This window comes from Gopherus evgoodei, chromosome 5, assembly GCF_007399415.2.
Source record: "Gopherus evgoodei ecotype Sinaloan lineage chromosome 5, rGopEvg1_v1.p, whole genome shotgun sequence".
In the NCBI taxonomy this organism is placed as follows: domain Eukaryota; kingdom Metazoa; phylum Chordata; order Testudines; family Testudinidae; genus Gopherus; species Gopherus evgoodei.
Window position 1 is genome coordinate 60,354,388 of NC_044326.1, and position 288,358 is coordinate 60,642,745.

Below are 288,358 nucleotides of genomic sequence, written 5' to 3' on the forward strand. Positions count from 1 at the left end.
TCTTCCCTATGCACCCTGTCTACAATATAAGATATATCTTTATTTAAAATGCAAAATGGACTCAGCCTGATTGCTGAGATGGATTTAAATGACGTCTCTGGTTATTGAATGTATATACACTGAAAAGAAAACAATCCCAGAAACATGCTTCCATCTTAAAGACTTGATCCTGAGAACACAGGCTACCCCAATTAACTTCAGTCATCAGTATTTCTCAGGATCCCACCATGAAGTTCTTCAGGAATCATTGAAAGTATTACAAATTATGTAAACATGAATGGGATAAATTTTATGAATTTGCTGATGTGCCAATTAGATTTTTAAAGCTGTAATCTAACAAATCAATAGGCCTATCATGCTGACTAATACTGTATCATTGGCTCCTTATACTCCTCTGTCTGTGTGTTTCCCTCAGCTGGATCATCTTATACTTAGATTCCAAACTGTCTGGGGCAGGGGCCATCTTTTGTTCAATGTTTATACAGCATGTAGCATGAAGGGGTCCTACTGAATGACTGGGGTGCTTAGACAGAATGGTAACACAAATAAAAATAATAGTTATCTTATTTACACGCAATGTACTTTAATTACAAAAGTCTGGTACAGAGACTTCTTTGGTAGATTTCCTAATCTTCATTCTTCATTTACACCTTTTCTTGCTTTTTCAATGTCCCAACATTTAGTACTTTGCTTCCACTATACAAGAGACTCAAGATCCATGTGCAGGTCTGGAACTTGATTCTCTTCTCACTTGAGGAGGAAATAAGGGATCTTTTATGGAGTATCTTTTTAAAAATTAAGAACTCTCACTACTACCTATCATGACTGCTGACACAGAACTTAGCTGAGCTGTGAGTTTTATGTCTTTTGTTCCTTCAGCTAGATTTTGCTATCTTCCCTTTGATAGTTCCAAAATATTTCAAAGGAGTTTACAATATTATACCCATAAACTGTTAGCATTCAAGATCCAAGTCAAAATGCAATTATCCTGGGTATGATACAGTAGTTCCAATTTGACACAAAAAGAATACCTACACACAGCCAAAAAACAAAAAAAAATTCACAAGGAGGATAAATCCAGTGCTTGTAAGTTATCACATGCAACTCAGCTGTAACTGTGTAATTTAATTTCTGGTGTCTGGCCAATTTAGAATCTATAAGAGAAATGTGGCTATTGCACCTGATTCACCCTTCACTTATACTAGGTTACCTAGGTGTAAATCCATTGATTCCAATGGAGTTACTGCTACTCATTTACACTGATGTAAATCAGACCTGCAGTTTTAAATCTGATATCTGTCCAGTCATTAACTCTTCTTCTAATTTAACTTTGCATATTTCTGCAATTAAGAGAGAAATTACAGAACAAAAGAAAATTATTTACACTACTAACTTACCTAACAGAAATCAAGCACTTACTCTGCTGTTGGAAGCAACACCTTCAGAGCCACATTCTTTCTAAATTGTTGTTGGAAGCTTTCACAAATATGGGAGCCAGAAGTTAAATAGTCTCAAAGATTGAAGAAAGCCAAGATGCAAAGAGGTAGATGTTATGTGTCTGATTCTGATTCTAATTCAGTTTGAATGCATTTATGCTGGGATAGCCATTGAATTTCAGCCTCAAAAATATTTTATACCCAAGCTGAACTTGCTTTCTACCAACATGAAAAAAAATTAATAACACCCAGAAATGTAAGTAAAATTTCTGACTTAAAATCTAATTTAGCTTTCTAAATTGCATAGAATACTACTGCACTATTTCAAGAAATGACAGCAGATGTAGAAAATTTATAGGAAGCAGAGGTGAAGGGAGAGTTATTTTACTACATTTTTGATAGAGGTTATGCAAACCAAACTTGTATAAATAGTCTTATTAAACTGAACTTTTTGACAAGTTTTGTCATGGATGATTAGGAAAATGTGTAGGAAGCATGCTGAATGTGTAGAAAATAATTGCAAAAATGACTCTATTTTTGTGCATTTCTGCATAATTCAAATACTGTAGATAGTATGTTACATTAATATGTAATAACCTATAGTCTAAGTCATCTGTGGTTACCAAATAAGTTGCTTGTAATTACTATTGATGTGGCACATTCATGCTTCTGAGTGAATTGTTCCTTCAAGATTTGTATTTGATTAAAAACAGATAGGTAGTAGGGGATCATATAATATCTTTCAGTGAAATTACACAGACCCAGCTACAACAATCACATTTGAAAAATGACAGCTTTTAGAAGGACTGTCATGCTTTGTGCTTTTGAAAAACTTCTTAGACATTTGCATGAAAACCACAGGTTAATAATGCAGATTTTAATTGTTCTCCTTTGATTACACTTTTGTAGGTAATACAGTATCCACGTTAAAATGAATCAAGAAATAATGTTATCTGTCTTCATTAACTTAATTTCTCTCTAAATTTTGGGTCTAGGTCAATAAAAATATAACACACTGTATGTGAAATATCCTCCGATGATGGAAGTAGCTGCCTTAAAGAGTAGGAAAGATGTAAAAACATGAATTATTAAGCCTGACTTTTTTTCACATTCCTAACAGGCTAGGTCAACAAAGAGTATTTAGGAAAGAATGAACTTTTTTTCTCCCTGCCAGATATAATTCCAGCATATAGTGGATCATGCTTTCCTTTTAAAGCCAATCTTTCAACTGTGTTCATCTGTGTCAATACACATAATGCCTAAAGCAATGAAGGAATTAAAAAAAATGAAACCCATTAACAGAGTGAGGCTGGACAGCTGTTATTTTTGGTTAAGGATATTATAGTTTACAGGAAAGCTCCCAGAAACGAATGGAATGTTTATATGCACATTCTTTGCAGATGAAAGTCGTTTCAGAATGGCTTGGGTGGTAAAGACCTATAAATATGAATGTAGTGATTCTGGTAGTAAAGACAATTGTATATTATCACAATTCCCAGGAAACATTTGTTTTAAATGTGTTTATTATATGCTCATGGAAAAAGAAATGAAGTTGGCCTGATCTTGCTCCCATTGAGCCCAATAGGAATTTTGTCACTGACTTTAGCAGGAGCAAAATCAGGCTCCTATATTAAAGAAACAGATCAGTTTATATACCTCCAATCCAATGTAAAAATTTATGGTATGGCTCTATGCAGCCAGCAAGAATACACATTAAAAAGAAACACCTTCTGAAAGTTGAAATTCCATTCATTTTAAAGATACCTTCATACAGGTGGCAAAGAGATTTTGGTAAATGTGAGTTCTTTGACAATTTTAACTAGTATGCATTGCAGAATAAACAAATTTAGTTAGTATAGATAAAGTGACCATCTTTTCTGATCTTATGTAATAACAATAATTGTCACTTACATAGTAGATCTCATAGCATTTTATAAAACACTATTATCCATTCCCATTTTATACAGATTTGAAGTGATGCAGCATGTAAATGGCAGAACCAGGAATAGATCAGCCTATTCCTGACTCCCAGTGCTACAGTTGCCTTTCTGCTAGACCATAGAGACTTCCCACTACTTTGGTTACGATGACATGGCATAGACATCACAAATGACACCCTAAATGTAGGTAAGGCACCTTTTTTCTTATGATGTATCTATTTCAAGCAGTATCTATAGTTAATTATGATTGAGCAATGGATAAGTCAATTACTGGCATCAAACTGCCTTTCTGTGGTTGGAAATGAAGGCAACCAATGTCAAACCTTAGGAAATCTTTGAATAATAAATAACATATGGTCAGACAATTAAATACTGTAAAGGTTTGGACCAGTGCACTGAGATGAAGAACCACTTAGAAACCGGGTACAGAAGCAGTCAATGGATATTTAAAGAGAAACTCTGTGAGAACTAATTTATTATCCTTTCAGCATTTCCATTTCCAGTCCTGGCTGGAAACCAGAATGGCACAATCAACAATTGCCCAAATTAACCTGAAAATTAAAACATTGAAATAAGGACTATAGATAGGATGAAAAAGAGAAAAGTTTAATATCACATAGAGTTTTGATAGTACTGCTAATAAACAGGTTATGCATCTAAATGTAAGAAAAACAGAAGTTTGCACTTAAACATGAGATGATGAAAGACTTTAACTGATGATATCAACTGACAAGACAGAAGAGTAGAAACACATCATCCACAATACGTAATCAATATCGCAGGGTTGAAGAAAGGGACGAGTAGCAGGCCTTGTAGTGATAGCTTTAGGGATTCTCATAGACCAATTTATAATTGTATAGTTGTGTATATACTAAGTTTATATCTATTTAGGTTGATAAACATGTTGTCTAAGTCTTCTGTTGCAAAAGAATGGATCTGTTAATAAACAGAATAAAAGAAAAAAGAAATGAAATGGGAAGAAATTAAAAAGGAATATTTTTCAAATCTCTAAATGGGTTGATTTTTGTTTCAGCTCATGCAAAGATTGGTTTCAGTTCAGTTCACCTAAGATCTGTGATTTTATTAAAAAAAATTTCACTGTTAAATCCAACATCTTTTGGGGAGATTGTATACAGGCAGTTTTCCATTCAGAGTCCAAAGGGATGCCAGCTACTCACAAATTACAGTCTGAGGGTCAAATTCAATTCTCCTGTTGGGTCAAATTGTTCACTGACTAGTACTCAGTGCAGCCCAGTTGAACAAAGTGGAGTTGCCCACAGTGTAAATCAGTACAGACTCAGATATGGTCCATTGTCATTAGTGAAACTGAGCACAACAGAATTCATCTCTTTATATACAAATGTGCAAGTCTTGTTGAACTGAGTTCCAGTTCATGGTGGATTTTCTTTTAAATCATTTTTTTTCACTGCTGGCTTCTAGAGGCTCTATATTATCCATAAGAATCCAGGCACTCTTCCAACAAAGACTTAGCAGAGTGTTTTTTAACAATTTTTTTATACTTATGGTATGTAATAAGAATTTTCTTCCCATCTTGTAAAAATGCAATATTGTGAACATTTAGACATCTGATGTGGTACCAAATCTCTTACACTCATAAGTGTACAGATACAAACATAAGAGGAAAAAGATGGAGAATAATATCACTTACTGTTTGTTTAACTACAATGTATTTTGTTTGATTAGCCAATAGGTTTGTCATATTGTTCATTGTGTTATATTATTCTTGGTTGCAATGATGTTGCTTTAACAGAGATTGGTGTTACTACTCAGAGAAGGGGAGAGAGGGCTCTAGCATTCATTTTTCAATTCTACTTCTTAGATGCAGAAACCTCTGAGTTTCTTCTGTCATAAGTAGATGTTACCAAGCCAGCTGTTTAATAAAATAAAAATAATATTTAATAATAATTAACACTAAGCATTTACCAGTACACAATATTTTGCAAGCATTAAGTAATTAATCACCATGATGCATCTGTGTGGTAAGTATTACTATCCACATTTTACACATGGGGAAAGAAAGACCACTAGGTTAACTGATTTTTCCAAGGTTACTCTGTGAATCAGTGACACAGCTGGGATTGCATATACTGTTGTGCTTAGACTTTTCTTGCTACCCACCACCACCTTCCAAATCTTTAATCTTGATTAAATGCTAATAGGCTTTAAAGACAAAGAAGCAGATACAATAAGTTTAATCTCCTCTTATCCTTTAAGAAGAACAATAAGGGCCAAATTTTAAAATGACATTTTAATTAGGCATGCAGAAATGTAAAAGAGGACAGAAGCAGTTAACTTTACAATGAAAATAAGAAGTTCCGCACAGAAAAGCAGGCATGCACACAAGTTAGTATTTGCAGTCACTTTTTTTGTGTGCCCAAATCCACATATGTTTCAAGAACAACTTAGGAGTCCAGTTTTGAAAACTAGGGCTCAATTGCCCAGCAAAGAGACACTCAAATGGCTTTTGAAAAACATAGCAATGCATTTGTAAGGCAGAGCTCTAACCTTATACAAATGCTGAAGTATTTTCCAGGAATTGGCCAAAACACTCTGAGCACTATTATAATATGTAGGGTAACATTTTTCAAAGCTCCTAAGCAGGTTAGATTCCTAAGATCCATAGGAGTTAGGCACCTCACCTGCATAGGCACTTTTGAAAACCACACCAGGCTCTGATTTCTCTCATCAGGCACCTAAATGCCTTTAAAAATCTGGCCCCTAGTCACTTTTGAAAATCCTCCTGGTGCCTATCTGCATCTGTAGGCACATCAATACCTTTACAAATCAACCCTCAAAGTAACATTGAGCTAGACCCACTAAGAGATTTAGGCACCTAACTGCCACTTCAGGCACCTCATTCACAAAGTGTAGATCCTCAATACCTGCTCAGTTGACACCTAACCCTGTAGGCACCTACATTTCCATAAGTAAAGTCCCTGGGTACATTTCTGTCAGTGCTGACAGCGCCAAGCCACATGGCACCTAACTCATGCCTAAACATGAGCAGGATTCAACACACTAGATGTTCCCTGCCTATCCTGCCTGATCCAGTAAGTATTCTCAGAGAATGGCAAACCTGCCCAAAAGACAGGCAAGAAGACAGTGGTGCACCACACCCTCCTTTTACATAAAAGAGTCAGAGCACTCACTTGGGGACCCAGATTCAAATCCTTCTCTTCCTGATTTTCAGTAGGGACTTGAACCCAGATGAGTGCCTTGCCAGTATTAGGATATTTGGAGCTGGCATCAAATGCTCCCATTGAAGCTGTTCCACTTTTATAAAATACTTTAAATAGTCACTGGGCCACAGAGAGTGTGAAAATGCCTCTATAGCCCAGGGGTTAGCATATTCACTTGGGGACCAAAGTTCCAGTCCCTGCTCCAGGGAATATTTATATAAAGTGGAATAGCTTTGACAGGAGAGAAACCCCAACCCTAGAATACTGTATAAGCCACTGGTTAAGGCACTCAGCTAGGAGACCTGGGTTCAAGCACTGGTTCTGAATCAGGCTTATGTGGGAATCTGAAGCTAGGTACATCCTGGGTGAGAGTGCTCACCTCCACCATGAGAAAGGGTTTAGACACCTACATCTAGGATCAGGTTTGTGGCTGTGAATCCCAAGTGGAGATAGGCACCTCCTTCTAGCCTGGGGTTTAGGGGCCTAAGTTCCCTTGTGAGGCAGAAATTTGGACCTACCTCTCTCCTTGGTATTTACCACTGCCTATCTTAGGCAGCTCCCTGCTCAGCTTGCTCTATTCTTTGAATCTCATTCCAAGATACCTAATTCTGCCTATACACTGCAGAGAGAGCCTGGGCACCTCACTCGAAGCTGGGAATTCTATCTTATCACTGGGTGCCTAAGGTTGGGTATTGCAACTCTGAGCAGAAGTGCCCTTTGTGGAGATAGTCCTTAGGTACTTTGGGAAATGATACTCCCAGTGTTTTGAACCAGTACTGAAGAATGCCACAGTACATTTGAAAAGGGTGAGTACGATTATCTCATGGAAAAGGACAAAGTAGAGTAAGTTAATTTAAGTTAATACTCAATGAGTTTCTAATCAGATACTACTAAAGTGATCTTTAACTTTTCTGCAAACTGTGTTAATTGAATTTGGGACAGATCCTCAGGTGCTCTAAATGGATTTCAGTGGCGCTACCCTGATTTATACACTGAGTATCTATTCTGAAATTTTTATGGTCCTTCCCTATTCCTTTTGCCTTCATATTTCTTTTTAAGACCAACAGCATCTGTCTATTGACAATTATATAATATTGTAACTGGGGAATTAAATTAAAAATTTAAATCTCAGGAGATAATGACTCCATTATGTGAGATGCTATTTAGGTCTCATCACGAAGCAGCATGAGCTGATGTTAAATTGGAATAAAGGCTTAATATTGAAAGGTGGCTTAATAATGATATACAAGTATATGTGACAGTGAGGTGTTGGGGAAAGGGAAGATATGAAGTAGGAATTCACTTGCTTTTAGTACAGTATTATAATAAAATTCAGGGGAATAAACTAAAATGATAAAACAGATATTTAACCAGAGTCGTAAAAAATAAATGTTTCATCCAAAGTGGTGTTGATGTATAGAGGAGTCTTCCAAGGGACATAATTAAAGCTAAAAGCATCAGAGAATTTTAAACTGATATAGATGAGTATTTGTAGTCCCATCACATTTTGTGATATATTTGCTGAAAGCCAAGTTGAATCAGTGATATCCAAAAGACAGCATATGAAGTCCAAGAGGCCTGCAGTGAAATACAGGCACCACCATTGAGCAATCCTCCCTAATTTCAAAGATGAACTTGGGACCCAGCTGTAGCAGTGTTGGATATGGTACCTTCCTGTTGAAATGCTGCATATTTTAGCATCCAGTAGATTCTGGGGTGTTCCAAATCCCATGTGAAACCAGATTGTGTGACATAAGGCTCTGCATATCCCAGAGTCTTGTGTGATCTGAAGCACAACACTTTGCTTATGAAGTGGCACCTCAGGGCCCAATAGATATGCATGGATCTCAAGAACAACAATGTAGATAAGGAGGGTCCACTAGAGATCACTACAGAGGAAAAGGGGAAGGAACTATGTAAGAGAATGCATCCCATGGGTTTTGACTGTAGAATGGAGCGATCCAGCTCACTGCCTCAATCTGTATCATGTAAACGCGTTCAAAGTTTCAAGGCAAATAGGTGCTATTTATCTTTAAAAGAACAGCTCACCAGAACTACATTATTTTGCGTCTATCTATTATTATTCTTATTCTTATTGACCTTTTAAATCACTAAATCATCTCCATAGCACCACACATTAAATAGAAATATTTTTTGAAGTAAAGCACCAGATACAAAATGCGTGTGTAGGCCACAAAGTCGAAAACATCCCACATTACATGGTGCTGCTGCTCCAAAACCAAAAGAAATGTTTTCAAGCACTTGCCCAGCTTCTAAAAGCTTTTAACATTGTTATTGCCACCAGAGAACTGATGTCTCTTCTTGCTAACTGGAAAATACAACTTTATAACTGCATTAAAAAGCTACTGTGCGACAATGATCCAGAGATGTGTCTAGAAGCATTTGTCAAGTCATTATTTCATTGTGTGGCATTATATGCTTAGGGCACCTTTCATGACAGGAACAAATGAAAGATTACATTTGGATGGTCAAGGATACCTACAAAAATAACAATAAGAAATCTTGAAGTGCCTTTTCTTTCAGGCTGTTGCTGTGGTTTTGAGAGGGAGAAAAAAGCTTAAAAGACGGTGAGTTGCACTAGGTAGCTTGGATGTTATGACCCAAATTTTTTGAATGAATTTCAAGTTTAGGCATCAAGGACCAATAGGGAAACAGTAGGATGAAGTTAAAACAGAAGTGTATAATCTTTCGGTCTCACGGCAAGTAGTTTTGAAAACTTGAATTAAAATTAACTAATTAAAACGAGGAAACAGATTTTTACCCTGTGGGTAAAACAGAACAAACGGCCGATTAAAAAACTGATGTCTGACATGTTAAGCCCTGTGCAGGTACCAGCTCTGAATCTTCACAACAACACTGAAGGCCCAGTCCTGCATTCCATGCTCATGCCAAACTTCTTTTGAAGTCAATTCATCAAGAAAATACAGGACCAGACCTTTTGATTGGTGTCATCATTTTGCAATATTTATGCTAGTTTTAATTAAATGCTAATACAAAAGCCTTCTGCTACAGGGTAATTAAAAGAACAAGGCTTACCTCTTCCTAATTTGCTCTGTTTGGTAAAAGGAATGTCATGAATGTAATTCATTTCCTGTAGTGTACACCACTGGCCTTCCCACATTAAACATTTCAGCTCATATCTTTAACAAAAAAAATTAAGACATGTAGAAACAGAAACCTCTCTTAACAATTACACTTCTGTTAGGAAAAGAAGACATGACATAACACAGCAGAGCAGGTAACACGCTGCTTTTTTCTTAATGAAAAATAAACTGGTTTGATTGTTACTAATGTAGATAGTGGAACTATGCTGAAAGGTACAGAAGAGGCTAGACAAAAGTATGATTGACCTGAGTCTTTTATGCAGCAATTGATCGTGCTCAGGCATCAAAGAGCTGTGTTATTATGCTGCTTGTGATAGATTCCAGGGCTGGCAAGCAAGCCCCTTCAGAATCTCACAGACTTTCACATGTGAATCAGGAGATGAAGAGCATGTGAAAATCATACAAGACTAAATTGTGTTCCTCCTCCCCCATAAAGAGGAGCAACTCCATGTGGGTGCTCAGTGGGAGAGATAGGAAGAAAGGAGTTTTCTCCTCATGTAGAAAAGAGGCCCAGAATTTCAATTCTGGGTACTAACAAATATCACCTCTGTGGGAGCAGGCAGAGCTATGATTCCGTTTTTATTATGCATCAGTCAGCAGAACCAGCCAGCCAGCTGAGGGGCCGGAGAAGAGATGTTTTAGACAGCATTCCCTCCCAGCCTCCTGGTGCTGTCCCTGATTATAGTGCAACTCTGGGCCTCATGGTGTTAGCATAATCAAACCCAGAAAGTCAAATGTGTGACAACTTGAACACATGAGAATAAGGGGCGCATGGACTGAGCCCTTAAGATATGGCATTTTCCCTATATGAATTTCAATAAAGTATCCATACAGAAAGGAAAATACAGGAGAAGCCATTCCCTACTGTGACAGAGTCAGGCCAGATGGCTACAAGAGAGTGGTCGAAGGTAGATATGTTAGCTCCAGATAAAGCAGGTCCCTTTTCCCTGGGTAAGATAACAGGGACTATTCCAGAACACTCAGGAACTTTCTAGAACTAATTAAGGCAGGAAGGCTAATTAGAACACCTGTAGCCAATAGAGAAGTTACTAGAATTAATTAAGGCTAATCAGGACACCTGGTATAAAAAGGCTTTCACTCCAGTTAGTTAGATATGCATAAGGAACTGGGAGTGAGAGGACGTGCTGCTGGAGGACTGGGCGTTAACAGACATCAGGAGAAAGGTCCTGTGGTGAGGACAAAGAAGATGTTGGGAGGAGGCCATGGGGAAGTAGCCCAGGGAATTGTAGCTGTCGTGTAGCTGTTCCAGAAGGCATTCTAGACAGCTGCAGTCCACGGGGCCCTGGGCTGGAACCTGGCGTAGAGGATGGGCCTGGGTTCCCCCCAAAACTTCCCAACTCCTGATCCAACACAGGAAGATCTCTGAGGCTAGCAAAATCTGCCAATAAGTGCAGGACCCACGAGAGTAGAGAAGGAACTTTATCACACTACATAAAACCAGACTGTGTCTTGACATATCCAGGCACTTGAACTTAAGGAAGGGAGAAGTCAAGTGATCTGAAAGTGGAAAAAAGGTTCCAGTGAACCCATTGCAAACCAAAACAAGCAAGCTTGGCATTGGCACTGCTCTGATTTAGCTGTTTGAGCTAGAATGAAAAGGCCAAATTGTGAGCCACTACTCACAGGAGTATAAGAAAGACACATCCTATCCTTAAATATGTAGGAAGAAATCCTGACCCCAATAAAGTGAATAGTAGGGTGTTTTTTTTTCTCCGTTGACTTCAATAGGAGCCAGGAGTTCACTCTTGTTTTCAGTTTGTATAACGTTATAATGTGTTTAAATAACCCCTGGGGCCAAATTCATCCCTGGTGTAACTAAAGCAACTTCCATGCAATAAGACCATTTCTCTTTAGTGAACTGATCCTAGGAATTGTGTTGTAATATCTGACCTATGATATTTTAAGGACTAGAGGGCAATGTCATTCACAGCAGCTATGGCTCCCCAAGTTTAAATAAAGACCTGACAAACAGACAATGCTGGATCTCTGTATGCAAAAAGTCAAAAAAATATGAAGAAGTCATGCTTTGCTTGCATTTGAATAAACCTCATTATCTGTAACCTTTTTACCAAAAGGTATCCTTCAAATAACAATAACTGAAATATGTTTTTATAACTACTCAATATGTTTATCTAAAGGAAAACTGAGAGGCTTAATACAAGGGGCAGTCAGAAAGTTTCTAGCCTGACAAAGAAAAATACATAGTTTGGGTTCAGTTGTTTTATTTTCAGGATATATTCTCCCCCCTTGACATGAATGTATTTGGTCCTGAGCAGACTATGCCTATTCTGTACAAGTCCTTGTCCTGCATATTCAGAAGTTTCTCAGTTGATGGAAGCACCTCATGATCATCACTGACACTCTTCCCTCAAAGGTCTTCCTTCAACTTGGGGAACAGGCGGAAGTCTGAGGGAGCCAAATCTGGTGAATAAGATGGATAGGGAAGCAGCTGAAAGCCAGATTTGGTTGCTATGGTCACTGCAACCTGGGGTGTGTGAGGTGATTCATTGTACTGGAGAAGTAAAAAGTTCCAAATGTTCCCTGAAAAGGTCAAGTCATTCTCTAGTCTGATAATCCCTTAACATTCTGGGCACCCAACTTGCTGACACCTTTCTCATGCCCACTGTCTCAGCTATGTGTCTGACTTGTTGATCTTCTATCATTCATCCCCATCTTGTGAACTGCATCAACTTTTTCAAGAGTAGTGACCTCTCTGAGGTGTCCTGACCTTGACTCTTTCTCATTGCTTATTCTCCATATAACTTAAATTCAGCAGCCCACTTTTTTACTGAGTCATATGAAGGAGCATCATCCCTCTGTGTTGTCACCGTGTCTTCACAGATTTTCTTTGGGGAAGCTTTTCTTATGGAAGTACTTAATCGCCACTCTGATTTCAGTCTTCTACATTTTTCAGATCTTCAGTGACTGGCTCACTGAGATACATCCATGTACAAATTCTGAACAGATGGAGAAAGTGACTTCTAACAAGGAAACATCAAAATATCAGTACTCTAATCTGTGAAATCTGATGGGCCCTAGGATATCATTAAATATATCATGCTAGACCCTCAGTAACTTATCTATTAATTTTGTTAAGCCATTTTGCTTTCCTGTGTAACTATAGTTTTTATTTTAAAGGTATATAGTTCAACTTCAAAATTAAAAATCAATTAAAAGTACAGTAAAGAATTTTATGTTACCAGGGACCATAGTCATTCTGGATAGGCCCCCAGATGTACGCCCTTATTGGAAGGTAAATCCTATGAAGCATTCCTGGAGTATAAAGATAGCAACAATATAAAGATAATACTTGGCAATTATATAGCATCCTATATCTTGAAAGCACTGTGCAAGCATTAAATAATTAATAGAGCTGGTCAAGTTATTCATTGTAAATAAAATATTCAATTAGTTCATCCCTTTTTTCTGCTTCCAGACTATTCAGCATTTAATCCTGATTAATGCAGTGAAGGCAGCTTTATGCATCTAATAGCTTATGTGAAAACATTTCAGCCTATGGATTGTCTGCAAACTATTCATTCCCTGTTCATTATTCTTGATAGTCACTTTAGTCACTAATACACATATTAGGTTTATATATATGTTCCCTGTGTATATGGACCGACTGAATATAATATGTATATATGGACTGACTGAAACTGAAATAGATTAGTAAATTAATAATAAGTCATCCACGGCATTTTTATAGACTTTTTTGTCAGGCCTTTGATTCAGTACACTGAGCAAACATGTGGGAGCTGATGAGGAGGCAATGTGGTGTCCCTTGGGAAAATTATGCCATTGATCAAAGAACTCTATAATGGAACAGAAAGTTGTGTTGGTGTTAATGCTAGACACATGGCAAGGCTTCCTATTTCCCTGGACTTCAGCAAGTCTGGTTCCTGTCACCGTCATAGTTCAATATCTGCATTGATTGGTTGATGATTAGGTTTGAGGATGCAGCTGTTGGTGGTGGTAAGCTGAATACCATTTTGTTTCAAGACCTCAAATAGACCATGATATTGCCTTGTTGGCTCCATTTGGTGAATCGCACCAGGTAGTGCCTGATCTGGTCAGGCAAGAAGCAGTGCAGATTATTATTATTATGGATAGAACTAAGTCCATGCCCATTACCATCATGCAGCCTCCAGCTCTAGATTACAACCAGCTCAGTATTAACGTGTCCAGGTTGGATATTAAGTAGATGGCAACCATCAAATATTTAGTAAGCATCATAGGCAGTGCTGGAGGATGTTAGAAAGGGGCATGCAGGGGCCCTGGAGGTTTTTCGCCTTCCCCTGCAGCATGGGGCACGGGTCGCTTGCTGGTGGTTTCTCTGCAGCTTGAGGTCTTCAAACCAGTTTTGAAGATTTCAATAACTCGATCCTGGGATAGGGGTTGTTATAAAATTGGATGGGTGGGGTTCTGTGGCCTGCCTTGTGCAGGAGGTCAGACTAGATGATCAGATTGGTCCCTTCTGACCTATTAGTCTATGAGTCTATGAGTCTATGTGGATGCTAATGTAACAGCAGCAGAACCATTGTCATGTTCTGGGACCTTCAGAGGCTTCTGTGGTGACATTGTGACATCAAGATTGCTACACAGCTATCTCTCTCTCTCTCTCTCTCTCTCTCTCTCTCTCTCTCTCTCTCTCTCTATATATATATATATATATATATATATATATATATATATATACCATGATTATACCTGCTTTACAGTATGACAGTGAAAAATGGGCAATGAGAGGGGCTAATGTGTGATGGATTGATGTTTTTTATTTTCGTTGTCTTCATCATCTTCTCCATTTTAAGTGGCAGGACAAGATCAGCAATAAAGATGTTCATAGCCAAACTTAGCAATCAGCTCTGTTCAGTTTCAGGGGCTTTCTTTATAATGGACGTATTATTAGTCTGGAAGACCAATAAATTACAAAGTGTGTTCACCAAGGAATGTCGCTACACAACCAGTGATCACACTGTCATCAAAAGCTTCAATGGCACAATACGATTACCAGTTATGGATATAGAATGAACAACCAGCCAGACCAGCTTAAGGTCTTAGCTAGAGAACAATCTGGGTGGCACTTGATATGCAAATAGTCTATGTCCCTTTTGAATTTGTCATGATGATAATGATATACCTCCATAACTATGGAAAACTAAATATATTGGCTAGTTCTTAGAAAAACATTTACAGATGATTCCTCTTAGAAATCAACCTGTTGGTAAAAAATTACAAATATTATGATTTGTACAAATGAAGCATTACTCAGTTGTGTTTGCTTGTCTCTTCAGACCTGCTTACAAAGATTCCACATCGTCGTTTTGCAGTATCAAATTCTTATTCCTCTGTGTGATGCTGGATTTTCTGATTTCCTCGACTTTTCTTTCCCCTGTTTGATATTACCTTATGGTTTCTAAGGATCTTCTTCCTTTTAATTAAACCTAAAGATATATTAGCAGCTGAACATAGGATTTTCTTGCTTTCACTTACTGCAAAACTTACTTAGTTGATAGAGAGACAAGGTGGGTGAGGTAATATCTTTTATTGAACCAACTTCTGTTGGTGAGAGACACAAACTTTCAAGCTTACACAGAGCTCTTCTTCAGGTCTTGGTGACAGAGACAAGCTTTCAAGCATACACAAACAGAAGTTGGCCCAATAAAAAATATTCCTTCACCCACCCTGTCTCTCTAATATCCTGGAACTGACACAGTTACAACAACACTGCATACAACAATTAGTTGATAGATAAATTGATATGAATGCACCTAATACATAATGGAACCTGCCTACACAGTTTTCAATTGAAAATCACACCTGCAGAGGTAAGTTATTGCTTCATTCATTCCCCATGAATCTTTGCATGGTGCATAAACAATTGCACAGGCATGTGACTGCCTATCTGACAGCCCTCTTCTTTGGGGAAGATCTGCAGGAAGGATCTAAGGGGAAGGAGATCTCTGAGAAGCTGTCCTCACAGAGATTTCTCACAACTTGGCTGAGGAAATAAACACAAGGGATCGCAGGAAATCAGGGCCACTCATGCAGAAGCTCTATATCCCCAGGCTCCTCGTGTCACCTTTCCCTCCACTCCCTGGCACCATTAGAGGAGTACTAGCAAGCCTCTTGCAGCTGAATATTGGTCTCGGGAAGGAGAATGAGGGCCTCACTGTGTCAGGAGCCCAGCAGAAAGGCAATATAATCAGATATACTATCTTTCTACTCTGAACTCTGCAGATAACCTTCCATAGGGCTCAGGGACAAAGTGTCAGGGATGCATCAGGGACTCCCTTCCATGCAGGAAGACAGTCTCCTTTACACACATAGATCAGGAACAAAAATAAGCTGTCAGTTACAGCAATGCACTTCCAGTGTGTGACACTCTGTACCTTGAGGGAACACCCAGCACCCCCATGTTCACCCTTGTAAAATGGTTGTGTGGTATCCAATGCAAAGTTTGTCATGGTGGATGTCTTCAGAAGGATCTGGATGCCCTGAGCATGGTTGTTACAGTAATGTTATAGTAAGGCTATAGGTTATAATTTCATGTATGTAGTTATGGGGCTCAAAATGTATCCTCATGGCTTGAAATAACCCCAGGCAAAAACTCTCCAGGAGCTCAGAGGCAGTTCACACCTCATCAGGGCATGTATGGGACAAACCCAGCCCAGCCTCATAGCAACAAAAGAATCTGTTGGACCCCCTTCCTTTGTTCAGTTTGGAACTGCAATGAGATAATCCTCACCTGACTCTGAAGGTCGGGGGACAAATCCAAGAGGGAAGAAAGGACTTGATAAAAAGGAGAGACATTTGCTTTGCTGTCTCTCTCTTTTCCAGTTACATCTACAGACACCACCACCACAAACCGACTGAAGTGCTGATCTAAGGGGAGAGACTAGCTGAAGAGCAACCAGCCAGCCTGCGGTGAGAAGCATCTAAGGGCATGGTTATGCTGGAGACTTCAAAGTGCTGTCACGGGAACGCTCCCGTGGCAGTGCTTTGAAGTGCAAGTGTGGTTGCGTACTCCTGGTAATCCACCTCCATGAGGAGATTAGCTCCAAGTGCTGAGAGCGTGGCTCCTGGTGCTCAGAGCCTGTTTACACTAGTGCTTTAAAGCACTCAGACTTGCGCTCACGGGGGGTGATTTTTCACACCCTTGAGCCAGCAAGTTATAGTGCTATAAAATGTAAGTGTAGACAAGCCCCAAGTTTGTAAGGACATTGAAAGTGTTAAGATCATCTTAGAATGCATTTTGCTTTTATTTCATTTGACCAAATCTGACTTGTTATGTTTTGACTTATAATCACTTAAAATCTATATTTGTAGTTAATAAATCTGTTTGTTTATTCTACTGAAGCAGTGCATTTGGTCTGAAGCATGCCAGAGACTCTCCTTGGGATAACAAGCCTGGTACATATCAATTTCTTTGTTAAACTGGCAAACTTATATAAGCGTGCAGTGTCCAGCAGATATAATTGGACACTGCGAGACGGAGGTTCCTAGGGTTGTGTCTGAGACCGGAGATATTAGTTAGTGTCATTCGGTTGCAAGTAACTGGGAGCAGCTTACATGCCAGAGGCTGTGCGTGAACAACCCAGGCGGGGTTCTCACAGCAGAGCAGGGTAAGGCATGCTCCCAGAGTCAAAGATTGGAGGGACCTAGCAGATCACTAGTCTGAAAACCAGAAGGGAACATCACACAGTGAAATCAATGTAAGTTATTGCCATTTAACTGAGAGGAGAATTTTGCCCATTAGGGGCAATTCATTTGTTGTAAGATTGTCATTTTGTGCTAATGCATGCCAATTGTCTGGGGTTTTGTCAAAGTATAATTGAAAAAAATGGTTGTATATTAGGCATGAATAACATTTGATGTACATTTCATAAATTATTATATGAAAAATATATCTCACAAGTTTCATTTTAGACCATGAGAATTTAGGAAGAGGAAAAGGAACTGACGCTCACTTGGTCACTACACTATTATTTTCTATCAGAAATATAGCTTTTCGTTGTATTTCTTTTCATACTCCTCTCTGTAGATGTTCCTCATCATCCCATATTGTTTCATGTGTGTTCTCAAGGTTTCCACAGATCCCAAGGAAATCTGTCATCAAACTAATCTATGCAGTTTGGTGTAAGATTTAATAAATGGATCTTGGTTTTATTAGATAATATACATTATTATGCATCCATGTTTTACTGACTTGTATGAACATGTCTGTACTGACTTCTAAATAGAGCTTGAGGAAGGCATAAGTCTTGTATCTGCTTAAGAGCTGAATTATTGAGACGTCCTTGGAAAGTGAGTGTTTCTCAGACCATGCTGAACAAAAAGGCATAGCCATGAAGGAATCAGTCATGCCATGCGGTAACCTTCTTCACAGTTGTTTGAACTATAGGAGTCTGTATTTTTCAACTTTGAAGGAACGATGAAAAACAAACAATGTTTCATTGGTTTTAATGTTCTTATTGTTATTAATTATTTACAGTAAACTAACTACCCCACATTTCATGGTCTAAATCTTTCCCATGTACAATTAAGCAGATGTAAAGATCACAGCTGCTTGTTCTTTTTGATGTATTATTTTTATTATATAGTTGAAAATGTGCTTCCTTTTTGGGGAATAATAGTAATGGTAGGTAGCTGGTGACCATATACTGAGTTTGTTCAAAAGCATATGCAAAGGTTAAAACTAAAGGGCAGATTCTGCACTGATATTCTCCCTATGTAACTCACTGAAACTCATTGCATAAAAGGCACTGCCGAACGACACGTATGGTTATGGAATTAGTATCTTGGGCTAAGATTTTCAAAGCTGAAAGAGCTGCACTACATAATCTGAAAAGAAGCAAGTTATTTGTGTGATCCCCTTTAGCTGCCAGGATTGATTAGATGTCTTCTGGAACTACTTCATGGAGATTTCTTGCATTTAAGATTAGGGGTCAAAGTAGAAAAAAAATAGTGCTACTATCCGACACTCTATCTCCAAACCTAATCTGGGTTTGGGACACTAAAATGAGATGCCACGTAAAATAGATTGTGCAGATTTCTAATTTATGATTATCCCTCTGTGACTCTTAGAATCCATCAATGCCAGCTGGCAAGAGGGTTGCAAGAATACCCTGTTCCTGGTCTGTACATTCTGGTTTTCCAAAGAATATCATGTGAAGCTTTAAATGAAAGCCGAAGTCACGCTGCTTATTAATATTGTTGTAAAATGTACATACAGATACTATGCAAGAAGTTGTGTGTATACTGAAAATATGTTCCTGATGCCTGTATCAAGGCAAAGTTGACAAACAGGTTTTCTGTCAGATCAAAGATGTTTATGCACCTCTCTCTCTGGCATGTAAATTATGCATTGTAAGTTAACACAATGCAGAGTTATTTACATACAAAATTAACCAGGGGGGTGTGAAATCAATAAGGAGGCATAAGAGAATAAGCTAGAGAGGTCATTCTGATTCTGAAGTACAGACAAGGAACCTTGGGGAATACAAGGAAAAGGCGAGGAGTTCCTGAGTTGGATCATTCAAGCTGTTCCTTTGTGAACAGCAGACCAAGTATTACTGTGAGTGTCCAGTGGCAAAGAGCTGGACACTACAGGCTAATGCTTTCATTGGCCTCAGGGACTGGGGTACGCCTATAGTTAACCTGCAAGGCACATGAAGGGCTGACATAGCCCGGTGTAGAGTTCTCAGGTGGCTGACAGGCTGGAGCTGATACTCAGTTAAAGACAAACAGGTTTCTCTCTCACTGGAGGCTGGAGAGTAACAAGGGCTTGGTCTACACTACACATTTAAACCGATTTTAGCAGCGTTAAACATATAATGCTGTACCCGTCCACACTACGAAGTCCTTTATGTCAATATAAAGGGCTCTTTAAATCGGTTTCTGTACTCCTCCCCAACGAGAGGAGTAGCACTAAAATCGGTATTACCATATCAGATTAGGGTTAGTGTGGCCGCAAATCGACGGTATTGGCCTCCGGGCAGTATCCCACAGTGCATCACTGTGACCGCTCTGGACAGCAATCTCAACTCGGATGCAGTAGCCAGGTAAACAGGAAAAGCCCTGCGAAATTTTGATTTTCATTTCCTGTTTGTCCAGCGTGGAGCTCTGATCAGCACGGGTGGCAATGCAGTCCCAAATCCAAAAAGAGCTCCAGCATGGACAGTACAGGAGATACTGGATCTGATCGCTGTATGGGGAAACAAATCTGTTGTATCAAAGCTCTGTTACAGAAGATGAAATGCCAAAGCGTTTGAAAAAAAATCTACAGGCTACACAGTGCTGCGTGACAAGCGTAACGGGAAGCCAGAGGCTCAAATGGACGCTCACGGAGGGAGGGAGGGAGGGGGTACTGAGGACTCCAGCTATCCCACAGTCCCCAGCAGTCTCCGAAAAGTATTTGCATTCTTGGCTGAGCTCCCAATGCCTGTAGGTTCAAACACATTGTTCGGGGTGCTTCAGGATATAGCTCGTCAATTTACTCCCCTCCCGCCACATGAAAGAAATCGTTTCTTGACTTCTTTCAGTGTCACCCTATATCTATCGAATGCTGCTGGTAGAAGCGATGCTGAAGCAGTGAAGAGCAGTATCCGCTCCTCTCCCCTCCCTGACGGTACAATATGACTGATATCTGTCATCAACATCAGCCCATGAGTGCTCCTGGCTTGCCTCAAGTGAGGTCGGCTGGGGGCGCCTGGGTAAAAATAGGAATGATTCCTGGTCATTCCTAGTAGATGGGACAGAACAGCTGGTAACTGTCCTCATCATAGCAACTGGGGGCTGAGCTCCATCAGCCCCTCCCTTTCCTGTGTAAAGAAAAGATTCTGTACTGCCTGGACTATCATAGCAGCGGGATGCTGGGCTCCTCTCCTCTGCACAGCTTAATGTCCTGCCTGGACGGTCATAGCACCAGGAGGCTGCCTCCCCCTCATTTTATCTCACTAACAAGTCAGTGTTTCTTATTCCTGCATTCTTTCTTACTTCATCACACAAATGGGGGGGACACTGCCACTGTAGCCCAGGAAGGTTGGGGGAGGAGGGAAGCAATGGGTGGGGTTGTTGCAGGGGCACCCCCCGTGAATGGCATGTAGCTCATCATTTCTGAGGGATCTGACACGGAGCAGCTGTGCTCTCTGATACACTGGTTCTCTAATACAGTTGCCCCAGATTCTAGGCAAGACTGACTCTATTTCTAGATACTATAAAGGAGGGATTGACTCGGGGAATCATTCCCAGTTTTGCCTTTGCGCCCCCGGCCAATCTCAGCCAGGGGCACCCATGATAGTAGCAGAAAGTACAGAAGGACAGATAACCGTCATCTCATTGCCAATTTACACTGGCAGCAGATGGTACAGAACGACTAGTAACCGTCTGCTATCCTGCAAACGCAAATGAATGCTGCTGTGTAGCGCTGGAGTATCACCTCTGTCCACGGCATCCAGTACACTTACGGTGACTGTAAAAAAAAAAAAAAAAAGGCTGAACGGGCTCCATGGTTGCCATGCTATGGCGTCTGCCAGGGCAATCCAGGGAAAAAGGGCGTGAAATGATTGTCTGCCATTGCTTCCCCGGAGGAAGGAATGACTGACGACATTTACCCAGAACCACCCGCGACAATGATTTTTGCCCCATCAGCCACTGGGCTCTCAACCCAGAATTCTAAGGGGCAGGGGAGACTGCGGGAACTATGGGATAGCTACGGAATAGCTACCCGCAGTGCAACGTTCCGGAAATCAACACTAGCCTCGGACCATGGACACACACCACCCAATTAATGTGCTTAGTGTGGCTGCGTGCACTCGACTTTATACAATCTGTTTTATAAAACCGGTTTATGTAAAATCGGAATAATCCCGTAGTGTAGATGTACCCAAGGTCACTCAAAGTCCTGGCTACCCCTAGGATCATCACACCCTCTCCTTTCTTTTGTGATTTCAACAGTAATGAAATAGTTAACAATCTCTTTAAAAGTTAGTGTTTCAAGCTGTCTGCAGACTCAGACAGACTTCACGGAATTGGTTTACATTGGATTGTATTTTGAAGATTGTTTTTGAAAAGGTACGGAGGAAAGACCAGATTTACAAAGATATTTAGGCATTTACAAATGTAGATAGAAACATAGTAGGGTTTATAAACACAGGTAAGTGAGTTAGATTCCTAACTCCCATTAAATGGCTAGCGGGATTTTCAAAAGCAGGGGAGGCACCTATCTGCATATTTAGGCACCTGAATAATTTTAGATCAAGGAGCACCAGATAGTAGTATCCAAAAAAATGTATTTGCTTGTTGCACCACAATGTGTTGGCCCAATTTGCCCCCCTGTCTAAGATGGTTCTTGCATCTTTCCTTTTGAATTACATTAGTAAAGATATGTGATGCTTGCTGTTGTCTCATCTAACTGAAAATTAATGGGAATTAAGCTCCTAAATCACTTGGGTGCTTTGGAAATTTTTACTCTGGGATCCTAACTTTAGACATTGGAAGTTTTTTTAAATGTTGGTCATCGGATTCAATCCTGAACACCCTTTTACGCTTCAGTATTCTTACTTAGAGTAATCCAATGGAATTTCTCATTTGAATAAGTAAGGAGTGTTTGAGTGAGTAAAAGTTTGATATTCAGGCCAGAATCAGGTTCCCAGATTTGTTCTGTAATTCTTTGCTCTTTGTTTCTTTGAATGATTTCTCCCTTCGGATAGTCAGCCCCAAAATCATCAGCTGTTCTATTATATTGCATTAGCACATCAACTTTTAAAGAATGGTTATTCCTTTTTACATAGCCTGAGAGCGAAAGACCTTGATTTTTAGCTATCTGACAGCACCAACCTTCAGTGGCAACTTTTAACAGTGGATAGCAGTTTCTCTTGTCCAAGAGCAGATACAGCAGCAATGGTAATGTCTCATAAGAATACAGCAAAAATAGAGTGTGGTATGATATAATCCAATAAATGGCTTCAGTTCTGTGTTGTGTTGGGCTTTGTTTATCTGTCTTTGGGGCCGGGACAGTTGCTCCATCAGTATTTAATCTTTAAGAGGGCCCATATGCACCCATTTCATTTTGCTATGTATGTTGCCATGTATTCCTGACTTTGTTTCTACATAAATTAAATTTAAATGTGTTTTGGGGTCTTTCTTTCTTGTGTACTCCAACTTTTGTTTAATGATAGATAAATAGATATTATGCACAAGCACAATTTTAGATTTTGAGGTGGATCAATAAAATGTTTTTCTGGAACAGGCTCAAATTAAACTGACTTATTTTGTTTAAAAAAGGTTATCTTTGCCGCATTCCCCAGCCTTCTGCTACAGGGCAAATGAAGCCCAAATGCTTGTGATGGTGTCCATGTATAGTGTAGTTATTTTTCAAATATATTTAAAGTTTCTATCTCAGAACTTTCTATTGACTTGTACAAGCATTTCAAATAAATGGAACCAAAGTCAAAATACCTATATTATAAAATGTAAACCACTCAACTAACGATAGTTTTCCCTCATCCAACCTGTCCCCATAACAAAACCCAGAAGCCTTGCAGTACACTCAGAAGCTCAGTAATTCCAGTTTCTGATGGACCAAAGAAGGAAATGAGTTCCACAGTCCAGGACCTGATACGGAAAATGCCATCACAAAGCACAGAAGACTTAGTGTCTGTCCCTGATTTGTCAGAAATTGTTCTGTACCCATGGGGAGGACAGCTCAGTCCAGATCTAAATGGTTATAGCCTCAAAATACTATAAGAATGTTTTATAACAAGAAAAACTCAACTCTCAGCAAGTGGAGGCAACTGAGGTTCATCAAGCTGCCCAGCACCCTGAACTCTTCTGCTATTTGGGAGTCATTATGGTGATTGTTGAGGAGTGTAATACCCCTTTAAGGGACAGCCTGGATCTTAAAATGGGACAGCCTAGGGTGTAATCAAGTAGGACCTGTCCCATCCTAGGGCTCAGCTAAATATAAATCAGAAGAGGAAGCTAAGTGAGAGAGAGAGGGAAGTGGCAGTTATGTAGAGGGTTGTTTTCTCTCAGGTTCTAGGGGACTAGCCTAACCAGAGGCTTTGTCTGTGGACTTTAAGTTTGAGTCTGAACCAGTGGTGAGGACCTTATGAACTGCTTATTTGAATTATTCCTGACCATGAAGGACATGATCTTTTGTTCATGGGTGTTGGTTTCTTTTTCCCTTGGGCTGTTAAAGCAAACCTACTGTTGCCCAATCAGGAGAAATTAAGGTGTGGCACACTGACAAGACCATACTAGGTTGCAAAGGGGTGCACATGGACTGCTCACACCTTTACCTATGGTGCCTGAAAAGGGACTTGAGACCCGTCTCCCTTTAAGGAGGAATGAGATTGCAGAGAGGTGACTGCACTGTCCTTGGCTATGAGGTGTCCAAACTCCCTGGATGGCAAATGAAGCAACTATGATGACCTCAGAAGTTCTGGTCCCAAGATTGGCAGGGTGCCCAGTGCCAAAAGGAAAGGAGACAAATGGTCCTGCCAAACAGGTGTGTGCACTGTCACTTAGAGGGACATATAAGCTGGGTCTGCTCCTGCGGAACCAGAAACTATATGGCTCGCTGGCTGACATAGGGTGCTGAGACACCTGGGAAGATTTGGGCTATTGAGTGTACTGGGACCTAGAGTTGAGGGACCCAGACAACTGCAGCAGTTGAACAAAGGACTGAGGGGGCAAATTTTAAGGCCAGGAAAAGTGACACCAAACACCTGGTGTTTGGCTTTCACCACTGGCTTTACCCCACCTGATTTAGGGACCTCCAGGAATTTTCTTCCTCACTACAATGTCTGCAGGCAGTTGCCACAATGGCTTCTCTTCATTCTCTCCCTCTCTTACTTAGCTTCCTCTTTCTACTTATATAGCCCAGCCCTAGAACTGGGCAGAGCCTCTTTAACTACACCCTAGGCTGTCCCAGCTGTAGGCTACCGCCTATCCATTAGTACGCTGAGACCCTAACAGCATCTCAGTGCAAGAGGGCAAGGACCTCACTGGTATCCAGCAGAGAGTTTCAGCTGATCTGGCCAAATGAATATACCCCAATACACTAATGCCACAACTTGTATCTAAATGATATCAGTAGAAAACTAATAGCATACTGATCATTAATATCATTGTCATGTATGTATGGAGGACAAATTCAAAATTACAAACCTATTGGAAACTATGCTATCAAAGTGTGTCTGCCAGGCAGAGCTAAGGTTACTGCATGCTGGATGCAGGAATGTGGTTCTGCCATCTGGAAGGCATTTCCAAGGTACATTAATAGACAATAGGAATGCAAATCATGTAGAAGGTAAACCAGATTATCAAAACAGCACGGGGATGAGACTGCAGGAAACAGATCAGTTTGTATTTTAGCAAACACCAGCAGAGGAAGAAACCAGCACGAAACTTTCTTCATCAGGAGACTCCATGTCGCCTTCTTCACAGCTTGAATGAACTTTACTTTGGAAGGGTAACCTTCTGAAGAATCCATTTCAGAAGTTCACTGGATCACAAGGAGAAGGGCAGAAAACCCTATGTTATCTTTTACCTAGGAAGACAAAGGAAACAAGCACAGATGAGTTGGTCAGCCAACTTGCTGGAAGGTAGACTGGCAAGGTAACTACCTTGAACAAAGGCTATGGCTTGTTTTGTTAAATCTTAGCCTCTAGAAAGCGTTTTTCACTTTTATTTGCTTGTAACTATTCCTTTATACTTGAACCCATTTAAAATCCTATCTCCTTTTGTTAATAATCTTGTTTGACTTTTAATCTAAACCAACCCAGTGCTGTGCTTGATTTAAAGTGAATGATAACTCCAGTTAATGTGGCAAGCTGTGGGGTATTGTACTTTTGAAGGAATAAACAAACCTTAATATCTCTCTGGATGGTCCAGGAGAGGGCTGGACATTGCAGAGCACGTGGTTTGGGGAAAATCTGGGACTAGAGCATATTGGGGTCATCTTGCCAGGTGTAACCAGAATATGGCTGGGAGGTAAAAAGCAGGCTGCTGAAATCAGAATTGCTGAATCAGAGATGTTTAACACACAGTCCATGCAAGCTTCTATGCTGGTTGGGAGTGTGCAAAGGGTGCTACAACCACAGAGCATTTTGAGGTATGTAGGGTTACAGGGCAGCCAGTGACACAACCCCTCAGTGGTCTGGGTTGCACCCCAGAATGTGACAGAGACTCTTTCACAGAGCTGATGAAACTTTTCTTCATCTTCTGGACACCCTGGCATAATAATTACAGAAAAATCTTTGTTGCAATCAGTCTTTAGACTTCTATCACTTGCACTCTAGCTGTCTTCTAACTCAGTTCATCTTTCATGAGCCACCACTACACCATGGTGACAAAGCCAGGGACGAAGGTGTTTAGGGGCTGATGGCTGAGGACAAAAGATCACTCTGAAATTCTACCTAGAATGTTGTGGTTTTGTGTTTTAGACAAGCAGTATTTTCCCTCATTGTCATCTGAAAGCATATAGCCCAACAGTTGCCAATATACTCAAAATGCTTTCAAGGAAATAATTTGTCAAGTAAACTGGATGTTTGAGGGACACAAAGAGCCTAGCCATTGAAAAGTCTTGTGTACACTTTGATTTATTTCAACACTTAGGTGGCAGTGCTTTATAATCCCAAACTAAATAGTCATCACAACAGCCCTATAGGGTAGACATTATTATCTTCATTTTGTGTATAAAGAAATGATGATAATATAAATGTTGAGTTTTATTTGACTAAGTTCCCAAAGTCTTCATTTAAGAAGAAAGAGAGGAATGCAAAGACTGACATTGTGCCTGGTATCTATGCAGACATGCAAGGGGAGAAGGCACCTTACACTTTCTCTGGTACACCTATTGTAAATGGGGCCAGACACTATAGAGGCTATAGAGTACTGGTATAACGGAACATGTTAATGTGTGTCTATTTCATACTTCTGTAACAGGATAAGTATTAACTAAGGAAAGGGTTACCATGGTAAAACCTATTCATTTAATAGCAGCTTGAACAGGAGCATAATTAACTAAGTCAGTTTATTTTAGAATAGGATAATTTACACATGCTTGTTTCTAGAAATATTTCAAGATTTTAAACCTAATGGGGAAAACAGTTAAAAAGATCAATTCCTGGTTAATTGTGTTCCTGTTTGATGACTGCTTAGCCCACAAATGAAAAACTGAAAGGTGTCCACATATGAAATAAACTATCACAAAATTTGCTTTGAGAATATTACATTTTTTTCCTGAATTCACTCCCATCAAACAAATTGGATTCATATGTGGTTTAAGACTTTGGTGGACAATTTTCCTTTTGATCTAGCTTTATTTGCTAAGTGCCCAATTTTGCAACCTTTACTTGTGTTGGTAGCACTTTTGCTGGAAGTTCCATTCAGTGAGAGTTACAGAACTGACCCTTAATTTTTAAAGGAGCAGTCTTTAAAATAAAACATTATTTTGAAGTGAATTTACTGCCTGCCTGAATTTACTGAGTTAATCTCCTTAGAAACTGAATCCCTCAATCCATTGAACAAGTATGCCACAGAGAGTGAGAGTGCAAGCTTCCCTGTATGCATCACGTGTGCACTAAACTGGACAGAGGGTGTGTCTACACTGGAGCTGGAAGGGGTAAATTCCAGCTTGAGGAGACATAATCATGCTAGCTGTGATGAACCTAGCATGCTAAAAAAGAGAAGTGTAGCAGTACTGAAAGGAAGGACTAGCCATTCTGAACACAAACCTGTGGTCTCAGGCAGGATTGTACTTGGCATAGCTAGCCCCTCATGCTGCTTGAGCTATCGCAGCTGTACTTGACTGGAGTGAGGAAGGGATGATGCTCCCAAGATCAGACACTTCATCTGACTTGAGATGTAGATACTTTTGATTCAGGAAGGAAAGTTGGTGCAGTCCATACTGATCTGAAGGCAGTCTTTGAAACTATGCGATATGCCAGGCTGATTGCTAAGCTGCTGTAAGTTTATTCCTTGTAGGCAAGTGAAATTTCATTCTGTAAATTGGAAAGAATACCAGTCACCTTAAATGTCCCCACAATGGCTTTCTATGGGATCAGGTTTGGCTTTCATTTTTCAAAATATGCACATATGACCTTCCTAAAATGCAAGGAAATAAATATGTGCATTCTGATAACATCTGTATTGCTGACACTGGAAACAACTTCCAGAGGATTGAAAAGAATCTCAGCCAAGACATGGATACTTTGACCACTTACTTCCAGCAATGGAGACTAATTCATAATGAAACCAAAACAGTGGCAACCAGTTTCCATCTAAACAATTGTCTTGCCAATCAATTCATCTTGATCCATGTCCAACGATAGTTACTACCATTCCATCCAATTGCCGCATACTTGGGAGTAACACTTGAACATAGCCTGACATACCAGGCTCACCTGGTACATCTGAAAAGGAAAACCTCTTACCATACTGCCTTGAAAAATTATTGGGAATCTCCAGGGAGAGGACTCTTCATGTATCTGTATTGGCCCTGGTGTTTGCTCCAGCTGAATCCTGTTCTGCAGTCTTGTTTGCAGGCACCACAATAAGCTTGTCAACAAGGAGCTGAATTCGGCCACTCATATGATTAGTGTCAGTTTGAAGAATACACCAACCTCCAGTCTGTATGTGCTAGTGCATATAGCTCCGCCAGAGATGCCATTACTGTTAAGTCTGCTTGGAGAGCTGCCACAGATGAAACCAACCTATTACATCTCAGGTTGACTGATGCCCCATTCTCAGATAGGGAACAATATGCTGCACCAACTCAAAATAAACATTATATCTGCTTTACAGAAGAGAAAACTGAGACGGAGAGCCCGATAAATAACTTGCCTGAAGCTAGTGAAGGAGATAGTATCAGGTTTAGAACTCAGGACAGGCATTCCTGACTTATTCAGACCATAATTCCTATTGTAAGCACAGGACTATAACTACTTGTCAGAAAGAAAGCTTTAGTACTAATACTCTGCAAAATGGAAAAAAAATCACAAGGACAATAACAACCAAAGAAAATGTTGTTTAAATATGAATTTGCTTCAAAGTGACTTCATAGTGATATAATTTATTGGTGATGGCAAACATAAAATATTAATTATCCACAATATCACTTGTTACTAGATTTTCTCAGTTCACAAATCAACTGCAATATTTTTTCCTTTGGGTATTAGTGTGTCAGTTAATATGCACAGTGATTATAAAAACTGAATTTGTAAAACATTTCATTTCAGTGGTCAGAGCATTAGCAACAGCATGGCCTCATGCAATCTCTATGGAATTCCTTCCATAGGGCTGCAACAGTCCATACATAAGAGACAGTATCAGGACAAATGTCTTGAGGCATCAATATTAAGAGCAAGATTATAGTTTTAAGACACAGCCATATCCAACTTCATTGGATCATTGAAAATCTGCATATAGTCGACATAAATTGGCACAAGATTACAAGAAAACCATAGTATTACACATTTGCACATCTTTATTGGGACAAATGGTAGGCCTGTTCTTCTGTGTCATCTTCATTTAAGGAGAGGATTCTTCCTTTCTTTCTTCTGCACTCCAAACTCCTTCTGCCTCAGCACAGTCATGCCCCACCATCTTTCTCCTGTCTGTGTCCCTGAGGTCTGGCTGCTGCTTCTCCTCTCAATCTTCCCTCAGTTCTCCACTGCAGCCAGCTTTCTCACAGCCATCATTTCTCCCCTTCTACCCACCCTGGCTTATCCCAGTCTGGATTCTTCTCCCAACTCTATCATCCCTTCCCTGTCCAGATCCCTTCAACAAACCACCTCTTCACCCAGCCTGAATCAAACCAAAGGGTAATTTCAATGAAGTCAATGGGATCACACAATGTGAGTCAAGACTGTACGACTGAGCCTATGAGGCATTCAGCTCCATTTCAGATTTTACTGCAGAATTTGTTTTTGAGACACTGACTTGATAAGTACTGTCAACTGAAAAAATAATGCAATAATTTTTTATTTATAGGGCACCTCACACCTGAAGGTCTATTCTGTAAATAAAAATAGGTAAATATAAAATGATGTTACAACTGCAATCAGGCAAAAACATATGCTTTGATTTCACAACCATTGACCTTTATATGATCTCATGTAGGTGAAGAAATTCTTGAATACATTCACGTAAGGCAATATTCTACAGTGTTCATTATCTGTCTAATTTACATAGTAATAGCCCTATTGGAGGCATCATAACAGTACTAAAGATAGTATAGAGACCAAACAAGCATTATAGCTTTTTATGGGGTACAGTGCATTACATTGACCTCAGACCTTCTGTGTGGCCTTTAGTGATTTAATGATTCATAATATGAAACTTGGGAGAGGGGAGATTTCTTTAAGATAATAATAAAAGATTAGTGGGAGCTTTGAAAATGCTGAAACTATTGGGAGAAAGGCAGGTTTTCAATTTAGATGTTCAAAATGAAGGTAGGAAAATCAAATTTACATGTTGTACATTAAATCCTTTTAGTTTAATCTTCATTTTAAAGTATATATTACTTTTGTTGACAGAATATCTGGAACATACTAAAAATGAGGAATTAGTTATATTAACAGTACAATTTTATACATTTTCCTACCAAAAGAAAGTGCTTTATACTGTGCTGCTCTTAAGCTATGTAAAACGCTGTATCTATCTTGTAGTACGGCAAACATTTTCAAAGTTGGGTGTCTAAAGTGAAACATCTAAATCTACATTTAGACACCTATATAAAACTGACCTGACTTTCCAAAGTGCTTTGCAGCCATAACTCCCACTGAAGATAATAGGAGCTGCAATGCTCACATGTTTTGAAAGCTGCTGGGGACTATTATTTAAGAGCCTTAAAGTGGACATGGATGCCTAAGTTTAAGTATCTGTATTTTAAATATTTAGCCTCAGCTTTGAAAAATTTCACCTAAACTTTCATTAACAGTGGTGAAGATATTTTACTTTCTAAGGGAATTTATTTATGGAGTGATTATTAATTGACTGAGTCCAACAACAGTGCGATCCCTGCTACCATCATCTCTGTCATTTCTACTCTTAGCTGGAGGATGCTGATTAATTCCATAAGAAATATATTGCTTCCAAGGAGGCTAGATTGCCTCTCTCACCAACCACTCCACTAGTTCTTCCTTACCATATCTCTCCCTATCTCTTTATGGCTCATCTTCCTTTCCCCATCTTCCCCATTCCCTATTTTCTGTATCAGAAGTCCCAGGTGAAGAGGGCGTCTTGCTACTCTGAGCATCTCTTGTTGGCTACATAGTTAGGGCTTGCCTACATGGAAAGTTAGTGCACAACAAGCCAGGGTGTGAATCTACATCACACCAGCCTGCCACATACTGAGTTATTGTGTGGATCCTGCTACTGTGCACTAAAACCTCCATAGTGCCAGGGCCGGCTCCAGCTTTTTTGCCACCCTAAGCAGTGGGGAAAAAAAGAGAAAAAAGAAAAACTCGATTGAGCTGCCACCAAAGTGCCACCGACAAGGATGAGAGGAACTGGAGGACCCACCGCCAAATTGCCCTGCAGACCCAGATGTGCCGCCCCAATAATGGATAGAGTGCCGCCCCTTTCTATTGGCTGCCCCAGACACCTGCTTCCTTCACTGGTGCCTGGAGCCAGCCCTGCATAGTGTACTTTGTGCCTAGCAAAGTCTACACAACCAATTAATGAGTGGCACCATGTACATTCATACCCGGGATTGCCACGCACTTTCTGTGTGGATAGGCTCTTAGACTACTGCCGTAGGGCCTGGTTTAAAGCCTGCAAAAGTCAATAAGACTCTTCCCATTTACTTCAGTGAGACTTGGATTAGGACCATATTGCAGCACAGTAGGTGATGAGAGAGGCTGTTAAAGTATTCTGAATGAGGTAGGGAAGCTAAGCAAAGTAGCTTACTGGGTAGGCTGCTGTCTTCTGCATGTAGTTCCACTGAGTAGGGAGCTGCTGGAATAGAGAAGGAAGGAATTAAATTAAAATAAAATAAAATAAAAACCTTTACTCACTAGCCCACAAAATCTAATCAGCCTGGATTTAAATACAGTTTAATTACACCTACATATTTTTGCAAAGCAGGTTTTAATGTGGTGTATATATAGATCAGTGGTTCTCAACCTGTTTATCATTGTGGGCCGCATATGTGGCCCACAATGTGTTACGTGGGCTGCAGGTTAAGGCCACAGTGCCCTCCCCCCCCCAAACTGCCCTCAGTCCCCTATGCCCAGCAATCCCAACTGCCCCAAGCCAGAGCGGAAGCAGGAATGGAGCCCTGGGTGCGGGCCGGGTGGCTGGACCACGGGACCCCGCTGTGTGGGGCCGAGCAGCAGCAGTTGGACCATGGGACCCTGAGCGCTGTGGTGCACGGAGAGGCAGCCAGGACCCCCAGCACCAGGCCAGGAGCGGAGCACCCAGCACAGGCAGGCAGCCAGGACCTGAGCAGGGGGGCCAGAAGCTGAGTCACCTAAAACCTGGAGGTGCTACAACGCCACGGAAAACCCCTAGCTCCCAGCACCCCCATCCCCTCAATGCCCAGAGCCCCCACAGCACCTCCAGCCTTCCCACCCATTCTCCTGCCCCCTACTCTCTTGCGGCTCTCACCAGCTCCCTGATGCAGGAGCACTGGTGCAGGCTGCAAGACACTGTCTCCCCTCAGCCAGCCCTGCCCCCTGTCATACCAGAGAAGCAAATTTTGATTATTTTTTTTTAGCACACAGCTGGCCCGCAGCTGTGTGCTAATTGGGCTGTGGGTTGAGAACCACTGGTATAGATATTCATGTAATTGTAGGTTGTACGTTGACTTGAGGTAATCACTATTTAAAATGTACGTGTAAAAGCTCTATACTATATTAAAGAATGTTAGAATGTCACTGTATGAGTTAATTAGTGTTAGTGGTGTTGGTTGTCAAAAAATATCTAATTATATGTCTTTCAATATATTTATGAAATTAATACTTCAAAAGTGTGGTAGTGTAGTAAAACAGTTGCCTGAAATGATGCAAATATAAATCTTTATTACAACAGAATGTTAAATATTTGTAAGAACTGTTTGAGACACTGATGTAAAAAAACCCACCCTAAATTAAAACATAAACGTTTTAAGTCTACTATACTGTAACTATTCAATGAATTGAAATAACCTTAACTAGAGAATATAAAATCATGCTGAAATGGACACTATCAAGGAGTTTAGATGCAACATTTAACTTTGGAAGAAAATAAATAGACTTTTCCCTCTATGAACTTAAAAAAATATTCCATGAAAACAAAGTTATTTTAAGTAGCAAATTTCTTTCCAGGGTGTAAAGTGGGGACACAGTAACATTGTGCTAGTGCAGAAGCATCAGAAAATAAATGGTTATATCAGGTTTTGCTGGGTACATTACAGGAATTATTACTTGAATCACTTTGAGTGAAAGTAAATTAATCCAACTCCTAACAAGACAGTACCTTCAGCTTCCCATTTCAATCCCCTCACTATACCACAGCCACTGAGCCCACTGACTATCCCTCTTCTACTCCTGTATCCCAAGGCCAGACTTTTTCTTCTTACTGTCTTATGTTCTTAACCACATTAATTACTAGGGCCTGGACTCTCCAAAGGTATTTAGGCACTTAACTTCCATTCATTTCAAATAGGCCATAGGCTTAGTTTTGCAAGGCCCATGCAGTGTTATAAGATCTAAATCTTATTTTCCAATATGACTTAGGCACTTAGGGCTAGATCTAAAAAGATATTTAGGCAACTAACTGCCTCTTTTGGCACCTATATCCAACATGTAGGTGCCACTGACATTCTCAAAACCACTGCTCAGCTGCCACATAACCCTGTAGGCATTTGAAGTCTACTAGGAGCCTATGTTTCCCCTTAAATGGGCCATGTAAAGCTTTGCTCATGCATGTGGGCTTCCCTAATCCAAATCACACCTTTTTCCTTCCATAACATAGGGGTGGGATCCATAGATAAGTGAAGGTGAGGGGGGTTGCTCCACTCTACTAGGTTTGTGGAGAGTTAGATCCAGGAATGACACAGCAGCTGGGATCTTCTGTCCGCCTAATCCTGGACCTGTAAGGAAGGGAAACCAAAGGCAGACCACAATGAGGAACTGCTGAACCTTTCCTACTATCCAAAGACAGGACCACTATGGAATATCTTCTTTTCCCGGGGCTGGAGGAACAAAGTAATGATTAAGCTACTGATGTTAACAGGGGAAGAGAGCAACTCCATAGCACAATTTGTATAAACTAGCATCCCCTCTTTTTCTGCTTTGCCTTTGAGGGCGTAAGTGGGATTTAAGTGGTACATAGGCTCTGCACAGGAGTGAATTTCATCCTTATCATATCACTTCATATATAATTAACCGAGAATTTGCAGAAATTGTGCCTGACCCCATTACTGAAAAGATATATTAGCCCTTTACCATGAAGGCTCACAATTTTACAGATGGTTGTGGATCCTTGATTACTCCTGGAGGCCCAGACAGTTTTGATGTTCAGAAGTACTTTTTATCATCTGCACTTTGTGTGACAATTGCCACCTTTTCTCTCTGATACAGACCTTGTCACAATTATCCGTGTCTTTGTCATCTTTAAATTGGATGTAATTCAAAGTGCTGATTTTGATCTTTAAATCTTCATGTAGTTTAGGTCCCTGTAGCTTGAGTGATTGCAACTTTCCCCAGATACAATCGCAACAGTTGAATGATTAGCTGACATGCATGAGAGCAGTCCCTCAATATAAATGTCTGGGGTATGGTAGCAAAGTAATTTCTGCAGAGGACCCTTGACTTCAGTATTTACATTCACTTTTGTAAGTGATCCATCAGAACTCTAATTTGTTAACTATAGAGTAGAAAGCTCATTTGTGTGTCCAGGCTTTTGCCTGAGATAGGTTGTTGGGGAAAAGTGTTAGGACTTTAAAGAAGGTTTTTTGATTATTGTGTTTGGAGATATTATTTCTGAGTTTCTGCTCCTTTTTATGACGAGTCCTTTTATGTAGTCAGTTGCTGGGGGTATGATGTTGAAAATTTTAGTAGCTGTATCTTAGTTACTGTAAATATGCCCAGAATTTTAGACAATGAGTGTACGTTTCTTTTTTTCAAAAAAAAATCTGTTTAAAGAGCTAATTATTATTAATAATATACAGTGGAATTAGGTTTCAGAGCTAAAGCTTAATCCATTATGGGCATCTTTACAAAGACTTGGTCACATTCATTGATCAGGTTTGTGATTGCCTAGTCCAGAATATTCTTTGCTCCAAAATGCACTGTGTTAAAGGTCTTTTAAATAGTGTCCAAGTCTCTTCTCCCAGACTTCTCAGTGTTGTGTCTGATAACCATGGGTCCCTATGACTCAGTCTGATCTTATCAGAGACTCCCAAAGTGTTCTTCTCTTGTACAGACACCCTGTTTTCTTTTACAAAAAACCAATATTCTCACTGTCCACTGGTGCTGTATTTTGAATGCTCGCCTCTTTGTCTTGCTAGTGGGTTCGTTAAATACCATCATAATATACCAGTTTTCTCTTGGATATTATGTTAAGAAGTCACCTTGCAAGAATACATCCTTAAGTATGATGCAGTCAAATTTAATTATAATTGTTTTTATAGACATTATTTGTAAGACCAAAAAATCAAAGAGGAGAGAAAACATAAAATGAAAATAGAATATTGAGTAACCATCTTGCAAAAATTACCTAGTCAGTATGGTTCGTTATCTTAGAAACCTATTACAGAAGATCATAAAAATTATACACATAATAAAACTTACAAACACCAATGATTAGAGATCTGGGTTTGACCTTTTTCTGTTTTTTGAGTTGATAATGTCACCATCCAATGTGTCAGAGAGATTGTGTATCTCCTTTGCTCTCTGTTTTAACTCTCTATGAACCACACAGCATAGTGTGAGAATGGGATAGGATATAGTATGAGTAGTAGTAGTAATACTCACCTAAATCTCAATCCTTCTAAATTTTGAATTTCTAGACATATGTACACCTTTATAACTTCCCGTAAGAGAAGTTCACTGGCCCACCTATGGATGGTCATCATTTAATCTACCAGTTACTTAATGTCTCCAGATCTTGGGAGTCTGAAACAAAGCCTATAAGGCTACCTTGACCAGTTATTATCTGACCCATGAAAACCAGCCAACAAAATATATAATAGTCAGCTTTGAATTACCGGGCTATAATAAGACTTGGAAAGATTAGATCATTATTGGTAATTATTGGTAAATTTTGATTACATTGTACACATAGAAGCTGATGGAAAAATATTTCCATCAATAAATCAAATTTTCAGATAGGCAAAGTAATAAAAATGCTTATTAACTTATTAGAGTTTGATTTAAGAATATTTACTTCATGCACTTTAATATGTGATGTTGACAGTTTGTGTTTTAACAGTTTATAAAGTTTTAGCTTTTTGAATCTCAGTGTCTGCTCCTATTAAATAATTTTTGAATGATTACCTCCATAAGTTCCTGTAACTGTGAACATTTTGATCGCTAAAAATGAAATATGCTTAAGACCCATAATTTTGCCCAACTGCAAACATTTAAATTGATGAAAATCTGAACAAAATGCTTAAAACTACACATTGATATTATTTATCTAAACTATAAAAAAGTAAAAATCAAATTCTGCCAAGCCTAGCTATTTCTAGTGACCACACAAGCCACTCACATTGGAAAGGCCTGTGTAGAAACCAGAGCCCCCAAATTGAATTATACTCTTGTAATTCAAAATGTGGTTGTATTTATTTCATAAAATATATAAATGTGACAATTTAATCCAATTGAGGAAGTAAGCCATTTATGTGAAGAAGCAACCAAGTGCTTAATCTTGGAATAATATGAAATGAGGAGTGAGGCGATGAATTATCCAGATTTGAGAAACCACTTAATTAACCATTGAGGAGACTTCACCTTTGTTTCACCAGAGAGGCTCATAGCTCCCTCCCAGTATTTCCATCTTCCTTCAGTATCCACCTGTTCCTTTGGCAACATGAAGAAAGAAGAGTACAAATGATCACCATCAATGAGGCCTATCTCAGGAACAGTTGGGCACTGTTGCAAAGTCTGATGTGGGTTAATGTCTTATTGTTATCCAATTAAGTTGGCCAACCATGAGGGCAAGGCCCTCTGTACCACTTAAGCTCCATATAGAAGCTGTTCTGAGGGTTCTGCTGCAGAGACGATCCTTAACTCTTGATAGTGATGGGGAATGGTTTCTTGCTTAATATGCAAGCCACAACTGCCAGAGAGAGCAGAGAAAAAAAAATTCTCTCTGGTTCCCTTTTAAAACCAAACTGTTTCTCTCTGCTAAAAAGCCCCTAGCAGAGAAAAGAAAAATATAATATTCCTATGACATGCATCTGAGGAAGTGGGTATTCACCCACGAAAGCTCATGCTCCAAAACGTCTGTTAGTCTATAAGGTGCCACAGGATTCTTTGCTGCTAATATTCCTACTGGAATTCTCTCTCACCACTGCCACTCATGTCATAAACCTAGTCCCAGATTTGGACCTTAGCGTCCAAAATATGGGGGTTAGCATGAAAACCTCCAAGCTTAGTTACCAGCTTGGACCTGGTAAAGCTGCCACCACCCAAAAAATTAGAGTGTTTTGGGGCACTCTGGTCTCCCCAAACCTTCCCTGGGGACCCCAAGACCCAAATCCCTTGAGTCTCACAACAAAGGGAAATAAACCTTTTCCTTTCCCCCCTCCAGGTGTTTCTGGAGAGATACACAGAAGCAAACTCCGTGAATCTAAACAGAGGGAGTCCACCCTCTCTATTTCCAGTCCTGGAAACAGAAGCACTTCCCTCTTCATCCAGAGGGAATGCAAAGTCAGGCTAGTAAATCTAACACACACATATTTCCCCCGACTTCTTCCTCCCACCAATTCCCTGGTGAGTACTGATTCAATTCCCTGGAGTTCCCCACTAAAGAAAAACTCCAACAGGTCTTAAAAAGAAAGCTTTATATAAAAAGAAAGAAAAATACATAAAAATGGTCTCTCTGTATTAAAGTGACAAATACAGGGTCATTTGCTTAAAAGAATATTGAATAAACAGCCTTATTCAAAAAGAATACAATTCAAAGCACTCCAGCAACTATAGACATGTAAATACAAAAGAAAAAAAACAATAACCCTTATTGTTTTTATGAACTCTGTACTTACAACTTGGAAACAGAAGATTAGAAAGCAGGAAATAGAAATGCTCTCATAGCTGAGAGAGCATACAGGCAGAAGACCCCAGAACAAAGGACTCACAGACAAAGTTCCCTCCACCCAGATTTGAAAAAGTCTTGTTTCCTGATTGGTCCTCTGGTCACGTGTTTCAGATTACTTCTTTCCAGGTGAAAGAGACGTTAACCCTTAGCTATCTGTTTATGACATGGGGGACACAATGTAAAGGTTTCGGGGCATGTGAGCACCCCACACATTGCCTCTGGCCCCTTTCTTACTCCTTTTGCACCTCCCACATTTGCTCCAAGCCAGCACCACCTTGCCCCCACTCCCTTCACAGCTCCTTTCTCACTTACTTCTCTTATCTCCTCCCTGCTGTGGGCACAGCATGGGCCAGAGTGAGTTCCAGGCACTGCAGATAACTGTGGCTGTAAGTGAGGAAGGGATGAGACTCAGGGTATGGCTACACTTACATTTGTACAGTGCTGGGAGTTACAGCTGTGTTCGTACAGCTGTGTAGGGACAGCGCTGCAGTGTGGCCACATTTGCAGCATTAGCAGCGCTGTTGAGAGTGGTGCATTGTGGGCAGCTATCCTACAGAGCACCTCGTCCCATTTTGGTGCTGTGGGTTGTGGGAAGGGGACGGAAGGGTGCGAGTCATTCCGCTTCCTGTCCCAATGCCCCGTGGTGCATCGCTACACATTCCAAGCAGTTTGGCGCCATTGTGAGTCTGCAGCGCGATTTCTGTTACAAATGGAGCCCGAGCTGCTGAGGACCTTGCTGATGAATGTTGCCATCACATCACGTTTGGCAGTTGAGCTATTCCTTCAGCTCCAAAGTGACAGTGAGGAGTCAGACGATGATATTGATTCGCCTGACATGCAAGACACTAACTTGCTTTTGGCAGTAATGGACGTGCTCAGCACCGTGGAACGCCGCCTTTGGGCTCGGGAAACAAGCACTGAGTGGTGGGATCACATCGTCCTGCAAGCCTGGGATGACGAGCAGTGGCTGCAGAACTTTCGGATGAGAAAAGCCACTTTCATGGGACTGTGTGCTGAGCTCGCCCCTACCCTGCAGAGCAAGGACACGAGATTGAGAGCTGCCCTGCCAGTGGAGAAGCGGGTGGCTATTGCAATCTGGAAGCTGGCAACTCCAGACAGCTACCGATTGGTCGTGAACAAGTTTGGAGTGGGAAAGTCGACCGTTGGAATAGTGTTGATGCAAATTTGCACGGCCATTAATCGCACCCTGCTAAGAAGAACTGTGACTCTGGGGAATGTGCAGGACATTGTGGATGGCTTTGCAGAAATGGGTTTCCCTAACTATGGAGGGGCGATAGATGGGACACATATTCCTATTCTGGCACCACCCCACCTGGCATCCGAATATGTTAATCGCAAGGAGTATTTCTCTGTGATTCTCCAAGCGCTTGTGGATCACCCTGGGCGTTTCACTGACATTTACTCAGGATGGCCTGGAAAGGTGCATGATGCACGCATCTTTCGGAACAGTGCCCTGTTCAGGAAGCTGCAGGCCGGGACTTTTTTCCCAGACCACAAGATCACAGTAGGGGACGTCGAAATGCCCATTGTGATCCTTGGAGACCCCGCTTACCCCTTAATGCCATGGCTCATAAAACCGTATACAGGGAAGCTTGACAGGAGCAAGGACCGGTTCAACTACAGGCTGAGCCGCTGCAGAATGACTGTGGAGTGTGCTTTTGGCCGTTTAAAAGGGCGCTGGAGGTGTCTTTATGGGAAGCTAGATTTGGGGGAAAGCAGCATCTCTGCTGTTATATCCACGTGCTGTACCCTCCATAATATTTGTGAAGGGAAGAGTGAAACATTCAGTGAGGAATGGACATCCGAGGTTCGACGCCTAGAGGCTGAATTTGCACAGCCAGAGAGCAGGGCTACTAGAGAGGCTCAGCAGAGGGCTTCAAGGATTAGGGATGCCTTAAGGTAGCAATTTGATGCTGAAAGCCAACAGTAATGTTTGGTGTCTTGCACGGGTGTGAAGTGCAGTGGTTACAATGATTTGCTGTGCCTATTTTTCCCTTGGGGTACAGTATTTGTCACTTTCTGCAATAATAAAAAATGTTTTAAAAGCCAAGAAATCAAACATTTATTCAAAATACAGTACATAAAAGGGCAGGGGGATAGGGTGGTGGACTGTACATTCAGAGGTTTGAATATGTCCTGCCTGGATTGCTGTTCATTGCCTGCTGCACTTCAGGATTAATATGCTGCATGGTGATGGGGGTTGAGTGCATAGGGTAAGGGTTGTAGTTCTCAGGGCTGGTAGGTGAACGTACAGGTGTTGGGGGCAGCTGGTGGTGGTAAGAACCAGGCTGCTGGAGAAAGGTGTTTTGAGCAAACACTGGGGAACAAAGGAGAGAGCTTTGGGGGAGGGGGGAGTTAGCAGGTACTGATCTGCCTGCATGGCTACGAGAGACTGCATACAGTCCTTTTGGCATGCCAGGAGACTTATCATCTGCTTTGTGCTTTTCTTGGTAGCCAATTCCTTTCTCCTGCTCTGTGTTTGCCTCCATTCTTGCATTTTCTGTCTCCAGTCCTGCAGCCTCTTGCTCTCTCTGGCATACTGATTCATAACAGCTTTGACCAAATCTTCCTTGTTTTTCCTTGGCTTTTTCCTCAAGTTCTGTAGTCTTTGAGCAGGCTGTGATAGGGCTGGAGGTTTCAAGGACACTGAAAAAAACAGAAATAGAAATATTTAATACAGAGGCTACATTGTTTATTATCACAGTGAAGGAGTTTGTAGACTATTTGTAGCATCATTTACACATAGCAAACATAGCACAGAGAGGCCACAGCAGCGAACACATGGCAAGTACTGGGGTGAGTGTTTCTGCCGTGACTCACGTGGGAAGGGGAACTGCTTGAGTCGGGGCTCACTGGGGTTTCTGTGCATTGGGGAAAGCAGAGAGCAGCTAGGGGGAAACTGCACTGAACACCACCTCCACAATTGCCACAGCAGTTACTCCTCTGGGAAGGGGAACTGCTTGAGTCAGGGCTCACTGGGGTTTCTGTGCATTGGGGAAAGCAGAGAGCAGCTGGGGGGGACCTGCACTGCAACTATCCCTACATTTTCAACAGGATTTTCTACTGCCAGATATATCACTGCTGCATGTTACCTGGGAAGAGAGGGAGGGTCTTCTACAGCAATGTGGATTCCGCCCTGGTCCCTATGCAGCTTGCCTGTGTGCAGCAACGGTCCCCCCACCCCTCACAGCACAGTGGCGCGGACGCGTTAGCCTGGCACCTCCTAGCGGGGCTCAGCATGAGTGCTGGGTGTTGGTGCCTTCCCCAACCACATCCCTCTCAGCCGTGCTCAGCCCAACTCCCACCCTAGAAGAAATCTGGGGGGACACATGACCTCGTGTGCCCCTGTCACCTCTGGTCTGCTGGCATATCAACCTTTATGTGCTGTACTCCAAGGCTCCTACACCCTGCATAGTCCATTATAGAAGGCTAAATTGTGGGACGCCTGAGGTGGGCTATAGGAGGGGCTTTAGTTCTATAGTTTAATTTTATACAGGTGCAGTAACCCCAGTACCTTGAGTGCTGGCAGAAAGGGGTTGTAGATGCTGTTCCAGTAGGACCCTGGGAATCTTTCCATTGACTTCAACTGGCTTTGGATCAAGGCCATAGAAGTGATTGAAGATCCTTAGGGATGAGAAGTGCTATACAATGCTACTTTGCACTTCTACTCCATCATCCACCTGAGAATCTCAGGGTGCTTTCAGTCTCACAACACCCCTGTGAGGTGCATAAGTAAGCATTACAGTAGGAGCAGCAGGGACTGCTCTAGTTAAAGTTTCATAGGCAAGTACCATTCTGTTTCATATGCCTTACCATTCTGACCCCCTGTTTACAGTTACTTGCAACTTTCTGAAATGTTAACCTTTGGGGCTGAAATGTTCCAGTCTGGTTTCTGATGGAGGGTGAATTTTTTGTTTGAATGGGTGAGCAAAACAGTTTATTTATGTATTTGATTATGAACAGAGTGGGAGAAAAACATATCTTTCCCCCGCTGGAAACAAAACCAACCCTTCCCCCTTTTATTTATACAGATCTAGTGCCAAAACAGCGGGGGAAGGGGTGTCATTGAAATTTAACATAATAGCCCTTTTAGACTGTCCTGTTGACAAATGGCCTGGAGTTGATCCAGGTATGACCTGGTGGAAATTGCACCCGGTGCATGTTCAGTACCCTCCGGGGGCTGGGGTGTTAGTAAAGCGTTTGAGGAGTAAATGATGAAAGCGGAGTCGTAGCTCAAAGGTTTATAAGGGGAAAGTTACCCAGCATTTGCTACAGGCTGCGCTGCGCTGCTGTAGTGCAGAGGCCGAGGGAGGGGGCCATACAGGAGCGGAGGAAGGGAACAGCCACAGCCCAAACTTCTGCTGCCAAGAGGGGCTGGAACGGTGACAGCGGAGCCCGACTTCCAGGTCAGGAGCTTAGACCCGGGACGCGTCGCCACTAAGCTCCAGGAAAGGCAGCGGCGCATCACCTGCTGTCACACACAGGCTCAGGAAACGCTGCGAGCTGTAGTAGTGGGAGGGAGGCTCCTGCTCAGGTGCCAGTGACAGAGGCAGAGACCTGCCCCCAGGGAGTCGCTGTGGCCAGGGTAGGAGGACAGGCTGCCGGCGCTGGAGAATCCCTTCAATCCAAAGCTTGGAAGAGGGAGGGGATGGCGCTCCAGCAAGCGATGTCCAAGAGCGAGCGAGGGTGAGGAAAGGGAGTGAGTCAGTGATCCACTGCAGCTCGCTGTCTGCTGCTGCTGCGCCTGCTGCTCAACTCTACCCGCTCTTTGCCTGGACATGTCTTGAAAAACTTGGATCGTTCCGTCCCTTTCCTTTCTCCCCCACCCCCTTTCAAGTTTAAACCGGGTACACGCCGACATGAGGCCATCGGGATATGGGCACGGGCGCTGGATTTGCTACGCGTTGGGCATGTGCTGAAGAACCGAAGGGTGGCAAAGTTCATACTTTAGACGCTTGACCATTTTTTGAATTAAAGTGTGCGCTGATCAACTAAACTAGAGTGGACTTTAGGAGAGAAGTATTAAGTCCAGCTGGTCTGGTGAGTTCTTTGATGTTTGTTTTCCCTGGATTAAAAAAAAAATTTAAATGTGTGTATTGATGTTGTCCAGTAGCATAAATGGAAATATTCAGGCTTTAATGAAGTAGCCACTACTGTGTTTGTATGGCTAGTGTGTGGGGGTGTATATAGACACACTCCTATGTATACCTATGTTTTGATCCCTCAATGCACACACATATATTTCCCTCCCTTGATATAGAGAAAGATATCTAGATAGCTCAGTCAAAACCTGTAAAATACAGAACCAAATTCAGAAGGCTTGTTGCAAAGATGTTCTACTGGGTTTTGCATTATTTTAAAGTGTAACTTGTTTCAGAAATGGTGCCTGTGGGAAGGAGAGCGAGGAGTCCGGGGCGATGTATTGTGGTGCAGCGCCCTCTAGCCCGCACACTGAGTACAGCGGCTCCTTTTCCCCCTCCCAGGCTGCCAAGTTCAGCATTGTCCAGAGACACGAGGGACCTGGAGGAGCCCCCACTGCCCTCTTATGCCGCTGGTCCTTGCTCTCGGGGGGCTGAAGTTCTGTCTAGAACCATAAATGAGGTTGCGGGGTCTTTGCGTCAGGACGACTCCTGCCCCTCACTTTACAATCATTTCAATCAAGCCACTAAAAAGGCAACCTTGAAATATTTGTGAGTCGATTACTCGTGATCCGGTCCTGAATGTGTCACAGATCAGGCAGGAATAGTTGGGGCTCCCAGTCTGCCACATCGATTAATTGATTGATTTGGTAGGAAAAAACGGTACACGGCGAATGCGTAATAAATGCGTTCCTCCAATCTTTTCTCGCTCTTTGCTTGCTTCCTATGGCGATGAACTCCGGCTTCTTCCAGGCAATTAGGTTTCTCAGTGAATCTGCCGAGTCAGAATTCCCCAAACAAATGTTTGATCGTTATTAAGCGTTTATCATTTATTAATGAATGAAATTCACTCCAAGGAATATTTGGGAGTATTAATCTTTAATGTTATTTACATTTACACACCAGGACATCATTTTAGCTTTATCCCAAATGGCTATTTCTTTACTGGTAGCATTTACTATTTCAAGGAATGTCTAGGAACTAAATCAAAGGTGTTAGACCTTTTCCAAATCCATGCACCTTTTATAGCTAACTTGCAGTAGAATTTCGCAAACATTGTAAAAGATAAGACCGCAGGATCCACTCAGGTAACCGCATCTTACATATGGTCATTTATATAAATAATTGGGCCAATCCCACCCATTGCTGTGGTTAAGATTGTCTGTCTCGGAGAACAAGGATACGTTTGTGTGTGTATGCATATTACCTTGCATGCTATTGTTTACTAAACCGCGAATTGTACACTGTTAGTACAAATAAAAGTACCAGCGAGCCCAGGGTTATAATTTCAGGTCAGTGTAAAAGTCCTTTCTTTACATGGAGCAATAGTGTTCTGTCTCAACGTTCCCTTAGTTTTTTTCCCTCTCCATAACTTGTTAGAGACTTTCATGTACAGAGCTGCTGAATGATAATTTAATTCAGCTGGGAGCCATGAAGTACCTGACCTTAGTTTTTCCTCCCAAAAAATCCTTTCTGGAGAGCTCCATATTGAGAACAATCTCCTTGGCTCCCATGATTTAGGTTTCCACTTATGCTTTTAAAGACCCTAAACACTTGTCCCCAAGGTTGAGTGAATAAACGAGGGGCAAAAGAGATTCTCACACTGAGCCAAATCTTGATCTTTTCAGCGTAATCACTGTGGCTACTCTGTGAGTAAGGCGTACGGGATTTGGTCCTGCGTCGCTTACATTTTGGACTTGATAATCTTTAGGCATAAGGTTTTATTTTGTTTTTGGTGTATCTTTGGACTTCCTTTTAGATGTTTACAAATGTCCAGACTACTGTCTGAAGAGTTCTCCTTTTTTCAAGTTTTAAATAAGCCGTCAAGTACAATAACTGTACACAATGGAATGCAATGCTGTCCTTGTCTTCCAAGTTGATATTTTTGTCTTTTCCGTCTTCAATTTCTGGCCGGATAATGAGAAGGTTAGTGCGTGTTTGGGCTACAGGGCGTAGTATGCATGCCGCTTTCCAGAGCTGGAGTTTGCAGAGTGTAGGTTTTCTTACCCAGCTGTGCATACAAGTGCCGGGAAAACACTCCCATTCGTTGCACTGGGAACTTTGTACTGTGTGGTGTGTTATCACTGGAGGAGGTTGATTCGGTTCTAGCTGGATTCCTTTTGAGGGTTCGTGGAATAAGGAGGAAACTATAAAACAATTATGGTCCTGTAAATGAGACGAGATAAATTTAAATGCCAATTTCAATAATCTCGGATGGTTTGAAACAGCAAACTTCGAAGTTTGAATAACAAAAGAAAAGACCCCCCGTTTTCAGTTTCTAGATTACTGACATACTCCGTTCTGCTCATTTTTTAACTTGCAAGTACCAAAAGAAGCATGTGTTCCAATAAGAACAAAAATTAGCAGAGGGAAGGTTGAGTTTTCACTGCGTCTACTACAGAAAGCTTTTTTTAAACAAAAACCAGTGAAATGAGTCCTGCCATCGAGGAGAGATAGTGGATCTTTTGATGTGAAGGGTATAATAATTTAGGAGCCAGATGGTTGGGAGCCCTGGAGTCTCTGGAAGTGTGGTTTAGGTTTTCATGCCAAGGAAATTAGTTCCGGAGGGGGGTTGTGGTGGCAGGCCTGGCCTGCGGAGGAATATAGAAATGCAGAGTACAGCGGCCGGGAAAGGGAGAGTGAGAAGGCAGAGAGGGGAGAAAGAGGAGTCGGGCCGGTCACCATGCGGCGCTGGGCGCCCAGGAAGCCCCTCCACCAATCTCCTCCCGGCCGGCAATGAGAGGTGAGAGGCGGGCGCGCCTGGCTCTGGCGGTCTCTTTGGGGAAACTTTCTGGCGAGTTTGAGGCGTGGGGCAGAAGTTTGGGGCTGCGGGTCCCAGAGAAACGAGCGCAGCCGGCAGGGTGCAGAGCCTGGGCTGCTGTCTGCGGGCTCTCCTCCCACTGCCCCGCTTGCGCGCAGCCCGCACAGGCTGCAGCCCCCTGGCCCCGGGGAGGGGACTTTGTACTGCGAAGTTGGGCAGGGAGATCGGGGGCAAGAGGGGGTGGACGGTGAATGGGAAGGTGCCTGTAGGAACTCCTCACCCCCAGCGCTACCTCCTTCCTGCAAGGTTGATTGCAATAGCCGCTCACTTTCTTGTCTTCCCCGGGATCGATGAGTATGGTGGGGGCTAGGGGGTGGGGGACAGGAGACGTGAGGGGACTAGTAAGTCCCTAGAAGTGAGTTTGGAAACAAGAGGCTGGCGCGGCGTCATTGGCCTGGATTCATTTGCTACACAATCGAATCAAAGCCACGATGCAGGCGCAGGGAACGTGGCGGGAGGGAGAAGACCCTGATGAGTTAAACCTGCGATCGAATCTCTTTTCTTGCATGGCTCCGTCAGGCCACGTTATCGCTGAAACGGAGCTGAAAAATGTGAAGGATCTTCTCCTATTCTCACCCCTTCCAGCTACACTTTAGCGACTTATTTTTGTGTGGCATGATGGCTGTTTCTGGTCAGTTCATTATTAAGCTACCGTTTCTCTCGTTTTAATGCTTGTAGAAGGGTCTTGTTATTACGAGTTTAAATGAGCAGAGAAGTATTCAGAGACTTGGCTGTAATTTCCTCTGCAGGATTCTATTAAATTACGCCTTGGAAGAGAGGAGGTGATAATTTTGTACCCTGAGGGGAAGGTGTCTGTCTGTATGCATTATGCATTTAATGGCCCATTGTAAACTTAATATCCATGGTAAGCCCACGAAGATTCTCAATGAATAAATATCTCTAGCTGGTTTTCCTCTTTGTGCTTTTGCAATGTATCTACCATTGTTTGTCCCTTGGTTTCCTTTGAAACTTAAAGAGCAAAGCGTGCACAGAAGAACTCAAGGTTCCTGATTCCTCCCTCTGTCCCCTCCCCCATGTTTCTATTTCTAAAATGCTTTAACTGATGAAATTCTTCTTTAGGAGTTTACATCTTGTAATAAATAATGTGACATTTCACTACAAAAAATGTACTCTTATAAAAACAAAGAACCAAAACCCCTTTTGCTAAGTTTTCACTCACCATGTATTTATTACAGTTAATCAGAAATTTAATAATGTCACTTAGCTTTAATATTTTTAGGGGAAATTCTTTATACTGCCCTTGATATCTTTGAATATTAAACTTATGATAAGTTTTAAACAGTTTTAAAGTCCTATATTAATAGCTGTATAGGATGGATACCTACATTCTTTTTTTTTGTAGTTACTGTTCTTTAAGAGCTTTATGTATAGTGTATTTATATGTGCAGATTTAAATATTAGTTAATTGAAACTTTCTGTTACTACTGTAATGTCTCTTCACTTCTCAGCTTTTTTAGATTTTATTTGTAAAAGAGAAGCAATATTGGGTGTCAGTTGTCCCAAGGGTCTAATATCTTCACTTGAAAAAAGCTTTATAGAGCCCAGTTCCACTTCCATTGAAGGTCAGTGGCAAAACTCCCATTCACTTCTGTGGAAGAAAGGAGTGCAATACTTAAAAGAAAAAAACAAAGTTGCAATTAAAATGTTACCCCTTTTGATGAGGTGGTTTGGTCACAAAAATTTTCAGGATAATCACTTGCTACATTGAGACTTAATAGTCTCTCAATACAGAGACTTAACACTGTATTTGATAGTTTTCTGTATATTATTATAATAAAGCATTATGTATATTGCACAAGAGATACGGTATCTCATTGCAATTTTCCCTTGTGAAACTCATCAACAATAGTTGCTGATTAAGAGTCTTTTAATGATAGAGTATCATTAAATCCACTGTTACATATGAATATAAGAAAATTACAGAGCTGTTTTGACATAGTAAGCAGTTTGAGACACAATAAAGATTAAAGTCGCCTTTTCCTGGAGTGAGGGTTCAGTCCTTCAACCTTGACTCAAGCAAGTATCAGTACTCATGCAAAACTTGTAAATTTTCATTCTAAATTTTCTTTTTGCCTGTTGTGGGTTTCAGAGTATTTGTGTACTACATAGCGTAGTCAGGAAATAGATCAAATTCAGGGATTTAATAAACCAAAATGTTTATAGCATATAGGGCTTGTGTTTACTCACAAGTTTAAACTATTATGTTAATCTTCCCAACAATGTGCATTTTCCAAATAACTTTCTGGCTTTAGTAAAAGAATTCAACTATAAGCTTTCATCATGTGTTAATTTTTTGAATACAAACCCTTCCCCCCACTCATCCCGGAAAACGAGTCACAGGGTATGTCTACAGTACGAAATTAATTCAAACTTATTTTCGGAAGCGATTTTATACATTCTGTGTTGTGTGTCCCCACTGAAGTTAGTGAATTTGTCGGAGTGCATCCACAGTACCAAGGGTAGCATTGAATGTTGGAGCAGTGCACTGTGGTAGCTATCCCACAGTTCCCGCAGTCTTTGCTGCCCATTGGAATTGTGGGTTAAGCTCCCAGGGCATGATGGGGCAAAAATATTCTCACAGGTGTTTCTGAGTGTGCTGTCACTCGCTCCTCCCTCCATGAAAGCTACAGCAGATGCCATACTACCAGCAGACGGTGCAGCACGGTGCACCGCCTGTCTCTTGGTACTATGAATCTACCTCGCATGCCCTCTCGTCTTTCTGTCTACTCTTTCATCTAACCATTTCCTGCCTTTTTCTGGCTACCATGAACAGAGCCACACAGCTTCCGCTGCTTTTTCCATGTTGTCTGTCCTGGGCTCCCAGGAAGCTACAGAAGGCAACAAGTCCCTGCCGTTTTTCGGCCATCATGAACAGAGCCGCACAGCTTCCTCCGCAAACTGCTCACGTTTCCACTGCAGCGTCAGTCTGTGGTCTTGCTGCCTTTCCTGCATTAGATCCACCATACAGCGGAGCATGTTAGTTTGCTCCCCCATGAGCATGACCATAGTGTCCTGCCTGCTCTCATCGTGCGCATCCCTCCTCTGTTCGTGTTCCTGTAATGCTTTACAGGACTCAGCAACTGTTTGCCTCCACGCATTCAGCTGGGCCCTATCAGTGCGGGAGGACTGCATGAGCTCGGTGAACATGTCTTCCCGTGTTCATTTTTTCCGCCTTCTAATCTGGACCTCTGGGACAGAGTAGATAGGGGCTGCATTGAAACATTTGCACCTGTGGGAGGAGAAAAAGAGAGGGCAGTATTTTAAAATATACATTTCAGGGAACAAAGGGGACACTTCGGTATTAATAAGCCATCACACACAGCCGGGCAACAGAATGTAGCTTGCAGGCAGCCTAGGGGCACATGGGGTTCTGCTTCTTCTACATTCATTTCATTGTTTTCAAACTGCTGGGACCCATTTCCCAGAGCAAGCGATGCTTGGCGGGTTTGCCATAAAGGAGGGCCTGCAGGCTCTCTGGGATGATCACTTCACATAACACCCAAACCCTTTCCCCCACCCCCTTCACCCACTGCGTGGCTCCGATGAGGATCTAAGCAGGGATGAGCCCTTTAAACTATACGCGAACAGCCCAGCGCGACTGGGTTTCTCCCCCCCCCCCGAACTCCACCGTGTGGCTCCAATGTGGCTCACTCACCAGCAGTACTTTCTCCAGGGACATGGTCCAGAAGCCCACATTGGGAGTGAGGGGAGGCTATTGGTTCCAGCGTTAAGCATAGTTCCTGGCTAGAGAGGGAAACAGATTCCCCACTTGCCGCCTGTGCACTGTCCTTCTCCTCCTCCTCCTCTTCTTCCTCCAATGACTCTTCCTCCTCGCTCCATGCAACTCCCCCATTGCAGGTGTCCATGGACAGTAGTGAGGTAGTAGTGGCATCACCCCACATAATTGCATGGAGCTCATGGTAAAAGCAGAATGTATGGGGCTGTGACCCAGAGCGCCCGTTTGCTTCCCTGGCTTTTTGGTATGCTTGCCTGAGCTTGATTTTTGTACCACACTGCTCTGTGTCCCTGGAGTAGCTTCTTTCTGTCAATGTCCTGGAGACTTTAGCGTACGTATTTGTGTTCCTTTTTTTTGGAATGTAGTTCTGCCATAACAGACTCGTCTCCCCAACATGTGATGAGATCCAGTACCTCCCATTCGGACCATGCGGGAGCTCGTCTGTGAGTCCAGGACTACGTGATCTCTTGTGATGGTGGACTCTGCATGGTCGCCTGTGCTGATGGTGACAGGAAATGAAATTCAAAAGTTCCTGGGGCTTTCCTGCCCACCTGGCTAGTGCATTGGAGCTGAGAGTGTTGTCCAGAGCAGGCACAAGGGAGCATTCTGGAATAGCTCCTGGAGGCCAATAACATTGAATTGCTTCCACAATACCTTTAACCTGGGATTGCGATCTCGATTTAAGCGCTACTCCACTTGGTGAGGTGGAGTACAGAAATTGATTTAAAGAGCCCTTTAAATTGAAAAAGCCGGTTTGGTCATGTGGACGAAATCATTTTTTTTTTCCGAATTAACTCGGCTAATTCCGAAATAACAGACTAGTGTGGACCAGGCCTCCGGATTTTGACCTAAAACTTGACTCAACTTTAAAAAGTCACAATCTAATATGGAAACTTCAGGATTATAAGCAACTGTGTTTTTAAACAGTTAATGTTTAATTGCTGAGAAATGAAAATATAATAGTCATTATATTGGTAGGGCCTACAAACTCATTGTCTTTGTCTCCCTCTTCAGGCTCTGCAGCAAAGGCCTGGTCATGCAAGCTCTTACTCAAGTAGCAGCTTTCTGAATGAAAAGTGTTTGCAGATTCATATCCCAGAAGTTTACAAATATTACTCCTCAGTGCCGTTTTGATGTTAATTAGTGATGTTGGTGCATAAAGATGTTTTGGCTTGTTAAGATAGTATAAATTAAAGAAGTTGTTGATGTAAGTGTGTGTATGCATGTATATTTATATCTATCTGTCTATACATGCACACATAATATTAGTTCCCACTCATTAAAAAATCATGGAAAAATCTCGGAACAAAACAGAAGAAACTACCGTAGAGCCCAGTTTTCATTGGCAGAAGAATGTACTAGAGCAGGGGTGGACAATCTGAGCCTGAGAAGGAACCAGAATTTACCAATGTACATTGCCAAAGAGCCACAGTAATACGTCAGCAGCCCCCGCTCAGCTCTCCCTCCGCTCCCAGAGCCTCCCACCCACCTGCAGCCCTGCTGATTAGTGCCTCCTCCCTCCCTGCACCTCCTGATCAGCTGTTTCGTGGCATGCAGGAGGCTCTGGGGGCGAGGGGAGAAGAGCAAGGGCATGGCAGGCTCAGGAGGGAGGCGGGAAGGGGTGAAGTGGAGGAAAGGCCTCTGGCAAAGCCAGGGGTTGAGTAGTGAGCACCCATTGGCACATTGGAAAGATGGCTTCCGTAGCTCCAGCCCTGGAGTCAGTGCCTATACAAGGAGACACATTAACTTCTGAAGAGCCATGTGTGGCTCCAGAGCCACAGGTTGGCCGTCGCTGTACTAGAGGCATTTCTTGAGTATGCAAAATGCCCATTGAAGTTTCCCAGTAGCTATAGAACAAACTGTGCTAATAGGAAAGAACCTAATCCTGTAGTCACTTATGCATGTCCCACTGAACTCAACTGGATAGTCTTGTGAGTAGATAATGGATAGTATTATGGTTAATGCATTGCACTAGGGCTCAGGAAATCTGTGTTTTAATTCCGTTTTTTTTTTTTTACAGTCTTTCTGTGTGACTTTGAGCATAGCTCTCTGTCTTAGTTCCTCACAGAGGTGCGGGGAGGGGGGCAGACGACCATGTGGGGTCATGTGCCTCCAGACTTGCTGCTTGGTTTGTACTGAGCATCCTCTGTAACACTGCTGAAGTTGGCCTCCCTTACTCTGCTGCGCCCCCCCCCCCCCACTCTATCAGCAGGCACAGGTCGTTTCTGGTTCTCCGTATATAAAATGGGGACAGTTAAACTTCCTTTGTCTGTCTTCCATAGTCCCAAGCTCCTTTGTGTTGGAACTGCCTCTTACTAAAGTGTGTGTGTGTGTATGTAGTGCCTATTACAAGAGGGCCCCAGCTTGGTTATAGTCTCTAGGCACTAGTATATAAATAGTAAGAAGTTGCATGTGTTTGTGAAAGATCGGTGCCCAGTTTAATTATGTGGTTTACAGCTATGGTAGTGGTGGAACCATATCAGCCCTAACTTTTGGCCTAATTTTAGAAAATCATTCTTTTTTTTTTTTTTTTTGCTGCATGAATATTTACTAATTCTAAATTGTCTTAGTATTTTTTCTTATTCAAAATTATGCAGCATCTTTATCAGTGAAGTTTCCTTTTATGTAAGAAAGCTCCCACTATATGAAAACAATTACATCATATATTTAAAACCAAAATGTTCAAGAAAAATGTGAATATTAATCAATCATTTGTTCCAAAGAGGAAATCAAAGACTGTCTGGTTATGGCATTCCAGAGGAGTATACTTGTACTTTTATGAACATGTGGCAATGAACTTTAGTTAAGCAAACAGTTTTGCTATATTTTGAAAATGGATAGAAAATCATAGACTTGTGATATTTCAGAGATAACAGAATTTTAAGAGTTTAAAATGTAGCTTTGGCTAAAATGTTTCTGGAATGTAGTCATTTTGGTTCACTAAGAATGAGCTGTTGGTGATAAAATACAGTCAAATGTTTTTATAAACCATTGTATACTACATCACCTGACATCTTTACATTGTTAGATTCTCCCCCCCCCCATTCTTTTGTCTATAGAATTAACATTATTTCATATCTTTTGGGTCTTAACCATGACATATTACATAGTGGTCTTCACATAATCCAAGATCTATTATTTAAAACTTCCAATATCTGTCTAAATTATGTCACAAACTGAAAATCCCACATTAAACTTCACATTTTGAGGTACAGAAATGTCAATTAGTAATTTTATCTAAGTGGGTTATTATTCTGTGTAACTGATAGACATCTCTTGTTCCAGGTTTTAAATCAGCAGTTTGTCTAAGCTGCTATTCAGGGCTAGATTTCTTACTGACAGCCAGGCAATCATGATTTAAATATTTATGTACTGTTTAGAAATGACAGATTCTGTATTTGAAGTTCCTACAGAAAATAAGCAATAAGTGCTTAAAAGTATAATACGGTATTGTTAGATGTCACGTAATAATGATAGAGTAGTTAGAATGCTAATGGTATTTACATCTATTCAGCTCAGACTTCTGAAAAGTTTAATGTATTTTCATAAATTCAAGATTCACTTTTTCAGTCAAAGTGAGATGTGAGTACCAGATAAAAGTGGAGTCTGTTTACAGATGAATGCATTGTTCTTTATGAAAGGAATATGATCTTTCAAATTTTAGTACCATATTAACAGCTGCTGGTAAGTTTAATGTTGGCAGGAGTGTCAAAAGTCAGCAGTGTTATTAGTAATGGAAACACACACTTGCCAACTTTTGTGAGGTAAATAAGCACCCCAACTTTCACAATAAGCCAAAAATGAAGCAAATTCCGTTTCAAAACAAGACAAAACCAAACCAATCTCTAAGATCCCCAACACTCTGTGACTAGTTCCCCCTGGCATGCCGTCTGGGACTGTGGTGGGCCTGCTGTGCACCCCAGGTCTCTCCTGCCCTTCCCCCGATTGGCCCCGCTTGCCCCTCCTCTTGCCCTATCTTGCTGGGGCCAATCAAAAAAAAAAAAAAAAAAGCAGCAGCAGCAAGCTACTAGCCAACAAGCAACTCACAAGCCAATTAAGCTAAAACCAAGCCCAATTTCTGATGATGTTGTTGTTGCAGGTTTGGTATGTCTGATTACCTTTTTAAAAAGAAGAATGCCATAATATTATTGAGGGAGGAAAGGGGAAATTTGCATAGTGTCAAATAATGTAAGCTCTATCAAAGAGTGGTTTCTGAAAATTTGCTTTTGAATTAAAAAAAACAAAAAACCAACCCCAGAATTGGAGGAATTTAATATATAATCTTAAATGCAAAGACAAATTCAGATGCAGACTCCTTTCTTACCCTTTAATTTTAACAAATTGGCCAAATCATGCCTTAATGTGGAATTAGCCACAGAAGGGCACAAGAAATTCCCTAAGGGTGAGTTTGTGGAGTTTCCATCAAATCAGCCTGTGTATGGGGAAAGTTTAGGGAGGTTACAGAGGGTTCACTGATAGACAGGCAGGGGATTTATTAGTGCCATGCATGCATGGTGTGCCCCTCTGCTGCTTTGTGCTTGACCCTGGCTTCTGCTAAAGTTGTTGCCCCTCTAAGGGGATGGATCCCATAATCATCAAGCCTCAGTTCTGCTTCCCTGCTTAGATACTAAATTGATTAATGCTCCATAAGTACCTTAGAGAGATGGATAAGGCACATGGGCGTGGCTCTATGCACCCACGGGGGGAGGAGGCCTATAAACCCCCCCTACCGAACCATATCCCCTAAGCCCTAAAGCCACCGAACTAGATTCCACCATGCGAGGGTCATCCTGTCCCCATTACCCGGCCCGCTTACTTATACCCATGACTGCGTGTAACCAACTGTATGAGCGATGTACCCTCACTGCTTCCTTACTGCTGCTTGATCCCACCCACCATACACCCTGCATTGGGGGACCTTGCAGACTGTATATGTTATGTGCTAACCAATTCCCACATACCAGCGTCCCCCTATACTCTGTATGTTGCCCCCAATGACCAACAACTGACGCTTTGAACTCTTTGTATCATTTTTATTTAAACATTCTCTAATAAACTTTTAAATCTGGACAACTCTTCCACTACTGTCTATACTCATGAAAAGTGCAACGTGAACAGCTTCAGCGAATGGTCCACCACTGTGGAGGCGACAACCCTTCCTATAGTTCGATGCCACTGAAAGCAGTGTCTGCTCTAGCAAAGTTCCCTCTGCTTGCAAAAGCAGTTGAGATCCTTGTATAGTCAAAGCACTTTTGTGAGATATGTTTCTTTTTAGCCTCTTGTTGATTGCGTTTAAAAAAATGGCTGAGTCATTTTATAACATGCACTTTAGCACAAATTAATGGCCTTTTAAATTGCCCTGAGTTTTAGAACTATTGACATACCCATATATTTATTGGAGTAATTTTAGGGTGAAAATGTTCATTTATTTATCTTGTTTAAGTGAATTTATTGCTTATAAAGTCCTGGGGATCCAAGTCTCTATTTATTCACACAACAGGTGATAGCTCAGGTAAAGTGTGCAAGCTTTCTGACAAAGCTGTCATTTGAGGCCCACAAAATCATACCTCCCATCCCAATTGTAAAATAATTTAAGTACCCACTCTAACCTTAGATTTAATTTTTAAAAGGTTGTAGCCTTTTTTAGTTATGGAAATAGCCTTGCTTGTGTAAACTAATTACTTGGTTTGAAAGATTCTCCTGGTGATTTTACTCCCCTTTCCCCAAACAATTACTGGTCAGGTTATCAACCCTTCCCTCGGGCTTCATATGGCCACAGGCTTCATGATCCAAGCCTTAAGTCCCACAGTTTTCAAGGACTTTGACTAATTGATTTATGGTTGTGTCTGAGCCATTATCTGGCTGCCTGAATGAGCTCTCTCTGAATTGTCATTGTGACATCTAGCCATGAGATGGACCAGTTTAGTTCTTGAGCTAGGTCAGGTGCTTATCAGTATGTAGGGGAAAGAGGTAATGGGAGTTTGGCTCACTTGTCCTGTTTCAGAAGCCTGCTTGAGGGAGTGGGAACTAGAGGAGGGTGAATCCTTGTGAGGAGATATGGAAAAAGAAGGCACATTGGGAAGGGGTTTGGAAAGAGACAACAGAAGGGGGCTGAAGCCACGCTAGAAGCAAGGGAGGAGGGAGAGGGAGAAGAGAGAGATCATAGAATTCAGGAGGAGGGAAGGATCACAGGAAGAAAAACAATAGAAGGGCACAGTGAAGAGTCTGTGTGACACTGGATAATGGGTGAAAATAGGAAAGATCAAGTATAGTAGGTAATGAAATAAGAGAATACCAGATGAGAGCGAATAATCAAACATAGGAGAGAAGAAATGGGATAAAGAAAATGAAGAAGGGATAAAAAAAGAAAAGATTTTAAAATGTTTGAGTTAGTGAATTTTCTTTAATTTATATGTTTCCATATGTTTTTGGTGTTTTCTTGGCAGATGTCCTATGTAATAGCTTATATTTTGCGGGAAAGAAAATGGAAATCCCAGAGCCTCAGGTTATCTGGAGTGTGGTCTACTGCAAACCTCTCCAAACTAACTGTTGTCATTCTTTTGCCATACTCAGCATTGTAGCATCTGAATACCTTTTGTAAAATCTAAATTAACCACACAAGGATCTCTGTCCATCTCGTCTCCTGTCAGAAGAACTATATTTTGCTAGCAATTATTACTGTAGGATACGAATGTCAAAGAAGAGGGTTTTAATATTTTGATCTGACAGCTTTGAGTTTTGTGGTGATTCTGACATCTATTGGGAGTAAGTTTCATATTCATGTGCCAGCTATAGAGCAAGTTCTGCCTCCTGAGCCCTAGAGTCTTGCTCTTGTGGTTGATGGTTCCGTTCTTCCAGTGTAAACTAGCTGTTTTAGAAGGTCATATGCATGCTATATAAGGAAGAATCTCTGCTAATCTGGGCCATTCCTTATCAGGCCATGGCTACACTCACACTTTACAGTGCTGCAACTTTCGCGCTCAGGGGTGTGAAAAAACACCCCCCTGAGCGCTGCAAGATACAGCGCTGTAAAGCGTCAGTGTAATCAGGGCGGCAGCGCTGAGAGTGCTGCTCCCAGCGCTGCACGCTATACCCGTAAGGGATGTGGTTTACATGCAGCGCTGGGAGAGCTCTCTCCCAGCGCTGCCGCTCCAACTACACTCACACTTCAAAGCAGCGCTTTGGAATTCCAAATGTAGCCATACCCTTAGAGAGCTTTGAAGATAATGATAAAAGCCTTGAACTTGATTCTGTATTCAGTAGGGAGATAGAGTAGAGAGCAGACGACTGGAGTGATGTGGGCTTATCATTCTTTTTTGACGAGCAAGCAGGGCTGCAACATTTGTTTTTAAGGTTGGTGATTTAATTCCTAGGTACAGTGCATTACGGTGATGAAGTATGGAGGCCATGAATGTGCAGATCACAGTGGTCAACTTTGAATCTGTTAGGATGGGGAACATTCTCTGGTCCTGCTGCAGGTGGTAGAGTTGATTCCTTACATCTATTGATATTTGGGTATCTAATACCATTACTGAGTCCAGAAAGACCTTCAGGATGACCATCATAGTGGTCTGAGGGCAAACACTCATAATGAAAGGTGATGCTATGGTAGTTGTGAGATCTTCAAAGTGCTTCCCTCTCATCAGTTTGTCCTGTATTGAAATGTTGGCAACTATGCATTGACACATGTACAAGCAACTGGGCTCTCCTGCTTCTGAAGAAAAGAAAGCTAATGGTGACTTGAAGATTCTGCCTATGTCAGTTAAATATGGGGCATGTCAAAAAAAAGTTTGGAGAGGTCCTTTAAGAAAGGTAATTTAATGGCCTCCCCAAATTTTTTGGGCCAGGCCTGCTTTCTCCCTTCATAACATTTATTTGCTTCAACTTTGTTCTGATAGGGATAGCTCTAAGGCAGGGGCGGGTAAAGTTTTTGACCTGAGGGCTTCCGAAATTGTATGGAGGGCCGATTAGGGGAGGCTGTGCCTCCCCAAACAGCCAGGCTTGGCCTGGCCCCCACCCCCATCCAACTCCCCTTACTTCTCGGCCCCTGACACACCCACCCTCATTCCCTGATGGGGATCCCCCCCCGGGACCCTTGCCCCACCCACCCCTCTGTTCCCTGTTCGCTAACTACCTCCAGACCCCCCGCCCCTGACTGCCCCACTGCTGCCCCATCCAACGCCTCCTCATTCCTGACTGCCCCCCTGAGACCCATACCCCATTTAACCACCCCTTCTCCCTGTTGTCTGATCGCCCGAATCCCTATCCATAACCGCGCCTCCAGACCACCACCCTGAACTTACCGCACTTGCTGCCTGGAGCACCAGTGGCTTACAGCCACGCTGCCCAGAGCAGCAGCATAGGCAGCCACGCTGCCCAGTGGGAACCAGCCACACCACCGTGCAGCACAGAGCACTGGGTCAGGCCGGGCTTTGCAGCTGTGCTGCCTCAGGAGCTCACAGCACCACCTCCAGTGAGCTGAGGCTGCGCCGGAGGGAGAACAGCAGGGGAGGGGCCGGGGGTGAGCCTCTCGGGCCAGGAGCTCAGGGGCCTGGCAGGAGGGTCCCGTAGGGCAGATGTGGCCCGCGGGCCGTAGTTTGCCCACCTCTGCTCTGAGGGTAAGAAGGTAGTTCATTCTGTCCACATGCTGAATCCTCATCCTCTCCACTGAGAGAGGATGCCAATTTAGTGTGTTAATTGGGAAAGTATTTTTTGTGATGCGCACTGCCACCTGCTCAAGATGTAATATACAGACAGTTTCTGTTCCAGAAAGCTTGTAAAATAATTAAAACAAAGCTAGAACAGAGTGGTTGCATTAGGAAGTCCAGAGGAGTGAATGATTACGCTCCTAACGTATTCCAAGAACTGGACTGAGACTATCTTTTGACATTAGCCATTGAACAGCCTAAATAGAAGGCATGAGAGTGACTTTCTGTCACTATTGTACTGGTGCCATGTGTGATCCAGTAACCTGAAGTGAAAGGCTTGGTAATCCATTATGAAGCACTGGGGTTATCCAGACACCACTAATTTTTTTATTTATAAAACAAGTCAATAACACATGGTCTGTAATGGTTACATTTTAGGGACTGTTTTAGGTATGGTACAACTTAATAACAATTGTGGCAGCTAATCATTATCTGCTTTTTATTTGGACTTGAATGAGATATTTGTTACATGTGGAGGAATTTTATTCATTTATAAGCTATATGACAAAGCATATTAACTTTGAGTAGCTATTGGTATAGTTATATTCAATTAATACTTTCCAATTGATTTTCAGATTATAATAAATGAGAGGAAGTCCTTTAGCCTAATTTTTTACTTAGTCTTAAATTTTGTTTTGTATAGACAAACTTAATTTCAGTTTGAATTTTCTTGCAAATATTATTAGACTTTTTTAGTAGTTGCTTTCAGATGTTCCTTTCATGATGGAGTAAAAAACTGTGTAATTAACTTTCGCATTTAATTTATTAATCCTTCCATGGTATAGCAGTATTCCCTATTTTTCTAGTTTATGAACTTGCATCATTCAAGTGTTACATTTTTGAGATTATTATCTGATTACCTTTAAATAGTCTGAAACGTATGGAAACTTTGAGATACACCACTACCCCTATATAATGTGACCTGATATAACACAAATGCCGATATAATGCGGTAAAGCAGTGCTCGGGGGCGGGGGCTGCGCACTCTGGTGGATCAAAGCAAGTTGGATATAACACAGTTTCACCTATAATGCAGTAAATTTTTTTTGGCTCCTGAGGACAGCGTTATATTGAGGTAGAGGTGTATTATAATCTAGTCGTGTTACTTTTTTAGCCATATTAGAGATGTAAGACTTTAAATCCTTTTTATATTTTAAATCACATAATTAATCAAAATTAAAATAATGACACAAGTCATTTTTGCAAAGCCTCAGTTAATGATTCTTTATTTTGTTTCAGGGGTTTTGATAATTGCCACCATGGGGAGACCTTTTACCATGCTGCTGTTGCTGCTGGTGCAGCATTTTGGAAACTGTGCAGGAAATCAAAGACTATATCATACTTCATTTGTGCAATTTACACAAGTCCAGTACAATGCCACGGTGTATGAAAATTCTGCAGCCAAGACTTATATTGAGCAGCCAGTAAAAATGGGCATTTACCTTGCAAATCCACTCTGGGATATAAGATACAAAATTATATCTGGTGACAATGAAAACTTGTTCAAAGCTGAAGAATATATTCTTGGAAACTTTTGCTTTTTGAGAGTACGGACCAAGGGAGGAAATACAGCTATTCTTAACAGAGAGGTGAAAGACCATTACATATTGTCTGTAAAAGCAGTTGAAAAGAATACTAATACTGAAGCACGCACACAGATCAGGGTGCAGATACTGGATACAAATGACTTAAGACCCTTGTTTTCTCCAACATCTTATAGTGTTTCTTTGCCTGAAAATACAGCAATAAGGACCAGCATTGCTAGAGTAAGTGCAACAGATGCAGATATTGGAACCAATGGAGAATTTTACTACAGTTTTAAAGAAAGAACAGATATGTTTGCTATTCATCCAACCAGTGGTGCTGTGATTCTAACTGGAAGACTCGACTATGCAGAAACTAAGCTTTATGAGATGGAAATCCTCGCAGTGGATCGTGGAATGAAATTGTACGGCAGCAGCGGTATTAGCAGCATGGCAAGGCTAACTGTTCACGTAGAGCAAGCAAATGAATATGCTCCTGTTATTACAGCCGCTGTATTGGCTCCTTCAGAATTGGACAAGGATCCAGCATATGCAATTGTAACTGTTGAGGACAGTGATCAGGGTTCAAATGGAGAAATAGCATCGTTAAGTATTGTGGCTGGTGACCCACTTCAACAGTTCAAAACGGTGAGGTCTGTTCCAGGAGGTAAAGAATATAAAATCAAAGCTGTTGGTCACATTGACTGGGAGAGCCAATCTTTTGGATATAATCTGACTCTTCAGGCTAAAGATAAAGGAAATCCTTCACAGTTTTCTTCTGTAAAAGTTATTCATGTGACATCCCCACTGTTTAAGTCTGGACCGGTCAGATTTGAAAAAGATGTGTACAGAGCAGAGATAAGTGAATTTGCCCCTCCAGACACTCCTGTGATAATGGTAAAAGCTTTACCTAATTATTCCCAATTAAAATACATGTTTAAAAGTGCCCCAGGCAAAGTCAGATTCAACTTAAACCCGCTCACAGGTCTTATTACCACTTTAGAACCAATAAAAGCACAATATTCATCCCATTTTGAACTTGAAGTCATGACAAGTGACAGAAAAGCCTCTGCAAAAGTGTTGATTAAAGTAAGAGACATGAACAGTAACCCCCCTGAATTTACTCAGACATCATATAAAGCTTCCTTCGATGAGAATGTGCCAGTTGGTACTAGTGTCATGAGTGTGAGTGCAAAAGATCTTGACGAGGGTGAGAATGGTTATGTAACATATAGCATTGCAAATGTGAATCCTTTACCATTTGTGATTAACCATTTCAGTGGTGTTATCAGTACCACGGAAGACATGGATTATGAATTGATGCCAAGGGTTTACAATTTAAGGATTCGAGCATCTGATTGGGGCATACCATATCGTCGAGAAGTTGAAGTTCCTGTTACTATTATTTTAAATAATTTGAATGATAACACACCACTGTTTGAAAAAATAAATTGTGAGGGAACAATCCCTAGGGATCTTGGTGTTGGAGAACAAATTACTACTGTATCTGCTATTGATGCTGATGAGCTCCAGTTGGTGAGATACCAGATTGAATCTGGAAATGAATTAGATTTATTTATCTTAAATCCAAACTCGGGAGTACTTTCCCTGAAGCAATCTCTAATAAATGGTTTAGGTGCTAAAGTATCTTTTCATAGTCTGAGAATTACAGCTACAGATGGTGAGAACTTTGCAGTACCATTATATATCAACATAACTGTAGCTGCCAGTCATAAACCAGTAAACTTGCAATGTGAAGAGACTGGTGTAGCCAAAATGCTGGCAGAAAAACTCCTGCAGGCAAATAAGCCACACAGTCATGGCGAGGTTGAGGATTCTTTTGTTGATACTCACTCTATGAATCTACATGCACCTCGGTTTAGAAGTACTCTTTCAAGCAGTGTTGAAGTAAAGGAAAGCCTACCAGTGGGTTCCAGCATAATACTCATGAATGCCACTGATCTTGACATTGGCTTCAATGGAAAACTAGTTTATGCTATCTCTGGAGGTAACAATGATAGTAGTTTTACTGTGGATTTGGAAACAGGAATGTTAAAGATTTTATCTCCCCTTGATCGAGAAGTAAAAGATAAATACACTCTGAATATTACTGTGTATGATCTGGGAATACCACAAAAGTCAGCTTGGCATCTTTTAGATATCAACATTTTGGATGCCAATGATAATAGACCAGAGTTTTTACAGGACAGCTATTTTGTTGAAGTGAGTGAAAACCAGGAGCTGAACAGCGAAATCATTCAGATTGAAGCCACAGATAAAGATTTGGGGCCCAATGGGGAAGTGAAATATTTTCTTCTTACAGATACAGACATGTTCACTATTAACAGTACGACCGGTGTTGTGAAAGTTATAGGGGCTTTGGATCGTGAAATCCAACCTGTGCATTTCCTGAAAATAGAGGCCAGGGACCAGCCAAAAGAAGAACCTCAGTTTTTTTCCAGTGTACTTTTGAAAGTATCTTTAGAAGATGTCAATGACAATCCTCCTAAATTTATTCCATTGAATTATCATGTAAAAATTCGAGAGGACCTTCCAGAAGGAACTATTATCACATGGCTGGAAGCATATGATCCTGATGTGGGCCAGTCCAGTCAAGTACGATACAGCCTTTTAGATAGTGGAGATGGAACCTTTGATGTAGATAAATTGAGTGGAGCAATACGTATTGTACAAAGATTGGATTTTGAAAGGAGACAAGTTTATAACCTGACTGTACGGGCCAAGGACAAAGGAAAGCCGGTTTCATTATCTTCTACCTGTTACGTTGAGGTTGAGGTAGTTGACGTAAATGAAAATTTGCACCCTCCACGGTTTTCCAGCTTTGTGGATAAGGGCTTTGTAAAAGAAGATGTCTCTATTGGTTCATCTGTGATGACAATAACTGCCTATGATGAGGATGCAGGAAGAGATGGAGAGATTAGGTATTCAATCAGAGATGGATCTGGCGTTGGCATTTTCAGAATAGATGAAGAAAAAGGTAAGAATTTTGTCAGCATCTTAATTCACTTATTCTGTTTCCAGTGTTTTGTTTTGTTTTTAAAAAACCCCAAACCAACCTACAGCACTAACAGTGATAAAAATGTGTTTTTACACTATTTTATTAAACATTTCTAATCAATTTATATATTTTTCTTCACAGTTTTAGTGGATGCACAGTTAGGAAGTGAAACAAAGTGAAAACATTTGATAAAGTTGCATTTTTCCTACTTGGATTAAATATTTACAGCACATATTACACGTTGGTCACAAAACCTCTTCCACATTAGCACCAAAAGGAGTATTATATGGAATCCAGATTGTGAAGCTCTTACTCACATTATTGAGAACTTACTCATGTGAGTAGTTCTGTAAGTGAGGACTAACCCCGATGCCACAGTCTGGCCTTAGGGAAAGAGTAGAAACTTTAACTCTGGAATTTTCTTCCCCCCTCCCCAACTGTTAAATCATTGCTATCCTTTGAATATAGCTTCTCTATGTGTGCTGATTATATTTGCTGCTTTTGGTAAATTTATTTAGTAGCTTTCTCTGTTATTCACCCTAACAATAGTAACTGTATATTTTTGGTGAATGAACAGAAATAAACTTCTTCCAAACAAAATGTGAATACATTTGCAGCTTGTTAAATATAGTATTTTATGGTGATAAATGATTCATACATGCATTGATATAACACATTCTGAGGTGTTGCTTTGTTGTGTCAGTGATTCGTAGGTTAAGAACTGTTGTAGGCATTTTATTCAAGTATAATTCATTCAAAGGTGCTATTGTTATAACTTCAGTAGAAGATTTAAAATTCTGTGAATTATTTCTTGAATAAGTGTCTCTTACACAGTTAAAATGAGAATTGCTACTCATTCTACCTTCCCCCATACAATTTTTCTTTAAAAAATAAAATAAATGAAAATGTGTTAAATTTCACAAAAGCAAAGAAATTCAGAGTGATTTCTTCTTGTACAGTCTTTCTTTCATGCCACTGTACTCAGATACTTTGTGTCCAATAATTGTATGCATTTTCATATACCTTCAGTGCTAGATTACCGAAGCAAATAACAAAAAGTTAAGCAGAAATCCTGGGCAAAGTTCTGCGCTGTTACACCATTGGTAATCTGTCATAACTCATATTGGTTCACTGGTATCTGAAGATTTCGCATATGTTTTATTGGTCTCACAGGGTATGTCTACACTGCAATAGTCACCTGTGGCTATCCTGTGTCAGCTGATTCACGCTCCTGTGGCACAGGCTGGCGGCTGTTTAACTGCAATGTAGACTTCCTGATTTAGGCTGCAGCCCGAGCTCTGAGACACCCCCTCCTCGCAGGATCCTAGAGCCTGGGCCCAGGCCCGAGCCTGGAAGGCCAACACAACAATGAAATAGCCCCGCAGCCCGAGCCCCATGAGCCTGAGTCAGCTGGCATAGGACAGCTGCAGGTTTTTAATTGCAGTGTAGACATACCTCCTGTCTGTGGGTAACTCTAGTTACAAGTTATAACTCACTTAATAATAATTTCATATTTTGTGCATAGGGGTCTGCCAAATTCGTGCCTGTGGAAAAACATGTAACAGACCATGAAATCTGGTCTTTTCTGTACTTTTATCCTTTAGTAAAAGTACACACAGTTTCTCAAACTGATGGTCCCAACCCAACCCGAACTGGGGGTTGCAAGTCTATTGAGGGGTGCGGGGGTAGTAGTATTGCCACTCTTACTTGTGTGCTGCCTACAGAGTTGGGTGGCTGGAGAATGGCAGCTGCTGGCTGGGCACCCAGCTCTGAAGATAGTACTGCCAGCAGCAGCACAGAAGTAAAAGTGGCATGGAATATACAACTGTATGAACACATCCACAAAATTTGCTAACCAATGATGCCCTAACCAACCTGTGAAAAATGGTCATTTTGCTGCAATTTAGTTAGACCCTTATTTATACACGTCTTGTGTCCCATGAGTACTGGTGAGTTATGCCCGTAAGATTGCTTAGCTGTTCAAGATTTAGAAGAACATAATGTCACTTGAAACATTATTTAGAATGTCAGCTATTAATCAAAATAATATTGGTCCTTGTTAAAGAGCAGATCTCCAGAGTTGTAATTAAGTCTCACCTCTTTTACCTTATATTTGTACAAAGTACACAGTTAAGATTACAAAGTAGGTTTAGAAAATGTTTAATGAACTACTTTCAAAGTCTTAATAATTTCACGTTTAGTTTTTGGCATGCTTGACAGATTATTTATGCTTTTCAGTATTCTGTCTCTTTCTTAGTGCAAATATATTCAAGTTCATTTTATGTAGAAAAGAGTCTTACTTTAGTCCCATATGTAGGTCTCTAGAATTAATCCAGTTTTGCCGTTTTACTACCTAGGTGCCATTCTTTCTTCTTCAGTACCAGTTCATTCGTGCATGGCCCTTGATTCTGCCACTCTCATTAAGCAGGTCACAGAATCACTTGTCTAATGTTTCCTTTTATGCCTTCATTTACCTAAGTGATTTTTTTAAACCTAAGGCCAAATCTTGTTTGTCTTACTTTTTTGAATTTAATAGGACTACTCATGTAAGACAAGCAGGATTTGGTCCCAAGGCGTCTATTTAATTTTGGCAGGGATGGTGTTGTAGTAGATATGTGTAAACTCAGTTTTAAAAGTTGCTGTTAGCTAACCGTATTTTCATAGCTGATATGTAGTGTTATTTTTGTGTTTTGGTTTTAATAATCCAAACATGCTGTTGAAATCAGATTGCTTACTTCTATGTACAGCCTCTTTTTCAGCTCTTTTGGGGAAAAAAAGAACAATTACCCCCCCCTCCTCCAAAAAAAAAAGTCTGAAAAGACAGCTGAGAAAAGATGCTTAAAAAGTACCAAGCCCTTCCTAGTATGTTCTAAGAATATAGAAGTCCTTGACACTAAAACAATGCTTAAAAATAAATTTTAATAGACCATACAAGGACTCTATTGCACTTATATGTCTAAGTATTTATGCCACTCATCACTGTGGTATTCTGCCTCTGCCGTTGGTAATAGGGTAATAGGCTGATGGATAGGTGACTGGGAGACAGAGTAGAAGATTGGAGGAGGGGGAGAGATCAGATTGGACTTCTGACAAACAGCTGGGTGACCGATTTTCTAGATTCACTGAGAGGGTAGGGAAGAGCCTTTTATTCCTTGAGCCAGTTGTCTCCCAAGTATTCTCCTCTGGCAGCATCATATTGCTTCTTTCGTGTTACTCCCTGTCCAAAGGTAGGTAGACTTCATATTTTAGGAAACTTTTTTGACTCAAAACTAAGATACAAAGTATCTAAAAGGAACCACATATCTAAGGAATCGAAGGTGGGAATCACATAAAGTGTATGTAGGAAATTTAAAACCTATGAGAGGGTATGTGTGTGTGAAAACAGTTCTTGGGGCTGGAGGTGGTTTGTTTTTTCAGAAAGCTAGGAAATTACCTATGAAACTTGTATTCCAAGAACCTTAAGTCTGCAAAGTCAAGCTCAAAAGTTGGGAAACACAGTAGCACCTCAATTTTACAAACACCAGTCTCTTATGAATGATTGCTTATATGAACCTTTTCTTTCTTGATTTTTTGTGTGTGTTTGTGGGGGGGGCGGAATTAAATAATGACAGCGATGTAAGTGAAAAACAACATCCTTTCACATCCCAATGCCTGCAATGGATTGAAAATCACTTTGCAGTGGCTGAAAGGATAAGAAGGAAACAATGTAGTGCACTATACTCATACTTAGCACCTTACCTACTGCAACTTTTGAGATGTTCAGTTTTGTGGACTTCTTGATTTTATGAACTACTCAGTCCCCAATTAGTTAATAAAATAGGGTTTTAGCGTATTAGAATTAGGGTTGGTTTCTGAGTGCCTGTGCAACCTTAAATTAAGCATTTAAAAAGATTGGAAATGGCTTATTTTTGCCACCTTCATATTCTTCTAATGGCTTCAGGCCAGTTGCCCTTCTCTGGAACATGCTTTTTCATATACTAGTATGTACATACCCTCATAGGATACACTTTCAGGCAGCCACATGTCCTTGTGCACTCCAACTCCCCACCTCGGCAACCAGGATTGGGAAACAATCGCCTAGATGTGCTTCTGTCGTTTTAAATGCCCTTTTTGTTTTGGAGCTGTTGCGCCCTAGAATGCCCTGTGGTAAGAAAGAACTCTAAAAATGGAGTATTTTCTAGTCTCACTGCTAATGAATGGAGATGAGGAAGTTGGGCACCGCTTGCATTCCCCTATCAATATTTTATTTGGATCTGTACATGGGACAGGCTTACTGTATGACTACCAAAAACCTAGAGTGGGGCAGTTGGCTGTCTTTGAAGATTCAGTGGGAGGTTTTCAGTCCCCACTTTCATTCCAGAAGACAGCTTAAAGTAGGGGACAAACTTTTTGGACTGAGGGTCACATCTGGGTGGGGAAACTGTTTGCAGGGCCTGAGCAGGGGATTGGGGTACGGGAGGGAGTGCGGGGTGTGGGAGGGGTGTGGTGTGCAGGAAGGGTCTCAGGGCAAGGGATTGGGGCAAAAGAGGGGTGTGGGATGCATGAGAAGGCTCAGAGCAGGGGATTGGGGTGCAGGAGGAGTGTGAGGTGCAGGCAGGGAGTTGGGGGGTGGGGTGCAGGAGGGGTTTGAGCTCTGGGCAGGCACCGCTTACCTAAAGCAGCTTCGGGGTGGCAGCGGCACACGCCAGGGCAGGCTCCCTGCATGCCTGCCTTGGCCCCATGCTGCGCTGCTCCAGGATGCGCTGCAGCCCTTGGGGAAAGGGGGGCAGAGGGCTCTGCATGTGCTGCTCTTGCCACGCTTCCTGGTACCTCCCCCGAAGCTCCTATTGTCCGCGGTTCCCCATTCCCAGCCAATGGGAGCTGTGGGGGGTGGTGCCTGGAGGCAAGGGCAACACACGGAGCCCCCTGTCTGGGGGCCGCAGGGACGTGGTGCCAGCCACTTCTGAGAGTGGCATGGGGCCCATGGCACCACAGGGGGCAATCCCGGGGGCCGGAACCAAAGCCCTGAGGGGTCGGATCCAGCCCATGGGCTGTAGTTTGCCCACCCCGGCTTAAAGTCAGGAGGCCCTATTGGAGATTATTTGGGTGTAAGGAGAGAGGAGTGGGGTAAAACTTTTTTATGAAAAGGGTGTTTTGTTGGGGTTGGCTCAAGATTTGTTAGGAAACCAAAACTTCAAGCAAACCTCAGGAGAAACAACTGGGACCAACCAGTTTAGGTTCACCAAAAATGTGTGAACCCAAATACACATTTCATGCTGCTGCAGGGAATGATACCATAGTTCAGGCGTTTTCAAACTGGGGGGTTGGAACCCCTCAGGGGGTTGTGAGGTTATTACATAGGGGGTGGCAAGCTGTCAACCTCCACCCCAAACGCCACTTTGCCTCCAGCATTTATAATGGTGTTAAATATATAAAAAAGTGTGTTTAATTTATAAAGAGGATCACACTCAGAGGCTTGCTATGTGAAAGGGGTCACCAGTAAAAAAAAGTTTGAGAGCCACGGCCATAGCTAGTTCTGTGTGTTGAGAATCACCTCTGAACTAGTTCCCAGAGATGTAGCATGAAAGCTCCAAGATGTTCCATAACAAATATATGTACTACAGACAACAGACAGAAATATTGTATAAATCATACACGTGCACCTTGGGCACTGGAGGTAGAATACTTTATCCTTCGATGTCCAAAACCATTTGTCACTTGAGCCTAGGGAGAGCTTCCTCAGTTAGACAGATGCACTCATGCAAATGGCTTAATTTGGTATTCACTGTAAACCCTGATAAGGTTTTTGTTTGTTTGTTTTTTTAATATTTTAACATCATGCTACTGCTAGCAGAACTTATAGTATGGATTCTTTGCCATATTTACTCCCCCAGAATCTGGTGAATTTAGAGTAGTTGTAGAAGCTTTTGAAAATGGCCAGCTACCAGCTGCTTATTAACCTTTTCTTTGAGTTGTTATAGCAATTAGTATCTTAATAATATAAAATGATTTGTCAGACAGACATCAATAATTCTAGCAGTATAGCTAACTGTGTCCAGAACTTCAACTGCTGTGATTTGCTTATTAATAAAGACTTCAGATATAGGGATTACTAATAATATTAAAACAGCTTTTGTAGTTTTGTGGTAAACCCCTTCTAAAGTTTTTCATATTAATTTTTGAGTGCATCATCAATTGGTATTTTAATGATAGTATTCATTTGAACACTCGTTACGGTACAAGCTACAGTGTTTTTTCAGAAACCTGTTAAATTAACCAATTGAATGCACTGAAACATACGTTTAATGAAGTATATATTTCTAATTTTTTATGTGGTCACTTGTCTTTTATTGTATTTATTGATTTTATTTTTAATTAACTGAAATAAACTGATGTATATTTTTCTTGGGGAAAACAAATACAGTAGTACCTTGCTACCCCTTAAAAAGAACAGGAGTACTTGTGGCACCTTAGAGACTAACACATTTATTTCAGCATGAGCTTTCTTGAGCTACAGCTCATTTCTTCGGATGCATAGAATGGAATACACAGACAGGAGATATTGATACATACAGAGAACACACATATAGAGATGTATCCGAAGAAATGAGCTGTAGCTCAGGAAAGCTCATGCTGAAATAAATTTGTTAGTCTCTAAGGTGCCACAAGTACTCCTGTTCTTTTTGCAGATACAGACTAACACGGCTGCTACTCTGAAACTTGCTACCCCTTGTTTCACTACCCTCTGAATCTCCATTGATCATGGATTTTTATGTTTACACTTTACTAGATCACAAAATGGTGAAGCGCTGCTGCCATGGCAGAGCAAATGCAAGTGATATGTGTCATGTGGACCAGTGGGTGAATGAACTTACCCCCTGCTCCTCACTCTATTCTAGTCAATAATGCTCTACAATAGGGCTACAACACGGGCTGCTGCTGCTGCTTCTGCTCAGCCTTTTTCTCTTTCCTGTTGCTTAAGGCAAGGTCAAGATCTGACTGCTCCCATAATAGCTTTCCTGAGACTTCCATTGAAACTAAGAGTAACCCAAGATCATTATGACAGGTTTCAGAGTAGCAGCCATGTTAGTCTGTATCCGCAAAAAGAACAGAGTACTTGTGGCACCTTAGAGACTATCAAATTTATTTCAGCATCAGCTTTCGTGAGCTACTGCTCACTTCTTTGGATGCATAGAATGGAATACACAGACAGGAGATATTTATACATACAGAGAACATGAAAAGGTGGAAGCATGCATACCAACGGTAGAATCTCTAATCAATTGAGATGAGCTATCATCAGCAGGAGGAAAAAAAACTTGTGAAGTGATAATTAAGATGACTCGTAGAAGGTGTGAGGAGAACTTAACATAGGGAAATAGATTCAATTAGTGTAATGACCCAACCATTCGCAGTCTCTGTTTAAGGCTGAGTTAATTGTATCTAATTTGCATATTAAATCGAGTTCAGCAGTCTCTCTTTGCAGTTTGTTTTTGAAGTTTTTTTTGTTGCAAAATTGCCACCTTCAAGTCTGTCACTGAGTGGTTAGAGAGGTTGAAGTGTTCTTCCGCTGGTTTTTGAATGTTATGATTCTTGATGTCAGATTTGTGTCCATTTATTCTTTTGCGCAGAGACTGTCTGGTTTGGCCAATGTACATTGCAGAGGGGCATTGCTGGCACATAATGGCATATATCATGTTGGTAGATGTGCAGGTGAACGAGCCTCTGATGGCGTGGCTGATGTGATTAGGTTCTATGATGGTGTCACTTGAATAGATATGTGGACAGAGCTGGCATGGAGTGAGGGACTGTAGTGAAGCAGTTTCCCACCTCTCTTCCCTCTTCAACAGTGGCCGTGGCTGTTAGATAAATTGACTCTGATCCTTGTGGGGTTGAGTCCAGCTGTGGAAAGAGATTTAAGATGACATTTGGAACAGAAGCCACTAAAATCAACATAAACTGACCTCTGTTGTGTGACATGGGTATTATATTTTTGTAACCTTGACCCATGTCAGGTGTCTGAGGGCAGGAAATAATGATCAGGCTCATACTGGTGTTTCTCTTGGTTGCAAGTGTGTCACTCCCAGCCCACTTTACAAATAAATACAGGCATAAAATATACTAAATAATCTTGTATACTCAAAGAGTAGTGTCCGCTCAGTGTTGAAATTAAAAACTAAGATTGTTTCACAAAGCAAATCTATCTAGACAAGCTATGCCAGCATATCTGGAATGGACAGATACCATACAGTAGACCTTGGAATAAAAGAAAATAAAATCCCACATTCCTAGGTTGAAAAGCACTCTGCAAATTCAGATGATCAGATATATCTACTAAACAAGAGGTTAAATGTATTCTTAAAGAATTTGAGGAATTTAACCGTGCAATATATTAATGATAGAATGCATCACATTGATATAGATTCCAGTGTGCTATTAAAAATACATGCACTGAGCAATGAAACTCAGATAAATCATGCTAATTTTATGCAGCTGCTGCTGTTTCGAGAAGCTCTGAGGGGCAGCAGAGGCAGACACTAGAACTAGTCATAGGTGAGGAAGACACAAAGCAGAAGCTGTTCAGGGCCATAGAAACACAGAAATCCCTTCCCTCCCTGTCCCTGTCCCTGTCCCAAGTCCTACGTTGGTCCTAAGAGAATGCTCTGCAGAGGGAAGGGAGAACAAAGAAGAATGCTCATTCCCCTTTTCCAGCAGCTAGACGTTTACATCAGCCAGAGGCTGAAATGAAATGGAGACCCCAAACAGTTTCCAGGAATAGTGTCTGATAGTCATCCCAGAACCCATTCCAGCTCTGGTGGGGAGACTTAATTTCTTGTTAACCTCTGGATTGTAAATTTGGTCCTCCAGCTAGCAGGTGCCCGGGATATGTTCCAAAGCCTTAGCCAGTGCCAGGCAGGGTCATGGGTTAGATGGCTCACAATAACCTTGCAACCAACATTCAGTCCACATACTCAATGGGTCTTTTCTTGGCCTTCCTTCTTATCCCCATAGCTATGTTAATGAAGTTCTAGCATCTTCATCTGAACAGTGCAAATTAAAGTTTGTGATAGTAATTTTTTGTGTATTACAAAATAACAATAATTTTGTTCTGAAACTAACAATCAACCATTTTTTGCTTTCAAGTTATTCAGAACATCTTATATCCCTGTGATTAGTTGAACTTCAGAAGGTTAATATACACTTGCCAAACTCATAAGGTTCGAGGAAGTTGAGAAAGAAGGTTTTGTGGTTTGCTAAAAAAGGTAAAAAATTATAAAGATTTATTGAAGAGTAGAAATCTCTCTCTCACTCTCACGCACGCACTCTGTCTCTGTCTCTCTCTTTACAGGGCTGTCTCTGTGTGCCATAGAATATCAACAGTAAAACTTACTTGGTATCAGATATCCTATTTTCAACACAATACCAAACCTATTTCCAAGAATGAAAGGAGGTAATTCATTAGAACTGTGAATAAGATTTATAGCTATTTAGAGTAAAATATTGAATTATGCTGCTAATAAGTGCAGGGCATTCTTAAGATGGCATATAATAAACTGAACATATTAAAATGCGCTTACAACTTACTTGTAATTATATTCTTTTTTTAAAGGAACATGATCTAAATTTATGATTAAATACTTAAAAGGATTATGTCACGTTCTACATTTTCAGTGGCTGCCCGTTGGCTTTTATTTAACTTTTCTTATCGTTACACCATTCTTTACTGTTGAGTTTTAATAATGTGTGGACATTTACAAAGATTAAAAATTGTGATCATTAAATGAGCACATCACCAAATTCATGTTGCTGTTCAGAAAGGCTTTTTAATCCAGATTTATGATACAGAATTGAGACTGTAGGACCTCTTGTTATTTCCTTTAAGCAAATCAGTTTTGTAACTCAGCAGTCCTGCAACAGATCTGTTTAGATTTGCCTCAAATTCATATAGTAAACAGTTTGATCTACTTGCCCTAAAACTATACCTTGAGAGGTTTTTTTAAAATACGTTCTAATTTGTTCTTTTTTTGTAAAAAATAATAAAACTCAATCATAAGGAAATATGAGAACTTCATGCTTTACTCAAGTTTAAGTACTACAAGAATTTCTGGAGTTTTCACCTAAATGTTGTTATCGACTATCAGTTCCTTAAGCTAAATGGAGCATGCTCAGATCATCTTCCTATCAACGCCATCAGTTGCATATTTTGTGAGGAGTCCTAATCATGCTAAATCTGTCAGCTGTTTTAATATTTAAATAAATCTCCATATTTTAATGGTTTACATTTACTGAAACTTGTAGTGGAAAAATTGGTGACCAGACCACCTTTTCTATAGAAGGTATTAAGTGTGAGATTGAGGCATTGTTAGTTGGTTGGGGAAAATGTGTTTATATATCATATTATTTGCATGTGAGAGAGACTAGAAAATTTAGTGGAACATTTTTCTTTATCACCCCATCCCTCTCTACCCTTACATTGTATACTTGGCATCAGGCCAGATTATTAGTAGGGTTCCAATCTTTTCCTGAGCATGAATTTGAGATCAATTTGATCACTTGCAGCTAATCAGCAGAATGGCTGACAAGGAAGCCTTTAGCAGAGGCTTTCCCCTAGTTTGTCAAAAATATGGAGGCGTTTGCAAGCCAAAGGCAGCCCTTGTTGATTGAAGGGAGATGTGTGGAGCCATTCCAAAGCCTCTAAAAGGAGATATGAAGGGCCTACTGAAGCAGCCCAAAGAGGAATAAAGTGAGTCACTTGCTTATGTGATCAGCAGGCATACAAAGTTGTTAATCCATGTGGCTGCTGTGGATGAGTGTGTCTTCCCTGATTTCCTGTTCCATGTGATATTAGGAAGGGCAGAAAGGGACACTGTTAGTGGTGTAAAGGTTGAGTCCATTCCCTGCCATGTTGAGGGAATAGAGTTCAGCAGGCTGGTAATGATGAAGCCATAGATGGGGAAAACAAACTGGCATATGAATGACTATGCTAAGCCACAAAGAATATTAATGTAAGATTAATGTGAGGGAAAGAACAGTAGCTGATCAGAAAGTTATGGGAAATTCCCCTGTGTTTCTGTCTCTCCCTCCTCCCAGCTACTTCTGTGAATACTATGGTAGGATCAGACACTATAGTTGCCACAGTAGGAAAGCTATGTCAAAGGGTACAAATGTCTACACTACGGGATTATTCCGATTTTACATAAATCGGTTTTGTAAAACAGATTGTATAAAGTCGAGTGCATGCGGCCACACTAAGCACATTAATTTGGTGGTGTGCGTCCATGGTCCGAGGCTAGCGTCGATTTCTGGAGCATTACAATGTGGGTAGCTATCCCGTAGCTATCCCATAGTTCCTGCAGTCTCCCCCACCCCTTGGAATTCTGGGTTGAGATCCCAGTGGCTGATGGGGCAAAAATCATTGTCGCGGGTGGTTCTGGGTAAACGTCGTCAGTCATTCCTTCCTCCGGGAAAGGAACTGCAGACAATCATTTTGCACCCTTTTTCCCTGGATTGCCCTGGCAAACGCCATAGCACGGCAACCATGGAGCCCGTTCAGCTTTTTTTTTACTGTCACCGTATGTGTACTGGATGCCACTGACAGAGGCGATACTGCAGCACTATACAGCAGCATTCATTTGCCTTTGCATGACAGCAGAGATGGTTATCTGTCGTTCGATACTGTCTGCTGCTGTCATGCGGTGCTGGCTGAGGTTGGCTGGAGGCGTGAAGACAAAAATGGGAATGACTCCCCGAGTCAATCCCTCCTTTATGGTATCTAAAAATAGAGTCAGTCCTGCCTAGAATATGGGACAAGTCTACTAGAGAACCAGTGTATTAGAGAGCACGGCCGCTCCGTGTCAGATCCCACAGAAATGATGATCTGCATGCCATTCTAGGAGGTGTCCCTGCAACAACCCCACCTGTTGCTTCCCTCCTCCCCAAACCTTCCTGGGCTACCGTGGCAGTGTCCCTCCCCCCCTCCATTTGTGTGATGAAGTAATAAAGAATGCAGGAATAAGAAACACTGACTTGTTACTGAGATAAAATGAGGGGGAGGCAGCCTCCAGCTGCTATGATAGTCCAGGCAGGACATTAAGTGGTGTGGGAGAGAGGAGCCCAGCATCCTGCTGCTGTGATAGTCCAGGCAGTACAGAATCTTTTCTTTACACGTGAAAAGGAGGAGGCTGATGGAACTCAGCCCCCAGTTGATATGATGAGGTCGGTTACCAGCCGTTCTGTACCATCTACTGGGAATGACCGGGAATCATTCCTATTTTTACCCAGGCACCCCCGGCCGGCCTTACCTGAGGTCAGCCAGGAGCACTCACGGGCTCATGACCAGGATGGCTATCAGTCCTACTGCACTGTACCATCTGCCACCGGGACGGGGAGGAGAGAGGATGCTACTGTTTACTGCTGCAGCACCGTGTCTACCAGCAGCATGCAGTATACATAGAGTGACCTATAAAAAAGTCAAGAAATGATTTTTCCCCCTTTTCTATCATGGAGGGGCAGAGGTGGTAAATTGATGAGATAGACCCTGAACCACCCCGGACAATGTGTTTGACTCTATAGGCATTGGGAACTCAGCCAAGAATGCAAATGATTTTTGGAGACTGCGGGGACTGTGGGATAGCTGGAGTCCTCGGTACCCCCTCCCTCCCTCCATGAGCATCCATTTGATTCTTTGGCTTTCCGTTACTCATGTCACGCAGCACTGTGCTGTGGACTCTGTATCATAGCCTGGAGATTTTTTTCAAATGCTTTGGCATTTCATCTTCTGTAACGGAGCTCTGATAGAACAGATTTGTCTCACCATACAGTGATCAGATCCAGTATCTCCCGTACGGTCCGTGCTGGAGCTCTTTTTGGATTTGGGACTGCATCACCACCCGTGCTGATCAGAGCTCCACGCTGGGCAAACAGGAAATGAAATTCAAAAGTTCGCGGGGCTTTTCCTATCTACCTGGCCACTGCATCCGAGTTCAGATTGCTGTCCAGAGCCGTCACTGTGGAGCACTGTGGGATACCGCCTGGAGGCCAATATCGTCGATTTGCGGCCACACTAACCCTAATCCGATATGGTAATACCGATTTTAGCGCTACTCCTCTCGCTAGGGAGGAGTACAGAAACCGATTTAAAGAGCCCTTTATATCGATATAAAGGACCTCGTTGTGTGGACGGGTACAGCGTTAAATTGGTTTAACACTGCTGAAATCGGTTTAAATGCGTAGTGTAGACCAGGCCAAAGATTGGGATGAGTTGGAGAACTGAACAGCTGCATCTAACAGCCTACCAAGAAGCCGAGCTTGGTAGATAGCAAGATAGCAGAGTTTAGTAGAATCCTGGACAAAGGAGTGCTTGAAGCCAGCTGGTTACATTAATTAATTGCTAATACAACCAGCAATTCTGCATTGTGTGGCCAGATCGAGAATGGCAAAACAGTATATGAAATATCTTGATCTTGTGGGGGAAGTTTGTTGAGGAAATTGGAGACAATGTGCATAATGACTCATTCTTCCTTTTCAGTTATGGTGGTGTAAATTCTATGTAACTCCATTTGTACCCGGATAAAACTAGTTTATGTGGGATCAGAATCTGGATTTACGAGATGATTTTGTATTGAAGGAAATAACTTTTGAGGTTACCTAACATAGTCTGTAAATACATTTAATGTGTTAAATCTTTTGAATGATTGGTATGTAACCTTGACATATTGGGTATGAATTAAGAGAACCAGAACTATCTATCTAAGGGCTTGTCTACATCACAAAGTTGCAGCGCTGGTGAGAGGGTTACAGCGCTGCAATTTAGGAGGTGTACACATCTGCAGGGCATCACCAGCGCTGCAACTCCCTGTTTGCAGCGCTGGCCGTACTCCCGTTTTGTCTCGGGTGTAGAGGATCCAGCGCTGGTGATCCAGCGCTGGTAATCAAGTGTAGACACTTACCAGCGCTTTTCTTGACCTCCGTGGAATAAGCAGGTATCCCAGCATACCTGAGGAAGCATCTGGTAATCAAGCAGGTCTCCTTCCCCAGTTTGCAGGGGGGTTCGGGGAACGCGAGAGCAAACCGCGGCGAAGCTGGTCTCCTTTCCCGGTTTGCTCTCGCGTTCCCCTAACCCCCGTGCAAGCAGGTCTCCTTCCCTGCGGTTTGCAGGGGGGTTCGGGGAACGCGAGAGCAAACCGCGGCGAAGCTGGTCTCCTTCCCCGGTTTGCTCTCGCGTTCCCCGAACCCCCCTTGAAGCCGCCCAACAGCGCTGCAGTGTGGCCACATCTAACACCACTTGCAGCGCTGGTTGCTGTAAGTGTGGCCACTCTGCAGCGCTGGCCCTATACAGCTGTACTAATACAGCTGTAACAACCAGCGCTGCAAAATTGTAGATGTAGACATACCCTAAGGAGAATGTGTGATGAAGATGTACTTTCTAGGGAGGGGAGGAAAAAAAAGCTAGTAAGCAGAGAGGCATTTTTGCTAACAATTTACTGGGATTATTCCTTGGAATAGGGATGTGATAAGACTCTTGGCACTTGATATCTGAAAACAAAAAGGGATGGAAAACCTTTAAAGATTCCAGTTTTAGAATGCAAGAGCATCTATTATGTAGTAGTATCTGATTAAGCTCTCTATCTGGTTGAGATTCCACAATTTCTCTGACTTTTGGTGCTAGGAATTACTTGTACCAGAGCAAAAGGGAAAAATATTTGTATTTATGAGAAACTGTAAACATTGCATGAAATGTTTTTGTCTCTGTTTAACTGACAATTTTTGTTACTAAAAGAAGAAAATATTTTCTTAAGATATTTTTGTGTTTCATTTCATGGTAAGGATAATTGCTTTATGTAAGGGGGAAAGAAAGCTAGGCCACAGACCCAGAACTACCTTATCTCCTGCGTATTCGTATGCAGAGAATTTTTAATTATTTATCTAAACTGGACTTTTTCCCCAAAAAAGTGAGTATTGTGATTACTTGGCAGTTGTTTGACCTGGAGAGCTCTTGTAGTGTTGATAATTCTGTGTAATTTTCTGTTTCTAGTGTTCTGGCAGTAATAATGAGCTTGTTTTGTTTGGTGGTTTTTCAGTATCTATCTACCCTGGCCTCTTAATTGAATTGGGGAAGCAGGACTGGATTGAGGAGAGATAAGCAAATTGAATTGATTTTGGGGGACAAGGACTACCCCCGTGTCTTCAATTTTGCATCTCCTAGTGGCCATGAAAAGACCATGTAGGAATTTTCTCCTTGGATCTTCCTCCCACCCACCTGAAGACTGCAAAACTAATTGATTTGATTTGCACATAAAACATCCTTAACAGATTTTATAGTTACAGACCATAATGATCCACCAGTTATAGTGCTCAGCCAAAAATAGGTATCACATCTTGCAAATTTCATTTCACACATTTGAATGGATTTGTGTTCCACACTGGTAGGTTGAGAGGTTGAGAGGCATGAGTGGGAGTGGAGCTGAGGCCCTGTCTCAGTTTGTCTGCTGTAAGGCAGGCTCTCCTGTCAAAGAGACACTGAAACTACAGGAGCAATTTTAAGATTGCACAGTCACATAGATATTAAAATGTCCTATGGTTTGGATTGGATTGAAACTGTTTTTATGCTCTGTATGTAATGATCCCCTGGGGGGTATGTATAGGGGAATAAGCATGATGAGGAATGTAGGGGAAAAGTCTATTGCCAAGAAACCTTGTGTGGTTTCAGTTCTTTGCTCCTGCTAGTAGTCTTGCACTGGATGTTAGTTCATGGCAGAGTTTGGCCTATCGTATGTAAAGTCAGCTGGTGTTCAGAAACTTTTGTATAGGGCTGCAGTACCTGGGTTAGGTAAAAAGTCCAGTTTAAAAATAAGCCTTAGCTTAAAATTTCATAGCTTCTTAATTTTTTCACCAAACTCTAGTGCTTGTTTAAATGAGATAATTGGTGTCTGTCTGTTGGGATTCTTTGACCAGAAAGAACAAATATCTCTAATGGCAGTTTGATGACAATGGTTATTGGACATCTTTCTAAATCCCTCTGAGCATTAGTGGAAATCTTGAATGATGTCCCCTCAGCCTCCTGGAGAGCTAGTGTTAAATCAGAAGTATGAGTCAGGATCTAACCCCAGGTGCAGCAGAGCAGAAACTCAGCTCTGATGTACCATTTCTGAGCCCTCGTCCAGACTAACCCGCGGCATCGGCGGGTTAAAATCGATTGCTCGGGGATCGATATATCGCGTCTCGTCTGGACGCGGTGTATCGATCCCCGAGCACGCTTACATCGATTCCGGAACTCCATCAATCCGAACGGAGTTCCGGAATCGACACGGAGAGCCGCGGACATCGATGCAGCGCCGTCCAGACTGGTGAGTACCTCGATTTTAGAAATTCGACTTCAGCTACGTTATTCTCGTAGCTGAAGTTGCGTATCTAAAATCGATTTTAATTCCTAGTCTGGACGTGGCCTCAATGTAAGATTGATGCAGAACATCCTTAAGCCCAGTTTAAAAATGGAAGTATGGACAGAACTTTAAATAAATGTAGATTACAAAATAGAAGCAGCTTTAAATCTTTGAGATTTAAGAATACAGTAATATGAAGGCAAATGAAAGTGTGATAATATTTGTTTGGATTTTGAAATTTATCCGTTGGAATAAACTGTATTAGTCTTAAACAAACATGTTTATTTTGTGTTTTGCTGCTGGAAAAAGAAATATCGTAAGGTAGCTTGAGCAGTTTCTTAAATATCCTTCTGGGTAAACCATAACCGTGACTTGTAAATAGAAATGCCATACAAAAGCTTGGGCTTGCTTCAACCTCCACTTCTGCATGGCTGCTGAAAGTAGGGATTGTTTTGCAGTGAACCTTATTGATTAGGTCACAGTCTGGTCTGATGAAAACAGAACTGCCTACGGGCTGTCTCCCTGTAGGAGATTCACTGACACTGTGTGAGAAACAGCCACATGTGATCTCAAGATTACCTTATAAACAGGAATCAATCCAGACAGCAGAGTACATATTATGGGCCCATTAACTTGTTCAGCTCGCTCTCTGTCTTGAAAAGCACTTGTGAGGAAAGGAATAATAAAAAGGAATGATTGCCAAAAGCTGTGGAAGGTGCATCTTGCCATATCACTATTGGTACATCTGTTGACTTGTGGATTTATTTCCTACTATGACATCTGCTTAGCTTTTGAAGTATGTTTTAAGGTCAAGTGAGGAGAATTTGAAAATGATTATGTAATGTTTACTCTTTTCTTTGAGATTTAAAATTTTAATCAAACACCATTTGGGCAAGTTTAACAAAAGGCAATCCTACACAAGTATTTGGCAGGCTCCTATATTTTTATAGCAAGAAGTAGTCATAACTTTAGAATTCTGAATTAATTTTGAATTCTTGATCCCACTGAAACTCTGGCTTGCATGTCAGTTTTTCTTAATTTTTTATAATACTCCATCCATAATTTAAACATACTTGTCTGAATATGAAGATTAATTTTCAAGTCTGTGTGCCACAACTTAACTTTAAAAAAAAGTGCTAAAATACTAGTGATTTTTTTTTAAGAGGGCTTGTGGGAATTTCTAAAGTAGTCAAAGAATTAAAAAAAATGGTTGCAAAAAATATTTCATCGTTCAGAAAGGAATCATTTCTATTAGCACTTCACCTTGCACAACACTTGTTACGTTCACAATTAAATAGCTGCCCACATTTCAGTTTAACTTATATATCTGGAAAAGGCTCAAACAATAAACTATATTTCTTTTAGAGAATTGTATATTTTTGGTAGGTATTCATGATGAAGAAGAAATTTATGGACCAGTGGATGTAAATTGTCTTGACCAGCCAATAATGAAGATGATCTGAATTCTTTGTATTCAGAGTTCTGTAGCTATGCAGAAATTGTCATTTTGCCATCAAGAATCCACAACTCGAGTGTGTATAACTATACAATGAAAAATTATATATAAAATTCAGTGGTTGTACTCTGTTAGGGCCCAACGTTATAATCTCCTGTTCTCCTGACAAGAGTAGTCCCAAGGGCTCTTTTTAATTACATCAGCCAGTTACAAATAATACATAAAACAGAAGTTTAGTTATTTATACTACAGACCATTTCCATTTTGCTGATATAAAAAACCATGCTATTACTTTCAAAGCAAATAAAGGACCAGATCCTGCCGAGTCTTACTTAGACTGGTTTGCAGGATTGAGTCCTTGTTTTACTATGGAGAGACCATTATTTATATTTAGCTTCAACAAAAGGAAAACAGCCTTACAGGTAACAAACTAGACTTTTGATTTCGGTGTTATTGGTAACTGGGTGCTGGTATTATACAATTAATAAATTAGGCAGATAAATTAGGTTAAGTATGAGTTAATCTGGGAATCCATTGTGTTAACTAATGTGTCTTTCTCTTGTAAGGCTCCTCCTAATTGTTCCCCAGTAGTAGCTATGCCTAGACTGAGCAGCGCAATGGACCTGTGCTACCAGGAAGCTTGGGATGTGTCCACAGGAACTAGAATCAATAAGGAGACGTGATTTTCATGCTGATGGTTTGCGCTCTTCTCCCCTTCCCCGCCAAATGATCTGGATTTGGGAGGTTTGGGGATGGGCTCCACAGCCTTTCCGGTGAATGGGTGGGGTGAATCAGTACCTCACAGAGATCTTTCTTCAGATCTCCTCTGTCACAGTAACTGCACTGTACTTCCCCACCCTCCTGGTCCACTCCAGGAGTGTCCTGTTTGGTCTCAGGCCTCAAGCAATCACCTGTCTCTGGGTAGGGACCCTTGTCCCACTCCCTTCTGACTGGAGGTTGAAGGCTGCATTGCCCCCTGCCATATGTGACGATATCCCCAGCAAGCCAGCCTCCCTAAAGCCCAGCACTTGGGCTGTGCTTTTTCTCCTAGTACAGTGACTTCTGTTTTTACAAGTCCAATGTTCCCGCTAATTTTTTTCCATCCATATACGGATTGAATTTTGTTATGTACACCAATATTGAGGCAATGTGTGGATGTGCGCCACCAGTAGAAACAAACAACCTAGATACGATATATATAAATTTAAAAAAAGTTGCTGTAGGAATAATTACTTTAGCCAGGACAGCTTAAGCATTTTAGAACTCACTACTCAATTATATTCAAGCATGCGAGAGAGATAAAATTATGAAATGCATAGACTAGTCAAAAAACTAAAATAGCCCTTTGAAATAATAAAATTACAGAGAATATATGTGCATTGCAGGAAGTACCAAGAAGTAACAACACAAGTACATGTTGGGAAGTGAGTGTGACAGAGACTGTGTGAGAGAGAGAGAGAGATGGAGACTGCTGGCTGATTGATAAGAGATCATGCGCTGTCTCTTTAAGGCACTCACCAGAAGGCTCAGACTACAGCAGCTGAGCTTTCCTGCTCCTGAGCCCTGTCCCCTCTCCTCTGCTCTGCAGAGATGGGGTACATGTCAGGATGTCCCCCTCCCTCTGCCCATCAGCGCTCCCTCTACTCTCACTCTGCATGCAAGCAGCAGGGTCCGGGGAGCAGATGGCCAGGGCACTAAGACAGAGGGTAGGAGCAATGTGGCTGCAGAGCAGCAGGGGGGAGGGGCACCTGATGGCTCTGCTAATCAAGTGCACAGCACTTAATTCACTTGTGGGCAGCTGTGGCTTAGAGGGGACACAGGTGACCACACAGATCTATTTTAGCATAGTACCTTTATTTTAAGGACCAAAATGCACACAGAGGAAACACAAAAAACATTACACGTTCTTACATGTTTGGTGAGAGTTTACTGGAGGTCTCCTCCAACTGCAGCATAAGGCTCTGGTAGGTGTCATCAAGGGTTGGAGTTTCCCAGTGTATGTTTACTGGGAGGTGTGATTCCCAATGCAGGTAGACAGACCTGCTTTAGCTCAGTACAAGCTCATGCACTAAAAATAGCAGTGTGGACATTGTGGCACTGGCAGCAGCTCATGCTAGGTACCTGAGTTCAGACCCAGGGGTTGAGTGGGCTTGGAAAACCAATGCTGCAACTTCCACACTGCTATTTTCAGCACACTAGCTTGTGTTTGTCTACCCATGCTGGGATTTACATCTCCCAGCTGCAGTGTAATTGTGCCCCTGAGAACCCATGGTCCTGTCCATTTGCTGAATCAATATGAAAGCCCTGTGTCAGTTAAAACTTAGCTTTTTTCTAAAAGCTCTTTTTTTTGTTTGAGTTTATGGGAAACCTAATTTAAACCAGTATTTGTGAACACCTCAGGTGGTGCTTCTCTGGAGTTGTTTATAATCTCCAGGGTAAGCACCCAGCACTGTTTGTAAATCATGGATGAGCTGTGGTAACCCTCCCCTGTGGAGCAGAACACAGTCATACATAAACCATTCATAAATTCATAATCGTTCATAGTCCCCAAGCATACTACTTTATGGGGTTGCAATATATTACATCTTCCCAAATGAAGAAGTGGTTGTAGGTAGGATGTTTGACTGGCATCCTAGAGGAACCAGAGTCTGTGGCGTGCCCTTTAAAGTGGTGGGGGGGTGTGTGCGCCTCCTCTTGCCTGCCCCCACCCGTCCCTGAGCCCCTACACTCACCCCATCCAAGTTTAAGTGAATGGTGTTGCAACTGACATGGGGTCATAGTGCCACTCAGGCTTTGTCCAGCCAAAAAGTGGTTGATCCATGGTCTGGATAGCCCTGCCAGCACTTTAGCATATGAGGAGAAGCCACAGGTTTATTCCCTGGGTGATCTCTGCCAATTCCTTTTTATAACTTCAAATTTCAACAATTCATGCAATAAAGATTCTCCCCTCATAGCCAAATTTCTTTCTCTGTCCCACCTCCTTGGAGGTCAGGACCTGGGAAGTCTTGTGACATAACCTCAGGGTCTCTAGAGCAAGGAGGAAATATTGACTCACCCGCACACCCTGGGTTGGCAGTTTGTTCTGCACACACTGAGTCAAGGTGAGCAGTGTTTCCTCCGCCATCCGGTTCAAGGTCCTTTGTGTTCTCACAGACCATCAGGAAGTCAGACTAGGGGAAGAAGTTCTCCCTACTTCCTGATTGTTTTATATATCAGTTTCTTAGCTACCTGCAGAGGGAATCCAGCCCCCTCCTCCCACCTTTTCCCTGTCAGCTCCTCTTTCAATCAGGCTGACACCTTTCTGTATTTTGAGTCAGCCAGAGGAGTTTATATTACCCTGGCCATGTCTATGCTAGCAAGCTTACAGCAGCAGAGCTATACCAATACAGCTGTACTCCTGTAAGATCATTTGTGTAGCTGCTCTGCGCCGATAGGAGCAAGCTCTCCTATCGACATAATTAAACCACTTCCAATGAGCGGCAGTACCTGTGTCAGCGGGAGAGTGTCTTCCACAGACATAGGGCTGTCCACACCGGCTCTTCTGTCAGCGTAACTTACGTCACTCAGAGGTGGTTTTTTCACACTCCTGAGTGATGTGTTATACGGATATAAGTGCTAATGTAGACATAGCCCCTGTCCATCTTTGCCGGTGAAAAAGCTGAATTTGGGTTTAGAGCCCCATTTTCATTTCCAAAAATAACATGTCACAAGACATAACCTCACATGTTCCCACAGTCAGATTCCAAGAACTTTCTTTGGTGTCCATATTGACTCAGGCTACAGGCAGATCGCTGGAGTTCATCATATCCAAATCTGCCTGCTTGCCAGCCCCTGATTAGGTACATCCCTCCCCCGCCCCCATGTTTTCTCTAAGTCTCCTGGGTGTGACTTGACTATCTTTTTTTTCTTTGAGCCAGTAGTATTTGTTCTAGTCAGCAAGCTTTTGTCACTCGAGCTCTGCCTCCAGCTTCATCCATCTCTTGCACTTTTTCATCTCCAGCCTCCACATCTCTGGTCCTCTACCTCTGCTGGACCATCTATGGCACCATCTCCTTGGTCCCCTGCATGCCATGTAGGAGGAAAAGGGAGTTCTTCTAGATCCCTATCTGGAGCGTGTTTCCTACTCTGCCTCAAATCTGGGAACATAGCTTGGCTTATTACCTCTAATTTCTACAGACCAGCAGCAAACAAATCTTAACTCCGATACAAAATCAACAGCTGCTGTTTCTTCACTGGTTCCTAATTCCTGCTTCCCCTCCCCCCCCCCTTTCTGTTAGCTTTTTGAAAAGACTGAGACCTTTTTCCTGGAGTTGTTTATAATCCCTTCACTTTTGTTAGTTCCTGGAGGAGCTGTTGTAACCCTACCCATAGAGTGGAACACAATCATATATGAACCATTCATAAATTTAATACTACTGTTCCCAAAAATACTGCATGGAAATGAAGTATATGTCACATTGTGCCTTTAGGTTTTACCGTAGGAAGGTATAGTCTGTCTCTCTGGAAGTTAGTTTCCTGAGTGATAGGAACTTAGTCTGCTATGTAGCAGGCATGTTAAAACTTCTGTCTGTGGAATTTTCTCTTTGATCCAAAAGTAATGCCCTTCCTGTAAGGAAGACAAGGTAGAGTGGTGAATCAAAGTGAGGCTAAATAAGACTTTAATTTGTGTGGTCTTATATGGTTATAATTTTTGGTGTTAAAACTCTGGTTATATACTTTACTTGCCCAAGAGATTAGCAACAGTCATTTCATTTATTTAAAACCCTTTAAAGACACTGTTTTAGTTACAAGTGTAAAGTTTTATTGCTGAATTCCAGACTCAGCTTGAGACATAAAAGGAGTTGCCTAAGTATCAGAGACTGGCATTTGCAGTAAGTTTAAAAACTTCACTTCAACTGGTAGATGCAACTGCTCTTGGATTACTTCTTTGGTGTACATTTGTTGTCCTATCATACTATTCAGTTCTTTATTTTAAAGTCATTTCTCTGTGCATCTATTATGAAGATAGAGTATGCTAGCATGTGGTTTTGCTCCCTCCTTTTTATATTAGCTGAATAGCTAATGATTAACAAACGTTCAGGTACTTATGTAAGGAATGTTGATTGCTTTGGGAAAATGCATTGTAATTATGTGTAGTTTCCTAAAGAAAGTGTGTACCATGGTTAGTTTACTCTGTTGAAACTAGGTTGCATATCACATTTATAATTTAGATATTTCACTGTGTTCAGATGTGGAAAAGAAGCCTCTTTGATATTTTTGAAAAGTATTGCCTGTGCACGTGATTTGCATCTCATCCAGTAGGGGATATAATTTTGACTTGTTGGTTTTTATGTTAAAAACATTTAATGGTAAAAATGTGTTGGGAGAAAATGCACACTTGTCAGGAAGTGCAGAATTTTTGGTAGGTATCTGAGGAGGTATGGGTGTTGTGTGGCAAATGTCTTTCACAGCTCATAGTGTTCACAGTGTCAGCTTCATACCACTCCTAATCAGTTTCGTAATGAGGAGTCACATGGGCTAAAGGACAAAGGTCCAGAGATCAGGAGTTGCATGTTTATTTGCCAGATATACTCCTATGTTTTCTGAGAAGTAAGTGCTAAACAATGGAATAGCCATCTGTTGTGTATGCTAGTGGCGGAATTTCAGATTTTGTTAAATCCATCCAAAGGAAGGTAGTAATGAAAGAGTACTTAATCTAATGTGTCGACATTTAATAGTGCTTCATTGTAAATAGACACATCTGCTTCAGATGAGGTAGGTGAAAGTCAGTGTGAGGAGTTTGGAAAAACAGTGATAGGGAAAAAAACGAGTTGTGAAGTAAGTGACAAGGGCATCAGTTTACAGATGTGCACTGGCTAATGAGCCTACAGTTAAGAGAATATGATGATCACTGTGAGAGTAAGATTACTGCAGATTATTAAGGATTAGGTGTAAAGTGAATATTGATCCAGCGTTTTCATTCCATGCATCCGATGAAGTGGATTCTAGCCCATGAAAGCTTATGCTCAAATAAATTTGTTGGTCACTGAGGTGCCACAGAGACTCCTCCATTGTTTTTATTGATCCAGCTTGTGACCTTTAGGTTGACTAGAGCTGGGAATGTATGCTGTGCTATGTGTGTAATTCAGGGAATGTAAAATTCTTTGAAAATTCAGTTGCTTTATCTACTCTAATAATGAGAATACAAAGTACTAGAGAAAATATAATGTAGGGAACAACTCTGGACTGGTAGGAGGATAGAAAAGGTCACCTACTGGTCTCTTCTGTTTCTAATTTCTGTGAGTGTGTGAATTTCTCTCAAAAGCAAACAAAAACCTTCTAAAATGGTTCAATAGAAAACTCAGTTTTGTCAATGGTTTACAGTTTACCTAAAATAACACAGGGATCCTTCACTTGCAGTACCTAAATCAGTGTAGGAAGAACCCCTCCCCAGACCGAGCTCCAGCCCAGCCCCGAACTTGCTGTGGCCAGGAGACAGGAACTCCAGCCCTGACCAGCCCAGCACTGAACCTGTCGTGGCTGGGAGACGGGTGCCCCAGCCCCAACCCAGCCTGGCTGGACCTGCGTGGCCAGGAGAGAGGCATCTTCCCCCCCCCCCCCCCAAGCCCAGATGATGCTGTGGGAAGAGAGAGCTGGGGGAGGAGTCCTCTCTCTCCCTACCATAGCCCCGGGGAGCCCCACTGCACCCCAGACCCCTCATCCCTAGCCCCAGCCCAGAGCCTGCACTCCCAGTCAGAGCCCTCACTCCCCTGCACCGCAACCCTCTGCCCCAGCCCTGATGTCCTCATCCCTGACCCCACCCCAGAGCCCGCACCCCCAGATGGGCCACGCACCCTTGCTGCACCCCAACCCTCTGCCCCAACCCTGAGCCCCCTCCCACATTCTGAACCCCTTGATCCCACCCCGCCACATGAATTTTCTTATGTGCATCAATATGGAGGTGATCTGTCAGACATCACCTCCATATTGGCGCACACAACAAAATTCATTCCACGCATGGGTGGAAAAAAATTAGAGGGAACACTGGTATTATCTAATAAACACTGGAAAAACACTGAAAATGGTACTTATGTCTAAGGGGTTGTCTATACTGTAAACTCAACTAACATATTACACGTTAATTTTTCTATGTAGATGCTGCTGGTGTACACTAAAGATTCCCTAGTGCAAGTTAACATAGTGGTGTTTAAAACAGTACTACATTAACATGCACTAGGGAACATCACAAAAAGATTACTCATTACAGTATATAGCAAGCTCGTCGGCTCTTTTGAAGTTAAAGTGCGGCTCATAAAACCCCTCACGCTCCTCCCCAGTCTCTATTGACCAGACTGTTTGGGGGAGCTCAGGGCTTCTGCACTATGGCAGGGTGGTAGGACTAGGGATTTCTGTAGAGAGGGAGGTGTGGGGCTTCAGACCCATGGGAAATGCCTGCTGGGGCTCTGGGCTTCAGTGAGAATGGGGTTTCAGCCCCAAGCCCCAGCAGGCGTGCCCCGTGGGACTGAAGCCCCGAGACCACCCTGACCCTTCTACAGATCGTCGTATGCAGCTCAGAGGGTCAGTAAGTTTGTCCATCCCTGGTATATAATACTGTAATGAGAAATGTATATACATGTTTCACTGATGTATATACAAAGAGAGAGCCTTGAAAAATCTTGATTTTTGGATGTTTACCTAAAACTCAAAAATTGCTAAAAATAACCCCCCCCACAATGAAATTAATAAAAAAAAAAAAAGCCCTACATATATTGAACAGAGCCCTGCAAACTTGTTGTTCACTGTCTGCTTTGAAAGTAATGTAGCCTACTTTTAACTAATACCCATTGAATTAATAAATACATTTGATGCTATCCTATTTAACTGGTGCACCGCTACCTCGCTATAACGCCACCCAATATAACACGAATTCTGATATAACGCGGTAAAGCAGTGCTCCAGGGGGTCGGGGCTGTACATTCCAGTGGATCAAAGCAAGTTTGATATAACAAGGTTTCATCTATAAAGCAGTAAGATTTTGTGGCTCCCAAGGACAGCGTTATATCGAGGTAGAGGTGTATAATGAACTCTTTTATGTTCTACAAGTTAGCTGTTGATTCTTCAGTGCATACCTAAGAATTTGTTTAGACATGTAGGGTATTTCTCACTTGCTAATTAATAATCAAGACCGAAAAACCCTGTAATCAAGGTAAGCTATTTGCCTACATCCCTTTAAATACTTTCTCTCCTAATTCAAAAGCAAACTTCAGACTATTTTTACATATAGCTTTGTTTTAAAAGCTCCTGTACAAAAGTAAACAGATATTAATTCAAAAGTAAAATCCATACTGATTATATGAATAAAAATATACCTATCCTGATCCTATAAGTAAAAGCCTGAGGAAATAAATGGATGCTCCCAGAGTCACTGAACCCCACATGTTCCAACCTAGGTACTTTTAGCCCTTGAATACACAAAAGAAATTGACTGTAGTAAGAACACTTGATCCTCCTAGCTCTTGTGTAAAACACCTTCACATCCAGATGCACAGTTGCCGCAAATGCTGGAAACACTCTGTTAGCTTGCTCTGTTTTAGTGCCATTGTGAATATAGGTGCCAGTTTGTAATAGCATGGGTGGTTCAAGTAGTCCTCCTGCTGTTCCACGATGCACCAGCAGTTGTTGATATCTCTCCATAGTATCCTGTGTTTCTGAGAGCTGTGCTAGGAACTGTGGGAAGTTATCCAGAGGATTTTGCAACTGAAAATGTTCCAAACAGACCTAGCGTGACTGGGGCAAAACAGTGACAGCATAGCTGATATGGACACACTGATCTTCTGATTTGCACCTGGAAACCAGTGGGAAGCCAATGCAATCTAAGGAGCACTGCTATAACGTCCTTCCTGTGATCAGCCCCACTAAGTAATTAGGCCACTACTTGCTAAACCAGCTGAAGCTGCTGAATGGCCTTAGTGGAAGTCCCATGTAAAGTATATTACAGCAATCCAGTCAGCAGCACAGGTAGGAATAACTGTGGCAAGACCCAAACCGGAGAGCAGTGACCGGTTATTACCATCATGCTAAGCTCATATGGAAAAAGGCACTTTGGCCCCTGAAATCACTTGAGACTTCCTTATCCAAAAATACTACTACATTCTGAGCCGTCTTGACACAGGTGAAGAGGGATCCTAGAAATCCATTTGTCATGGGGGAAAAAAAGAGGAATTTTCATTTTTACAGAGATCTTTAGTTATTACATTTTGAGAACAAATAAAAACATTTACAGTAAAACCCCATTTATCTTAGCCTCCATTATCCAGCTCTTCATTAACTGAACCAGGGCTGACAGCCCCAGCCTGAGCGCTGACACCTGGGGCTGACACCCAGAGAAGTATTTAGTATATGCAAGAAATAAAAATTACAATTCTATTAATTTTATTTTATAATGATTGATGGCACTGGTAGGCTTTGAATTTGCTTTAAAATGGCAAACACATTAATAAAACATGTTCAACTGATAGCTATATATATAATGTGGCTAGGAAAACTAAAGTTTAGCGTTTCATTTTAATTGTGGACAAATCCGTTTTTTGTTTTTTTTTAATCTGAGAATTTTGGGATTTTTATCACAGAAAACGAATATCCCTAGTGAACATGCTTCCTCAGTAGCTCTCTCACCACACACTTCCAAAGCTTGTCCTCCTCAGCCTTAGCTCAGTGAATTTTGGGACATGACTGCAAGCAGTGTGGTCTTCCTTAGCTGTCCCTCAGACAGGAAGTGTTCCCACAGAAGATGAGATTTTGGTGCCCATCCCTTCTCTTGTTGGCTTCCCATTTGTTTTCTGCCTCTGGCTGAGCTAGCAGTAGATGTTTATGGCTGAGATATTCATTTAAACTTTTTTGCCCTGCACTTTAGTATACATCTCACAATGCTGAAAAGATTGCTGGAAAGAAAAAGTATAGGTCTAGTCATAATCTCTACCCTCAGCACCCAGTCACCGTGGGTACCATCATCTCTGATTCCCACAGTTAGATAGGACAGGGAGTGTAATCAAGGGACTTAGAGGTGTTCAGAAAATTGTAGGACCTGAGGCCAATTCTAGATTTAAAGTAGCTGAATCAGTTTGAGAAATATCAGAAACTCAAAATTGAATCCCTCCAAGCTACCATAGCTCTGATTGACAAAAGAAGCTTTCTGGCCTCAGTTGATTTGTTTCCGCTGCTGGCCCATTACCTTTAGTTTGCCTCTTCTCAGGACATTTATAAAAACAATAGTGGCAATAGCAGTATGTTTGGGAAGTTTGTATATCTAGATATAGATACCAGTTTTTTCTGTCCCTGAAGACAAGAATGTGTCCTAGATGCCAGTGAGGATAATCAGAGCAAAGATTGTGCCAAATCATGAGAACATACTCCTCGTTAATAGCCCCATTAAAGTTAGCTGGACTGCTTTAGTAAGTCAGGTGAGCAGTATTTGGCTCAAAGTCTTGTGGCAATTTTTGTTTTGTCAATAATATTACCACTGTAGTGCTTCATTGTTACAGTAGCATAACCATGGCTTTCAAGCCTCTCTCTCTTTTAAAATCATGTTGATTGACCATGCCATAACAAAAGCTTCTTTTCCTTCCCCTTTCTGCCGAGAAATCAGGTTGCACTTGTCTGTGCTTCACTACATTTTCCTAGCAATATAATAGTTAACATTTCATTTAATATACACTAATTTTGTATGCCTCTCTACATCAAGGTTTCAGCAGTATAAACTGTTTCTGGTATAGCAATTATATTTCTTTTCCAAAAATCTGACATACAAGTAGTGTAGTTGACAGAAATAAGCTGGAGCTATTAAAATAACCGTAAACCAGAAAGACAATAGGAGCTGTCTGCCTTTGTCCCAAAAGATTTCCTGAACTGGAAGTAATAGGCTGAATTCTAAGGCGGCAGCATCAGGGATCTTGTGATTGATTGCATCAACTTGTCCCTCCATATCTCTGAATACATGCTCACTTTGTACCCTAACAATCTTTTTTCTTTTAACCCACGTATGGTTCTGATGACCCGTAATTTTTGGTGAACAACTCTTTTAAAGGCTGTTTTAAAAACATAATTGTATAAAATTCTTTCTTACATTTGTTTGTTTTTCTCCTTGAACTAGGCACAAAGTTTTAAATTAGTTTAATTAATTTTGTGTAAGAATGAAAGCAGTGTGATCACTCTTTTGTTGAAGTGTAGTTTAACTTTTTTTAGTCTTAAGGGTATGTCTACACTACAAAATTAGTTTGAATTTATAGAAGTCGATTTTTTAGAAATTGATTTTATACAGTCGATTGTGTGTGTCCCCACTTAAGATCATTAACTCGGTGGAGTGCGTCCACAGTACCGAGGCTAGCGTCGACTTCCAGAACATTGCACTGTGGGTAGCTATCCCACAGTTCCATCATTCTCTGCCGCCCATTGGAATTCTGGGTTGAGCTCCGAATGCCTGATGGGGCAAAAACATTGTCGCTGGTGTTTCTAGGTAAAAGCAATGGCAATAAATTGTTTCTCACCTTTTTACCTGGGTTACCCGTGCAGATGACATACCACGGCAAGCATGGAGCTCACTCAGCTCACCGTCACCGTATATCTTCTAGGTCTGCCAGATGTGGTACTGCATTGCTACACAGCAGGAGCTCATTGCCTTTTGGCAGCAGACGGTGCATTACGATTGGTAGCTATCGTTGTCGTCTCCTGGGTGCTCTTTTAGCTGACCTTGGTGAGCTTGGCTGGGGACACCTGGACATAAACGGGAGTCGGACTGCACCATCTTCTGGCGAGCAGCCAAGATACGACGATGGCTAGCAATTGTACTGCACTGTCTTCTGGTGAGCAGTGAGGAGATGACGATGGCTAGCAGTCGTACTGCACCCTCTGCTACCAGCCTAAGATGTATAAGAGAGATGGAGTGGATCAAAACAATAAAGAGACCAGATTTGTTTTGTATTCATTTGCTTCCTCCCCCCACCTCCATGAATAGTGGGTGGAGCGATAGCTCAGTGGTTTGAGCATTGGCCTACTAAATTCAGGGTTGTGAGTTCAGTCCTTGAGGGGGCCATTCTGTGTGACAACCCTGTAAGCCATGTCATCAGTCGCCCCTCCCTCCATCGGAACAACGGCAAACAATTGTTTTGCCCCTTTTTTCAGCGCAGATGCCATACCACAGCAAGCGTGGAGCCTGCTCAGATCACCGCTGCAATTATGAGCACTGTAAACACCATGTGCATTATCTGCAGTATATGCAGAACCAGAATCTGCAAAAACAAAACCAGGTGAGGAAGTGACGGCAGTACGGTGATGAGAGTGATGAGGACATGGACGTAGACTTATCACAAAGTACGGGCCCCAGCAATGTGGACATCATGGTGTTAATGGGGCAGGTTCATGCTGTGGAACGCCGATTCTGGGCCTGTGAAACAAGCACAGACTGGTGGGACCACCTAGTGTTGCATGTCTGGGACGATTCCCAGTGGCTGCAAAACTTTTGCATGCATGAGGGCACTTTCATGGAACTTTGTGACTTGCTTTCCCCTGCCCTGAAGCACCAGAATACCAAGGTGAAACCAGCCCTCACAGTTGAGAAGAGAGTGGCGATAGCCCTGTGGAAGCTTGCAACGCCAGACAGCTACCGGTCAGTCGGGCATCAATTTGAAGTGGGCAAATCTACTGTGGGGGCTGCTGTGATCCAAGTAGCCAACGCAATCAAAGAGCTGCTGATATCAAGGGTAGTGACTCTGGGAAATGTGTAGGTCATATTGGATGGCTTTGCTGCAATGAGATTCCCTAACTCTGGTGGGGCAATAGACGGAACCCATATCCTTATCTTGGCACCAGAGCACCAAGCCAGCGAGTACATAAACTGAAAGGGGTACTTTTCAATGGTTCTGCAAGCACTGGTGGATCACCAGAGATGTTTCACCAATATCAATGTGGGATGGCTGGGAAAGGTACATGATGCTCACATCTTCAGGAACTCTGGTCTGTTTCAAAAGCTGCAGCCAAAGGACTTTCTTCCCAGACCAGAAAATAACTGTTTGGGATGTTGCAATGCCTATAGTTATCCTTGGGGACCCAGCCTACCCCTTAATACCTTGGTTCATGAAGCCGTACACAGGCAGCCTGGACATGCTCAGCCTATAGTTGAACAGCTCCTGACTAAGTGCAGAATGGTGGTAGAATGTGCATTTGGATGTTTAAAAGTGCGCTGGCACAGCTTACTGACTCAGACCTCAGCAAAACCAATATTCCCATTGTTATTACCGCTTGCTGCGCACTCCACAATATCTGTGAGAGTAAGGGGGGAGACGTTTATGGTGGGGTGAGAGGTTGAGGCAAATCACCTGGCCGTTGATTATGCACAGCCAGACACCAGGGCGGTTAGCAGAATATAGGAGGGTGCAGTGAGCATCAGAGAAGCTTTGAAATCCAGTTACATGACTGGCCAGGCTACGGTGTGAAAGTTCTGTTTGTTTCTCCTTGACGAACCCCCCCCCACTTGGTTCACTCTGCCCTCTGTAAGCCAACCATCTTTCCCTTCCCACTTCGATCACTGCTTGCAGAGGCAATAAAGTCATTTTTGCTTCACATTCATGCATTCTTTATTTCATCACACAAATAAGGGGATAACTGCCAATGTATCCCGGGAGGGGTGGAGGAGGAGTGAAGCGGTGGGTGAGGTGTGGGAGGAGGGAAGGACAATGCCACACTGCACTTTAAAATTTATTGAATGCCAGCTTTCTGTTGCTTGAGCAGTCCTCTGGGGTGGAGTGATTGGGTGCCTCGAGGGCCCCCCCCACTGCATTCTTGGGCATCTGGGTGAGGAGGCAATGGAACTTGGGGGGGAGGGCGGTTGGTTACACAGGGGCTGTAGCGGCAGTCTGTGCTCAAGCTGCCTTTCCTGAACCTCAACTATATGCCGGAGCATACCAGTTTGTTCCTCCAGTAGCCTCAGCATTGCCTCTTGCCTTCTGTCACCAAGCTGATTGCCCCTCACACCCCCCCCCCCGCCAATTCTCTGGGATGATCGCTTCACCCCTCCCCCTACTGCATAGCTAACAGCGGGGAACATTTCTGTTCAGCTACAGGCAAACAGCCCAGCAGGAATGGACACCTCTGAATGTCCCCTTAATAAAATCACCCTATTTCAACAAGGTGTCCAGGGATGATATCACTCTTCTGAGGATAACACAGAGAGATAAAGAACGGATGCTGTTTAAATGCCAGCAAACATCGGGACCATATGCTGCCATGCTTTGTTCAATTATTCCAGACTACGTGCTACTGGCCTGGCATGGTAAAGAGGACGGAAGAAGGCTGCCCTCCCCAGAAATCTTTTGCAAAGGCTTTGAGAGTATATCCAGGAGAGCTTTATAGAGATGTTCCTGGAGGATTTCTGCTCCATCCCTACATGTTAACAGACTTTTCCAGTAGCTGTACTGGCCACGAATGCCAAGGAAAATTAATAATTAAATATGCTTGCTTTTAAACCATGTATTATAATTTAAAAAGGTACACTCACCAGAGGTCCCTTTTCTGCCTGGCGGGTCCGGGAGACAGCCTTGGGTAGGTTCGGGGGGTACTAATTCCAGGTTCAGGGTGAGAAACCATTCCTGGGGGTTGGGGAAAATGGTTTCTCTGCTTCTTTGCTGTGAGCTATCTTCAACCTCCTCCTCAGCATCTTCCTCGTCCCCAAACCCACATCCCTATTGCATGCTACTCCATTGATGGAGTCAAAGCATGGGGTAGGGTTGTGCTGGCTGCACCATCTAGAATGGCACGCAGCTCATCATAGAAGCAGCATGTCTGGGGCTCTGACCCAGAGTGGCTGTTTGCCTCGGTGGTTTTTTATTAGGCTTGCCTCAGCTCCTTAAGTTTCACGCGGCACTGCTGCGGATCCCTGTTATAGCCTCTGTCCTTCATGCCCTTTGAGATTTTTTCAAATGTTTCTGCATTTCGTCTTTTGGGACGGAGTTCTGATAGCACAGATTCCTCTCCCCATACAGCGATTGGATCCTGTACCTCCCATTCGGTCCATGCTGGGGCTTTTTTGCGATTTTGGGACTCCATCGTGGTCACCTCTGCTGATGAGATCTGCACTCACCTGCAGATTGCCACGCTGTGCAAACAGGAAATGAGATTCAAAAGTTCGCAGGCCTTTTCCTGTCTACCTGGCCAGTGCATCTGAGCTGAGAGCGCTGTCCAGAGCAGTCACAATGGAGCACTTTGGGATAGCTCCCGGAGGCCAATACTGTCGAATTGTGACCACGCTACCCCAAATTCTACCTGGCAAGGTCAATTTCAGTGCTAATCCCCTCATCGGGGGAGGAGTACTGAAATCGATTTTAAGAGCCCTTTAAGTCGAAAATAATGGCTTTGTCGTATGGATGGGTGCAGGGTTAAATCGATCTAACGCTGCTAAATTCGACCTAAACTTGGAATGTAGACCAGGGCTCAGATTTGTAGTCTCTTCTAAATGTTTACAAATGTATTCTTAGCTTAATGCTCAGTTTTTACTAACTTTAGCCTTTTAAAATTTTGTATCATCTTTATGAGCTCAACTAAAGCGAAGTTTTGATTATCTGTTGGCTAACTCCAGAATTTCTCTTCCATAGCACTGTATCCAACTTGTTCTAGACTGTTTGAGCTACTTGTAGTGCCAGTCCATAGTGACTGTTCCTTTCTTTCCTCCATATTCGATCACAATTTATCTTCTTACCATCTGTTAATAATAGAGAAGTGAGGTAGTGACAAACAGTTCTGCTTCTTAAGTTTTATGTCATGGTTTGGATTCAGCTACATGTTGGAGCATTCTGGGTAGTCCAGTTTTGTTTGGAAGCAACATTTTACTGTGTATGAATTTTTCAATTGCTTTACTTTGCGGTATTTAGGCTGTCAAGATTTGAAGCCTGTCTTTTTAGCCAGGTTCTTTAAATATTAACCTGCTCCTGTATAAGTAATGTAAAATGTAATATTTTCATATTTCATGGTATCTTTGCCTTAATAAAAAGTTTCAGAACAGATACTGATATACATAATTCTTCTACTAAGGGAACTTTCTTCCATTATAGTAATAATATGCAGAAATAGTCTAATTTTCATATAGTATGAAGAGGAGAAGGTCCAGTCATGCTGTGAAGGCCCTTCAGCTGCAGACTGGAACTGTCATCCACTTGTTAATGAATTTGTTAGTGCAGACTCACTACAACTCCATCAGATTGCTGATATTGCTAGTGATTCGTTATTAGAAATTGAGAAAGTTATGCATACTAGAGAATGGGCAGTTTTATATTCTCAAGGACCATCAGAACAGTTACCAGTATCCTCTTTCATTTATTAACCCTGTCTAAGCAGGATATATTAGTAACTGGCTTTGGTAGATCTTAGCATGAATATATACAGCTATAATAAAGAATCATCTTTAGCAGTAACTAAAAAATCTTTGTTGACATCATTTGATTTTCTTTGTATGTTTACTATGTCTTTATTTAAGGCTGAAGAAAAAATTATAATTTCAGTATGCTCTTCCCTTGCTTTATTTATTCCTAGCTGCACCAGCAAAATCTTTTTCTGAGAGTTCTTTGAAGCAGAAATTGGAAAGTCTAAGAGAGAAATCTTTAAGCATTTTAATACCCTTCTTCTCCGACTAATTGAGGGAGGAATATTGAATCTGCAATTCTGCATAAGACCAGTTCATAGAAAACTTTTTAAATTAAGTAGGGTATATTTTATTTAATTATAAAATGTAAACATAAATGTGACCAAAATTTACCAAAACTGAAGAGAAAATAAGATGCTGAAAGATGGTGTGAGGTAATATTATCTGAGGACTGCTGTGGTAAATTAGAGAATTCCTAAATATGTGGCCCAATGCATTGTTGGATTACATTCTTTTTTATCAGGCTTTTAAATTGATTTTGAAAGTATTAAAATACAAACAACTTGAATACATTTAAAATAATAAAGCAATTGAATTATTTAACAAATTAGAAATGTTTTATGTTATTGTAAGGTTCATCTTTGCTCAGACATAAAATAAATGAGCCATTGAAGTGTCAAGAAACTATACAAATCAGTGAAAATACTTAAAACTAAATTGATTTCTTAATTATGCACATTCATACCGTTCATATAAGTTTGTGAACAACTAATTTGCATGAGTTATGCAGAAGATAGTACATTGGCTGGCTGTTGCTAAGTTACCAGTCTCCCTATTTATGCCCAGTTAGAAGTTTCTAGAGCAGACGAAACAGCATGTACACATGTAATTCAGAAATTGCAAATAAAGGTTATATTTTGAAACAACAGCAATTTCTTATCAGATTTAAGAAATCTAGTAGGTGTTTTACCTGGGTAATCCAGCTTTATTGATGATAAATCTTAAACTGCCTAGTATTCAAGTTCAAATATTTTCTGCATGGCTATCGGTCCTTATTCTTCAGAAAAAATATCAAATAATGCTTCCTATTCAAAGTATATATACGATATAAGTAAAAAAAGGGAAAGCCCAGTGTTTTTTTGCTTGGTTATGCTATCAAGACATTTATTTAAGTCAGCGTGTATGTCATTTTTAAAAGCTCACATTGCCCACCACAGATCTTCAGCATTTTAGGAGTTAGACTGTGCCTCTTTTGGCACTCTGCCCTGTTTATATAGTAGACAAGATGACATTTTACTTTAGCAAAAGGAATCTCATTCCATTCCTTCCTTAGCAGAAGATTGCTTCAAGGAGTTCACAGGACTGAGGTTTTGGTCTTTTCAACTGACATTTTAACTGCTGAATAGTTTCTTGTCTCCATGACAGGACATTACAGCTTAAGTGCTTAGGGGCAATCGTTTTGCCTAGTTTAAAGATCCAGTAAGATCATGTGGTGGGTCTTTTTATGTGGCTGGACAAATAATATGCAGTTTTGTTGACATTACTCTTGGATGTTGTTTTAACAAAACTGCAGACAAAGGGCTCAGTTGTACCTTATAAGGAATGCCTCACATTGGGAGGTGTGGGGAGTTGCACCACCCCAGATTGAGGGCATGAAATAATTTCACTTTTGGGAATTCTGTAAGTTAAATGGTTTCAGACTCCCTTCCAAAGGTGGAACTCCTTCTGGCATACAACACTGTGGCTCTCCATGGCTGTGGCTCAGCACAGCCCTTTCTCTTACTCACCCTTGGTGCAGTCAGGCATAATCTAGTCTAACAAATCTTCTAGAAGATTTATAAATTTTCAAAGGCTCAGAAGCACGGAATTGGCTATAACTTTACAGTAGTCTCATTTTACATTTTTACTCGCTGTAAAGAACAGAATATACTGGACTAAAATGTGTTATCTCCGTGTGTTAGAAATATAGATAAATACATTAAATGAAACATTTTGCCTTCTGTCCATCTACCTTGCTTTCCTTTACCATGTCTGACAGTGAGTATGAGGCTCTAAAAGACACATAACACATAGGGCTTGTCTACATCACAAAGTTGCAGTGCTGGTGAGGGGGTTACAGCGCTGCAACTTAGGAGGTGTACACATCTGCAGGGCATCACCAGCGCTGCAACTCCCTGTTTGCAGCGCTGGCCATACTCCCGTTTTGTCTCGGGTGTAGAGGATCCAGCGCTGGTGATCAAGTGTAGACACTTACCAGCGCTTTTCTTGACCTCCGTGGAATAAGCAGGTATCCCAGCATACCTGAGGAAGCCTCTCTGGTAATCAAGGAGGAATCCTTCCCCGTGGTTTGCTCCGGTGTTCTCCCAATCCCCCCCCAAGCGGGTCTCCTTCCCAGCGGTTTGCAGGGGGGTTCGGGGAACGTGAGAGCAAACCTCGGAGAAGCAGGTCTCCTTCCCCGGTTTGCTCTCGCGTTCCCCGAACCCCCGTGCAAGTAGGTCTCCTTCCCCGCACCCCCGAGCAAGCAGGTCTCCTTCCCCGCCATTTGCAGGGGGGTTCGGGGAACGCGAGAGCAAACCGCGGGGAAGGAGATCTACTTGCTCGGGGGTTCGGGGAACGCGAGAGCAAACCGCTGGGAAGGAGATCTGCTTGCTCGGGGGTTCGGGGAACGCGAGAGCAAACCGCGGGGAAGGAGACCTGCTTGCTCGGGGGTTTGGGGAACACTGGAGCAAAACCGGGGAAGGAGACCTGCTTTCCCGCGGTTTGCTCTCGCGTTCCCCGAACCCCCCTTGAAGCCGCCCAACAGCGCTGCAGTGTGGCCACATCTAACACCACTTGCAGCGCTGGTTGCTGTAAGCGTGGCCACTCTGCAGCGCTGGCCCTATACAGCTGTACTAATACAGCTGTAACAACCAGCGCTACAAAATTGTAGATGTAGACATACCCATAGAATCACATGTGCCAAGTCTCCTGATTTGTCTCTGTCCCTACTTAAGGGGGAAACAGTTGTGATGTTTCTCCTTGAAACTTTGAGACTGTTCAAGAGCAGACAGACACTGCCTCTCCTCCTTTTCCAGATGGTTTTCACTTCTTGACCCTACTGGTGCTGCTATCTTCTTAGTAACTTTACAGTTTAGTGAGACACACAGGATGAAAAGGTGGTAAATGAGCATTAGTAACTTTCTCCTACCTAGCCAGTCAATGGCCTTGGCTACACTGGTGCTTTACAGTGCTGCAACTTTCTCGCCAGGGGAGAGAAAAAAACACCCCCTTGAGCGCTGCAAGATACAGCGCTGTAAAGCACCAGTGTAAACAGTGCCACAGCGCTGGGAGCACGGCTCCCAGCGCTGCAAGCTAATCCCCATGAGGAGGTGGAGTACGTGCAGTGCTGGGAGAGCTCTCTCCCAGTGCTGGCACTGCGACCACACTCGCACTTCAGAGCGCTGCAGCAGCGCTTTGAAGTTTCGAGTGTAGCCATACCCTTTGTCAGTGGCAGCAGCAACCTTAAGGTTGGGGCCAGGGAGAGATCATGCTTTAGGAGGAACTCATAAACTGCAGAGAGAGATGCAGAGAGAGTTTAGGAAAGGGGGAATGGGACAGGAAGAGACAAAAGTGGGAATTTTGTGAAGAGGAAGAGAGAGACAGAAATACATCTTGCCAAGACAGAGGAGGAACCGGCCAGCAAACATTCCCATCTAATCTGGTAGTGGTAGGGGCCACACTTCTTCCCAACTGCATCAGAAAGGCAAAAACAGAAGCTAGAATTCCAGATTATTTGGATCAGAGAGATGAGGCTGTGTGCGTGTATGTACTTGTGTTCAGGTGCAGGGGATGAATTCATAGGAAAATTCAAATCATACTAGGATATTTAATGAAACCATATAAAATGGGATTATACCATCATTGTTTGTGTATAAATTTGCAGTGAAACATCATTATTGTAACATCATTACATCATGTATTAAGGTAACATCATTATGTAATATAAAAGGCAAAGGATGCAAATGTTGGAGGATCTCTTCCCCCCCCCCTCAACCTTTGTTATTGTAGAAAAGTGGCGTTTTAAGAACAGCCTGAAAATTATATCTGTTTTGAAGCCCTTATAATGAATAGAGAAATTTTGATAGCCTTGTTCATGCTTCACAGAAGTCTCACGAGTATCATTCAAGGAGCATGGTACTAATGAGCATAATATAAGTATCAGAATCCATCTTTATGTAATTCATATACTTTAAAACAACAGAACAAACACCAAAAAGAGAACAAACCAGAAATTTGACCAGAATAGCCACACAGTCTTCCAGTGGTAGTGAGCCTTCAGGCTGATTTGAACCTATTTTTCAAATATTGTCAGCTGTGCATACATTCACATAGCAGGGAGGGACTGGATGAGAGAGTGAATTTCAATAAACATTAAGTTAAACCTTCTATGGATATTTTTTCCTTTTGCTACTTGAAAATGGGTAGTATACAGCTTAAATACATTTTTGTACTTTTATGCCTCACTAATGAGTTAAAAGATTGGAGAAGATAGGATACTGTTTTGCTGTCAGTGCAGACTGGTGGCAGTAGGGAAAACATGACTCTTGGTTTGTAATAGATTTAATTTATTTAATTTTTAATACTTCATTTGGACTGTCTATTGAAGGTCATATCTGATCAAAATATATGTTCATGCAGTTTTCAAAATAGTACTGCTGTTACTTCACATAGCAGTAACAGGCTTTAAGAGTGGCTGAGGAAGGTTTTGATTTACCAAGCTTATTAGAACTTAGATTAATTAAGTTTGTAATCAGATTTCAAGCATCATGTTCCAGGCCAGGGATTTCTCTTCGTTTGTTTCAAATGCCATTCCCAGGGCAAGCTCTGCTAAACTGCATTTTCATGCTTTCCTGAGAAATGATTGCAGGTTTTGATTTCCATTACAGAGTCATTAATATTGTTAATGAGAGTTTTCATGGATAAGCACACTTAAGGAGGATCATCCCTGGGAATTGGGAGTATTATAGTTTGAGTATTTGTTAATTGGTGTATATAAGACTGCCTACCTTTCATTAGATTTATACATTTATTCTTACTTTACTAGTGATTTTGGTCATAGTGGTTCAGGCTATTTAACTTAAATTAGATATACTATTAAGACCCTGGAAATTTACATTTTTGTCAACAGTTCTTTTTTGTTGAGAATGAGACGTACTACATTTTAAATAAATCCATTTTGGCTTTTGTAACCTAGATCAGCCATGATATTCTCCAAATTGTGACGTGGATAAAACATGGCACATGTGGCTGCAGTGATGAAGGAAAAAGAGGGTTGTACCTCTCAGCTTGCAATCCTATTTCCTCAAATATTGTGCTCTTGGGGCAATTTATTCTTCCAGACTGATCCTGTCTCATTTAATTCATTTAGGATCGTCTGCTCTTACTGAGTACCTCTTACTGAAGTCATTAGCTCCAGTGGGAGGAAGATTGTGCCCTAAATTTGCAACTGTGTGTAAATGAGGAAAGAACTTGGCCCCATGCTCAACTGTAATTGGAGAACACTAGTGAATTTTTTTTAACTCTAGGTTAGTACCTTTTTTTCCCAAAAGGAAATATCAGTGCTGATATCCCTTTACAGATTACAGTCTGAGATAAGAGTCATTGCATAATTGTTTTCTTCTCACTGGTCTAGGAGTAAAACCCTGATTTTGTCCTGATCTCTTGAAAGGCTGAAGAACTTCTACATCTAGCCTAGTGAAAAAGAGTTTTGGAGCTGTAGATTTCACCATCCCCCAACAGATCTAGATTTGATGGACACAAAGTCTTTAGCAGATACAGAAACTCTAAAGAAACTTTTAATGGTGATTTTCCTTCTTTGGCGAATGCAGTTAGGTGTAAGGGGCAAGATAGGGAAGGGAACATAATATTGGAAAAGGGCAAGATTATCAGGTGGCCTAGGCAAGAATTCACTGATAAAATTTCCTTTCTATGAAAGGAAGGTGACAAAAAGTAGTAGTGCCTATCCATAAAATGTTTAAAATGTAGGGGAGGCCATTCAAAAACCTTCTATTAAAAACTGCCTAACAACACTGAAAAATATTAGTGATGCTTATAAAGGGCCAGATTCTAGTTTACATTAAAACTGCTTTATACCACTCTGGCAGTGTAAAAAGACCTTTCAGTAGGTGTCAGTGTAACGTAGTGCCACTTTTTAAGACCTCTTTACACTGCCAGAATGATATAAAAGGACCTTAATGTAAATGAGAGTCTCGCACAGTGTGTACATTTTGATATTCTACCTTTCCTCTTCATTCTAATAACATACATTTTGAAATACTGGTTTCACTGTCAGTGTGATATAAAAAATTTGTCCTTCAGCATCTTCATCTTTTGTCGAGAGCAGGTCAGTTGGAGGTGTGTTTAAAAAATCAGAAATATATATCCCAAACTCTGTGTGGTGGGGAATGTTTTATATTTATGTGAATTAAGCACTTGTTAAAGTGATGGGCTTGCAGCATGAATTAGAGACAAGTGTAGCGCAATCAGGAATTGAAATTTACATTTGTCTAAGTCCTGCACTTTCTGTTTGTTCTTGGACCCATGCCAAAAAGCAATGGCAGATGGAGGGATAAATGTAGCTTTCATGTATCTTAAGATTTGATACCTTGTAAACCACCAGAGCTAGAAACAAATATATTTTTTTCATACAGCTGAAGAGATGGAAACTCTACCCACAACTATCCCAAAGAGCATTTATTTACTGCCCTTGGCTGGTCACAGGGTACCAGAAATCACGCTTTTCTGATTCTTTCTTTCTTAGTATTTGAAGTCAAACATAATTTTTGTGACTGCTCTCTTGAAAACCACTGGAGCTCTAATCCAATGATTTACTCTGTCTGAAAGCTTAGAATGCTGGCTTTCAAACGGCATAAAGCATTAGTCTAGCTAGCATAAAGCATTAGTCTGCTCTAACTCTATGTGAGATGGGCTACTAGAATAATATAGTAAAGATTTACAAAGAGGAATAGTTGGCAGACCAGCACTAGACCTTTAAGGACCAATACACTTTTGGGAGCATTGGTCCTGGACGAGTGATAGGGAAGAAAATATTGTTATCCTTTTGAAAAGCATCTTCATCCTGGTTTAGCTGATTTGTTCCAAACCTGTAACTTCATGAGCAGAGATTGCAAATTGTGTTGAATTTTGTGTGTTTTTGTGTGGCTCAATATCCCTTTAGATTTAAGGTGGTCCTATTAGTGTCATTTTTTATTCGTGATTTAAAATGTTTAAGGTCAGGTCTGAAGGAGAGGGGCTGGTAAGAGATTGTAAGGTGTGGTTTTGTGTGTAGTTTCTGATACAGACCGGACTGTGATTTTTAAACTATTGAATGTGTTTTTGGTTGTATATTTCTATAGGGGGACCCCTGGCTTGTCACAGCCAGAATTCCTCTGGGGGAGTGCACATTGGATTAGTAACTCTGCCCCATTTTGAAAGATGAACTCCTCAGAGCTGGCCTGGTATGAAGGGGGAAAGCTGAGTCATGCCCACACACTCACCCCTCCATATCCTTTCAAAAGTTTAGCTCTACTAACCAGGAGTAGTAGGTCTGGCCCCAAAATAAATTGTGGCTGACCTGTGTACAAAGGGTGAGGGAAAGCTGCTAGGCCTCATTTCTTCCAGCCTCGTTTTGCATGTACCATAACTGAAGTGGCTTTTTGTACCTTCATTTTTAATATTGTCTGACTAACTTAATTCTTAGAATGCATGTATGTCCATTTTTAAAAAGGTGTCTATCTTCTCTAATATGCCCATCACTGATATCTGTTCTAAAGTGTAGGGAGGTGGAAAAGTTTGTATTTCTGCTGTATTTTGTTTGCAAATTTGTGGAATCTCACATCAGGTAATGTTTTATTTTTAACATTAAGTTCAGGTCCCAGTACAGATATCAGTGTTGTTGTTTCCTCAACTGGTCCATAGAATGAACCTCTTTCACACTTGTTTAATCTGATTCAAACATTTAAACAGCAGTCCTATTGAAGAAATATTTGTTCAACAGTTTGGGATTTGTTCCAACATGGAAAAAATGGAAGAATGATTCATTTCACTCTCACTGTCAGCTTAGGTAGTTTAGGTTTCCGGATCCTAATCACTAATGCAGACTTACAGTGCAGGTGACCCTCGAGCAAGTTAAAATTGGAAGAATTCTGAAAGCCAACACTATCCTATTGAGTAGACATCTGTTCTAGATGAGTTCTTCACTGGTTAATTAATCAGTAGCTCTGTAGGTTTGTCATTGTAAATTTTCACAAAAATCATAGCTTTGTCATAGTGAAGAGTTTGTAGAAATCATCTGATGGACCCAGACTGAATCTGAAATAAAACTAAAAATAAATGTACCAACATTTTCAAGAGTGTCATGTTTCTAGTTGTTACCCTGATAATCCTTTTATATCAGAGTTGCCAGGTGTCTGATTTTTGACTGGAACATCTGGTTGAAAAGGGACCCTGGCAACTCTGGTCAGCACTGCTGACCAGGCCATTAAAACTCTGGTTGGCGGTACTGCCGGCACAGCAAGGTTGGCAGGCTCCCTGCCTGGCTCAACGTGGCTCCCAGCAGGCTCTTAGGTGGAGGAGTGGCCATGGAGTCTCCGTGCGCTGCCCCTGCACCAAGTGCCGACTCGGCAGCTCCCATTGGCTGGGAACTGTGGCCAGTGAGAGCTGTGGGGGCGGTGCCTGCGGCCGGAGGCAGCACGCAGAACTCCATGGCTGTCCCTTTGCCTAGCAGTTGGAGGAACGTGTCGCTGCTTCCAGGGAGCTGCCTGAGATAAATGCCATCCAGAGCCTGTGCCCCAACCCCCTCCTGCAGCCCAACCCACTGCCTAAGTCCTGTGAAAATGAGTAAGTGAGGATGGGGGAGAGTGAGTGACAGAGGGAGGGAGATGAAGTGAGTGGGGGCGGGGCCTTGGACAAGGGGGGGCCTCAGGGAAGGGGTGGGGCAACGATGTTCGGTTTACTGCCGTTAGAAAGTTGGCAACCTATTTTGTATGGTTCCCTTTTGAATCTAGGTTTCTTTTGTTTTCGTGCATTAACATTTTTCTTTAAATAGTTGATTTAAAGTTTTCAGGTGTTGGGGAGAGAGATGTCAAGGGAGCAAGACTTCAAGACACTGTCTGTAGCTAGGAGTCACCATATCTAAGGAGAAGTGGTGGAATTTGTAAAAGGGGGTGGGTAAGTGCCTTCAGGAGGTCCGTCTTAAAGTTAAAGCCTACCCTTCTGAGAGCTTCAAAAATACACATGGCCATTTTAAAATTAATCTGCCATTTTATTTTGACATAGCTGATGTTAAGAAAGCAGGGGGGAAGGGGGGACATATTATGGTGATAGTTGCTCAACCCAATAAATAAGCATGCCATTGCATTCTACACAAGCTACAAGTGACAGAGAAGACCTGCTAAAAGCCCTGCTAGGAGGGAATTAATGTAATCTAGTCTTATGGTTAGTAGGGCACGTAGCTTTTGCGAAGTTGCCGCGGGATAAATAAGGGCATAGCCTGTGCTGATTGTACAACTGAAGCTCTTGCATGCCACATTCAACACATGGGGTTTCTATGGAAATGCTGTGGTTAAAAGTGAAGTTAAAATTCTTAATCTAGTTCATTAACTCTCAAGTAAGTCGTCTTAATAAGTAAAAAGACAAAAAAAGTATACCAGGAGTAAATAATAGAAATTGATCCTGGAAATTTGCGGGGGACAGACAGATGCACTTAATAAGAATTTGTTTATGTTCTCTGTGATATTTAGAAATTATGATTGCAGGATGAAGCCCACAGCTAACGGGCAACTTCTTAACAAAGATATAGTGATTGCATATGATGATTATTTGTGTTTTTTGAAAGAAAATTCTAGGTAAACAGTACAAATACAAAGTTGAAAAGTGGAAAATATAAAAGGCAACTTATTTTAAAGCAATACCATATCTTTTCAGTACTTTGCTGGTGTTAGTGGATTCCTCTGCAAAAAAAATGTAACTGAATAGCCACTTTTATCTGTTTTGTTTTCAAGACCCTCCTATACAGAATATTAATTTCTGTTTTAATATATAGAACTCTCATTTGCCCTTGTCTTTGCCCCAGCCCTACCGCTTTCTACATTTTACACAGCTAGTTTCCAGAGTGACATCTGGTGGTGATTCTAAAATATTGAATACTGTGTTTTGAAATTATATGCATTTCTGCTTTAACAGTAAAAGGTTACTTGAATATTCTTTCTTGTATTAGATGCTAGCTTTTCCAGAAATAACTCTATCATTTTGGATTCGAGGTTTTTCTCATCAGACTCTCATGCAATTTCCTATAAGGACAAAGACATAATTAAGAGTTTGAGAAACTGTTAATCGTATTATCTTCTTCATGGGCCAAATTATGTTCTCTGATATGTTCATACTACTCCTAATGGGACCTCAGTGGCAGTTGTGTTTGGACCATAATTTGTCCTCAGATACACGATCTGAAGATATACGTTTGACAATGTTTAAACCTCTTAGAGAAGCATTCTTTGTTTTAGGGAGGGGCAATATGCCTCCCCCCACCTACGAAAAGCAAACGTTGATTATGTTTAATGAAGGAAGGGGGATTACAGTGCATCTGAAGGAAGGGAAATACAGCAGTACTATTTTTACAAACATCATGCTTCAGAAGGTACACCTATAAATGTGTATTTACCTAGATCCCATTTTACTGACAGCATGCATGAGCAGAACAGATAGGCACAGGATAGGAGAAAATACTATATGCACATCATGTAATTGTGTCCACAATCCCAAACCTAGCTGGATTGTCACTGTTTTGGCTCACTTGGACTCCAATCACAATTAGGTCTTTATGCATTACTGTAACATAAACAATAATGATAATGATTAATAATGACCGACCTTCACAATGCCTCTTTATGATTATCACATACTATTGCTTTTTTGGTCCCTCTCTTTGTAGCTATTAAGGTATTTTTATGTCAGGTCCTCTTTGGGTCTAGCTAGAAAATAATACCTGGGATAAGGCGGTCTGGATAATGTAAGGAAGATTGGCTCATTCTGTAGCGGCTACTTTGTTTCTTTAGAAATAGTGAATTTTATTTCTTTTTAGGGGTACACAATGATTTGCTAAAGTAACAGCAAACATTGTAGCTGAGGCCTTGGCTACACTGGCGCTTTACAGCGCTGCAACTTTCTCACTCAGGGGTGTGAAAAAACACCCCCCTGAGCGCAGCAAGTTACAGCGCTGTAAAGCGCCAGTGTAAACAGTGCCCCAGCACTGGGAACGCGGCTCCCAGCACTGTAAATTAATCCGCAAGGGGAGGTGGAGTACCTGCAGCGCTGGGAGAGCTGTCTCCCAGCACTGGCGCCGCGACCACACTCGCACTTCAAAGAGCTACTGCGGCAGCGCTTTGGAGTTTCGAGTGTAGCCAGGCCCCATGGCTGAGCAGGGCAACATAAACCACTCTAAATTTTCAGATTTCTCAGAAAGGTTGTGTATGTGGATACAAGTATTTATACACATTAAGAAACATTCATTTACCTAATTCACACAGACACATAGCTACATATGAGTGTATATGCCATCAAATTTAAATAGGTTCTCACTAATTTAAATAGTGGTAAATAGTTCAAACCCTGGTACTAAATCAGTTAGATAATTTAATACAGTGTTAAATTCTCATTGTCAAGAGTGATGAATTAAGAGGGTAAATCAAGTCCCAAAGACTGCAGATAACTCATAATATCTTCTGGGCAGAAATATTTCAGGAATGATGTTAAATAATCAGATAATTCTCAAGGGAGGTTAAAAAAGAAAATAGATTTATAAATATTGAAACAATAAAGTATAAAAATTCAGACCCTTTTAACATTTTTTCCCCCAACTTACTCTTTATACTTATGGGGCATTTAATATTGTTCCTTTTTTCCCTCCTGTTGAACAGGTGTAATAGAGACGGCCGATCTGCTGGACCGTGAGACTACCTCACATTACTGGTTAACTGTTTATGCAACAGACCAGGGTGTTGTGCCTCTATCTTCTTTCATTGAAATCTACATAGAAGTTGGGGATGTTAATGATAATGCTCCGCAGACAACAGAACCTGTTTATTACCCAGAAGTCTTGGAAAATTCACCTAAGGATGTATCTGTCATTCAGATTGAGGCATTTGATCCTGATTCCAGCTCTAATGAAAAGTTGACCTACAAGATTACAAGTGGAAACCCACAGGGATTCTTTTCAATAAACCCCAAAACTGGTATGTATATATGATAGTTTTATGTGATATGTGTATCAAGTAATTTATTATCCTGTGTAAATGCAGTGGAATTGACATAATTAATTATTTTTTACCTATTGAGTAGCTCTTTGATTATAATGTTGTAGTCATATTTTGACATCACACAGTTACAGAGAAAACCAGATATTTCAGTGATTTTTAAACTTGTTGGGCATACTATCACCCTCATGTAATTTTCCTTCAAGATGTTGTTTTATTTTTTCCACTTGAGGTTTATGTTGATGGGCAAATAGCATAGTAGTCCCACTGAAATCAATATGGACAACAGTACTTGTGTAACTGTTCACCTGTGTAAAGAGTTTATAAACTAGCACAACATTTTGAAAATGGTAAACTGGAGAATGTGTTTTTATTCTCAAAATATACCAGTTACAATTCTGTTGCAGTGTTATGCCTAACATTTGGGGGAAACCTAGAAATATTGCAATTTCTAATAAAGAAGCATAAATAGAAGAAAGGAGCGATGCTGAAGTTAGAAGTACTGAAATGTGTGTAAGAATGGAGAGATGGGGACCTAAATACTGTTGTCAGTTTTAACTGAAACAGAACAATGAATTTAAAACAAAGTAAATGTTACTTAAAACAATGTAAAGGTTACCAAATTAATATCTGCCTATGGATGACTGTAGAAAACATTCAAAATATGTATGCTGTTTTTTTAATTAGGTACGAGAAGTGGTGCTAATGCTGAGACTTGTCAATGATTCTCAATTTAAGCATATATCATTGCTTAGGGCATTTTATGTGGGAGGTATGTGCAGCTGCTATATTACAGTGGGAGTCCCAGGAAGCACTTCTGACAGTCAACTAGAAATGCCTCCTGGGTATCCAGGGAGGTATATACTACAGCTGTGCTTTGTCTTCACCCACATCCTGCTACCCTCTCTGGCCAGGTTAGTATTGCTAGTACAAGCAGTAGTTTCACGCTCCAATTACACAAAGTCAGGGGAACAATAGAAATAATTCTGCATTTCCCTCTCCCACCCTACCTCCCACTGCCCTTGCCCATTCACACAGAGGCTCATCCAGGGTTTAGTCCAGGGATCTGCAACCTTTCAGAAGTGGTATGCCAAGTATTCATTTATTCACTCTAATTTAAGGTTTCGTGCGCCAGTAATACATTTTAACGTTTTAGAAGGTCTCTTTCTATAAGTCTACAATATATAACTAAACTATTGTTGTGTGTAAAGTAAATAAGGTTTTTAAAATGTTTAAGATGCTTCATTTAAAATTAAAATGCAGAGGCCTCCGGACTGGAGGCCAGGGCCAGCTCCAGGCACCAGCATTCCAAGCAGGTGCTTGGGGCAGCAGTCTGCAAGGGGCGGCAGTCCATGTGTTTTTGCCCCCAAGCAGCACGCCAAATTGCCGTTGTGGACGGCGGGGGAGTCCATGTGCTGTTAGGGTGGCAAGCACATTTCCGCGGTGGCGTGGCAGCTTCTATGTTCAGCTGCCTGTGGCAGCAATTCGGCAGCTTCCGTCTTCCGGCTGAAGACAGAAGCTGCCGCCGAATTGCCGCGGCCATGGAAATGCGCGTGCTGCCCTAACGGCACACGGACTGCCCCTGCCATCTGCAGTGGCAGTTCGGCACACTGCTTGGGGCTGCAAAAACAGTAGAGCCAGCCCTGCCGGTGGCCAGAACCTGAGCAGTGTGAGTGCCACTGAAAATCAGCTCGCGCGCCGTCTTTGGCACCCATGCCATAGGTTCCCTACCCCTGGTCTAGTAACAGGGGATTCAGAGGACCAAAGCTTAAAGTTAAAATCCTATTTCTAAATCTAAATAATATAATTGGGAAGTGGTGATTACAGACTAACGTAGCTATCCTGTAACTTTGCTACTAGCCTTTCACAGATGGATGACATCTGACACGAAGTACAACAGTATAAAAAAGCATAAATAAATTAAACTAAATGCCCTAACCAAAAATTTGTGTGCCTTTTGTTGCTTATTTCTTGTTTCCATTTCTTTATCTCATTTTTCTCTCTATCCATGTCTGACCTATTATTTCCATCACTAAAACACATTCTCTCCTCTCACTCTGTCTACTCTTTTCTCTTGTTTTGGTTCCCCTTCTCTGTTATCTCTGTAAAACAACATTTCCTTTGTTCACATTTTCTATTTCTTGCTTGTCTATTCTTAGTTGTCCACCTCCTTGCTTTCTTTTATGTCCCATTCTCTCTTCTCCTTCTTTTGTCTCTGCATTCCTCATCAATGTCTCCCCTCCCTCTATATTATTACTTAGCATACTACAAATTTTAACGTAATTATTACACTCAAAAATCCAGGGAGGTTGGCAAATACGTATTGTCCCTATTTTACAGATGGGAAAACTAAGGTAAGGGGAGGTTAAGTGACTTGTCCAAGTCTTCAGAGAGCATTGGGTGAAAGCTAGTGAATTCCTCATTTTCAGTCCCATGCCCAAAAAAGGCTTTAGGCTCAATGCCTGGCTGTTCAGCTTTAAAATATTGAGCTGCACCAGATACCCAGTCAGTGATCAAGATGCATTTGGATTGAAGTTACGAGGGCCATTATCTTCTAAGTATCCATTCTGTCTCTTGTAAATCAAATACACTAGACTGATTAGGCCCTGTTTAGGGCTAAGTTTTTCAAATGGGTTAGAATGTGAAGAAGTTTCAAAATCTCTTTAAAAGACATTAGATATTGTGTTAACTACAGAATAAAAAGTACAGCATGCAATTTACATTATTCTATAATAGTAAAGTCATAACTAATTAAAATAGGACTGAACTGAGCAGTACATCTGAGTACAAGCGATCTCATTATGAGTAAGATGGTAACCTGCTCCACTTATTTGCCTGCATTGTGGATATAAGAGAATTTAAGTTCCTTCCTTATAAGGGCTACTGAACCAAGAATTACTGCACAGGGGAAAAGCGGCCTCCATGGTGCAACGATGCTCCCTCCCACCCGGATAGACAGAGATGGAGAGCGGACAGAGACTCAACTCTGCCTCCACCATACCATCCAACAGCTGAGCAGGCACAGAAGGGGAAGTGAACAGTGCCAGATAAGGGGCTGGTGCAGATGACTTTCTTCCTTTGGGGAAAGGAGGAAACAAGCATGAATCTATGATTCTTTATGTCATAGTTCAGCCCCTGATCTGCTCTTGGGGCTGCACAGCCATGTGAGGCCCTGTAGATAGCATCTTGTGATAACTCTGTGGTCAAACCCTATGCTAATAAACCAGGCATAAATGATCAAATTATTAGTAATGGCATATTCTTTAGAGCCATCTTGTTATGATTCTTAAAGTGTATGGTGAGTCCTGGAAATACGCTTGAAATGGTTTTAGATTGTCTCCTACTCTTTGAGGTATGGACTGTCTTTTTATTGTGTTTGTACAGCACGTAACACAGCGGGGTCCTGCTCCATGACTGGTGCTGCTGCAGTATAAATAATAATAACCTAGATGTAACCTGTGCTAACACAGGGGTTCTCTGTCCTCTGCTTGTGGCTAATCCATGTATAGAGCTTTATGAGTCTCTTACAGCCTTTACATTAAGAGACCTTGTTCTTAGGCTATGTCTACACTACAGATGAGTCCAAATATAAATAGCACTGTAACCATGGTATGGCAGCGGAGTCACAACTCAAGTACATACCAACCCACTTGAAACTGGTGGGTATGTGGCATGGCTCAAGCATGCTGCTTCTGCTGCTCCCTGTGCTTCCATAGCTACACAGTTATTTATACTTGTGCTAGTTCATTGATAGCTAGCATTCAAATGTGTGTATATACATGAGCAGGGGAATCACACCCCTCGCTCGTAATGCAGACATTGCCTTAGCATCATGCAGGAGAGACTTATGTTTTTTTAGATCCGAAGATCTTGGTCAGTCCTCACAGATGGTCACCTATCTAGGAGTGTCATGCTGCATAGACCTTCAAGTGTGAATAAATCTGTTTTTATTAGTATTGGTGAACTGATCTGCTTTCAACAAGTGGTACCTGTAGAAGTGGTATCTCCCATGTGCCTAAGGAAGTCCAGGTCCCAGATATCCTCTCCTTCAGTAAACAGTAGCCCTTGAAAGCAATTTTTCTGATTATGTTAATTAGTTATAAACTTGACTGTGCATTTTAAAAACTTTTTACTAACATTTCCTTATTTTGTAAAGAGAAATGCTGTGCAATAGCCCTCTTTGAAATGAGAAAGCATATCACATTTCCTCTTTATATGCAACAGTTTCTTATCTTATTTACTTCAAGCACATTTGTGCTTTGATGAGATTAATTAATTATCATGTTTTTGGATCTTGGAGTTCACTTGTAATGAAGAAAGCTGCTGCACAAAAGAGCTCGCCAACAAGAATGAGACTAGTATCATAGTTACAGTCATTTAGCAACTGACAATCAAAGCAGAGATTAATTGCAAAACTTTCCTGACTTAGACTGTAGCCACATATTCAATCCATGATAACTATTCTATGGGTTTGATCATTGAATCCATCAGTATGAAGGGATGACTTTCCCTATTCACTAGCACGTGTAGAGCCCTTCACTGTTCCTTCATTCTTCTTTGCAGAAATGGATTAAGGCTAAATATGGCTCAGATTGACTAACATTGTGGGACTCCAGATCTACTCAGAGATTTTGAAAGGAGGTTGAAATAATAACATTTAATAGCCTTTCAGAGTACATGGCTCAGACCAGTAGATCAGTTTGATTCTACCGTGCTCAGAAATGGAAGCCAGAGTGAAGAGATTGTACTTGGTCCTTATAGCATCTTATATGTATATATTGCTTTTTATTCTGATGGTTGTTCAGTAGTGTGTGTCCAAATTTACCTACCATTAAAATGTAGCCACTTCTGGGTGGAACACAGCAGATGTTTAGCAGAAATAATTGATTACCTAAAAATCTGGATTCCTCTGACTCAGGTCCACCTCTGTAGACTCATGTTCAGCTCTTTTATTTTCCCCTGATATATCTGATAGAGAACATTTTACCCATTTTCCCTACCCATTAAGTGTAGTCCAATTTTCTGATTCTTAGCATTGGAAGCATCTTATAGCAAGGATTCGTAGCATAGTCACACAATATGAATTAGTTACTATCTTTTATATATGGAAATGAGAAGTTTTTCTGTTACTTTGAGAATGGTGAGCCAAAGTCACAAAGATCCAGTTTTTCAAATAAGAAATTGCTGGATTCATTTTTGCAAACACAACTGACTGACTGAATTTGACTGAGTCTTTTCCCATTGCTTTATTAGCAAATTACAACAACTGGGAGATTTCAGATATTATGGTCTTGTCATAGTGCTGGCCCTTTAAGGAAGTCAGATACCTAGCCTAGCTAGGCCAAGCTCCACTGAAAAGAATGAGCCAACCTGTGCCCACCTGAGGATAGTTAACTGCCCAAGTAGCTAGAATGCAGTTAATTAATTAAAAAGCACATGGACCTAATAAAAAGTTTAGGAGAGTTCAGCTGAATAAGAAGAAAGGAAACTCCAGAGGAGGGGAGTTCCTGGGGAATCTGAACTAGGCAAAAGCTCTCCAGATAGGGAGGGACTCTTAACAACTAGGAGAGAGACTACAAAGCTGTCCAGCATGAGGCTTTACAGCAGAAGGAGCTGCTGCTGTAACCTAGACATATTTTGTTTTGGAACTTGAAAGTTTTATGCGGGTTCTGAGATAAAAGCCTTTAAACCCTTGTACAAGTGCTCCTTTCAGCAAGCTTTTACTGCTGTAGAGTGGCTTCTCCTCGACTGAGATGTTTCTGTGACCTCAGGGTTACCTTATTAAGGGGAGAAACTGAGGCTGGCCACAGCAGAGCCACACCTAGTCAGAAGGGGTGCTTGAGAGGCAATGAGGCGCCTTCTGGAGGTACAAATTGCTATATAGGAGACAAATGTATAAAAAAAACTCCACAAAATTATATAGCACTAACCTTTTACAAATGCCAGTTAACAAAGAGGCTATTTAAACACAAGTATAGTGCTAAGGTTGAGTAGAGGAAAGATGGACTTTTTCCAATGGTGCATTTCAATTTGGAAAGAAAGTCTAAAGCAAGATGAGTTTTGACCTTTCCTCATATCCATTCCTTCACCAACATACTGGGACCCCCCTGGAACAATACATTTACTTGAGATTCAGTATGTGTATTTGAGATGCTATAGTAGTACTTGTTTTAGTGCTGGGTGCAATAGATTCTCTAGTCGTAAACCTCCTGTTTGTCTTTAGATAGCTAAATAAAAGTACAGAACTGGTGAGAGTCAGATCTGACTTCCTGTTTGACTTGAACTTTGACAAGTCACTTAATCTTCATTTTACAGAGGAGTTATATTTATCTGTTCTCCAGGGGTTTGGTGAGTGTATTCATGAATTATTTTGTAAAGCACTGTATATTTTTGTTTGATTTTATTTTACGTAATGCAATTACTTTAAAATATATATTTCCTTAAGGTAAAATCTTGTGGCAGGAAGCTGTTTTTCTATTATTACTTCCTGTAATTTTGTACTGTGTATATTATTTTTTGTTAGCCTGAAAACTCCACTGAAAGGAAAAGGCTGAGCTTTAACTGACTAAGGGCTTGGCTACACTCACACTTTACAGCACTGCAACTGGGGTGTGAAAAAACACCCCCCTGAGCACTGCAAGATACAGCGCTGTAAAGCGTCAGTGTAATCAGGGCAGCAGCGCTGGGAGCGCGGCTCCCAGCGCTGCACGCTACACCCATAAGGGATGTGGTTTACATGCAGCACTGGGAGAGCTCTCTCCCAGCGCTGCTGCTCTGACTACACTCGCAGCGCTTTGAAATTCCAAATGTAGCCATAAGTAATAGTGGCTCAGCAGGTAAAACACTTTAATTCAAGCGGTAAAAAGGAGTTTTGTTAATTACCTCTGGACTAGAGCCATTAAGTTGTTGTCCACAAACAAAGGGGGTTGATTGATTCTCGGCAGGGCAGCCTCTGAATATGTTTCATATGAATATGTTAGTTCTGCTCTACTGTGGTATAAACCAGGCTCTTTGTTAAAGCTGTATTATAACTCAGGATACGTCTAAACTACAAGTGCAACAACGGCACAGTTGCTGTGCTCCAGCAACACCACTGTAGTGCTTGATTTATAGACACTTGCTACGGTGCCGGAAGGGGCTTTTCAGTCACTTATAGCTGAGTGTCTGTCTAGTTGTGTCTGCATTGGGGCATAGGTCTTCTTAACTATGTGTCTCTGAGTGTGAACTTTTGCACCCCTAAGTGTGGTAGCTGGGTTGACCTATGTTTTAGGTGTAGACCAGCCTTAGGAGTGAGACATGAAAGGATGATGTTTTGAGGTGTCTGGAAAAGAAGCCTGTGCTGCCTGCTGTTGCTGGGAGGACATGCATTGGGAGGGTGGGAATAGCCCTACTAGTCAATGTTATGACAGAGAGCCACAGTGCAAATGGGGCACCAGTTACCTTGGTAGCTGATTTCCACCAAGTATACCATTAAGCATGAGGTTAGGATCTTGTTCAGCTACCAGAGAGGTGAAAAGGTTCCATGCACTCTCTTCCCCAATAGAGATTCTCCCATCTATTCAGGCAGGAATTTGTCCATTAGACTGTAGAATAAAATTAATTTTTGCTAGATTGATATGTCTAGTTTTTTTCCCCAGAGGACTTTTGCCTCATTCAATGTACAGGACAGACTGCATTTTGAATGAATTGAGCATGTGCAATGAATGACTCACTATCTGTAGGAATCTCTGCCACATTTTGTTGCAGAAGTCAGGTAACGTTAGAGAATGACAGGCAGAGAAAGGATGGTCTCCTGTGCAAGGAAGTTGAATGCCACCCTGGGGAATTGGATTCTGCCTCTGCCACAGAGTTCCTATGTGATCCTAGTCAAGTCACTTAAACCCAAATTATCACAGGTAGTCGTTAATTGTGTGTTCCTTGTTTTCTGGGTGCCCAATATGAGACCACTGGGATCAGAAGTGCAACTGACGCCAATTAGATCTGTGCTTTGTGAACATATAAAATGTTATGAAAATGCTAAGAGCGCTGAAAATCAGATAATAGGTATTGTAACAGGGTCAGGCCAGATGTCTATAGGAGAGTGATCAAAGGCAGATATGTTAGCTCCAGGTTAAGTAGGTCCCCTTTCCCTGGGTAAGGTAACAGGGAAGGTTCCAGAACAATCAGGAGCTTTCTGGAAACAGTTAAAGCAGATAGGCTGATTAGAACACCTGCAGCCAATCAAGAAGCTGCTAGAATCAATTAAGGCAGGCTAATCAGGGCACTTGGGTTTAAAAAGGAACTCACTTCAGTTTGTAGTGCATGTGTGAGGAGCTGGGAGCAAGAGGTACAAGGAGCTAAGAGTGAGAGGCTGTGCTGCTGGAGGACTGAGGAGTAGAAGCGTTATCAGACACCAGGAGGAAGGTCCTGTGGTGAAGATAAAGAAGGTGTTTGGAGGAGGCCATGGGAAGTGGCCCAGGGAGTTGTAGCTGTCATGCAGCTGTTCCAGGAGGCACTCTAAACAGCTGCAATCCACAAGGCCCTGGGCTGGAACCCGGAGTAGAGGGTGGGCCCAGGTTCCCCCCAAACCTCCCAACTCCAGGAGGAGTTGACCTGGACTGTGGGTTCCACCAGAGGGGAAGATCTCTGAGGCGAGTAAATCCGCGAATAAGCGCAGGACCCACCAAGGTAGAGGAGGAACTTTGTCACAGTATCTTAATCTCGGCAGCCAAAATTAGTGGATGCTTTTTTGACAATTTTTGCTTTAATCTCTGTGCACCTCAGTTCTTCAGCTATAAAGTGGGAATAAAACCACCTAAACTCATTGGGTGTCATGAAGATAAAATGCATTTGTATCTATGAAATACTCTGTTACTAGGATGAGAACACCATAGCCGTGCCCATGAAGAAACAAATAATTTTGTATTCAGTACAGGGTTTGAATGGTAGGTTGCAAATACAGCTGGGAGCTACACATTGAATGTGGAGGATAAAAGGAAATATTGAATAGCTATCTATTCAGTGAGCATAATCCATCCTGTCCACTGAGTCAGGGGGCAGGAGAAAAACTACTATGTTATCATGTAATTAAAGACCACAGGGTGGACTGATTTAAATCACCAACCAAGAAATCTTGATTTAAACAATTTATTTTAATCCTGTTTAACATGGGTACTTTTAGCTAGTTGATGTAATCATCTCATGCCTACTTTTTGTTTATAGATTGGAAGAGAAAAACAAACTTTTTCTGCTTTTTGAACTCCCAGTTGGTTTCTTAACTTTGAGTGAACTAGTCATTGAACTATTTGAATATACTTAGATGAAGAAAACATTCTCTTCATACCAGCAGAAGGAGTTAGTTCTGTCAAAAGCTGACTTAGCACTTCAAACTGGTTCCAGATGCTCAGCCAATGACTTAAAGAAAGTCAAATAACTGAATTGGTTGAAGACTTTTTGGCAGCAAACATGTATCATGTAATATATTTTTGTGTGTTTAAAAAATATATATATATTAATAGATTATAGTAATTTTAGGCCTTAATGCAGGTTGTAATAATTTCAAATGTACTTTTATATAGTTTTTAAAATCTGTATTTAATTTTTATTAAAATATACAATTTTAAAAACCTGCTTTATTTATTTTTTAAAATCATCTATTTTTTAATCCTCTCTGAAAGACTGTATCATAACATGTACACATAAAGGGAGTGAATTAAGGTTGCCTGGGCAGTGTTAATCTTGGTATTTCCTAATTTGTGAATGCTTGAGTTTGCAACCTTAGTATTCTTTTAAAATAACTTTTTTGATTTAAGACTGATAGTTTTGCTGCACTTTTTTGTTTTGTTTTTTGTTTTTGAATGTTAATTTTTTTTTAAAAAAAAATAGGCTGATAGGAATTTCGCTAGTATGTGGCAGCTTCTGTAGTTCAAATCATAGCCTTTGGACCTTAAAATGTGCATAACATTTGAGCACAGAAGTGTTTGAATTAAAGGCATTTTTTTTTTTAGAAAATGCCACCTTTATTTTTATATGTAAAGTCTCACCATATAATGCAGATTTAATTTTAAAAATTTAGCCTCAGACAATGAGATTAAAATTTTGGTCATGCTTACTTAGTATAAGGATCCTGCTGTCAATTGACTAGTCTTTGCTAATCTGTAGAGCATTGTGAAGTTATAAAAAGCTAATAGTCAGCGGGTATAATAGCAGATCATCCAGGTCACATGCTCATATCAGTTTACAACTGTTCCTAACCTTCAAAGCAATGTCAGTTTGCTGTGGCTGATCCAGAGACTGAGCAAAGTGTAATAGGAAATGGCTACAGCTGCAAACAACTTCCAAGGGTTTCCTATATCATTGGAGAACTACTTAGTGAGGAAACGAAGGCTTTGTGGCTACATTGGGGTATATACTACTTTTTAATAAAAGATATCTCCATTGTTTAACATTGTGGTTCTTCATCCTGGTTGAGCTAACATTTTCAAAACTAGAATCAAACATCTTTTGTTGACTCATATGCTAAATCTGCTGAAAAACCAAAATTGCATTTAGCTGCGATTTTTAACTGTTCAAATTGTGCCGATTTATTCCTTATCCATTTCTGCCACAAATCTTGGAGTGAATATAGTAATTATATGATTTAACTGTTGCTTATTTGACATATACTGGGGAGAGAGAGAAATGAAGATGTGCTATCTTCAGGCCAAATGTTGATCTTATTGAAATTAATAGGCTGCAAAACTGCCATTTCAATCAATAGAGATTGCACATACAGACTGTGGTCAATATATCTACATTTGAAGACAGAATTTAATCTAGCACAAGACTACTGTTCTTTATAAAAGTACTATCAAGAGTTTGAAGGTATGTGACTAGACTATTCACAGATTTATTTCAGACATCCTCTGCAGTCTTTTAAATATATTTTTTTTCTTTTTAAATATAGTTCCACTCTATTCTTTTTAGGAACGAGATGGGGTGTGAAGCAAGAAAAATAAAGAAAATGAAAGAACACCATTACCTCAGAATTGCTGTCTCTTTAAATTGTAGAAGGATAGGCCATCTTGTGGCCTGGCTGGAATAGCACTGCAGAGGCATAAGGAAAAATAATATCCCCTTCCCATACTATTGTGCAACCACTCCACATCCCTGCTGCAGGCATGGTACTATGTGCTTGGTACTCTGCTTGTGTGAAGGGGGATTGGGTGCCATCACAGATGAGTTGAGCTAGAATGGGGAAACAATAGTAATTGTAGCACATTGGAAAGGTAGAAAGCACGTTGCAAACTCTGGAATCAAGGAAAGTATTGTGCCTTTCTGAAGTATGGTTCTTTCTCTGTTGGATGCTAAGTACTGCTCCTTGCACAGAGCTGATTTTTGTAATTGCAATGTATAGACCTGGATGGAAAATAGAAAGCCCTTCCCCTGAAAAATTTTGTGCTTTCGAAAAACGTTTTGCCCCAAAATGGTACAAATGTCAAAACCAATATATATATATATTTTTTTTTTGGTGGGACGGTTTTTCAATAAAAATTGCATTTCATTCTGTTTTGGATCTTTACAAGTAAAGTTGACAAGAGCCTTCCAGCCTACCTGCTGGAGAGTCAGAGAGCGCACAGTTCCAGCACTGGAGAGGCAGAGTACCCAGAATGGTCCTCCAGGAGCTTGGGGGCAGATGCAGTGCTTGGGCTCTCTGCCATTCCAGCCTCAGAGTTTGGGGCTGAGCACTCAGCTTGGCAGAGCTACACCAAACCTTATAGTCAGTTTCACTGATGAAAAGTGAAATTGACAAAAGTCCTCTAGCAAGGTACCATCCGTTTGATTTTTCTGGACAGAAAATTGAAATTTTTAGATAAAACTGAAATTTTCTCAAGAAGAATTTTGGTTGTGCAAAAAGGGCATTTTTTCCCCTTTTGTCAGAAAATCATTTTAACTAGCTTTAAGAATGTATCTGTGTTTAATATTACAAAATTTGTTCCTATTCAGAAACGGTTAGGTAACCAAGTAACTAGCTCCAGCTTGGCTGTCTGTTTAGTTTTTATTTCATGGAAATCTAAAGACAAACCTGGCAAGAAAGAATGTCGAGGACTTTTTAGCATTAGCTGCAGAAGACTTCACAGTTGAATCACATCTCTGTCCCACTTGTTCCATTTAAGTTAGTTTTTCTATCCCCTATCTCCCCCTGAATGGGTAGTAGAGGGGGATGGAGAAGAGGAGGAAGCAGCTGGGCCTGCTCAGGAGGAGGACACTTCCCTTTTTTCTGACCAGGAGACTGAGACTGGGTGGGCGGTGTGGGGGAGGTATTTTCCCTTTAGAGAATTTACCAGGATTGGGTTGGCAGCACCTACCCATGAAATTTGCAAAAGGACCAAGTTTCCTCATGACTTGCTGAGGGCATTTCATTAATCACCTTTCTTCCTTGGGGCCAGGGAAGGAATTTCTCTCTCACTGCCAGATTGGCTAAAATGAGGTGAGGATTTTTCTCCTTCCCCATTGCAGGTTTGGCAGCCAGTGAAGTGCTATTGGTGAGTTAGGTTATAACCTCACAATTTAGTAAGTGAAACTTGTGACAGCTATTCAGTGCAAGTTCTTGTTATGGAAGGGATACATTTATCAGACAAAATGGATCTGAGAAGGATTTGAAGGAAAGCATTCCTTAGGGAGCTAAGAAGAGGGAGTTTTGAGGCATCTGTGTCTGGTACAGTGGAGAGCCCACCCTCCTCTTGCAAGGGGACAGTCACGGGGTTCTAGCTATAGTGTGGTTGGAGCCAGGTAGAGGATTATATGTAAATGGTTAAGGAAATGATAACCTGCACTGTACAACTTATTGCCAGGTATTCCCAGATATTTTTGGTGAATAAAGTTACAGCCTAATTAAATCTCATCCATTGCCTCTAGTCTTCTGGCATGGCTGGCCAGGTCTTCTTGTTGAAATATTTCTACACTCAAACATTATCTGGCATTGTTCTATGTCCTCCTCTCTCCCTACTAGCAGCATAGAGCACTATCTTAAGATGGTGTATATTCTAGGGCTCTGTTGTTGGGAAATCCCTCAAAGAAACTTTCAGCTTCTAGAATGGGTTGAAATGCCACCACTGAAATAGAAGAAGAGGTGTAAATTTGCTCATAAAAAGGAAGAAGCGGGTCTGGAGGAGAGGGGGAAGCTTCAAGTTCCATTTTCAAATATGGGCAGTGTGTTAGACGAGGCAAGGATAAGTTTGACGACAAATGTTGGGGTTCTTTGTGTTTTAATTCTTAATCTTGAATTTGCTTTAATTTATTGTTTTAATAATATGCATATGGAATGAATAATCTGGAACGAATAGCCTGCAGCGATGCACGCCCACAAATCACATAAAGAAATCTTAAAATAATCTATAAAGCTGTCAGTAGGAGTATTCCTGATATAATTTTGAACTTCTTCTTCCTCTGGGTTTCGGTCAGTGCGCGTATGTCCAACATAAACCATTTTGAATATCAAAGGATAAAAAGACAGGACGAGAATCTCATCTCAGAGAGTTGCTATACTTTCAGGTTAACTTGTCTTTCATTTTGAGAAGATTTAGATATGTAGTCAGAGAAAATTTCAAGAAAATCAGTGTTAAACTCATGGTAGCCCAGCAAAAAACAAACAAACAAATAAAACCCAATACCAAAATGTTTGGAATTTCATATTTTCCTTTCAAAGACAAGAATTCTTTTTGCTGAAAAAAAAATTAATTATGAAGCTGGCTGGTTTAATAATATATTTTTACGTCTCTTTTTATTACTTTGGGAAACCAGCCATTATTTACTGTTTCAGTTTTGTGAGAAATGTATCATGTCTAGGCACAGTCCCTTCCAAATCTACTGTTTCAGTATGCATATTTTGAATCTTTGGAAAACTCTCCACTTTTCTCTTAGTAGTAGAGAGGGAGCTATGTATATTATAACTTTTCTTTGTGTGAAGCCATCAATCAGTTCTCAAAGTTGCAGCCTTCCTATACTACTGGAGACCTGATTCTCAACTGGAACTGAGTACACCGGTTGTTAAAGATGATAAATGAAAGCCTTTTTTTTACCACTGAAAAGCTTTCAGTGGAAGCAGTGAATTTAAAGTTTAGTATCCTGAAGAAATCCCTGTAAGTCAGATAAATAGAGAACAAAACAATTAAAACAGGTAAAAATAGCAAAACAATCAAACAAAAATCTAATCATTTAGCTCAGAAAGTTATATTCCCCTGTGTCAGATGTAGTTTAAACAGAACGGAAAGGACCATGTTTTCGTCACCTAAGCAGAATGCAATCAAACTAGCTTAGATTGTCATCCTTTGTTTTGAGATTTTTCTTTAAAGTGGATAACATTTCTTAATCATTTTTTTTAAATAGCTTCTCAAATCAAACTGAATTTTGTAATTTGCTGCTTCATCTTCTCTAAAATTAATACTTACCATGTAATGTGTTTTTATTTTCCTCTGCTTGTGTTATAAGGCATACTGTGGTAACACTGAATGTGATGGGGGGGCTGCAACTGAATTATCAGCTGCATCTGTATTCTTTGTGATTTCCAATATAATAGAGTTTATTTTGGCCTTGTGTAGGCCAGGGGCTCTTGCCAATCAGCAATGAGCCCTTTTGAGGGCAAAATTGAATATAGTATCTCTTTACATTTAGTGGGGTTACTCTGGAGTACACTACGGTAATCACAATGAAAATCTGCTCTTTAATGTTTGCTTTCCAAGGACAGAGTTACAACACTGTAATAGGACGGAATAACTTTAACATATAAAATCTGTATATCCTATACAGATGTAAGATAGGGCATTTTGGAATGTCTTATTTCCCAAAAGACAGTTCCTTTTTATATAGTACATTAAGTACTAAGAAGCTTCATGTTAAACCACACATTATATATTTTTTATTTTGCTTAAAGCACATCTATAAATTTTCCTGAAATCTTTTTTGGTTTCATGCAGCTGACTACATAAACTTATGTGGACCAACAGCTGCTCCGTTGCACCAGTATGTAGGAGAGCAGAATTTGGCCTTATCTCTGTGGATCAGACTTAATGAGAGAGTTTCTGTGCTATTTTTGTAGCTGGCAAAATATTGATTTTTTTTCAAGTATTAATAAATTTTCTGTTTATGTTCCATGATGCATTTTGATGTCTGTAGAAATGTCATGTGCCCAAAAAGAGTTTAAGTTGGTGAGATTTTTATTTTGTCGGTTTTTTTACAATTTTTGATAATGTTGCCATTTTTCTGGTGCTATAATTGAAAATAAAGCACAAATGAACATTGTGGGAGTATTTTCCCTATCTAGGTAAAAACAATTTAATTGCATTGAAACAAGTTTCCTGACAATGGTAACAGCTTGGAAAAACTGCTCACTGTATTTTAAAATAACTGGGATGCGTTTCTTTGAAATGAGACATTGCTAATTTCCAAATAACATTAAAATATCAGGTTTAAAGTTCATAAACTGTTTGCACAGCAGGGCGAAGCCACCATAAATACAGAGTCCAAATTTATGGTGGTTGATAGCTGGCTCCACTGTACAAATGTACTGGGTTAATGGGTGGGTTTCTTTAAAGAATGCAAGGAAAAAAGTTGACTATTCAAGTTTGTGTAGCTACAGTAAATGTCAGATTCAGTATCCACCAACCAAAGGTTTCCAGTGAGCAGAAAAGTCCAAAGAGTTATGTATGGTCCTTTTTTTGTTTTCCTATCCTGAGGAATTCATCACAAGCTTCTGCGATCCATACTTAGGGTGCAGGCATTTTATGGCAGATTAATCATGAAGTATAAAAACATCTGGAGCAGATGAAGTGAACCTTAAAACTAACTAATCCTTTAATCATTACTCTTTTATGTTTCTGCTTTCAGCTGATCATGACTTTATTACACATTAACAGCTAAAATGTTGGTCTCACTGAGATTTTGCTGTTTGAGTAGAGTTGTATATATTTGCATTAGCAGAAATAAATCTTATGATTTTTATGGAGGAGATAATTTTTAGTAGCTGTTTAAATAATACCATTGTGACAGCTTGAAACTGTCTTGTCAGGTGTCATGAGACTGTGGGTAAAGAGCTGTGAGCTTACTATTAAAGAGCTTATGACTGAAGAAGAGGAAAAAATTGGAGAACAATGAAGAGGAAGTAACTTCACATACTGATTTCTGAATGCACTTGGACTGTTGGTATTTTGATTGGTTGTGGCTTTGGTGATTTGGCTGACGCTGAAGGCAGTATACTGTTGCAAGGAGAGAGGAGGCTTAACAGGAGTTCAGTGCTACTTGCTACCGAGGCCATGGCTACACTTATAGTTCTGCAGCGCTGGTAGTTACAGCTGTGTTCGTACAGCTGTGTAGGGCCAGCGCTGCAGTGTGGCCACACTGACAGCTACCAGCGCTGCAATGTGGCCACATTTGCAGCACTTGCAGCACTGTTGGGAGTGGTGCATTGTAGGCAGCTATCCCACAGAGCACCTCGTCCCATTTTGGCGCTGTGGCTTGAGGGAAGGGGAAGGAATTGTGCGGGTCTTTCCGCTTCCTGTTCCAACGCCCCGTGGTGCTTTGCTACACATTCCAAGCAGTTTGGCGGCATTGTGAGTCTGCAGCGCGATTTCTGAGATTTCTGTTACAAATGGAGCCTGAGCTGCTGAGGACCTTGCTGATGAATGTTGCCAGCACATCACGCATGGCAGTGGAGCTATTCCTTCAGCTGCAAAGTGACAGTGAGGAGTCAGACGATGATATTGAAACGCCTGACGCTGAAGACACTCAATTGCTTGTGGCAGTAACAGACGTGCTCAGCACCGTGGAACAGCGCCTTTGGGCTCGGGAAACCAGCACCGAGTGGTGGGATCACATCGTCCTGCAAGCCTGGGATGATGAGCAGTGGCTGCAGAACTTTCGGATGAGAAAAGCCACTTTCATGGGACTGTGTGCTGAGCTCGCCCCTACCCTGCGGCACAGGGACACGAGATTGAGAGCTGCCCTGCCAGTGGAGAAGTGGGTGGCTATTGCAATCTGGAAGCTGGCAACTCGACAGCTACCGATCGGTGGCGAACCAGTTTGGAGTGGGAAAGTCCACCGTTGGAATGGTGCTGATGCAAGTTTGCACAGCCATTAATCGCACCCTGCTAAGAAGAACTGTGACTCTGGGGAACGTGCAGGACATTGTGGATAGCTTTGCATAAATGGGTTTCCCTAACTGTGGAGGGCCAATAGATGGGACGCATATTCCTACTCTGTCACCACCCCACCTGGCATCGGAGTATGGTAATCGCAAGGGGTATTTCTCCGTGGTTCTGCAAGCGCTTGTGGATCACCGTGGGCATTTCACTGACATTTACTCAGGATGGCCTGGAAAGGTGCATGATGCATGCATCTTTCGGAACAGTTCCCTATTCAGGAAGCTGAGGGCCGGGACTTTTTTCCCAGACCGCAAGATCACAGCAGGGGACGTTCGAAATGCCCACTGTGATCCTTGGAGACCCCGCTTACCCCTTAACGGCTCATGAAACCGTATACAGGGAAGCTTAACAGGAGCAAGGAACGGTTCAACTACAGGCTGAGCCGCTGCCGAATGACTGTGGAGTGTGCTTTTGGCCGTTTGAAAGCATGCTGGCGTTGTCTTTATGGGAAGCTAGATTTGGGGGAAAGCAGCATCTCCGCAGTTATATCCGCGTGCTGTACCCTCCATAATATTTGTGAAGGGAAGGGTGAAAGATTCAGTGAGGAATGGACCACCGAGGTTCGACGCCTAGAGGATGAATTTGCACAGCCAGAGAGCAGGGCTACTCGAGAGGCCCAGGAAAGGGCTTCAGGGATTAGGGATGCCTTAAGGTAGCAATTTGATGCTGAGAGCCAACAGTAATGTTTGGTGCCTTTGCTGTGCTCCTTTCTACCTTGGGGTACAGTATTTACCACTTTCTGCAATAATAAAAAGTATTGTAAAAGCCATAAAATCCTTTATTCAAAGTACAGTACATAAAAGGCCAGGGGGGTTAGGGTGGTGGACTGTACATTCAGAGGTTTGAATATGTCCTATTTGGATTACTGTTCAATGTCTGCTGCACTTCAGGATTACTATGCTGCAGAGTAATGGGGGTGGAGTGCACAGGGTAAGGATTGTAGTTATCAGGGCTGGCAGGTGATCGTACAGGTGTTGGAGGCAACTGGGGGTAATAAGAAACTGGCTGCTGGAGAAAGGTGTTTTGTGCAAATACTGGGGAACAAGAAAGAGAGCTTTGGGAGGGTTGTGGGTTACCATGGTACAGATCTGCCTGCATGGCTACGAGAGACTCGAAAGAGTCAGTTTGGCAAGCCAGGAGGCTTATCATGTGCTTTGAGGTTTTTTTGGTAGCCAGTTCCTTTCTCCTGCTTTCTGTTTGCCTCCACTCATACATTTTCTCTCTCCATTCCTGTGTCTTCCTACTTTCTCTGTTGTAGTGATTCATAACTGCTTTTGATCAATTCCTCTTTTGATTTTGGTGGATTTTTTTCTCAAGTTCTGCAAGCGACATGAGGGCGGTGATCCGGCTGCATTAGTCAAGATCACTTAAAAAAAACATAGATAGAAACATGTAATACACAGAGGCTACATTGTTTATTATCACACAGTGAAGGAGTTTGTAGACTTTTTGTAGCATCATTCCCACATACCTAACATAACACAGAGAGGCCAGGGAAGCGAAGGCATGGCGAGCAATGGGGTGAGTGTTTCTGCCCCGACTTCACCTGGGAGGGGGAACTGACTGATGGCTCACTGGGGTTTATCTGCACTGGGTAGAGAAGGTAGCTGGTGGCCTGCACAGGGGAAGTAGGGAACATGAAGCTGGCAAGCTGCTGGCGGGGGGAGGGCGGTCTGCGGAACTGCTGGCCTGCTGGGGGTGGGGGAATGCACCGCGGTGCTGGCGACCTGCTGGAAGGGAGGGGGGAGACCGGAACGCACCAAAGGGGCTGGCTACCTGCTGGAAGGGGGGTGGTAGACTGGAACGCACCACGGGGCTGGCTACGTGCTGGAAGGGAGGGGGGAGACTGGAACGCACCACGGGGCTGGCTACGTGCTGGAAGGGAGGGGGGAGACCGGAACGCACCGCGGGGCTGGCTACGTGGTGGAAGAGGGGTGGGAGACCGGAACGCACCGCGGGGCTGGCTACCTGCCGGAAGGGGGGTGGGAGATCGGAACGCACCGCGGGGCTGGCTACCTGCCGGAAGGGGGGTGGGAGATCGGAATGCACCACGGGGCTGGCTACCTGCCGGAAGGGGGCTGGGAGACCGGAATGCACCGCGGGGCTGGTTGCCTGCCGGAAGGGGGGTGGGAGACCGCGAACCTGGCGCCCTGCACTGAAGTATCCCTAAATTCTCAACAGGGTTTCCTACTGCCAGATATATCACTGCTGCGTGTTACCTGGGAAGAGAGGGAGGGTCTTCTACAGCAATGTGGATTCCGCCCTGGTCCCTATGCAGCTTGCCTGTGTGCAGCCATGGTCCCCCCACCCCTCACTGCACAGTGGATCGGACGAGTTAGCCTGACCAGGACAAGGACCACGGTGGCTCTCCCTATAAACTTGCGAAAGCACATTGCCCATGCTCTGGCTGCAACTTTTCAAGAGATTACCGAGGCAGATTACAGAGACATGATAGAGCAAATCAATGGGCTGTTCCACGTTTAGGCATGCATGCAGGCAGCCATAACCCAAACCGTCCTCTCCCAAAACATAAAAATCTGCTTACCCCAAGCACGGTCCTCTGGTTCTTCCTCACCAGCAACTTCCAGCTGCTGCGACTGGCTAGCCTCCTCCTGGCTTGAGAAGAGCTCCTGGCTGCATGCCTCCTGGGACTCCGGGTTGTCTCCCTCCACCCCAGTAGCCTGACTCTCGGCTTCCTCTACACCCTCCACCACATCTCCCTGCTCTGAACTCTCCATCGTGCTCCTAGGATTGGCAGTGGGGTCACACCCAAGTATGGCATCCCGCTCCTTGTAAAAACGGCAGGTTGTGGGGGCAGCTCCTGAGCGGTGATTTCCCTCACGGGCTTTGCAGTAAGCACTGCGCAGCTCCTTAATTTTTACCCTGCACTGCAACGCGTCCCGTTCATGGCCCCTTATCAGCAAGGACTGTGATATCTGCCCATAGGTATCATAATTTCTCCGGCTGGAGCGCAGCTGTGCTTGCACAGCTTCCTCACCCCAAACACTGATGAGGTCCTGCAGCTCAGAACTGTTCCATGCTGGGGCTTGTCTGGGGCGTGGAAGCATGGTCGCTGATTGATTGATTGCACTCCACACCTGGCTGAGCAAACAGGAAGGGGATTTTTAAAATTCCCGTGGCATTTAAAGGTGGGGTCAGCTGAGCCCAGAGCAGTGGAGTGTGCAGGATTACCAGAGAGGCTTAAAAGGTATGCTGGGATACCTCCTTATACCCCGGAGGTCAATAAAAGCGCTGGTGGGGTCCACACTTGCTGACCAGCGCTGGATCACCAGCGCTGCAATCGCTATACCCGAGGCTCGACCGGGTGTACAGCCAGCGCTGCAACCAGGGAGTTGCAGCGCTGGCCGTGCTTTGCAAGTGTGGCCACATCCTAAGTTGCAGCGCTGTAACCCCCTCACCAGCGCTGCAATTCTCTAGTATAGCCATGGCCCGAGTGGTAATAAAACCAAGGCTTGTTCCAACAAAAACCAAGGTTTGTTTCACAGGAAATTATGTATTGTTAGCAAAATAGCAACAAAAGCAAACATGTATACTTAGAAGGAACCTGACTATGCACAAGTATACAGAGTAAGAATAAGCAAACTAAAAAAAACTTGAGAGAAATTTGTCCTCTCACTCATCAGTTTCAGTTACAGAAACCTTAGGTCTCATCAACACTTTAAAGTTTTACTAGTATAACTGTTTCGTTTGTGATGGACATGAGAGGGAATGCGTGTGGTGTTCCTCTCTCCCTCCGCCCCCATTTTTGGAACCAAAATAGTTAGACCTGTGAAAAGCCATAAAATGCAATGGAAGAACTGCTGAGAATTTTTTTTCTTTTTCTTAAAAAACAAATAAAAAAGCACCAAAAGAATATTATGGGATGGAACAGAGTTTCATCTTAAACTTCCACAATTCCCTGAGATGCACACTGATGTCCCACAATGCACCTGGAAAAATTTTTCTGTGAGGCAGTGCACCAGACAGTGGCATGGAAGATAACTGGGATTCCTACCCACACTGCAGCACGCCTTGGTGATATAACCTGTTGCTGTAAGAATTCATTGCAGCAGCAAAGACAGCCAAGTAAAACTGCGTTGTTGGCAGCTATATGGCAGCACTAATGCTGCTGCTAACGCTTTCTAATGGGGACGTGACCCTAGTGTAGAAGTAGTTTCACCACTTATAAAGGTGACATCCCAGTATAGTTATGCCCCTTCCTGTGTGGGAATAGCTAGATCAGCTTAAAGCATTTTTATACTAACATATAACTGCATCCATGGGGTTGTGTCCTGCTTTAACTGTACTGGTGGTTTGCTTAAAGTGGTACCATTTTCTGGTGAAGATGAGGCCTTAGTGGTTACTTGTAATGATCATAGTTAAAAATCAACTTCCTTCTGGATTTAAAGTTGATGATGTAGAATCATTGAAATGTAGGGCTGGAAGAGACTTGAAGGGATCATCTGTTCCAGGAGTTGGCAACCTTTCAGAAGTGGTGTGCTGAGTCTTCATTAATTCACTCTAATTTAAGGTTTCGTGTGCCAGTAATACATTTTAATGTTTTTAGAAGGTCTCTTTCTATAAGTCTATAATATATAACTAAATTATTATTGTGTGTAAAGTAAATAAGGTTTTTAGAGTGTTTGTTAAAGAAGCTTCATTTAAAAATAAATTAAAATGCAGAGCGCCCTGCACCAGTGGCCAGGACCTGGGCAGTGTGAGTGCCACTGAAAATCAGCTCGTGTGCCGCTTTTGGCACGCGTGCCATAGGTTACCTACCCCGATCTAGTCCATCCTTCTGCACTGAGGTGTGACTAAGGATATCTAACCAGGGGTTCTCAAACTGGGGGTCAGGACCCCTCAGGAGGTCACGAGGTTATTACAAGCTGTCAACCTCCACCTGAAATCCCGCTTTGCCTCCAGCATTTATAATGGTGTTACATATATAAAAGAGTTTTTAATTTAAAAAGGGGGGTTGCACTCAGAGGCTTGCTATGTGAAAGGGGTCACCAGTACAAAAATTTGAGAACCACTGATCTAAACCATCCATTCTTGTCCTATCCTCAGTGGACACTGAACAGTTGATCACTGTCCTCTTTATAACTTTCCTTAAAGGTTGTTAATTTAATCGCTTGTACTCCCACTTTTTTAAGGCAGGAAAATCTAATGTTTTTTGCAGAAATATACATTATGCACCTTTACTAAGATGTATCGTATCCTTGCCTCATATGAGTGAGTGTGTGAACCAGCACAAGAAATTAAGACAACTGAACAACAGCTTAAAATTTACAAAAGCACCTAAAGTCCATTGTAAATTGATGGGACTTAGGCATTTTTGAAAACTTTTACCCTCAGTCCGAAGGTTGGGGAATCATCATCTTTCTGGGGGAAGTTTTGTTTATTAAAAAAAGTATTGGTGGAGACAAAATGATAGTAATATTGTTTAGTCCTTCAGTAATCTGTGAATAAAGTAAAACCAAATAGTTGCTATCAAAACAAAATTATTCATTCCACTTTTTTTTCATTTAGATATCTTTCTCTCATCCAGAACAGTGATTTCCTAGTTACAGTTTATGAAAAGTCAAAGCTTATTGATTATTTTGTCTGGCTGATAAAAGCTTATTCATTTGTTCTCAAATTTAAACAGAGCCTCGTACAGGAATAGTTAATTTGCTTTTCCTTTGCAGTTAAACTGAGCATCCCATTTACTACTTATACAAAAATTAATTCTAGAAAGAAGAATTTTGATCTTTGTAGTTTAAAATTCTAACAGTTCACACTGAGAGCTAGATCCACAAAGAGCACTTACACTCAGCGTTCCAACACCTGGAATCCCCATCCTAGAATTAGGCACCCAGGCTCCTTATACGATGCGTGAGGAGAGTTAGGCACCTATGAAATGAGGCCACAACACCTAGTACATTGGGTGGGGAGCTGCCTCAGGTAGTCAGTAGGCAGTGCCGAAGAGAGGAATGGTCAAAGTTGCCTTCTGCTTGAACCCTTTCCTAGAGTTAGATGCTATTAACCCTTTCCTAGAGTTGGATGCCTAAGTGCTTTCTTGGGAGCCATCTGGAGGGGGAGGGGCAGAGAGCATGTCTCTTCTCGTCAGGCAGAGGAGAGAACTGACTGTTTCACATCATGGGTGAGTGCTCTAACCACTAGGCTAAAGGTTGTAAGAGGCAGCTCCTACTCCAGCATTGTGTTTTGTGGGGCCTGATCCAGGTGGTTACTTCTGAGCATGCATACTGGGTTGGAGTCCACTGGCAAGATAGATGGAAGAACCATAGTTTGCGGATCCTGGTGGGACTTAGGCATAATACAGGTGCTCGGGCATTTAGACAGAGATGTGCATATGCTCACTGACAAACTTTTAGGTGCTTAGGGGAATTTACTAGTGGAAAGTTAGGCACCTAAGGACTTTAGGTGCCTAGAGAGTGCTAAGCAGGTTTTTGAGGACCTAAATTTTGAATTTAGGCACCTAAAGTAGTTGCAATTAAACATCTTAAATCCCTTTGTGGTTTGAGCCCTAAAATATTCCAATGTGAAAACAGTTTTTTTAAGTCTAGATATTACTTTCTTGAGGAGTTATGCCTTCATAAAGGGGAGTCTGTACAGCCTGAAAATAGTTGTGCTCAAATCTGCATGGTTACCATTTGATGCATATGAATAATTTACCATAATATACTCACCAAACTAGTTTTCAGCCTTCTAATACAAAAATGTTTATTCACTTGACTAACTATGTATGTGTAATGGTGGTTTTTTTCCTCTAGCCCATATATTATTAATCTCTGGGAGGCTGCAGGTCCTGTCTGTACTTCCTGCATGAAATCACTACAATGATTAATGCCTTCTATGATCAGCAATTTCCAAATCTTTGTTGCTGATGACTGTTGAAATAGTGCGGGGAGGTAGGTCTGACTGAGAGAGACATGAAATTATTTGGCTACTGATAACACTAGTGACTCTGAACTATCAGATATGGGATAAAGTAATGACCTTTGATCCAATATATAAAGTCCTGCAGTCTGTCATGGCAACACATACAACAATCATAAACATTGAAATCATTGTACTTTATTGAATTTCTAACTTTATAACACAAGCTCATCAGTGAGGGCCAGGCTGCTCTTTTTACTCTCATTAGGTGAAATCCTGTTAACTATTGAAGTCAGTGACAAACTTCCATTTACATGTTTTTACTTTGTTGCTCAGTTCCATGTGACTGTTCAGGGTATGGCACTACTTGAATGAAAATAGCAGAGTCTGGTCCTGAATGTTGAAGCCATGTACATAAGCACTTAGGCAAGTACAGTAGAATTTCAGAGTTACGAACTTACCAGTCAGCCACACACCTCATCTGGAACTGGAAGTACATAATCAGGCAGCAGCAGACACCTTCTGCTGCTCTTTGGGGTGTCATAAACATACAGCTAAGGGTAGCATAACATCCCTCTTTACCCTGCAAGGGGCTAATTCCTTTTTTACTTGTAAAGGGTTAAGAAGTTTAGGTGACCTAGCTGACACTTGACCAAAAGGACCAATAAGGGGACAAGATACTTTCAAATCTGGGGAGGGTGAGGAGGAGGGGAAGGCTCTGTCTGTCCTGTGTGCTTGCCAGAGACAGATAAAGAAAGCAAGCAATCCAACTCCATTAGTATTAGTAAGAACTAGCATTAGCATTAGCTTACTTTTTATTTTGGCTTGTGATTTCCTTTGTAGGAGGAAGGAAGTATATCCCGGGTTTTGTAACTTTAAGGTTTTGCCTAGAGGGGAGATCTTCTATGTTCTTAAGTCTTTTGTTACTCTGTAAAGTACTTATCATTCCAATTTTACAAAGATGATTCCTTTACCGTTTTTTAAGATTAAAATTTTTCTTTTAAAAATCTGATTAATTTTTCATTGTTTTAAAATCCAAGTGTTTGGGTCTGTGTTCACCTGTACCAATTGGTGAGGTGATTATTCTCAAGCCTGCCCAGGAAAAGGGGTGTTGGGGTTTGGGGGGATATTTGGGGAAGGTAGGGCTCCAAGTAGCCTTCTGTAAATGTTTGTTTAAATCACTTGATGGTGGCAGTGTTACTTAATCCAAGATATAAGAAAAAAATTGTGCCTTGGGAAGTTTTTAACCTAAGCTGGTAAATAAGCTTAGGGGATCTTCATGTGGGTCCCCATGTCTGTACCCTAAAGTTCAGAATGGGGAGGGAACCCTGACGGGGGGCAAATACAGCACATTACTGTGTTTAAATGTAAACTATTAAAAAAAAACAATAGGGAAAGTTTTTAAACATGTTTTTGAGAAGGTAAGGAAACTTCTTCTGTTTAATTTAAATTAAGATGGTTAAAAGCAGCATTTTTTCTTTTGCCTCAAAATTTCAAAGCTTTATTAAGTCGATGTTCAACTGTAAAATTTTGAAAGAACAACCAGAACTTTTTGTTCAGAGTTACAAACAACCTCGATTCCTGAGGTGTTCATAACTCTGAGGTTCTACTGTACTTAAGTGCCACTTAAATCAATGGAACTACTCAAGTTTTAAGTTACACACACGGAATCACAGAAATGTAGGACTGGAAGGGATCTCAATAGGTCATCTAGTCCAGTCCCCTGCACTGAGCCAGGACTAAGTACTGTTTTATCTAGACCAGGCTTAAACGCTTTGCTGAATAGGAGTGGAATTAAGCATGTATTTAAAGTTCAGCAGGTATTTAAACTGCATTGCTAGTAGTTATGTGACTATTTAGTTATATGCATAGTCCACTCATTCTTCACTCAAAAGCTACTGGAGATAGCTTTTTCTAAATTTAAACACCATTAATATTGAGACATAAGGGCAGGCTGGGTCAGAGGAATGGAATCCTATCAAAGTGTTAAGTCTGTATGTATCATAGCTATTCAGGTATTTTTACTGTGTTTTCCCTTAAGTGCAGTGGCTGGTTAGGCTGAAGTGTGTGAGTGCGTGTGTGTGCACGCAGTTTTAACTCAGCAGCCTGCATTCATAATCAGATATGTGCTGCAACAGCATATTGACCAGCTTTAAATCATCAGTGTATAACTGCCAAATGAAAAAGAGAAAGTATATTTTTCTCTGTTGAAAGGCAAAGCCTAATATTCTTTTCAGTTGTTTGAAAACTGGTAGGAGCTAACCTTGTTGCTTTTCATTAACCTGTTAATTGCATTTGGTTTTAAAGCTATCGCTTTAAAAACATGTCTAGAGAAAACCAGTTTGATCAGTCTTAACTACAATATGTATGAATAAGTTAAGAAGAAAACCTTAACTATTAATTGTTAGGGAGGAAATATTTGTTCTGATACTGAGTGTTTAGGAAGTGAATTAGGTGTAAATTAGGAGTAAGTTAATTGAATTGAATGATAGGAGTAGAAGTAGAGAGACAATATTCTTTTTGCATATAGCATTGGTGAGACCATTACTTGGACTACTATGTTTAATTCTGGTATCCATGCTTCAAAAACGTTGCTGAAAAATTGAAGATGGTTCAGAAAAGAGCAACAAGGGGTCTGCCTGACAGTGAAAAACATAAGAACCTCAGGGTATGTCTACACTATGGGATTATTCCGATTTTACATAAACCAGTTTTGTAAAACAGTTTGTATAAAGTCGAGTGCACGCGGCCACACTAAGCACATTAATTCGGTGGTGTGCGTCCATGTACCGAGGCAAGCATCGATTTCTGGAGCACTGCGCTGTGGGTAGCTATCCCGTAGCTATCCCATAGTTCCCGCAGTCTCCCCCCGCCCATTGGAATTCTGGGTTGAGATCCCAATGCATGATGGTGCAAAAACAGTGTCGCAGGTGATTCTGGGTAAATGTCATCACTCAATCCTTCCTCTGTGAAAGCAACAGCAGATAATCATTTCATGCCCTTTTTCCCTGGATTGCCTTGGCAGACGCCATAGCATGGCAACCATGGAGCCTGTTTTGCCTTTTGTCACTGTCACTATATGTCTACTGGATGCCGCTGACAGAGGCGGTACTGCAGTGCTACACAGCAGCATTCATTTGCCTTTGCAAGGTAGCAGAGATGGTTACCATCCCTATTGCACCGTCCGCCATTGTAAATTGGCGATGACATGATGGTTATCAATCATTTTGTACCATCTGCTGCTGTCATGGGTGCTTCTGGCTGGCCTCCCTGAGGTCAGCCGGGAGTGCATGACAAAAATGGGAATGACTCCCCGGGTCATTCCCTTCTTTATGTTTTGTCTAAAAATAGTCAGTCCTGCCTAGAATATGGGGCAAGTCTGCCAGAGAGCACAGCCGCTCCGGGTTAGAGCCGCAGAGATCCCGCAGAAATGATGAGCTGCATGCCATTCTAGGGGGTGCCCCTGCAACAACCCCACCTGTTCCTTCCCTCCTCCCACACCCTCCTGGGCTACCGTGGCAGTGTCCCCCTATTTGTGTGATAAAGTAATAAATAATGCAGGAATAAGAAACACTGACTTTTTAGCGAGATAAAATGAGGGGGAGGCAGGACATTAAAGGGTTCGGGGGGGGGAGTAAATTGACGAGATATACCCTGAACCACCCCGGACAGTGTTTTTGACCCTTCAGGCATTGGGAGCTTAGTCAAGAATGCAACTACTTTTCGGAGGCTATGGGATAGCTGGAGTCCTCAGTCCCCCTTCCCTCCCTCCATGAGCGTCCATTTGATTCTTTGGCTTTCTGTTAACGCTTGACATGCAGCATTGTGCTGAGTCCCTGCTGTGGCCTCTGTCTATCATAGCCTGAAGACTTTTTCAAATGCTTTGTCATTTCGTCTTTTGTAACGGAGCTCTGATAGAACAGATTTGTCTCCCCATACAGCGATCAGATCCAGTATCTCCCGTACAGTCCATGCTGGAGCTCTTTTTGTATTTGGGACTGCATTGCCACCCATGCTGATCAGAGCTCCACGCTGGCCAAACAGGAAATGAAATTTTTAATTTCGCGGGGCTTTTCCTGTCTGCCTGGCCAGTGCATCCGAGTTCAGATCGCTTTCCAGAGCGGTCACAATTGTGCGCTGTGGGATACCGCCCGGAGGCCAATACCGTCGATTTGCCTCCACGCTAACCCTAATCCGACATGGCAATACCCATTTCAGCACTACTCCTCTCGTCAGGGAGGAGTACAGAAATCGGTTTAAAGAGCCCTTTATATCAATATAAAGGGCCTCATTGTGTGGACGGGTGCAGGGTTAAATCGGTTTAACGCTGCTAAATTCTGTTTAAACGTGTAGTGTAGACCCGGCCTCAGTCTGTTTAGCTTACCAAAGGGTAAGTTAAGAGGTGATTTGATCAGAGTCTGAGAGTGAGAACATACTTAGTACTAGAGGGCTTTTTAATGTAGAAGACAAAAAGTATAACAAGTTCTAATGGCTGGAAGTCAAAGCTAAAAAAAATTTGAATTGGAAATGGGGTGCAAATTTTTATGTGAGGGTAATTAACTATGGTACTAATTTACCTAGGGATGTAATTGATTCTCTGTCACTTGAAGTCTTAAAATCAAGATTGGATGGCTTTCTAATTCATCCAAAAGTTATGCTGTGTTATGCAGGAGGTCAGCCTAGACCAGTGGTTCCCAAACTGGGATTCGGAAAATGTTACAGGGGGTTCCCGGGGAGGGGGAGGGGGAAGAAATTCCCTAAAGGCAGACAGAGCTGTCCCTAGGGACCCCAGCACAGGGCCAGCAGCCCAAGTCCCCTGGACTTCCAAGAACTAAGCAGATCAAAGCAAGCATATCTATCACACTGAGGAGATTTAAACTTCAAGACTCCTTATAAGAAATAAAAAGGGAGGTGAATATTTTTTGCTGTTTTTTAAATTAAATAGGCAACTAGTATTGTTTTTTAAATTATTATGAACAAGTTTAAGTTTTGTTCTAATGTGCGTTGTTTGCCTGGACTGCTCAAGACCTGAATGCTTGTGTAGGAGGAACTCTGAGTTGGTTTCTTAAATATCTCCTGATACTCCTTGATGACACATAGGAGCCTTGTCTTAGAGCAGGCTTGTTCAAAGTGATACAAGCTACGAAAGTGAGATCTTGGAAGAGTGTTGCCGTTTTCATAATGTAATAAAAATACTGTAATGATTAATAATAATAAATAGTGTGTAATAAGCATGTCATAAAAACAAATGTTATATTTCCAAGATCACTGCTTTTATAATTTGTATTCAAGTAAAGGAGAAAATCCCTGGAAATATTCATTTTTAGGAAGGGGTTTGTGAGACTTGACATTTTAGTGAAAGGGATTCACAGGTTGGAACCACTGGCCTAGAGTATCTAGACAATGGGCCCTTCAAAACATTAAATCTATGCAGCTGTAAACTGGTACAACAATTAGATTTTACATTATAGAGAATGTGTACAGTTTTTCATGATAATTCAATAAAGTTTTTCTATGATTACTGGACTATAAAAAGAATTAAATTTAGAGCGGGAACTCTTCTCTAAATGAGCATTTTGTCTTGAGCTCTGAACACAAATGTGACCCTGCCTGACCATTCAATATTACGAGCTTGCCTGTATTAGAATACTTACATCAGTGCAGTTATATCAGTTTAAATGACCAAATTAAGATAAACCAGTCTAAATTGCCTTTAAATAGATGTAAGTTCATTTACATTAAGAATTTGCACCAGTGTAATTTACTTGTGCAAAAACACCCTTGTGATGGGCAGCCCTAAATCTAGTGAGGTGCTATGTACCTCTGAGTGATCTATGATCCCCTACAGAATATAAGACTCCAATAAGGAATTTCCATTAAATCTGTGCACCTGAGGTTTTGCCAGACTAGCTCCTGTACCCAGTTTCATTGAACTCTGAGAGGTGTGAGCCCTATTAGAGAAGAGGTCTGCAATGAGTGGTCTACCTCTGTGCAAGATTCCCCACCTTCCACATAGCAGAACTCCAGTACTTCTGCACAGTCTGTCTCCGCTGCTGCAGAGAAAGCCCCATATTTGTGCTTGAGAGAGATTTCTGTGTGCCTCTAACATATATTACCTTTGTTTTCTGCTGATAGGGTAGTATTTAATGTTTATAGAGCATTCTAATTCACAGTGAGGTCCACAGGTCCATGACATTGGGTCTTTGCTCTGTGCAGCCCTGGAGGCAGACCAAACCTGTCATTAAGCGGCAGGGAAGGCATGACTCCATCTTTGAGAAACCATCAATTTTTCCTTTGCTTCTGCAGCTGCAAACTGGCAGACCAGCTGTTCCTTGATGCAGAGCAAATTTAGAGGAGCAGCAGCAGAAGAATAAGAGGGTGTTGGGGGATGGTTTAAATTTCCAAGCTATCAGGATCTGCCTTTATTGGCAGAGGGAATTCCCTTTCTCCTCATTGTCTATGGGACTCTGTGCCCCCTCACCACTCATATGGAGTGCAGCATGGCAGAGAAGGATTAGGAAGGTAATTAGAAACTGGCTCCTACACCTCTCCACTCACTGAGTAGCTGACTGGAGATCTGTGCTTATTCTGTGGAAACCCAGGCCCTTTTCAAGTGCTCTGGAAGGGGCAGAGTTTTCTGTCGCCTCCCTCTCCAGGCAGGAGTTCTTGGGAAGTGGCGGCAGCAACAGCACCTCAGCCGGAAAATTCCCCCATAGCTGGCATGGTGGTGGTCTCCCAGGACCAGCATGAATGGGGCCACCTCTCACACTTTAAGTGGCTCAAAGTTACTCCTTTCCAGCAGTTCAGCCCAGTTCTGTTTCCCAAGCAAGCAAGCAGGCTCAGAACTCCTTTTGAGCCTTTCGGGTTGGAGCCAGGTGTCCCCAGGGTGCATTAGCCTATGTTCAGGCCTTATCCAGGAATCTCCCTTGAACAAGGCAAGGGGCCTTGGAAGCTCCCATTAGGACCCATTCCAGCACAAGCCTACATGTGAACCTTCTCTTTCTCAGGACTGGTGTCACTACCAAGGTTAGAGTGGCTGTTGCCTTGGTGGTCATGGACTGGGTGTATCTAACTGGGAGAAACTTTTACCTGAAAAAGAGTGGGTAAAGGAGTAAGGATATTGCACCCCTAGTTTGTAATGTAGACATAATCTACGGCGCAAAAAGTGAAGCCGTTTCCCTCAACCCATTTAAATCTTCAGAGTGCAGCAGGCCAGATACTCCTCAGTCCTTGGGGTCACAGTTCAGGGCAACTACACCTGTATTTCCACTTAGTGGTCCAGTAAGGGCACCCACTCTCAGACGGCCAGATCCCCAGCTATCGTCCTTCTTTGGCAGAGAACCTGTGTCTCTGTCCCACTAGACTGAGGTGTTACCAGGCTGACCAGTTCCCTGCCTTTGCTGTGTTATTCCCACCAAAAGACAGTTTGCCTAAGCAGGCTTGCTTCACTTCTCTCCTCAGAGACAGTAAACCATGTAATCATTAGTTATAAGTTACCACACAGCTCTTCCTAAGCAAGTATATTTTGATTTTAAGGTAAAATCCTTATAGAGGAAACATTAAAACAATAAAAGAACCTGCACTTATGCTTTCCTCTCCCCCATCTCTACAAAGCTCTGGTTCCTGTCAGTCCTTCCAATCTTTCCCCAAGGATGGGACCCTCCCCTTGAACAGACAGTCCTGTCTGCTTGCTGAATCAAAATGAAGGCCCTGAATCAGCTTAAATTCAGGCTGTTTATTCAAAAATCCTTTTTTTGTCTGTTTGGTCCCTGGAGAATCCAGTTTGTGTCTTTGAACTGTCCTCGTGTAACAGGTGATCAGCAGATATAAAGTTCTCCCCTCAGTACAAAGATTCAAAGGCTCCTCCCAGTATGGCACATATATTGTCCCAAAAGATCAGTTGTGTCTGCTCCATTGTTCAACATAGCCTTTTGAAGTTCACAGTACTTTATCCTAAAGAAGTTCCATATGATTGCACATAAACACGTGCATTTTGTAATACAATGGGCTTCTGAAATACTTAAGCTTAATTCAGTCAGATTTGTCCAGGATAGTGCAGGAAATTGCCATCTGTTACACTGGGTTCCCCTACTTATCTTCACATAGTGCAGCATGGGGAATAATCAGCTGTGCTGTGTTTCCCAGCTCATCCTTGCAGAGTACAGCATGGCAAATCAATGCAGGAAAAAGCAGTCCATAAACACATTCGATTCCTCTAGGAATGCATACACTGCTCTCACCCCATCCTCTATTCCCCCTGCCCCCGAACAACGAATTCTTCTTTCTTTGTAGAAGAAGGCAGATTCCAAGTCAGCATTAGAGAATCAAATGGGAAAATAACAATAAAAACTCAGAGAGGGTAGATTCTTTCAGGCAAGAGTGGACTCAGTATTGTAAGCTATGCTGCTGAGATCTGCAGGTACCGTAGACAAGCCATAGTGTACTGCCCTCTTTATGCATCCTGGGAAGTCACAATAGTGGGATAGTGATTTCCTGCCATACCTAATGGACTGGAAAAGTATCTGGCTGTCAAGGCTCCTGTGGGTCACCAGGCCCTACTGTCCCGGTTATTGCTCCCAGTTGCAGGTTGCTATGCCTCATCTCCTACCCCCTGCTGATAGCTATGGAGTAGTTAGAGGGACCGCAGCACAGATGTAGAAGAACTGACAGACAATAAGAGGCCTCTTGTCCCACAGGACCAGTTCCATGGGCAGGCAAGCAGGGCAGTTGCCTAACTTCCTGAAGTTGCCATACCACTGTGCCACTTGGGTTGTTTTGTTTTTTTCTCTGCTGATTGGCTGGCTGTGGGTTGGTTGGTTGTTTTGCTTGACCACTGAGGGGGGGGTGTGTGAGTGTGAGGGAGACACCGAAAAGATTGTCTGACCTCCTCAGGAAAATGACTAGGGCTGCTCCTATGGCCTACCATTTCTTTCTTTCTCCCTGCTTCCATATTGTAAAGACAGATGGTTCCTCAGTGTCTTCCAGTCAAAAGATATACTAGTGTCACTAACAAAGATAAGTGGGGCTCTTGCCTTGGTAACTGGGAGAAACTTTTACCTGAAAAGAGTTGTCTTCTCTATTTACTGACCCTTCAGAGGCAGCCAAGTCCAGATAGGCAATGTCTCAATTCTCTCCTTTGGCCATGGAAAACCACTGGGGGCATCAGGCCAACAAAAAACAAACAAGTACCCAAATGTGAACTGTCACCCGAAGCCCTACATATGCTGCGGGCTTTCACAAGCATTACCAACAGAAATCACATGTCCTATATGCTTAAGGAAGAAGAATAGTCAGAGTATGCAAACAGCCATCCTAGATCTTCTCTGGATGGGAGCAAATAGAACCTGTCCCTTCTCTGTACAAGAAACAAGACCTTTACTCTATATTGTTCCCCGTCCCCTGCCCTCCTCCACAAATTGTAAAGGTTCTCAGCCTCATATATCAGAACAGATCCATGAAGAAATTAACATTCAAGACGTGGACATTAAAAATCCACATTTGGCCTCCATTGACTTCATTGACTTGAAGGATGTCTCTCTCCATATCTCAATTCAGCAGTCTCATAAATGCTTCCTGTGCTTTGTTCATGGAGCACAACGCTGCTTGTGCTCTTTGGTTCAGCAACAACATTGCAAACATTTATGAAACTTCTGGTAGTACTAATAACTTCTCTCAGACAAGTCTCCTTCTCTGAGCATCATTCAGAGTCAGGATTATAAATGGCACACCCCAGGTGATAAGACTGCTGCTTGAGCCTTGGTTTTGCGACATAATTAACACCATCTCTTATTCACCATTTCATGTCTCACAATGTAAATAGACACAGTGCTCTACAAAGCTTCTTACTGCATGAAAGACAGGAAAAGCTAAAGATTCTTATCCAGCGACTCTGCCTCTCAAGGGAATCAGGAGGATTATTCAATTTAATCTTAATGCATAATTTTCCTTACCAGTATAGACTATGACAGTGTCACAACTGTTGCTTTCTTGGAGGGGGAGCCATACCTCCCTTTCCACTAACAGGTTTGGTTTGCCTCCAAGACTGCAGAGAGTGAAGACCCAACATCATGGATCTGAGGACCTCATTACTCCAAGAAAGGAAATTTTCCTAGTGTGAGCATAGATCATATACATATATTTAGGCACAATGGGGTAAACTAGGGATAGAGTGGAAGACTTTTCTCTGACTGTGAATTAAAATCTACATTTTAATGGAGATGTATGTATTTAAAGTACTGGTTTTAAAAATAGATTTTTTTTCGTTTCCCATAGTTTCTGATATTCTCTTGAGGAAATAAATGTTACATTTACACGTTTGTCAGGTTTGTCTCTTAATGATTGTTTTAAGAAAAACCTTCCCTTCTGTTTCTGCACAAGTCAGCCTAGTCGTAAATTCTTTACCTGATATTTGTGAAAAACATCATCATTAGTCCTAGAATCATGCAGGCAGTAAAGTTTGATCATTGCACCCTCTGCTCACTGGATGGCTTTGTTTCATCAAAACAAAAAGTGATGGGACATAATACGTCAACAGTGGTTGCTTATGCTTTTTTGTTTGAGTCATATTGTGAATTTATAAGAAAAATAAACAGAACAAGCAAGCAAAGAAAAAGGATGGGCCCTGTCATATTTAAACTATTTTAATAATAGCACCTCACTAATCAGATTTCCTCCCAATATATTGTATCTGCTGACTTTAGTGACCCCAAAATATGTGTTTACTGCTTTTTACTTCTGTTAAGCCTGCAGAGCCAAGAGTGAGCTGGTTCTTGTGCATTTGTCGTAGAAAGAATTATTATGTTCTAATTATTTACTCCCGTGCGAAGCCATTAAAATAATTGATGTCATTGAGGGCCTATTTTAGACTGCAGAACTTTTATTACTGGTGGTGATTTATTTGGGGGAGGAGGGAGGAATTCCCTTAATTCTCAGATCCCAGGTTGAGTTTGCAAAGCTAGTGGAGGGAGGGAGGAGAGGAGGGTTTTTTACCTGTAAACTGAGTGTGCTTGATGCATAAAATTCAACAAAACAATAAATCTTCAAATCCCTCCTCCTCCTCCTTTTTTTATGCCATTTTTGTTAGCCATACTGTATAAATAAATGTTCCACCTTTTTGTGATAGAATAAAACAAATAAAAAGTATAACCTTAAATTAAATACATCTTCATATCCTTTAAGTAAATTTGAAACATATTTGAAATTTAATTTCCTCTTAACTTACCTGCCAAGTGTCAAATTCAGGAGTTCCCTTTTCCTTTGCAGAAACTGAGATGACATTATAAAATGAATAGGAAGTGTTTTGTTTTGTTTTGTTTTTGTTTTTTTAAAATTCAAATTAAAGCTTTTGCTGATGGGTATTAAGTGAAGTATTACTTGGGATCCAACTTCTTGGATGTATCTTTAATGTAATCTTAGTTTTCATATGATGAATTGAGTTATATAGCACTTTACAGGGTTCAACTAATAGTCCCTGAATGGCTGAAGGGAGGATGGTAGACCACCATACTGTTTTAATTTGGAGAAACTGAGATAGCCAGGTTAACATGTGATTTGCTCACACAGTGAGCTGGTAGCTGAGCTGAGATTTGAACACAGGTCTGCCAACGAAACTTTATCCATGGGATGATGCTGTTTGCATAAGGAACAGTCTTATTTATGCTATTTACATAAAGCTCTAAATTATTACATTTTTGGTCTTTTATATTTTTCCCCAAATGTTTCAATGGTACTTAACCTAGGCCAGATGAAACTGAAATCTGGAGGTTAGATGCTTGAATAGAACTGTATCACAAGAGTGCAAACTCAAAAGAGGAATGAAGAAGAGCAATGAAAAGTGTTAATCATATTTTGTTCTGTGATTCATAGGATGACTGGGATTTTTAAATGTAGCCTCACCTACACCTGGCTCTTTTGTTTAGTGTGGCACGGTAGCTGTGATCTGTTCAAAGACTGTCTAAGTCAGGGGTAGGAAACTTACGGCACGTGTGCCAAAGGTGGCACATGAGCTGATTTTCAGTGGCACTCACACGGCCCGGGTCCTGGCCACTGGTCCGGAGGGCTCTGCATTTTAATTTAATTTTAAATGAAGCTTCTTAAACATTTTAAAAACCTTATTTACTTTACATACAGCAATAGTTTAATTATATATTATAGACTTATAGAAAGAGACCTTCTAAAAATGTTAAAATGTATTACTGGCATGAAAAATCTTAAAGTAGAGTGAATAAATGAAGACTCGGCACACTACTTCTGCAAGGTTGTCAACCCTGGCTCTAAGTAATTAAGCTGCCTTATGAAAATGTGTTATTGGTATGGCAAGTTTTGAAATATTACCGACTGTAAAATCACACCAATTTTCTAGAAATATCACTTGTTTCATCATTAGCTCAATAATGATTTTTTCATAAGGTTATGTTTTCCCAAGATGCCTGACCTGTCTCTCCCACTCTGTACGGAGTGTATGGATTGATTCACATGTAGAATCACAGTTAATATTGTAAGTTATTAGAATTTATTTGTGTGTCTTTCACTCAGCAAGGGCAGATAGAATAAAAAATGGAAAAATCTGATTGTAAAGTAACACTCTCCTGTTCTGAACAAAAATTGACAGTTTTGTCACAGCTCAGTACTCACTTCCCTTATTCAGAAGGTGATCCCCATCAGATAATAAGAATTTCAGAACAGACCTAATTACAGGCCTAAACTACTTCAGTGCTAAATTAAACTTCATCCTTTACTTTCCACCACTTTAGCATTCATTCTGTATTTCCTTTCTGACTTTAAAATAAGTATGTAAAATGTTTAATTAGAATTTTTGAATTCATGTCCCCCATTTTCAGTCTAAATTGTTTCCTGATATCGATACCCATAACAAACGTGGACAGGGATTTGAAGTATGGCAAGAGAGGAAGCAAAGGAAACCTTTTAAAGTGTACTAGAGTCCAGGCAATATTGGAAATGTATTCTATCAAAATACATTGGTAACTGAACCATTGAGCACACTTATCCTTACCTAAGTACAGAAAGTAACTTTATTTTAAAACAGCACAAAACCCATAATTAGCAAAAGTCATGTTGTGCCCTTCATCTGTACACACAGGGTGCAATCCTGGCCCCACTGAAAAGTTACTGAGAATTTGGAGCCAGGATTTCACCCACAATCTCTGTTGACATTAATGGGAGTTTACTGCCTGCATAATCTATGGCCATATCAGGCCTTATTACTATGCTCTCTGCCCCAACTTAGTAAAGCTCTTAGACACATCCTTGAGTTAATACTAGAGCTGAGTAAAAATTTTTGGACTAATAGTGTCTTTGCTGAAAAATTCAGGTCTGGTCAACATGAAATTATTTGAGAATTTGACATGAATTTGCCAAACAGTTTTGGCAACCAAAGCGGGGGGGGGGGGAGGGGGGGAGGGAGAGTTGGAGGAAGGGAAAGGCTTCTTCCATTTTAAAGCAGTTAGGTGAGTGGTTTAGGCATTCACTTGGCATAGGGGAGACCTGTGTTCAGTTCCCCTCTCTTCTTGATGTGGAAAAGGGATTTGAACTTTGATCTTCCCCATTTAAGTATCCACCAACTATGGAGTACTGTAACTATGGAATATCAATCTGTCCTGTTGAAGCTGCTCCACTTCGCATAAATCGGAGTAAGGTTTGAACTTGACTCTCCTACAGCCTAGGTGAATGGTCTAATCACCAGGCTATAGAGTCATTCTTACTCTAATTCCCAGGCCCAATAGCTAGTGGCAGTGAGTTGTCATTCATAGTTCAAATCCATGCTCCAGTGACTTTAGTTATTTATACACAGTGGAATAGCTTCAGCAGGACAGACTGATGGACCTACAGCACTATATCCTGTAGCACCATGGCTAGGGTATGTCCTGAACGTGGGAGACCCAAGGTCAAATGCCTTTTGCTCATCAGGCAGAGTGTGGAGTGGAACCCAGCTCTTCCACATCCCAGGTAAGTACCCTAATCACAGTGCTAACAGTTATAAGTGACTGCTGCCTTCTCTTCCTCCACTGGAGAAAATATTTTTTCGTTTGATTTGTTGGACCCTAAATTTTTTTTTTGTTTCTTTTTCAATTTGCTGGATGTTTTTGTTTTTGTTTTTGCAATTTTTATATTCTGTTTGACTTGAACTGATCTCTTTTCCCCCATTTTTTGGAATTTCCAGTGTACTAAAACATCAGTTATTTACCCATCACTATTCAGGACAACACTAGACATTCAGAATCTTTCAATGTTTAACAGTGTATAAAGGGTTTGATTTAAATTGCAGCATAACAACTATAATCGGATAAAAGTTTAAATACAACTTATTTCTTTAGGAAAATGGATACCAGGAAAGAGTTAAATGCAAAGAATGCAGTGTGTGTGTGATTCTAAATCCAGAGGTGTTATATTTCCTTTGTTGGCACTAGTTTCTGCTGAATGTACAGGATATATATGGTGAAGACTAAACCGTTCTGTTAACAGTCTGAAGTGTTTTAACAGAATTGCGATGCACGCAACATCATGAAACTTAGTCAAAAGATTGTATTAACAACCATTTTTTAACATCAAAGCATATTAATTTTAAGTATATTGCTTACTTCTTTGTTTCCAAAATATATCAATCAACTTCAATTACAGAAAAGTCTAACCTGATAAATTCATTTCATAAATGGTAATGTGCAGAACTAGGTTAGACCTTGAACTCCTAATTTGGGGAATTTATTTGCAGTAAAGATGTGATATGTTAATGTATAGTTGTAGTATGATGTAAGCTTTTCCAGGCAGTGTTTGGCATTCGCTAGTACTGCTCCCAGGGTTCAACTTATGGAGTTAGGTCTGCATGCTACTGTTGAAAGGGAGGGGTTCCCAGTCTGGTGGAGTCTGAGAATCTTAAGGGTCAACAGGGCAACACAAAGCATAAGCACATGGATCTCCTAGAATGACTTTACCCTTCACTGTGGTCTTTGGTGGGCTCCTCCCTGCCCCATTCCCCAGCCCCTCAGTAGCAAGACACTTCAGCAGCTGAGCTGGCACTCTGTTCTGCCCTGCCTTTTTCTGTGAGGGTGGTCATAGCTGCAGAAAGGAGGCTAGAGCTTTAATCCCATCTCAGATTTTCAGTCCGAAATCTGCAGGGTCTCAAAGTACTCATGCTTCATAGAGTGGTTCCTTCCCTCCCCTGCATATGTAAAGTTTCCTCAGAAGCACTTTATGGGCCCCCCAGAACAGGACATACAGCAGAGGTGCTGCTTCCTAAAATCTAATTTTTTTTGCTCCTTTTGCCTACGTAAGGGGAGGTGAGCATCTGGTCCCCCATTTGTTCATTTCCAGTTAACAATTCTAAGCTGCTCCCTAGCGTGCAGGTGACAAGAAAAGAGATAGAATGGTCAGCCTCAGCCAAGAAGCTTGGCAAATGCTTTGTCTTTGAGTATATGAAATGTTTGAAGCTTGCCAGTGTTCACAACGAAATGAGAGGAATGGTCAGAAAAAGTTAGATAGAAAAAATTACTCACTGCAATGGAAGAATGGAATTGCTGGAAAACTGAGGACAGTGTTGACCATAACTGAAAGGATGGTGATTTATGCTACCCATTTCTTGAAGAATAATAGTTGTCTGTATAGTTGACAGCTATTGTCATGTATAGGAGTTACTCATATTATTTAGAAGTGACTGTCCATTTTGTTGGTGTATGTAGGCTAGAATTATTTTGTGGCAGAGTATTTGCTAGCTATGCCAGATAGAAAGAAATGCCAATAGAGTAGAATTCTATAAGTAAAACTGGAAATTTATTGATGTAAATGATTTTGAGTTTCAAGCTCTACTTCTATCAGGGCTGTGACACAAAATAGATATTCTTATTTTTCAGTTTAGCAATTCAGTTTTCATTAGTTGATATGTTTGTGATGTTTTTGTTTTGAAAGTTGTATTTATAATAAAAAAATAGTAGCATGGCATTAGGAGACCTGAATTCTATTCTGGGTTATGCCGTTGATTTACTGCAAGACCATGAGCAAGTCACTAACTTCTCCATACTTCAATTCTGCCATGTGGAATCAGGATAACAGTACTTACCCATAATTGCAAAGTGCTTAGAGAGCCTCAGATAAGAGATGCTTTGGAAGCTCAGTGTGGTGCAGGGGTGTAGTCACAGGTGGGCCACGGCCCACCCACTTAGCATTCAGGCCCACCCTTTAGCCCCGGCTCTGCTTCAGCCCCAGCTTGCCCCACTCTGCCTGGTGCTCCAGCCAGGGAGTGCTGCCAGGGGCTTACCTAGCTCCCTCCGCTTGCCCAGTGCTTCTGCCAGGGAGCATGGTCAGGGCGCGGATGCTTGCCCTGCTCCGCCTACCTGGCGTTGCTGATAGGGAGTGGAGGCTTGTGATGGGGCACCCATTTTTCTGGGGCCCTCCAATTGGTTGGGGCCTCTGGCCATACACCTTTGGTCCAGTGACTAATCTGCCACTGGCAGTAGGGCAAGCTTCAGGTGACTCTGTGAAGGCAGAGGAATCCTCAAAAAAGGTAGGCCTGCAGCTTGGGGAGCCAGGCCCAGCATGGGACTGGGCTGGGGGCCATTGCCACACCTTCTCCCAGAGGTGGGTGCGCACCTGGCACCCTGGGCAGCCCTGGCCAGAGCATCCATCGCACCCTGCAAGGCTGGCTGGAGGTTGTTGGAGGGAAGTGGGCCCCAATCCCTCCCCGATCATTTCCTGCTCTCTTAAATGTCCCATCCTGGCTATGCCACTGATGTGGTGATGGTATTATTTTATTTCATTTTCATGTGAATGTGTCTCAATGACTAATGTCATTAGCCTGAACCTAGAAAGGATTAGTTTGAGTAGGACCTCTTCCTAGTCAGATATTAGTGTCTCTATTCCATCCTCCTCCTCCTTGGCCTCTCCACTGCTTTGCATACTATTGATCGAAACTTTCTTCTCGACATCTTATTCAAAATGCTCGTCACTTTCCCCATTCTCACCATCACTTGCTCACATAACTTGGTGTTTGTCTTTGGCTCCTCTCTCCCTATTACAATACCAAGCCATGTGCAATCCTTATTACATCTTCCCCCATAACATCTGTAATATCCACCCTTTTCTTTTTTCCCTAAAGCTAAAAATATTCAGCTCCACATCATCTCCTTTCTTGATTACTGTGAACTCCTCCTTATTGGCATTGCGCCATAGATTTCCCTCTGGTGGCCAACTAAACTAACTTTAAAGCTGTTTTGCACTGGTGAAGCAGCTTTAATTTAACATGGGAGGATCAGTGCCTAGTCTAGAATCCTAGACTAGCTGTGTTCTTCTGCTAAAATGATTAACAGGCATTACAATTGACTTACGAGTGAATACGCTCCTGCAATGAGTGGGGTCAGTTCACATATGTCTTTGTGTGTGAGATGTAGACATGCAATTCCCATTGGCTCATAGGAGCTGTACAGGTGTATCTGAGAACAAAATTGGATCTGCTGTCTAGACACTAGAACAGCTCAACTTTGGTTCACATTCTAAAGGATATCTTCACAATTATAAAGACTAGAAACTTTTTTTTTTTAAATGAAAGCTTAAATTCTGCAGACATGTATGAGACCACCAAAGAAGACGTCCAGGTTGGGCATATCACTGATTACTGACTCAATCTCTATCACAATTACTTTTCTGCAAGGACTGATGAACTACTCTTTTATATTTACAGGGCTAATTATAACCACATCAAGAAAGCTAGACCGAGAACAGCAAAGTGAACACATACTGGAGGTAAATGATTCTTTTAGATCTCTGAAATAAAACAACTGCATAGAACATAGAACCCATTAATTTACAAGGAATAATATTTACCATATGAGATACTCTACATAATGAATTCAGGAAACAGAATTAGAGAGAGAAATTAATACTTATTTTTAACAAATAACAATTTGCAGAACTAAGCACCTGATAGTAACATAGTGTGTCAGTATTGTTGTTATTTTTAGAACATACGTAAGACAGAACTAACATGCACACTAATTTTTACCCTGAAACTGAGGTGCTGTGGTTCTTCTAAATATGGCCTGAGATCAGAGGCATTACCATGGGAATACTTTGGTTTTCTTTTCTTTTTTTCTTTTTTGCTGTCTATAAATGTGAGAATAATTGTTTCATAACTGCCTTTTGCTGAATGTGACTATATATCTCCAAAAGACAGATGCAGACTTTTAATGTTAGGATATATAGATGACATGTTAGAAGGATGACATGGAATTTTTCCACCTATTGTAACACAATTATCTGTCATATTCAAAACTTAAGGATAATTCTGCTTGGGAACCTGCATTTTGACTTGAACATATGTCTGATAAGTTAATAGGTAATATATTAAATGCATGTCTTGTGGATTCAGAGTCAAATAATCTAGCTATGAAACCTTTGCCCGTTTCTTTTGCTTACTTACATCTGCTTTTAATGGATGAGCTGGAGTTTAGTGCTCAGCTGATACCATCTATTTGTTCTGGAAAACATAATTTAGAACAGAAACTCAAAAGATTGTGCTAAATCTAACCCAAATATATAGCTCGATCAATATTTTGTGCTGTTACTGTGCATGTTGCAGTTTCTCTGACGTGAAACAGCCAAATTTGCATTTGTATGCATTCTGTAAAAGTGTAAACCCTGTCCTTTACTCAGTTATATTAAATGTGATTTACCAAGTTATGTATCTGCTCCCATTTTAAGAGTTGATCTACAGTTTCTGGGCAGATGAAATACTTTTGATCCAGAAATACAATGAAAGCATACTTGTTTTTTTACTTTTTCTTGTACAATCCTTTTGTTAACAGTCAGTTACTGTGCTGTTACTTGAACTTCTTAACACAGTTTATAAACATTATAAACACCAATTAAATCTCATGCAACCCCTGGGTAAGAATTATTGTACCACTCAACCAGACGGTGGCTTTTTGTTTTAATTAGTGGGATGGGTTAATTAGCATCAGGTAGAAGTACAGAGCTCACCCTTTGCTGAAAAATAAAAATAAAAAAAATCTGGCTGTGGTGACCAGTGTGTTTGCATGTAAGGTGGATGAGTCAAAGCTCTCGTTACCTGCTCAGGAAGGGGAGTTGGCTTCCTGCTCCCCTCTCAATGTATCCCCCAATATAGGCAGTCTGTACAGGGAAGTAAGAAGGCACTTTCCACCCCTCAACCCTCAGCATAAACACATACGTTGACACACAATCTTGTCCAAACTAGGTTTGAGAGCTCATTCACATATAACATCATAGTATCTGTTCCATTGGCCTTCATATTATAGGTTACTGTTTTCTTCATCTGCCCAGTAAAATCCTGGGTTCTATTAGATAGGCGTCTTTGTGGAATATTCCTGCGTGTTAAATTCATGAATCTTGCAGAATATTATATGTTAGATGAGCCCTTCTTTTGACTGTCTTATCTCATCACCTTTATTGATGTCCCAGAGTTTCATCAGCCTGGAACTTATGTCTGATCAGGTTTTGTTTTTTGGGTCATAATTAATATCCCATCCAGTATATTTCAATTTCTTCTGGTTCTTTTGTACTTGTAAATGGAAAAGGTGGTTGAAATTTTCTCTTCTTGTTTAAATTCTTGGATTACTAAGTGCTCCTACACCACTTGCTTTCTCAGTGCTATCATGGCACAGTGCTGATTCCAACATCCACAGTGAAGGCACTGATATTCACAGTGATATTTACAGTATATCTAATACTTCTGTAGAACTGATAAATGAAATTGTTTTTAATTGTTCACTTTATTAATGTAACTTCTGTTCACCATTCACTACACTTGCCTACACTGTAACTTCTGTTCCATATTGTAATTCAAACCCCATTTTAAAACACTCACTCCATTTTGTAAAAGCTTCCTCCAACCTTCATTTTTGCAAACCCTGGTGTAATCTTCTTAGTTTAGTTTAGATGTATGAATGAGGTATGTATGAATGACGGAATCAACCTCCAGCCCAGCCTGTCCTGATGAGATAAAGTTCAAATACCAATGGCTGAAGACCTACACAACAGCCCTCAACAAAGTAAGAAGCATCCACCCTAAAAAGAAAAGGACAACAGATCAACAGAAGGAAGATCAAAGCCAGGTTCAAGGCTGAAAGTCACGCCTGCAATTGATGAGTGATCAATCTAAACCCAGAGGCAGCGTGACACAGCAAAACCTATAGACTTTGAATCCAAACTAAAAGCCTATAAAAAAGAAGGGTGAGATGAGAGACTCTGGGTAACATTCTGCTGCCAACATGGAAGGACATCAGTGCCTGCCCAACAGAGATCCAGCTTGTCCTTGTGCCCGGCTTTCCTGGCCAGTTAGCCGCCACAAGCTACGAACCCAAGCTACAAAATCAAGCCATGAACTTAGGCTATCTTCAGGACTGGTAACTATGCAGCAGCTGCAGAAGACCTGATGAATGTGGGTGTGTGTATGTGAATATATGTGTGTAGGTATTAGGTATAATGTGAATATGTGTGTGTGTGTGTGTGTGTGTGTGTGTGTATAAGAATTAAGATATTAGTTATTAGTCATAAATCAAATTGTTATCATAATAAATGTGGCATCTTTGTCTTGTCCCCTTTAATAAGATCCTGCTGGTTTTTACTGGTCTAATATAATTGGTATAACATTTTGGTGGAGAATAGCAAAAGGGGATTATTGGTATTTTTGCCTCACTTATTGTAAACCAATCTGTGTGCACACAACCGGCTCTACAGAGCACGGTTCTATTCTTGGTTAACCGAAACCTGCTGGCCCCTGTGCGGGTAGCAGGAAAATAAAGAGCTCTTAAAATTGTTAACAAAACCTGCTGGCCTCCGGATAGGTAGCAGAAAACATAAAATTATTAACAAAACCTGCTGGCCTCCGGATAGGTAGCAGGAAAAGAAAGAAAAATCAGGGGCAGCAAGAGGGTCCCAGGGGCCAGCAGTGCTGCTTGCTGAACAAAATTAAAAATGTTTAAGAAAAGGAAAGGGAAAACAGTCTCAGAGGGAGGAATGGAGTCAAAAGTAGCTTCTACCTCACCTTTTATTAAAGAGATAATGCCTTCTAAACAAATCCTTCAGAGATATGGGCACAGTCCTTAGACTAAACAAGCCCTTGCAGATATCTGCACCATTTCGGACCTAGAGGATAGGTTAGCCCAATATAGCCTCATATGTAAACCCCCAAATGCAACAAAAAGAGACACTGCAGGGATCTGGCTGCTGTGGGAGGCTTGTAATGACAGCTACCTCCACCTAACAGCCTATAAAAATGAAAAACTGCACCAAGATTTACAACCCCCTGCTGCAAAAGCAGAGAAATAAAAATGTATGTCGTACTCAAACCTAGTTAGATGCACTTAAAGTTGAGTACAGAGAGTTAAAACAGCACTCTCACATCTTACAGCAGCAGTAATGTCAGAAAAAGGAACATTTGAGACCTCAGAAGGGGCAAATTTTTGGGACCCCTCTGGAGAGTGGAAAGGGGAATATTTGGGTAGATTCCTCCTCCCAGGGCCAAAATGCCATTGCAACAGTAACAACAGTGCCTGCTTCTGCCTCAGACCTCCAGGCCATGGCAAAGTGGCTGGGAATTTTAAAATGGAAAAAAAAAAAATCTAAAGTCACAAAGAAATGAACCACTTAATTAGCATTTGTGCAGCCCCAAGTACCAAACACACTGTGGCAAAGACTGAGCAGGGTCTGCCATGTGGGACCACTGTGCTAATTTGTTTCTAAGCTTCTGTTTTTCAGGCTCTGAACCAGAACATCAGGAGAGCTGGTCCCAGCTGAAGAGTTATAAAATACCATGGTTATAGTGTCGCGACGAAGTCTGTGTTCAGTGTTCTGTGTTGCATGCTCTGTGTCTGTCTCTAGTGGTGTCCTGTGCTAGCATTGGGTCCAGAAAAAAAAAATAGAAATACTACACTAAACAGGACAAATGTCTTTTCCTCTCTCTACTTCCCCCAAGTTCATCCAACTTAGCAATCAACACTTGTGTCCAAAAAACTTTGGTCCCCAGTGCATCAGGTTTATTTTTTGTTAGGTTATCTAATAGTCATTTTGTTGCTAATTTTTGTTATTGATACATTTGTGGTGTTAGTTACATTTGCTTATATTGTTAATTCCACACTTTCCTCTATGCACTCAGGTTCTACTCCCCCAAGCCCTAAAGGGTAGTTCTTGGGCCCTCATAACTTGTAAAACCTTGGCCCATAATTGTAGGGCCCCATCTTTCAGGTTCCCAGAAACTTCTTGAGAACAACTGTTAAAAATAGGGGATTCTGCAACATTTTAGCAACAAAATGTTAGTTTAAGTCCAAATCAGCTTAACCTTGCATAACAACTATGGTCCTCCTACAAAATCTTATTTGTTGTGTGTGCTTAAGGAGGTCCTGAACTCAGTAACTTTTATTATTTAATGGCTATTGCAGCATCAAACTTGGTCCTCATTTTATTTGTCAATATACCCGAGAATTATAATGGTTATGGTTTTATTGTATTCCCAATTAATATAACTATAATTGTTTTAATTTGTGTGTAAATTATATCTGGTGTTTAGTCAATTGTAATAGGTTTAGTTATAGTCACCTGGTTATAATTTGGTTTGTTTGCAACAGGTCACCTTGCCCTACAATGTTAACAACTACTGTAATGGTCATAACTCAAGGGGCAAAGTGTTGTAGAAGCAGCCCACCTGGTCAGCAATTCTAAATATAATTTTTCATCCCCTCATTGTCCTATTAGTAACCCTAACTGTTATGTTGGTTCAGCCTTAAAACAATTACATAAAGTGTGACCCATTCAATGCCCCTGGATTGAAGGGTCAAAAGGGGGACAATGTAGAACTGATAAATGAAATTGTTTTTAATTGTTCACTTTATTAATGTAACTTCTGTTCACCATTCACTACACTTGCCTACACTGTAACTTCTGTTCCATATTGTAATTCAACCCCCATTTTAAAACATTCACTCCATTTTGTAAGCTTCCTCCAACCTTCATTTTTACAAACCCTGCTGTAATCTTATTAGGCCTTGTCTACACTAGAGAGTTGCAGCGCTGGTGAGGGGGTTACAGCACTGCAACTTAGGATGCGGCCACACTTGCAAAGCACGACCAGCGCTGCAACTCCCTGGTTGCAGCGCTGGTCGTACACCCGGTCGAGCCTCAGGTGTAGCGATTGCAGCGCTGGTCATCCAGCGCTGGTCAGCAAGTGTGGACGCCCACCAGCGCTTTTATTGACCTCCGGGGTATAAGGAGGTATCCCAGCATACCTTAGAAGCCTCTCTGGTAATCATGCACACTCCACTGCCCTGGGCTCAGCTGACCCCTCCTTTAAATGCCCCGGGAATTTTAAAAATCCCCTTCCTGTTTGCTCAGCCAGGTGTGGAGTGCAATCAATCATTCAATCAATCAGCGACCATGCCTCCACGCTCCAAACGAGCCCCAGTATGGAACAATTCCGAGCTGCAGGACCTCATCAGTGTTTGGGGTGAGGAAACAGTGCAAGCACAGCTGCGCTCCAGAAGGAGAAATTATGATACCTATGGGCAGATATCAGAGTCCTTGCTGAAAAGGGGCCATGAACAGGACGCGTTGCAGTGCAGGGTCAAAATAAAAGAGCTAGGAAGTGCTTACTGCAAAGCCCTTGAGGGAAATCGCCGCTCAGGAGCTGCCCCCACAACCTGCCATTTTTACAAGGAGCTGGATGCCATACTTGGGTGTGACCCCACTGCCAATCTGAGGACCACGATGGAGAGTTCAGAGCCGGGAGAAGTGGGGGAGGGTGTAGAGGAAGCCGACAGTGAGGCTACTGTGGTGGAGGGAGACACCCCGGAGTCCCAGGAGGCATGCAGCCAGGAGCTCTTCTCAAGCCAGGAGGAGGCTAGCCAGTCGCAGCAGCTGGAAGTTGCTGGTGAGGAAGAAACTGAGGAGTGTGCTCGGGGTAAGCAGATTTTTATGTTTTGGGAGAGGAGGGTTTGGGTTATGGCTGCCTGCATGCATGCCTAAACGTGGAATAGCCCATTGATTTGCTCTATCACGTCTCTGTAATCTGCCTCGGTAATCTCTTGAAAAGTTGCAGCCAGAGCGTGGGCAATGTGCTTTCTCAAGTTTATCGGGAGAGCCACCGTGTTCCTTGTCCCGGTCAGGCTAACTCGTCCGATCCACTGTGCAGCGAGGGGTGGGGGGACCATGGCTGCACAGAGGCAAGCTGCATAGGGGCCAGGGCGGAATCCACATTGCTGTAGAAGACCCTCCCTCTCTTCCCAGGTAACACGCAGCAGTGATATATCTGACAGTAGGAAACCCTGTTGAGAATTTAGGGATACTTGAGTGCAGGGCGCCAGGTTCACGTTCCCCCCCCCCCCCCCCAGCCACGCGGTGCGCTCCGGTCTTCTCCCCCCCCTCTCAGCAGGCAGCCAGCCCCGCGGAGCCCTCCGGTCTCCCCAACCCCTTCCCAGCAGGCAGCCAGCCCCGCGGAGCCCTCCGGTCCTCCTCTCCCCCCTCCCAGCAGGCAGCCAGCCCCGCGGAGCCCTCCGGTCTCCCCAACCCCTTCCTAGCAGGCAGCCAGCCCCGCAGAGCCCTCCGGTTTTTCCCCACCCTTCCCAGCAGGCAGCCAGCACAGCTGTGCTTCCCCCCCCCACCAGCAGGCTGGCAGTTAAGCGGACCGCCCCCCCCGCCAGCAGCTCGCCACCTTCCTGTTCATTACTGTCCCCTGTGCAGGACACCAGCTACCTCCTGTACCCAGTGCTGATAAACCCCAGTGACCCATCGGTCAATTCCCCCTCCCAGGTGCAGTCGGGGCAGAAACACTCACCCCATTGCTCGCCATGCCTTTGCTTCCCTGGCCTCTCTGTGTTATGTGAGGTTTGTGGGAAGGATGCTACAATAAGTCTAAAAACTCCTTCATTGTGTGATAATAAACAATGTAGCCTCTGTGTATTACATGTTTCTATCTATGTTTTTTTCAGTGACCTTGAGTAATGCAGCCGGATCACCAGTCTCACGTCGTTTGCAGAACTTGAGAAAAAAAACCCGAAAATCAAAAGAAGAATTGATCAAATCAGTTATGAATCACTACAACAGAGAAAGTAGGAAGACGCAGGAATGGAGAGAGAAAATGTATGAATCCAGAGAGAAAATGAATGAGTGGAGGAAAACAGAAAGCAGGAAAAAGGAATTGACTCTCAAAAAAACCACAAAGTAGATGATAAGCCTCCTGGCTCGCCAAACTGAGTCTTTCGAGTCTATGGTAGCCATCCAGGCAGATCTGTACCATGGTAACCCACACCCCTCCCAAAGCTCTCTTTCTTGTTCCCCAGTGTTTGCACCAAACACCTTTCTCCAGCAGCCAGTTCCTTATTACACCCAGCTGCCCCCAACACCTGTACGATCACCTACCAGCCCTGAAAACTATAATTCTTACCCTGTGCACTCCACCCCCATTACCCTGCAGCATAGTAATCCTGAAGTGCAGCAGACATTGAACAGTAATCAAAACAGGATATATTCAAACCTCTGAATGTACAGTCCACCACCCTAACCCACCTTGCCTTTTATGTACTGTACTTTGAATAAAGGATTTTATGGCTTTTACAATACGTTTTATTATTGCAGGAAGTGGTAAATATTGTACCCCAACGTAGAACATAGCACAGCAATGGCACCAAACATTACTGTTGGCTCTCAGCATCAAATTGCTCCCTTAAAGCATCCCTAATCCTTGAAGCCCTTTCCTGGGCCTCCCTATTAGCCCTGCTCTCTGGCTGTGCAAATTCAACCTCTAGGCGTCGAACCTCGGAGGTCCATTCCTCACTGAATCTTTCACCCTTCCCTTCACAAATATTATGGAGGGTACAGCACGCGGATATAACAGCGGAGATGCTGCTTTCCCCCAAATCTAGCTTCCCATAAAGACACCTCCAGCGGGCTTTCAAACGGCCAAACGCACACTCCACAGTCATTCTGCACCGGCTCAGTCTGTAGTTGAACCGTTCCTTGCTCCTGTCAAGCTTCCCTGTATACGGTTTCATGAGCCATGGCATTAAGGGGTAAGCAGGGTCTCCAAGGATCACAGTGGGCATTTCGACGTCACCTACTGTGATCTTGCGGTCTGGGAAAAAAGTCCCAGCCCTCAGCCTCCTGAACAGGGAACTGTTACGAAAGATGCGTGCATCGTGCACCTTTCCAGGCCATCCTGAGTAAATGTCAGTGAAACGCCCACGGTGATCCACAAGCGCTTGCAGAACCACGGAGAAATACCCCTTGCAATTAACGTACTCTGATGCCAGGTGGGGTGGTGACAGAATAGGAATATGCGTCCAATCTACTACCCCTCCACAGTTAGGGAAACCCATTTCTGCAAAGCCATCCACAATGTCCTGCACGTTCCCCAGAGTAACAGTTCTTCTTAGCAGGGTGCGATTAATGGCTGTGCAAACTTGCATCAGTACCATTCCAACGGTGGACTTTCCCACTCCAAACTAGTTCGCCACCGATCGGTAGCTATCTGGAGTTGCCAACTTCCAGATTGCAATAGCCACCCGCTTCTCCACTGGCAGGGCAGCTCTCAATCTCGTGTCCCTGCGCCGCAGGGTAGGGGCGAGCTCAGCACACAGTCCCAGGAAAGTGGCTTTTCTCATCCGAAAGTTCTGCAGCCACTGCTCGTCATCCCAGGCTTGCAGGACGATGTGATCCCACCACTCAGTGCTGGTTTCCCGAGCCCAAAGGCGCCGTTCCACGATGCTAAGCACGTCTGTTACTGCCACAAGCAATTGAGTGTCTTCAGCGTCAGGCGTTTCAATATCATCGTCTGACTCCTCACTATCACTTTGCAGCTCCACTGCCATGCGTGATGTGCTGACAACATTCATCAGCAAGGTCCTCAGCAACTCAGGCTCCATTTGTAACAGAAATCTCATAAATCGCGCTGCAGACTCACAATGCCGCCAAACTGCTCGGAATGTGTTGCAAAGCACCACGGGACGTTGGAACAGGAAGCGGAAAGACCCGCACACTTCCTTCCCCTTCCCACAAGCCACAGCGTCAAAATGGGACGAGGTGGTCTGTGGGATAGCTGCCCACAATGCACCACTCCCAACAGCGCTGCAAGTGCTGCAGATGTGGCCACACTGCAGCGCTGGTAGCTGTCAGTGTGGCCACACTGCAGCGCTGGCCCTACACAGCTGTACGAACACAGCTGTAACTACCAGCGCTGCAAAACTGTAAGTGTAGACAAGCCCTTAGTTTAGTTTAGATGTGTGAATGAGGTATGTATGAATGACGGAATCAACCTCCAGCCCCAGCCTGTCCTGATGAGATAAAGTTCAAATACCAACGGCTGGTGCAATACTTATTGAGTTAGGAAATGGTTATATTTAGAAATTCCAAGGATGTTTTAGTACAGGCAGCATGAGACCTTCAACATATTTCACTCAGAATCCCCCCCATGATCACAAAGTCCACCCCCCCTCCAATGTTATAGATAGGTGTATGAGGAGGTCATCCTGTTCCTTAGTGTGAAATGGTGATCAGTGGCAGACGCTAGCTAATACCCATCTTGTGTTTTATCTATTAGGACATTGATTCATGAGTTGTCGAGATCATTCCAAGTTGCCAGTGACTTGGAAACAAGTAATACCATTTTTGATATAGAGTGCAACTCCCCTCCCCTTTTGCCCACTCAGTCCTTCCTAAATAGATTACAACCATTGATTTTAACATTCCATTCATCTAGATCATCCCACCAGGTTTCAGTATTACCAACTGGATCAAAATTTATGCTAATAAATGAGCAATTGTGAGACCTCGTGTTTATTACCTAGGCTGCTAGCATTGGTGTATTGACAGCTAAAGAATTTCTTCTCATCATGTCCTTTGGTTCGTTTGATTAATTTTGTTCTCAACAGTTCAATTTTGTGCTGCCTCCTCCTATCCTCTCTCTTTTCATTCATTACTTTTTCTTTTTAGTTTAACACTCTCCTCATTACCCTAGCCAGCCTGTCCCCAAGGATATTGGCTCCCTTCTAATGAAATGGAGGCTATTGCAACTGTACAGCTCCCTCTCCCACAGAAAGTAGACCAGTCTTTCACAAAATCAGAAGCTTCCAGCCCATTCCACTTACCATGGCAGCGACTCACTTCCAGAATCTTCTGCCTTCTGTCTTCCATTGCTTGTGGTCAGGAAGGATCTGTGAGAAGACTGCATGTACACTTTTCTTTGCACGCTTCTGAGTTCCTTAAAGTCATCTATGATCTGTGATAAGATCCACAACACAGATTGTAAATTCTTTGGAACAGGGATCATCTTTCCATTATCTGTGTAAACAGTATTTAGCACAATGTGGCCCTGATCCTTGATTGGCCTCCGGTTGCTACCGCAATACACATAAAAGATAATAACAAATAACTTGTAAACTGAGCAAAAATTTTTCAAGTCAATAGGACATGATTTTTAGATTAGGACTTCACCTAGCATTATATAAATATTACTTACTGTAATGTGCTCTATGCAAACAATAATAATAAAAGTACTGATTCCTCTTAGGTCTTGGTTATTGGTTATCTCCTGGTATTGGTATACGTTCTCCTTTAGTTCTCCTTTTCCCTTTCTAGGCCATTGTGACCTAATCAATAAAGCTTTAAATTAGAGTCTGCAAAGTTATCAAAGGGAAAATTATTGACTATTACAGTATAATGAAAGCCAAAATCTGAATTAGACATTTTCCCATTTGTTAATTTTATGCTGATAACCTTGGAAATAGGTTGGGAAGAAACCCAGAAATTCACAGAATGGTGGCAGTAATAAGATGCTGTGCATCTGGCTAATTAATTGAGCGTTGAACAGTCCAGGTGGGTTGGAGGGTTTATTCCTTGTGTGCTATTAAAATTGATCCTTGATTACATTCTTGTTTGCATAGTAATAAATAATGTGCTCCATTCTTTCTGTTTCTAACATTTCTCTATTTTATATGTGTGCATTAAATGGTATTTTTCTTTTAAATATAGCTAATTTAATTTAGGCTGTCTTCACATTACCCTTTACTATTTAATTTCTGTTTTACCTTTCTTATCACGAAAAGTGATGCTTTTGTATCAAAATTCACATTTAAACAATTGTTTTACTTAGTTATTAGTAAGAAACCTACAACTGATATAGTTTTCAGATCATATTTGACTTTCTTCAGTTTTGCAACTTATTTTGTTGAGCAAGGGTAATGCTAATTTTTTTGCAAGCAGATCTGTTATTTTGTACAACCTAGCATTGCCTGTTCTCTTGTTTCCAGCGTGATTTCATCATACTTGAGTTTTACTCTAGAAGCCTGTGTGCAGTTTTCTCTATTCACCTTCTTAAGGGAAATAGTATTTAATAGTGCAGGAAAGCTGCCATGGATTTGGATATGAGGATGAGTACATGTAATTTATATTGTTTAATGTATTTTTCACTGATAAAATGAAGATGCATAAGTGCTTAGATTTATTAATTATGCTTACAAATTGTATTATACTACATTTTCAATCCCATCCTTACCCAGAAGTCAAACAACCCTTCCCTCTTCATGTGTAGACAGTCAGGGTGAAATCATACCCCAATGAAGTCAATGGTTCAGCTCCCATTTCTGATGTTCCCCTCTCCCACAATCTTGTTTTATGTTCATGATATCCTTGCCTCCTGCATCATTTTCATATTTGGACTCCTGAGGTCATCCAACTAATTTGTGAAAGAACCTGGAAGAAAACTTTTTGTTTTCTCCTTACTGAACCCCACACCAGTATTCGCCATAATCCCATAGCAAGCAGCTCAGCAGCAATCTTCCCTAGAGCAAGTTCTCAACAATATTGCAGAAACTCTCTACCAGAAGTTGTTTCTCTCACTGACAGACTTCTTCTCCCCCATAAAATCCTATATAGGATTAAACTGATGTAGGGAAGCAATTTCCCCCAGAACTTACTGGCAGAGACCTTGGGTTTTTGTTTGATTTTTTTCCGTCAAGCAGGTATCCGTTCGGATAAGGTGAGCATATTCCCCACTATCAGTTTCCTAGGATTACATACTGGTGACCCTCAGGCATTCCTGAGTGTTTCTATGTTGTAACAAAGAAAATAAAGTAAAACAACGACATAGAACACAAAGGCAAGGAAAGAGAATCAAGAAGGGGGGAAAAAAAGAGGCAAAGGAAAGAAAACCAGTAGAGGACACAACAGATAACATGGAAGAAGCGACTGCTTCTCTAGGTCAGAAAACACTGTATATTATTGTACATGTTTTGTACGAGAAAGAAAAGGCAAAAAACAAAAAGGAAAATCTGAGAAACTGAAAAGAGAAGCTAAGGGACAAAAAGAGAATGAGAGAAAAATGAATGAATGGAGCAAGGATTAGATCTGTTTTAATGAATATTATTCTATACATCTTCATTCTGTTTGTCTGGAAAACATCCACAACATCAACTGGAAGGCATGGGGCAGATGGGCAATTGCAGAATACTTATGAGACTTAAATTTCTGTTGTTGATTTTGTACAGGTATTGTTTTTTAAGAATGCTTGTCATGCTAGCAGCTAAATTCTCCCCTGTTATCACCCAATATGTAAACTTCTTTGTTGTGTAGAAGGCTGTACATACAGCATACAAACATTGAGTCTGACTCTCTAGCTGTTACATTAATGGAATTGTTCACGTGAGTGAGAGCTTCCGAGTCAGGAGCATTAAACTCAAATCTGTTACCTCTTTACAACAGATACTAAAGTAATTTAAAATACATATTGAACACCTTTTTTTTTTTTTTTTTTTTTTTTTTTTTTTTTTTTTTTTGGAATTGCTCTTATAGATGTGTTAAATTCATCTATACATTTGGTTCTTTCCCACTTCATAGCTATTGATTTCCTCTTTGCTTTCTAAATAAATTCAAATTAACATAACATTTTTGTTATTTATTTATGCATCACTATCCTCAATAATGTCAGGTCGGCCCTGGAATTAATGTTGAGAAAGATCACTTATTTTTGTGGCCTTTATAAAAATTGTGACTGTTGCTGGGAAAGTAGGGGTAGAGTTCAATTTCCCATTTCCTTTAAATTCGGGAAATATGTGTTCTGTGCTTAGTATTTTTTTTTTAATTCTATCTTTTCAATGTTAATTCAAACTGCATAGTGCTTTTATGTCTTAAAGTGTTGCTATCTTTTAATGTATAATCCTGTCAAATTTTTAAAGTTATGCACTTGCTTCTTATAAATTGCATCTTTTGAACAGGGAAATCAAACAATAATTGCAATATAAAACCTTTAAGAAAACACTATGCTAAAAATATATATAAAAATGTTACTACAATAAAGCCATTAACTGAAAAAGCGTGTTAAACTTGTTCACTGTGGCTGACATTCATGAAGTTAGTATTTCAGCTAGAATGCTGGAAAATAATGCAGTTGCTTTAATGTGTGCCTATTAACTCCTACATGGCACACTTCAACAGTCAAAATGTTAAGACAAAAAGCTGAATAAATAAAGTCCTTTTAAAAATATTAATTGAATATCATTAGCCAGCGTTCTTTGAGTGTTTGAAAGGTATTAGATAAAAAAATTCATTAGCATAATCTTGAAAAGACAATGCTTGAGTTGAAGACTAACCTTATTATCTTTTCTTATAAATATAGGTAACCATTACAGACAATGGTATTCCTGCAAAGTCAACTATTGCCCGGGTGGTTGTGAAAGTCTTAGATGAGAATGACAATAAACCTCAGTTTTTACAAAAGTTCTACAAAATCAGGCTTCCAGAGCGTGAGAAACCAGAACGTGAGAGGACTGCCAAGAGAGAACCTATTTATCGGGTTATAGCTGCAGATAAAGATGAAGGCCCCAATGCCGAGATATCTTACAGCATTGAAGAGGGCGATGAACATGGCAAATTTTTTATTGAACCGAAAACTGGAGTGGTATCATCAAAGAAGTTTTCTGGAGCAGGAGAATATGATATTCTTTCAGTGAGTCAAGATCTCATATGCCATTAATCTGTTAAAGTGCTCTTTTATCTGTACTTTCATCACTTGTTATTCAGTAGCTGGTGCATGAGTGTTTCCAGTGTTTGCAATTTAACGTCAGATAATACTTGATACTGGACCAGAAGTTGTTTTTTTTGTGTTGTTTTTTTTTTTTGAACTGCGAATTCATCTGTGTCACTTGCATTGAGATCATGAATCCAAGCAGCACTGTTCTTTTCAAGGGCTAGGTTGATGGTGACATATTGCAGAAATGAAAACTACAACAATTGAGCTTTAACTTTCTTCAAGGAAGCTAGTGAACTGAGTGTGAAATTTATGATAAGCAAAGATACAAACCTGTGAGGAGCTGAGTGCCCTCAACTCCGACTGGTTTCCTAGGTGTTTGAGGGCACATAGCACCTTTCAAGAGGCATTCAAACCTTTTCAGATCTGTTTACTAGTGATTTTTTGTTATATTTTTATTTATGTGATATAAAGATTACATGACTGCTTTAGCACAAAGTTGTCTTTTTTTGTGTTTCATAGATTAAGGCTGTGGATAACGGTCGCCCACAAAGGTCCTCGACTACTCGGCTTCATATAGAATGGATTTTAAAACCTACACCACCTACAGACCCTATTTCTTTTGAGGAAACGTTTTTTTCCTTTACGGTCATGGAAAGTGATCCAGTAGCTCACATGATTGGTGTAATAGCTGTTGAACCTCTTGGCACACCGCTCTGGTTTGACATTACTGGTAAGGAGGCCTTAAAGTTATTCATTATTAATATATAGTGGTGAATGTTGTGCTAGCTGAGATTTTGCACTATTCCTTGCAGCCTTTTTGTCCTACCCTAGCTCACAACCTTATAAGGAGTTGAAATTCTCTATCTGTAAACACAAAATATAATGCTGGGACATTCTGTTAGGACAGCTTTGAAAATGACTTGCAAATATTTTGTATATAAACTAAGTGGGATTAAGTTACTCCTAAAGTTTGTGGCGGGGGAGGGTAAGCAATAAAAATGACTCTTCTCTGTGCTAGTGAGGGTTGCTGCACCCAAGGATAAATTCACCTATGGGAGAGAGCAGGCAGTGTTCACGTTGCTTTATTACATCCAGTCCTGGACTCATCCAGGAGAGGGAAGCTTTAAAGTGTTGCCAATTTTTGGAGCCAAACTAACAGTTTCTAATAGGCATTTTGTTCCACTGAAGCGCCCCTTCATACCCCATTTTGGGTTGAATTTCTGCACTGGGGCAGACACTGTGCTGGTAGAGTGAATTGGGCCTATAGGTGATGGAACTAAGGGTTCAGGGGGTTGCTGCCGCAGCCCCTGGCTTTCCATTACATACAGGGTTTACAGTTTGATTCAATGGCTCTCTGCACCCCCACTACAAAAATTGTTCCAGCACCATGGGTGGTAGGTGTCAAAGGCCAGGAGAGGCTGAGCCTCCCCAAACAGCCCTGCATGGCCCCACAGACACGCCACCTCCCAGCACTCTGCTACAGCTCTTCCCCGGGACCCAGCAATTGCAGGGTTATCTGCTGGATACCCCAAAAGAAAGAGTGTGGGGAGAATTCCACATGAAACCAATATTACAAATAACTTATTTTGCCACTTACGTCTTTCAAAATCAGAGATTGCCAGGACCTGCTTCTGGAAATATCCCATGATGCACTATGGCTTGTCATGTCACAACCTACCTGATCTGTGCATGTTCTTGGACTAGGATTTTCAAAGGCATCTGTGGGGATGAGGCACCAAACTTGGTGTAAAGTCAGTGGGAGCCTATGCAAACCAGTAAAGTTGGGTTCCTAACTCCTTTACTTGCCTTTGAAAATCTTAGCCGTGTGTATGGAGCTGGGTGGTGTTTGAGTGGTGAGGGAAAGATTTCAAGAGTAGTCCTATTTATTTTCAATTTAGGCTGGCTTCATGTTCCAGTGAGATTTGTGGTGGCTATGATGTCATTGTCACTATTAAACATTTACTGAACAATACACTTGTGTGGCACTTTATATTTAAAAAGACAGGTCACTGTCCAAAGATTACAATCAGATTTCAACAAATCCATGAAAATAAAAAAAGGTGGGGTATAAAACTCTTCTGCCTTACACACCTGTGTAGGAGAGAGAGTGAGCATAGATGCTCCTTTGCATCCCTCTAAAGGCTGTTTGCATTGTTGGTAACTGCATAGGGGAGAGAACAAGCAAGGGACTATTGCTCCTATCCCCATGCACATGTGGGTGGACAGTGGAGGGGAATAGGTAAGTTAAGAGGTGGGCAGGGGAAGGATATAAGCAGAGATATGAGGCTGCTCCCATCAGTGTGCCAGCTGGGTCAGCCAAGCTAGGGTGGATGGGCAAAGAAATCTCCTGCTGACCACAGGCAGACATAAGGGAACCATGAAAGGAAAGAGTCATAGAGGCTTAAGTGGGAGATGGTTTCAGGAGTGGTTAACAGAGAACAAGAAAAATAAGTCCATAGAAGAGACCTTAAACTAGGAAAGAAAGAGGTTATGGGTGACTTTTATAAGGTAGTTTCAGTGGAGTAAAGCAATAGTATTTGAATGAAACAGGCTCTTGTGAACCCCTGGTTTTGGAACATGCTATACTTGGGACCCTACCATATTCACGGCCATGAAAAATGTATCATGGACCATGAAATCTGGTCATTTGTATGCTTTTGCCCTATACTATACAGATTTCACAGGGGAGACCAGTGTTTATCAAATTTGGGGTCCTCCCCAAAAGGAAGTTGCAGGGGGGTCACAAGGTTATTATGGGGGGGTCACGGTGTTACCACCCTTATTTCTGCACTGACTTCAGAGCTGGGTGTCCAGAGAGTGGCAGCTGTTGGCCGGGTGCCCAGCTCTGAAGGCAGCACCCAACCAGCAGCAAAGCAGAAATAAGGGTGGCAATACCATGCCATGCCACCCTTACATCTGCGCTGCTGCCTTCAGAGCTGGGCAGCCGGGAGTGGTGGCTGCTGACTGAGGTCCCAGCTCTGCAGGCAGCAGCATAGAAGCAAGGGTGTCAATACCATACAATGCCATCCTTACTGCTGCTGCCTGTGGCTCTGCCTTCAGAGCTGGGATCCCGGCTAGCAGCTGCTGCTTTGCAGCTGCTCAGCTCTGAAGGCAGCGCTGCAACCAGCAGCCGTGCAGAAATGAGGGTAGCAGTACCGCAAACCACCCCCCCCCAATAACCTTGTAATCCCCTCCCCCCGCCAACTCCTTTTTGGGTCAGGACCCCGCAGTTACAATACCATGAAATTTTAGATTTAAATAGCTGAAATCATGAAATTTACCATTTTAAAAATCGTATGACCATGAAATTGCCCCAAATGAACCCAGAATTTAGTAGGGCCCAAAGTATGCTATTGGACACTTCTTTCATTTGTTTCCTTTGTTTCAGCTACTATGTACTATGTAAGAGTGTTAATATTCTAATATTTTTCTTTTGATTTTTCTTCTCAGCATGCTGCATAGCTTAAACATTTGATGTTCATATTTATACGCTTAACCTTTTTGTGATCATACTGAAGACAAGTGACCTTGTCCTGCTATTGTTCCTTAAGCACAGCTCCTACTGGGGTTTTGTGTGTGGATTGATGGTAGAACTGGGTCCAGGGACTGTAACTTGCTGCTTGCATTGTAAGATTTATTTTTTAATAACAAAGTATTTTGAATAGATTGATAGCTATGTGACTACATCACATTGTCAAATTATCAGCTGTTCTTACAAATTCTTGCTGTGCCTCTTTACTGTTTCTAATAGCATGAAATAATTTGATTGACAACTTTCTTTTATGTTCTGTGCTTGCTTTCCATGCTTTCTTTCTTTTTGGCTGTGCCAGGAGACAAACTTGCTAGTGAAGTTTTTTACATCTTTCAGATGGCTTGTGACCTGAACTGTACAGCAGAAGGTATCTGCTGAGATCACATAATTTATTAACCAATTATGAGATCTGAAATAAAACACACAATTTTAGAATATCTTATTAACTCTTCAAAAATGAAAGTTTGCTTAGATGCTTTTGTGACTTCTCGTTTTGTTATGTTAGCTGTAAGTACACACAGCACATCAGAATTCTAGTTTTGGATTTTGGTCTGAATTAATGCATCTGCACCTTAATTTACCAGATGGACTGGGTGCTGCTTCACGAGATTGACAGATATCAGCACTAATAGAATAGTAATATTAGGCAAAGCATCTGTGATTTCCTTGTAAAAACGCTGCAAGACTTGTAGGCTTTCCAGGCCAGAAACTAAAAGTCTGCTGCTGAGATTGTCTATATTTCAGAAGAAGTGCAACTGGATACTCTCTCATCCATTCACCTTGCTGTTTTACAGTAGTGAATGTGACTAAACTGAGACATGAAATTCTCCCTGTCATCAAAAAAAAAAAAAAAAGAAGTATCACCCACCAGCAGTAAAAGATAATTTTAAGGGCACACTTTCTGAAGTTTGACTTCCGGCCCAAAACCAAACCAAAATTTTATATATATGAAACCCATTCAAACCAAAACTGCTGAGTTTCACATTGCACAATTTAGATTTGTGTTCATGCTAGGGAAACTTCCTCTGGGACAGGAGCTGGGCTGTAGTGAGACTCCCAAGTCACCAATACACTTATCATTCATAGTTACTAAATAGCTGTCAATCAGTAAGGCAGAATCCAGACCAGGGATAGACAATTATTTTTGCAGGGGGGCCTCTCCGTAAATTTTGAAAAGCTGTCACGGGCCACACATTTCTACTATATTAATGGAAGGGGTACGGGGTCTGGGAGGGAGTTTGGGTGCAGGAGGGAGCTCCAGGCTGGTGCAGAGTGTTGGCGTGCAGGAGATTGTGTGGGTTGTGGGCTCTGGCCAGGAGGCATTTACCACAGGCGGCTCCCAGCTGGCGGCGCAGCAAGGCTCAGGCCGGCTTCCTCCATGCCATAGCCCCATGCTGATCCTGGAAGCGGCTGTGGCTGGCACGTCTCTGGATGCCTCTTGCGAGAACGAGGGTAGCGGGTCTCCGTGTGCTGTCCGAAAGCACCAGTTTCCAGCCAATGGGACCTGTGAGGATGGTGCTGGGGGTGGGGAAAGCGTGCAGGGCCCCTTCCCCCCCGCCCCCTGCCAGGGGCTCACAGAGACATGCCTGCAGCAGCCAGCCACTTCTGGGAGCAGCGTGGGACCATGGCAGCACCATGCTGTGTCACGGGACTTTTAATGGCCCGGAGATCACGAAGGGACAGTCAAATTGCTGGTGGGCCAGACAGAAATGTTAAACGGGCCATATTTTGCCCACCCCTGCTCCAGATGTCTATCCTCATCTGATCTATCTGTCCTGCAATTTCTGAAGGCAAACGTTTTCAGGAAATGGAATTAATTTCAGTATTTTTCTTATTTTGATTAGGTAGAATTTTGCCATCTCTGTTTTTCACTCCCTCATTTCTATGCATGTCTCTTTATAGTTGAAATGCAGTGATTTCCTAATATATGCATTTAATATCTTTAAAAAATCACTCCACTTATGTCTAAATAATCTGCTTCTAAATATATAATTAGAAAAACATATGCACAATGTAATTAGGATAAATGGGTTAGCCACTACTAACATTACATTGACAGCAATAGAAACTAATTTCTTCATTTTAAATAGTTTTATCTAAAAGTCTAAACCAATTGATGTTAATGACCAGTATTTATCACTGCTAAAAGCATTTGGTCTTAATAGCTAGTATGTTGTCAGGGCAGACTGCTTAGAGTATCACAAAATTTATTATGATCAACTAAACATTTAAATGATTGGCTGTTGGTTACTGAGCTACATTTCAGCATGGTTATTGAACTATATTTCTTAGGTCAATTTGAAGTTTTATAAGTAAACAAATTTGTTTCAGAAAAGGAGCTTAGTGTCTTTCAAGGAGCTATGTTTTTTGTGATTTTTCTCAATTTTTTCCATATTTTGGTATTACTTCCTCTACCTTGACCTCAGAGACCCTAATAGTGACAGCCCTCTTGGTTTGAAGGACTTGCTATTCATCATAGATTTTAAAGCCAGAAAGGACCTTCTGCAAAACACAGGTCATATAATTTCAACCATTAATTCCTGCAGCAAGCTCAGTAGTCTGTGTTGAAGCTGGAACATATCTTTAGAAAGGCATCCAATCTTTAAATCAAGATCTCAAAAGACAGAGAGTTGAGAATCTTCCCACAGGATGCAATCAGTGCCATCCCATGAGTCAGCAAAGAGGCTCTATCCAAAGCCATATGAAGGATTAACTCATACCCAAGCTTAAATGTCCTAAGACAGCAAAGTGTACGTACACGAGAAAGTACACCACTGCAGTGTTTTATGAACTTCTGTCTCTTTCAATTTCTTGAACCAGGTGGCAACTATGACAGCCGGTTTGATGTAGACAAGGGCACTGGAACCATCATTGTAGCTAGACCTCTTGATGCAGAACAGAAATCAAATTACAACCTGACAGTAAAGGCGACAGATGGAACCAGCTCTATCAGCACCCAGGTAATGGATTTCTAATAGTGTTTGTTAGAAGAACTTGTGAATGAAGAACTTGTAGCCCTTCTTTTTCTGGCCATGCATATGGTATGTATAAATTAGGGACTGCATCTGAAAAAGAAGTGGATTATGATGTTGATACTGCCTTAGTGTTGGGCACTTGAAGTGGAAAGGTTATGTATAAATAGATTAGTACAATTTGAATTAACAACTTTCAAATATTCCTATAATATCAAAGTAAATGAAAAACAAGAGCTCAGCCTTACATATGTGATTCACTTAAAAGAAAAGAATTAATAATTTTTAAAAATCAGCAACCTCCATGAGTGTTTCAGCAAGGTATTAAATAAATCATTGTCAATCACTTTGAGAGCTGTGGATGGAAAACTTTCAGTATAGAATCAATATCATTGTTATTCCGCAACAAAAAGCTAACTGCAACATATTGTGAGCCATCTCTTCCCCTTCCTGCATTAAAAGCTATGCGAGCAAGTTCAGTGTGATGACATTTCAGTTAACATATCCATTGTGGAGATTCCCTCAAACCACCTTTCAGGGGAGGTGAGGTTTGCCACCTATGGAAACGGGTGTAGGGCTGGAGGACCCATGACAGGCCATGTGTCTCTGTACCAGCTCTGGCTTGCTTGAAACTTCACTAGCAGGGAGTTCTCCTTGGCTTGGCAGCCTTTGGGGAGGTTACACAGAGAAGAAAATGCAGCCTGTGGCCAGAGAGGATATGACATGCATCACCAGAACTCATCCCAGTCTTCTCCACTAGTGTGGACCTGGATGCACAGAGAACACTCCACCAGTTCCATGTTGCAGTGGACAATGCCATGGAGGTGTATGAGTCCCCCTTCCACATTGAAGGGAGTAGATCCATTCATGGAAGACCCCTGAATTGGACTGGAAGAGTATGCTGTGATTCTCTGTAATCTATAGTAGCTCCTCAGTTAGAGCATGAAGTATGCATCACTTATAGCTATTTATCTTTTATTTTCAATTAAATGTGGAAAATTCTTTAATGTGATGTATAGGTTAAAGTAAAGTATATAGTTAAAATATAAATGTCAAGAAAAGCTAAAGTGAAGGATTGAATACCATTTCCTACCTGCAGCATTGCACACTCCTGCATGCATTTATGGCATATATGTTATGACACTAACAGCATTATATTAAGCTTCGTAATATTTGATCAAAAAGCAGGAGCTGCACTTACTACATTTGTACAGTGTAGAGACCTAAAGTTGCTGTTGAAATTTACCATTATTTTTACTTGTTAGCACAGCCTTCATATATTAAAAATGTCTTTTGCATTTCCCGTTCTTTTTAGAAGAGAGAAAAAGTTTGACATGTTTTTCTTAGTGTTGGAATTTGTCAGCAGCATAACTGCTCTCTCTGACCCTCACAAAGCTTAGGGGCCCCTAAATGCTAGAGAGAGAAAGTAAGAATTGCTGCTGTTGCCATCAGTGAAAGTGCAACCAAACTTTGGTCCAGATCCTGGGCTCTCCTTGGCACAGCTCAGGAAGAGGCAGATGGAAAGGTCTCTGAAAGGCAGCCACTCCCAGTCCTTATTCAAGGCCAAATTGATGGTGTTAAGTTTGCAAATGAATTGCAGCTCAGCAGTTTCTCTTTGAAATCTGTTTTTGAAGTTTTTTTTGTTGAAGTAGGACTACTTTTAAATCTGTTACTGAGTGTCCAGGGAGATTGAAGTGTTCTCCTACTGGCTTTTGTGTGTTACCTTTCCTGATGTCTGATTTGTGTCCCTTTACGTAGAGACTGTCCGGTTTGGCCAGTATACGTGGTAGAGGGGCATTGCTGGCACATGATGGCATATATCACATTAGTAGATGTGCAAGTGCATGAGCCTCTGATGGTGTAGTTGGGTCCTGTGATGGTGTCGCTAGAGAAGATATGGGAACAGAGAAGGCAACGGGGTTTGTTATAGGGTTTGGCTCCTATTTCTGTGTTGTGGTGTGTAGTTGCTGGTGATTATTTACTTCAGTTTGGGGGGCTATCTGTAAGCAAGAATTGGCCTGCCTTCCAAGGCCTATGAGAGTGGGGGATTGTTTTCCAGGATAGATTGTATATCATTGATGATGTGCTGGAGTGGCTGGCTCACTACAAAAGTAATTTTCTTTCTCGGTATTGACATGTACTCATCAGTTATTGGGAGTGGACAACATCCACCCTGTCTAAACTGACCTTCAACATTGGTTGCATCCGAAGAAGTGGGCTGTAGCCCATAAAAGCTTATACTCAAATAAATTTGTTAATCTCTAAAATGCCACAAGTACTCCTGTTCACTTGTAAGGTAACTCTCTTCTCTTCATGTGCCAATATATATTTATGCCTGTATCTGTAATTTTCACTCCATGCATCTGAAGAAGTGTTTTTTTTAATCCATAAAAGCTTATGCCCAAATAAATCTGTTAGTCTTTAAGGTGCCACCGGACTCCTTTTACTCCTTGTTGTTTTCGTTAGATGCACACAGACTCCCACCCATTGTGTTTAAATGAGCTGCTTGTTCTACATTTTGTAAAACAAGGTGAACTTTGTAAATACTTACTTTGCAGTCTCCCCCAGGGTAATTGGAATGGAAGTAATTAACTTGTCTTCTTTTTTCCCTCTAAATTCACTGATTGCTTCCAGTGGTTTTCTTTTTTCTGTCTCTCTCTCTGGCCTTTCCCTTCTTATCTAGAGTTGGCAGAAGCAAAGGTTGTGGTTTCTTTTGCAGGAGAACTCAGTCTTCCATTTTATTATCTTTCTCTTTCCTCTGTTGGTGGGATAAGCATGGGCTGTGCTGTTAGACTCTCATATGACTGTGGCACATGGATCGACGAGTGTCCATTAGTAGAAACTATAAAACAGGTGGTGCGTGAACAGAATGTTCATTGGCTTTACTCTGGATATATCACCTTTCAGAGCTCATTCAATCTTCTCCTCTCTCTCGTAATTCCTGCCTAACCCAAATGCACCAATCTATTTAAGAAAATCCACAGGACTAAAGTTGAGAGGGTATGTTTCAGGAATGCATCCTCACATTTGATTTAACTGAAAAAGAGCTCCTGTGTAGCTCAAAGGCTTTTCTCTTTCACCAACAGAAGTTGATCCAATAAAAGATATTACATCACCCACCTTCTCTCTTAGTTAATTTCACAGAGATGTTAATTTATTTTCCCTGAAAATGAGTTATTTAGGACTACCAATGTGAAAATAGAGTTGCACTTAAATCCTGACACCTTTAGTAACAATGATTATAGTTCAAATGCTGAAATCATGCTGGATCTTTGTAAGACCTGATGAGTAGTAAGCAAACTGTGTTAAGCACAAATAAGTTATAAATCCGAATACTGTGTTCAGAAATATCAAGTGTAATAAGCCTCCATGGACACCTTTTAACACACAAAATACTTTGACTAAGAACTTGAATACAAAGAGCAGTTTAACAAGCCTTGATTAACTGTAGTACTTGTTTCTAAAGTAATCTTAAATTTTACTTGCAAAAGGAAATGACTTTATCATATTATTGTCTATAGAAAAATAACAAATAAAATATACAGCCCCATTATGTAAAAACAACCCATTGTATCTGACTTTCTAAACTATAAGGCTTTGGCTGGCTGTAAGCCATGAACATCTGTGGAACATTTGACTCTTTCATGACTTTATTTAAATTGCTTGTTTGAAAAATATCCAGGCAGTAGGTGTGAAGCTGTTAGTTTCATATGCAGCTAAATGCATGATGCACAAAGAGAATAAACACATTCCAGGCCTCCTGTAACGATATTTGACAGTGGTGGAGATGACTGGGACAATCACACTGAAAAAAATCAAGTGTTTTCAAAGTACTAATCCTTTTGGATAATACTATTTTGGCCTTAAATGGGAAAGATTATGCATGGGAAATAAGAACAAATGCATGAACTACTCAGCTGATTTTTGTGAAAATTACTGTTTACTACTTCAGCCACTTGTAGCCATTGGTATTGCTATCCATTTTTCAATAAATAGAAGTAATAGATAAGGTAGTTTAAGGCTAATTGCAGCAATTTACTTGTTGCTTTTCTAGAAGCAAAATATTGAATTTTGCTTTATGTAAAATGTATACATATGTTATTCTTTGGGGTTCAATTAGGGAAAGGAGGATACAATGCCGCTCATTAGTTAAATTTGCGTTTTGCTTACAATGACCACACTGCTCAACGGAAACACTTCTCTGTTAGTAGAATAAGATTGCTTTATCTCACGAGCATTAACTTTTATAACAGGCTATTCATGAGCAAGAATATAACTGTAGATAGATATAATTATGAGTAAGAAGAAATTTTTTTCTTTACCCTCGTTTCCTTATGTAGTTTAAACTAGTAAAAATACAAAAAGAAATTAATTGTTTTTAAACTATATTTTACAAGGATGAATATATTCCAAAGATGAAGACAATTTTTTTATGGATGAATATTCTCATTTTGGAGTTTTACTTGTTGTGGCAATGACGTGTATTTTCTCTATAAGTTCCATCTTAATATATTCCTATCACAGTTTAGCTGTCGCCCTTGTATTCATCCTTGTAGTCTAGCTTACTTCCAACTCTCTTGTTCTCTAGATCTGCATGCACAGATCTCTCTGATGTCAGTGAAGAATGTGTGCACAGATCAGTGGTGTGATAAGGCCATTTATATACCTCTGTAAAATGATTTGAAACTCTGTGGTTTGAGATTACCTTATTTCAGAGATCCCATTCTGATCTGTTAGCATCAAGCATTTCTATGGTATGCTCCTGCAATCTGCATCTTCTCCCTCCAAGCTACTACCTTATCGTATTCAAAGCAATTTTATAATATTTTCTTTTGAATGTAATCTATACCCTACTTCTGCTTTATATAGCTATTTTTATTGTATTATGGTTTTCATTTTAAAATGGTATCATACAGATTGTGGTTTGTATTGTGCTTACCCAGAAGCCGATGCTTTCTGGAGTGGCCTCTAAAATTACACCTACACATTTTTTGCGTCCAATTTTTGTTTGTGTAAAAATGAGGATCTGAAAATATTATGTGAAAAACTTGTTTGTGAAAATTGTCAGTGCCAGGTAGATACTGATTTGAAATAGCTTTGAAAATTTGATCCATATACATTTTTTTTTTTTATTTTTTACACATCCAGAGACACTGTACACTGCCATCATGTAAGTAGATAGAGACAAAATAATAGCCTTAATGATTGATAAGTTCATCCTGAAACTTAAAATTTAGTTTTTCAACTCCACAACTAGGTCAAACATAAAATGTGAGTCTGAAGTTTTGGGGCTTGATTGTGACTTGACTGATGTTTGAGCCAGAGACAGAACAAGTGAGAATGACTGACTCAATAGCTCACCGGTTACAGCATTCGCTTGGGAGACCCAAGTTCAAAAACTGGGGAGCATAGGCACTTAACTCCAGGAGAGTGCAACTGTGAATCCCAAGCAGATGTCTTCCTCTGGCCCAGATTTAGGTCTGATCTACACTACACACTTACAGTGGTATAACTACATTGCTCATGGGTGTGAAAAATCCACACGCCTGAGCAATGTAGTAATACTGACCTAACCCCCGGTGTAGGCAGCACTATGTTGGAGAGACAGCTTCTCCTGTCAACATAGCTACTGCTTCTCAGGTAGGTGGAATAATTATGCCAGAGGTGAAGAGTGTTTTCATTAAAGTGGTACAGCAGCGCTGAAGTCCTTCTGTGGTGTGTGGTTTATAGTCTGCGCAGCTCTCCTCATTATTTCCTATTGTCTGGTTTTAGGCAGCGCCCCACTCAGCTTGCTGGCTTTTGTTCTCTAACTCTTCCCATGCATTATATAGGAATCCTGGGTACCTGACTTGGTGCTGTGAATTCCATTAGGTTGCAGAGTGTCTAAACGTTAGATGTTGCAGCACCATGGCTATGTCCTCTTTGAGGAACTAGCCTTAATTTGTTTAGCTGGCAGCACTTTTCGTGACTGGGATTAAAGCTGATGTGTTCAGTTCCACAGCAAGGCTTGAGCTCATATTCAACATTAACAATGTACTACACTATTAAGAGAATCCTCTTTGATGAAGACAATTGTCCTTCACTTCCTTAGTGACGTGTTAACCCTGAGGTCCCTTCTGCTTGTGTCATTTGGTAGTACCAGGGGAAGTTAAAGTTGATAATACTGGTATTGTGCTCAACATTCCCCTTCTCAGTTAAACCAGTTCTTCTACAAGTACTTGCTCATGTCGATTCCACTCTGGGTGTGCACACGCCCACGTGTGCGGTCATTGGTGATTTTTGCCTTAGCGGTATCCGTAGGGTCGGCTGTGGCACCCCCTTGAGTGCCATACTGATGCATCAGTATGTCATGCGGTGCTGGCCCTTTGCCCTCTCAGTTCCTTCTTACCACCCATGGTGGTCAGTCAGAATGCCTCTCCTTGCATAGCAATGGCTAGCAGTTTTGTCTCTTCTGATTTTGAGCCTTAGGGCCTTGTAAATAGTTTGTTTATGGTAGTTAGTGTTAAGTAATTGTTAAGTGTAATTAGAAGTTAGAGTTCCATTGGGGACTTTGCCCCAAGCAGGGCATGCCCAATTCTCTGGGGTTTAAGCCCTACTCGGACTGCAACAGGCCTATGCCTGTTAGTGACCCCCACAGCAGTTGCCTCAAGTGCTTGGGGAAATGAAATGTGAAGGACAAGTGTCGTATCTGTAAAAACTTTCAACTCAGGACCCAGAAAGAATATGATGTACATTTGAGGGCTCTCTTCATGGAGGCTGTTCTCCGACCGGCTTCAGAGCTGTCCTGACTGGACTCTACCCCTAGTACCTCGACCATGGTGCCTAGCGCACCCCTGGCACCAAGTTCTACCCGGCACCGCTCTCCTGCACTGGTACCCAGAAAGACAACCAAGAAACATGGCTTCCTGGCACCGAGCAAGAAAAGCCATGGGGTTTCAGACAAAGGACCCAGTTCTGGCCATCCACCCACACCTGAGCCATTTGGACGTGCTTCCAGTTGAGGCCCATAGCCCCTCAAAGGATCCACTGCTGACTACCAGGAGCAGTAGGGGACCCAGACTTGTGGTGGGGTCGATGCCTTCCCAGGCTCTCCCAGCACCTAAAGAGCAGAGGCCTCTACCAGCACCGCTGGCTTCACGTGTGCCGCAGGAAGCAGCAAAGGCTCCCTACTTGAACAATCCAGCCACCAAGACATCCCAGAGGCAGTGCTGATCTCCTATGCCGAGGCAGTGCTTTCCCACTCTGAGCTGCAGATCTCCGGCTTTGCAGCCCAGATCCTCAGGTGCTCACCTTAGATCACTGGCACCGTGTCGCTGTCTCCGCCCTCTTGATGCAGTTTACCTAGGGGGAGGCACTGGTCTCCATATTACCAGTATCATTCAGCCTCACGCCGATCATATTCCCGTCACGATACTGATCGCCCCAGCACTGGTCCTCCTAGTCGAAGTGCTGGTCTCCAGTGGCGACGGTCAGCCAGCAAACGTAGGCATTGACGGCTCCACCATGGTCACCGGAAGGGCATTGTTCCATCATGGATGGGCAGTTTATTTCCTTGCCAAGGCGTCATCGGCGTGATTGGGCACTGGCGGCTGTGTCGACTTCTGCAGCGCTGCCTTGGCAGCATGACCAGTGGCCAGTACAGTGGCCCTATTGGAATGCGTGGGACATGCTTGTGATGCCAATGACCCTTTCGCACCACTTGTCAGCCACCACCTTGGAGCAAAAGTTGATGGCACCGGGCTCAGTGCAGGAAACGTGCTCAGAGGTTGGGGTAGAGGAGCCAGTGCCCACGCCAAAACAATGATGCCCCGGGCCTCCCCAGGTGGTAAAATCATTTTCTTCATCCCTGGATGAGATGGTGGCGGGACCCTCGAGGGGATAGCCCACTGCACGAAGAGAACACCAGGCCCTGCTTCGACAGGTGGCCGAGAACCTTGGGCCTACAGGTGGAGGAGATGGCCGAGCAAGTGGACACCTTGTTCAATGTGTTCTCCGCCTCTACCCCTGCCTGTGTTGCACTACTAGTGCATGATGGGGTCCTGAAAATTGCCATGGTCCTCTAGCAAATTCCATTATCCATCCCTCCCACCTCCAACAGGGTTGAAAAGAAGGAGGGTACTGTGGCAGCAAGATGCTCTCTTCAAATGGCGTAGGACAGGCTGACTTGGCGGCTACGGTGGTCACATCGGCGTGGTCAATGAGGCAAAGCTCTTATCTTCAGACCATTGCACTGAAGTCTGCATTTCTTGGGAGAAACCAAGACCTCCCATTTGATGGGAATGGACTCTTTGGAGAGCAGACAGACGGTTGCATGGGTTGGAGGACACTTGGTCCACCCTTTGCTCACTGGGCATGCATACACCACAGTCTGCAAGGAAGCAGTTCTGGCCATCACCAAGACCTTGGCAGCCTTGATGGGGGTCTGCAAGGAGAAAGGATAGACACATGAGCTTTGGTTGTCGCCACTTTTCCTCCTGCTCACCCACGCAGCCCAGTCCGGCAAAGCATCCAGGAAGCCAGAAGCACTTGTTTTGAGGGTGCACTCGAGAGCAACACCCCAGTCATCCCCTTGGATCCACTTGGTTCTTTCGTCAACTGTCTCCATGCCACCATTCATCCTGGTTTGAAGGTCACCTCGGACTGCTGGGTCCTAGAGATAGTATCTTGAGACTATCCCCCGCAATTCTCGAATGCCCCTCCCTCCCACGCCCTCTCTTCTGTGTCCCTCTTCAGGGACCCTTCTCATGGGTAACATCTCATTCAGGAGGTCGAGAACCTACTTCACCTGGGTGCAGTGGAGGAGGTTCCTCGGGACAAGGAGTGAAAGGGGTTCTACTCTTGCTACTTTCTGATCCTGAAAGCAAAAGGGGGCCTCAGGCCTATTCTAGACTTGTGATGCCTCAACAAGTCTCGCATGAAGTTGAAGTTTCTTATGGTCTCCGTGACCTCCATCATTCCATCCCTGATCCGCAAGACTAGTATGCCACTCTTGACTTGAAGGACACTTATTTCCATGTTTCATGGTCACAGATGCTTCTTCCATTTCATGGTGGGCAGACACTATTTCCAGTTTAGTCACTGCCCTTTGGCCTCTCATCAGCCCCAAGGATGTTCACAAAATGTATGGCACCAGTGGCCATTTACCTGAGATGTCAATGGGTCCAAGGTCTTCCCATATCTTGACAATTGGCTCATCAAGGGCAGATCTCCAGAATAAGTGTAGAGGAGCCTTGATCTGGTGCTCTCCACCTGCCGCAACCTGAGCCTGTTGATAAATGACAGAAAATCCATCTAAGGCCTGTGCAATGGGTAGAGTTCATTGGAGCAGTTCTCGACTCCACGTAGGCTACAGCCATCCTTCTGGAGGCATGTTTTCAGGCCATGTCAGATCTGATCTCCCATGTGAAAAGCCACCCAATCACCATGGCTCACACCTGCCTGCAGTTGTTGGTCACATAGCTGCATGTACATACATAGTCACCCATGCCTGGCTCTTTCTCCAGACTCTGCAAGGGTGGCTGGTGCTGGGGTGCTGAATCGCATCCGGTTGTCCATGGAATGATGGTTGGACCCCAGGTCAGTGTTGGAGGGAGTTCCCTTTGTGACCCTGTCCCCGTCAATGACCTTGGTCTCCGATGCTTTGGACCTGGGCAAGCTCAGCACATAGGGACGATGGCCCTCTATATCAATGTCAGGGAGCTCAGAGTAGTTCACCTGGCCTGCCAGGCTTTCTTACTTCATTTGAAGGGCAAGGTGGTGCAAGTCCTGATGAACAATATTGCAACGATGTATTACGTCAACGGGCAGGGCGGAGCCAGGTTGTTGGCCCTTTGCCAAGAAGCTGTCCACCTTTGGGGCTTTTGTGTGTGGCATGCCATTCATCTGGTAGCCGTGCACCTGCCCGGGACCAGGAACGTATTAGCAGATCACCTAAGCAGGGCCTTCTCATCTCACCATAAGTGGTCACTCCATCCAGCGGTAGTTAGTACAAATCTTCCAGAGGTTGGGGACTCCCTAGGTGGACCTGTTTGCGTCCAGGCAGAACAGGAAGTGCCTTGTGTTTTGTTCGATATAGGGGAGGGACAGGGGCTCCGTCAGATGCCTTTCTAATCCTGTAGTTGGGGTCTCTGATGTACGCCTTCCCACCAGCGCCATTGATTCACAGAGTCCTCATGAAGATCAAACAGGACAGGTGAACGTTATCCTGATAGTCCCTGCGTGGCCTCACCGGCACTGGTTCGGCACGCTGCTGGACCATTCACTAGCTGCCCCGCTGGCTAGACCTGCTGTCTCAGAACCAAGACCGACTTCCACACCTAAACGTGGTGGCACTACACTTGATAGCATGATTGCTGCGTGGCTAAATGTGAATGAACAGGAATGCTTGGCCTGTATTCAGCAGGTCTTGTTTGATAGCACGAAACCTTCCACCAGAGCGACTTACCTGGCCAAGTGGAAAAGGTTCCCATGCTGGAGCTCAGAACAGCGTATGCAGGCTGAGCAGTCCTCGCTGCAGGAGATCCTGGATTATTTTCTACACTTCAGACTCCAAGGTTTGTACCTGTCATTGATCAGCGTCCATCTGGCCACTCTTTTGGCTTTCCACGCTTCATTCCAAGACAGGTCTGTCTTCACTCATGACATGACGGCATGGTTTTTGAAAGGTCTGGAGCGTCTCTGCGCGCATGTCCCTTCCTGGGACCTGAACCTCATGCTGTCAAGGTTCATGGGGCCTCCCTTCGAGCCTCTGGCTTCCTGCTCTCTCTTGCTTCTCTCCTGGAAGGTTTTGTTCCTGGTTGTGATAACATCAGCCTGCAGGGTGTCCGAGATCAGGGCACTTACTTCAGAACCACACTATATGGTATTCTACAAGAATACGGTCCAGCTGTGACCTCATCTGGTATTTCTGCACAAGCTAGTTTCCCAATTTCATACTGGCCAGGGCATATACTTACCTGTCTTCTTTTCAAAGCTACATATGTCAGATGAGGAATGCAGGCTGCATGCCCTGGATGTCAGGAGGGTGCTGACCTTCTATACAGCAAGGACAAAGCCATTCCATAAGTCGACACAATTGTTTGTTGTGGTGGCAGACAGAAAGAAGAGTCACCCAATATCTACTCAAAGGATTTTGTCCTGGATCGCTGTCTGCATCCGATACTGCTTTGAGAAGGCAAAAGTGCCTCTACTGGAAATTATGATGGCACACTTGACTAGGGTACAGGCATCAACAGCAGCCTTTCTGGTGCAGGTTCCAATCCAGGAGATCTGTAGGGCCGCTACCTGGTAATCTGTCCACACCTCGCATCTCCTTGTGCACTTACCCAACAAGCTTGAGACGACGCTGGCTTTGGCAGAGCAGTGCTACAAATTGCATGACAGTGAACTCCAAGCTCACCTTCATGGACACTGCTTGTGAGTCACCTAGAATAGAATCAACATGAGCAAGCACCTGAAGAAGAAAAAACGGTTACCCACGTTTTTGTAACTGCTGTTCTTTGAGATGTGTTGCACATTTCCATTCCATTTCCCATCCTCCTACCCCTCTGTCAGAGTTGCCAGCAAGAAGGAACTGAGAGGGCGTAGGGCCAGTGGTGCCTGACATACTGACACTTGTGCACGGAACTCAAGGGGGCACCATAGCCAACCTGACGGATACTGCTAAAGCAAAAACTCCCAATGGCCATGCATCTAGGCGTGCACGCACACCTAGAATGGAATGGACATAAGCAACACATCTCGAAGAACGACAGTTACGGAAAGGTAGGAAACCATTTTTTCTAATGTTAATGGCTATGGGAATGAATACTGAGCTACTATATTTGCTTACACAATCACAGCACTGCTGATATTTAACTCAGTACTTTGCACAGTGTGTTGAGATACCTTGAACCAGATATTGTGCTCTACTCTGTCCCCATTGCATTGCACTACATTGCTTTGGCAGTGCAAAGAGTGTGGAATCTGACCACAGTTTCCCTGCTGGGATTCTCCCAGTAAGACATATGAACACTTACAGCGCAATCCACACTGAGTATAACATATCAAAGAACCACAGTTACTGTAGAATAAGTAAACATTTATTTTCATTGTACACCATACACAGATGGTTTCTATTTAAGAGACCTCTTCTTAAAGATTTTTAACTGTCTGGACTTCTGGGTTTTTTCTGTGAACCTTTTTTCCTCCTCCTGATTTCCTGAGTGTCCTGTTTTCTTCTGTATTTTCACCAATATTTATCAACATAATCTTTTTTTCCATTGTGTCATTTTAGGTATATATCAAAGTGATCGACACAAATGACCACAGGCCTCAGTTTTCCACCTCAAAATATGAAGTCATTATACCTGAGGACACAGTGCCAGAGACAGAAATTTTGCAAGTCAGTGCCACCGACAGGGACGAGAAGAATAAACTAATTTATACAATGCAGAGTAGCACTGATCCCATCAGTCTTAAGAAATTTCGTTTGGATCCTGGAACAGGCTCTCTTTATACATCTGAAAAATTGGATCATGAGGCCATCCACCAACATATACTTACAGTGATGGTAAACAAGCATACCTGTTATTCTTTAACAGATAATATGATTACCTTTTTCACATTACAGTTAGTATGCTTTTAATATACATTTAGGTCCTGATCTTGGAGAAATGTACAAATGTTTTTTCTTTACACTCTTTGAGTAGTCCCATTTATTTAAATGGTAAGATTCGAGGTCTAAATTCATAATAGTTCTCTCAGAAATTGGATTAGTAGTTATATTAATAAAAGTTGGTGCTAATGATTAATAATGTGTTCATTCTTTTAGGTACGAGATCAAGATGTTCCTGTCAAACGCAACTTTGCTAGAATTGTCATTAATGTTAGTGACACAAATGATCACGCGCCGTGGTTCACCAGCTCTCCCTATGAAGGACGGGTATATGAATCAGCAGCTGTTGGGTCAGCAGTACTCCAAGTAACAGCATTAGACAAAGACAAAGGGAAAAATGCAGAAATTGTGTACTCTATTGAATCAGGTATATCCACTGTCTCATAAGTCTTCTATATAGTTTAAAATTTACTTTGTTTTGTCATAGTTAGCTTAAAATGTCAGTATGTAAAAATAATCCATTATAAAGTCAAAGGCCAATATAAATATTTCTATAATATTTTTTTAAAAAACATACAAATTCAAGTGGACATATTATTACATCCTAAACATTATTTGATTTGGCTACTGCTTGTGAACCTCAAAGTGAAAATGACTAGGAAACAAATAGAAGTAAATGTGAAACTGATTCTTCTGTTTTTTGTTCTCCTAGTGGAGAAAATTGAAGAAAAGTTACCCTTAAAAGAGCATAAATATTATAATTAGTGAAAAGTAAACTACATTTTTAAATACGTTTTGATTTTATCATCTAAGATATATTTTTTTAAAATAGATGAATAAATGTTTTAATTTTAAAAATATTAGGTCAGGCTCTTGGATCTGGCTCATTGATACATGGTACAGAATGGAGAAGGGATACAGAAAGTTCACTTTAAATCACGTTCACGTTCCTGCAATGCATGGAGCACTGCCTGGTTCCAGTCTGGGAGATGTAGCAGCTCCCAAGCTATAACCCATTACTAGGTGGTTTTAAAAGGGGTGAGAGTTTGCTATCCTAGCCCTATACCACCTGGAGATTGTCCTTGATGGAAGGGAGTCCTTGAGTAGCCAGTTAACTTGGGTTTGCAACTGCTTTGTGCTGACAAAACCAGTGCAAAACAGCCACAATGGAATCTAGGATTCGGCCACTTATTTTTAACTTCACAGTATCTCTTTAACACATATCCTTGTCCATTCTGTTAATTAATTAATTACACTTGATTTCTTAGCATTAGAAAATGAGGTCTTCCATTTATCCACAGATTAGTGACAGTATGGACAACATCTCATACCTGACTCACCAGTGTTTCTCATCTCTTACATGGAGAGATCGTTGGTGGTGACAGTCACTTTTCTTGCTTCTTCATTCCAATGCGTGTCTTGTTGGCATCTCTCCTAAGGTGCCCACAAGTGGCAATGATAGTAGCTTTAAGAAGTGAATAAATACCACAGGAACCAGACTGAAATCACTAACTCATTTTATTTGGACTACCAAGCATCAACCAGTCGGTAATGACTTTTGGTCACACCAGTAAATTATATATGAATGGCTCTATATCCCCTTGCCAAGCACCTGAACTATCCAACCACACATGCTGCAAAATGAACATGCTCTGCGTTTATGTTAGCAATAAAAAAAACCCGCCATTGTAAATAGAGTTAAATTATTTTCTAGCTTTACAAAATGTTATGAAACAAAAGTCAGTATCAAGCATCTGAAACGTTATTAAAATGTACAAAAAATACACTATGTGATTATTACATGCAAAATTATATCTTATGATTTGTCCCAGCTATTAAAGCATTTTTAAACTGTACAGCTTCATTATTATAATTAAAAAAGAGATTTCTATTGCTGAAATTTCATTCAAATACATAAACCATTGCAACTATAACATAATACATGCTTTATTTTCATAATTTTTTAATAAATTTGATTATGATGCTCTAAGGAGGAAAATGAGTAAACATGATAAATTCCTTTAAATGTATCCATTTTCTATTATTTGTATAAATATTACATATTTCCTAAGGTAGTATGTAAGTGTTCATGAAACTCTATTCCTGACTTACCTAGATCAATAGTGCATTCCATTTTATGAATGCCAAAGCATTTCAAGAAAAGAGTTTGAGTGTTCTCTCTCTTTCTCTTTCATCTCTTCCTCACCTCTGCCCCCTAATCTCTCCAGATTTTTGTGGGAGTAAATGTTAAACTTACTTTCTTAGCTTAGTTTTTTATAGAATTGTCAACTACTGGGAAGTTAAAGCATTATGGTTGATGTCCTAAGCATATGGAATGAACATTCCTTAAATGCTTGTAATGGCTGATGGGATTTGTAATAGGATATTCTAAGAATGCCACTGTGCTTAGAGCCTTAACTAACAGAAAAGAAAATATCAACTGCCCACTCATCTGCATAATTCAAACATTTTAAATAAAATATTTCCCCGTTGAGAACATGGTTTTAGTAATATTTGCTGTATTTGCTCTGTAATTAAACTTTTGAGGAACCACACATTCTAGTCTAATTCAGTGCACGTGTTGACATCTTACAGGCTGCAAAATCCATTACAATTTCTTTTACTTGTAAAAGGCTTATTCATAACTACTTGTTTTCAGCTGTTGTGTATCAAATTGCAGCTGGTAAAATTCAGAAAGCACAAGGCATAGCCTATTAATTGGGGGGGGGATCTTTTCTCTAGTTCTCTCTCTGTTGCCACTCTATTCCATGCCTTCATCACTGCGTTCCATCTTTGCCAGTCTCCTGTTGCAGTTTTAGCATATTCCTATGTCATTTGGATAGCTTTCAATTCTGCTTCTGTTGTGCGTTCTTTGGTCTGCCTCTTCTCTTGGGGGTTCCAGTTCAATGCCTGTCTTGTTATGTTATTTGGGTCTTTCATCCATGCAAGTCCTACCCATCTCCCTTTTGTTCCATATTTTCCTGCCCTATCATTTTCTGTTTCATTCTCCTTCCGAGTTCTTCATTTGTGATGTTTTTTTCCTGGCCATCTGGTTTTGAGGATTTGTCTAAAGCAGCTGTTTATGAAAACTTTGAATTTAGATAGTAAGATCTTAATAAGCCCAAGTTTCAGTGCCATATAGTAAGGCCGACTTTACAATGGTGTTAAATATTCAAAATTTACTTTGGAAGGCAAGGTTTCTGGTTTTCTTACTCAGCTTAAGAGTTGCACAGGCTTGACTATTTTGCTTTAATTTCTTCATCTGTTTCATCCTGTTTTACTTAAAATGCTTCCAAAATATGTGAAATATCAGACTACTTCTTTGTCAGTCACAGAAAGCATTATTGATGTTTCTTGTTGTGTGTTGATTCTCATGGTTTTTGTTTCCTTGGTTCTCATTTTCAGCCTTGGAGATCATTTGTTTAGGTTTGCATGTAAAATTCTGTGGGTATGGAATAGCTAGTTGATGTCATCTGCAAAATCAAGATCCTTTAACTTCTGTGTGAAATTCTGTTGTATGCCTCTGATTGTTCTGTGGTCTTTCTCATTACCCAATTCACTACTAATAAAAAGAGCATGGGTGACAAAAGACAACCTTGTTTGACACCTGTAGTAACCTCAAATAGCTGTCAGTTCACTGTTATATATTAGTTGGCATGTCTTATGTTCATAGCTGTTCTGAATGATGTTCATCAATTACTGAGGGATTCCATAGTGTCTAATTCACTAAGGAATCTTTAATTTAAATCATTACTTCTAAAGGACATTTGAATTAACAATTAATTGAGATGCACTTGAGACACGTTAAAAGCACTGTTTTTTCCTACAAATGAGGCAATTAATTTTAATTCCTGAAATATAACTATTATGGTACTAACCTGAGTTCCTAAATATATTTTTTGTGTTTAATGGCTGCTTTGATTTGATTGACCATGAGCTCATTAAGAAGATTGATTTAAGGAAGGAACATCACCAGTAATTTTTTAAGGTTATAAAAAACTTGGCATATTTTAAGACATTTTATTTTATTTTATTGCATTTTATTTTAGGCCTGGACAACTATTCCAGTTATGTTAAGGCAAAGTATCGTAGAGTAAAACAAAAGTTAGTACTGACTATTCTTTATAGGAAAATTCCAGATATAATTGTATTCTATTGGGTCAGAGTTTGTTGTGTATCCAGACGTCCGTTCTAAGCAACTTTCAAATTATCAAAATTTGGCAGAGTATTTTTGGAAGTATCCTCCAAAACAGTAAAAGTTCTGGAGGTACTGGAGCTTCCAGTGCATCCAATACAAACACATTCATAAGACAATGCCTTAATGGGAGATATTTCTATGCTCTGGAGCAAGGCAAGTCAAATTGTTGCCAAAGATCTATAAATGGTTTAAATTGATCATTATCAATTTGCTGTGACACAGTCATAAATTCTCTGTTCATCCAATCCCTCCACATCAAAGTTTTGCCACCAATTTTAAGGATGAGATTGCTTAAGGGTCCTCCTCTATGTGGGCGGCCCTGGTTTATGGCCAGCTGGGCACGGACTCTTAATTTTTGGACATTTATCTTTGTCTTTTTCATTGTTAACGTTTTGTTTCTTTTTTCTTTTTCTCTGCAGGGAATATTGGAAATTCTTTTACTATAGATCCCATCTTGGGCACTATTAGAATTGCAAAAGAACTAGATTGTAGTAACCAAGGAGAGTACAATTTGGTGGTAAAAGCTACAGATAAAGGAAATCCTCCAATGAGCGAAGTAACTTCAGTGCTTATCTTTGTCACAATTTCTGATAATGCCTCACCAAAATTCACACTGAAGGAATATTCTACAGAAGTCACTGAAGGTGCCAGCATTGGTAGTTTTGTTGGAATGGTTACTGCGTATAGTCAGTCTTCTGTAGTTTATCAGATAAAAGATGGTAATGTAGGTGATGCCTTTAATATCAATCCAAACTCAGGTGTCATCACCTCTAAGAAGATACTTGATTTTGAAACTTTGTCTTTTTACATGCTAACTGTTCAAGGAACCAACATGGCTGGGTTGTCTACTAATACAACTGTTTTGGTGCATATTCGGGATGAGAATGACAACTCACCAGTTTTTATGCAGGCAGAATACACGGGACTCATCAGTGAATCAGCTTCAATTAACAGTGTAGTTCTAACTGACAAGAATATCCCATTAGTAATTCGAGCTACAGATGCTGATAAAGAATCAAATGCTTTACTGGTTTATCAAATTGTTGAACCATCTGTGCACAAGTATTTTGCCATTGATTCTAGCACTGGTGCCATTCGTACCATAATGAGTTTGGACTACGAAGAGACAAACATTTTCCAATTTTCAGTACAAGTACATGATATGGGGACACCATGTTTATTTGCAGAATATGCAGCTAATGTTACTATTTATGTAATTGATATCAATGATTGTCCTCCTGTGTTTTCAAAAGATTTGTATGAGGCATCCCTTTTGGTGCCTACATATAAAAGAGTAACAGTCATCACCGTAAATGCTACAGATACTGATTCAGGAGCTTTTTCACAACTAATTTATTCTGTCACTGAAGGTAACATTGGAGACAAATTTTCAATAGATCCTAAGACTGGAACTATAACTGTACAAAATACAACTCAGTTAAGAAGCAGATATGAATTAACAGTCAGAGCATCTGATGGGAGATTTGCAAGCACTACATCTGTAAAAATTAATGTGAAGGAAAGCAAAGCAAGTCAACTCAAGTTCACACAGGGTTCCTACTCTGCAGTAGTGCGAGAGAATTCCACTGAGGTTAAAACAATAGCTGTCATTACTGCTGTAGGGAATCAAATAAATGAGCCTTTGTTTTATCACATTCTGAATCCTGACAGTAGATTTAAAATCAGCTACACTTCAGGAGTACTTTCAACCACAGGAATACCATTTGATCGAGAACAACAAGAATCTTTTGATATAGTGGTAGAGGTGACAGAGGAGCATAAACCATCAGTAGTTGCACATGTTGTGGTGAAGGTCACTATAGAAGACGTAAATGATAATGGTCCAGTTTTTGTTGATCTCCCATATTATGCTGCTGTTAAAGTAGACACTGAAGTGGGCCACATTATTCGACGTGTTACAGCAGTAGATAAAGATATAGGAAGTAATGGAGAGATACGCTATTACCTTAAAGACCATCATGAACACTTCCATATTGGGCCCACTGGTGAAATCACACTCAAGAGACAGTTTGAACCGGACACACTAAATAAGGAATATCTTGTCACAGTGGTGGCAAAAGATGGAGGAGAACCAAGTTTTTCTGCTGAAGTTACAGTCCCAATCACTGTTATGAATAAAGCCATGCCAGTTTTTGAAAAGCCTTTCTATAGCGCTGAGATACCTGAAAATATTCAGTTGCATAGCCCTGTTGTCCATGTACAAGCAAACAGCCCAGAAGGACTTAAGGTGTTTTATAGTATCACAGATGGAGATCCTTTCAATCAGTTTACTATCAACTTCAATACTGGAGTTATAATTGTTGTTGCCACTCTAGATTTTGAGTCCCATCCCGCCTATAAACTGAGTATACGAGCAACTGACTCTCTAACTGGGGCCCACGCTCAGGTGTTTGTAGATATAGTAGTGGAAGATATAAATGATAATCATCCTCTGTTTACAAAGCTATCTTATACTGCAGTCCTTTCTGAGGCATCTGTAATTGGGACATCTGTTGTACAAGTTAGTGCTACAGATGCTGATTCTGGAACAAACAGAAGGATTTCCTATCACTTGGTTGAGGATAATAGCAGGAGTCATGAGTATTTCCACATAGATAGCAGCAGTGGGCTCATTCTGACAGCAAAGACTTTGGATTATGAACAGATCCAGCAAAACAAATTACTAGTAAGGGCAGTAGATGGTGGAATGCCCCCACTGAGCAGTGACATTATTGTAACTGTCAATATAACTGACCTCAATGATAACCCACCGTTATTTAACCAACTGCTTTATGAGGCTAAAGTTAGTGAACTGGCTCCCCGTGGACACTTTGTAGCCTGTGTAAAAGCCTCAGATGCAGACAGTTCAGATGTAAACAAACTGGAATATTCAATTCTGACAGGCAATGATCACATGCATTTTGTAATTAATAGCAAAACTGGCATCATCGCCATCTCAAACCCACGCAAACAGACCTTGAAGCGTCTTTACAATCTTAATGTGTCTGTGTCTGATGGGGTCTTTAGAAGTTCAGCTCAGGTACAGATAACTGTTACTGGAGCCAATTTGCATAGCCCTGTTTTCAGTCAGAATGAGTATGAAGTGGAACTAGCTGAAAACGCTCCATTGCATACCTTGGTGACTGAAGTTAAAGTGACAGATGAAGATTCTGGGGCTTACGGCCAAATCAGTTATCATATTGTAAATGACTTTGCCAAAGATAGATTTTATGCTAATGACAGAGGTCAGATATTTACCTCTGAAAAGCTTGACCGTGAAACACAAACAGAAAAAGTAACTTCTATTAGTTTAATGGCCAAGGATGCTGGAGGAAAAGTTGCTTTTTGCAATGTTAATGTGATACTTACAGATGATAATGATAATGCCCCTCAATTCCGAGCAACAGAGTATGAAGTGAATATTGGATCTAATGTTCCAAGAGGAACATTTATCACTAAAGTTTTGGCATCTGATGCTGATGAGGGTACAAATGCAGACATTACATATGCTATTGAAGCAGAGTCTGAAAGTGTCAATGAGAATTTGGAAATTGATCCTTTGTCTGGTGTAATTACTACAAAAGAAAGCTTAATTGGTTTAGAAAATGAGTTTCTAACGTTCTTTGTTAAAGCCCGGGATGGTGGATCCCCCCAAAAACAATCAGTGGTTCCTATCTATATTAGAATACTCCCACCAGAAGTGACTCTTCCCAAATTTGCAGAGCCATTTTATTCTTATACTGTTTCCGAGGACATTCCTATTGGAGCTGAGATTGATATTATACATGCAGAGCATAATCAAACATTAGTATACACTCTAGTTAAAGGCAACACTCCTGAAAGCAACAGGGATGAATGCTTTGTGATTGACCGACGCAATGGAAGATTGAAAGTTGAGAAGAGTCTTGATCATGAGACAACTAAGTGGTATCAGTTTGCAGTGCTAGCACATTATACGAATGACAGTTATAATGTTGTTTCCTCAGTAGATATAAGCATTCAGATAAAAGATGCAAATGACAATAAACCAGTTTTGGAGTCCAGTCCATATGAAGCATTCATTGTGGAAAACATGCCAAGTGGAACGAGAGTCATCCAAGTGAAAGCAACTGACTTGGATTCAGGACTCAATGGGCAGGTTACATATAGTTTAGATCCATCACAAGAACTGGAAATCACAGAGTCTTTTGCCATAAACATGGAAACAGGTTGGATTACCACCCTCAAAGCACTTGACCATGAAAAACGGGATAAGTACAAAATTACAGTGGTTGCATCTGATCGTGGTGAAAAAATTCAATTGTCTTCTGTGACAGTGGTTGAAGTTACTGTTACAGATGTGAATGACAATCCTCCACGCTTTACTGCGGAGATATACAAAGGGACAGTTAGTGAAGATGATCCACCTGGTGGTGTGGTTGCTATCTTAAGTACCACTGATGCTGATACAGAAGAATCTAACAGACAAGTCACCTATTATGTTACAGGTAAACATTTTAAAACATTTAATATTAACTTGAGTTATAAAACTAGAATGAAGTGAGAACTCTTACGCTTCAAAAATATTACAAAATATTTGAAATAGGGCATCTGTGACAGAAGACATTTTTTTAATTTTTATAATATTTCAGAAGCCATCAGGATGCATCATTTTTTCTTTTACTTACCTTGTTTAAAAATGGTTTAATTAGAATTCATTTTGTCTTTGTGATATTTATATCTACAGGAGGAGATAGACTGAAATAAATAGTGCAATGAAAAAAAGCAAAAAAAAAATCCATGAGATAATAGATAGAACATAGTTTAAATTAATCTTCAGTAGATTTTAAAAAATGTTTTTCTGTTTAGTGTAGCTGTTTAAATATGTCGTCCTCTGTAATGCTGCATTAATCACCATGGCAACATTAATAGCAAATACTTAATGCACTTAAATTATTTTTATGTGTATTTATATAAGACCTGAGTTAAAATGCTACTTTTACCCCCCCCCCCCGAAAAATCAAGATATTTTAGAGAGAGAGAGAGCCATGAGCTGTGATTGTTGGGTTTTTTTGGATTTTCCTTTTCTCCTAAATAGTAGAATTATCTCATTTTGCTTGAATGACATATTTTTGACTGTTTAGGAGGTGATCCCTTTGGGCAGTTTGCAATAGAAAATGTGCAGAATGAATGGAAAGTCTATGTCAGAAAACCTCTGGACAGGGAAGAAAAGGACAATTACCTTCTAAACATTACAGCTACTGATGGGACCTTTGCAACAAAAGCTGTGGTTGAGGTTAAAGTCCTAGATGCTAATGACAACAGTCCTGTTTGTGAAAAGGTAGGCTTGAATTTTACATGAGCAGCCATTTTCAGTGTATGTACACTTTCATTGTAAAATCCTCTTTATCTTAGGTGCCCACTCAAGAGACTGACAAAAATTGATTGCTTTATGGAAGTGACTTTCTAATAAATGTGGAGAAGAAATGTATTTTGGGCTACTGGGACAAGAAGTTGCCAAATAAGGGTAGTCTCTTGAGTAAATTTCACTATAATTTAAAAACTCATAGGGCTGATCCAGCGACCTACTCATATTTAACTGTGCCACTATGCAGAGGATTGGAAGACTATGAATTGAATTTCAGTTCTTAATTTCCCATGTTAATGTAAGCATTGTAAAGATAAAGCAAGGAGAGAGCGTGCTTTATGCTACTGCCATGGCAGTGCATACTAACTGATTTCCATAGGCAGTGTGGCTCCAGAGAAGTCCAGGTACCTGCACTTGGCAGAATGATACTGCTGTACACATTCTAATAAAGGTGAAGTTAAAAGAGTGCTGTGCTCAGTGATGCCAGAGCTATCCTTGATAGGAGTGGAAGGGTTGTACAGCCAGGGAAATTGCACTATTGAAGTCCTAGAATTCTGTAATCCATATCTGTCCCCAAGCCTGCTGACAAAGCTGTCCTTTGCCACTTTTGATTCCCTGATTTAAAAAAAAAATGTACTTCTGCCATCTCACCGATGAGATCTCACCTATGTCTTTAAAGCCTGTTTGTGTTGTGTTTTTGTTTCTAACTGGAGACCTATAAGTCTTATGCTGTTTTATAAAAGGGGTGAATCAGTTCTTTGCAGGTCAGACCAGACCTGGCTAATATGACCTATCAGTAGCTCAAGATAGGAAGTTGAATGAAATTCACAACACAAGGGATTTGGATACCAGAAAACAATTAATCAGATGTTCAGGTGTTTGGAGCTCTTGGCTGTGCCTTGGCACTCAGAAGCCTCGAGTTTATGAATGTCAGTAATAAATAATTACTTCACTGAATAATTCATTAATGGTGAGGCAATTAATTAGAAAATCACATCTTTATCATTTTCAGATGTTTCAACCTCTGGTTCACTTCACATGTTCCAGAAACCTCTAACGTCAAGCAGATAATTTCATCTGTCCTTGTCCTCTTTTTCCCTCCTCCATTAAGCGTTGCTTCTCTAATACATTTTAATCTTTCAATGTTGCTTTAAAACCTTTTAGGCTTTATACACTGATACTGTTCCAGAGGATGCCCCTCCTGGCAAACTGATCATGCAGGTATCTGCTACAGATGCAGATATTCGTTCCAATGCAGAAATTACTTATACGCTGCATGGCACTGGAGCAGAAAAATTCAAGCTCAGTCCAGACACAGGTAAAATTCATAATATATAATATTGCATATAAAACTGCAGACACTGCCTTTTTAAAAAAATATTTATAACTAAATAAAACATATGTAAATGTTGATACTTAAATCAATCTGTATGCACAAAAACAAATGTTTTTTATTTTTTAAAATGTTAATTTAATGTTAAATTGTTTTAGAGGAAAACCATAAACATTCAGTATGTGGAGAAGAAATAAAGAAATGAACACATAATTAACTTGTGGAACTCCTAGCCAGGAGATTTTGTGAAGGCTGAGGGTATAAATGAGTTTAAAAACAAATTAGATACGTTAATGGATGATAGGTCCATCAAGACGGTTGGAGCACAACCCTATCCCTTGGATGTCGCTAAACCTCTGGCTTCCAGAAATGGGGGATGGATCACTTGATAATTTCCCTGTTCTGTTCATTTCCTCTGAAGCATCTGGTACTTGCCAATGTTGGAAGACCAGAATACTGGGCTAACTGGACTATTAGTCTGACACAGTATGGTCATTCTTACATTCTTTAAAAATATAAAACACCTTGAAGCTGAAAGTCAGGCTTCTTTAATTGCTATCAGACTTCTATGCCAAAGAAGTTCAGAATAAAAGGATACTTTAAATATTGTTCTTTTTCATATTTAATGTATTGGTTACTAGCCATAGCTTTTGACCTGAAAAATAGCAAGTTTCATTTCAGTCAGATTCTGGTGGCCAACCATCTGGCTGGATCTAAATCTTGCTTTACACATAGAGAATAGTGCAAAAGGGAAGTCCAGTGTTCTCAAAGCTTTGCAGCCAGTGACAGGGAATTAAATAGGATGAGAGAACCAGAACCACCCCAGACTTGCTTGGAAGCATTAAGTGAGTGGTCTGCACTCCATCACACTCTTATTGGTTGGTTTTCATGCCACTCAGAGCTACTTAAGTAAGAGTTAGATCAAGCTGGACCACTTTGAGGTCCTAAGCATTCCAGTCTCCAGACCATTGCAATGCAGGGTGAAGAAGCAAAGGGTGACAAAAATAAAGCAAAGTAAATGGTGGAGCCATAAGGAGGGAGCCAAGGGTAGGTTTCCCATGCAGGGATTGCAACTTAATGGCCTGAGAGAGAAGCTTGTGGATTTCCTAGGTGTTTGGGCAAAGAGGAGGTCTTCCCTACCAAATCCCTGGCAAAAATCTCTTTTTTGTTTTTACTACATAATGAAGCTGCCGCCTTTCCTCACCCCGAACCATTTGTAACTGTCACGACCATCTCTTCCTTTCCTCACTGCATGGATAATATGTCATACATTTTCTTCTAACTTTGCATTTCATTAAAGCATGGATTCAAACATTTCTTTTATTTATAAAGTTTGTTTTCAAATAATGCACCATGCACTATCGTGTATGTGTATGCATAGATGTATATGTTCTGTGTTATGCGTGCTGCACATTTGGTCAATTGCAATTTCAGAGGGATTTTTTAGAAAGCAAAAGGTTTCAGTGTTTAATGTTTATAAGCTGAAAAGACAGCCATTGACATGTTTTGCTCATTAGTGTGGTACAGCTGTTGTCTCAGCCATTGACAAAATTATCATCAAAAGGAAAATGGTTATTTAGCTTTCGTGAGTAAAAAAGAAGAAAGATTTTATAAAAACATCATGGTAAAAATAATTATGGGATACTTAAACTGACTTACCTGGGTCCCTAGAATTATTTTACATCTGTTTTTTTGTTTATAGGTGAACTGAAAACATTAGCACCACTTAATCGTGAGCAGCAAGCAGTTTATAATCTTTTAGTCAAGGCCATAGATGGAGGAGGAAGATTCTGCAAGGCTAACGTGATTCTCTCTCTAGAAGATGTGAATGATAATGCCCCAGAGTTTACAGCTGATCCTTACTCCATTACAGTGTTTGAAAACACTGAGCCTAAAACATTATTGACAAGAGTGCAAGCTACAGATGCAGATGCAGGTACATATTACTTAACTATATTTACTAATTATAGTAATCGTTAGCTAGTGGAGACTTAGATGTGTCTTTCAGTGAGGCTTGCAGGCACTCACTACTTCTCAGGATCAGGCCGCTAAATGATATGTTTAGGTCTAGTAAATTCGATACAATTTTCATCTTAGTGGCTTTGAAAGTATGTACTTGTCCCTGTATCTAGTGCTGGGCAGGAAATAGCTTTCACACCGCAAAAAATTTTGAAACTTCAAACGTTTTTCCCATTACACATCGGGATGAAACCAAAATCTTCTGGATTTTTTTGTGGGGGGTGGGAGGAAGACGGAGGCCCACCCACTGCAGAATAGCCAGTAACCCAGTAGTTAAGGTATTCATCTGACAAGTGGGAGACCCTCGTTTAAGTACTTGTTATGACTGATTCAGAAGAGCTTTGAATCTGGGTATCTAATAGGGTGACCAGATAGCAAGTGTGAAAAATCAGGACAGGGTATGGGGGGTAATAGGTACCTATATAAGAAAAAGGTCCAACTATCAGGACTGTACTCTAAAATAGGGACATTGATCACCCTAGTCTCCAACATTCAGGTGAGTACCCTAAGCACCAGTCTGTTGGCTGTTCTAGGGTGGGTTTCTCCCTCTCTCTGGTTTTGCTGAGAATTTCCACCCTAGTCCTGAGAAACTTCAGGTTTCGATGAATCTGTATTTTCTGACAAACTGTGTCATCAAAAAATTCCCAGCTAGCTCTATTTGTAACATTGTGTGCAAAATATGGAGGGGAGTGAAAAGCGTGGGCCCAAGTCTCCTCTCACATACACTAATTTTACCATGTTGTAAGTCTGTTGTCTTAGTCCTTATTTTCAGGCTCTGTGTGCTCGAGGGAGTGTCTGCTAATAGAAGTCACATTTTTAAAACATGACCCTCAGTCTAATAGACCATGACAATATCATACAGTATAGCTCCATTAATTGTACTGTTATCTGATATGCAGTGGTATTGAGATAAGTAGTTTGTTGTTCATCATTGTTTAGCTATAAAGTGTTATGTGAATATGGCCTGAATGTGACATTAAAACGAACTTAGAGTCATGCTTTGTGCCTATAAACTCAACAGGAGAATTACAGAAGCGTATGATGTCTGTGTTTGAGGGCACAACGCTGTCACAAAACTGTCAAGTCTTGATGGTCAAGTTGTAATGTTTGGTATTGCTTTAGTGCTCAGAAAAACATTGTGTATTATGATAATGTTAAATTGCATAATAGAAGGTAGCGGCAGAGAGCCAGTTTTATACTTTGCCAATCTCCGGGGCTCATAAGCAAACTGAATGGCACAGAATGCTGTGTTGTTGTTTTAATACAGAACTTTTGCCAGAGAAGGTGTTCCTGTTCATCTTGCGTACTTGATTCTTAAATAAACTTACTGGATTAAAGCCTAGTTATTTGATGCAGCTTGGTCCTTTATAAATATATATATATATGTGTGTGTGTGTGTGTGTGTGTAATGTAATATTTTTTAAAGGATTTAACCTTCTCAAGTAGAAATTATCATTTTGAAGTTATAATTAAATTTGTACAACTAACCAATATTTTCATATTAACAGAGACTGTGAATAAAACGGATAGCTACTTTACTCTTCCTGTAGTAGAAGTCACGAAGCTTATGGTATAGTTTATACCATATCAGTAGCTTCTACTCTTGACAGTAGCCTCTATAGTTATTTAAATTTGCTTTAATGTGGATGTCAGTGTTTACACTTTTTTCATTTGTATTGTTATCTAGAATAATCAGTATAGCAATGTATTTTTGCTATCATTTCATGTTCCATTAAAAGTTCTTCTGGTTTTAAATGCAGGGATGAACCGTAAAATTCGCTACTCGCTAGTGAACTCTGCTGATGGACAGTTCTCAATTGATGAATTCTCTGGAATTGTTCGGTTGGAGAAGCCTTTGGATCGGGAGTTGCAGGCCGTGTACACTCTGACTTTAAAAGCTTTAGATCAAGGTTTACCTAGAAGGCTGTCCTCTATTGGTAGTCTTGTGGTTTCTGTTTTGGATATAAATGACAATCCACCGGTGTTTGAATATAGAGAGTACAGTGCCACTGTATCAGAGGACACTTTAATTGGAACAGAAGTTCTTCAGATTTATGCTGCTAGCAGGGACATTGAAGCCAACGCTGAGATCACCTATTCAATAGTCAGTGGAAACGAACATGGAAAATTCAGTATTGAGTCAGCAACAGGTAACAGAACATAAGGGTGAATTAACAGAAACATATGTGTTAATGTATATTTAGCTGTATCATTTTCACCAAGTAGTGTGTTATTACACATCATGCAATTGATTAACCAAGCAGATAGACTTAAAACATATGTCCTGTAAAGTCAGTGATTCTTTAAACTGATGTGTTTTGTTAGTGTCTGCTGAGACGTTCATTCGTTTAAAAGTAGCTTGGAAAGAAGTGTAATAGAATATGAAAAATTATCTATATGTAATGCTTTTGGTAGCTGCTATTTAGGATACCTTTACTTAGTTTACAAAGTAGAGTAGAAGTTTCCTAACCACCATGCTAAAAATAAAAAACAAACACACAAACAAAAAACAACACCTATAATTACAGATAACAGTCTGTTCACAAAAGCCATTATGTATAATTTAAAAGAGGTTTTGTCAAAGAGAGACCTGAGATTAAAGCGACAAGGAAAATTGATCATTGGTCCTCAAAGATGGTAATTATGGAAAAGTTTGTATGGCATTAGGGAAGGATAGAGCTATGTTACCCATCAATGTATCCAGCCTAAAGATGAAGGATTTTAGGACTGAAAGTTAGTGGGACTGCGGAGCTAAGTCACTTAAGTGCTTTTGAAAATTTTGTCCATTTCTACTATTTTAGTAAAGAGTAACTTATACCTCAATTCTCCTTACATCATAATTCCTGTAGATTCTGTAGCTTTTTTGCAAAGCGTGTTTTCAAGAAAAAGAGTTTCTTTCTCCTAAGGCCTTATTTGCACACAAAAGTTGTACTACTTTGGTTGTTGTTAAATGGTACAACTCCATCTCCACTCCGCACATGTAGTTATGCTGGTATAAAAGTGCTTATACCAGTATAACTTATTGTCATATGGGAAGGGAAACTAACGATACTGGAATCAGATACTTTCATATAAGTATAACTGCGTCTTGTATAACGGTGTGGTACCACTTTAACCATTTTGGTTTAAAAAAGAATCACACCCGTAACCAAAATCCTTCTACTGGTACAAAACCTGTATATAGCCTGAGCAGTTCTACTGCTCCCGCTGCTTTCTACGTGCTTGACATAATATTCTTCTATTTTTGACATCAAATCTGGTTTCTGTTTAAGTGAAATCAAAGGTTATTTCATTTATTTTATTTATTTTGATGGAAAATGAAAACAGGATATGTTTTCCTAGATATCCTTAGCAATAAAAGAACAAAGGAAAGTAAGAGTCAGAAAAAACGAGTTGGATCTGAGACAGTTTTTTTTGTTGCAGCCGCTTCTGAATGTTTAGGGTTTGATTGCTGTGCATCTCCCATTTTACACTGTCATAACACAGGGATTAATCAGGACATTGAGCTATTTGGAAATTAATTAAAACAAATTGAAAAGCAATAGTATGTAGTAGTACAGTAATATCAAAGTATGAAAATATGTGATTTTTCTTTGTAGGAGCCATTTTTATTATTGAAAGCCTAGATTATGAAAGTTCCCATGAGTATTACTTGACAGTGGAAGCCACAGATGGAGGCACACCTTCATTAAGTGATGTTGTAACAGTGAATATCAATGTAACTGATATCAATGATAACACTCCAGTGTTCAGCCAAGACACGTACACAGCAGTAATCAGTGAGGATGCCATGCTTGAACAATCCGTCATTATGGTACGTATTATTATGTGGTTTTGGTTTTATTTTTTTCTGTATTTTTCTCAGTTGAGCCAATCATAGTTTCTCTCTCAGAGAAATAAATGCTAATTTGAAAGTGGCCTCGAATGGAAACCGATCTGCTATGTAGTAAATTGTTAACTTTTTAAGAAATCTTTCAGAACTGGGAATATAAAACATATAGGGAAAGTGCAGAGTATTTTGTACTAGTTGTAGTCCATTTATATGAATTATGATTTCATTTGCAGAGAGATTCCAGAGAAATTAATTTACCTGACTTTGGTGTATTCCAGCTATTGGAGTTTTTGCCTTGATAACTCTGTAATATGCTAGACCTGAAACAGCAGTGCCTTCCATTAGAATGAATTTATTGAAAGAGCACCAGTGTCTACCTAGATCAGTTTTAAATGAAAATATGATGTCCTCTAGGTTATGGCAGATGATGCTGACGGACCTTCAAACAATCACATTCACTACTCAATTATAGATGGCAATCAGGGGAGTCCTTTTACAATTGACCCTACCAAGGGTGAAATAAAAGTGACTAAACTTCTAGACAGAGAAGAGGTAAGTAAGTTTTATGCCTTTTTATTATTATTATTATTCACATGGTTAGATTAAAATACAGGTAACTTACACTGCCATTTTCTGGGGTGATATTTATGTAAATTCTGATGACTTCAGGTGTTTTAAAATTAAGGTAAATGTAATTTTTTCAGTGAGGACACTTTAAAAATGTGACACCATCTGTTTATGGCATTAGTTTGGTTTGTTTTATTCAGATTGTAAGAGAGTCTTTTATTAATTGTAGTACATGATATATATTAGAGCTTTGTTGTTGGTCTGAAGTACCAGTGTATTATGTGGGTTCAAATATTTTTCTCAATTAATAAAAATTCTTCAGTTTGTCACATCTTTCTTTCTTTAATGAATGTGTGGAATTTTTCTTTTAAAAAAGATTTCAGGGTACACCTTGACAGTTCAAGCTTCAGATAATGGAAATCCATCCAGAGTCAACACAACTACTGTAAATATTGATGTATCAGATGTAAATGACAATCCACCACTATTCTCAAAGGGGAACTATAGTGTTATCATCCAGGTAAGCTAAACACAACACTATAGATGTTATGACAATCAAACTAAATTCAAGTTTGGATATTAATCTGTGAGTTGAAAATTTTTGCAACAGAATTTTTATTATTATTATTATTTAAGGCTGAAGTAATATAAATTGGACTGTTTACCTGAGTAAGTGCTTAGTGTAAATAAGTGTTGTAAAATCAGGACCATATTGTGCCGCCTTGTTACAAAAGTTGCAGAGAAATACTTCATTCATACGATGTGTGTCACTTTTAACATGTGCATTATTCTATTTTTATTTTGTGTTACACTGTACAACATTCAACATACATATACAGTAAAGCTTAAAAATGCATACATTACAATTGACCTATTCTGTTGCTAATAAATAGAGATTATGCTTAGAAAACTATATTTTAGCTGCTTTGTTATTGTAAAGCAAGTGTTCTGTACTCCTGCACATAGACCATTATTTAATTTATGTTGCTCCATAGCACTCTTCGGCTGATTAAGAGATAATGCTGAGCAGCTGTAAAGCAGATGTCATTCACATCTCACATGGTACAGATGGTAGATGTGAACTGATGTTTTGGGGATTTAAGTATTGAAACAAGAAAATAGAGAGAGCAGGAATACTCAGAATAAAATATAACAAAATAATATGATATTAAACTAACTCTCTGATATAAGAAACTTTTTTGTATTGATTATGCCCTTCAGGTGTATGCCGGGGCATGACGCAAATCTGAACTGGGCACGACATAATGGCACTGGAAAAAAGATTAAATAACTGAGTATTCCTGACTTAGGGAAACCCTGAACCATATTTCACTCAGATTGATAACTGATCATAGCTAACTTGTCTGTTTGGCTCTTGTGGTCTATGCCTTTGTCCTTGCATATGAAAATAAAAATAGGTGATCAGAGTTCTCCATATTCACAAAAATGTGTCTATGACAGAACCAATAACTGAGTGCTATCCCAGAAGTATAATTCATCTATAACAACACACAAGCTTTAGTTTTCCATTATAAGGTGGTAATAATGGATCATATTCTCAAATGACTGGCAAGTAATTCACTCAGATACAGGGAACTTCCTGCTGGCGGAGGCAGTTCCTGCACCAGCTGTTCCCCTTCCTCTAACATGGGAACCATGTTGAAGGAAGTAAGAGGGACTTGGGATAGTTGCATTAAAGATGTTATGCTAGTGATGTAAATTAGAGCAACTCCTCAGATGCTTTCTCTTGCTGGCACGGGTCAACATGGACCAGAATGAGGGAGTCATAACTCATCCAGTGAGTCATCCTAACATAGCACCTTTATTCAAGGCTCTTAAAATGCTTTATGAAAGTAGGTAAAATTATTATTTCCATTGTATAGAGGAAATGAAGGCACTCCTAATGCACATGAACTTGAGGAGCTGTGCTAGACTCCCCAAAGTGGTCAGAAAGGGCTGTGAATGCACCTGCCTCGACTCTAACTCTTAAGAGTGTGGGAGTGAGGCACACTGTTCAAGGAAGTAATAGATGCTGCTGGGTGCATGTTCCCTTGTGCTCTCAAAGGATTGTGCTTTTCGACCAGTGGGCCAGATTTTAAAAGGTATTTAGGTGCCTAATTCCAACTGAAACCAGTGGGAGTTAAGCACATACATATCTTAAAAAACCCAGATCTGTGGAGTGATGTACAGCCCATCCTCAACCCCAAAATATGAGCAGTTTTTATGACCACTTTTTTTCCCTAACCTACATACCCAAGATCACTCAGTGAATATCCATAGAGCCAAGAAAGGAAACCTGGTCACTGATTCCCATCATCTCTCTTATCTGTGCCAGCTGAACTACATCTTTGGAGTTTCCTCTTCCGCAACAGCTCACTCTAGCTTGAGGAGAGGAGGAAAGAATTCTGTATTACGTGAGGTCCATATCACTCCCATCTAATCAGTCAGAGTACCTCAGGGAGAATGGTGAACTCCACTCCAGTCCACCCACATGTAACAAGGAAAGTAACTCCAGTGGATTCAAATGAGGTGGGAGCCATAAGTGCTCAGTAGTTCTGAAAATCAGGCCACTTAGTTGTCCAACTTTAGGCATCCACATTTAAAAATATGGCCCTGGTCTGTTTTATGGACTGCTGGCATGAAGAGTATCAGCAGCAAAGCTCAGACCACTAAACTGTTGACCTCAGAGAATTTCACCTACTTCAAGTCATCTCTGTCCCAGATCCTTATCAAAGAACAATAGCAAAAGGGCTCAAAAGTTGATAAATGGAGGGGTTGCATGTTGGGAGAGTGGGTATTTTTTTTAATGGATGGCATTTTACTGATATCCTGCATTGCAATACCACATCATTCTACCAACATATTCAAGTGAAAAGAGCTTTGTGCAGCACAACTGTCACATTTAAATATTTTGCTGGAAATGATGTGAAATCTTTGTTCCAGAAGGAAATGGAGATTTTTAGAGTACAGTAGTTGACAAATCTGATTAGTTGGTTTTCAAGTATATATAAATCCCAGTGATGCAAATAGTTAGATATTATATAAGTGTAAAAAGCTCAACTTGAGAGCTATTTGATGGGGGCTAAATTGTGGCATTTACCCACTGCCTCACTAGGAGCTCTGGGCCAGGTTGTGATGCAGAGACTCATCTCCCTTCTTCCTACTTTATGGTTATTTTGCAGGAGAAAAGCAGTCCATGTGCTCATCTTGTGTGCAGGGACTGTGATTTTCCTTAATAGGCAGAATTAGCTAGATTTGAATGTTTGGTGAGTTAATAATTAATCCAGAGGTACCATGCTTATTAAGACCAAATGTCAATAAAATGGAGTTTCAAGGCCATGACATTTTTTAACACAATAAGCCAAGAGAACTGGAAAATTTTCCAGGAAGTAGAAAAAACAACTGTTATGTGCCGATACTGTGATACCGATTGACTTTTTTCTGTTGTGGAAAGGAAAACCAATCAGAATATCTCACTGATTACATTGTTATAATGAAACTATCTGATGCAATGTTCCTATACATTTATAGGAAAATAAGCCTGTTGGATTTAGTGTGCTCCAGCTCACAGTGACAGACAAGGATTCTTCCCATAATGGTCCACCTTTCACCTTCACCGTTCTGAGTGGAAATGAAGAGAACGCTTTTGAGATAAACCACCAGGGAGTGCTTACCACATCTGTTGCACTGAAACGCAAAGTGAAGGATCATTATTTTCTCCATATTAAGGTATGAAAGGCTTATCTCTAGCCGGTTTGTGTTTTTAACCAGTTTAATTACCCAGTTCACTTTTTCCCTATGGTTGGAGGATGGCCATTTGCATTTGTGTGACATGACCTGTATATCCCAAGTAGTGGTTTTTGCAATGAGATCGCCACAGGGAAACCCCATTGACCTCAGCAGGACTCTAAGCAGATGTAGGGACTTTCTTTGTGGATTTCATTGCAGGATTAAGGCATAAGTGAAGAGTAAATAGGGTGAATATTTGTCCTATGGTGTTTGTCTGCTCCTTCATTTTGCGTCTGTTTTTCAGAGTTCTGTCCCTCTCCTTCATTTCTTATCAAGCATTTTACGGCACAAGAAAACAGCCAGACTCTAGACTGGTGGATCTCAGCTAGGGGTCTGTGGCCCCCTGGGGGGCCTCAAGCAGGTTTCAGGGGAGCCCCCAACCAGGGCCAGTGTTAGGCTTGCTGGGGCCCAGGGCAGAAAGCTGAAGCCCGACTGCATGGGGCTGAAGCTGGGGATCCTGAGCCCTACCACCCGGGGCTGAAGCCTGAGCATCTGAGCTTCCCCAAGCAATTGCCCTGCCTGCTACCCCCCAATGCCGGCCCTGGCTTTTATATACAGAAAACCAGTTGTTGTGGCACAGGTGAGCCATTGAGTTTTTATAGCATTTTGGGGGGCCTCAGAAAGAAAAAGGTAAAGAACCCCTGCTCTAGATCTGCAGTGCTGTTCCTGAGACCATCTACTGGTGGTAACAGAGTGCAGTGCCTTGTTGCATCCTTCTTCCTATTCCAACTGAAAGTTGAAGGAATAAGCTAGAGAATGCTTACATGTCCATAACAGAGATTAATAAAGACTTCACAGCATATGAGCACTGAAATGTTACCTATTGATTAAAAAATACCTTTATATAGCACAGTCTTCTTTTTATAGGGCTCTATAGCAATGCAGGTTTGGTTCTTACGATACACATCAGATACTAATTTACATGTTGTATTGTAACAGTGTTTCCACAGGATGGATTAGATTCTCATCTGATGTAAATCAGCACATTTCATTGATTCCATGTAAGTTAATGGAAGTGCACAGATTTTACATCAGCTGAAGATCTGTCTCTGATATTCTAACTTTTTCAAGTGCCAGATGTTTTTTATACTTTTGGCTTAATCCCTAACCCAACAGGCTGCTATCAAAGCAATCATCAATAAAGGGAAGAAGAACAATAAATCTCACTTTCTTTGATAGCTTAGTTTTCCCAGATACGTTTTTATATCTGTTAGATGACTGTGCCATAAGAAAAGATCAAATGACTCTTCATTCTCTTAATTCAGTTATAAACTGATAAATACAAGATAACTATGAACAGAGGAATCAAGATTCTAGGGCTAAAAAATTTCCCAAAATGTTGCACATAATCAAGTCTTATATTTCATTTCTAGACCTCTTGTTTTGGGAGAAATCTTCTGCTCTGTTCCTATACATTCTTTAAAGGCCAATAATAATTCCTCTCCCCAAAGTTCCAAATTATTCCCCTAACTAATATTTAACATTCGTGAAAAAACAGAGCTTTGCTTTCCACTAAAGCTGAGTGAGGAAACTCTTTTACCATCCTGCAAAAATATTTGATATTTCCAACATTGTCTTTTTCCACAATGGGATGAAACCACGACCTTTCCCAAGAGGCACCCAAGAATAGGCATTGATCTAGTGGTTAGGGACGTGGGAGACTTCTGAACCAGTCAGAGTAGGGACTTAAACCAGGGTGTCCCACATCCCTAACCACTTGGCTAACTGCCAGGCTATTCTGGGGTGAGTGTCTTTCCCTCTGGTTTTTAAATGGAATTTCATCCTCAGAAGCCTTGTTGAAAGCAGCCTTTTCCCAAAACAAGTTTGTTTTGACAAATTGGCGTTTTCAGGCAAAAAAAAAAAAAATGCTTCATTAAAAAAAATTCAGATTAGCTCCTACCTGTTAGTGCAGGGGCCTGGAGAAGTCCTGTCCACTGTTTGGTGTGTGCTGATTCAGTCCATATTGAGATAACAACCATACCATACTTACCTTAAGCAGGAAGAGAAAGAGAGAGCCGGGGTTTACTTTTGAGTGTCATACACAGATACTCTGGTAATGGGCACTAGTATAAGAACGTAAACAAAATCTTTATTTGAATGCAGCCCAAAACTTGGGGTGTTGGCAGGAGGTGGTCAGGGTAAGAAAAGGGTGAAATATAATAGTGAAAAGTGCGTGGTCATGCATTTAGGGATTAATAACAAGAATTTTTGTTATAAGCTGGGGACTCATCAGTTGGAAGTAACCGAAGAGAAGAAGGACCTCGGAGTATTGGTTGATCACAGGATGACTGTGAGCTGCCAATGTTATATGGCCGTGAAAAAAGCTAATGTTGTCTTGGGAAGCATCTGGTGAGGTATTTCCAGTAGAGATAAGGAGGTGTTAGTACTGTTATACAAGGCACTAGTGAGACCTTATCTGGAATACTGTGTGCAGTTCTGGTCTCCTATGTTTAGGAAGGATGAATTCAAACTGGAACGGGTATAGAGAAGGTCTACTAGGAATGGAAAACCTGTCTTATGACAGGAGACTCAAAGAGCTTTACTTGTTTATCCTAATCAAAAGAAGGCTGAGGGGAGATATGATTGCTCTCTATAAATATATCAGAGGGATAAATACCAGGGAGGGAGAGGAATTATTTAAGCTCAGTACCAATGTGGACACAAGAACAAATGGCTATAAACTGGCCATCAGGAAGTTTAGACTTGAAATTAGATGAAGGTTTCTAACCATCAGAGGAGTTAAGTTCTGGAACAGCCTTCCAAGGGGAGCAGTGGGAGCAAAAGACATATCTGGCTTCAAGCCTAAAATTGATAAGTTTATGGAGGGGATGGTATGATGGGATAGCCTAATTTTGGCAATTAATCGATCTTTGACTATTAGCGGTAAAGATGCCCAGTGGCCTATGATGAGATGTTAGATGGGGTGGGATCTGAGTTACTACAGAGAATTCTTTCCTGGGTATCTGGCTGGTGAGTCTTGCCCACATGCTCAGGGTTTAGCTGATCGCCATATTTGGGGTCAGAAAAGAATTTTCGTCCAGGGCAGATTGGCAGAGGCTCTGGGGGGTTTTCACCTTCCTCTGCAGCATGGGGCACGGGTCACTTGCTGGAGGATTCTCTGCACCTTTACGTCTTTAAACCACGATTTGAGGACTGAAATAGCTCAGATATAGGTTAGGAGTTTATTACAGGAGTGGGTGGGTGAGATTCTGTGGCCTGCGTTGTGCAGGAGGTCAGACTAGACGATCATAATGATCCCTTCTGAGCTTAGTCTGTGACTCTAAAAGCATTTGAGAAACACAGATCTTAAAAACAATCAGTCTGTATACATTCCTGCATTACCTAAGGCTTACAGATTCCCTGGATCTAGAGAAAGACAGAGCTCCTTCTGACTTCTCTGTAGACCTTTTCTCTGTGTCAGTCTGTCCCCTGACAGCCTCTGACAACTGACTTTTTTCTGGGGCACCCTATTTTTCCGGGAGCCCAGCAAGACCGGCTGGAAGGAGGGAGAGGTGGCCAGATTTCTCCTACCCCTCTATCTCTTCCCCCCCCACCAAGTGTCCCCTCCTCCCTATGCCACTGCTGTACAGCAGGTCCCCAGTATACGTCATTTTGATGTCCGTCGCCCTTTTCAAGAACACAACCCCGACCCGCTTTACCTGAATCAGATCAGGAACTTGATCCTGAATCTCCCACCTCCCAAGTGCATACTCTACCCTAGCCAGGGAAAGACTGTTCTATAGCCTCATGGCTAGGGCACCCAATTAGGCAGAGCAGGGTTTTGAACCTGCATCTTCCATCTCCCAATGAATGCCCTAATCAGTAGGCTCTTCTCAGGTGGGTGTCTCTGGTTTTCGCAAAAATTTCATCCTGGACATGAGAAACTGTCCTGATTCAAGCACTGTCTGAATTGATACGTTTTCACAAAAAGTTTGTGGCAAAAACGTTACGGCAAAAAATTCCTAACCAGCTCCATTTAAAATACTATCAGTATAATTATTTTAAATATATCCACATCAGTTAATTCTTCTTTCTTCTTTTTTCTACGTGCCCCTTTGTTCTTTTTTATTCTTTCTCTTTTCTTCATTCTTACCTCTCCCGGAGATCCAAACTCTGCCCTTTATGTTTAGAACAACCCATCAGAAATCTAGGCAAAACCAAGCATAGCATGCGCTTGAGTCTTGTCTCCCTGTTTAAACATTTGGGTTACTAAAAGTCCACTTTCCAGATAGAAGCCCATCTTTCTACAATGGTTATACAATATTAAAATGGTAAATATTGCACACATGTAATACCTTTTAAAAATCTTGTGTTCAGGTTTTCATAAGTTTGGATTTGTGTATGAAAATATAAAATGATTTTCCTGTGCCGATCTCCAAGAGCACTAACCATCTCTAATAGTAATACAATAACTATACAGATTTTTTTTTCCACAACATATGATTTTCCTGTGCCACTCTGTACCATGTGTCCTATTAGAGTTGCAATGCTCACTTCTCTGTGACAGAACTCTGCTCCAGAGAGGTAATGCAAAGACAGGAACAACTGAGAAGGGAAGGATAAGAAAAATGGAAGGGAAAGGATGGGAGGACGTTATCTCATAGACTCATAGGTCAGAAGGGACCAATATGATCATCTAGTCTGACCTCCTGCACAAGGCAGGCCACAGAACCCTACCCATCCACTTTTATAACAACCTCTAACCCAGGACTGAGTTATTGAAATCCTCAAAATTGGTTTGAAGACCTCAAGCTGCAGAGAATCCACCAGCAAACGACCCGTGCCCCACGCTGCAGGGGAAGGCGAAAAACCTCCAGGGCCCCTGCCAATCCGCCCTGGAGGAAAATTCCTTCCCGACCCCAAATATGGCGATAAGCTAAACCCTGAGCATGTGGGCAAGACTCACCAGCCAGCACCCAAGAAGGAATTCTCCGCAGTAACTCAGTTCCCATCCCATCCAACATCTCCCCGCAGACCATTGAGCAGACTTATCTGGTGATAATCCAAGGTCGATTGCCCAAATTAAACTATCCTATCATAACATCCCCTCCATATACTTATCAAGCTTAGTCTTAAAGCCAGATAAGTCTTTTGCCCCCACTACTTCCCTCGGAAGGCTGTTCCAGAACTTCACTCCCCTAATGGTTAGAAACCTTTGTCTAATTTCAAGTCTGAACTTCCTAATATCCAGTTTGTACCCATTCGTCCTCATGCCTACATTAGTACTAAACTTAAATAATTCCTCTCCCTCCCTAACGTTAATCCCCCTGATATATTTATATAGAGCAAGCATATGCCCCCGCAGCCTTCTTTTGGCCAGGCTAAACAAGCCAAGCTCTTTGAGTCTCCTTTCATAAGGCAGGTTTTCCATTCCTCGGATCATCCTAGTAGCCCGTCTCTGGACCTGTTCCAGTTTGAATTCATCCTTCCTGAACATGGGACACCAGAACTACACACAATATTCCAGATGGGGTCTCACCAGCGCCTTATATAACGGTACTAACACCTCCTTATCCTTGCTGGAAATACCTCGCCTGATGCATCTTAAAATCGCATTTGCTTTTTTAACAGCCGTATCATATTGGCGGCTCATAGTCATCCTGCTATCAACAATACCCCAAGGTCCTTCACCTCCTCTGTCGCTTCCAACTGATGCGTCCCCAACGTATATCTAAAATTCTTATTATTAATCCCTAAGTGCATGACCTTGCACTTTTCACTATTGTATTTCATCCTATTACTATTACTCCAGTTTACAAGGTGGTCCAGATCTTCCTGAATAGTATCCCTGTCCTTCTCCATGTTAGCAATACCCCCCAGCTTTGTGTCATCTGCAAACTTTATTAGCACATTCCCGCTCTTTGTGCCAAGGTCAGTAATAAAAAGGTTAAATAAGATCGGTCCCAAAACCAATCCTTGAGGGACTCCACTAGTAACCTCCTTCCAGTCTGACAGTTCACCCTTCAATACGACCCGCTGGAGTCTCCCCTTTAACCAGTTCCTTATCCACCTTACAACTTTCATATTCATCCCCATCTTTTCCAATTTAACTAACAGTTCCCCATGTGGAACCGTGTCAAACGCCTTACTGAAATCGAGGTAAATTAGATCTACCGCATTTCCTTTATCTAAGTAATCCGTCACCTTCTCAAAGAAGGAGATCAGATTGGTTTGGCACGATTTACCTTTAGTAAATCCATGTTGCAATTCGTCGCAATTACCATTGACCTCTATGTCCTTAACTACTTTCTCCCTTAAAATTTTTTCCAAGACCTTACATACTACAGACGTCAAGCTAACAGGCCTATAATTACCCGGATCATTTTTATTCCCTTTCTTAAAAATAGGAACTACGTTAGCAATTCTCCAGTCGTACGGCACAATCCCCGAGTTTATCGATTGCTTAAAAATTCTCGCTAACGGGCTCGCAATTTCATGCGCCAGTTCCTTTAATATCCTCGGATGGAGATTGTCTGGGCCCTCCGATTTTGTCCCATTAAGCTGTTCAAGTTTGGCCTCTACCTCAGTTGCGGTAATATCCACCTCCATATCCACATTCCCGTTTATTATCCCTCCATCATCGCTAAACTCCTCACTAGTCTTATTAAAAACTGAGGCAAAGTACTTATTTAGATACTGGGCCATGCCTAGGTTATCCTTAACCTCCATTCCATCCTCAGTGTATAGTGGCCCCACTTCTTCTTTCTTTGTTTTCTTCTTATTTATGTGGCTGTAGAACCTTTTACTATTGATTTTGATTCCCTTTGCAAGGTCCAGTTCAATGCGCTTTTAGCCTTCCTCACTTTATCCCTACATGTTCTGACCTCACCAAGGTAGCTTCCCTTGCTAATCCCGGCTTTCTTCCACTCCCTGTAAGCTTTCTGCTTTTTCCTAATCCCCTCTCTGAGTTGCTTGCTCATCTAGCTTGGCCTACAACTCCTGCCCATGTTTTTTTTTCCCTTTCTTGGGATGCAGGCTTCCGACAATTTCCGCAGCTGCGACTTAAAGTAATTCCAGGCCTCCTCCGCATTTAAATCCACAAGTTCCTCCGTCCAATCCACTTCCCTAACTAATTTCCTTAACTCTTTAAAGTTAGCCCTCGAGAAGTCGAAAACCCTAATCCCAGATGTACATTTGTTTATCCTTCCATCTAGTTTGAACTGAATCAGCTCATGATCACTCGAACCAAGGTTGTCCCCTACCACCATTTCTTCTACGAGGTCCTCACTGCTCACCAAAACCAAATCTAAAATGGCATCCCCTCTCGTAGGTACTTCAACTACTTGATGAAGAAATCCATCCGCTATCACATCCAGAAAAATCTGACCCCTATTATTCTTGCAAGCACTCGTCCTCCAGTCTATATCCGGGAAGTTGAAGTGTCCCATAATCACACATTTCCCCTTTGTGTTTACTTCATTAAAGACATTAAAGAGGTCTCTATCCATATCCAAATCAGATCCCGGTGGTCTATAGCACACCCCAAGCACTATCTCAGGGGAAGCTCTAGTTGCTTTTTTACCCAGTGTGATTTTTGCCCAGACAGACTCTGTCTTATCCATTCCATCGCTTCTTATTTCATTACAGTTAATCTCATCATTGATGTACAAGGCTACTCCACCACCTTTGCCTTTCTTCCTGTCTTTTCTAAACAGCACATAGCCTTCAATACCTGTACTCCAGTCATGAGTACTATTCCACCAGGTTTCTGTTATCCCTATAATATCCGGTTTCACTTCGTGCACCAGTAGCTCCAGTTCCTCCATCTTGTTACCTAGGCTCCTCACATTAGTGTGCAGACATTTTAATTTTTGGCTTTTGGCGTCAGTGACATTCTTTCCCCCGTCGTGCACAGACCTTCTACCACCAGCATCACCCGTTAATCTGGTTTCTACTCCATTATTCCTCCTTGGATCAATTCTTTGGTCCGCAAGGGTATCCCCTCTCACTTTGTTTACTTCCCTCTCCAGGTTGTATTCCGGCGTGGAGATCTCCTGAACATCTCCCAATCATCTCCCCCAACTTCCTAGTTTAAAGCTCTCTTGATGAGGTCGGCGAGCCTCCATCCTAGAATTCTATTTCCCTCCTTACTTAGATGAAGTCCATCCTGAGCGAACAGTTGTCTATCCGTAAACGCTTCCCAATGACCGTACATCCCAAAGCCCTCCTTATAACACCAATGCCTGAGCCATCTGTTGATCGCTATAATCTTGTCACTCCTTCGTCACCCTGCTCTAGGAACCGGCAGAATCCCACTGAAGATCACCTGAGCCTCGATTTCTTTGAGTGTCTTCCCCAGTCTGGCATAGTCCTCCTTGATACAGTGCAGCGAGTAACTAGTTGTATCATTCGTTCCCACATGAAGGACAATCAACGGATTCTTTCCCGCTCCCGCTAGGATCCTATTCAGCCTCAGGTCCACATCCTGAATCTTAGCCCCTGGCAGACAGCACACCCTTCTGTTCTCCCAGTCAGGTCTAGTTACAGGCCTGTCTATTCTTCTCAGTAAAGAGTCTCCAATCACGTAGACTTGCCTTTTCCTGGCGACAGTGTGATTCTCCGGTCTATCCCCCACACCAGCTGGCCGCAAGTCCTCTTGATTTGTATTCGCCCTTACAATCCTCCTGGGGCTCATACTTGGTGTCGCCTCCATTGACTCCTCCCCTCCTTCTGCAGGACTAGCTGCTCGTCTCTTTTTCCTTGCCCTCTCTCCTTCAGCAGCCTGCTGTGCTCCATCTTCATTTTCCAACTCAGCAAACCTGTTCCTGAGTTCTGTTTCTCCATCGCTGGCCAGTCTTTTCCTCTGCCTGGTTCTCCTAGTCACATGCTTCCACCGTCCACTTTCCTCACCCAGCAGCCCCTCCTCAGAGTTCTTTGGTCCTGCTTCTATCCGCTCATCTGAGCTTATCCCCTGTGCCTCATCATGTCTGTGTTCCATCATCTGCTCAAACCCCCTTCTAAACTCAGCCAGAGTTTCCACCTGCATCTCCAGTCTCCTTTTCTGTTTTTCCTCTCTTTGTATCACAGTATGTGTCCTTGTGCCAGAATGGGTTGTGGGTTCGCTGGCATCATGTTTTAAAAGTCTTTGAATTTTGCTGGAGCTAGACAGTCTGATACTGTTGAAAATAATTTGTAGACTTATTTGAAGCAAATACCGTCACAGGATGTTTTTATTCGTCACAATGACAAATCATGAAACACAATATAATTAAACATAACTTTCTGCCTTTTCAATTTAATATAATGTTTGGCATTTTGCAATTTGGATTTGTTTTAACTGAGGTTCTCACAATGACTGTATGGAGAAGAGTGTGTGTTGGATGTTTATTGCATGAGTCACTGTAAGATATTTCCATGTTTCAAATAAAAAAAATACTTCAAGCGCCATCTGCTGTCTGAAACAAGCTACTGTGCATTTTTTAACAACGTATCTGGAAATGCAAAGAAATCTACTCTTTTATAAACAGCATATCTGTTTAATCTTTGAAGAGTGAAATTTTTTTAGGTACTTAGTGAATCACTAGGACTTGAAACTTTATTTCAGATCCTTAGCTTTTCATATTTACTGTGATCATTGCCTGGAAACTATGAATCAGTGGCTAGTATTGTGTAATAGTGTGTTTGGAGCTTCACACTGACAACTTTTTTCCCAGTTTTAATAAATAGCAGCGACACTATTAAAAGGTGTCCTTGCTGCTTTATCAGTTTAAATTTTATTGCACAGATAATAGAAATACATCTGTAATTTTGATATGAACTATTTATGTTGTCGCTGCTAGGTTTTCAAGACCAGTGTTATGTATGAAACTTTAATAAGTCATCTTCTTATAAGAAAAATAATATTTTTTCTGAAAGCAGCATCTTGCAAGCACGTTTTACTCTCTCTACAGTACAGTAAGTGTTTCTGTTCAGATCTGATGAGACAAAGCAGAAATTTATTCTTTTTCTCTATTTTCTAATAGGTGGCAGATAATGGAAAACCACAGTTGTCATCTTTGACTTACATTGACATTAGAATTATTGAGGAGAGCATCTATCCTCCAGCAATTCTGCCACTAGAAATCTTTATTACAGCCTTTGGAGAAGAATATTCAGGTGGTGTCATTGGGAAAATCCATGCAACCGATCAAGATGTTTATGACACTTTAACATACAGTTTGGATCCCAAGATGGAATCCTTATTCTCTGTCTCCAGCACAGGTGGTAAACTGATAGCACACAAAAGGCTAGATATAGGACAGTACCTCCTGAATATCACTGTTACAGATGGAAAATTTACTACTGCAGCTGACATTACAGTGCACATCAGACAAATCACGCAAGAATTGCTAAACCACAGCATTGCTATACGCTTTGCAAACCTTGCTCCTGAAGAATTCATTGGTGACTACTGGCGCAATTTCCAGAGAGCTTTAAGAAATATTTTGGGTGTGAGAAGAAGTGACATACAGATTGTTAGTTTGCAACCCTCTGATCCTCCTTCAAACCTCGATGTACTACTGCTCGTTGAGAAATCTGGTAGTTCTCAACATCCAACCAGAATTCTACTCCAGAAGATAAACTCCTCTGTAGCTGACCTTGAGGAGATCTTAGGTGTCCGGATACTTGACGTTTTCTACAAGCTTTGTGCAGGCCTGGATTGTCCTTGGAAATTTTGTGAAGAAAAAGTGACCATAGATGAAAATTCCATGTCAACCCACAGCACAGCCAGGCTGAGTTTTGTCACTCCACGTCACCACAGAACAGCAGTTTGTCTTTGCAAAGGTAAGGAAAAGATGTACCTTGAAAATAAATGGTATAATTTCAAACAACCAGAGACATTAATGGTACGTTCATTTTGTAGTCCAAACACTAAAAATATGCTATAGCCACCATTGACACGATTGTGCCATTTCATGCTAAATAAGAGAAGAATAAGGAAATGATTTCAGGGTAGTTCTTGGCCCACATACAGCTGTCCACCTTTTGATAGCTTATCCAGCGTAAAGCCATAAGAGGGTTTTTGGTTTCTAAAGCATTCTATTTATTTGTTTTATAAAAGCGAACATCCCAATTTGCAGCCCTAGCTTGCTTCTTGATTGAAGGCTGGGATAGTTGCCTGTCTTTTGACATGTGGGTCCATACAAAGCACCTGTCTGTCTCCCTGGTGCTGCTTAGAATGTTGCTCCACACAACCTCTGGACAGTGCCAGGAGCCTTACCTTCAACTGGCATAGTAAAACATGGCTGTAGAACAGGATATATCGGACCAGACCCTCCATGGAAGTAAATGAAGCTATGCTGATTTACACCAGCGGATGATCTGTCCTATGAATCTTTTTTTTTTTTTTTAAAGTAGGTGCAATATTATTTTCTAAAATAATTAAGGTTTTATGGTAGGTGAGGGATCACATCTTTTGATAGCCTTCAAAAAAAAAACAAAAAACCCTTCACCCTTCGAGAGTTTTTAAAAAAAAACAAACAACCTTACACTAAAATAATATCTACCTGGATTTACCTTGGTACACCAGCACATTTTTATTTCAGAGTTTCTGCTGGCAGGAGTTGAAATTATGACTGTTTAGGAATTCCATAGCTACCATATATACTTGATGCCTAGCCTATTTTCTTGTCAGTCACCCAACATAACTATCACTTTACATTCCCATTGTCTAAAGTTAAGGATTTTGTTTTGTTTTGTATTTTAAGTTCAAGATGGTTTTGCTTTAAATTACCATGCCTGAAAAATTAACCACTTACTCTGTTTTACAGAAGGGAAGTGCCCCTTTGTGAATAATGTGTGTGAAGGAAACCCATGCCCCGAAGGTACTGAATGTATAGCAGATCTTAAGGAAGGAAAGTACACCTGTGTTTGCCATAGTGACAAGCCTGGCCAGTGTCCTGGTGAGATTTTAATTCTGAAATGCTTTGAATAAGTCTGCAGTACTTTGAAAGGGAACTTTGGCTTTAATCTCATGTTAAATCATTTCATGCCTGTCTGTCTTTTTTAAGCATCAGTTGGTTCGTCAGTGACATTTACTGGGAGCAGCTATGTGAAATATCGTCTCTTGGAAAATGAAAACAAAGAGGAAATGAAGCTCACAATGAGGCTTAGAACATATTCAACCCATGCAGTTGTCATGTATGCCCGAGGAACAGACTATAGTATCTTAGAGGTATATTATAATCTACCATTGCATAGATCTCTACCTCTTACTTTGCTTTTACATCAGCCTAATTAAAAGATATTTTATTACCAGAGTTTAAAGATTTAATAATTCCACCATTGCAGAATTCTCATAATGAATATTGCCTTCAAAGTAAAAAAAATTGTTATTTATCCAGATGACAGCAAACCTTTATCAAAAGCTTTTTTTAATGTGTAATAATTCCTTTTCTTTTATAAAATTGGTCCTTCGCTCTTGTTACAGCCAATGGTATTTATCTAAAACTATCAACTTTAAAATAAAGATCAGTCTTTCTTAAATATACTGATATATCATACAGAAATGATATTGAAAATATATTCTCGAAACAGCTCCCAAGTGGGAACACTGAAGAGGGAGACCCTGGTTCTTCAAACAGTCTCTAATTAATCTGTTTTACAATCTGTCACATCCTTTACCACAGGAAAAAATAAAGACAAAGTAAAGCACACACATTTTAATCAAGCCAAACAGAGCCATATGCCCAATGATTCATCGTCATCATGTAACATAAATAAACCTCCCATGTGACCAGCATCTAATAATGCTTTGTCATTTCTTTAACATAATTGGGAACCTCTCTGGCATAAATATTTAGCATATTTGCTTAAGGTGATAATGTTGGTTGATTGTCACAGAGTAAAATAAAAGCTAATGATGTGTGGGTGTTTGTTTTTGTTTTTATTTTTCCCCTATATAGATTCACCATGGGAGGCTACAGTATAAATTTGACTGTGGCAGTGGTCCTGGCATTGTCTCAGTTCAGAGTATTCAGATTAATGATGGTCATTGGCATTCAGTGTCTCTTGAAGTGGATGGAAACTATGCCCGGCTGGTTCTGGACAGGGTGCACACTGCATCTGGTACTGCTCCTGGCACGCTTAGAACACTAAACCTAGATAACTATGTATTTTTTGGTGGACATGTTCGGCAACAAGGTACAAGGCATGGGAGGAGTCCACAGGTCAGCAATGGTTTCAGAGGATGTATGGATTCCATTGTACTTAATGGGCAAGAGCTACCACTAAACAGCAAACCACGGAATTATGCACATATGGAAGAATCTGTAGACGTATCTCCTGGATGTTTACCGACTGCTACTGAAAGCTGTTCAAGCAGTCCTTGCCAGAATAGCGGCATATGCAATCCACTGACCAATGGAGGTAGGCTTTATTAATTCTTTTGCTGGCTGTTTTAAGTCACTTTTCCAATCCTCTGATCCTGGGCCATAAGTTTTTTCTAAGAGGGGTGTTGAGTGGGTGTGGGTTCTGGAATTGTTTATATTTCTATTAATAAATATTGTCTCCATCCAAATGCCATTTTGTGTTCTTTTTTCTATTTGTTTTAATCAAACTTGAGAAGTTAGGCTTCCTTTTCCTTCAGAGGGGATATTGACTGCCAACCCTGCCCTCCCCCTTGCCCACCCCCTTAGGTTTGAAATGGTAGATTCTTTGAATGCACTAAAGGCATGTCTTTCATACAGTGTTTGCTTGATTTTAGGTTATTATTGCAAGTGTCCTGCTTTGTTTATGGGAACCCATTGTGAAGTGAGTGTCAATCCATGTGCCTCCAATCCTTGCCTTTATGGTGGCACTTGTATTTCGGTCAGTGATGATTTTGTCTGCCAGTGCAGAGGACAGTACACTGGTCAGAGGTACATCTTCATTGTTTGTTATAAAAATGCAAGTCATTACATTCAATGTCTATACTCTTTATATAAATCTATAATGTGTTACTGTAACAAGAATGCTTCTGGAGTCCTACAATATAAATAAGATTCTGTATGTCTTCTTCCACTTACTTTATTTAGGGCCTGACCCTGTGAGGTCTTGGACACCGTTGTGTTCACTGAAGTCAGTTGAAGTTGATAGCACTGAACACCATACAGGATCAGGCCTGTAGCTTGTACCATTTATGGGAAGAAGATAATTTATAATTTTTTTTCCCTTTCCAGGTGTCAGTTGGGTCCATATTGCAAAGACAACCCTTGCAAAAATAGTGGCAAGTGTATTGATAGTTTGGATGGGCCCGTTTGTGAGTGTGAGGCTGGTTTTCGTGGAGAAAGGTTTGTAGCTTTGTACATCTGGTTACATTTACAGTTTTAGCAACATTACTTTTATTAGCACATAACTGAATTAGTACGAACATAAGAACATTTAGCTTGGGCCAGAACCCTTAGAATTTTGTACCAATGAAAACTCAGATTTTGCAGGAAGTTTTTGTCAGTCAGATTAATTATGCTTAGTATGTCCCACCCTTAACAGTTCTGAAATAGGTGCTTACCTTGTATGCACAATATTTATTTCATACTCAAATGCACATTAGAGTTGTGATCTGGATTGCTTCATGACAAATACTGTCCAGAATATTAAAACTTCAAAGCTCTCATAGTAGTACATCACAGTGCAAACAACATAAATTTTGGAAGCTGTGTTCCTTGCACATTTGATCATTGGAACAACACTGTCTTAAGAGAAAAGAGTTTCTTTTAGAGTCGACTTTTCCATATCAGCTGGTGTGGAATTTATAGACCTAATTTCCCTTTCTGGAGGAAAGACTCATCAATATGTTAATATTTTCAGTTTGTACATTTGTAAATAAGGAAGCACTAACATTTTTGTGTCAGGATCAAAAGAGGCAGTCTTATCCTAATCTGTTTTTAATCAAATAATGCCGTAATGGAAAATTGAAAATGTCATTTGTGGTTCATTCTGTAAACTGCAATGTTTTTTTCCTTATTCACATTGTTTCATAGTTGTTTCTGAGCAAAGTGCTCAAACATAATTCTTCAGCAGCTTGACAGCAAAAAGCATTAGAACTTCCTTATCACACTTCAAGCATGGGTGCTTCTGCTATTTGCAGTATAAGGTGCTGCTCAGCATAAATAAGGATGGCCAAAATCTTGCCCTAATAAAATTGTTTGTGTCAAGATGAAAAATTATTAAAATGACATGCTCACCACATATAACGAGGCATGAAGCTTACAACTGAAGCTCCAGCCCCTCCAGTGGAATTCACTTATACAGAAGCCTGTACCCAAGTGGAATTCACGTCAGTAGATCCCATTATGGGATATGGTTTAGGGATTCAGAATCTAGTTTGAACATAGGCAAAGCAGTTCAGTTAATCTTGTTGATGGTACAAGGTTGAAATGGTGAAGAAAGTTTGATGTCTCGGCCTTGTCATCTTTGAAATGCTTATATTTTAGGAAAGTGTAAAATGGATGTCACTTAGCAATAAGAAATTTATGCTTGACCCGCTAGATGCTGTGGTAACACCAGTTTATGTGTCCTCCATAGTATATGTGACAGTGTGGAAAACCAGCACTTGAAGAGTTAACAACCCCTTTTTTTATTTTGGGGGAAACAGCAGTGAAAAAATGCAGGTAAAAATAGTAGCTGTACTCCCCAGATAAGAAAACAATATAATAAAATTGCTAATTGTACAGCAAAATGTAAATTCTGTATATTAAAAAACAAAACAAATCTGCAACTGCTGAGTACTAGGAGTTTCATGTAGTATTAGTTAAGTAGCATTAACGTTCACTATTATTTCTCGGCTCTGACAGGTGCCTGACTGATGTTGATGAATGCACAGAAAACCCATGTCTCAATGGTGCCCTTTGTGAGAACACATATGGCTCATATCACTGCAATTGTAGCCATGGATTTGGAGGAAGATATTGTGCAGAGATTGTTCTCAATAAATACGTTTCAACATCTTGGAACATTAGCTTAGCAGAAGTAATCGGAATTATTGTTTTCATAGCCGGAATCTTCTTATTAGTTGGGATTTTTGTTTTCTGCCGCAAACTGATCAGTAGAAAGAAGAAACGCCAACCAGAGTCTGAAGATAAGCACCTGGGAACAACAACAGCTTTCTTGCAAAGACCATATTTTGATTCAAAACTGAATAAGAACATTTACTCAGATATCCCACCCCAGGTGCCTGTTCGGCCCATTTCTTATACTCCAAGCATTCCAAGTGACTCCAGGAACAATCTTGACAGGAATTCTTTTGAGGGGTCGACCATCCCAGAGCATCCAGAGTTTAGTACCTTTAACCCAGATTCTGTACATGGCCACCGAAAGGCAGTGGCTGTCTGCAGTGTGGCACCTAACTTGCCTCCGCCACCTCCATCAAACTCTCCTTCAGACAGTGACTCAATTCAGAAACCGAGCTGGGATTTTGACTATGACAGTAAGCAATCTACTTTTGTTAAAATACATTTGTGGTACAACTATATTTAGTATTCAGAGTTTGAATCTATAGTACTGATATAGGGCTATGAGTTTATGGATGTGTTTTACACAAAGAAAAAATATTGAATCCATTAGATTTTATTGTAAACAGCAGGACATGAGATACATCACATACAAGGAACAGTCTATACAGATATTTTTTACTGGCTCTGGGAGTTGCCTCCTGCTCAGAGGTTTTCTCACAAATATTTTCGGACTCCTGAGGGGCATTAATTTTTATGAAGAATGTTCAATCCGTAGTACATTAATTTTTTGACATTACATTTCTTTTTGCTTTCAGCTAAAGTAGTAGATCTTGATCCTTGCCTTTCAAAGAAGCCTCTGGAGGAAAAGGCCTCTCATCCTTACAGCACTAGAGAAAGTATGTCTGAGGTCCAGTCCCTTAGCTCCTTCCAGTCAGAGTCATGCGATGACAATGGTATGTAATGCCTAATCATTCTTTTCTATTGCTCACGTTCATTTGTTTCCCTCCCTGCCTATCACCCCATATAGAAGTATATAGTTATCTATATCCATAGATAGATTGTATATCTATATGTGTATATATGTAATATATGATATTTTTATTTACATACTCTATAGGTTAGTTCCTGAAGGCTACTTAAACCTGTACAATTACATAAGTGTTTCATCTATATTATATTTCATGTTAAATACTATATCCTGACAAAATATTTACTCCACTGTAAAGTACAAACAACGACAAATTCAGTATTAGGTCTTTGGTGGTGTTAGGAGGTACAAAAGTTTCTTGATATATGTAATCATTGGTTATAAGTTTATAAAAAAATTAGCCTCTGCACAAGCGTAGTTTTAGCTTTGACATTCAGCTTTCAGTAAAACTTTTTGGTGTTACAGTTTCATTTGTTTCCTTTTTTTTCTTGCTGCGGCCTCAGCTCCCATATGGATCAGATCAGTACTGAGTGAGAGCAGAGTTTAAGGGACTGCTTGTAAGTTTGATTATATTAGTAATGAAGGAAGTTGTGCAAAAGGGATTTTACTGTAGAAGTATAGTAGTAATTAACTGGCTTTTGTCATGATCAGATATGAATATATACAAAACCTCTGTGTATCAAAAACGTGCCAATACGTAAAACAAGAATATTATTCTATAATCAGTGTAAATAGTATTTTGATGGTGACTCTGGTTTTTATATATATATATATATAGAAAAGCAGGTTTTGGGTTTTTTTTTAACTTCTGTTTTCATTAAAAAGCAAGCTGCTGTTATATTAATAGCACTTCTTCATCTCATAATCTCCAAATATCTTTGCCTGGAATCTCAATCACATATTGTTGGGAAAGTGAACAGATAAAGATGGATGTGAAAAGTACTATATGTCACGTAATATCCTACCTGGAGCAATGAAGGCAGTGAAAATGTAATTATAGGGGAGAAACTAACCTTTAATCCGCTTTAAACCACTGAGGCACACACCACTCCCCTAGTTTCAGTGGGAGTTCTAGACATGAAGCAATGGCAAGTTTGGACCCTCATTTAGAACAGTTTTGGCCAGAACGGTAGTCAGCCACTTTTCTTTCTTCCCTCCTCCCCTTTTAAAGAATATCAATTTTAACTTGAATGCAAAAGAGTTCTTTTAATACCTTATCTCAAAAGGGGCAGCTTTAGCATCACAGCAGTGCTGCTTTCATGCCATTTTGGTAGTTAGAGAATGTCACTCAGCTCTTCTGCTGGACATTGGGTCAGAAAGGTGTCCATGAAACCAAATCCACTCTCAGATACGTACATACAACTGCTGGTCACTTCAGTAATAATGTGTATATGAGGTAGAATCTGACTTTGCAAGAGTACTTCTTTTTTCTCCTATTCCTTTTCCCCTCCCTAGACAGAGAGTGCACACACACAAACAGTCTAGTAAGCTTTTTGTTTTCATTTGTATTCATTTTTGTTTGTTTGTTTGTTTTTAAGTAGAATAGTATTGTGACATAGCACTTCCTATGCCAAATCAAAAGCCTTTGAAATTCAGCTATGCACAAGACCACTTAGCTTACTGGTGCAGCTTGCTACTATAAAAACACATTGCTCAGGTAACTATGTAGATACTTGGTATTTTCCTTATTTGTTCTCTCTTATATCCTCGCTAGTATTTTCAGTCCCATTTCATTAGATTCCCCAACAATTTTTGGTTTTAAAGTGGAATATATATTATGGGAGCCCTAGCTTAATCCCTTTAACCTCCCCATTGGGGTCCTTTAACTGTGGTACTTACTTTATTAAGATTATAAAATGGACTTTTCTAAAGTCATTTGGTGACAAAACATTTCAGAAATTCCTATCTAACCCAAAAACCCTGTTCTTGTGCATACATTATTTGGGTTTCAGGGCTAGTTATGGTATCAAGTTGCCATTATGCAGAAGAATAAATTAATGACTATATATATAAAATATCGTATTACATTGTTATTTGCTAAGGTAGTAAAGCACTGAAAACTTATTTTATTGTTATGTCTTTATATACATGTATGCTGTTTAAATTGATACTAACTATAGGTTTGTTTTAATTTGCTCCTTCCGTACCATTTACAAGCTTCCATAGTGACTGTAATACACCTTGTCAATGCTGTTGTTGACTCGGTGGAAAAAGAAGGTATATATGTGTTTTCACTTTTTTATTTACTGCTTTGGCAGAATATTGCATGTTTTTGTCTTGTAGTAATGTGTTAGTAAAATAGATGGGTAATTATGAAATGTAGTTTACTGATCAGAAAATGTGTGTATTTTTAGTAGCATCTGTTTTTGTGTGTATTCTCAGTACAGATATATAAAATGTATGGACAATTTTTCAGATGTGAGTGCCTACATATATGCACCTAACAAAATTTGGCCTGTTTTTTGGAGGTGCCTCCTCTCCACAAATACCTGTGCAGTGTATCAGGCACAATCCTAGTCCTTACAGTCTTGTTGCACAAGGCTCTAGCATGTAGACAGGGTGTGGAGAGAGTGCTGCCATGGGCTAGTTGTCCTTCAAAACTGCGCAACAAAGCTGGGCCAGCACTGAGGGGGAGTTGGCACACATTGCACCAAGTAAAGAGGAGCAGTGGGGCTCGTGCATTCCAGTTGGCATTTTGCCTGCCTTAGGCACAGTGAGCTTGATTCAAAGCCCTTTGAAGTCAGTGAGAATCAAACCACTGACATCAGTGGTCTTTGGATCTGGGCCAGTGCGCAGCCCCTACTCTCATCCTCATACACAAAGACAACTTTCAATAATGTAATTATTTACACTCCGTAATCTCCAGAATATACAAAACATTGCCAGCGAGTCTGTCTCACTTTTTGGTATACTGAGAATCTGTAACACAAAGACTGCTTTCCTTATAAAATGATGTGCTCAAAATATTGACTGTGGATCAAATCCCAGGCCCTTGCTTTGTGTCTGCAGAGGTCCCCCTACCTGCAAACCCAAGATATTTCTGGTGTCTGAGCTGGATAGTCAAGGTAGGGACTAGAGAATCAAGTCCATGCAGGAGTGCATACCCTGTGAACTGCATGGAATCCCATTCCAGACCTGTTGCCTTCAGCAGGCCAGAGGAAGGGTGAGGCCAAAGGATCCAATGCAATGCAAATAATCCATTCTTTCCCAGCCCCCTCATGGATCTGCAGAGGCTGATTCAGGCATTGGGCTGAAGTAGACTCCAGGGATCAGCTACTGAGAAAAAGTGTATTCCTGCCCCTCTGAATATTCCGTATTCCTTAATTAGAAAGGATGTATTACGCTTTCCTAGAAAGGATTTATCAATTAAAACCTTGTTCAGAGCGAAGCCACCTCTAAAATATAAACTGTTTATTGTAGCTGTGGCTACCATTTGAATTATTGTCCTATAAAAACTAAGTACTGTGTAGTATTTAAAGTAAATATAGAAACAGAAGGGCAAGTAGCTTAAAGCACAGACTTCCCCTTCTAATTACAAGTGCCAGGAAAACATTTCACTAGTATACTTGTCTAGTGCTTGATCAAAGGTTTTCAAAATTACAGTGTATTCCATGTATAATGGGCAGGGTTGTGAGAATGGGTGGGAAGAAACCTTTGAAAAAATTAGACTAATAAAATGATGTTTTGTGGGATTTTTATTGGGAGTTACAAGTGATCTGAACAGTGGCCACATATCAAGATAAGATGGAGAGATGCAGACATTTAGTATCCTTTAAAACAATTCTTCAGAAACTCACGTTTTTATTTTTAATCATTTAATATTTTACCTGGGTTAATATTTAAACTACCCTGAAGCTTTACCAAACACCCTGCGAATTTACATCTTCCGTATGCGATTAGTGGTAGACTTATACTTAAAAAGAAAACCCAGAGCTCTGTTTATTGTAAGAAGAACCACATATAAAACCATGCAGAACAAAGAAGCAATTTTCAGGCCAAATTCTGCCACCCTTATTCAGTCAAAACTCCCAAAAATTACTTTAATGGGAGTTTTGCCTAAGCAAGGACTGATTTTGCCTCTGCTCAGCAATATCTTGAGAAGTCTCTACATTTGTATTCATTCTCTCTTTCCCTGTGTTCTCATAATCCATGTCTCTAAAGTAGGCGCTCCAGCTCTTCTAGATTCAACAGGACAGGAAGCAAATTTTGCCCTCTGTTACCCCAAAATGTTACCCCAATACATTGGTTGCACAGGTATAACTCAGGGTAGGCCTACTCAGCAATTATAAACCTGTGGCTGGCCTGAGCCAGCTTATGGGCTCGGGCTTAAGGGGCTGTTTAACTGTGGTGTAGACGGCTGGGCTTTGGCTGGAGCCTGGGTTCTAGGACCCTGCAATGCGGGAGCTTTGTCTGCAGCCGATGTCCAAACACCAACACCGCAAAGCAATTAAACAGCCCCTTTGTCTGAGGCCCGCGAGCCCAAGTCAGCTGACATAAGCTGGCCACAGGTGTCTTTGCAGTGTAGACATGCCCTTAATGGCAGATTTACCCTCCTCAATATTATAATAGAGAAAAGTAAGGGAGCATAGCATGTCCATCAGAAGCATCATGCTGTACAGCTGTTGTTTTTATGCCTTCACATTAGTTCACCTATTTGATACCTAATTCAAATCTTTTCTCCTTTTTTCTTCTCACTTTGCCATCTAAAGAGTCTTTTGCTGTTCCTGACCTCAGCAATTCAAGAGGTGACTTCTGCATGCAGTTGTTCCTTGATATTCACTTAACTCTTCGTTAATATTTGTTTTTTAATACTGACTTACCTTCAGTTGTTTGCTGTGTATTTGTTTGCAGTAATTACTGTTTATTTGCTAGACTTCACATCTTACTTAGATCATAAGAACATAAGAACGGCCATACCGGGTCAGACCAAAGGTCCATCTAGCCCAGTATCTGTCTACCGACAGTGGCCAATGCCAGGTGCCCCAGAGGGAGTGAACCTAACAGGCAATGATCAAGTGGTCTCTCTCCTTCCATCTATCTCCATCCTCTGACAAACAGAGGCTAGGGACACCATTCCTTACCCATCCTGGCTAATAGCCATTTATGGACTTAGCCACCATGAATCCTATAATATTTTTCCTTTTTAGTGCCTATCTGAAAATTAAAAAGGCTTTAAACTGTGTGGTGTTTTCTACCACTGATACTAGTTGGGCTTATACTTACTCAGAAAAAAAGCTTACAAACAGGAAGCAGTTCTGTTATTTATGCATGATAAATTTAATCTTGTGATTTTGTTTTTGTTTGAATGCAAATGTCTTTACTAATAGAGATGAAAGGTTTTACAAATATGTTTAAAAATTATATGCTGCAGGATTCAGTTACTGAAGTAGTCATAGAGTTGAAGGACAGTAATTAGTGGAATCAGTATGTTAATCTTAAGTAGAATGGTAAAGTTACTTTAAACATTCTATATACTTTACCGAACATAGATTATTACTCTTAGTAGGAAACACAAGATTTATGTGTTCTAAATATATATATTCATAGGAAAAAAAGACCACTGATATCAGTGTAATCAGTAACTACACAACAAGTGTCGATCCATAGGAATTTAGGTTCCTCAGGGAGGCTATTTTGGTTATTTTTTACCAAAAGAATGATTGTATACCATTGTGTGTGTCAGCACATCTCATAGATGAACTGCAGCGCCTCCCACTTTTGGTGAGATGACCAAAATATTAATACTCCAAATTTGGACAAAATAATAAAATGTTTCATGCATGGCATACTATAAAGTTGTTTTGTGTTAAATGTCTTTGTGAAACCGGGAGCAGATTGCTCCAGAAGTAATTAACATAAGTTATGTCCTTATTACTAGTGGTCATGTTGTCTTCGGTACAATGTGTTGATTTTCCAGTACAAGTGTACTTTGAGGGCAAAATACTAATACAACTTTTTTTTTTTAAACCCACTTCACACTGCAGGTTATCATTGGGATACATCAGATTGGATGCCAAGTGTTGAACTGCCCGGTATCCAAGAGTACCCAAATTATGAGGTGGTTGAAGAGCCAGCTCCCCTTTACACAGATCCAAATGCCATTGATACAGATTACTATCCTGGAGGCTATGACATAGAAAGCGATTTCCCACCTCCGCCTGATGACTTTCCTGCACTCGATGAGCTCCCGCCATTACCGCCAGAATACAATGACCAGTTTGAATCAATACAGCCACCCAGAGACATGCCGGCAGTGGGCAGCTTGGGTTCTTCTACAAGAAGCAGGCAGAGGTTCAACCTTAATCAATACCTTCCCCATCACTACCCAGCAGATATGTCAGAACCTCAGAACACAACTAGTGGAGTCAACAGTAATTATAGAGAACCTTATGCTCCTTACACTTTAGGGTACAATAGTGACTTCGAAGCACCCACTGTAGACAACATGTCCCTGTCTGTGTACACTTCCACGGCTTCATGCTCCGATGTGTCAGCATGCTGTGAAATGGGGTCTGAGGTAATGATGAGTGACTATGAGAGTGGAGATGATGGCCACTTTGAAGATGTGACTATTCCTCCACTTGATTCTCAACAACATACAGAAGTCTGACACTCACACTCAACAAAAGTGCCTAGGCTTGAATGAATTTTAAGGATTCTCGAAGAGCTTTTTTTTTTTTTTCTTGGTAGCAGTGCTTGAATGCGTTTGTTTAGTGAGCTAAAACTGGCATGGCTGCACTGGATCATGCAGCTCATTTCAACATATTAGCCTATTTCCATTTCCTGACCTACTGTAATTGGACAGATCAGAGGTTTCCATTGGCTGTGCCATTTCTGAAAGTGTTTTTTGTACTTACTTTTGTCTGTTAAAGAAATTTAAAAACAAACAAACCACATACCACTTCACCATGTTAGCATGATACATATATTTATATAGTTCTAATGCAAATTAATTTTCTCCAATCTTTTTTGTAAATGTTATGTACAGTTTTGATTTTAATAGTTTTAACTAGATTTTGTAGATATTTTGTGAATTTGTTTTCCACTGAATCTAGTGGTGTTAGTGTGCCATTAAACTAGCACCCTGAATATTATTATAATCAGGGCTTCACTGTATGTATTTTTTTCCCCCATTGAGGTTTGGCATTTCATTATAAGGATTTCAGCATGTTCATGCGATTCCATCTGTACATAGGTTAGACGAGATCTGATATTTTCTGGGTCAGATATATGGAAATGTCTTAAATGGGTGGCTGTATTTTAGAATTGTAAACATTTTTTCCCTTCTTGGAAAGTGTGTTGGGGACCCTCTGCATACCTGTTTAGAACCAAAACCACCATGACACAGTTTTTATAGTGTCTGTATATTTGTGATGCAATGGTCTTGTAAAGGTTTTTACTGAAAACTACCATTAGCCAGTCTTTCTTACTGACAATAAATTATTAATAAAATACTTTAGCTTTCCTCTGTGTATCTGTTATGTATTATACAAAAAAAGTCAAGGCATTCAGTGCAGCTTTTTTGAAATCTCTATTTATTTTATACTGTATAATATTGGCTCCAAGCAACACATTTTCCTTCTTCAAAAATCAAACTGCAGTTATGTTAGATGCCCACTAGATGGGAGTGTGCAACTACTTAATGTTTTTGTTTTGCTTTTTAAAAGAAATCTGCCTAGTATGAATAAATACAGGCACAAAACTTAAGTGGCCTTCTTGCTAGTTCACATTTTCTTTTAAAAACACATTTGAATTAATTGAATTACCAAATGTCTAAATTGTGAAGCATTTAAAAGCACAGCAAAAGTCCATATAAAAAACAATCTTCCAAAGCTGTTTTTCACAAGCAACTTTTTTCCTGTATCATACATGCAACTTCTTACCAGTGTTGCCCGAAGAGTGCATCAACTTTTTTGTTGTTTTGTTTTCTTTCCTACTAATATACTTACATTGTTTGAAGTTGCAGTGTTATTTCCTGCAGACCCTGTGGTGTCAAGCACTGTCACTGAAGAAAAAAATCTACTACTGAAGTATTCATTATTGCATCATAGTTGGCTCAAAATATTTGACTTTGATAAATATAAAATTTCTGCAAGGAAAGAAATGTGCCATGGTAGAACCAACTACCTTGTTTGTACTTATTTATTTATTGCTCTGTGTTTGTTTATAGGACTAGAAAGGAGTTTTTGAAAAACAGAAGAGCCAGTTTTTTCTGGGTCCAGAATAGGTGCACAGGTGGGGAGAGGAAGCAAGATGCTTTTCTTCCCCTGTCCCTTGCACAAGGAACCTTCCCTCCATGTACCACTGAGGGGCTCAATCCACATTTAAGAAGGTGGCGAAGGGGCTGGGCCAAAGTGCCTTGCTCTGCTCCTGGCCTAGTGAACAGAGGGAAGCTGGCTGCACGATCCCTACAGATATGCCTGCACATTCCCGTGTGCCAGCCAACTTTAGTACAGTGCAGCTCCACACCTTTGTCAACATGAGCTAATAACTGTGCTGTCAGAGATCAGACCACTCACTGACAAATGTATAAGATGGCCAAATAAAGGGAAAGGTAAAAACACATGAATAAAACAATCAGCCCAATGCCCTATTGTAGTCAAAAAAAGCAAACAGGGATGAAAAGCAAAACAAGAGACAGTGATGCTATTATTGTACAGAGCGCTTGTTACATCTCATTGGAACACTGAATGCACTGCACTACATAGGATGTTATTGCCATGGGGTTTGCCTGAATTCTTACTGAAGTAAATGGGAGTCTTTCCATTGATTGCAGTGGGCATTGGAGTGGGGCCATACATAGGATGCAGTGTAGGGTAATAAAGATAATGTAAGAAAAGAAGAGACTTCAAGGTGACCTAACAGAGGTTTTAGAAAATATACATGTAAATTATGGAAATAAATTGTATCCATGGGTGAGGCTTTCAAAATCTAATGAACATCATTTGAAAATTTAGGAATCCATTAGTAAATAAGGAATACAGAAATAAGATCTGCTAAGGTTATTAATCATGAAATAATTTACACTGCAGTACTATGCAGTTGCAGTTGAAAGTGTAAATAAATGAGATGATTATAGTAGATTTTTTTTTATGACTAAATCTAAGCAGACTAAGATTAACATAGAGAAAGGACTGGGATGTTGGAACAGATGGCCTTTTTCCTTTATATCTCTTACCATGAGAAAAGAACTGTGATATAACAATTACTTCAAAGAACTTCATTAATAAAAGCATCTGCTTATTAAATGGCTTAGAGTGGTTAATAACTCTTGTGTTGAAAGGCTGACTGGGAAGTTTACCGGTGCAGTCTTTAAAAAACTGGGCCAGTATTTTGGGTCAGTCCCTGACTGTCCTATTAATGGTAAAGCCAGTGGCAGTTTTTGCTCAGGATTGCTTAGTGCTTGGTTCTCTGTAGGATTCAACTTTGAAAGTTAACCAGCATGGGACCCTGTCAGTGTGAGGAAAACATGACTGTGCACAAACTAAAGCTGCTTCCTAATTGGCATGACCCCAATAGAAGGGAGAGGTGACAATCGGTCTAATATACCAGACTGACATTTTCTTAAGGAACTGAAACAGAACAAAAACAGTGGGCAAGATCAAAGGGTTGACATAAACAGAAGCATACATATTTATTCAAAGAGTTTGTGCCTTTAACAGAAATTAAGTTTACATCTAAATCGATTGAGTTGGGAAAACCTGAGAGTCAGTCAAGGTTTTTAGTCAATGAAGAAAACTGCTGTAAATTTTGAGACTAAAAAACCCCCAAACTTTTAATTATGGTTTGTGAAAAATGGAAAGCAGTAGAAAATGAATGTAATCTCAGTGCAGACAATGTCATTTAGAAAAAGTAAGAGTATCAAAAATAAAGAATAGCATAGAGTTACTCAAGTGATTCAAGGCTCTGGTTCAATTCCTTGCATCAATCAGGACCAACTCCATATTATACTTTCCATATACTTACCTAATCTCAGACTGAATACCTCTAATGACTTTACAATGACTATTATTAGGCAAAGTATTCCACCCACTGATTGTCTTTTACAGATCAAAGGGCATTATACTGATCATTGATTTAAAGCAGAGTTTCTGAAACTGTGTGACGGGACCCCAAAGTGGGTCGTACCCCTGTTTTAATGGGGTCACCGGGGCTGGCATTAGACTTGCTGGGGCCCAGGGCCAAAGCTCAAGCCCCACCGGCCAGGGCCAAAGCTCGAGGGCTTCAGCCCTGAGTGGTAGGACTCAGGTTACGGACTTCAGCTTTGGCCCCACCCCTGCCTGGTGTGGCAGGGGCTCAGGCGGGCTCAGACTTGGGTCCCTTCTGTGGTCTTGATGCAAAGAAGTTTGAGAATCCTAGATTTCAAAGGAAGGGAGAGGTCAAAGGTAGAGAAGATGATGTGCTGTAAAAGTATTTGAGAGAGTGAAGAAAGTTACCCTGCCCTCTAACAGTAGTGAAGAAATGCCGTACATGCTGCCTTGTCATGAGTGCCAGAATCTATTGCCTGCTTTGGTTATGATCAAATTTGTTATCGTCTTTAAAAATACAATGAATATGTTGAGGAATGCAAAATAAACAACTTGGTGAAACTTTAACCCTTTTAAAACACAGACTTGACACTTCAGTTACTATCTGGGTGGATCTCGATCCCTCAACACTCAGGAATGGTGAGGAGTCCGAATGCTGCCATGGAACCATGCCATTTGATTTCAGAGGGATCCTTTTCAAACTTTTGTACTCTCTACTCCTGAAACTGAAAAAAACTTTCAGGGAACACACCAAGGCTTTGCAGTTGCTGCAACAGTTTTAACATGATGCACCAAAAGGCAACTGCTTTTCCTAACTGGTCTCAGACACCCTCTAAAGATAGGGGTTGGTAACCTTTCAGAAGTGGCATCCCGAGTCTTCATTTACTCACCCTAATTTAAGGTCTCACGTGCCAGTAATATATTTTAATGTTTTTAGAAGGTCTCTTTCACTAAATCTATAATATATAACTAAACTATTGTTGTGTGAAAAGTAAATAAGGTTTTTAAAACGTTTAAGGAGCTTCATTTAAAATTAAAATGCAGAGTGCCCTGGACTGGTGCCCAGAACCTGGGCAGTGTGATTGCCACTGAAAATCAGCTTGCGTGCCATAGGTTGCCTATCCCTACTCTAAGAAACCTTAACAGTTTGTTTTGTGAGCTTGTTATGACACAAGGGATGTTTGGTGGGGTTTCTACTGTTTTAGTGTGAGCTACAATAACTACAAATATTAATCTTGGTGGGCTAGATGGTGCCGTTACATCTAGCCCTGTTTAAGGAGAGATGTACAGTTGTCCTGCCCCTCGGCAGTCCAGGGAAAGAATTTCAGTACTGCCAATCCCAAATGTTCAGGACAGTGAGTATGATAGGCTGTTGATTGTGGTAAATGAGTGTGAAGAACAGTAAGTTCTGTATAACCTGCTCTCTCCACTCCCAGAGCGGCAATCTAGAGAATCTCCAGGATAGAGAGTGTAGGGTTTTACACCTGTTTTTCCCCCAGCACAGTCTGGCCCTGCACCAACCATTATTACTACTACATAAATAGCTCCACAAAAAGAATTGGGAAAACTTCAACAAATAACTGCCATACAAGATCTACATTAAAGAATGCTGAGGGTGAAAAGTTAGCTACTCAAAAGTCAGGAAAATGTCCCCGTTAAAGTTTTGCATCCTTGTGTCTATGCATTTACACACAGCTTAAGAGGCTGAGGAGTAGCGACATGGCACTTGCAGAGCATGCTGCAGTGATCATCACTGTTCCTTGGACATTTGGGTTGGGAGCTGAGTTGATGAGTAAAGGGGCCAGACATGTTGGCATTGTGGGTGACAATTATTATAAGTGCAGTCCACAATGTATTTCATGGTGTGAGTTTTGGTTTTGTAGCTGTGCTTTTTAACTGCTCTAAAAGTGCCCAGAGTCAGGGCTAGGGGCTTTTAGTTAAATCAAAAGAAAAACTAATTAAGTAGACAATCATTATTTTAGCAGGACCTCATTTCAGTCAATGTACAGGGTGGATGGCACCTAGCGAATGCCTATGAGACTCCCTGCATTGTGTCTAATGCATTAAAATAAACATACTGTGAGAAAAAATTGCATACGTTGTGTACTTCCTCCCCCCACCCCTTCTGTTGGGCTTATTATAGTTATGGGGGGGGGACAGATTAAATGTGCTCTGAGAGGGGCAACACAAAGATTCTCGTACTCCTTTTGATTTGTTCACACACTGTTGTGATTTTTACTTGTTCTTTCTCAGAGATGGTTAGGTGAAATTTCAATGAATTTACAAGCTGGGAGAAGGTTGATCAATCAGAGTTCATCTCTCTTATTAGTAGCGTGCTGTACATATAGCCAGATCATGGAATGAGCTACTGCAGACATTGTCTTAAATATTTTTTTGGGAAAATCTGAACTTAATTTCACTGGGCAGAATTTTAATGGTATTTAGGTGCCGAAAGGTGCAGATAGGTGCCTAGTGCGATTTTCAAAAGCGCCTACATGCCTGGCTCCCATTGGAGTATCTGAAATCAATGGGAGTTAAGCACCTAGGTGCTTTTAAAAATTCCTCTAGGCACCTATCTGCATCTTTTGGCACCTACCATTGAAAATTTGTCTGAAAATGTCTTGATGATCAACATATTCATTTGAGAGAGGTCTTGGAACACCATCCTACTGAGATCAGTATGAAAGTTTCATTCTGGGTTTTGTTTGAAAAAACAAATGCTAGGCCAAATTTGCAGATGTTTGTTAACCTGACCTTAGTTTTGAGCACACTTGGACAGGCTTTTGCGTGAACTCGGGCTGACTGATGGCTTCATTTGGAAAGCATATGCAACTCAGTGGTTCTGCATGGCTTCTACCTGATGTAAAGCAAAACTCTATGGTTCTTGCTTAATTTAATTTTGATGTTGGGGGTTGGGAAGTTTCCCCTAAAATTTGGCATTCAAATCCACACCAATGTGCATAAAATAACAAAATAAAAGACACCAAAAAAAGTGCTCATGGAGCCCATCATGAAGCTAACAAATTTTTGACAGGTCTAATCATTCTTCTACTACTGAAAATAAAGTTCAGTTGGCAGCAAGAATTTTGTATGTGATGTAGCGTATTGAAGTGGGAATGTGTAACTTATTTGCTTTAATCTTGATTGAAACGTAGAAAGGCACAGCTAGTTTTAGAGAAATTGACTAATTAGGATAGTTTGTATCAAGTAATAAGTTCCTGAATGGCTTTGTCACAAGTTGTGTTAGTTAACACAGCAGGCCTTAGAATATCAAAGATCAATGTCTATTTGCTATTTGCTGTCGAACCCACCAAAAATATTTTTCACTTGCGACACTATGTTGCATGAGTTTTTGTTACAATGAGGCCTACTGGATGGCAACTTTATATAACTTAAAAAAAAGTATGAATAAAAATGTCTGTAGGATTAGCTACCAACCATGACTATAAAAATATAGTAACTGTAATCAGAGCTAGAAGCAAGCAGTTTACTTTTAAAAAAAAGTTCTCAAAGATTATAGTTTTGTTTCATGAACATCTCTTGTAAACCCCCTGCTGCTGTTGATTAACTCTGAATTTCTTTATCAATAGTTGAGTATTCATTTGGGGAGAAGAGTTTTACAGTATGTATGAGGAATTGCACTCACACCTTTCATTAGTGATAGCATGACTCATTCGCATAAGCCCCAGTGCACTAATTTGAAAACAAGTAGTGTTAACAGGTTTCAGAGCTAGCATAAATTTGAAGTGGTATATATTGGAAGAAATTACATTGTATTAAACAAGTGCAGAGAGCTAAAGATAGGCACTTGCAAACTAAAACTAAATAAATATGCAAAATACACAAAAGGTCATCTCTGCTTTTTGACACAGTTGGGAAAAGAACTATTGAGAGAGATGTTAAAGTTGCAATCAGGATGTAAAATCTTTTCACGTACAAATAATGTCTTGTTTCTCCTGATAGACCAAGAGAACTCAACCAAACTTGGAGATAACAATTTCTATACTTTACCATTCCTAAAATTAAGTAGGAGGAAAAGTCACGTAAGCATGTTATCCCTGTTATACACCTGGATAATAATTTGTCAATGAATGTTTAAATGAGTATGGAAGGTTTCTATTTTATAAAGGCTTAAATATTATGAAATATAATATTTATACAAAGTGTCAAATATTGTGAAATGGTTTAATAATGTGGGATGGAATGCAAGTCACTGAAATGGTTACTGCTCAGGCTTTTTAATGTTTCCTTTCAATAATCCACCCTTACAGTTATCTAATAGACTCGTAAAACAATTATTGAGGGTAACCAAAACATTTGAAATCTCACAAGTGTTCAAAAGGATGGAGGTTCAGATTTGGTTTTATTTTTTCTGAACATTATCACCCATCCCTAATTATAAGGTTAATAACCAAAGAACAAGAGCTAATTAGGTTAGAAAAGTATATACATTAGTTTATATTTTTATGTTTAAAATAATGACTTTGTATACAATGTCATATGCTATTTGAATGTCGATCATCCATTGGTACTGTAAAAAAAAATTAACAGATAAATGTAAGTACCATTGAAATATATTATTTTACTTTGATCATTCTGAAGTAAAATTTTACCTGAACCCTGCAACAGGGATATATAAAGGATATTTGTGACATCCTCCTCTGGTCTTATCTGGACAGTTGAGTTACTAGGTCACTCCAATCCTTGACTTTGGGAACCAATCTTACTCTGCTCTGATGTGAGAACCCCCACTCCTGAGCTGTTCATGCATAACCTCTGGCATGTAAGCTGCTCCTTGGATTGTGCAACTAAATGACACTAGCCAATATCTCTGGTTCCAGACACAACCCAAGGAACCTTCATCTTACAGTGCCCAGGTATGCCAACTGGACGCTGCAAGCTTATATGAATTCATCAATTTAACAAAGAAATTGATATGTACCAGGCTTGTTATCCCAAGGGGAGTCTCTGACGCCCTTCAAACCAAACGCACTGCTTCAGATTAAACATACAGATTTATTATTTACAAAGATAGATTTTAAGTGATTATAAGTCAAAGCATAACAAGTCAGATTTGGTCAAATGAAATAAAAGCAAAACACATTCTAAGCTGATCTTAATACTTTCAGTGCCCTTACAAACTTAGATTCTTCTCACCACAGGCTGTCTGGTTGCCCTTCAGTCAGGCTCTCCCCTTTGATCAGCACTTCAATCACTTGGTGGTGATGTCTGTAGATGGAGGTGAGAGAGAGACGAAGAGCATGGCAAACATCTCTCCCTTTTATCATGTTCTTTCTTCCCACTTGGCTTTGCCCCTCCACCCCCTCCCACTTCAGAGTCAAGTGAGCATTACCTCATCGCAGTCCCAAACTGACCAGAGGGGGATGACTCACTCGAGTCCAGCAGCTCCTTTTGTTGCTACCTAGGCCAGAATCCTTTGTTCCTATAAGGCTAGGCTGATTTTTGTCCCATATTTTAAGCCATGAAGACACATTTTCAGCCTCATAACAATATACATAAAATTGTAACCTATAACATTACTATAACATTGCTGTAACAACAATGCTCAGTGCATCGTGAGCCTTCCGAAGAAACCCGACATGAAGAACTTTGCATTGGATACCACGCAATCATTTTACAAGAATGAACATGGGGGTGCTGGGTGTTCACCTGAGGTACAGAGTGTCACAAAAGGTTTCTAATGATCTTTCTTCAGCTTGTTTCCACAACATGGACACAGCAATACTACCAAAGTATAAGTTTGCAAATGTATCTTCCAAAAACAATCATAGCTATTTTATAATGTCACTTAAATTGGGCCTACGCAAAGAATTATGTGCCCCCACTGCTGTCAGAATCCCCCCCAGCTTGTTTTCCTCAAAGCAAAGGAGGTTTCTGATCAATCAGTGTAACTTCTGGCTGTGTTAACTCTCTGCTAGGTTTTCTCCACTGATATTTGGGCAGATGATGCTCATTTATCTACTTATTAAGATATTTATAGAATACAAGTGTCATAAACAGATAGCTAAGGGTTAATGTCTCTTTCATCTGAAGCACCTGACCAGAGGACCAATCAGGAAACCGGATTTTTTCAACTCTGGGTGGAGGGAAGTGTGTGTCTGAGTCTTTGTCTGTCTGCCTGCTTTCTCTGAGCTTTGGAGAAGTAGTTTCTGCTTTCTAATCTTCTGTTTCTAAGTGTAAGGACAAAGAGATCAGATAGTAAGTTATATGGTTTCTTTTCTTTGGTATTTGCATAAATATAAGTGCTGGAATGCTTTGATTTGTATTCTTTTTGAATAAGGCTGTTTATTCAATATTCTTTTAAGCAATTGACCCTGTATGTGTCACCTTAATACAGAGAGACCATTTGTATGTATTTTTTCTTTCTTTTTTATATAAAGCTTTCTTTTTGAGACCTGTTGGAGTTTTCTTTTCTGGGAAATTTCAGGGAAATTGAGTCTGTACTCACCAGGGAATTGGTGGGAGGAAGAAATCAGGGGAAGACCTGTGTGTGTTGGATTTGCTAGCCTGATTTTGCATTCCCTCTGGGTGAAAAGGAAAGTGCTTTTGTTTCCAGGACTGGGAACGGAGAGGGGGAGTCACTCTGTTTGGATTCACAGAGCTTGTGTCTGTGTATCTCTCCAGGAGCACCTGGAGGGGGGAAGGGAAAAAGGATTATTTCCCTTTGTTGTGAGACTCAAGGGATTTGGATCTTGGGGTCCTCAGGGAAGGTTTTTCAGGGGGACCAGAGTGCCCCAAAACACTCTAATGTTTTGGGTGGTGGCAGCAAGTACCAGGTCCAAGCTGGTAACTAAGCTTGGAGATTTTCATGCTAACCCCCATATTTTGGACGCTAAGGTCCAAATCTGGGACTAAGGTATGACATGGTGTGCAGTGGTGAGATAGAATCCAGAAGCCAGTAGGAATATTATATTTTTCTTTTCTCTGCTAGGGACTTTTTAGCAGAGAGGGTTTGGTTTTCAAAGAAACCAGAGAGAATTTTTTTTTCTGCTCTCTCTGGCAGTTTGTGGCTTGCATATTAAGCAAGAAGCCATTAAGGAGCTGTTACAGGTCTTTTGTCATGTAATAGCACTCCCATTAGGAGTCAAATACCAGCACTATATACATGCAAATAAAGTGGTTTTTCTAGTTTACGCTAGAGGAAGAAAAGGAAATAAGCACTGTTGCTAGGCAGACTTCAGGAGGCAACAGAGAACCTGCAGTTCTGAAGATAAACACCGGAGGACAACCCAACACAAGAAAACAAGAACCATGACTTCTAAGGCAAAAATTGAGGCTGAAGAACAATTCAGAGAAGCTGAACACAGGCGACAACTGGAAATAAAACAAAAAGAGATGGAGATGAAAGAAAGAGAAGAACAGATCAGAGAGGCAGCCTACCAAAGAGAACAGGCAGCCAAAGAGGCGGCCCACCGCCGAGACATGGAAAAACAACAAAAAGAAATGGAAAAACAATAAAAAGAAAATGAAGAGAAGGAAAAACAGAGAAAACATGAACTGGACTTGGCGCAAGCTAGGCTGCATGTGCCAGCCAACCCTAACAACCCGGCGCCAATTATTGCTCCACGGCACAGGAAATTTCCCACCTACAAGGCAGGTGATGACACCGAGGCCTTCTTGGAAAATTTTGAAAGAGCCTGTCTTGGGTACAGCATCCCCAAAGACCAGTTCATGGTAGAATTGAGGCCACAGCTCAGTAGACCTTTAGCGGAGGTGGCAGCTGAAATGCCTAAGCAGCAAATGAATGACTATAAACTTTTTCAAACCAAGGCCAGATACAGAATGGGGATCACCCCGGATCATGCCCGTCGGCGCTTCAGAACCCAAAAGTGGAAACCAGATGTGTCATTTCCCAAACACGCCTACTACGTTGGGAAAAATTATGAGGCCTGGATATCAGGACACAATGTTAAAACCTTGGAAGAACTGCACCTCCTCATACAAATGGAGCAGTTCTTGGATGGTGTTCCTGAGGACATAACACGGTACATACAAGACGGAAAACCCAAAAATCTCACGGAGGCGGGAGAGATTGGAGCCAGATGGATGGAAGTGGCAGAAAGCAAGAAAGCTACAGTCAAGGGGAACGAATACCCCAAGGGGCACACCGACCATAAACCCTACAACCGAGGACAGCCAAAGACCCCACATACAACCCAAGTCAAGCCACAGATGCCCTATTCGTCCACCTCACCAGTCTCCAGTAACTCACCTCGGCCCAGTGACCCATCAGATGGAAGATGCTTTAAGTGTAATGAACTGGGACATATCAAGGCCAACTGTCCAAAGAACATCATGCGAGTGCAATTCATTACACCACCATCACACCAAAGATCCCCAGGCCCGGATGCCTCTCAAATACCCTTGGAGCGAAGGGAAAATTTGAGACTGGGCGGAAAGAAGGTTACTGCGTGGAGAGAAACGGGGGCACAAGTGTCAGTTATCCACCAATCCTTCGTTGACCCCAAATTCATCAACCCAAAGGCCAAAGTTACAATTTACCCCTTCATGTCACAAGCTGTAGACTTGCCTACAGCTCAACTGCCTGTCCAGTACAAAGGCTGGTCAGGAATGTGGACTTTTGCAGTCTATGACAATTATCCTATCCCCATGCTACTGGGAGAAGACTTGGCCAACCAGGTGAAGCGGGCCAAGTGAGTGGGAATGGTTACACGTAGCCAAACCAGGCAAGCTTCCAGACCTATTCCTGTTCCTGAACCATCCACAGAGGCCCCGTCTGGGTTACCAGAGACCCAGACAGAGGTAGTGGACCCGGATACATGCCAACCACTGAAACAGCCACAGCACCTCCAGTCCCAGGCCCGGAACTGGAACAGCAACCAGCACCAGCAATTGCAACCCCATCTTCAAACTCAACGCCAGTGGGCGCCAGCGAGCCACAACTGGCAGAAGCAACAGACAGCCATACCCAAAAGGCTCAGCCAGAGCCTGAAATACCCTCAGGTGCACCAGCGGAGAGCGGTTCACCAGCAACGGAAACAACCCCATCACCTACATCGCTTCCAGAGGGACCAAGCCCAAGTCCACAGTCTGAGGAAGAACTGGTGACCCCAGCCTCAAGGGAACAGTTCCAGATTGAGCAGGAAGCAGATGACAGCCTTCAGAAAGCTTGGGCGGCGGCACGGAGCACCCCACCGCCTCTCAGCTCTTCTAATCGATCCCGGTTTGTTATAGACCAAGGACTTTTATACAAGGAAATTCTTTCTGGTGGACACCGGGAAGAATGGCAGCCGCAAAAACAGTTGGTGGTTCCAACTAAGAACCGGGGGAAGCTTTTAAGCTTAGCCCATGATCATCCCAGTGGCCATGCTGGGGTGAACAGAACCAAGGACCGGTTGGGGAAGTCCTTCCACTGGGAGGGGATGGGCAAGGACGTTGCCAAGTATGTCCGGTCTTGTGAGGTGTGCCAAAGAGTGGGAAAGCCTCAAGACCAGGTCAAGGCCCCTCTCCAGCCACTCCCCATAATTGAGGTCCCATTTCAGCGAGTAGCTGTGGATATTCTGGGTCCTTTCCCAAATAAGACACTCAGAGGAAAGCAGTACGTACTGACTTTAGTGGACTTTGCTACCCGATGGCCGGAAGCAGTAGCTCTAGGCAACACCAGGGCTAACACTGTGTGCCTGGCCCTAACAGACATCTTTGCCAGGGTAGGTTGGCCCTCCGACATCTTTACAGATTCAGGGTCTAATTTCCTGGCAGGCACCATGGAAAAACTGTGGGAAACGCATGGGGTGAATCACTTGGTTGCCACCCCGTACCACCATCAAACCAATGGCCTGGTGGAAAGGTTCAATGGAACTTTGGGGGCCATGATACGAAAATTCATCAACGAATTCTCCAATAATTGGGACCTAGTGTTGCAGCAGTTGCTGTCTGCCTACAGGGCTGTACCACATCCCAGTTTAGGGTTTTCACCGTTTGAACTTGTGTATGGTCACGAGGTTAAGGGGCCATTACAGTTGGTGAAGCAGCAATGGGAGGGGTTTACGCCTTCTCCAGGAACTAACATTCTGGACTTTGTAAGCAACCTACAAAGCATCCTCCGTCACTCTTTAGCCCTTGCTAGAGAGAACCTAAAGAATGCTCAGGAAGAGCAAAAGGCCTGGTATGACAGACATGCCAGAGAACGTTCCTTCAAGGTAGGAGACCAGGTTATGGTCTTGAAGGCGCAACAGGCCCATAAGATGGAAGCATCATGGGAAGGGCCATTCACGGTCCAAGAGCGCCTGGGAACTGTAAACTACCTCATAGCATTTCCCAATTCCTCACTAAAGCCTAAAGTGTACCATGTTAATTCTCTCAAGCCTTTCTATTCCAGAGACTTACAGGTTTGTCAGTTTACAGTCCAGGGAGATGAGGCTGAGTGGCCTGACGGTGTCTACTACGACGGGAAAAAAGACGGTGGCGTGGAAGAGGTGAACCTCTCAACCACCCTGGAACGTCTGCAGCGGTGACAAATCAAGGAGCTGTGCACTAGCTTCGCCTCATTGTTCTCAGCCACCCCAGGACGGACTGAACGGGCATACCACTCCATTGACACAGGTAATGCTCACCCCATTAGAACACCACCCTACCGGGTGTCTCCTCATGCCCAAGCTGGTATAGAACGGGAGATCCAGCACATGCTACAGATGGGTATAATCCGCTCATCTACCAGTGCATGGGCATCTCCAGTGGTTCTGGTACCCAAACCAGATGGGGAAATACGCTTTTGTGTGGATTACCGTAAGCTAAATGCGGTAACTCGTCCGGACAACTATCCAATGCCACGTACCGATGAGCTATTGGAAAAGTTGGGACGGGCCAAGTTCATCTCTACAATAGACTTAACCAAGGGGTACTGGCAAGTACCACTAGATGAACCTGCCAAGGAGAGGTCAGCACTCGTCACCCATGCGGGGGTGTATGAATTCAATGTCCTTCCTTTCGGCCTTCAAAATGCACCTGCCACCTTCCAGAGGCTGGTAGATGGTCTACTAGCAGGACTGGGAGAATTTGCAGTTGCCTACCTCGATGATGTGGCCATTTTTTCAGACTCCTGGCCCGAACACCTACTACACCTGGAAAAGGTCTTTAAGTGCATCAGGCAGGCCGGACTAACTGTTAAGGCCAAAAAGTGTTAAATAGGCCAAAACAGAGTGACTTACCTGGGGCACCAGGTGGGTCGAGGAACCATAAACCCCCTACAGACCAAGGTGGATGCTATCCAAAAGTGGCCTGTCCCACGGTCCAAAAAGCAGGTCCAATCCTTCTTAGGCTTGGCCGGATACTACAGGCGATTTGTACCACACTACAGCCAAATCGCTGCCCCACTGACCGACCTGACCAAAAAGACCCAGCCAAATGCAGTTAAGTGGACTGATGAGTGTCAAAAGGCCTTTACCCAACTTAAGGCAACGCTCATGTCTGACCCTGTGCTCAGGGCCCCGGATTTTGACAAACCATTCCTGGTAACCACGGATGCATCAGAGCGTGGTATAGGAGCAGTGCTCATGCAGGAAGCAACAGATCACAACTTCCATCCTGTCGTGTTTCTCAGCAAGAAACTGTTGAGAGGGAAAGTCACTGGTCAGTTAGTGAAAAGGAATGCTATGCCAGTGTGTACGCCCTGGAAAAGCTACGCCCATATGTTTGGGGACGGCGGTTCCAACTACAAACTGACCATGCTGCACTAAAGTGGCTTCATACTGCCAAGGGGAACAACAAGAAACTTCTTCGTTGGAGTTTAGCTCTCCAAGATTTTGATTTTGAAATTCAACACATCACAGAAGCTTCTAACAAAGTTGCTGATGCTCTCTCCCGTGAGAGTTTCCCAGACTCTAGTAGTTAAAAAGTGTTCTTAAAATGTTGAAGTCTGTTAGTTATATACTTAGTGGTATATGTAAAGGTGCATGTGTTGTATTAATCTGTTTATTTTCAAGTTCTAGAAGGAAATCGCCACCAGTGAGCTTCCCCACTGTCTGCAATTTGGGGGGCGTGTCATAAACAGATAGCTAAGGGTTAATGTCTCTTTCATCTGAAGCACCTGACCAGAGGACCAATCAGGAAACCGGATTTTTTCAACTCTGGGTGGAGGGAAGTGTGTGTCTGAGTCTTTGTCTGTCTGCCTGCTTTCTCTGAGCTTTGGAGAAGTAGTTTCTGCTTTCTAATCTTCTGTTTCTAAGTGTAAGGACAAAGAGATCAGATAGTAAGTTATATGGTTTCTTTTCTTTGGTATTTGCATAAATATAAGTGCTGGAGTGCTTTGATTTGTATTCTTTTTGAATAAGGCTGTTTATTCAATATTCTTTTAAGCAATTGACCCTGTATGTGTCACCTTAATACAGAGAGACCATTTGTATGTATTTTTTCTTTCTTTTTGAGACCTGTTGGAGTTTTCTTTTCTGGGAAATTTCAGGGAAATTGAGTCTGTACTCACCAGGGAATTGGTGGGAGGAAGAAATCAGGGGGAGATCTGTGTGTGTTGGATTTGCTAGCCTGATTTTACATTCCCTCTGGGTGAAGAGGAAAGTGCTTTTGTTTCCAGGACTGGGAACGGAGAGGGGGAGTCACTCTGTTTGGATTCACAGAGCTTGTGTCTGTGTATCTCTCCAGGAGCACATGGAGGGGGGAAGAGAAAAAGGATTATTTCCCTTTGTTGTGAGACTAAAGGGATTTGGGTCTTGGGGTCCCCAGGGAAGGTTTTTCAGGGGGACCAGAGTGCCCCAAAATACTCTAATGTTTTGGGTGGTGGCAGCAAGTACCAGGTCCAAGCTGGTAACTAAGCTTGGAGGTTTTCATGCTAACCCCCATATTTTGGATGCTAAGGTCCAAATCTGGGACTAAGGTATGACAGCAAGTCACTGTAGTATCTAGGCATCCCCCCCACTCTCTCTTTTTTACAGGTAGGCCAGGGAAGTTGAGGCGCAAAGAAGTGGCTTGTGCGTGGTTATCCAGAGATAGATTGGGAATACAAGTCAGGTGGCATGAGGCCTATTCCAGCACTCTGCCCACTAGCCCACTTCAGCGGACATTGCAGGTGCTTAGTCTGTAGTGTAATTATACTATTCTTCTGGGGAAAGGACAAATGTAAAATATATTTTTGAACATGGGGAAGAGCTATGAAACTGGCCGACTCTGGTTTTAAATGGCTTGCAATATGCACATTAATTTCAGCTGAAAGAGCTTTTGAATATAAGCCATGTGGTATGAGAGAGACTAAGTTGACAGTAGTTGAAGCATGATGTGTGCCTCAGTTGGGACCTGAACTTGAAATCTCTGGAACAGAAGTGAGTGTGTGAGATACTGAGTTACAAGCATGACAACCCATCACTACGAGGGCTTACTAATTACTTGTGTTTCTACTTGGTAACTCTAAAGCTACTGGGATTGTGTGTCCCAGGTATAGTTTGTTTTCATTAAGGCACAATATGTGGATGTGAGCTCTTTGTCAGTGATGAGTCTGTGCAGAGAGAAAAACAAGGGCAATTAGATTATTTGCAAATACTTTGCAGCTGAAATAGTAATTACAAAGAAGGGTCCAGCTCCACTTTGCCTGTCTGTTTTGCTCCACTAAATGCAAAGGGAGATCACAGGTATAGAACAAAAGGTAAATAACCTCAATAAGTGTTAAAATTGTAAAAAGGGTTGAGCAGAAGCTCTGTTCAATGACAGAATGATAATATGGATTTATCTCTTGTGGAGAAGGATAAAAATCTGGAAAAAAATTAACAAGCACAGGTGTATTATATTAAAAGGGCACAAGGGAGCTTTATATTGCCATTATGCATTTCATTCCATGCTTGGATCCTTGCTGTATTTGCCTGCTTAAAGCCATACAACAATGGAGAGTTTATTAAGCAAAGCCTGTTGTTGTATAAAGTGAAATTAACTAAGAGGTCTCTTCTTTGTTAATCTGGATAGCTCTTTTCATCAAGTATACATTCATGTGAAGGCAAAGTCAGGCATGCTCCAGAAATGACATACGAAAGCTCTGGTCTGAAAATTGGGCATTTTTTTCCCCAATTGATGTAAGCAGATGTAAGCGCTTGTTTAATAGTTAGGGGGGAAATGTTACCATGGTGTTAGGGAGAAAATGCAGTTGGAAAGCATATTAGCTGGCAACATTTCAATAACATTTCTGATGATGTGCTTTCCGTAAATGGCTTCCATAGACGATAAGGTAGTCAGTCTAATAAGGAGGCTCTCTTCCCTTAAAGAGAGAAAATATCACATATTTGCCAAAGCCAGTTGGTAGAGTGCTAAGTTTGTTTGTCGTTTGCTTTATACGAAGCTGAATGCCTGATATATAGATTCCAATTCTTAAAGAAAAATAATCACATTTAAAACACTCATTAATTTAGCAGCCCCTTTTTTGATCATAGAAATCACAGCTTGTTGAGGCAAGATTTTATAACCTGCAGTACCCACAATGCTTTGCAGCAAGGAAAGAAAATGTTAGTAACAATAACATACACAAATATCCTTTAAAACAAGATGTTTCCTTTAAATGGTCCCCATTTTAATCTTTTCTTCCAGATTTTCATCAGTGAGGGTAGAAATTAAAGATGGAGGGAAAACCTCTATTTTTTCATTGTGTTGCTGTATCTGCAGTCTCCTTTTTCTCCCCTCAAAGAACTGGCTCAATCCAACCAGTTACATACAAACAGAGGCTTTGGAGGTAGGCTGTCTCCTAAATGAAACCTGGTGGTGGGTCCTGACAGCTGAAGGACACTAGTGTTAATGCCTCAGTACTGTCAAACCCCAACTGCTCAAAAAATCATGAATCAGGCTCGAAAAATCATGAAACTGGTGTGAAATTAATGAGATTTTTAAAATAAAATTGTGGTTCTCTTTATTCCCGTAGGTTTCTGAACCTTTAGGGTTCATGTTTTCTCTTAAGCTTTCAAGCCTTTTCTTTTCTTTCTTTCCAAATTTGTCTCTGCAAGCATGACAGCTAGAAACTTTTTAAAAAACGAAAGCTGAATGTCCCATGAATTTGCGTAATTCCAGGCACTGGGGCTTTTAGAAAACCAGGAAATATAATGATGGAGTGGCAAAAACTTAACGCCAAATTTTCAAAATTAGGAGCCTAAAGTGAGGCCTCTAAATTCTTTTTTATGCATCTAAATAAGTGATCTGATTTTCAAAAGACTGAAGCTCAGCAGATCCCTTTGATTTCAGTGGTAGCTGCTCCGTGTTCAGCATTTTTCAAAATCAGAAAAATATTCTTAAGTCTAGGTGGGGATTTATGAGCTAAACTTTAGCCACCCATTTTTTGAAAATCTTGGGCTTTTTCTCCCCACAGAGAACCCCCCTTGCCTTTTGGACTACAGTCTCTTCTGAAGGCTCTTGTTATCTTTCCTAGCAAAGGACACCATTTTCCTTCAAGGACTGCAAGTATTTCTTCAAATATCCTTCTAACATCAACATAAGGCTCCCTAGAAACTCAGGCAAAGGAGCCATGCTGAAAACTCACTGGATTTTTTTACTACTACTTAATGAGCAGATCTAGGAATAGAATTTTGTCCTTAAATTAAGATGTTTGCTGAAGAATCTAAGGAACATTCATTAGCAGAACCCTTGCTATACTGCCCATCTCTCTCTCTCTCTCTCTCCTCTCAAAATCATATTAAGAGTCAGGGTTACATTGAGAGAAGCCAAGATGTTACAAACAAAAAGTTTTTCACAACATGTGCTGACATTTAGCTCAGACTGTAGCCAGATCCAGAATTATAATGGGTCATATCACAGAAAGAGATTGCGTGGATTTTGTACTTTAAATACCGAAGATGATTCAGTGTAAATAGGATACAATATTATCGGGCATTTTGTGAATCTATTTTCCTGTTTCCCATTTTCTAACTGTTCAGTTCTCTCTCTGTTAAACCTAGTTATGGTTGAGGGTAGGTTAAAAGTTTGTCCTTTAGTTGTAAGGTTCTAAATTCCTTCAAAAATGCAAGTTCCCCTTGGGTATATTTGGTTGTGATTTGATCTGTTCAGTAAGAACCTATGCTTAGTTATAAAAAATTCCAGTTTGAGCAGCCTGGATGGAAAGGAAAGTTTTAGGTGAAAGCCAGCAGCAACTGAGTGGTTGAACCCTAACAACTGGCCTAGTTATACAGACCCAGTGAAACAGGGAAGGCTTAATTCCTAAACTTTACCAAGGCTAGTAAGTTTAAAAGCAAAAAAGTTTCTCTCACTCAAAAACTTTCAGCAGTCTGTGCTGGCTGGAAAAACTTCCAGGCAGGACCCCTCTCCCCAGTTCAATGATGCGCCCTTGTCTTTCTAGCAATCTTGCTGCTATTACTAGAGATGGGGGAGGAGAGGTGTCTAGAGGCATTTCCCTCCTCCTTATACTCTGACCTTTTATACTAGAAATGTCTTTGCTGGGTTATGGGGTCAGGAAGTTCCATGGCGTAGCTGAGCTGCCAGCTGTCCTTCAGGTGAATTGTAAATTTCTGAGGAAGTGGGTATTCTCCCACGAAAGCTCATGCTCCAAAACGTCTGTTAGTCTATAAGGTGCCACAGGATTCTTTGCTGCTTTTACAGATCCAGACTAATACGGCTACCCTCTGATACTTGTAAATTTCTTGTTTACAACTCCCCTACTGGTGAATTAAGCCGGTAATGGCTCTTTAGCTCTTTGCTGGCATGCCAATGTGGCTTTATCTCTGAGGAATGGGTTTATGGGTGTTACCCAGAATTGCAACATATTTCAGTAACAATCATGCAGCAAAGTCTCATAATTTCACATGAAGTGTCGTTACATGCATTCAACAGAATAATAATATTCAGCAGATTAAGTTTTCAACTGATACATCATAAGGCATACTTTGTATAAAATATATCATAACCATATAAAAGTAGTGAACATGGGGTACTGTGTGTCACAGATGTACAAATCCCTCACGGGAGAACAAGGAGTTAAAGAGCCATGCACCTGAGCCAAGCGTGCTCTGCTTGGAGGCAGAGTTTAAAAAGGCAGTGGCGGGCTCAGTTGGGTGAGCAGAGCAGGGAGGAGAAGGCTTCTAGGTCCAGATTGGACGAAGACGTATCAGGGAGTGGCAGCCCTTGTGGGACAGAGGCAGGTAGGCAACCCACAGAACAGCATTCACCAGGACAGACTGGAGACTGCTGAAGACAAGAGTGAGGTAGGAAGTGGCCTAGGGAGGGAGACTTGAAACAATCGAGGGGGAGGCCACTGGATAGGCTTTGTGGGGCCCTGGGTCAGAACCCAGTTGAACAGGAGGGCTGGGTTCCCCCTACCTGTCAAACTGTAACTGCTAAGCAGGGAACCGTGGGTGTGATCACAGGATATTGATATAATAGCCATCATGGAAACTTGGTGGAATGAGGATAATGATAGTAATACACCTCTACCTCGATATAACGCTGTCCTTGGGAGCCAAAAAATCTTACCGCGTCATAGGTGAAACCATGTTATATTGAACTTGCTTTGATCCACCAGAGTGCACAGCTCCACCCTCCCAGAGCACTGCTTTACTGCATTATATCCAAATTCATGTTATATAGTTTGGCGTTATATCGAGGTAGCGGTGTACCTAGGTACAAAATATACAGGAATGACAGAGTGGGTCACACTGATTGGGGAGTGGCACCATGTATGAAAGAAAGCATAAAGTCAAATAAAGTAAAAGTCTTAAATGAATCCAACTCTACCATAGAATCTCTATGGATAGAAAATCAATGCTTGAACAATAAGACTGTATTATTAGGAATATACTACTAACCATCTGACCAGGAGGGCAGTGGTGATTGTGATATCATCAGGGAGATTAAAGAGGTTAAAAAGATAGACAATGCAGTAATAATAGGGGATTTCAACTATCCTCATTTGAGTGGGTATTTCTCACCTCAGGAAGATATGCAAAGAGAGAATTTCTAGACACTATAAATGACTGCTTCTTGGAGCGGCTCATCATGGAACCAACAAGGGGAAAGGCAATTCTTGATTTAGTCCTAAGTGGAGCAACAGGATCTGGTCCAAGAAGTGAATATAGCTGAACTACTCAGCAAAAGTAACCATAATGTGATTTAATTTAACATCCTTGGGGAGCTAGGGGGAAATGACAAAAAAAACCACCATAGTAGCATTTAACTTCAAAAAGGGGACCTATAGAAAAATAAGGAAGCTAGTTAAATGGAAATTAGAAGGAATAGTCACAAGGGTGATATGCCTGCACTTTTCATGAAGACTATTTAAAAACAACATAATAGAGGCTCAAACTAAATTTATACCCTAAATAAAAAAAATTAAGAAGTCCAAAAAAAGTCACTGTGGCTAAGCAAGGTGGGTGAGGTAATATATTTTGTAGGACCAACTCCTGTTGGTGACAGAGACAAGCTTTTGAGCTATGCAGAGCTCTTCTTCTTGCCATGGCTAAAGAGCAGAGTAAAATGAGTGGTTATAGATAAAACAAAAATTTGTTAAAAATAAGTCTAATCCTAGTGAGGAAACTAGAAAAGAGTATAAATTCTGGCAAGTCAAATGTAAAAGTATGATAAAATAGGCCAGTAAAGAATTTGAAGAGCAACTAGCTAAAGACCCAAAAACTAAAAGCAAGTATATTTCTAGGTATATCAGAAGCAGGAAGCCTGCCAAGCAGTCAGTGGGGCCACTGGATGATTGAGGTGCTGAAGGAGCACGCAAAGAAAACAAGACTATGGTGGACAAGCTAAACAAATTATTTGCTTTGGTCTCCCCTGCAGAGGATCTGGGGGAGATGCCCACACCTGAGTTAAGTCCCAATTGCCCTCATCATCTACTGAAGTCAACAAGAGTTGACGCCACTCACTCCCTTAGAGGAATGCTCAACACCTTGTCAGATTAAGCCCATTGCCTTTAAGTGCTCTTGCTAGCTCTTTCCTTCCAGACATATTTTAGCCTTGTATATGCTATAATAATGTGCCATTCCCACATTTCTGTGCAGCTCTTCAAGTGCACCCTACCATAGTTTCTCCCAATTAAATCATCAGTAAGTTAAGCAGACTTTTAAGTGCCAAAAGTACCCTTCTTCTGAGGGTCTCATTTATTAACAGAAAGTTCAACACCAATGCGAGAGAGACTCAATTGAGTCTCCCAGTCCTATATTCAGGCTCTTCAATCTGAAAGATTCTCTCAGCCTTGATTTCCTCCATAGACCCAGGACCTCAGCAGGATCTGCTAACAGCAGCTCTTCTCCAGGCAACATATAGCTCCTCAGAGGCTGGATCTCCTGAAGCTATCATGGAGAACTCCCCCTAAAGTCCTTTCTGTAGGAGTTCTCCTGTTCTGTTTTCTCGAAGCTTGTCTCCTTGGGAGCAGCTTCTCTCTAGAAACAATCCCCTATAATGGATCTGTGGCAGTCCTTTCTTAGCTAGTTAGTTGCCAAGCAGCCATGTATACAGCTAACTATGTACAGGAGGGCTGAAATGGACTCATTCTAATAAAGCTCTTCTTGGATAGACTGGCCCACCCTGTAATACATACACTGTAAATGTTCCAATCAAACATTTAGCTGAGACTGGTAGGAAGCTCAAGAAAGCTTTAAATTTCTCTCTGCTTGTAATCTCATCACAGATATAGAGAGGCTACCTCAACTCTCTCAAGATGAATAGAATGCAACATTCAGGAAAAATCTATTCTGCAAGCACATTAAACTGTACAATAACAAGGCTGAAAAATAATGGCAATTATCAAATAATGTATACCAGAGTATTTGACTAGCTGCTTGAAACTCTAGAGGCAGATTAATTTTGCACCCTGACTCTGTTCATAATTAGCATTTTTACAAGAACAAAAGCATATCCATATATGATTCTTTTAAATAATTCATTTGAATGCACAATGACATAATTAACAAGACAATAATAGACAACTCCAGAGGCTAGTCATACCACATCCTTATGGATATACGGTTGTGTCCTTTCCTGCTTGCTTACAGCACAGGAGTTGGACTACCTTATGATAACCAGGCTGTATTTTATGCCTCCTTACTGAAATATGTATTGTGGTGGTCATTTTGGGAAATTGTCACACTACAGCAGTGCCAATGCAGGCTGTTTACAGTTAACAGTCCTTTCAAAATTTCCCTTATGGACGCTGGGTTTTTTAAGCAATTTCTATTTCTGCCATTTTAACTAACATTAGGTTTAAACTGACATGGAAGTTTTAAAGGCCATATGAACATTTCCTACCCATTAGCTTGGATTTTAATCTGCTGGAATGTTCTTTAGCTAGAAGGAGGAAAACAAAATATTACTTTCATTTGTTAAAATGCTATTTAAAAAACCAAGCTGGAGTATTCTATGGTACTAATATAGGATAGGATGGATATCTATGGTGCCAATCCTGCCACTCTTCCTCTAACATGAGCCTTTATAATGATAGAGACAATGTGTGAAATCCAGATATGGGTTTGGATTTCAAACACATCATGTATACACCAAAGCCGGGAGATGTTTATCCATTTCTTCACTTTAAAACTTGGGGATATTAATTCAATATTATTATATCTTAAACTATTCCTTCTGGGCACAGATAAGGCAGTGCTTATTTGCAAATGCCTACAGCTGAGGAAGGAGCTGTAAATAGGTTGACCTAATAGTTATACCACTTATAAAAAATCTATAAAATGAGAAGGATGGCCTTGTGGTAAAGCACTGGACTGGAACTTTGGGATCAATTCACAGCTAGGATACAGACTTCCTGAGTGAACTTTGACAAATCACTTACAGTCTCCCTGTCAATTCACCCTCTCTAAATGAGAACACTCATTTCTTATGTCACAGAAGTAAGAATAAAATCTATTAGAGGTGCTCAGATACTATTGTTAGAAGGACCATATAAGACAGATACTTGTCCTTTCTCCTCTATAGTTGACATTTGTGTCTGGTGAACTCCTGAACCCCATGCCCCTGCATGAGCATTATTGTCTATGAATGAAGCAGCAAAATCTACCTGCATGTATCTATCTATCATTAGCATTTCTGGCTGGCATCTCTAGGCACTTTCTAGGGATGAAGATCCCCTGTCAAGCATCCCCTTCTGAGATCTCTGACCCTACAGACCAACTGCCTAGCCCATGGAGCTACAGCTGGCACCCCAGAGTTCTTTTATCGTATATACACCCTGTCCCATAATTCCACCTTGGGGTACTCTGGGTTTAAAGTTTAACTCTTCAGGGGCATGAGACAGCAAAAGCAAACAGACATACAGACAAATTATACAGGATTCTAAACACCATTACTTCTTTCTTAGATAGCCCACAAAATACACAGATCTAGCCAAAACAATAAACACACCTGTAGCCATTTCCCAGTCTGTTTCCTCAGCACTCCAGAGAGTCCTTTAATTTTAGGGAAGAGCCCTCTGAGTAGTCCAGATTGCTCCTTCTTCACACAGCTTCTCATCAAAGTCATGGAGTCTCTTCCCCTGAGCTCTGCAGTTAATGTCCTTCTACTTTCCTAACCAAGCTTCTTCTGCTTCTGGTCTCTATTCAAAATAGCTGGGAAGGGACCCTGTCTTTTATAACGTCCTAGCTCCTTTGTCAGGTGACCTTGTGTTCAGTTTCATCAAATGATGTTTTCCACCTGGCCAGCCTAGTTGTTATGAGTGACAGCCAACTCTTTCTCCAAGGGTGCTTCTATTCAAATAGAGGACAACTCAGGTTTAACGTTCTTCTATTGTTAGCCCTGTGCCATCAGCCCTTGAAATTTCAGCCCAACATACAGATAAAAGGACAACAACAAAGGCAGCAAGCCCTACATTCAAAATGGAGTTTGCAGTCTCATAGATACACATAAAGATTCCCTCCATGTCAAACAGAATTCATAAACTATACATAGATTGCCCAAATCATCACACCATTCCTGCTCCACTTTCACTGAATAGTACCTTATTCTGAAGGTAGCCCCATTAAAGTACTACTCACATGAGTAAGTGCTACTCAGTGAGCTGGACGTTTGCTTTTAGCTACTCAGACTAAACATTTGTGATTGTAGGGGAAGGCAGGACCAGGACAACTGAGTAAAGGTGTGAATTACAAATATTTGACATAGGATAAGGGAATCTATGAACAATAACTGTGTTATATGAAATTTACGTTCCCTGTTTGTGCCAATTTTTAAGATAAACATCTTTGATCTCCCTAAGGACCATTCTACTTATCTTCATCATCATGGCAAATCCCAAAGGCATGTAACCTCCTGTCATAACATTTTTCCCAGATCTGGACCTTAGTATCCAAAATATGGGTGTTAGCATGAAAACCTCCAAGCTTAGTTACCAGCTTGGACCTGGTAAAGCTGCCACCAGCCAGGGATTTACAGTGCCTGGCTCACTGTGGTCTCCCCAAAACCTTCCCTGGGGGACCCCCAGACTCAGATTCCTTGAGTCTCACAACAAAGGGGAATAAAACCTGGGTTCCCTCCCTGGGTTCCTGGAGAGATACACAGAAGCAAGCTCCGTGAATCTAAACAGAGGGACTCCACCCTCCCTGTTTTCAGTCCTGGAAACACATGAGAGCGTTAATCTCTCTTCCCCCTTACCCAGAGGGTATGCAAAGTCAGGCTTAGTAAATCTAACATAAGAGATTTTTCCACCTGACTTCTTCCTCCCACCAATTCCCTGGTGAGCTGCAGACTCAATTCCCTGGAGTCCCCACTAAAGAAAAACTCCAACAGGTTGTAAAAAGAAAGCTTTATATAAAAAGAAAGAAAAAATACATAAAAATGGTCTCTGTGTATTAAGGTGACAAATACAGGGTCATTTGCTTAAAAGAAAAAAATGAATAACCAGCCTTATCCAAAAAGAATACAATTTAAACATTCCAGCAACTATACACTTGTAAATACAAAAAAAACAATATAAACCTTATTGTCTTACTATCTTGTACTTACAACTTGGAAACAGAAAATTAGAAAGCCAGGAGAGAGAAAAATCACTCTCATAGCCGAGAGGGTCAGACACAAGACAAAGAAAAAAAAACTCACACACAAACTTCCCTCCACCCAGATTTGAAAAAGTCTTGTTTCCTGATTGGTCCTCTGGTCAGGTGTTTCAGGTTACTCCTTTCCAGGTGAAGGAGCCATTAACCCTTAGCTATCTGTTTATGACACCTCCTTGCAGATCAAGCACCAACTAGCTCAATTTCTAGCTAGGTCCTTAAAGTAATTGCCCTGAATGTTCAGTTCATGTACATCATTGGTGACCTTTTACATCACTCAAGTTTTTGGTGATGATATGATCACCAGCAGTGAAGTGGCATTCTTTGGTAAACAAGCTTTGTAATTCATTGGTCTTCCATTCTAATAATAAATCTGTACTAAGAAAGCTCCCAAAATTAAACCAGTGCTGATGGAGTTGTTTTCCGGGTTTGTCTATGAATAGTCTCATGGCTGATCTTGTCTTGCTACTTAATATGGAGCAGCTTATTAAGACAGCGAGAATCAAAAACATCAATCCATCACTCTTCAGACTTCTTCAGTGCCCATCTTTCACTGCCATACAATAGAGTGGGTATAACTCTGTTTCTATAGTTCTGCAGCTTCATAACAAGCCTGATGTCATAATGTCCCCACAGAAACCACTGAAGTGCCTAAAACATGGAAGCAGCTGCTCCTATGCAATTGTCCACATCCTTAGAGGATACTCCAGCTTGTCTAAAGGCTTTGCAACATATGATAATTTAGTTTTCTTCCCTACCACAAAATTTATCAAATTTTTTCTTGTGAAGCTAAGAACTCCAAATGTGAGCACTAATGAAGTCCTTGGATTTTTGCAGTACTACTGGATCCCTGTTGAGAAATGGCTTTAATAGCTGCTGGCTTCTATTAAAGTATACATAATGTGCTACTGAAATAGTTTGTATCCATACTGAAAAATCTGTCATTAATACTAGAAAACCAACATACAGTAGGATTTGAAGAGCAGGTTTCACAAACCTTTTTGTAATCACATGCAGAAATTGTTTCTCATTGTAGGATTGGTAAGATTAGGGCTTCAAACAATAAAATAGATTTGCCTGCTACTAAGCTGAGCCTTTGTGTTCTTTGCTCTCTCAATTACTCACAGTTTTTGCAGAGATCAAATAAAATATTAAGTCTTTTCAGGGTACTAGACGTAACCTACGTTAAATTGATGGCTTTCCTACCTGATTATATTGTTAAAACTCACCCCAACCCCTCATCTAGGGTTTTTCCTTTATTATTAACTAAAAAACAAGCATGAACTTCAGGTAGAGCTATCTCCTGAACCTGACTGTTCCTTGACCCCCTTTCAGAAAATGTTCCTTCTTCTAGCCCCTCCTGCTTTAGAAGAGTCTCAGCCAGCCCTTTAGGTGATGTCAGTAAGACCTATTTGGCCTGACACAGTGAGTCAGAGGCAGCAGAATGAATGGTTCTGCACCTGTATGCACAGTCCTATGTCTATAACGTTACCAAATGAAAAAACTCCCGAAGGTATCCCAGCTGCCAGTATATCAGTCACAACGTATGTTAACAGACACATCAGATCACACTGTATTGTAATACAACCACCTCAAAAGGGGCCAGCCTAAAACCAAAATGTTTATCAATGGCAACAGGTTAACATTTGCCATTATTTTGAGAAAGCTGACTGTCAGAAAAATACTTTTAGACAAATCTCTTTAATCTTTTCCTGGCCTAACGGGGTGTCTTTAACAAACAGAGAACTCTGCTGGTATAACAGCATTGATGGATAAGTACATTTATTTGTATAAGAAAAGAAATTGGATGAGTGGCTCCATCTGCTTCTTGACATTGGTTTCATCATGTCCAATTCTTGCCTTCCCAAGACCTTTGTGATTTGGTGCAGAAAAATTCTGCATCAATAACCTGAACATGAAACGGCACAGGTTTCATTCACAAGTCAACTGTGCTAATTAAAAGTTACACACCAGCCAGCAATTTCTAGCATTGTCAGTTTGAGTTATGCTGATCAGACCTACAGCCACTTTGTTGACACGGTTAATGTAGCCCAATGATTAATCAGCTAAAAGCCAATTGAAGGTATGTTGTGCTCCCTTAAAATCCCAACTCCCTACTGTGGATTCCTTTTAAATATGTCTGTGTAGTCTCCAACATCTTTATCAACAGATGCATCTCTGTTTAATGTAATTTACATAGCTAAATATACTAAGCCATGGCATAATACTTGAATTGTAAACTTTTTGACATACCCTAATCATTGTAGCAGTAACATTATACACACAAAATGCCTTTAATTTATTGTCACTCTTTGCTGTGTTATATCTGAATTACTGTGGAAGCTTCTCAGAGCAGTCTGCCTTTTATTTGATCTTTAAAACTCATAGCAGACCATGGCACTGGTTAAATAATTAATAATAATAATAATATAATATAATATAATACCTATGCTTTTGCAATTTGTTAATTTCACATAATCTTGGAGTCATTTTTTAACAAATTTGCAATTTCACTATAGAAAATGTAAATCTATCCTTTCAATTGGTATAAATCAACTTAGCTCAATTGACTTCAATGGAGCGCTTCATCTCCTATAAAGAAACCACCATTTTGTTTAAACTAATGCAGGTTGTGTTAGCCATCTGATAGGTGCTCATTTTTCAGTGACTTATGTGAAATGAGTTGGTGGCTTCAATCGAGTTCAAAAGAGACGAGTGTCCATATCACCAATAAAATATCATATTAGCTCTAACAGTTATTCTTGTTGACAAATTCAGAAGACAGAATAAGGAGTGAGTGAAGATGAAGAATGAATTGCCCTTCCAGCATTAAAAATTAGAACTCTAGAACTAAATTATATTGTCAGGGTTAGGGTGTTCTGTGGATGCTTGTAATGCTATTTCTCACTCCACTTAATCTGCCAAAACTTTCTTCTCCATTGTTATCTATCCAGAAATTTTTGCAAGCGTAAAACTCACTTAAAATCATCTTCTCTGAACCTCTACACCACTGCCAAAGGTGTGAGGTAAAATATATCTTGCAAAAACATTTTAATTGAGATATGTCTGTTTTTCAGTTGGCAGATATTCCATGTAACTACAGAATGGTTGAGAATTTTGAATCTGTAAAAAACAAAACAAAACAAAACAAAAAAACTTATCCACTGAGCTTTTCACTATTATGATGAAATTTTGCAACAAATCTTTGTGTTACAGTTTTGATGTTCGAGCTGGATTGATTGTTTAGTATTGGTCACCGAAGTCACACGGTTTTGGTGTAGCAAAGCCTGTGTCTGCTGAGGAGAGTTATCAGAAAACACATATGTCTGAGGAATAAGGTGTAGCATCTTTTTGTGAGACAGAAAAAAGAATAAAAGCCATCGGTGCTTGGTGTTTTGGGATTTTTTTGTCACTGGGGTGGGGTTAATTTGTTTTTTTCTTTTTTCTATCTAAAGAGGTTGAAAATGTTAATTGATTTGTATCATAATTTTTTTTTCATCTAATTTACAACCTGTGTGTACACAGTGCCCTTAAACAGACTTTCTGTCCTTGTCTATGTGAGGGCTCAGGTACTATAATGATGGGTGCATACAAGAACATAGAGAGAGAGATTGGCTTGTCTCATAGTAAAATAAATGTATGTTATTGTGCCTAACTCTTATTTGTTACATATTTTCATTTTTTTTTCCAAAATGTACAAATGCACCATTTATTTGTATCTCCTTATCCTAAAATCATCTCCTACTTTGATTCATTTCAGGTGTGGGTGGGTTATTCACAGAAATATTATTATAGGTTAACCTGCCGTGTTGAATCTCTTCTGATGAATCATGGTCAGGTTTCACAGAACTACAAAGATGATAAAATGCATAAAATGAATTTCCAAAGAATTTGTTTGAAAAGAGATTTTACCCATCTGTAATTGTCAATATTGACAAAGGACTAGGAAGATTCCCAGCTAGAAAGATTCTCTTTTTTATTGGGTCTGCAAAAAACATGCTATGAGACAACTTAATACTGATTGGTTCTTATACTTCTGTGTCCATTTCTGTTTCCCAAGTTATTTTGCTCTCCAAATATAGTTGGTGGATTTTGCTGTTAGGTTTTTATACATTGTATGTCTTAACACACCATAATATTTCAGTCTGTGCACTCTAGCCCAGACTGTAATATATTGGCCAGTTTATTTTTGTGGACCACAGCATGGATTTATCCTATTAAACAAATGTCAGGCTTGGTTCACTTTAATTCTTTGTCCTGAACTGTTACTGGTATATTTGTCAGAACTACTGAAGGCTCAGGAATTATAAGTGAGAAATATACAAGTGATGGGATGATAACAATCCTTAGCAGGTCATTGTCTATAATCCTTAGCAGATAATTGGACTATAGCTGTAAAGTGATCGCTTCATTTCAAAAGCTCCTGTTCAAATTGTCACCAGTCATTCCGTGATTATTGGATTCATTTTTTAATGTGACTCTCCCATTTGTCATGTCTTTACTCTCAGAAGGCTGACATTTGTTGGTAAAAATAAAATTTTTCTAAATCTATTTAAATCAGTGGTTCTCAACTTATTACAAACATGTGGTCCACAATATGTTATCTCGTCTGTAGGCGCTGGGTGGCAGGACAGCAGCAGCCTGTACCCTGACCCTGGACCCCACTGCGTGGCTGCTCCAAATCCGGTCACCACAATGCTGCTGTCCTGGACCCCAGAGCTTGCGGGGCTGGGTGGCTGCCCCAGACCAATGATCCCACAGGGCTAACCAGCAGTCCTGAACCTCTGACTCTTCAGGGCTGGCTGGCAGCCCCGACCCCAGACTCCTGCCAAGCGGTGTGGGCCAGCAGCCCTGACCACTCTGCACTGGGCAGCAGGGCAGCCCGGACACCTCTGCACCAGGGGCCAGGAACCTGGCGTACCCTGGCATGTAGATTGGACTTTAAATGGTCTGGCATCTGGATGTCTGGTTTAAGTATAAGTTCTTAGTCTATTTCCAAACTAGTGAAGGTTGTACTGAAAGTGCCAATAAATACAATTAAAGCAATGATTATATCATATATTCAGTGCCACAATGTGACTGGCTCTTGTGTAGGAGAGCAGTGGGGAAGGGTGCATGGAGCATTGGGAAAGGTGCAATCGTGAATTCAGGGGAGCCTCCCCCCATGCTGTCCTGGGAATGCACAGCCCCACAAGGAGGCAGGGGAGAGGAGATGATGGAGCAGGGTGGGAACAGTTCATGGATCAGCCTACACATGTGCACATAACCCAGTCACTTTCCAACTTTAAACAGTGTTAAACAAGGTCTGGGGGTTGGCATACAGAGACTGCAGCCTGCTTAGTACCATGGCAAACCCACCATTAAACATCCTTTTAACTTTCATTAAAAGATAAAGAAAAGAAGGAAAAACAGTTAAAGCATTTGAAACGTAATGTTTTAAATCACTTCCATTGTTGTATGTAATGTAGTTGTAGCTGTGTTGGGCCCAGTATATTAGAGAGACAAGGTAGCAGTAAGATCTTTAATTGAATCAAGTTGTCCCTCTCATCAACAGAAGCTGGTCCAATAAAAGATATTTCACCCACTTTGTCTCTCTATGTATTAAATAAGACTTTCATTCTGACTACATCCCTTGTTTCCTTTCCCTTTAACTGGAGAGAGTCTTTAGAATGAAACCTCCTCCCCCAACCCCCGTGTTTGACAGTCTCTTAGATAGTATCAAAGATGGACATAACTGTCCTTTTGGCAGGGAAAGAAGTTAGGTGAGAGGGGCTGGAGCTGGTAGTGTTGCTGTCATTGTTAAAGTCTGATCTTGTTTCATCCCAGGTGGTGGTTAGGATTATCTGGAGCTGATTAAGGTGGCAATGTCATCTGGGTCCCTCTTTGGCTCAGTCTGGTCAGGACATCTCTCACGATTACGATGAAGAAGGCCCCGGGCCCCAAGACATGGTGGAGGTGGCAGCCAGGATGATGAAGCTTTTTTCTTTTTATTCCCCCTACCCCCAAAGTCTCTTTCAGGATCCAAAAAGGGAATGAAACTTGAACTTACTTTTTACAATTGAATTCACAATTAAGGTAGGCCCAATTATCACTGCAGTTTGTTTTGAGCATGCTCCACTCCTCATTCCACAGACTAGGTGATGGCTATTGAGTAGAGTGACCAATTCTTCAAAACAAAAAATGCTCCTCTGTTCCTTTCTTCTTCTCTCTGTATTCCTCATTGCTGTTTTGTGTTTTTGCTTGCATCCTTTGCTGTCTTTCTTCTCTGATGGTCACCCTTCTCATTCTCCTTTTAACCTAACATGTTCTGAAAATGTTCATATACATTCCCCTCCCACTTCTCTCTTCCCCCAAGTCTGTCACCTCTTCCTTGCTTCTTTTGTTTTTGCTGCTTCTTACCTTTACTCCAGTTTTCTTTTCCTATGTTCCCTGTATTTCTACTCCCCCAGTTCTTTTTACCATCCATGCTCTCTTTTCAACATACTTCTTTCTGATTTCTTTTTCCTATCCCTTGTTCTCCTTTCCTTCTCCAGTTTGCCTTGCCCCCTTTCCTCCCCTAAATATATTTCCCCACTTCAGAACTTCAGTTCTCTTTCTGAGGCTCAGAATGGCCCAAAGATGCTCCCTAGCACTGGTCCAAAAGTGGCTCAATGTTATTCTAGGAGCACAGTTGTAGCTTCCTACTACTTTGCATCTAGTTGCCAGAGCCAGTCTTAGGAATGTAAAGTCCCTCAACCCTCACGCACATCAAGAAGAGTGAATTGACTTTCCCTTGTCGTTACCTTCCCCAGCAAACAAAAATTGGCATAGTTTATAGGAACTGAGTAGTATCCCTTTAAATAGTTTGTGAGCCCTCAGGTAGCATCCACTGTGGGCTGTGTATATAAACCTGCCAGAGAAGCAATGTATATTGTAGTTGATCCTTGTATGTTGTACAATAAAACCTCAGAGTTATGAACACCACAGGAATGGAGGTTGTTTGTAATTCTGAAATGTTCATAACTCTTAACAAAATGTTCTGGTTGTTCTTTCAAAAGTTTACAACTGAACATTGACTTAATACAGCTTTGAAACTTTACTATGGAGAAGAAAAATGCTGCTTTTAACCATTTTCATTTAAATGAAAGAAGCACAGAAACAGTTTCTTTACCTTGCCAAATCATTTAAAAATATTCCATTTATAATTTTACTAGCTTACGTTTAGCACAGTACAGTACTGTATTTGCCTTTTTTGAGGGGGTGGGGGGAAAGGAGGAGTCTCTACTGCTGCCTGATTGGGTACTTCCAGTTCCAAATGAGGTGTGTGGTTAGCCGGTCAGTTTGTAACACTGGTGTTTTGTAACTCTGGGGTTCTACTGTATACAGGTAGTAAATATGGTTATTTTGACTCCACTGTGCCTGTGTGGGTCCTTCATATTATATTTATTGTGTAAATAGCAAAAGACACACCAACTGGTGACAAGGATGGGATCCTAATCCAGCAATACAGTGAAACTGAGAGTGCCACTAGAGGCTCACACTTTATTTAAGGGGATGCTACCAGGTTGCTACACAAGTGGAAAAGAGACAAAAATCCCAGACTGAAAAACACCACCAAATCCAATTAAACAATCAATTCTCTTCCTCTCCCCACAAAATCAACCAGTTCTTCTTCGAGTGATTGCTCACATCCATTCCAGGTAGGTGTGCACGCCGTGCGTGCACGTTCGTCGGAAACTTTTTACCCTAGCAACTCCAGTGGGCCGGCAGGTCGCCCCCTGGAGTGGCGCCGCCATCGCACTCGATATATACCCTTGCCGGCCCGCCTGCTCCTCAGTTCCTTCTTACCGCCGTGTCGGTCGTTGGAACTGTGGAGCGCGGCATAGCTGTCCTCCACGTCCCTAGCTCTCCTTGTTAACTACCGTTATTATTACAGTTGTTAGTTAGGTCGTTAAGTATAGTTAGTTAATTAATTGTAGTGTAAATAGTATTGTATATAGTTGTTCGCCAGTCTGGGCTGTAGCCCTTCCCGGCACCCGGCTCATGCCTGGTTCGCCGGGCTTTAAGCAGTGTGCGGCCTGTAAAAAGCCTATGCCAACCAGCGACCCCCACGACGCGTGTCTGAAGTGCCTGGGGGAATCGCACAGGTCGGACAAGTGCCGCATTTGCAAGGCTTTTAAGCCCAGGACAAAGAAGGAGAGAAACCAGAGACTCAGGACTCTCCTAATGGAGGCGGCACTTGACCCGGCAGCTTCACAGGCCGTGATCTCGGCGCCGGCACCGGATCGCACCGGCACCGGGAAGACTCCTTCCCCGGCACCGGGTGCAGAGGCGAGACCTTCAACGTCTGCTACTCCAGCCAGGCAGACCCGAATGGAGCGCCCGGCATCGACATCAGCCGCGGCGCTACCGGCACCGTCAACTCCGGGCCCGGTGGGTCCGTCAAGTCCGGTGCCGCCAAGCTCCCCCATAAGATCTGGGGTTGAGCTATTGGTCCCATCCACTCCGGAGACCTTCGCCTCGGCACGGGACCTTATCGCCCTAACTGAGTCTACTCAGCCGCCACCCCCGGTACCTCTGGTGCGGGTAGCATCTAGGGGCAAGCCCATGATGACGACACCGTCTCGGGACTCGCGCTCGCGATCCAGGTCCCGACGCCACGGTCGCTCGAGATCCCGCCGCCGCTCGCAGTCCTGGCACCGCTCCCCTCGGCGGTACCGGTCGCACTCGCGGCACCGATCGACCTCCAGACGGTCGCGGTCTGACTCCAGCCGTCGATACCGGCACCGTGACTCTAGGAGCCAGTCTCGCCGTCACTCACCGCGCCGGTCGACCTCCCGGCACCGAGCTGGTGGCAGGTCCCGGTCCCGGTCGACCTCCCGGCACCGCGTCGGTGGCAGGTCCCGGTCCCGATCCCGGCACCGAAGCAGCGGCCGGTACCGATCCAGATCCCGGCACCGAGACAGAACCCGGTCCCGATCCCGGCGCCGCTATGACTCCCGGTACCGATCCCCGGCACCGAGAAGATCTTCAGTGCTGAACCGCGCAGACCCTTATCAGCCGGGATCGGCCCCGCCATGGCCTTCTAGGCAGCCGTCGGTGTCATCTCAAGCGGACAGCGTGTATGTGCTGGGCACCGACAGGCAGGCGGCGTTGTTTCAGGACCCTCCGCAACAGGACCAGGGTCCGCAGCAGTGGGGGTTTTGGACCCCCTGGGCATACCATCAAGCCCAGGGCCCCCAACAGCTTCCTGCTAGGCCTGCAACGGCGGAGCACAGGGTGCCAGAGGCTTCGTTGTCTCGCCCCCCTCCCTCCTCGGATGGAGAGGAAGGATCGAAGCAGCAAGACCCTGCTCTTGCTCCTGAGACAGAGGCGAGGGCTGAGGGGGACCCCCCACTGGACACTTTCTTGCCGGGGGTCTCCTCATCCTCCTCCCCCGGCGAAGCGGTGGCTGGCACCTCCTCCAGTAGCCCTCCTCCGCTGGATCTCAGGGCACACCAAGACCTCCTTAGGCGAGTAGCTCAGAATCTGAGCCTGCAAGCCGAGGAGGTCTCTGAGATCGAGGACCCTATCGTCACCATCCTCTCATCTGATGCCCCCACCAGGGTCGCCCTACCCCTCATTAGGATGATCCAGCCCAACGCCAATACAATCTGGCAGTCACCGGCCTCCATCCCCCCTACGGCGAGGGGCGTCGAGAGGAAGTACATGGCCCCCTCCAAGGGCTACGAGTACCTCCACGTCCACCCGACACCGTGTTCCCTGGTGGTGCAGTCGGTGAACGAGAGGGAGCGCCACGGACAGGAAGCTCCAGCCCCCAAATCCAAGGAGGCCAGGCGTATGGACCGCCTCGGCCGTAAGGTCTATTCGGCTGGGGCCCTTCAGCTCAGGGTTTCAAATCAACAAGCCCTGCTCAGCAGATATGCTTGTAACTCGTGGGTGGCAGCGGACAAATTCAAAGAGCTGCTGCCACAGGAGGCCCGCCAAGAATTTGCGGCCATTCTGGACGAGGGCAAGAAGGTTGCACGAACCTCGTTGCAAGCTTCTTTGGATGCTGCAGACTCGGCTGCCCGCACCCTCGCCTCGGGGGTAACGATGCGCCGTATCTCCTGGCTTCAGGTCTCTGGCCTTCCACCGGAGCTCCAATACACCATCCAGGACCTCCCGTTCGAAGGCCAGGGCCTGTTTTCAGAGAAGACAGACCCCAGACTTAAAAAGTCTCAAAGACAATCGGGTCATTATGCGCTCCCTCGGGATGCACACGCCGGGAACGCAGCGCAGACCCTTCCGGCCACAGCAGCGCAGGCCATACCCCCAGTTCTGCCAACGGCAGGACCTCAATAGGCGCCGTGGCAGGAATGGAAGGTGTAGACATTCGGGGAACCAGGGCGGGCAGAATCAAAGCTCCTCTAAGCCCCCGCCTGGGCCCAAGCCTTCGCAGTAACAGTTTTCCCCACGGATCCTTCCCCCCCGTTTTCCAACCGCCTTTCGTTTTTCCTCCCGGCGTGGACCCAAATAACATCGGACCGCTGGGTCTTACGCACGGTACAGACGGGATACCGCCTGCAGTTTATATAATTTCCTCCTTCCCGCCCCCCTTCCTCGTCCCTCTTCAGGGACCCCTCTCACGAGCAATTCCTTCGACAGGAGGTACAGACGCTCCTCAACAAAGAAGCTATAGAGGCGGTTCCGGAAAACGAGAAAGGCAAGGGGTTTTATTCCCGCTATTTTCTGATCCCCAAGGCCAAGGGAGGCCTCAGGCCTATCCTCGACCTGCGAGAGCTCAACAAATACCTAGTGAAGTTGAAGTTCCGCATGGTATCCCTGGGGACCATTATCCCATCCCTGGATCCGGGAGACTGGTACGCCGCCCTCGACATGCAGGACGCTTATTTTCACATTGCCATTTGGCCACACCACAGACGTTTCCTTCGATTCGTGGTGGGCCGCCTTCACTACCAATTTGCAGTCCTCCCATTTGGCCTTTCTACGGCCCCGAGGGTATTCACAAAATGCATGGCAGTCGTTGTGGCACATCTTCGGCGCAGTCGTATCCACGTGTTCCCTTACCTAGACGATTGGTTAATTCGGGGCACGTCGGAACTACAGGTTTGCAGCCACGTCCGCAGGATCACCGGCCTGTTTGCTACCTTGGGCCTCATGATCAACATAGACAAGTCCACCCTGCTCCCCACGCAGAGGGTGGAGTTCATCGGGGCCGTCCTGGACTCCACCGTGGCCAGGGCTCTTCTGCCATTACCGAGGTTCCAGGCGTTGTCGGCGATCATTCAGCGATTGCGGGCAGCCCCCTTGACATCCATACGGACATGTCTAACCCTGTTAGGCCACATGGCAGCATGCACATTTGTGACCGGTTACGCTCGGCTCCGCATGAGGCCCCTCCAGTTGTGGCTCATCGCACATTACCGGCCGGCAAGGCAACCGCTAGACATGCTGATCACAATCCCCCAGGGGGTGTTAGATTCTCTCGGCTGGTGGTTAGACCAGTCCGTAGTGTGTGCGGGGTTCCCTTTCCACCCACCTCAGCCTTCGGTGTCCCTAACAACGGATGCCTCAGATCTCGGCTGGGGGGCCCACCTGGGAACCCTGAGAACACAGGGCCTGTGGTCCCCGCAGGAGGTGAAGCTGCACATCAACATGCAGGAGTTGAGAGCGGTCCGCCTTGCTTGTCAAACGTTCTGTCACCAGCTTCGAGGTCGTTGTGTCGCGGTGTTTACCGACAACACGACTACCATGTACTATATCAACAAGCAGGGCGGCACTAGATCCTCTCCCCTATGTCATGAGGCGATGCGACTCTGGGACTTTTGTGTAGCCCACTCCATTCACCTCACGGCTTCCTTCCTCCCTGGAGTACGGAACACGCTGGCGGATCGCCTGAGCAGATCCTTCCTATCACACGAGTGGTCCCTTCGCCCGGACGTCGCCCTCTCAATCTTCCAGAGGTGGGGTTATCCCCGTGTGGACCTCTTCGCGTCCGGGGGGAACAAGAAATGCCAGGCGTTCTGCTCCTTTCAGGGCAGGGAGCCCGGGTCTATAGCGGATGCATTCCTTATTCCATGGACGACCCACTTGTACTACGCGTTTCCCCCATTCCCACTGGTCCACAGGCTCCTTCTGAAGGTGCGCAGGGACAGGGCTCGCATGATCATGGTAGCCCCGGCGTGGCCCAGGCAACATTGGTACCCTATGCTGCTGGACCTGGCCATAGCCGACCCAGTTCCCCTGCCCCTTCACCCGGACCTGATCACCCAGGAACACGGGACTCTCTGTCACCCGGACCTGCAGTCGCTACACCTAGCGGCGTGGTTCCTGCATGGCTGACCAGTTCTGAACTGCGCTGCTCCACCCCGGTACGGGAGGTACTTTTGGGCAGCAGGAAGCCTTCCACTAGAGCGACATACTCGGCCAAGTGGAAGCGTTTCTCTTGTTGGTGCGTGGAGAAAGGTCTCCACCCTATGGAAGTTTCGGTGGCCAATATTTTAGACTATATTTGGTCCCTCAAACAACAGGGCCTGGCGATATCATTTTTGCGGGTCCACCTGGCAGCTATCTCCACCTTTCACCCGGGTGGGGATGGCCGCTCCGTTTTTTCTCACCCGACGGTGACTAGATTCCTGAAGGGGCTGGAACGTTTATACCCTAACGTCCGACTCCCTGCTCCAACCTGGGATCTTAACCTGGTGTTGTCTCGGCTCATGGGGCCCCCCTTTGAGCCGTTAGCTACTTGCTCCCTACTCTATCTCTCTTGAAGATTGCCTTTCTAGTAGCTATCACCTCAGCTAGACGGGTGTCGGAACTCCGGGCTCTCGTGGTAGACCTCCCGTATACAGTCTTCCACAAAGATAAGGTGCAGCTGAGGCCACACCTGCCTTTCTCCCCAAGGTGGTCTCGGCCTTCCACATCAACCAAGAGATATTCCTCCCGGTTTTTTTCCCGAAACCTCACTCTTCAGACAGGGAGCGACAGCTCCACTCGCTTGATGTCCGTAGGGCTCTCGCGTTCTATGTGGAGAGGACCAAACCGTTCCGCAAATCCCCCCAGCTTTTCGTGGCAGTAGCGGACCGCATGAAGGGGCTTCCTATCTCCTCGCAGAGGTTATCCTCATGGGTAACGTCCTGTATCAGGACCTGCTATGACTTGGCCCACGTCCCTACGGGCCGTGTTACTGCGCATTCTACCAGGGTGCAGGCGTCGTCGCTGGCTTTCCTCGCCCATGTGCCCATCCAGGAAATCTGTCGGGCAGCGACCTGGTCATCGGTCCACACCTTTGCTTCCCACTACGCCCTGGTCCAGCAGTCAAGAGAGGATGCGGCCTTCGGATCTGCAGTGCTCCATGCTGCTACTTCTCACTCCGACCCCTCCGCCTAGGTATGGCTTGGGATTCACCTACCTGGAATGGATGTGAGCAATCACTCGAAGAAGAAAAGACGGTTACTCACCTTTGTAACTGTTGTTCTTTGAGATGTGTTGCTCACATCCATTCCACACCCGCCCTCCTTCCCCACTGTCGGAGTAGCCGGCAAGAAGGAACTGAGGAGCGGGCGGGCCGGCAAGGGTATATATTGAGCGCCATGGCGGCGCCACTCCAGGGGGCGACCTGCCGGCCCACTGGAGTTGCTAGGGTAAAAAGTTTCCGACGAACGTGCACGCGGCGCGCACACCTACCTGGAATGGATGTGAGCAACACATCTCGAAGAACAACAGTTACAAAGGTGAGTAACCGTCTTTTACTGCTGCTTCTTTGCAGGGCTTCTGCTGCCCTGCTCCTCCCTAAGTATGCCTCAGCTCCTCCTCTTGAATTTTTGCTTTGTGTGCCTGATTCCCCTCCTCTTAGAGGTGCTGCAGCAGCCCCAGCTCCTCTGTTTCTAGCTCCTCATGTCCTTCTGGAAAACAAGTGCTGAGCAGCTTTAGTTTCTGCCTCCCTCCTTAGATCCATGGAGCTGGCTGAGAGGAGAGGTGACCAAATGTCTTCAAAATCTAGTGAAACCAGAAGAAAATCTATTTCACTAAAGCTGACCAAGCAACACAGAACTGTTCTGGTCATCTTGAACCTGTCTGGAATGGTAGATTGAAATCTGAGACTTCTCTATTAGCTGATTCCCATTCTCCCTCCCTCGCTGCACCAGCATGGCTCTTCTCCCCACTTGAAATAGATTTGGTATCAAGCACATTTCTCTACATACAAATAGTCCTTTTGAATGACTTTGGAGAAGGGAGGACTCTAGATTTTAAGAATAGACTTCTTTGAAGCTGGTTGGATAGGTCCATCGCTCTTTTCCTCTTCTATCTTATTCCATGTCACTTTGAATTGTTGCAGCATCTGCAGAAGAGCCACTTGTGATCTGCACTCCCAATCTGCTTGAATTGGGCCTGCCTAGAACTGCTTATAATATATGTATATTATAACTGAATTGAAAGGCATGTTGCATTCTTTATTATCTTTATATTACTAGTCCTGTATTTTATCAGATAGTTTCTGAATAGTACGTAAATTAATGTTATTTCAGAAATACTTTCATGCACACAATCACAATCACACACTGGTGTTATAAAGAAAAAGCTTGTGCCAACCAGACCAAGGAAGTCAGAGGTGTATGGTTAAATTCCAGTGCAAATTCTATGCTGATTTAGATGCTGTCCGGCCCTACTGACATCATGAGGTCAACAGGGTTTCCCATGATACAAATGAGTGGAGAATTTGTCTTTATCGTTAACTCAGCCTGTTTTAACAAAATATTATCACTCAAATGGCCCACTAGCTCTATATTTGGGGAGACTACAGGGCATTGGGAGATCTTTCATAATATTCCAGATGTACTTAATAATGTAGGCTAATAGTCACAATAGAATGAGTTAAATTAAAGGCTTTCAGGTTTAGAATCATAGAACTGGAAGGGACCTCAAAAGGTCATCTAGTCCAGTCCCCTGCACTTATGGCAGAACTAAGTATTATCTAGAACACACTTGACAAGTGTTTGTCTAACCTACTCTTAAAAATTTCCAATGATGGAGATTCCACAACCTCCCTAGGCAATTTATTCCAATGCTTAACCACTCTGACAGTTAGAAGTGTTTCCTAATGTCCAACCTGAACCTCCCTTGCTGCAGTTTAAGCCCTATCCTTTGTTTCCTATCTTTTAATCAGTTACTGATCCATGCGAGGACCTTCCCTCTTATCCCATGACTACTTACTTTGCTTAAGAGCCTTTGGTGAGGGACCTTGTAAAGGCTTTCTGAAAGTATAAGTATACTATATCCACTGGATCACCCTTGTTCACATGTTTGTTTATCCCCCCCCACCTCCCATTCAAAGAATTCTAATAGATTGGTGAGGTCTGATTTCCCTCATGAAAGGGCTGATCAAAATTCCAGCTTCTGAACTTAAATGATCAGATCCTTAGTGAGGTGTAGTCATTACTCCCTGTATTGCACATCAAGGGAATTCCAGAAATATTCTGTCTGTCTGAGACACATTGTCTCTGGATGATGCTCCCCAGGTGTGCCTCTGCACCATTCCTTGCCACAGGCTGTGCCTATGAAGCACTATTTAGCCCTTACGTAACAATATACCAGCACTTCAAAGTATATATTATACAAGCACTGAGCTGCCAAAATAACACTTCAATAAAGCAAGTACAGTAACAGCCTTTATCCCATAAATAAGGTTAGCAAAGAGCTGTATTGCCTTTGTATAGCTGTTAGAATAAGTCCACATTTCAGGGGCATCTTGCAGCATTTTGTAGCACATGGAACCTTACGATGTACTTATATGTGAGAGGAAAATCTATGTTGTTAAAACCAATGAACTGTATATTTTATGAAGCTGAATCAGTCATGAGAGATTCTGTGTGCTAAGATCTCTGAATTTTGTCTTGTTAGTCAATGAAAAACTGGAAAATGTTGAACTTTCAACCCAGCTTTAAAAGCCCACTGTTTATGGTGATGAGTCAACAAGCAGGACAAAGGTGAGCAATTTAAGGAAGGGAACTCTAACCAATAAGAACAAACAAACCAGAAAATGTCATTGTTGATCTAAACCTATATGAAGTAAACATGGAAAGAGGCTTTCTCTAACAAGCCAGTCAAACAAGAGGATTAACTAGGGGGAGAAAGACAAGCCCTCAAGGATAATGTGTTATTGTTATTGCTTATTATTTTGTGAGTGCCCAAAAATATGCAAGTAAAAAAATAAACAAACAAATGTAAAGACATAGTCCCAGTCCAGAATAGAATACAATCTAAATTCAGCATGACAATAAAGGAGACTCAAAACTGGACAAAGGTTATAGACCGGTTATTATGGAGAAGAGAGAGGGTAGCATTATCCTGTGGCTACTGTGTGAGATATATACAAAACTTGATGGCTCCAATAACATTTTTCATTTTAAAATGTTATGAGCCTATGCATTTAATATCCCTCTCCTCCCTCACTTTACACAGATGGCAGAAGTGAATCATTTAATGAGGATTTGAACGAGGCTAGGGAGATAGTTTGGTCAATAGATTTAGGGAACACATTCCCAGTGAAAGGGACAGCATGAAAGAAAGCATGGAGACATTTGTCGATGTCAAGGCTGAATCCCCACTCTGTCACTTTGAGTACAGAAGGTGTGGGCTGCTAGGATTTTAAAAATTAATACTTTACACTCTAGGCTTGTATTAAATTCCTGAGGTTACAGCTTTTCTCTGACCTTGGCTTGGTAAACGCTGCCACCACTCAAATGCAAAGGAAAACCCTTGAACCCAGGAAGGAGCACTTGGGAATTCCTCCCAGTGGGGTACCCTCGAGCCCTTTCAGCCCCCCCCCCCCGCCCCCCAGGAAGATCTGAGAAAGAAAACAAAGGATAGCTGTTGGTACCAGCTAATCAAACAACACGCACAAATCTCTTAGGACACAAAAATCCAATGCCGCTCTTAAACAAAAGTAAATTTTATTAAAAACAAAAAGGAAGAAAATACATCCGGAACTGAGGCTTTTTGCTAGATCTTAAAAGAAACAATTACAAGAATTAAGCACCAAGAATAGCTCTCTTGAGGCTCAGCTTAAAGGTTACAAGCAAAACAAAAGCATCTGGGGTTAGCACAGAGGAGATACACAAGCCAAAATAAAGAAATAAACCTAATTGCATCTGTTTAAACATGCCCTGTCCAATGATTTCTCCTAAGTATGGAAGATGAATTTTTATATGTGGTTCAAGCCTTACCCAGCATTTCTGCTTATAGCATTGCTGCTCCATGTCTCCTTCTCCAGAGACCAATGAAAAAAGGGAAAATTTCTTTCCCAATTTTAAAAAGTTCTACCTTCTGATTGGCTCTTTTGGTCAGGTGCCCACTTTTTTTTTTTCAAACCTTGGGGACTTTTTAACCTTTTACAGGTAAAGCAAGTAGAGAACAGCTACCAAGAAGGATTTTACAGCTAACTGACTGTCTGGGTGTCCATCAAAGGGAGCTACTTTTCCTCCCCCACACACACACTTACTTCATTTATCTCAGTCGAGGAGGAGATGAAAGAGGCATCAAGGCTGCCATCACTGCTGGAGAAGATAGGGTGGCAGGAATGCAAAAGTGGACAAGACAAGTGCTTTAGGCGGGGGCTGTGTGGTGTGGGACCATGGAAGCAAGGACAAGAAGTTTGAAATTGATATATAGTGAGCTAGAGGAAAGTGTCAAAGAGATGAAGGACATGGCTGAATCAATGGATGAGAAAGATGATAATGGCAGCATCATTTTGGATGGACTAGAGCAGCAAGTTTAGTATACAAATATAAGAAAAGAGATTTTAAGTCTCTTTAGCAAAGTATAGGGATGGAGGGGATTAAATCTGTAATAGTTTTACATGTTCTAAATAGTTGTTGTTTAGATGGTGATAAGAATGGTATAAAGGCTTTGAGAGATTATGGAGGCACCAATAGTAGCTATTAGCCTTTCCCTAGTTAGTATTATGTTGCAATTTAATGTTTAGAGGTAGAAAGAGAGAAAAATCTAATGTTACTTGAAAGTTTAATCCCTTGTGATACTCTAAAACAGGGATCGGCAACCTGTGGCATGCGGCTCTCCAGGGTAAGTACCCTGGCTGGCCGGGCTAGTTTGTTTATCTGCAGCGTTGGCAGGTTCAGCAGACCATGGCTCCCACTAGCCGCGGTTCGCCGTCCCAGACCAATGGGAGTGGCGGGAAGCCACAGCCAGCCCATCCCTCGGCCCGCGGCACTTCTCTCCACCCCCATTGGTCTGGGATGGTGAACTGCGGCCAGTGGGAGCCGCAGTCTGTCGAACCTGCTGACGCGGCAGGCAAACAAACTGGCCTGGCCCACCAGGGTGCTTACCCTCACGAGCCGTATGTCAGAGATTGCCAACCCCTGCTCTAAAATGTCTATTGTGTTACAAATGTTTGACTTTGTGAATATTTCTAAATAGTAAATATTATATATCATTTCAATCCTTTGCCCTCCTTCTCTGCTCACACTGAGGCCAAATCCTTAAAAAATTTTCTCTCCATCATCTCCATAGATCAACCTCTTCCTCCCCATACTTATTGCACAAACCCTTGTCCAAACCCTGATCATCTCTTTCTTATATCATTATATTCGTTTAATCTCCAGCCTTCTTGCTTCCTACCTTGTTCCATTTCACCTCCCAAAATGCTAGTGCAAAACTATTCACCTTACCCACAACTTTTACCCTGCTTAGCCCCTCTTCAAATCACTGTCTAACCAACTCCTTAGTGTTTTCCTTCCACACATGCTTTCTTCCAAGCAGCACAGTACACCTGAAACTCCTTCTTTCACATAGTTTCTCACACTCTGTCCTTCAGATCCCTGCTCAATATCCACCTATTCTATATGCCTATGAATTCGAACCTGGTTTTCTAGGACAGGTACCAAAGGGGAAATATACAAAACAAAACTACCAAAAATACAGGCTTAACACAAGTTCTCTCCTCCCTTCTGCTTTTGCCCTCTGGGTGCCACATGAATGATAAATCACCATAGTAATGAATTATTTTTATTTTACCTGATAGTTTTAAGTGATGTATCCTGTGGTTTGACCATTGCTGATTTTTTAAATGCTTGACTCTAACCATTCCTCATGGAGACAAGATTGCATGTAATGATCCCATGACTATGTTATGCCATTCTGCTTCTGCTCTAGTTTCTCACCACCATGAAGAATCTTCCAATCACACTGACCACATAGGCTATAGACTTCTTGTTTTAATGGAAATAGCCAAACATGTAATGCCACAATTAATGCAGTTTATTCCTCAATATAATTCCATCTTCTTCCATGCAGATCTTTCATGGAGATCCATTTCATTGACTAGACCTTATATGAGCAGTGTAGTACTCAAAGAAAACACCATCCAGTAATCCTAGTCTTTATTGGGGTAGACTCTTTAAAATATCTATATATCATTTAACTCATTTTGAAGACAGTACTAAGCACCAACAGAGAAGCAGGGGGGAAAAACAGATGTGGTTCCTTCAGTTCCCCTTTAAACCTCAGTTCTGGATGTCTGACACCACAGTTGCATCCATTACCAAATTATCTTATAGTGATAACAACATTGTTAATTGTCTTTGGGTTAACACTTCAAGCAAAGCTTGGGACCAGAAACACAGAAGAAGTTCCCAGTAGCCTATGTCTTCTGTCAATACCTTTTCTGTCCTAGGGTACGTCTTCACTACTGGCCATATCAGCAGGTAGCAATTGATTTATCGGGGATCAATATATCATGTCTCATCTAGATGCGATATATTGATCCCCGAACGAGCTCCTGTTGACTCTGGAACTCCACCAATGTGAACGGTGGTAGTAGAGTCGACAGGGGAGCCATGGACGTCAATCTCACGCCGTGAGGACGGTAGGTAACTCGATCTAAGATATTTCGACTCCAGCTATGTTATTCACGTAGCTGAAGTTGCGTATCTTAGATCGATTCCCCCCCAGTGTAGACCAACCCCTAGATTCTACATTTCTGTAACAGCTGCATTTCTCTCTCATGAAAACGATACCTGCATCCTCTTGAGTTTTCATTTATTTTTCTCTTCCTCATGGGGGAAAGTTTTCCTCTCTACTTGGTGCACCAGGCTTCCAGCACTATCTTGCTGTATCACTTGCAGTTTCACTAATTCGGACTGGCATGCCATCTGCACCATCTATTTAAGGATCAGCTCAGACGTTACTTGTAATTCTGTAACTTCCAGGAGTGCTGCTTGTCCCTACTATGAACCAGTCCCTGTGTACTCTTTTGAAGCTGTTGTAATGTTGTAAGGTCCAATTAAAAGCATCTAGGTCTCTGCAGTTTGAGGTGATAAGACGTGTATCAATTAATTTTATGGGTGTTCCTCAAAACTTTAGGTACTTATCCAAAGCTCACCTCTTTTTCTTTGGTCCTGACATGAAACTGGAAGTCTCAGGAGTGGAAACTGTCTCACAGCATTTCTGATATATTATAGTATGTCCTGGTAAGAGAATTCCGCACGGATGCGCTTTCACTGTATTCCATTACTTCTGCTTCCAGCCCTGGCCCAAACCAGAGAGGGTAGTGGCACATGAAAATGAGAAAACAAACGTGAGCTGGACTTATTCAAACTGCAGTAAAGGTTTGATCTGAATTCTGAGGAAAGGTGCAGTTCTGTTCTTATTACATCCAAACTGGTTTGCCTATCCCTCATTTTTATGTCACAAAATTCATATCAAACTGTTTAAGTTCAGAACTGATCCTCTTTCACAGCAGTTAAATAGTATAAAACTGTCTTCAGCTTCATTTCCTATTGCGTAGTTACTGATATTATCTGTACATCCCAGTTAGGTAGGTTGTTTCATTATGATTCTAAGGGCCAGATCCTCAGCTTCCGCAAACCAATGTTGCACCATTGACTTCAAAGGAAGGCCATCAATTTACACCATTTGGGCATCTGGCCTTAAGTGTGGTTAAACATGGTTTCTATACAATCTAGTCTGTTGGCTTGTTAAATCTGAGGATTTAAATGGCATTTTCATTATCTAAAAATTATTATTTTCTCTGCTTTGCAAGATGACTCAAAATCTGACAGTGCAGAACATGCCAAAGACACAGAATGAATACTATCCTGTTAATGCTCTCCTATAAATGAGTATTAACAGTATCAAGGAAAGAGATGAATCACTGGGTGACAGAACATCTTTCTCTTCCTTTCCAATGCTACGTCTACACTACAGACTTGCAGCGGCACATCTATACTGCTGCAGCTGCACTATTGTAAGGTTCTCATGTAGTTGCTCTATGCTGACAGGAGAGAGCTGTCCTGGTGGCATAATTAAACCACCCCCAATGAGCGGCAGCTGGGGAGAGCATCTCCCGCTGACATAGCACTGTCATTGGTGAAACTTATGTTGGTCAGAGGTGTGGGTTTTTTTCCACACTCCTGACGGACAAAAGTGCTAGTGTAGACAAAACCTTAAATGTGCTCAATCCTTCTCTTGCTCTTTCTGCTTCACTTGCTGAATAGGGCTATGGGAAAATTTTCAGTGCAGGGAAACCAATGGAATATAATGGTAATGTTTTGTTTTTTTCTTTCTAGAACACATATATATGTCTCTTTATAAATACTCAGAACAGATGTTCTGTATATTCCAAACTCAACCTTAAGTTCTTCAGCTTCAAAAATGCAGCCCTTTGTTCGGTGTGGTAGTAGCTGCTTCAGCATATACTACACAAGTCAGCAGGTCACATGAGACTTCAGTATTGAAAACTCCTGCAATGTTTTCCTAAATACATGAAATTTGGCGTTTTTCTTAAAGCCCTGGTCCCTGGAGTCAGGTGATGCATGAGAATCTCAGTTCCCCCCTTTTTTATTTTAATGTACATTGCTAGCCCTCATGGCAACAAAGAAAAGTTTGAAAAAGTAAAAGGCTAAAAACCCAGAAGGCACATACAAAAAACCCCAAAATTATTATTTTCTAAAAACTCATTATTTTTAAACCAGAGTGTGGGGGTGATTATGGATGCTGTGATCCTTGAACAGTTTCTACAGAGCCTCCCTCAAAACACCAAAGTATGGGTCAGGACACATCAGCATGCCACCCTGGAGGGGGTGTTAAACTGATAGAATCCATAGGGGCAGTCCTCCCCAGGAAACAGGGCTGACCATTTACTGGGGGTTAGACCAGGGGAATAGGGCAGGGGAACTTGCCATCAGAAAAGGTCTGAGAGAAAAAAAGGAAGAGCCCAGAAGAACCCCCAATGGGGGCTTGGGCCATCCTGCTACTGGTGTGGGCATCAAGGATATGTAAAAAGAGACTGATCATACATGCAATGTTACTGGACTGAGTTATGTGATTGTGCTGGGACCACTGGGCAGGGAAAGAAAAAAACTGTAAACCACACCTTTAATGGTGGGGAAGAGGAAACTAAGAGGCCTACTGGACACAGTCTTGAGCTGTTTACTAATCCAGCAGGAGCTGGTGAAACCCCACTGGAGGATTAAAACCGGAATTGATCCATGGTGAGAAGTACTATCCTATGGCCCAGCTACCCCTGGAGATCCAAGGAAGGTTTGGGTGGGAAAGGCTTGGGGTAGTAGACAGGTTGCTCATCCCATTGTATTGGGCACAGATTGGATCCCATTCCCATGTAAGATGCAGTATGGAACCAGGGAGCCCAAGCAGTGGAAAATGAAACTCAGGAGGAAATAAAACTGAGGGGAAGTAATACCAAAACTGAAAGTAGATGGACTGGCAAACAGTGGACTTAGGACAACAGGCCATCAGAAAGGGAAGGAAAGCAGTGTCCCCTGAGAAACAGAGAGGAAGGAGAAGAAAAATATGGTATTTGAGGCAGGGGCAATAAATAGCCAAAGCCTGGTAGCTGGGGTTGAGTGGTCATCAGAACCTCCCCCACCCCATGGCAGAAAATAAGGAGACAGAGCCCAGACAGTTTGGAGGGTTGGGAGAAATGGGGACCCTGAGCAACCAGGTGGAGGAGGAGAGGCCACAAGCCCCACAAAGTCAATGGGTCAAGTGTAGGGATGCTGGTGCCCGAGGTTGCTCCTGGGTTTGAGGACCTGTTGGCAGAAACAGAATTGTGGGGGTGACCTCCACCCACCAAATGTGATTTCTCTGGGTTAGACCTGCACAAGGGGACCCTAGATGACCATCCTGGGGGTGAGAAGAGACTTAGGTGCAGTAACACCTATTGCAAGGGAGGAAGAGCCGGAAGGAAAAAAAAATACCATCAGCAGGCAAGACAGGGTGGTGTGTTAGAGTGCTGGGAACTAAAAGCTGAGACAGCATTCTGGTCACTTAAACACCAATTAATTCCCCCTAGGGTGGACCTGATGGGACCTAATTAGTGTGTTAGAATGGGCTGGGAGAGGACTAATGAGCAAATTAGTCCATTAACACAGGAGATATAAGAAGGCACAGGAAGGCAGTATAATCTCTCAGGTCTAGACTATGAAGGATCTCTGGGAAGAGAGTGTTCTTCCCTCTTTTTGGCAGAGAACTGAGGAGAAAGTGAAAGTGGAAATAGTTATGGTGTAAAAACAAATGTAAGCCAACTCCCCTGGGCTGTTTAACAACTGACGGTCTCTGAGTCTGTGAAGACAAGCAGGATGTCACCTTGCTGTAAGCCCCATGATTTTGCAGCCATAATATTGGCTTCTTGCACTTTCACAAGAAGTTCCTGGCAGCTCAGGATTTCTGCATCAGCTGTAAGAGATGTTGCAGTTCTGGTTGCAGCTACTAGAGGCTGCTGCTGGGAGCAAGAGGGTAGGCACTGGGCTGTAGTTCTGGTTGTTGCCTGCAAATAATGCAGCTGCACTTGCTGCTTCCTTTGTAAAGGATGGGAGCAGCAGCCTATGGGGATAGAGACAGCACTGGAGTGTCAGTGGGAGCAAGCAGAAAGGGCACATGAGCAAAGGTGCGGGGTGGGGGGGAAGTTGGGGAATTCCAGGAGTTTCTGCCCCCTTCCTCTCTGGTCTGCAAGGACTCAGCTTTGCCCACCTGCACTCTCCCCTGTGTATCCCACTGCTACTGAGCTGCTATATGGAAGGGACATAGCCAGAAGATGGGAACAAGGGGGACAGTTGGTCAGGGAAGTCACCAAGGGGAGGAAGCTGGGTGAGAGCTAGGGGTAGTGTCTGAGCAGGGATCAGCAGTCACTGTGCCTGGGTGGGTGTGAAGGAAACAGGGAGAAGTTGGGGTGATCCAATGACCAGATTTGGGGTGGAGAGGAAGGATGTTGGTTGGCAGGGGAGTGTATCAGTGGGTGGGAGCTAAAGGGGAAAATAGCCATGTAAGAAGAGAGTGCCATGTGGCAGGAGAGTGTCAGGGGAGGGAAAGTCATTCCTAAAGCTGAATTTGGAATTTTTCAACAAAAAAGGAATAGGGGGTTTTTGTGTGTGTGAAAAGTTTAATAAAAATGTGCCAATTTATTTTAATCAGCCCTACTAGTGTCCATTGGCAGGAAGGTGCTACAGGCCTAGGGCATAGCTGAGAGAGGCGGGGGGATGGAGGAAAGATATTGGGAAAGTAAAAGGGAATCTTATCCCTGCATTTAAATGTGTGTTGTTTTGTACATTTTAGACTGAGTTTTCTGAAATACAACTAGAAAAATCAGAAAATAAACCAAAAAATGGGAATTTAAAATAAAAAATAAATCTCATCATTTGTAAGCCAATTTCACAATTGGCCCATGATTTTTGAGCGGGAAGGGGTTGGCAACATTGCTTGTTGCTCTTGCCTGCTGTCCTGAAATTGCTAGTCCTTCACTTTCGTGGGTCCTAAAATGCATGTAATTGAAGTACAAATGTAAAAAGAATGAGAGTGGACCAAATTCTGCCCAGGTGCAATTCAACTGGCAGTCAAAGGAATTGCATCTGGAATGGATTTGGCTTTGTGTATCTAGATGAAGTGAGAAATTTCCCTGAGTGCTAAATATGTTTCTCTAAATAAAAGCTGACAATTAATGGTGTTTGGAATTGACACTTTTGAGAAGTGTTTGGAAATAAGCAGCTTCAGACCTTAATTCTTCTATAATATGTTCCTGCCTTGGTATTCAGACTATGCAGACTCAAGACCTGTGGCTCTAGATAATGAGCTTCAGACTGTAGAATCTGACACCATCTTTAGTTATGCTGTCAACCCGTGCAATAAAGTTGTAGCCTTAGAGATGAGTGAAGTGGGAGAAAGAATAGAGGTTTACTAGAGCTGATATTCCAGGCAGAGCTAAAAGGCTTGAAATTACAATTAAAGCTTTGCTACAAATAGCTAACCTTTTAAAAAATGTGGAACTAACAAGGCAGGTGCCAAACATGAAGAAAGTCATTGTTTCTGTGGCATTCTTCCCTCCATTTCAGCATTATTTCTAATTTAGATGCTAAGCTTCTTGAAGGGAGGGTCTGTTATTGGGGTGTTTTGTTGGTTTTGATAGCCAGGAAAATGAGAGCAGCTTTATGCTATGGGACCTTTCAAGGCTGTTGGCATTTGAATAGTGTGGCTATGAGATATGCAGCAGTGTGGCTGGAGAACTGTGTCAGGAAGGTGAGCAACAACAAGGGAATTTGGGCAAATGCGAAAGTACTCTTCCCTGGGGCTGTTGCAGATGGTATGTGGGCACATTGGGGTGTCTGGCCATGAGTCGCTGGTGGTTTTTGGCAGCTGGGAGGAAGTTCAGTTAGGAGGAGCTTAGCACTGGAAGTTGCCATAAAGTCATAGTTTTTAAGGCCAGAAGGGACCACCAGGTCATCTAATCTGACCTGTGTATCACAGACCACCACCACTAGCCAGCACCCGCAGTTGTAGAATGGGGGTGTGGGAATTTGGAAGCTAGAAAGGAGGTCACATCGGTCATGAGATAGCTTTGGGAGCTACAAGAGCTGTTAGTTGAGTGGTTGGCATCTCAAGTAGCAGGAGAATTTTGGTATTTGGTTAATGGTATTTGTCACAGGGTAGAGGTCTGAGGATTTGGAGGCTAAGATTGATGTATGTGGCTCCTCCTGAACAAGAAAAGGTTTACTGAAGTGTTGAATTGGCTGAGCAGTGTTAGGTCAAGCAAAGGGCAGAATGACAAATCTGTTAATGGTGATTCTGTGGCTGCTCTTTTCCTCCTGTGGGGGGTGGGGAAGGATAAGTCTCTGACAGTTAAGAGCATGGTTTTTGGGGCCCTGGAAGGAGCATAGTGTTAAAGAATGTTGGGAGGTGGTATTGGAACATACCAGGTGCTAGAAGCAAAAAAAAGTTAGCTGCTAAAGCATATACAATACTTGCCTCAGCTACAGTGCACCTGGCACTAGGGACTGACTACTTGAGGTTTGGAAGCCTGTCAGATGGGGACTCCACAAGAGACCTACAGTTATGCTAGATGTTGGGAAAGCTGGATGGTCTGGAATTGTTGCTTGACAATGGGAGGAACAGTTGATGTGCAGATTGATGGTCAGGCTCTTTGTCACTGTGTCTAATTGCAGTGGTGGTACAAGTACCTATAAACGTTAAGGTTGGCATTTGGTGAAAAAGTCCCACTGACATTGATCTCAAACTACTGAACCTATTTCCTGCTTTTGTTCCTGAAGTATTTGTTCCCTTTGTACCTTAATGTATATTTTGAACATAATTACTCCCAGAAAAAATTCAAAGACACCACGAGGAACATGCATGAAAATTCAAACATCTGCAAACAGCTGAGTAGCTCTCACAGTGGTGAAGTATTTATCTATGTGCCTGAGTACTTATCTGAAAAGCTGTTAACAGACCCCTTGGCTTTTCCCTCTCATATTGCAATGTTTCTAGGAATGATCACAGTGCCAGTTGTCAAGTACTGTAAGCAGAGGACACATTATTTCATGTAATTTCACTAGATGGAGAAATAAAAGTATTCAGCCAAGTGACTGGTAACCTATATTCATCCTGGAGTGGCAGTGAAGCTTGTATAGTACACCCACGCAGTGTGAGCAGAGGGGGAAAAGATGTGACTGCAGCAATACCTGCTTGTAATACCAACACAAATAGGGACCAGGGAGAAGATGCTGGGGATTCCTTGTACTCAGATGCTGCACACCAGAGTGAGCAGCTCAAGAATAAAGAATTTTTTTTGGTGGGGAAAAAATACAGAAAGTCGCTGTTATGTACTTAATAACATAAAACTGCCCTAATGGGTCAGACCAAGTGTCTATCTAGTGTAGTAGTCTTCTCCTGATAGCGGCCAGTGCCAGATGCTTCAGAGGGAATGATCAGAACAGGGCAATTTCGAGTGATCTATCCCCTGCTGTCCAGTTCCAACATCTGACAGTTGAAGGAGGTTTAGAGATACCCAGAGCATGGAATTGTGACCATCTTGGCTAATAGCCATTGATGGAACTATCTGCCCATGAACTTCTCATTCTTTTTTGAACCCAGTTATACTTTTGACTTCACAACATCCCCTGGCAATGACTTCCACAGGCTGACTGTGCATTGTGTGAAATAAATTCTTCCTTTTGTTTGTTTTAAACCTTCTGCCTGTTAATTTTGTCAGTTGACCCCTAGTTTCTTGTATTATGTGAAGGGGTAAATAACACTTTGCTATTCCTTCTCCATACCATTCATGATTTTGTACACCTCTATCATATCCTCCTCTTGGTCATCTTTTTTCTAATCTGAACAGTTCCAGTACTTTTAATCTTTCCTCATATGGACGTTGTTCCATACACCAATCACTTTTGTTGCCCTTCTCTGTACCTTTTCCAATTCTAATATCTTTTTTTGAGATGCGGCAACCAGAACTGCATAGAATATTCAAGGTGTGTGGATGCTATTGGTTTGTATAGTGGCATTTTCTGTTTTATCTTTCCATTTTCTAGAGTTTCTTAACATTTTATTAGCTTGTTTGACTGCTGCTGCACATTAGGCAGATTGTTTCAGAGAACTAACCACAATGACTCCAAAATCTTTCTTGAGTAATAACAGCTAACTTAGGTCCCATCATTTTGTATTTATAGTTGGACTTATTTTTTCCTGATGAGCATTACTTTGCACTTATCAACATTGAGTTTCAGCTGCCATTTTGTTTTCCAGTCACCCAGTTTAATGAGATCACTTTGTAATTCTTCACAGTCAATTAAGACCAAAGCACTTTTTATGATTCTGCACGTTTTGAAATCCTTATTTGTACCATAATCATTTTGCACTTTGACAATTGTAATTCCTTTTTTAAAATAACATCATGTCAGTTATTTCAGAGTTAAGAAAAAAATATTTTAATTTAATTTTATTTTTTTATTTTAAGAATGTATTTTCTGGTAAGGAATGATAACAATTATAGATATTCAAATCCTCAGCTCATGTAGATCAAAACAGCTCCACTAAAATAAATTTACATCAGAATATGTACATAATTATTATTAAGGGACTAACTGTAACTGGTCCAAATGCTGCTGCACAAGGGACCAAAGGGGGCATAATAATGTATAAGGACAGACCCTGCTAAACACTGAACTTCTAGGGGAGGCATGCTTCTTTACCAAAACAGAATATCAAGTCTGAAACAGAATTTAGATTTCTTTAGCTCAACCTGGGTTATATTATAACTACAATCCATAGGTTACCTCTCTCAATTATTCTCCAAGGGCTTCACTCTCTTACTTAAGGTTTCATTTTCTTTCTCGAATGCCAGTGACTTTGAACTGAATTTGAAATAGCTTCTCTCATCTGGTACTCACTATAGTAACTGTGAGATTCTGATATATTGACTGTACCTTTGACTTCAATGAGATCAAGATTAGGCAATTGCTTCATTAGGGACAGAAGGAGATCCAGAGTCCAATTTCCACAACTTAGAAGTAAGAGTATCTATCAGTCTCTGTGGACAAATTCTGTGATGTCTATTACTCCTGGGGAAATTCTGCATCACTGTGTGTGTGCAGAATTTATGTCCCCCACAGATCTCTTTGTTTCCCTGCAGAAAAATGAATTCTGATGGGGAAGCAAAGGGAAGCCACAAGAGTTGTCACGCGTCCCTCCCCGGCATCGCAGGCAGGTTGGTTCAGGCACTTGGAGCAGCCTGTAAAGACATAAATCAGTGCTGGAGGTGGGAGAGGGCTGGGAAGGTGTATGTGTGTGTGTGAGAGACAGAGAGAGAAAGACAGACACTCTGTCCTTCCCGCATGCTATTGCAGCATGCTCATCATGGAGGAGCAGGGCATCGGGGTGTTTCTGAGGAGGTAGGTGTGGAGCAGACACTTTCCCCTCAGGCAGAGCAGAATGTAGCAGCCTGCCTGCCTAGTAAATTGTTCCCATTGTCTTTGTGAATTCCCCCAGGAGTATAAAACAGATGTAAAAGTTTTAAGGCTTCTTTACATAGCCAGAGTGGTGAAAAGGACAGCATGGCCTTATAAATGCTTATGATGCTTTAGTGATTAGAATTGAAACTAAATTTTTGGACTGAAAAAAATTCCTGTCAAACTCTGCTGCATGAACTGTTTGCTACTGACCTTTCTGGGGGTGGTCAGTAGCCAGTATAAATTGTGTTTGATTCCCCAGCCCTCATTTGATCTTTCAGTTTCTGTGATGTAACACTGAGCATATGGCTGCATATATTTGTTAACTAATAACTAGAAATAAAGGGTCAAACCTAGCTATGTTACTGTTAGGCAAGGGGGGTTGGGGATTTTCTCCAATGCTGCCCACTCCTATTCTCCATCCATTCTATTGTATTTTAAATAAATTACCAAAATAATTGAAACCAGCATGATTATATTGCATTATTTTGATAAATAAAATATGCAGAATTTTAAAATATTGTGTGTAGAATTTTTAGGTACAGAATTTTTTATTTTTTGGTGCACCATTCTCCCAGGAGTAGTCTATGCACCATACCCTCTAAGTCAGTAGGAATGAACAGTGTAAATCAGTAAAGAATTTGGGCCCCAGGGCTCAACAATGGGGAAGGGCGGGAGATTACAGGATGATCTCAGGTCCCAAATAGATTGTGTTCTCTCGGGATCCCTCATCTTGTTTAACTGGAGTGAGTGAGCTCTAAAGGAGGTCTGTTTGGTGGACACTCCTTCCCCAGCACTGAGACACATTAAGTTCAAGAGGACTAGAGAGCCCAAGATAATCAGCGATAATACTTAGCATTTATATAGCACTTTACATCTTCAGTGTATTGCCAAAACACTAATCTACATTCTTATAACATGCCCATCACCATTGAATCTGATCACCAAATCCTCACAAACCTGTACGGTAGGTAAGAAAATATTTTATTGCCATTTTGCACATAGGGAACATGAAACTGCAGTTATATGACTTAGCTAAAGCCACCTTGCAAATCATTGGCATAGCTAGAATTAAAACTCAGGAGTCCTAATTTCCTGTCCCATGTGAAGACTTTCACCTCTAGTTCACCTTTTCAAATTTAGCATAGGTCAATACTGTCTAAAAATCTCATAGCTCATTGATGGCTAGTGTGAACTGAGAGAACTAAGTACTTTGATCTCAGGTTAGCAGCATGGTCTAAGAGCCTGAACAGAATAAAATAGACTTATCTCCTGGCAGGTCCTAGCATAACACTGTTCATGTCAATATAACCACTATCACAATTTGCAGTTTCAGCAGAGATGCCAACGGCTGAATCAGCATGGAGACGGAACTACTCTCTCATCTCTATAAATTGTCCCTTTAGTAGAAGTTCAGGCACATTGACAATGGAGTCTGTACTACTACCCACTGCGTATACTGTATCTTTTCTATATATAGAAGACTTCAGTCTTCAAAACTGTCAGTGAGATACCTTTAAAGAGCTCTGAATTCACTTTAAAAAGAAAATTATCCTTTGGTTGCGGAGCACTGCAAGATTAGGTGCTTCCATTCTGAAGTCATTCAGGTGTGTTATTTGTATGGTCACTTGGTGAGATGCAAAGATTTTTGACATAGAGCCAATAAAAGATTTAATAACTATTTCAATGTTTTGCTCAGCTGATGAGCAAAGCCTACTTTGTGGCAGTGCCTTAGATTGTCCCATGGACTGCTAACAAGCTGAAGGGGTATTACACAAGAATAATGATAAAACCCAATGCATGGTATTGAAGAGGAGATGATGAATAGGTTACTGAAAGAATGGTCATTAAGCCTGGATTTATTTAATGTCCTGGAAATAGCAGTAACTATCAGGAAAACGAAATGTGTTAACAGATACATTAGGTAAAATATCTGGAATTAATTACCAAAGGCAGCAAGAAAGTTGTCAGGAGATGATCGAGTACTTGGAAGAAAAAACTCTGAGGGGCACAAGTGGTATCTTTAGAAAACTGACCTACTTGGGTTTCCAAGCTTCCATCTGTTCTTACAGATTTTTTGTCCTCCTAGGAAAAGTTTAGAAAATGTTCACAGTAGTATACCATTTGTCTGAATCTGTAGAAATTGTGTGCTATGCATATGGTTATTTTCACAGGCGCAGGGTGAAAGGCAAAACTACCCCTGTGAAGCTTTACACCCATTTGCAAAGCTTATCCTGACCATATGGTATGTGTTTGTTTTAAAGCCTGTAGTGTCTACTGTCATAATAGGTTCTGTCCGTGCTAAAATCTAAGGTACACTGTAGACAAGAAAGATATTATTAAAGCTCCCTTTATTGATGATGATATTCTAAATCATGCAAATTGCTCAGCATATGTTCGCGGGATGAAGTTAAAAAAAGCAGTCATGGCACTGATTCCTTTTTTGCTGAGCTCTGTCAAAGATTGGTTAATGCATGATGCAACCTCAGATGATTTTAATTGATATTTTCAAAACCTTTTAGTTATTTTTCCACTAACATATTTGTTTACATATTTCTTGTCTCAGTAATGTCCAGTGCTAGATATTCCATAAATTTATTTCCAAATAAATCATATGGGCCTGATACACCACAGTTTACTCCAATTTTATGCCAATGTAATCACTGATATCAATAGTGTATCAGAGGCATAAAACTTAAATAATGTGGTGGCAACTTAGGCCCTTCACATCTCATCCCAGTCTTAAATACTACTACTTCCTTCTCTTTTCCTGCTGACTGATATCCTCATCAAACTTGGTTTGAGTCTTATCATCCCAGGTCTTCCCATTCCCCCTCACTACCTTCATATTTTCTTCCCCATTCACTTTACTCTGAGCCAATATCTAATTTTCCACCCTTCACCACTGGATGGGAAATTGAACTGGCTGAATTTTGACAGCTAATACCAGTTGTGTTAGCAATCTTTTTCCATTTCAGTAACCTTCAACTCTAAACATGGTCCCCTGGCTCTTCTGCAAAAGCACAAAACTGAGAAACTATAACTTGATTAAGTAAACAGCTTCCATGGAAAAGAATTCAAGGAAAAACAAGATGATGCTGCAGTTTCTGAGGAGAAAGAAGACTACCACTTAAAGGAAAATGAAAAGGCAAGTAGAAAAGAGAAAACTTGCTGTCGTTGAATTCAATAAAATTACTTAGTATGTTTCTCCTATTATGAGGAAATGGTTCTGGTTCTAAATATGTCATGGGGTATAGCAACCTCTTGCCCTGAATCACATACTCTCCTCAGGAGCAGTAAGCACCCTGCATCTGGTCAGACACAGGGAGGAAATTAGACAATAAATATGTGAGTAGGAGGCAGTATGCACTCCAGAATTTGTAAGGTAGCAAAGCTAGATGCTAATGGGCAGGCGGCAAAGCAGCGTGATAGGTGGATGGGAGAGCTAATAACTTAGGTGTGTTGGGACAGATACAGTATCAGTTAGGCTTAGCAGATGATTAAACTGTTGAATCAGTACCTTATCTTCCACAGTTTGTAAAAGTGGATTCTGTGTGTTAGATTTGCACAACAAGCACCCAGAACTGCCACTATAAAGACCATATCTGGCCA

The 288,358-nt window shown here is 41.5% G+C and overlaps 1 protein-coding gene across 9 annotated transcripts; it reads left to right on the top strand.

Annotated features, from left to right (window-relative positions):
* The first annotated feature begins 42,313 nt into the window (after window positions 1-42,313).
* On the top strand, window positions 42,314-229,970 carry FAT1 (FAT atypical cadherin 1). Of its 9 annotated transcripts, none has more exons than XM_030563873.1 (30): window positions 42,314-43,043; window positions 59,667-62,948; window positions 109,125-109,439; window positions 151,182-151,243; window positions 165,135-165,464; window positions 166,008-166,218; window positions 169,319-169,387; window positions 171,841-171,980; window positions 184,267-184,542; window positions 184,804-185,014; window positions 189,205-193,272; window positions 193,909-194,105; window positions 195,297-195,450; window positions 197,168-197,401; window positions 199,245-199,634; window positions 201,084-201,298; window positions 201,731-201,868; window positions 202,260-202,403; window positions 205,415-205,612; window positions 215,635-216,436; window positions 217,423-217,554; window positions 217,663-217,826; window positions 218,557-219,019; window positions 219,357-219,510; window positions 219,811-219,921; window positions 221,425-222,056; window positions 222,399-222,536; window positions 224,669-224,728; window positions 227,221-227,256; window positions 228,496-229,970. In XM_030563873.1, the coding sequence occupies exons 2-30, from the start codon at window positions 59,687-59,689 to the stop codon at window positions 229,119-229,121; spliced, it is 13,932 nt and encodes a 4,643-aa protein (XP_030419733.1). In that variant the 5' UTR covers window positions 42,314-43,043; window positions 59,667-59,686; the 3' UTR covers window positions 229,122-229,970. The 9 variants fall into 9 exon arrangements, 8 of the variants coding, with proteins under 8 accessions (XP_030419733.1, XP_030419737.1, XP_030419731.1 ...); XM_030563871.1 differs by lacking the exon at window positions 42,314-43,043 and adding an exon at window positions 45,810-45,884; XR_004000575.1 differs by lacking the exons at window positions 42,314-43,043; window positions 228,496-229,970 and adding exons at window positions 46,548-46,593; window positions 223,015-223,068 and having other exon boundaries at window positions 227,221-227,236.
* Window positions 229,971-288,358: the final 58,388 nt, after the last annotated feature.

What these genes read in the sequence shown, in the direction of transcription:
- FAT1 (XM_030563870.1), top strand. An exon ending in AAAGTGAACACATACTGGAG is followed by an intron (nt 151,244 to 165,134) that starts GTAAATGATTCT and finishes TTATAAATATAG; the next exon opens with GTAACCATTACAGACAATGG. An exon ending in AGTCACCTATTATGTTACAG is followed by an intron (nt 193,273 to 193,908) that starts GTAAACATTTTA and finishes TTGACTGTTTAG; the next exon opens with GAGGTGATCCCTTTGGGCAG.